The 287469-nt window shown below is 39.7% G+C and overlaps 2 protein-coding genes and 1 pseudogene across 4 annotated transcripts; 1 reads left to right on the forward strand and 2 right to left on the reverse strand.

The window, feature by feature from the left end:
* Positions 1–11289: 11289 nt before the first annotated feature.
* Positions 11290–150948, reverse strand: WWP1 (WW domain containing E3 ubiquitin protein ligase 1). 3 transcript variants are annotated; one of them, XM_062188296.1, is made up of 25 exons: positions 150787–150948; positions 119540–119634; positions 115200–115290; positions 105974–106112; positions 100629–100753; positions 76512–76649; positions 76356–76419; positions 73318–73502; positions 63299–63629; positions 58250–58345; positions 54219–54393; positions 49595–49649; positions 49425–49509; positions 48704–48832; positions 44979–45054; positions 44805–44876; positions 39249–39337; positions 34599–34758; positions 31609–31742; positions 31365–31505; positions 25307–25427; positions 22453–22557; positions 18638–18734; positions 18135–18207; positions 11290–12863 (listed from the first exon to the last, which is right to left on the reverse strand). In XM_062188296.1, exons 3-25 carry the CDS (start codon positions 115267–115269, stop codon positions 12764–12766), a joined length of 2760 nt encoding a protein of 919 aa, XP_062044280.1. In that variant the 5' UTR covers positions 115270–115290; positions 119540–119634; positions 150787–150948; the 3' UTR covers positions 11290–12763. The 3 variants fall into 3 exon arrangements, with proteins under 3 accessions (XP_062044280.1, XP_062044279.1, XP_062044281.1); XM_062188295.1 differs by having other exon boundaries at positions 76356–76422; positions 150787–150947; XM_062188297.1 differs by lacking the exon at positions 11290–12863 and adding an exon at positions 16441–17628 and having other exon boundaries at positions 76356–76422.
* LOC133758349 (p53 and DNA damage-regulated protein 1-like) lies at positions 43903–44319 on the reverse strand (annotated as a pseudogene).
* A 76332-nt stretch (positions 150949–227280) lies between the features above and the next one.
* SLC7A13 (solute carrier family 7 member 13) lies at positions 227281–244181 on the forward strand. The gene is made up of 4 exons (XM_062189515.1): positions 227281–227965; positions 234844–234975; positions 239482–239843; positions 243863–244181. The coding sequence occupies exons 1-4, from the start codon at positions 227281–227283 to the stop codon at positions 244133–244135; spliced, it is 1452 nt and encodes a 483-aa protein (XP_062045499.1). The 3' UTR covers positions 244136–244181.
* Positions 244182–287469: the final 43288 nt, after the last annotated feature.

Consider the following 287469-nt stretch of genomic DNA (forward strand, 5'->3'; position numbering starts at 1 on the left):
TTGTGGTTGTATATTTCTTCTTTGTTTGATAATTGTTTTCAACTCAGAGATGTTCTTTTTGGTGTCCTTCCCTAATTGTCGGCAGCCATTTTACAGCTTTAAATTTGTTCAATTTCTACTTTGTTTTTTTTTTTTTTATATCTATAATTATTTAATAGTAGGATATTATAATAAAGAATTTTACTTTTTTCCCTCATTTTCAGTTTTCTCTTTAGAGTGTTTTCTAGAAATAGACTTTTTGTGCATGTTAACAGCAATACAAGGAAGAAGCGAGGGGTATGTGTTGGATCAAGAATAACTTATTCTGAGTAGCTTTTGTGAATTGAAGTAGTTTTCATCAAAAAAGCACCTTTTTTGAAGAGGAGGATCTATTTTCTGATAACTTACGAAACTTTTTAGAAGTTTTACTTTGAAATAATTATGGATACACATGCAAAAAGTAGTGCAGATTTCATGTACTTCTGCTTACTCCAGTCATACTTGTGTATTCCAGTTTTATCATAGCTAGACTTTTTTGTAACTGGCATCATAATCAGTGTACAGACCTGTTCCATCATCCTAAAGATCCCCAGTGCTAGCCCTTTATAATCACACCCACAAACTCCCCACCCCATCGTCCCTAACTCTAGAAACCACTATACTGTTCTAATTTTGATATTTTATGAGTGTTATACAAACTGAATCATATAATATATGACCTTTTGAGATTCTCATTTTTCATTCTGTATGATTCCCCTTGAAATACAAATAAATTCTAACAGTAGTTATTGCTAACTGACTAGTATTTTATTTTATGGATATACCAGTTTATTAAATCACCCTTGAAGGGATTTTAGGTGTTTTCCAATTTTTAGTCATTAAAAATAAAGCTGCTATAAAATTCCTTATTTAAAAAAGCTTTGAGTATGTAATACTTGTACTTTTTATGGAGTATAATACAATGTTTCTACGCATACACATAGCATAAACTGATCAAATCTGGAAACTACCCTTTCAGTTTCCTTATTTCTGTGTTTGTAGCTTACTTTTTTTTTTTTTTTCTTTTCCTCCTGGTTTGTGTTAAAGCAGACCAGAGGATGCAAGTCAAGGGAGTGCCCGTTTCCCATCTCTAATCTTCAGTGGCCTGAACTACAAGTCTATAGTCACAGGCATGTTCTGTAGTAGTTTTTCTAAGGTTTTTCTACTTACTGTATACTTCGCTGATGGCGAAGTGAATCTAGCTATGAGGTTATTATTTGAGTTCTTATTTTGGCTATGCTATTGCAGAAAAATGTTAGCCATCTCTTTTATAAGGTCTAAAGATTAAATTGTGCATCCTACAGATTCCTTCATAATAGAATTAGTTTCCTACCTTGAAGAGAATAGAGAAATGAAAGAACAAGTTGGGCTTAGAATAGAGAAATGAGGGAGCAAGTCCTAGATCGCTTGCTGACAATAGCAATATCACATGAATACTTAGCAAACTGTTTCAACCATTAGATAACAACTTAAGAAAACATCCTCCCCCTTCCCGCTCCCTTTCCCCTTCCATTCATGTAAAGATTCATTTTCAATTCTCTTTGTATACAGAAGATCAGTTTAGTATATATTAGGTAAAGATTTCAACATTTTGCCCATATAGCAACACAAAGTGAAAAAACTACCATTGGATTACTAATTATAGCATTAAATAGCAATGTACAGCACATTAAAGACAGAGATCCTACATAATTTTTTTTTCAAATTAATTAATTTTCTATGCCATTTCCATTTTAACACCAGGCTGTTTTTTTTTTTCATTTCCAATTCTCTTTATATACAGAAGATCAATTCAGTATATAATTAGTAAAGACCTCATCAGTTTGTGCCCACACAGAAACGCAAAGTATAAAAATACTGTTTCAGTACTAGTTATAGCATCACTTCGCTTTAGACGACACATTAGGGACAGATCCCACATGGGGTGTAAGTACACAGTGACTCCTCAGAAACCTGAACATAACCCTACCATACAACCCAGCCATTCCACTCCTTGGAATTTACCCAAAGGAAATTAATTTGGCAAATAAAAAAGCCATCTGCACATTAATGTTTATTGCAGCTCAATTCACAACAGCTAAGACCTGGAACCAACCCAAATGCCCATCAACAGTAGACTGGATAAAGAAATTATGGGACATGTACTCCATAGAATACTATACAGCAGTAAGAAACAACGAAACCCAGTCATTTGCAACAAGATGGAGCAATCTGGAAAACATCATGCTGAGTGAATTAAGCCAGTCCCAAAGAGAAAAATATCATTTGTTTTCCCTGATCGGTGACAACTGAGCGCCAAAGGGGAAACCTGTTGAAGTGAAATGGACACTATAAGCAACAATGAACTGATCAGCTCCTGTCCTGACTTTAGATGTACAATGTAATATTTTATCCTTTTTAGTATTTGTTGTTGTTGTTGTTGTTCTAGTACTATTGGTTGAACTCAGTAATTAACACACAATTATTCTTAGGTGTTTAAATTTTAACTGAAAAGTGATCCCTGTTAAATCTAAGAGTGGAAAAAGAGAGGGAGGAGACGAACAATTTGGAACATGCTCAATCGGACTGGCCGCAAATGGTGGAGTTAGAAATGTGCCAGGGGATTCCAACACAATCCCATCAAGATGGCATGAACCAATGCCATCGCACTAGTCCAAGTGATCAATTTCAGCTCACAATTGATAGTTCTGATAGGTCTAAGAGTCAAAGAGATCACACAAACAAGACAAGTATCTGCTAATACTAACTGATAGAATCAAAAAGGGAGAGAAAGATCCAACATGGGAAGTGGGATACACAGCAGACTCATAGGATGGCAGATGTCCTAAACAACACTCTGGCCTCAGAATCAGCCCTCAAGGCATTCAGATCTGGCTAAAGAGCCCATGAGAGTATAGCAGGCATGGAAAGCCAAGATATCATGGAAAAAAAAAAAAGACCTAAATGAATGATCTCTGTGAGTGAGATCCCAGTGGAAAGAACGGGGCCATCAAAGAAGGAGGTACCCTTCTCCGAAGGGAGGAGAGAACTTCCACTTTGACTATGACCCTATCGGAATAAGACCAAAGTCAGCGAACTCTAAAGGCTTCCATAGCCCTGGCAACTCATGACTAGAGCCTAGGGAGATTACTGACGCCATGAACAGGAGTGTCAAATTGTTAAATCAGCAACAGGAGTCACTATGTAGCTTACTTATTATTATTTCCTCTCTCCCAGTTCTTTATAGACTATAATAATTATTGTGGATGGTAGTCACTCCAGTCTATTGTGTGACACTAGCACTTTTTTAGTTTTTATTTTTCCTACCTGTTATTCAGCTTCCTTCTATTTCTGCTTTCTCCACTCTTGCCAATCATTAGTAATCACTATTCTGACTTTAGATTGACTTTTTAACTTCCACTATGGAAGACGACATGCAGTTATTTGTCTGTGTCTGGCTTATTTCACTTAACATAATGATCTTTGGTTCCATCCTTTGCTGCACTTACTGGATTTCCTTTTTTAATGGGTGGATAATATCCCATTGTAGAGATTTGCCACATTTTATCAGTTCATCTACTGATGGATAACTAGTTTGACTTCCTACTTTGGCTATTGCAAATAGTTCTGCAATTAACATGACAGTGCAGGTAACTCCTTCATATAATGGTTTCATTTCCTTTGGCTGTTTACCCAGAAGTGGCATACCAGGATCATATGGCAGATCTCATTTTAGTTTTTTGAGGAACCTCCATACTATTCTCCATAGTGGGAGATACCAGTTTTTTTGTTTTGTTTTTTAAGATTTATTTTATTTATTTCAAGGCAGATTTACAGAGAGGGAGAGGCAGAGAGAAAGAGAGATCTTCCACCAGCTGGTTTACTCCCTACATGGCCTTAATGTCTGGGGCTATGCCAGGCCGAAGCCATTAGCCAGGAGCTTCTTCCAGGGACCCCTACCACTTGGGTTATCTTCCTCTGCTCTCCCAGGCACATTAGCAGGGAGCTGAATCAGAAGTAGAGTAGATAGGACTTGAAACAGTGCCCATAAGGATGTCAGCATTGCAGGTGGTGGCTTAAGCCACTATACCACAATGCCAGGCCCCATGGGATAAACTATTTGAATCTCTTACATATAGAAACTCAGTTTTTGCCACACTAGATACTTACTGAAAAGACTGTTCTTTCTCCATGATATATTTTTGGCACCTTTATCAAAGATGTTGTCTTTAGATGTGTTGATTAATTTTTGGGGTGGCTATTCTGTTTCACTGGTATATGTGTGTTTTCATGCCATTACCATGTTGTTTTGATTATGACAGCTCTGTAATCCGTCTTGAAACCTGATATTGTGATGCTTCCACCTTATTATTTTTTTTTTTTTGACAGGCAGAGTTAGATAGTGAGAGAGAGAGAGAGGGAGAGAAAGGTCTTCCTTCTGTTGGTTCACCCCCCAAATGGCTGCTACGGCTGGTGCACTGCGCCGATCTGAAGTGAGGAGCCAGGTGCTTCCTCCTGGTCTCCCATGCGGGTGCAGGGCCCAAGGACTTGGGCCATCCTCCACTGCCTTCCCAGGCCACAGCAGAGAGCTGGAATGGAAGAGGAGCAGCTGGGACAGAATCTGGCACCCCAACCAGGACTAGAACCTGGGGTGCCGGCACTGCAAGCGGAGGATTAGCCAAGTGAGCCGCGGCACCGGCCCACCTTATTCTTTTTTGTTGAAGATTGTCATAGCTATTTGGAGTCTTCTGTGCTCCCATATGAATTTCAGGGTTGTTTTTTGTTTTTTGTTTTTTTGGTAGTTGTATGAGAAGCATCATTGGTATTTTGATGGTGATTCCATTGAATCTGTAAATCACTTTGGATAGTATGGGCATTTTAATATTAATTCAGTTTGTGAACATAGGCGGTCTTCCCATTTTGTATGCCTTAATTTCTTTCACTAGTGTTTTTTTTTAAAGATTTATTTATTTATTTGAAAGAGTTACACAGAAAACGAGAGGCAGAGGCAGAGAGAGGTCTTCTATCTGTTGGTTCACTCCCCAATTGGCTGTAACCGCTGGAGTTGTGCGGATCCAACGCCAGGAGCCAGGAGCCAGGAGCTTCCTCCGGGTCTCCCATGCGGGTGCAGGGGCCCAAGGACTTGGGCCATCTTCTACTGCTTTCACAGGCCATAGCAGAGAGCTGGATCAGAAGTGGAGCAGCTGGGTCTCAAACTGGCACCCATATGGTGTTTTATAATTTTTATTTTATGGATGAAATTTTCATCTTAGGTTAAATTTATGCCAAAGTATTTTTTCATAGCTATTATTGTGAGTGGAACTGCTCTATAATTGTTTTTCTCAGTGAGTTCATTATTGGTGTATACAAATGCTACTGATTTTTTAGTGTTGATTTCATACCCTACAACTTAATTTATCAGTTCCAACAGGTGTTTTTTTTTTTGTTTTTTGTTTTTTTTTGGTGGATTTTAGGTTTTAAGATTCTGACCATTTTTGGTGGAGTCTTTTTTTTTTATTTTTTATTTTTTTATTTTTTTGACAGGCAGAGTGGACAGTGAGAGATAGAGACAGAGAGAAAGGTCTTCCTTTTGCCGTTGGTTCACCCTCCAATGGCCGCTGCGGTTGGTGCGCTGCGGCCGGCGCACCGCGCAGATCCGATGGCAGGAGCCAGGTGCTTCTCCTGGTCTCCCATGGGGTGCAGAGCCCAAGCACTTGGGCCATCCTCCACTGCACTCCCTGGCCACAGCAGAGAGCTGGCCTGGAAGAGGGGCAACCGGGACAGAATCCAGTGCCCCGACCGGGACTACAACCCAGTGTGCCGGCGCCGCAAGGCAGAGGATTAGCCTAGTGAGCCGCGGTGCCGGCCTGGTGGAGTCTTTAATGCAGCATATTTACTCTTAATGCTGCATTCAGTGCTAACAAGTTTTCAATGTATTTTCTAGATCACAGATAAACGGAAACATCTTTTTAAAAACCAGGGAACTAGGTTGTTAGCATATGTTGAGTTATATTTTGGCCTACTATGTGGTCTATCCTTGAGAATGTTCAGTGTGAGGATGAAAAGAATGTGTACTCTGCAGCTATTAGATGGAATGTCCTGTAAATGTCTTGTAGGTCTATTTGGTTATGCTGTAGTTTAACTTTGATGTTTCTTTGTTGATTTGGGGTGAGGGGTGTTCTGGCTAAATTGTCTATTAATGAGCACGGGGTATTGAAGTCCTCAAATATTATTGTATTAGAGCTTATAATTTCCCTTAGGATCTAATGTTTCAGTAAATTGATTGCTCCGGCAGTAGCTGCATATGTTTGCAGTCATCTTCTTGATCATTATATAGTGATGAAGTCTCTTTTTACATTTTTAAAAATTTTATAGTTTTGGGAACCTGTTGATTTCCATTTGCATGGAATACCTTTTTTTTTTTTTTTCATTATTATTTCCTTATTTTTACTTGAAAGCCAGAATCAGAGAGAGGGAGGGAGGGAAGGAGGGAAAGTCAGAGAGATCTTCCATCTGCTGGTTAACTCCCCAGATGGTAGCAACGGCCAGGGCTGGGTCAGGCCAAAGCCAGGGGCCAGGAGCCTCTTCTGGGTCTCCCACATAGGTACAGGGGCCCAAGGATTTGGACCATCTTCCACTAATTTCCCAGGTCCATAAGCAAGAAGCTAGATTGGAAGTGGAGCAGCTGTGTCTTGAACCAGTGCCAGTATGGCTTGCCGGCATCACAGGCAGCAGCTTCACCCACTACGCCACAAGGCTGGCCCCAAATACCTTTTTCCATCCTTTCCATTTTTAGTCTGTCTTTACTGGTGAAGTTAGTTTCTTGTAGGCAATGTATCATTGGATGTTGTTTTGTTAATCCATTCACCCAGTCTCTATCTTTTAATTAGGGAGTCCATTTACATTATTATTAAGTAATGACTTTGTTGATAGATTTTTGAAAATTTATTTTGAATACCCTTTGTCTAGTATGCTTTACACTTTGACATGTTTTCATAATGGTAGTTATCTTTGTTTCTGTATGAAACATCTTTTGTAAGACTGGTCTAGTGGTGGTGAATGTTTTTACTTGTCTTGGAAAGTCATTATTTTCGTTTAATTTATGAAAGACAGCTTCACTAAGTATTCCTTAAAAATTTTGAAAGGCAGAGCAATAGAGTGAGCAGGCTCTTCCATCTGATGGTTTGCTCTCCAAAGGAACAGCTGGAGCCAGTTCAGTCCTGAAGTCAAGAGTCAGGAACCAGGAACTCGAAGGTCTCCCACCAGGGTGGCAGGGATGCAGCACTTGAGCCATCACCTGCTCCCTCCCCAGATGTGTATCAGGGAGCTGGCTTGGCAGCAGACACAGGACTCAGTTCCAGCCACTGTTTCACAACACCTGCACTTCGGTATTCTTGATTGGCAGATATTTTTATTTCATAACTTGGAATATAACATTCCATTCCCTCCTGATCTGTAAAGTTTCCAATGATAAATGTTAATCTACTTGGGATTCCCTTAAAAGTGCTATAAGGGCTTTCCTCTTGAAAATTTTAGTGTTTTGGTTATATTTTTGAGAGCTTGATTATAATTTGTAACAGTGACATTGTTTTGTGGTCATGTCTGAGATCCTAGACGCCTCTTGTATTTGTTCCTATCTTTCTCCATGTTAGGGAACATGGAGAAAGATATTTATTTCAATGAATAGGTTTTCTGTGCCTTTAGTCTTATCTCCTTCCTGAATTTCCATTATACAAATATTAATTCACTTAATGGTGTTTCAAAGATCATAGAGGCTGACTTCATTCTTTTTCATTATTATTTTTAATCTTATTGGGGTATTTCACAAGACCTGTCTTCAAATTCACATTACTCTTTCTTCTGCTTACACAGTCTGCTGCTGAGGCATTCAACTGTATTTTTTAGTTGACTTTTGCAGTTTTTCATTTCTAACATTTGGTTATTTTTCAAGATATTCATCTCTTTGCTGTATTTCTTGGATCATGAATCAGCTCTTCTTATCTCTTGAAAAGTGGGCTTTTTCCCGAAGTTGTTTTTAGGTGTCAGTTTTGTAGGCTATTTTGGTTTTAGTTCTAATTGGATGCTGAATTATCATCTTCCACTGTAATCAATGGCAGCAGCACCAGCAAGGGAGGCTCCTTCAGTCCCATACAGCTCCTGCTGACAGTGGTCAGGGTCACGGAGTGCCTGACCCGAGTCTGGGAAGGGTAGGCTTGTGCTGCTGTCCATACTCTGTAGCTGGGGTAGGATTGGGGAGGGAACCACAATGAGACCAGGCCTAAGTCTGAGGGGAAGGAGGGTGGTGGTGGGATGGACAAAGGCACCCACCTGCCCCACATCTAATGTCTTGAGATCAGAAGCTGCCCTGCTGACTGGAATGACTTCTCCTGGATAGCTTGGGCCAGGGTGAGGGAAGGGCAGGGGCAGGGTTCACTGTTGCTGCTAGGTCTACTTGGGTTTATGACACTGTAGTCTTTTCTTCTTTTTTTTTAAGTGTGCTAGAATGTCTGTGGAGCCCTGGGATTGGTATAACCAGGAACTCTGACCTGTAGGGCAGCATGTTCCAGACACAACTCCTTCCTTGGGATGGCATCTGCAACCTGTGACCTGAGGGTCGGAGGCCAGGATTGGGGGAAAACAGCAAAACTGGCATGCCTATTCCATGTAGTTCCCCTTGTGACCCTGTTTCAATTGTGGTTCCTTCCTGCAGGTAAGATTGCTGAGGTCATGTCCCTGAAGATGGGGCTACTGGAGCTCCCTTATTTTATTACTCCCCCACCCCATGGAGAGGTGATCCTAGTTGCTCACAAGGACATCCCAGACAGATCTATGTCTTACAGGGTTCCTATGTCTACCCTCAGGCACTCACCTTGAAAGGCAGTTTCCTTATTGTTTTGGTTCTTCTATCAGCATAAACTCTCTCTCTCTATGGGATAAATGCATAAGGGTGTGATGGCTGGCTCCTATATAGAGCTTTTACCTTGTTTTCTGTTTACTCCATAAGAGATAGCTTTCTTCTCCAGGATGTGGTGCCTTCCCAAGATGCTGATGCTCTACACTAAATCCCTTCTAATTTTAACTTCCCAGGAGCCTGAATCACCAGGTGTTGCATTCTTGCATTTCCCTCCCTGGAATGTCAGACCCACTACTTCCAAGACTGAACCCTAGGGCCCCTTTACATGCTCCTTCTACAGTCTCCACCCCACTCTGTTCTTGTGTGCATTCCAGAGCGGACTCTGCTGGTTTGAGATAATTATTTCCCTGCATGCATGTTTTTAGAATGTGTAGTATTAAGGCTTCAAAACATATTGCAGGCAGAAGCTCTGGGTAAATATACCTCCTTATGGCGGTCTCCTTCCTTCTGAAGATATGAGAAGAAACTTGAATTTTCAAAGTGGCCATGATCCTGTAAGAACTTGGAAGCTTTGACAGTTTTCTCAATTGAGGTTCCCCGCCCCCCGCCCCCCCCCCCCCGCCCCCCGTTGTTGCTTTAAAGCTGTATTTATTTGAAAGGCAGACCAAAAAGAGAGAGGGAGAGAGACCTTCCATCTGCTTGTTCACTCCTCAAATGACCAGAGCAGCCAGGTCTGGGCCAGGCTGAGGCCAGGAACCAAGAACTTCCTCCTGGTCTCCCACATGGGTGGCAGGGGCCCAAGCACCTCAGCCAGCTTCAGGAAGCTGCAACAGAAATGGAGTGTGATCTAGCATTCTGATGTGAGATGCCAGCATGGCAAGTGGCAGCTTAGCCAGCTGCACCATAATGCTAGCCCCCGGAGTTTTTAAGTCATGCACTGTGGATTAGCTATGGAAGTCATAAAAATGAGTTCTCTTAGACTCACGTTCCTCACTTTTCAGTCATCAAGACACCACTCCCATGGAGTTGTGAGGGTTAAAATAATTTATGTAAAATGTTTATTACCATGGATATCAGTAAATACTTAAAAATCCTACTGCCATCTGAGTGTGTTCTCCTTGGCTGAGATTGGAAAGAAACCCATAGTTCACCACAAGCTCAGCTTTTAAGTTCAACATATTAAGACAGGAATGTTTGTGTATTTCTATAGAGATTTCTGTTTTACTTCTGCAGTATTTACCAGATCTTAGGGTGAACCAAACATTCAGACTCAGCTAGCTTACAATGGGCTCCATGTGCAGTACTTAGAAGGCTGTTGGACAGGAACGACAGCTGGACAGCATGGCAAGGTCAGGTTTCCTTTCAGAACATGACCTTAACAGCAGCAGTGTCCATAGTGGAACATCTACACAGCTCTGCAAGTACTGTCATCTCCCCAGGCGATAGCTCAGGGTCTTCATAAGGGGCATGCAGTTACAAGATTTTACACTCAAGAAAGCTCAAAGTTAGGGCTTCTTATTCATGTTTCTGAGTTTTCCTAGTATAGATAAAACTTACCAGTAGGGGCCACATTTAACAGAAGTTTCTGCAATGTAGTTAACACTCATACCATCCAAGTTAGGAAGAGCTAGCTGGTTAACTGAAGTTAACAATAAATGACTTTGCTAACCTTTTCACTTTCGGCTGTGTAAGAAATAGAAGAAATAACTGTGGTGGCATCTTTCCTGGTAGACAGTTGATTTGCCTCATGAAGTTGTGTTAAGCCTGTGTGCTAGCCATCCCTGGGCTTGGTGGGGCGTGTCAATGACCTGAGTTTAGCAATGTGAACCTGTTTCTGAGCCTCCCTCTCACCTCCTGTTTCCTTGTAACTGTGTGGGGCACAGTAAGCATTGCATTTCTTGATTTCTCAGTGGTTCTTTCAGGACAGAACAGGGATGGGAAGAGATGAGAAAAGGTGAGATGTGGGCCACATTTCTTCATTTTTTTCTACTGCAGAACAGACAAATCAAGCCAGCTCTGCATGTACCTCTGGATGTCTATCAATGACTGTGAAAGCTCTCCTGACTTCTTTTAACTAGTCTTCCCAGAAAGCTGGTTTGGTCTCCCTGTAAGTTCGTGGTACAAGGTAGTTTCTTACTTGAAATGTTGAGGGGGGGGGCGTATTTACCCAGAAAACCACATAAATCTGCTAAGTGATACTCTGGTATACCTCCAACTGAGTGATACTCGGAAACTTCTGTCACAGTAAATACTATACAGCGCTACTGCCATCTGTGTGTCTAATATCTAACTTTTATGGTGCAATTTAAGCACTCCTTTTGAAGATTAATCACTTTCTTTCTATTGTGTAACCTGTCATATACATTAGAATTCTTTTTAAAAATTCTGTAAGACTTGAAAATAACCAGAATGTCTGCAATTAGGATTTGGGAAAGGAATCTATTCAATCAAGTGGATCACTGACTTTATTTTACCTTTACTGTGAATTTTGAATAAAATGCAGAACACAATCTAAATTATTATGTAGAAAAATAAAATTTTTGGAAAGCAAAAACTGTACGGAAGTTAACTGTATACTAGTATTTTCTGTATGCACTTAGCAGTGAATTATTTACAGGTAACACATTCCTAAGTCAGTTCAATGGTTATAAAAAAAAGTTTAAGAAGTTTACAGTGCATATTGAAAGCATGATACAAATGGAAATTGAAATTTTTGTATTAATTAAGAAGTCCAGTTTGCTAAAAGTAGCATTAATATCATTCACATCAGATTTTGTTATACATCTTTGTAGTTCAGCAAATGCCCTTACAATGAAAAACAAGTGTTATTTACTTAGAACAAAAATAATTGTAAAAGGGGGGGAAGAGGACCCAGAAGGTTTTTAATATGCTTATTTAATTCAGATACATAGAATTTTCATGAATTTGAAAGGAATGAAGATATTCAAACAGTAATAGAAAATCCTTAGTCTTCTATTTGTGTTTCAAATGCTTGTGTAACTTTTCAATTCATCTGCTTTTATAAAACTGGAATTTTGAACACAAAAGTGGCAAAGTTCACATTACCTTTTATATGTTCCTATGTATCAAACTGCATCAATTTATTGTGAATAAAATTTGAAGAATGTCACAGATTTAAAAAAAAAAAGTACAGAAGTGCCTGATTTTTTAATACCTAATATCCCAAAGTAACATGTAAACAAACCTCTAGTCTGCTGAATGAATTTTTACCAATCTCTATAATAAACTAAGTGGTATTGGATCTAATATAACTTTCATGTAAGTATGGTTTCCGTTCATACTTTCACTGTATTACTAATGTAGCAAAGAGGGAAAATTTTTCAACTATTCTATTTATTTAAAACAAATTGACAGGTTTAAGCACCTGTCTTCAGAAAAGCCAGCAGCATTTTTAAATATACTCAAAGTAAGATTTGGCTTAAGCCCTTAATACCTTCCTGAACAGCCATGCAGCTAAATGCCCTCAGGAGTTGTTACATGAAGAACATGGAGCAGTTTGCACTTTTTCCCCTGGATAATAAAGGTAAAGCAAATCCAGATCTTTGTGAAGAACAGCTGTGATGTTTAATACACTTGGAGCTCTATAAAACTAGAGCCACTATCATATATGCTTAATAAAGATATATACTTCTTATTTTTTAATAAAGTCTCTTGCTTGCTTCAAAATTTAAGGGTGATCTTTTTCCTGGTCAGTCATTTCAAGGGAACAATAAATAAAGTAGAAAAAGATGAATGGTTTTGCATATTTCTGTGGAAGAACGGAAAACATTTATAGTTTTGAGAGGTTCAGAAAACTCCTGTACAGAATGAACAGCTTATATATACTATCTGTGCAATTTTCTTGGTTGGGGTATTTAAATGCAAGAGCTCCTCCAAAACAAGAAGCCACATTCATTCTTGTCCAAATCCCTCTGTCTCTTCTATTGCAAAAAGGAGTTTTTCCTTTAGTTGTTCATAACTCTTATATGGTGGCAGATCCAAGCGATTAAAACTGAACAAAAACAAAAACAAAATCAGATGTTTTCAATAAAATAAGCTATGAAAAGATTTCTATTACAGTATTTTAAGCACATTATTACTATATATTAACATTTCCAAATTTCTTAGAGTAAGCTATTTAAGACCTATACATAAATAATATTTTAACATTTCCCATAGAAAATGAATTACAAATAGTAACTGAAGCACCAAAGAATTTTTAAAATCATTTTTCTATAGTATTCCTGACTGTCACATATATCACGTGCTCCCTACTCACTTCTCTTGGGTTAAGAGTACATTTCTTTCATTCACTCATTCATTCATCAGTTCATTATTTACTGAGAATCTTTTACATGCTGTATACTGTGCCAGGAGCTGATGAGATGGGGATGAAAAACTCAAAGCCTTGTCCTCGTGGACCTCAGGTTCTGGGGTGGAGACAGTCAGTGAACAAATACATACTTTTCTATGTCTCTTCAAGTAATCTCCTCACCATATGTATAACATCTAAAATGACACCTTTTCAGTATTGTCAGACTTCTGCGACTAACTAATGAAAAATATAATATTGAAAATGCTTAAAATCATAATGTATTGTTTTCAATTTACAAAGTCAGAGTAACATTTAATTTCCTAAGATACAATACTGGTCAGCAGTATGATTCAATGTCTGGTGTTTTGGTTCCCTCTCTTTGTGACTAGTGAAACAGCGTCTCAGTAACTTGCTCGTGTGGAGCTTTTCTTCTAGGATTATCCAGGTGACCTCCTACCACTCTGCTGCTCATCTGCCCTTGCCCCGGCTCATGTAGGAGTCAAGAAAGATGAAAATTAAAGGCTTTTTGAAACAAGGCAGCCAGTTAAAACAGTGCTGCTCTCAGAACATAAATACTCTGTATCTTAAAAACGGTAAAGATATTATTGCCCTCCCCTTTATTTATTTATTTTTATTTTTTTGACAGGCAGAGTGGATAGTGAGAGAGAGAGACAGAAAGGTCTTCCTTTTCCGTTGGTTCATCCCCCAATGGCTGCTGCGGCGGGCGCACCGCACTGATCCGAAGCCAGGAGCCAGGTGCTTCTCCTGGTCTCCCATGTGGGTGCAGGGCCCAAGCACTTGGGCCATCCCCCACTGCACTCCCGGGCCATAGCAGAGGGCTGGACAGGAAGAGGAGCAACCGGGACTAGAACCCGGTGTGCCGGCGCCGCTAGGCAGAGGATTAGCCTATTGAGCCGCGGTGCCGGCCCCTCCGGCCCCTCCCCTTTATTTTAAACTGTGCTTCACTGTAGACACAATCTTAAGTCCAGATAATAGTAATTTTCTGTTCTTTTACATCTTTTATATATAACCTATGCTAAATTGTTATCTTTCTACCAGTTTTTTCCTGGCTTTTCCCTCCTGATCATTTCTGTTGCCAACACATCCTTGTATCTACATTACTAGATTCTTTTTTTCCCATGTTATTTTTTCTTGACAACCACCCTAGTCTTGTATCACTGCAGGGATGCTCTGCTAAAAAGACATACTAACTTTATGCCACTCTTCAGTGACGGTTGCTGCTCTGAACTGCTGTGGATGGTGCGTGCCTGACATGAGGGAAGGAAGTCTATGCTCCTCAGTACAGCCTCGGCCTCCATCAACTTATTTAATGCTCTTTAAATACAACACATCCTCTTTTTCTATGGCAGTGCTCTTTATGGTGCTATGCTCCAGAATACCCTTTTCTGCCCAAGTCTTATTCATCAGAATCAGTACAAATGCTCCAATTTCCTCCAAGAAATTCTCTTTGAGTATCTTACATAGACTTAGAAATTCACTTGTCCCCAAGCTATTTTATTTACACTTTAACATACAGTGCAATCTATTCTTTATTATGACAGGCTAGTTTCTCCTGTTAGATTCTCAAATTCTGAGGGCAGAGTTCTTGCTCTACTCTTATACCTTTGTTCTGCTTTAAATATAGTAGATATTTACTTAGTGTTGAGCTGAATAACAATAGAAAGAGGATTACCTGAAAACATCCAAAACAGGCCTCTGTTTTAAGACATTAGCCATTATATTTTTGCACTGTTTTAAAAGGATAGGGATATGCTAAAATTCATTAATATTTTATTGCATACTATATAAATATGAAAATACCATTTTAAGTTTTAGTTCTAACAGTAAGTCTGATGTGTGTGTAACATACATAAAACCAAATTTGTTATTTCTGTTTTCTTCCCAAAGCTCATCCTAATACTGCCCTGCATTTCCCCTGGTCTGAATTCCCAGTCTCCATTCTCCATCTCAGATCTTTCTAATCCATTCTTCTCAAATTCTGTTTCACGATTTTACAGACTCCTATAGTGTTAACAACTGTTTCTCTCTTGACATATCTGAAATCTAATCATCTTAAGATGCACTATTTTCCCTGCAGCCAATCAATAACACTTTCCTTCTCTGAAATGCAGGCAATCCACTGAGCCCACCTTAGGGTACCTTTTGGGCTTCAATTAGTGGCAACACTGGCACCTGGCTCAGTCCTCCTCTCCCTCCTCATGGCATCACATCCCTTGCCCTGCAAACCGTTAGTGCTTTCCTACTGTACTTCAGTTACTCACCTCAGGATGGTGCCTTGCCTTCAGCAGTAAAATCAATTTCTAACTTAAAACTTCTGTTCTCTGACCACCTGTCATTCCACCTTAGATAATACCAACCTGTTAACCCATTATTGTTTCATTGCCCTGTCCTGCCTTCTCTTTATCCATACATCATCATTGTAGTTACTTTAGAAATCATGATACATCATTATAATCAATACCTCGCAAATACTTTTGAATCCTACATCTCTCCCCATTTTAAAATAAGTCAAAAATAAAGTGCTAAATGTATCCATCTTCTGTTTTCTTGGTCCTCGCACCTTAATAGCTGAAAATTAGTGTATGATGGGAGCGTGGAGGAAGCAGGTGGGTGGAAATCCTGTAGTCAGGCTGACTGTTGTCATTAAATGAACTACCAAATCCAAATGAGCAATCCAATACTGCCCAGCATTCTTAGCCATGTTTCTCTAACACCTGCCTATTTTCTGCCAGCTTTTCCAATGTGTTCTCCTCAAAAGGTTTTTCTAGTCAGTGACCTCACCTTATATGAAGGTAATTCCAAAAGTTCAAGGAAAAATGGAATTCAAAGACAAGTTTATTTTGGTAAAAAAAATTCTGAAATCCACGTATCTTCCAAGAACTTTCTGAAGATCCTGCTATGAATGGAATTAAAACTTGTTTCTACATCATGATAAACCTATCTTTTAATTCCACTTTCTGTCCTTATGTGGTGAAGTACCCTCATACTTCAACAGAAACCAACAGCTGATACTTTTCCCCCCTTTATAAAATCTAAAATTTACTTTAACTCTTTCTTTTGCCTCCACAAACTGTCTGCTGCTTTTATTCAGGCCAAAAGCTCTCCAATTCTTTTGGTCACAGGACCACTCTTTACTCTTAATACTGAGAACCTTAAAGAGATTTTGTTTAGTGAATTATATCTATCAACATTTTACCATAGTAGAATGTAAAATGATTTTTTAAATATTTATTTTAAAATAACTGTAAATTATATTAAAAGAAAATGACTACAAAATAGTGTAACCAATGAGCTTATTTTATAGTTTAACAGGCCTTTTTGTATTTGGATTCCAAAACATACTTGTATTTATTAATCTGTCTGCACCATATTGTTTTGGACTAAGTTTATGAAACTCTGGCCCCACACAGATAAGTAGTTAGAAAACTATAGTCATCATTTCAGATGACTGTGGGTATTCTTCTTTGATACAGTACTAAATTTGACAAGGTTATGCACAAGGAGGGGTCTGAAGTCTTATCAAAGAACATTTTGCACTTCATTATAAAATCTATTGGTCTCTCTTGCACTCTCAATGAGCTTTTTGTCCTTGTGTGATTTTGTAATACCATGCATTTATTGGTCAGTTGAAAATACTGTTTCAACAAGGTAAAAAAGCTTTTCTAAATGTTGGTATTTTAAGTAGACAACAAGGGGAGAAACTATATTTATTTGCAACACTACTACCACTAATCTTATTTTGTTAAAGTCTTAGGAAACTGTCAAATCTATGGTGGTATATACAAATTTTCCAAAATTCTAATTTTTGCTTGAAAACTCAATTGCAGCCAACAAATGTCTGTTATTTCTCAGAGTCTGCTCAAGTCATTTGTCAGTTACTCTGTCAAATAAAAAAAAAAATGTTCCTTAAAGTGCTTCGTTCAGACTAACACAGAATGTTAGAAAAACAAATACGCAAGCACTGAGATTTAATAAAGCTAAAGAACCATGGTGAATGCATGTGGCCTTTTTTGCGTTGTTATTGTTCTTTAAATCTATCAAGGGTGTGGTGTTGAAGAATATGAGAACAGAGTCATGAGCTTAGTGCCATTGCCTTGGTTTGTGCTAAGACATGGCAAGCAACTTTGCAATATAAATACAATTGTCAAAACAATAAAAAAAGATAAATAATGGCTTAGAATGAAAATTCTTTTGACCTCTGGAAAGAACCATGTATGTCTAAGCTATCATCTTTCCACTGGTTACCATAATTATTTTGCATCTAATCCTCCTGCATTCATCCTTGCATCCAATTCCTTCTCCACACTGTTACCAGAATGTTTTTTTCCTTAGGTTTCATTACTCCTTAAAGTCTTCTAAATATTCTTCGAGTGAAACCCCAAATTCTTTTTCATCTCCTTTGATTCACCAAGTTCCAGTCAAATCAGTGGTCATTCATTTCCTTGAAAAACAATTTCTTACTTCATGATCTTTGCTTTACTGCAACATTTCTATTCAAAGAGTGCTTTTACCCCTCTTTCTTCCCACAGCATGCTATTTATCAAACTTAGCTACTGTCCATTCCAGGGAATCTCCACCACCTAATCTAAAGTCCATTCTTGTCAGCTGTTCTCTGTTAGAGCTGTCTACTTATTTCCACAGTATTTGTTTACCCGTTTCTCATGTGTAGCCCTTCAGGAAGTATAAAGTTCACAGAATGAAGAGGGCACTTCAATTTTACTTTACACCTAATGGGTACTCTATTTGTTCAGCCAATGGATACATTTCTCAACTCTTTATCTTCACTGATAAGAACGCTCCTAAAGTGTTTAGAGAATGCTGCATTAGTCTGCTTTTAAAATACAGATTCTAAGCAGTGATTCGGCAGTCCTACTGGAATGTAGATATGTATTCTAGAAAACAAGATATTCTGGCTTTGACCTTCCTATTTAGGATTATTAAACTTACCATGTATGGCTTCTTGGTAACCAGGTGTCTTTGCCCACTTTTTCAATACAAAACTTTTGAGGCCCATTACTTCCTAAACCAGAAAACAAGACAAAATTTATCTGATGCTTTGGACTTCTTGGTTTTGACAACTAGTTAAATAACAGAGTATGTCACATAATCATGAATGATACAGAATCAACGAAAAAATTCTGAATATAAGTTATGTCTGCCTATAAAGGCTCATTAGTGCAGACACCCAGCAGTAACAGTTATTTGAGTGGAAAAATAACTTTCCACAGATTCCTGCTCCCTTCACAATTAACTCTAAGAAGGAAAGCAATGGTTTTCTAGGCTTTATGAGACAACTTTCATTTTTGGCTTACAAATGCCTTTGACATTAACCATTCATTTTTGCATTCCGGTAGATCTATACAGAGCATAGAATAATAATCCTTATGTTCCAGTCTATTGTATCTCTAAAGGCCAATACTGTCATTACATGCAGTGAAACTGGCATTTACCCATAAGCTCAGCAAATCCTCCCAGAGGTAGACGGCAGGTTCCAGTGACAAACTGCAATAGTCGCATTCTTACTTCATTGTCTGTCTCTTTGACAAACTGTGTAACAAAATCAAATGTACTTTAATATAAAATAAGTGCTAACTTATCCTCAATAATGAAACTAGTAGGCACTTGAAAAAAATCATGTTTAACACTGACATTGGTTCAAAAGGTACGTGATAAAAAGTGATTGTAACATTTCTCATGTATTAAGGCTAGGCACTTTGATAAATCCACTATGAATCTTAACTTCAGTTAATCCTCACAGTAGCACTATAGGTTGGCCAGTATTACATTCTTACAGGGAGGAAATAAACAAGAGGCTTAAGGTATCACTTGACTAAGGTCATACCACTAAAAGTGCGAAGAGGACGGGTAAGTTGTTGGCTTGTAATATAGCAGCTATACTGTGAGGGCTCCTGCCAAGCACTGTGCCATGTGTTTTTATGTATTTCATTCCCACAAAAATTATTTGAGATAGGTATTATTATCACAGCCACACCGCACATACAAGAAAATAGAGACCTAGATGGGTTAAATAATTTGTCCTTCTTAAGAACTAACATCTGGACTTGAGCCTGGTTGAGTTCTAAACCATTGTATTTTTCTGAGTCAGCTACCCCTCTCCCTTCTAAGCTACAGAAAACAAATGAACACCTTCCTATTGGCACTCAGAATAATCTGTGGTAATTTCTCCCACTGAACACTTTTCCCAGTGCTTTGAGTTCTTCCTGACAGGTACCAAAAAAACAAACAAACAAACAAAAAACAAATTATACATCCCTTGAAATTGTCTAGTTCATGGAATAGTACTTTTTAAAAAAATTTTATTTATTTGAAAGGTAGAGTTACAACCAGTGAGACAGAGAGAAAGAGACCAAGGTCTTCCTTCTGTTGGTTCATTGCCCAAATTGCTGCAATGGCCAGAGCTACACTAATGCGAAGCCAGGAACCAGGTGTTTCTTCCTGGTCTCCCACGTGGGTGCAGGAGCACAAGGACTTGGGCCATCTTCTACTGCTTTCCCAGGCCATAGCAGAGAGCTGGATCAGCAATGGAGCAGCCAGGAGTAGAACCAGTGCCCATGTGGGATTCTGGTGCTGCAGGCAGAGGATTAATCTACTGCATCATGGTGCTGGCCCCATGAGTAGTACTTTTTTTTTTGGACAGGCAGAGTTAGACAATGAGAGAGAGAGACAGAGAGAAAGGTCTCTTTTTCCGTTGGTTCACCCTCCAATGGCCACTGCGGCCGGCGCATCGTGCTGATCCGAAGCCAGGAGCCAGGTGCTTTTCCTGGTCTCCCATGCGGGTGCAGGGCCCAAGGACCTGGGCCATCCTCCACTGCCTTCCCAGGCCACAGCAGAGAGCTGGATTGGAAGAGGAGCAACCGGGACAGAATCCGGTGCCCCAACCAGGTCTAGACCCGGGGTGCCGGCGCCGCAGGCGGAGGATTAGCCTAGTGAGTCGTAGCGCTGGCCAAGTAGTACTTTTTAAAGCAGAACAGAAATGGGTAATGTGGTAAAATACAGATTTGATTGGTTTGAGTGTAAAAGAAACTAAGGTACTTAGGGAACAGTTTGAAAACAGAGGTATCATTAACATAGGGGATAATCTTTAAGTTTAAGACAAAGAAATGTGCTAATAGTGACCAAAAACGTTTCACATTAGAACAGTAATCGGGTACATATTTCATCAGACAGGAAACAGAGTTTATTACCAGTTCTTGTATAAACATCATTTTCCTTAAATCCAATTTAGAAAATACAGATATCATGTTTATATAACCCTAAGCTTAAGCTCCCTCGCTACACAGATAGAAATGTCCAAATGAGAATAAAAAGTGTAACAAAGCTAGTAAAGAGCCTAAGAAGACTGCAGACACCTATATACACAGTGTGTAATGCAATTCAGGTATTTTAGGTCTGCAGATAGATTTATTCCTTTCATTTTAATTTATTTATGATAAGTAGTAACATAGAATTCAAAAGGACTAGGGGCTGGCACTGTGGTGCAGCGGGTTGAAGCCCCGGCCTAAGGTGCCTGTATCCCATATGGGTGCCAGTTCTAGTCCTGGCTGCTCCACTTCCAATCCAGCTCTCTGCTATGGCCTGGGAAGGCAGTGGAGGATGGCCCAAGTCTTTGGGCCCCTGTGCCCACATGGGAGACCTGGAGGAAGCTCCTGGCTCCCAACTTTGGATTGGCTCTGCTCCAGCCGTTGCAGCCATTTGGGGAGTGAACCAGTGGATGGAAGACTTCTCTCTCCGTCTCTCTCTCTCTAACTCTGTCTCAAATAAATAAAAATAAATCTTTAAAAAAAAAGACTAAAAGACTAGAGTATGAAAAGCAGTTTTTCCCACCTTGGCCTCTAAGTGCTCACCTGCCTTCTAGAACCACTGCTACTTTTTTCCTGCCTTTTCAGAAATAGCCAGTTCATATAATAGCATACAGTTTTACTATACAGAATGAAAATTTCTGTTTAACCAAAGAACAGCATATTATACACATTAGTTAGTGCCTTCCATTTTCTCCTTAATACTGTATTAAAACATATTCTCCAATGTTTTTAATTTGTATTCTAAAAAAGAATGATTAATATAAAGTATAGAAGTATAAAATGGATAAATGATAGTTTATTTACTCAGTCCTCTCCTAATGAACATTCAGGTTGTTTCAAATCTCTGTTAGTACACCGATAACACTGCTTTAAATACTTTGGTATGTGCCATCTGTACATGTTATTGTGTATTTTAAGCTAAACCTCTAGAAGTGGCTACACTAATGGAAAATGTTAAGCAATAAATTCATGACATTGTCCTTATGAAAGATAGAACTTCTGGAAAATCTGTACCAGTATAAAATCCCGGGTCACTGTTTATCTGTAAATGAAACAGTTACACAGAGGTGAACCAAAAGTTCAGGCATTAAGTTGATCAAGTGAGTCTTAATTATCAGAATACATATGTGAAGGACATCCTCGAACTACAGATTTTAAATTCTCAAACATACAAAACAAGCAAAAAGTTGATTAAAATAAGGAAATAAGTATCCTTGGACATTATCCTCTAGATTTTATAATTCTCTAGCATCTTATCTTAAAAAGAATCAAAGTTTCTGCACTAACTTTCTCATTAAAAACGCATGTCCTCGGGGCCAGTGCTGTGGCGCAGTAGGTTAATCCTCCACCTGCGGCGCCGGCATCCCATATGGACGTCAGTTCTAGTCCTGGCTGCTCCTCTTCCAATCCAGCTCTCTACTATGGCATGGGAAGGTGGTAGAGGATGGCCCAGGTGCTTAAGCCCCTGCACCTGCACAGGAGACCAGGAAGAAGCACTGGCTCCTGGCTTCGGATCGGCACAGCTCTGGCCGTTGCGGCCATTTGGGGAGTGAACCAACGGAAGGAAGACCTTTCTTTCTGTCTCTCCCTCTCGCTGTCTTTACCTCTCAAATAAATAAATAAAATCTTAAAAAGCATGTCCTCACTTACTTCTAAGATTAAATGGAATTTATAGAATGCTTCTGATACCTTTAGAAAATAATGCTATACCTACAACTATTACCATGAAATCATTCTTAAATAAGATTGTTATTCATTTCTTTATTCATAAAAACAATGAAATATACTTTTAACAAGTACTCACACTATTCACTTTAGATTTAGAATTGGAAGGCTAAAAATCACGTCCAAAAGCAGTCTCAACTAAAAAAGATATTTTTAAACCATTTTATTAGAAATTATTTTCTTTGTATACTTTCTTCCAAGAAGATAAAAGCAAATACCTGCCAAAACCAAATGATTTGCTTGCTGTTTCTTGTATAATGTCGATAAACCGTATTTCTCTGCCAGTCTGCCAAGTCAACCTCCTGCATGCCACACAACATAACCTAGGAAATGAGAAGGTATTGGGATACAATAAAGACTTAGTGAAGAGAACAATTAGATAACTGAAATTTTCTGAAGCACAGTGTGCAAAACTGTGTGCATGGGGAATAATCACAGTAAGCAATTCTAACAATTAGTGACAATTTAGCATAAAGGATTCTTTGGTACTTTATGCACGTTCACTGAACTCAAACTGAAAGCATTTGGAGTATTCATCAGTAGAAACATTACCACTTGTGGTAATGTAATCTCTGTGTGTGTATGTGTATAATAGATATATAAACAAATACATATATATACATACACACATATATACATAATCCCCTTACTTGTATACATAAATTTATTAGTTTCAAAGATCAATTTCTACTTTTTAAAAATCTTACACTGGGTCCAATGCTGTGGCACAGTAGGTTAATCCTCCACCTGCAGCGCTGACATCCCATATGGACAATGGTTCTAGTCCTGACTGTCCTCTTATGATCCGGCTCTCTGCTGTGGCCTGGGAAGGCAGCAGAACATGGCCCCCAGCGCTTGGACCCCTATATCCATGTGGGAGAACTAGAAGAAGCTCCTGGCTCTGGATCGGTGCAGCTCTAGCCGTTGCGGCCATTTGGGGAGCATACTGGCAGATGGAGCACCTTTCTCTCTGTCCCTCTCACTGTAACTCTACCTCTCAAATAATAATAAAAAAAAATCTATACCATCTTACTTAGGGATCAAAAATATCCTAACCTCTTATAACTGATTTATTATTAAAAGATTATTCACAGATGAAATTTTCAAATAACCTCTACTTGTTACAAATGGGATAAAAATTATTTCAGGCATAATAATCTAAAATCTTACCTCAATCTTTTCATAAATCAACCCTGAGTTATAATTTGCACACAATAAAATGCATAAGTTTATAAAGCCAAATGAGTTACAACAGATGTATATACTTTGTATAACCAACATCACAATCAAGTCAGAGCATATTTTATTATTTCCCTTTTCTACAGTCAACACCATCATCTCATCTCTGCTTTAGGTGATAAATGATTTCACCAGAAATTACACTTGCCTTTTTGAGAATCCATGTCATATATATATACACATACTCTTCTGCTTTTTTGTCTTCTGCTCAGCACAATGTTTTTGACATTCATCCATGTTATTGTGGGTACGAGTATTTCATTCTTTTGTATTGGTAAGTAGTATTTCATGATATGAGTATATCACATATACCACAACTGGTTTGCCCATTCACTTGTTTATGGACATGTAAGTCATATCCACCTTTTTGGCTTTGATGAGTTGAGTTGTGAACTTTTATGCACAAGTTTTTATGTGGATATATAATTCATGTCATTTGGGTAAATAGACAATAGTGGAACTGCTAAACCATAAGACAGACGTACATTCAACATTTTAAGAAACTACCAACAGCATCCCAAAGTGGTATTTCACTTAATTTTAATTTGCACTTCCCATGCGTTAACTTACCTTCTAGGTATCTTCTTTTGTGAAGTGGGTCTTTGTGTACTTAAAATTTTTTTGAGTTATGAGTTTCTAAAGTGGATGTCAGACCATTATCTTAATAGTTTCTCCCAGTATGTAAGTCATCCTTTTCATTTACTTAATGCTTTCATTTTAACAGCTCAAGTTTTTAGTTTTGATGAAGTTCAATTTACCCATATTTTTTGTTATTGGCTTTTGGTGTTCTAAGGAATATTTGCCTACATCAAGATCTTTTCTTGAACTTTCACATTTACATTTATGACTCTCTTTAAAATATTTGGGGGTACTGACAGGGATTTTGTTGAATCTCTAGGTCAGCAGGGAGAAAATGACATCTAAAACATAAGGTAGTATATCTTTGTTTTTGGTTTAGTAGTCTTGTTAGTTAAATTTTAATGCTCCAGAAAATGAAACTTTAAAATTTCAAAATCCAAGTGTCTGTCACTGATGCACAGAAATAAAACCGATTTTTTATTATTAAATTGTATCCATAGCCTTGTTAAATTCACCATTATTTCTAGAGGGCCCAAGAAGGCTACAGTGTTAAAATATTAACACAGCTATTTTAGTATATACATAAAGTCCCAATACAATTAAGACTACTAAGAACTCATGACTTAGAAATCTGATCTTTTGGGGTAGATGTTTGACTTAGCCATTAAAATGCCAGTTAAGGGGGCCTGGGTCCCATTTCAGAGAGCCTAGGTTCAGTAATTAGGTCTGGCTGCTGATTCCAGCTTTCTGCTCATGCAGAATCTGCAGGCAGCAGCGATGGAGCAACTGACTGGGTTCCTACCACCTTCCACCTGTGTAGGAGACCTGGATTGATGTCTGGATCCTGGCTATGTTCCCTTCCCCACCCGCTGGACAGGGGGCCACTGCAGGCACTTGGGGAATAAATCAGTGGATGCTCTCTTTAAAAAAATACTTTTAAAAAAATCTGATCTTCACAGCAATTCACCACCAAATTGGGTTTTCAGAAAGTTCTAGTAATTATTATTAATAATGTTTCAATCACTCTTTATGATCCCTAACAACTGGCATTAATGATTCTACATTTTTATCATCATCATGGTTCAGAGAATGTCATCAAGATTCACCTAATGTTAGTATTAATACCATCTAAACATTCCGACAAATGAAAGGATCCAAGGTTGTCTGTACTACATGATTTAAAAATGAGTGGAACTATTCTATAAAACCACAAAACAGCACATACACTCCACCCTTAACATTCCCTACACTAACCTCCAATTCTTTTTCATCAAAGTACTGTAGCCACTGAAGGGGAACAACTTCATTAAAACCATCAAGGAAGGCTTTGGTCTGTTCTTGTACTCCTCGAGAAAATCGCCATTCTGTCATTAAACTGAAAATAAATATATTTTAAAAGCAGGTCATTTGTATTTGACGTAAAAGACTTAAAAAAAACCATAATTTTTTAAAGCTCCTTCTCTTTCTAAATATACCACATACATATACACATAATACAAACATACAGAAGTATGTCTATATATATGTAGTACAGTATGCACAGAAATAACTTTAGAGTTAGCACATGATTCTCCATGAGACTACAGTTCTAACACACCAGTAGCAATTAAAAGGGATTTTTTTAAAAAGTAAGTTCTTATCAGTAAGCTAGACAAATTCTAGTACTAATTATTTCCTATTGAGACAAGCAATTCCAAATACAGTGTTTTGACACAGGAAGGCAAGGGCATTTAATAGCTCTCCTTCCACAAAGCTTTTGCCAAAGAAGATTTGAGGACTCCAATTCAAAGCCCTGCCCGCCAGAGAAGCAAAGGACTGTCCCAATAGCATGCAAGGGCAATCTGTCTACAGGCCACATGCTTGTTCAGTGTGTGGTTTAAGCAGGCGAAAGCTGGAGAATAGGCTCTTTACATGCTGGTTTATTGGAGAACATGAAGACTGCCTAACCAGAAGAGAAGAAATGAATATGGAAATGAAACATTCTGAGGAGATGTAAAGCAGTTGTGCGGTAGGGAAGTACTCATGATAAGAAATCAGAAAATCATCGCTTCTCGGCCTTTTGGCTAAGATCAAGTATAGAAATAAGAAAATCAGAGACACAAAATTTGTCCAAGAATCTTCTAAAAGGAGATGGGTCTGGAGAAGGCCCATTGGAGTAACAGTATATATTGCTTGAGGAGGAGAAACCAATGATTCTAGTGGTGAAAAGAAAGCAAATTTATCCATGCTTCTCCCATTTGTAAGTCCTTTTTGTGTCTAGAGGAAGTTGATCTTATGCTATTCTGAGGCAAATCTTCCATGCTTGCTGCCTTCAAAACTTCCCATCATCGATCACTAACCATTTCTGCCCCATAACTTCAACTCTACCATCCTACTCTTCTCCCCGTTTGCCCACAGAGCAGTTCAGAGTGCTTTCATCTAAAACCCTTCCTTCAACCAGAATAACTCTTATACTACTCTCTTGGTTCTCTTACTACCACAAGTACCACCTCCAGTTTCTCACCTCCTATTCCTCCAAATTTTAAACCATGGCAGTTTGGTTTCAATATGTCCTCTAAGAATAAAAAATTTTCTTTACAAGTGTCACCCAGGAATTCCCAATTACAAAATCCAGCACCCTCTTCTTACGTTCACGCCACATGAACGTCCTGTTACACTAGACATATGCATTCCCAGCTCTCATGCAGTTGCTTTCAGGTCTGGTAAAGCCACTGTTCCTGATTTGGCTTTGGTGGCTCCTGGTCCCCTTCACTAATTTCACTATTCCAAATATGTTGGTGCTACTTGTGTGTCTGTCTTCTTTGCTCTTCTAGCTATTAGCTCTCTAAAGATAGAAACTACCAAAGTTTCAACTATCACAGAAAAGCCAGCAAGTTTTAAACTCCCAAATCCTACTTCCCTCCTTAAATAAGATGTCTATAGGACATCACTCCTTGGATATCCTGCTACAAAATCCAACTGGCAGGCCAGCACCACGGCTCAATAGGCTAATCCTCCGCCTGTGGCGCCAGCACCCCGGGTTCTAGTCCCAGTCGGGGCGCCGGATTCTATCCCAGTTGCTCCTCTTCCAGTCCAGCTCTCTGCTGTGGCCCGGGAAGGCAGTGGAGGATGGCCCAAGTGCTTGGGCCCTGCACCCGCGTGGGAGACCAGGAGAAGCACCTGGCTCCTGGCTTTGGATCAACGTGGTGCGCCGGCCCCAACAGCCATTGGGGGGTGAACCAACGGAAAAGGAAGACCTTTCTCTCTTTCTCTCTCACTGTCCACTCTGCCTGTCAAAAAACAACAACAACAACAAACAAACAAAAAAATCCAACTGGCAACCAATCCCCCAGTATATTCAATCAAGCAGTCATTGAATCTGAACCATCCTATTCTTGTAACATTCTTAAAAATTCATTCCCTCATTTTTGTATCTACTGCATCTGCCCCATTACAGGTCTATAGTACCTTACTACCAGAGTACTGATTAACTAGTCTTCTAGTCTCAAATCACTTCCTTTCCCAGCTGTCACTCCCAATTCATCCTCCACACTTATGCCAGAGTTGTTTTTTTTTAAAATATGGGATGCCAGTGCCACAAGTGGCAGTTTAACCCACTATGTCACACACTGGCCCCTACACTTTTTTTAAAAAATATTTATTTATTTGTTTGTTTGAAAGGCGGAGTTACAGAGGGAGAGGGAGAGGGGAGGGGGGGAGACAAAGAGGAAGGGAGGAGGAGAGGGGAAGGGAGGAGGAGAGGGCTGGGGGGGGGGGGGAGAAAGAGAGAGAGTCTCTCATCCAGTGGTTCACTTCCCAAATGGCTGCAATGACCAGAGCTGGGTTGATGTGAAGCCAGGAGCTTCTTCTAGGTCTCCCACACGGATACAGGGGCCCAGGACTTGGGCCATCTTCTACTACTCTACTACTTTCCCAGGCTATAGCAGAGAGCTGGACTGGAAGTGGAGCAGCCAGGAATCGAACCAGCACTCACATGGGATGCCAACACTACAGGCAACAGCTTTACCTGCTGTGCCACAGCACCGGCCCCACCACAGTTATCTTTCTAAGAACATACCTGATCATCCCATATTTGTTTGTGTAATGTAGGAGAAAAAGCCCTGGTTTCTCAGAGGCCCATATCTCCTATCAGAGTGCCTGGTTTTGAGTCCTGGCTCAGCTTCCAATTCCAGCTTCCCTAAAGAGGCAGCAGTTGTTGAATCAGTAATTGGGTCCCTGCCACCATGAGTGGAGGCATTTGGGGAGTAAATTAATGGATGAAAGATGTCTCTTTCTGCCTTTCAAATAAACAAAAACTTCAAAAAGAAATATGATATCCTTAAATTACGTAAAATGTGACTACCATTCTAAACTCCTATTTGGTCACTATTTCTACCATCTTATACCACTCCTAGATTAGTGTAGTTGTAAATCCCCAGGATAAACTAATCCCTTTAATACATCGATATCTCTGCTTTTGCTAGTTCTCCTTTCCAAAAAGCCATTTCTCTATCAGGCAAGCTCTCATGCATCTTTTAAGATCTAATTTACACACAGCATCCTAAGGAGAATCCTCCTGGCTCTTCCAGACAGAATCAAATGCTCATTTTCCACTTTAGATTCCAGAAAACTTCACAAATATTTATCAAGTATCTCAACTAAAACGTATTATCACAACATTTTCAAGAGTTAAGATTAAAAAACAAGAAAAGTTTATTACTCTTTTATACTGAAACTAAATCCTACAAAAATTGTATTCAGGATTAGATAACAACTCTTACATAGTAGATACTATACAGATAAGATTTCTAAAAATAGTAATAATCTCAACACAGTAAAAAGCTCAAAGTAGCAAAGAAAATTTAAAGCTTAAATGACATTTTACTTAAATTGCTTTTGGTTTTTAGAAACAGATAACATTTTTGAATTGCTTCAGTAGTGCTATTTAATTATTACTGCTGGACTTTGTAGGAGGTTTAAGTGTATCAAACATAAAAAGTCTACCTGAATGATCCCAAGCAGCAGAAATGGCTAGTATAGTATGGCTATACCATAATTTTTTAGCTGTTAGAAAAAAGCTTAGATTTATCACCTTTGACCTGAATGATGCAGATAGCAAAGTACAGAATAATGTGTAAGGTGTATGTGTGTGTATAGATATATTTGGTGTGTATGTATATATGTTTGTATATTGAATAATGTGTAAGGTGTATGGATATGTCTGTGTATTGATACACACACATTTTGCAACAAATATAAAAAATAAAAAACCCTGAAAGAGACAAAGATGACAGCTAGAATCCAAGTGTAAAGTAGAGCGAAAATGGTAGTATGAATAATAGAAATAGATTAAGCGGAAGCAACAAGTAGAAAAAAATGAGAAATTTGGACAAATTAAATTTAAGTATATGAATCCTTTAGAAGTTTGGGAGTTGGTAAACATACAGTGCATAGGCACAATCTGACCCACCATCTTTTTTGTGCACTGGAAGGGGGCTGTGAATAGTTTTTACACTTTGCACTTTGGAAAAGTGCTTGAACTATATTAAAAACAATATTGCATGACATGAACACTTTTGGAAATCATTTTCAGTACTCATAAGTAGCATTACTGGAACATAATCAAACTTATCTGTTCACATGTTGTTTATGACTGCTTGTGGACTACACCAGCAGAGCTGAGTGATGTAGTAAAACTGTATGTGGCCCACAACCTTAAATATTTGTTGTCTAGTTTTTTCCTAATAAAGTTTGGATTTACCTGGATGAAAAGTGAAAATTATTTCTAAAGTTCAGATATTCCTTTAACAGAAAATATAAGTGATGGTGGCAAAACATTTAGAAAATCAGGGTAAACAAAACAACCTTGGAAAAACACCCATATTTAAGAAATGAAAATTTAGAGAACCACATTAAGAGAACGTGAAGAAAATCAGTATTATACATGACCATGAGATTCAAGAAAATCAAAGAGTTTCAAACCAGGTTGTGGTGAACCACATTAAAAGCCTAAGTTTAAAAAGGGAAAGAGACATGGACTAGAAATAAGAAAAAGAAATGAGAGTCAAAGCTGGGATCCAGACTGGTGTTGCTGCTGCCTAACAGAGCCTTTGTCCTTTCATTTAAAAATGAAAGACTGCAATCTCACTCCTGGGAATTTACCCTAGGGAGATGAAATCAGAATATAAATGAGTGATCTGTACCCCCATGTTTTTAAAGCTGAATTCAGGCCAGCGCTGTGGCTTAACAGGCTAATCCTCCGCCTTGAGGCGCCGGCACACCGGGTTCTAGTCCTGGTTGGGGCGCCGGATTCTATCCCGGTTGCCCCTCTTCCAGGCCAGCTCTCTGCTATGGCCCGGAGACCAGGAGAAGCACCTGGCTCCTGGCTTCGGATCAGTGAGATGCGCCGGCCGCAGCGGCCATTGGAGGGTGAACCAACAGCAAAAAGGAAGACCTTTCTCTCTGTCTCTCTCTCTCACTGTCCACTCTGCCTGTCAAAAAAAAAAAAGCTGAATTCACAATAACTAAGATATGGAATCAACCCAGATGCCCATCAACTGATGACTGAATAAAGAAATTATGGGGTGTGTGTGTATACAATGGAATACTACTCAGCCATAAAAAAGAATGAAATTCTGTCATTTGCAACAAAATGGATGCAACTGGAAACCACTATACTTAGTGAAATAAGCCGGTCCCCAAATAGACAGATACTGTATGTCTTCCCTTATCTGTGGTAACTAATAGAGTACCAAAAATTTAATGTATAGGAGTGAAATTGACCTTTTGAGATTCAATGATTGTTTAACAGCCCTTATCTCTGCTGTTGAATAACAGTGTCTTTTTCTTACTATTTGTTGAACTCTTCACTTAGTGTAGGGTTAATCTTAGGAGCATAAAGTAAACTGAAAGTAGATCATTGTAAAAATTATGAGAGGGAATAAGAGAGGAAGGAGGAAGAAGGGTAGGAGCATGGGTGGGAGGGAGGGTCAGGTAGGAAGTATCCCTGTGTTCCTGAATCTGTATATATAAAATTTACCTTAAATTAAAAAAAAAAAAAATGAAAAGTTACACAGATTATACAAAGCTATGTACACTAGCAGTTTCTTAAGACTTCTGATCTGGGGAAGGCAGAATGCTTACAGCAAGTGGCAATGGAAAAGTGAAAGTCATCGTGCTTGTATATTCTTTTATTTGAAGAACACTGGTATTGTTTTGATGAACTGACACAAGAAATGAGAAAAGGATAAAGTTAAGGAGACAGATACAGGATTTAGTTCTACAGTATTCTGTAAATTCTAGAATTTAACCTTAATAAGGTATATCACCTTACCCAATATATTCGTCTTTGTTCTCCTCAGTCACAAGTATATTGGAACCTCCCAATTTCAGGTCATGTGAAGTAACTTTTCCCAAAATTTCCATGTCAACACAAAAGTACATTTCTAAGCCACATTCTTCAATATTGTTGTCTCTGGGTAAAATAAATATATATATACATACATATATATACTGATTAACAAAATATATAAATGGGTTTCAGAAAAATACCTTATTGAAAAAATAAATCTTCAAACCTTATCCAGATAAGGGAGTTATAAAATTCAGTGTCAATAGATTCCAAATCCTTAATAGTAAGTTTTTTACTTAACATACGCTTGTAGAATGGTAAAGAAAAACCAGTATCAATAAATTTTCCATGAAATAATGCCTGCCAAGAAAACAAAATATTTAAAATTTATAAAATAATAATTACTCATTTAAACCACAATAACAACAGAATTATTGAGGCTTTACAGACCAAACAGAACACATATATGAATGGCATCAACCACAAAAACTTAAACTTGTAAAATGCTGAGTATGAAAAACAAATTATAGAGTTAAAAATCTATTTCTTGGAGATCACAGAGCTATGTAATATATACTAACGAAAAGTATAAATAGGATAACAAAGGACTTTTATTACCAATCCTCTGACTCTCTCCAGGGTTTAATGTATAACAAAATCGGATACCAAAATGAAGAAGGGCTCTGTGCACCCCAATCCTTTCTTTTTTACTGTGACAGCTGCCTATGAGGTCTGCAGTACTAATACCATTGTGCCTTCCCCCCATTTACAACATCCTACACAGGTTGCCCCAGACTCCCAGCAATTTCTGACCCCACATGGATCTATTAAAAAAGATCCAATATAACTTATTACCTTATTGGTGTCTCTCTAGTCTGCTCATTAAGTTTTTGGTCAAATTGGATTCCACCATCAATCATTAAAGTTACTCCCTTGTATAAAGGTACTTCAAAAAATTCATGGAAAATGCATATTATGAGAAATCTATGTACTGACATCAATTTTTTTTCTTTGCACCAAAAGAAACTTACTTTTAGTCCCATTTTCCTACAAACTTCCTAAAGTACCCTTGTTTACCTTCAAATCCCACTTCACCATTATATTTTCAGCTTAATCAATGCCTAAACCCAGGCCGCAGAACATGCTAGAAATGCATATGCCAAGCTAACCGGTTCAGGACATCAAGTGGAAGCTTAGTGCTGCCTGGTAATATTTCCCCACTGAATTCACCCTCCTGCTTTCCCAGACAACTACTTCATCCCCACTCCTTTTTTCTCAAATACCTCCTGTTCCTCATTACATACATGGCGCTGATAATCTCTCACTGAAAATAATCTTTCACTGAAAATAGAAGCAACCAGAAGAAAACTTTTGGATGTTGCACTGTGCACAATTGTAGCATCTGAATCCATACACTCTTTTTACGGATAAGCTTTCCATTACTTTTATGGACACTAAATAAACCTTCCTCTCCTTCCTACCCAAGGTCATTGCTCCCATATTCCTTAAATTATTGACCTCATCAATTCTCTATCCTTTATTTGATCATCACTATTAGCAATACAAATATTTTATTCTCCCATTCTTGACTCTATCCATTTGTAGTACCTGCCCAATTCTCTATGATCCTTTACAGCAGCCTTCAATAAAAAATGTTTTCATATTTACTGTTTCCACTTCTTCTATTCTCTACTGACTTCACTTCACACCAACTGTTCCTTTCTGCCATCCAACAATATCTCACCTTGCCAAATCAAATGGTCAATTCCAAGGCCTCATCTTGCTCATCCTATAAGTAACATATGATAGAGTTAAACATGTCTTCCTTCCTTAAACACACCTCCTTTCACTTTTGTCTTCTGGGCACCACTCTTATTTGATCTCTTATCTCTTTTGCTTGTTCCTTCTCTGACTTAAACTTCTCTGTCCATGCTTATTCCCAATCACAGTCTTTTAATATTCTCTGTATGTCAAGAACTCCTAAATGCCTCTCTCTAATCTAGATATCATGGCCAGATTTACATATCCAACTGCCTATTCTACATGTTGACCTGAATGTCTATAAGCCAAATCCAGATTCCTGATTTTCCCTATCCCCAAAATTTGTTCTTGCTGCATCCCAGCCCATATTAGGAAACAGCAATTGAAATAAGATGTAAAATTCAAACAGATCATTAAATTTGGTACCATATTTGACTCTCTCTCACATCTTTCTTCTAATCTGTAAGAAAACCCTATTAGTACTAACTTCAGAATATACACAGAAACCAAACTGCTTCTCCCTTTCTTCACTGCCATACCACCTGAATTGTTGTGAGTGGTCTTCCTGCTTGTAATTTTCTTTGCTTTGCCCCAATTCCAGATTCTCTTCTACACAGCAGCAATGCAGTTTTTAAATAATTTAAGTCAGATCATGCCACTCATTCCCCTCTCAAAACCCTTATGTAAAGGTCTTGCATAGAATCTCAGTCTCATCTCACTCACACCCCCAGCTCCAGCCATAAAACTCTCTTTGTCACTGAAGATGCACTTTCATTCAATCCCTCCCCTGCTTAATGTTTCTGTCCACATGTTGTCCATCAGAGAAGCCTCCTCTAACATCACCATATAAAAGAGCAACACTGCCTTCTCTCAGCAAATCTGTCATTAATCTGTCATTATTATTTGTCTCTCTTTAATAGAATTTAGATCCCTGAGTGCAGGAACAGTGTCTTTTTTTTTGTTTTTTTTTCCTCCAATCCTCAGTGCCTAGAACAGTGCTTGGCATTATAGCAGGTGCTCAATTAATATCTGCTGAATGAATTAACAGATAATAAAGTATAAATAAATAAATATAAACACTTCTCAAAGGACAATAGTTCCACAAGGGCTTCTGCAAAGATCTGAAAACTCCAAAAACATCAATCCAGTGCAGTTACAAGAAAACTCACACTTTCCTGTCACAGAAAAAATAGTCACATTATAATTAGGCTTCAGTTTATAAAATGAATGGACTTTTAAAGATCAAGTGGCTATATAAATAATCCTTGTAGTCATAATCTTGATTTCATATAGGAAGTATGAAAAATTTACTATATTTTGATGCTGTCTTTCAAGGCAAACATCCTTGGTAACAAAATTTGTGAATATAAAAAAATAATGCTTATTTTTCTAAGTCTTTCTAGAATGCTTTTGACATAAGCACAGTTTAAATAAAACCAAAAGTCAAGAACTCACCATTGCAATAAAGCGACCAATGAAACAGAAGTATGAAAGATGATCTGGATTAATGGTTGATGCTGGATTTATCTGCAGACAATAGTTGTTCTTGCCCGCATATTCAAATAAGCAATACATTGGGTTCAAAACTTCATGGGAAAGCAAGAAAAACCACTCTCTATAAGAAAATAATATTATGTTTTAGCATTCATATATACATGAATTTAAAAACACACATGTATTTATATATTGTTTCTCTGCTTTTAACCCTTAACAATTCCACTGTCCAATTCTTCAGCCCTCCAGTCAAGTTTTCCTCTTCTATGACCTAGCTCTACATTCAAAATTACCTGCTAGTACCTAAATTGTCAAACCATAAATTCAGTGTTCCTCCCATACAACTTGTGCTTATTTCTATACCATGTCTTGTTTTGATATCATGTCCTCAACTTCAATTCAACCAACACAGATCTCACTTTTTCTCAGTCTAGCTTAAATCCAACTTCAGCATTTTTTGGAAGTAATTTTCAGTGCCTTATCTGTAGTAGCCACTGAATACTTCATGGTATCAACCTCACAATATTGTTCCTTCTTATGAATAGGACTGCCGCACCCAGTAGATTCTAAGCTTCTCAAAGACAAATGCCACATCTTGGAGACAATGTTGTGGCACAATGGGTTAAGCTCCCGCCTGTTTGAGACCCCGCTGCTCCACTTCTAGTCCAGCTCTCTGATAATGCTGCTGGGAAAGCAGAAGATGGCCCAAGTAACTTGGGTCTACGCTATCCATGTGGGAGAGGGATGGAAGTTCCAGGCTCCTGGATTTGGCCTGGCCCAGCTGGGGACATTGTGGCCACTGGGGGAGTGAAATCAGCTATGAAAGAGCTCTGTGTCCCTCTCTCTCTTTGTGACTTGGCCTTTCAAAAAAAAAAAAAAAAAAAGTAAATCTTTTAAAAAGCCAAATATTTATGTACTTTTTGCATCCTTAACTCTTGTAAGTATTTTAGGACATGTACATAATGGGTTTTAAATATATTAGCTGACTGGGGCCAGTGCATGGCGTAGGTTAATCCTCTGCCGGCAGTGCCGGCATCCCATATGGGTGCCGGTTCTAGTCCCAGCTGCTCCTCTTCCAGTCCAGCTCTCTGCTGTGGCCTGGGAAAGCAGTAGAAGATGGCCCATGTGCTTGGGCCTCTGCACCCGTATGGGAGACCAGGAAGAAGCACCTGGCTCCTGGCTTCAGATCGGCACAGCTCCGGCCGTTGCAACCATTTGGGGAGTAAACCAACAGAAGGAAGACCTTTCTCTCTGTCTCTCTCTCTCACTGTCTGTAACTCTACCTCTCAAATAAATAAATAAAATCTTTAAAAAAATATTAGCTGATGATACAGAGATACAATGTACTGCTGCTATGCAAGTTTTAAGTTTATTGTCAATGTATTACATGGGAACTAAAACTAAAAAGGTAAAATCTTAAAATGTGATCAGCAATTTATTTTACAATTTAACTTTTTACCATCTATTTTGCCTCATTTAAAAAGGTTCTGTATGGCCGGCGCTGCGGCTCACTAGGCTAATCCTCCGCCTTGCGGCACCGGCACACCGGGTTCTAGTCCTGGTCGGGGCACCGGATTCTGTCCTGGTTGCCCCTCTTCCAGGCCAGCTCTCTGCTGTGGCCAGGGAGTGCAGTGGAGGATGGCCCAAGTGCTTGGGCCCTGCACCCCATGGGAGACCAGGAGAAGCACCTGGCTCCTGCCTTCGGATTAGTGCGGTGCACCGGCCGCAGCGCGCTGGCCGCGGCGGCCATTGGAGGGTGAACCAACGGCAAAGGAAGACTTTTCTCTCTCTCTCTCTCTCTCTCTCTCCCTCACTGTCCACTCTGCCTGTCAAAAAAAAAAAAAAAAAAAAGGTTCTGTAAGTGAAATCTAACTAAAGATTAATAATTTATATTACAAAATAAATTCAATTTGCAAAGGCTGTTTTTAACAACAATTTTTTCTAAAGCAGAGTTCCAAACTCTAATGCTTATGTTAACGAGTGAGTATAAGGGAATTCTTTCTCTCTTCTCTAGATGGGGTTTAAGTTCTCTGCTTAGCCATAATCCCCTCTTGCTCATTATAACCTTGCCAAACTGTCTCCAAAGAGGAAGAATTTCTAGGCATTATCAAAGTCTGTAGATGACTGAGCAGTGGTAGGCACTGTAGTGAAATCAAATGCTTGCTTCCCTAAAGAGGAAACAGCTATTAATTCAGCCAATTGATGCCAAGTGAGAAGATAGGAATGTAGGTCTGATGTTTTTAAAGAAAAGCCAGAAATCTTAATTCTTTAGCATAGTCTAGTGGTTTTTTAATGTTACCAAGTAATTTAAAATTTTTAAAATAATAATGGATCTGCCCTGGGAACCTGTTTACAATTACTTTGCTAGCACTTTAAAACACAATCCCTGAAACTGCCTTAGGGTAGAGAAGGGAGTCCCTAATCAACAAAGAAATGCTAAACACAAATTCATAAAACTCAATCCAGTCCTAATATTGTAGTTTAACTAATGACTTCCCTGTATGATGAGGATGAAATAAGACTTAACCCCAGGGAAGAGGACTGAGCAGATCTAGTGAGAATATGTTTAGTCATACACACACAAACAAGGAATAAAATCTCCAGTTGCTTCAGATTATTAGCAAATAGCAGTCTGGAGAAAAATCAGTCCCATTCCAAAGAAGAATGGCAATAATGTGGCACTAAACTTTACCTTTGTAAAGCAGAAAAGAAGAAAAAATTCCTAACAAGAATTAACTTTCAATATAGCCTTCTCTATACTCGCAGATAAACTAGAGAGACACAAGAGGTTGAAAAAACCAGGAGGCAACAGATGAGCTAGCAGAGCCTAGAGAAGAAAATGAAGAAAACAGTAAAACTACTAATGAAGAAAATCACATTAGAAGCGGCAAAATGTAGGGCAGTACTACAACAGTGACATAAGGATAGGCTGGAGAAAAATAGAACAAAATGAAAAAGCACAAAGATAATAATGATCAGAGAAAAGATGACAAACAGGTAAGACTGACAAACGAGATTCCACATACCCATGATTGATGTTCCTGAAGAAAAATGGAACAATTGGAATAGAAAAAATATTCAAAGATATAATAGAAGAAAACTTCCCTGAAATTAAGGAAGATCTTAATATGTTCCTAAAAAAAGATATAAAACAATCAACAATGAAATCAATGAACTTCAAGGAAAAGGATTGTGTGGGCACCCATTGGAAAAAAAAGTTTCCTACAAGGGGGTCCTCATACTTCAGAGTACTAACATTCAGTGCTAGAAAACAGTGAAGCAATATCTACAGATTATTCGAAAAACAGCTGTTGTACAAGAAATGTATATCTACTGAAGCTGTTGTTTATATACAAAAGCAACAGAAAACATTCTGAAACATGCAAAGACTATATCACACCTGTGAAGTCTTGAATAAACCACTTGATCATGAATCTAGTCCATCACCACATGAATTAGATAAAGAATTTAGGAATAAAAGAGTTATCATAGGAGAAACTGGCTATATGCATTAAAAACACAAAAAATAAAACTAGACTCAAACAACTGAGGTAAAGGTTCAGAAAGGAATGAGAATATTGTAAAGTCAGACACTGTCACATTTCCTTATTTCTAAGCTGTACCTTTATTTTCAATGTCTAAAAACATTTCTGAAATTGAGATAAACTCACAAAAGATGTAATCCATTTATTGTGTTAACTGATGTTTCTTTTCTGAAAAAGCATAATGATGTTCTGTATGAGGAAATATATTAATATAAATAAAACTCTGGCAGTATCACACATATTATCATATATCTACTTCCTTCAGTTGTGCTTGGTCCTGCATCTCTATTTGCCAGTTGTATTAAAACTGTGATTCTCTAACTCTGTACCTATACCTGTGAAATACGAGTTCACAAAGACAGTTGTTTCTATGAAAAGTGATTTCAATTCTTTGGAAAGATTTAATAAAAAGTGTTCTGCTAAAAAAATAAACTATTGCCAAGTAAAGCATGGGTGGGGGTTGGGAGGTGGTAATGAAAGTTAAAAGGATTCTCCATTCATATTGCTTCACAAATCTCTACTTATATTAACAGTATATTTAATGAATCTGGAACACCTCATTCTCAAGAGAAAGAGATTGAATTAAAAATACAGACATAAAACTAACATAGAATGTTAAAATAGCAAAAAATAAGAAATAACCTTATGCATGCTGATCCATTAATTAAGACATCTCCACGTATGAGTTACTGCGCAGGCATTTTAGAAAAAGAGAATATTAGCTCTTTTTATATACTAATACAGAAAGCTGTCCATGGCATTTAAAGTAATAAAATCAAGTCCTTTATTTTGTACATCTTATAGGTCTGTTAACATAATAGCAAATATGTATTGTATTACTTATATGTACAAAATTATATAAGCAGAGAAAATGTATAGATGGCTAACCAAGATAAATAATAACTATGTCTAGAGTTGTACAAATATTTTGATGTTTGTTTTTCTAAAAGTAGCTCTGAACTATTATTGAACATGCATAGTCTATTCACTACGTTTTAAAAAATATATTCATTGTATAAAATGTGATAAATTTATTTCAAAGTATTCATGTGTTTTTTTATTTTACCTTGCTAGGCCACCATAATCAAGTCCTTCTTCTCCTCTAAATATTACATATAATCGCCTCCTCAAGTCATAGGGTTTTAATGCCATAATCTAATTAAAAACAAAAACACAAATATTCAAACACTTATAACAGCGCAAGTTTCTCCCCAAACAGCTCAATTTATATTTAATCTGTATTTTCAAAATTATGTACTTCCTTATGCAATAATACTTTAACTAAAAAAATCAAGTGGTTTGTTCCACAAACTAGATAATTACCCATCACTCTTGGGAATTTTTTCTAACTCACTTTCATTTACTTTTTCCCCTCTTTAATATTCAATGGTGCTTCTGTTTTGAGATAGTGGCAAGAGAAGAACTTGATACAGAGGTCTTTAGGACTAGAAATAGTTTATTCTTGTCCACTCCCAACTAACTTTTAGCAGGTGACTTAATAATTTTTTCTCACAACACTTGGAGGCATAAGTTTTTCTGCATTCTGCTTATACCACACACTTCATATCTTATTAAGAAAGGAACTTAGCTACAATTAATCCTAGGATGATAAAAAACAATACCTATACTAATTTTCGCACTTCTTAAATTAAGGTTACTAGTAAGTAGACTTTACTTTTAGATAAAAACAAAATACTTTCACCACACATATGTCAGAACCACAGTCCAAACTGGCAAGTCTGGGTCAGGGCAGCTCATCTGCAGTCCACTGGAAGTTGGGCTTAGTCTAACATCAAATAGACCATGATTTCAAGCAGTAAAAAGCAAATGATGTGTACCATGAATTTTTATGTACACTTCCTAAATTCAACTCAACAGTCTAGAACAAGTTGATCAATTTGTACTTACTTATTTTCCTAAGAATTTAATTAATTCAAAGCAAAAAAAAAAAAAAAAACCCTTGATAATAGCTACATAAACGATCTTGCTCAAAGTCTACCAGATAGTAAAACTAAAGTAGGTTTTTAAAGCCTCTCAGACTTCTCAGCATTAGTCCTTCCTGACCTGAACAAAGTACAAATAAGTCTGTGTGTACCTGAATACACAGAGAACTTTGTTTCATCATTGTAGTATTTAGAGAGGGTGGGGAATGAGAAGCCTCATATGAAAAATCCACTTCATCAAAAAAAAAAAAGGACAGAATTCTGACTTTTTTATCTTTAAATATTCTGCAGATGATTTGGGAAAGGTAAACAAAATATACTCATTTATCAATGTGCAACCCACTATTCTAAGTACTAGACAAAATCATATGGCAAACAAAATATTCTGTTTTCAGGGAGCTTACATTGTAGTCAGGGAGACAAAGAAAATACCGTGTGTCAGGTGATAGTAAGTGGTATGAAAAATGATAAAATGCCATGATGTGATCAGGAGGGAGGTAAGCAACGATTAACATTTTTTAAAAAATTTATTTATTTGAAAGAATTACAGAGAGAGGGAGAGACAGAGACAGAGGACTTCCATCTACTGGTTCACTCTCCAAATGGCCCCAACAGCCAGGGCTGTGCCAGGCCAAAGCCAGGAGCTTCATCCAGGTCTGCCATGTGGGTGACAGAGGCCTGAATACTTGGGGCATCTTCCACTGCTTTTCCCAGACCATCAATAGGGAGATGGATCAGAAGTGGAGCAGCTGCGACTCGAACCAATGCCCTTTGGGATGCTGGTGTCACAGGCTGCAGCATTACTTGCCACTCCACAATGCCAGTACTGAACCATCTTAAATAGCATGCTCAGACAGGGTTCTTTCTGAGATTATGACATTTAAACAGACACTTGACGAGACTAAATGATTAATTATTGAAATACTAAAATTTTTTCCAGATTCCTCCATTTTGTTGACTGGATTTCATTTTTTTTTTAACTGCTGTATAGTATTCTATAGAGTACATATACCAAACTTTTTTTATTCAGTCTTCTGTTCATGGGCATTTAGGTTGATTCAATGTCTTAGCTATTGTGAATTGAGCTGCAACAAACACTGAGGTGCAGACAGCTCTTTTATTTGCCAATTTAATTTCCTTTGGGTAAATTCCAAGGAGTGGGGTGGCTGGGTTGTATGGCAGGGTTATATTCAGGTTTCTGAGGAATCTCCAGACTGACTTCCATAGTGGCTTAATCAGTTTGCATCCCACCAACAGTGTCCCTTTTTCCCCACATCCTCCCTAGCATCTGTTGTTGGTAGATTTCTGTATGTGAGCCATTCTCACCAGGGTGCGGTGAAACCTCATTGTGGTTTTGATTTGCATTTCCCTGATGGCTAGTGATCTTGAACATTTTTTCATGTGTCTGTTGGCCATTTGGATTTCCTCTTTGGAAAAATGTCTATTAAGGTCCTTGGCCCATCTCTTAAGTGGGTTGTTTGTTTTGATGTTGTGAAGTTTCTTGATCTCTTTGTAGATTCTGGTTATTAATCCTTTATTGGTTGCATAGTTTGCAAATATTTTTTCCCATTTTGTTGGTTACCTCTTCTCTTTCCTGACCGTTTCTTTTGCAGTACAGAAACTTCTCAATTTGATGTTTTCCCAGTTGTTAATTTTGGCTTTGACTGCCTGTGCCTCCGGGGTCATTTGCAAAAAAATGGAGGAATCTGGAAAACATCATGCTGAGTGAATTAAGCCAGTCCCAAAGGGACAAATATCATATGTTCTCCCTGATCTGTGGCAACTAACTGAGCACCAAAAAGGAAACCTGTTGAAGTGAAATGGACACCATGAGAAACAGTGACTTGATCAGCCCTTGTCCTGACTGTTGAGGAACAACTTACTGCTTTATTCCTTTTAGTATTTTTTGTTCTACTTAATACCATTGGATGAACTTTTTAATTAACACACAATTATTCTTAGGTGTTTAAATTTAACTGAAAAGTGATCCCTGTTAAATATAGGAGTGGGAATAAGATAGGGAGGAGATGTACAGTTCGGCACATGCTCAATCGGACTTACCCCTAATGGTAGAGTTAGAAACGTGCCAGGGGATTCCAATTCAATCCCAACAAGGTGGCATGTACCAATGCCATCTCACTGTTCCAAGTGATAAGTTTCAGTTCATCATTGATCATAACAGGTCTAAGAGTCAAAGGGATCACATAAACAAGACTAGTGTCTGCTAATACTAACTGATAGAATAAAAAAGGAGAGAACGATCCAACATGGGAAGCAAGATACACAGCAGGCTCATAGAATGGCAGATGCCCTAAACAGCACTCTGGCCTCAGAATCAGCCCTTAAGGCATTCAGATCAGCCCAGAACAGTATTTCAGGCATGGAAAGCCAAGACACTCTGGCAAAAAAACAAAAACAAAAAGAAAAAAAGACCTAAAGGAAAAATCTCTGTGAGAGAGCTCCCAGCGGAAAGAATGGGCCATCAAAGAAGGAGGTACCTTTCTCTGAAGGGAGGAGAGAACTTCCACTCTGACTATGGCCTTGTCTAAATAAGATCAGAGTTGGTGAACTCAAGAGGTTCCATAGCCTTGGCAGCTCATGACAAGAGCCTCAGGTGATTACTGATGTCATAAATAAGAGTGTCAATTGTTAAATCAACAACAACAGTCACTGTGCACTTACTCCCCATGTAGGATCTCTGTCCTTAATGTGCTGTACTATGTGAATTAACGGCATAACCAGTACTCAAACAGTACTTTATCTTTTTGTTTCTGTGTGGGTGCAAACTGTTGAAATCTTTACTTAGTACATACTAAGTTGACCTTCTGTACATAAAGATAATTGAAAATGAATCTTGATGTGAATAAGATGGGAGAGGGACTGGGAGATGGGATGGTTGCAGGTGGGAGGGAGGTTATGGGGGAAAAAGCTGCTATAATCCAAAAGTTTTTCTTTGGAAATTTATATTTATTAAATAAAAGTTAAAAAAAAAAGAAATACTAAAATGAAATACAGTAATTCCCTATTTATTATTTCACCACCATTAATTGAGCCCCCTATGAACAGAGGACAGTTTGCCCACTAACAGCCGAGACCACTGAAGGCAGCCAGGATTCTAGGTGTTTTTTGGGTAGAGGCACCCTTCACATGCAGCATGTTAGGGGGCAGCAGCCTCATTCATCCTGGGCAGTACTCTGCAAGCCCTGCTGACTCAACTGCTGCCTCAGGGACTTGATAAGCAGCACCTGTGCCCCAGAGCCCGCAGGAAAAAAGGGCCCAACTGGAAGCAGCAGGGGAAACTTGTGTGTATGCCCCAGAGATGGCTGCGGCGACCCACCAAGCACCGAGTCAGTCCTTCATTCAGAAGTCAGCTGCCAACCTCTGCTTTATTCCAGTTCCACTACAGATGCTACATGGAGTATGTCTCTTCCCTAAGAGGAAAGCTGAAAAAAGCTCCAGCTCTGCCCTTCTCCTTCCTGCCTGGGGCCCATGTGAACAGCAGCGTGTTGTTGGGAAATAACTGTTGCAGTCATTCTCACCTCAAGACACACACTGGTAGCCACCAGGGCCTGTCAACAGGTCTTGTGTCCACCAAGTCATGATGGTCAGGACCAGCAGACATAGACGGACTAAGGACCCCTCCTGCCATGACCAAGCAGCAAGCAGCCCAGCACTACAAAGCATTCATACGGAGCCGTGGTGAAGCTTCCTGATGCCTGCTGCCTCCACAGCACAGCTGTCCTTGCAGCTTTCAAGGTTACACAGTCCTGGCTCCTCCATAACTTCCAGGGATGCTAGTCTTAGATCCCCCGTTGTGGTACCTGAGTCTCATTCTTTCAAGGTGACCTGAAGAGCTTTAAGCGCATCCTGGTTGAGAGAGTTTAGGTTAAAACTCTTCAATTCCAGTTTGCTTTGGGCCTCCAACTTTCAGTTGTTTCCGGACTTTGTCTATGATGTCTAAGATGATCCAGATCTTTTGGTCTGAGGGTGCAGCATCTTGATAAACATACTGCCGAAGCAAGCCTGACATCTTCAGAGAGGCTGAGATCCTCCTGAAGGGCCCTCAGGCACTTCAATTCTAATTCCTTTGGTGTCCAAGTCCACAACCTGCCTCTTGCCCGCCAGCACCGCCTCCTCAAGCTTCTCCACCTCCACCAGAAAGCACAGCACTCACTCCGCCTCAGAGGATAGCATGGCACCCAGCAGCTGCGGCCGCACCACCAACACCACCCCAGTACCTTCCAATTTAATTTGCCAGCATTATCAAAAATGTTTTTGTTTGTGGTAATAAGCTCTTAGCCAAGTAAATAAGTGTCAAAATGAATCCACTTGTTCTAAAAGCTGTTTAAGCTTTTTTAGGAAGTATACATCTGATTCCAGGGCAGAATGATTCTCAGCCTCAGAACCTTTACCTGTGGAATGTACAGAATGATAAGATACAAAGGGAGGTTGTAAGGAATGAAATGATAACTTTAAGATGCCAGTGCCAAGAAAATGGCAATCACTCAACACACAAGGAGGTTTGTTATAGCCATTATTAAAATGTCCACTAGGTAATGGAAGCCATTACTAAAGCCATATTCCAGAAGGCTTAAAATCACTGAAACCTTTGGCTCCCTTCAGATATATAGAATAAAGGAGAAAACCGTACTGTTTCAGTCTGATGAATTCTTCCTTACCTGTTGGAAGGAATCTTCAAATAATGTCTGCCGGGACACATTGATCTTTACGTGACTGGGTAGTGCATTAGACTAAAAACAAAAATAGTATCATAATATAAGCTACAGTATATGTACTATGTGAAGATAAAACTAAGTGATTATGAACATAAGATTTATTTACCACTGTAGTACCTGGCACAAATAACGGAAGTGAGCAAGTTTCCACCTAAAGCTGCGTTCGTAAGCAATCTGTGGACCACCTTTAGTTCTAAAGAAAAACAAAAAGAAAACTATGTATTACTTCAAAATAAAACTGAATATTTAACATTCAGGAAAAAATCACAGTGTAGCACAGCCCAACAAATAACTCTGGGAAAGTTTTATATTTGCAGAGAAAAGCTGAGGTAGATTTAGTGAGCGACAGAGGCTTGAGCAATAAAGGCAATTTTAGCAACAGGACACAGATAGCAGGGGGATTACATGTTAAGAAGTCAGTTCAGTGAAATATTAATGTCTACAAGACTCCTTCAAAGAAAGCCTTTGATAATCCTTAAATCTAAGGAAGACAGAGACTCTGGGACGAACACATAGGAAGGAAATTCTACCTCACCTTAAGCCTAACCTGAAACCAATGTATATACTGCTGGAGATAACAGGCGAAGCAAAATCTAATTCCTCAGAATAACAAGTGACATCCAGGCCTCATGGCCCAGCAATCACAAGAGAAGAATCAGAGAGGGTGGCATCCAGGAATGTTAGGTTTACAATATGGTTTGAGTCACAGAGGGCCTGGGTCCCTCACTTATTGAGTGAAGGTCTAACAGACAAACACAAGGAACTTTCATAATCTTAGGGAATGTTTTGGAATGGATGGAAAGTATCCTCTGGTGATATAAGGTTCATGAATATTTGAATTCATTTATACAAATACTTACTAAATGCATAGCATGTACTGGCTTTCTTCTAGAACAAAGATGAGGAACCTTTTTTCTGCCAAGGGCTATTTGTAACATCATTTGTGGGCCATACAAAATTATAAATTTAAAAAGCAGCCTTCCATAGATTTATTGAATTTCAAGGCCTGACTGTGGTTGCCTTGGCAGGGCCATGGCAGTGATCTTGTAGGCCTTAGACTGCCTGTGGGAAGGACACTCCCAACCTGTTCTAGACACAGCATTTAATAAAATATATTAAAATATCCATTTTCATGGAATTTAGATAGTAGTGAAGAAGACAAACAAGAAATATAAGTGAATTATATATGCAATGTTAGAATAGGGATAAATATCTTACATCCTTGCCCCTAAAACAAACAAAATGGCACTGGTAAAAAGAACAAAGGATAAGGAGTGGTATCGGGAGAATTCTGTAATTCTGAAAACGATGAATAGAGTAGGGTTCAGAGACAAAGTGACATTTGAACAAACTTATGAGGATATAGCATAACTCATGTAAATATTTGGCAGAAGAACATACCAAGCAGAGTGAATAAGATCCAGGGGAGAAGGTATTCATGGTACAACCAGGTGGCCAGCATACCTACTGCAGAGTGACGGAGGACACGCGCAAAGAAAGATGAAGAGATAATAGGAGTCAGATCCCATGAGGCCTTGTAGGCCACTGTAAAAAGAGTGCTTTTTACTTAGAAGAAAACCTATTAAAGACTTACATGCAAATTATTTTTATTTAGATTTTTTAAAGATCATAACATTATATGAGATGTGGGCAGAACACTAAGAAACAGGACTCTGATCCCACACTGATACTCAGAAAGCAACAGTAGGTTGGACCAAAGTGGTGGTATTGTAGGTACTTAGATGTAGCTTCACTCTGAATATGTTCTCTGGTTGGGGTAATGAGAATTCTTGATGGATCATGTGTGTGTGTATAGTGAGAGAAGGGGTCGAGGACAATTCCAAGACTTTTGGCCCAAGTACATGGAAAAGTAGAGTTACAATGAATGAGCTGAGGAATTTCACAAGCAGCACAGACTTTAAGAGTGCTATCAGCAAAGAGTTACAAGTAGTAATGTCTTATAAGCAGCTGACTATAGGAAGCAAAATTTTAAGGGAGAAGTGTGAGTCACATATATTTGTAAGTCATTAGCAAGAAGATCCTTTTGAAAACGTGATACTGAATAGGAGTCAGCAGGAAAATGTGTGCAGTTAAAAGAAAACTGAGGATGAAGTTCTTCAGTGTTAGAGGCTGAGTAGAAAGGGAAGAAAGGAAGTCTCATTTTTATTTATTTATTTATTTATTTATTTATTTTGACAGGCAGAGTGGACAGTAGAGGGAGACAGAGAGAAAGGTCTTCCTTTTTGCCGTTGGTTCACCCTCCAATGGCCGCCGCGGTAGGCGCGCTGCGGCCGGTGCACCGCGCTGTTCCGATGCAGGAGCCAGGTGCTTATCCTGGTCTCCCATGGGGTGCAGGGCCCAAGAACTTGGGCCATCCTCCACTGCACTCCCTGGTCACAGCAGAGAGCTGGCCTGGAAGAGGGGCAACGGGACAGGATCAGTGCCCCGACCGGGACTAGAACCCGGTGTGCCGGTGCCGCAAGGCGGAGGATTAGCCTGTTAAGCCACTGCGCCGGCCAGGAAGTCTCATTAAGAGAAAGAAAGCAGGGAGACCAGAAGAAGCACCTGGCTCCTGGCTTCGGATCAGCGCAATGCACCAGCCGCAGCGGCCATTGGAGGGTGAACCAACGGCAAAAAAGAAGACCTTTCTCTCTATCTCTCTCTCTCTCTCTCTCACTATCCACTCTGCCTGTCCAAAAAAAAAAAAAAGAGAGAGAGAGAGAGAGAAAGAAAGCAGACCAGAAAGGCTGAGGGAAATAAGTCTGTGGACCCCTGTACTGTCTGTATGTATTATGTCAAATACCTTTGAGAAGTCAAATGAGACAAGCTAACCTCTCGATTAACAATGTGGAGGTCATGGGTGCCCTTATCAAGTTTGGTGTCAGAGGAACTTCCTTGGAGTCATTTAAAGACAGAAATTAGAAACAAATACAGCAACAACTCAGTTCTAAGTAGTTTTCCTTTAAAGAGCAGCAATAAGAACAAACTCATCAAATGGATGAAAAAGGGTAACAGTTGTGGTATTTTTAGCTTTCTGTTTCTTAAATCTAGGAAAAAATAACAGTTGACAAGAATAATTTAGTAGAGAAGGAAAAACTGATGATGTAAGTTAAATAACTGCTAGAGCAATTAAGTGTCGGAATGGGGTGGGAGGCAGAAATGACGAGCCAACAGAGGGACTGGGCTTTGCCAGGAAAAATGACATTTCATCTCTAGGAACCGGAGGGAGGACAGATACTCGTAGGTAGGTAGATACTGCGAATTTCCAAAAGACCTTTCATGATTGCTATTTTCTAAGGGATGCAAAGACATCACACCTGAGAGCAGGGATGAAGGGGAGATCTGTCAACAGCTTAACTAAGGTATCCTTATCTAGGAACCTTAGTTTCATGGTATGTCTCATTCCCGATACCGCAGTATGATGTGGCAGCTAAAAGTACAGACTCTGGTGACACATTACCTTTATCTGAAATCAGCTCCATTACTTTCTTTATGACCTTCCTGTACTCCCTACACCACTGCTGCCTCACTTGGTAAAGGGAAAAATAGAGGCATCTACCTTACGAGGCTGCTGCAAGATAAAACAGGCTAATACATATAAAGTGCTTGGAACAATCCTTGCCAAGTAGAAATCACTAAATAAATATTTGCTATTAAGAAATTATATGCCACAAATCCATTTATGAATGAGACAGAGCAAAGAAAGGTATATTAGGGTATTACTTGTGCAGCTTACTAGAACCAGAAAGTTAGATTTATTGATAAATTTCAGGCTAAATTAGAAATGAATCCTCTAGTCCACACGGAGTAGCATTTAGGAAAAATTTCAGGTTTCTACTTACACAGATGACTTCCCATTGCGAGGATCTTTGAAAGTTGTTGTTCTTGTGTTATGATCAACAAAGTACCTAACACCTTCCCGAGTATACCTAATTTCCCAGCCTTCAGGCAAGGGTTCTTCATTCTGTAAGCTAAAAGCAAAGTTGTAATCACAAGGTGAGCATTATCTACGTACTAAAATCATCTGACTCAAGGTTTATGGACTCTATCCAGAGATAAAACTTCAAAAAGGTCAGGGAAAGTAGAATTAAAAGATGTTTATTTTAGGGGTCAGTGCTATGGCACAGCAGGTAAAGCCGCTGTCTGCAGAGGTGCATCCCATGTGGATGCCGGTTCGAGACCCAACTGCTCCACTTCCAATCCAGCTCTCTGTTATAGACTGAGAAAGCAGCAGAAAATGGCCCAAGTGCTTGGGCCCCTGTACCCATGTGGAAAAAGCTCCTGGCTCCTGGCTTTAGATTGGGCCACCTCTGGCCATTGCAGATGTTTAGGGAATGAACCTGTAGATGGAAGACCCCTGTTTCTCTCTCTGCTTCTGCCTCAGTCTTTCTGTAACTGTGCCTTTCAAATAAGTAAATAAATCTCTAAAAAAGATGTTTATTTTAGTACAAAAACATTTCAAAAATCTATATTCTTGCTTAATATGCATTTTCCATGAATTTCTTTGAAGGCTTCTTGTCGCAAGTTGACTCAAACAATGCTATAAATATAGTATATACATACCCTTGAGTTCTTGGATCTTCCCATTGGGTTGTTTTTGTGTTATGGTTCACGAAGTAAACCCTGTCTGTTGAATCCACTCTTTTTTCTAAAAAATAAAGTGAGCATACCATTTAATAACTCTTTCATACATATATCTTACATATATTTTTACCAACAACATACTGGCTTACCCCAGCCTGGTGGCAAAGGTCCATATGGGTCATTTTCTGCAGTTAACATTGAAGCCTGATCGGAGAAGGAAGGGGGGGACGACAAAACAATATTTTCATATAAAAGTAGAAATAAACTAAGTGTTAGGATAACACTTTATAATTCTTAAAAATATAGCAAGACTGGGAAATAGTAACTTCAAGACAAAAAGTTCTAAAAATATCATAAGGTAAGGTAAGTCAATCACTTGATAACATTATTAAAAAGATTAATAAGAATGTGTATATATATATATATATAGATTTTTTTTAAGGTTTATTTATTTATTTGAAAGAATTACAGAGAGGCAGAGACAGAGAGAGTTTTTCCATCTTCTGGTTCACTCCCCAAATGGCTGCAATGGCCTGAGCTGAGGTGATCTAAAGCCAGTAGCCAGGAGCTTCCTCCAGGTCTCCCATGTGGGTGCAGGGGCCCAAGGACTTGGGCCATCTTCCACCGCTTTTCCAGGCTATATCAGAGAGCTGGATCGGAAGAGGAGCAGCCAGGGCTTGAACCAGTGCCCAAATGGGATGCTGGCACTGTAGGCGGAGACTATACCTGCTATGCCACAGCGTCGGCCCCTAATAATATCTTGACAGTAACATTTTTATCTCCTAGTCCTTCCATAGTGATCTATAGTGGTGAGATGAGATGGACAAAAAGCATTTTGAAAATTTGTTTTTTTTTAATTATTTTTAAATGAGGCAGTATTATTTAAGGCTAGAGCAACTATCATGATACTATTTACTTTTAGTAAAACCAGTATCAAACTCTAGTTATCATCTTTATACACATAAATTTTATTTTAATTAGTATCTTTGAGTATTCATACATATGTAAACACATTTTTGTGTATGCTTAAATATTTTATTACAACCCAGAAATATATTCTAAGGAACTAGTACTCCAGCATAGCAGATAAAGCTGCCACCTCTGATGCTAGCATCCCATTCGGGTACCAGTTCAAATCCCAGCTGCTCCACTTCCAATCCAGGTTCCTACTAATGCACCTGGGAAAGTAGCAAAAGATGCCTGAAGTGCTTGGGCTCCTGACATCCATGGGTGAGACCTGGACAAACCTCCTGGTTCCTGGTTTCGGTCTGGCCCAGTTCTGGCTGTTGTGGTCATTTGGGGAGTGAACCAACAGATGGAAGATCTTGCTCTTTCCCTCTAACTCTGCCTTGCAAATAATCTTTTTAAATATATTCTGAGGAAAAAATAAATTCTATCATAAATTCTAAAAGAACAAATGTAAAATTACCTGAAAAATAGCTCCTTATGCACCTTCTGAATATATTACAATCTTGTCACAGATACTAACTGTCCTTAATATTCATTTCTCAATCCTTCTTTATTGATGACTGAAGTACTGTTCTGTTTGAGATAGCAATGTCCATAAAGAATATTCTATCCCCTGTTTCCTTTGCAGGTGAGTTGGTAGAGTAACCAGTTCTGGCCAATGAGGCGTAGGCTTAACAGCATAGTTACAGCAAGGGCATGCCAGGTGAAAAAGACAACTAGAACAAATTCATCTCCCCTTTCAATTTCTTCTTGCCTAGACTGTGCAAGTGAGGTCCAGAGAGCAGCAGCTCCACATTGTCAAAGTAACAAGCACAAAGCAGGATAAAGATGGAGAAGCAAAATGGCAGAAAAAATTTGTGTGCTTGGTGGTGCTACTGAGCCAATGTGGTGTTCATTCTAGACTCCTATCCCAAACTTAAGAGGCACAGAGATAACTAAACCTCTGTTAAAGTAGATGCTGTTTACTTGCAGGAGAACACACTTCTGAAATACCTAGTATCTAGTTCTGACTTATTTTCTCAGTGTATTCATGTGAACAGCTAAGTCCCTTACAGAAACAAACCCACACAGCACCGAATTTCTTGTTTACTATATATGCATTGAGCATTCCTAATCTGAAAACTCGTAATTGGAAATGCTCCAAACTCTGGACCTTTTTTGTGAAGAGATCCATACTACTTTATTTCCAACTTCATTCAGAAATAGAGAAAGCACTAACATGTATAGTTCTGTGCTTTACACTGACTCTAGTCCGCGCAGGCAGGGGGGAGGAGACAGAGAGTCAGGATAGCAGTTCGGAGTTCCTTCTATCCATCGAGAAATGTGAAACCCCAAGCATGATATAGGACCAATCCTAGCGCCCTACAGAGAATGAATCCCAGTCCCTCTTAACCTAAAATTCTCCTATTCAATGGAGAAGAAACACTTAAGATTCTTGAAAACGTGTCCAGGAACATGATACAAGCACACGCACCAGACAGCTAGATGAACGTGGAAAGGTGGGGTCTGCCACCCTCTTTTGTCAGGAACAATGGGGTACAATTTAGCCACCTCCCCTTTCACACCCTCCTCTTCCTCTTAAATATCACTGTTTATAGTAATAATCTGTTTTTTTCCAGAGACGTGCACAGTGCCCAAGCCCAACATCAGACATAAGGTTAAGGTGTCTGGAGCTGGAAACCATGCCGACTGAATATGCATTGGTAAAACAACCAGAAGTTGGCCACAGGGACTGTAATCTCTTGGCAACTACTTCCATAACAATAAAAAAAAATCCACATTTTGGAGAATTTCAGGTTTCAGATTTGGAAGGCTCAATGTGTAAAGCCTATGTAAATATTCTGAAATCTGAACTGCTCCTCGTTCCAAAAAGCTTTAGATATGGGCTGCTCAGTCTGCAGTGCCAGACTATAGAACTTTACCACAGATTTCTATATAAGCCACTAAAAAACCAGCAACTGATGACAGCAGGAGATGGAAACCAGCTTGTCCCACTCCCTCACTGTTGGCTACAGATAACCAGGAGAGTATGCTAATCTATAAATGAGAACTCACCATTTAATCTCTGAAAGAAACAAAGTTGAAAGAGCCAGCCTGGGGTAGGTGTAAAGTTAAATTTTCTTTCTGTGTCTTTTTCCTATTTCCTTGATTGAATCTGGCAGGCTCTACATTTTGAATTTCTTCAAAGTTGCCTCAAAATGTTATCTAGTAAAACTGATTCGATTTGTGAGCTGGAGACCATGCCCTCCACCACACCCACCATGTGACCTCATGCCCCTACCTGATCCCACCTGTATGCCCACCTGCCAATCAGACTTCGTAACCACTCCCTTTTGGAAGTGGATAAAAGGCCTGGGCTCTTCCCTTGTTGTTCCGGAGGGTGCACGGCCTTCTGGGCTGCCCACTCTGACTTTCTGCTTGCATGCTTGCTCTACTGTTGGCACCCAGCCTGCTTTCTGCTTGATAGGAACCCAGCTTACCTTCTAGAGCTCTCCTTCTCCTCTAAATAAAGCCCTCACTTCCCTGCACATTTCTCTCATTCAATAAAATCCTTAAAAGCTTTAAAAAATGCTATCTAGAATTGCCCAGAATTTGAAATTTACCTTTTCTACATCTTTTGATCAAGCGATTTATCAGAGGTATTGTTTCTTCCACTCCTCTTATGGATGTTTGCTTATGGCAATAAATAAATCACCAACTGGTCAAATTTCTAGACAGCAGGTTTTTTGGTAGACCTGTTTTTCAGACTCGAGGGTGGGAATCAGAATAGCTAGAATATTGTAAGGCTGGCTCTAAGTAAAATCATGAGGGAATTGGTTTAATTGAAAGTAAAACTTTTATATTTAAAGGTAGAAGGTTGGGAATTGGTAAGATATTATTTAATCAAGAAATCACATATACAGAATTACCTCTTTAATAAGGATATAAAACTGAATATATAGTTAGGCAAATAAATTAGAATAATTTTAAAAATTAGAAGGCTTATTATGTTAAAATAGTAATTATTTATTAAAGATTAAATACATTGTGAGGCTACCGTTGTGGAATAAAAAAGCCATGGCCTTTAGTGCTGGAATCCCATATGGGTAACGGTTCAACTCTCAGCTGCTCTACTTCCAATCCAGCTCCCTGCTAATGAGCCTGGGAAGGCAGCAGAAAATGGCCCAAGTGCTTGGGCCCCTTCTACCCAAGAGGAAGACCCAGATGGAGTTCTTGGCTCCTGACTTCAGCCTGGATCAGCCCTGACTGTTGCAGCCATTTGGGGAGTGAACCAGAGGAGATGGAAGATCTTTCTCTCTGCCTCTGCCTCTCCCTCTCTGCCTTTCAAATAAATAAATCTTTCAAAAAGAGTTTAATATGTTGTAATACAATTCATAATCTTTTTTTAAAAAAAGATTTATTTATTCGAGAGGCAGAGTTACACAGAAAGGGAGAGACAGAGAGAAAGATCTTCCATCTCCAATGGTTCACTCCCCAAATGGCCACAATGGCTGGAACTGGGCCTGTTTAAAGCCAGAAGCCAGGAGCCAGGAGCTTCTTCCAGGTCTCCCACGTGGGTGCAGGGGTCCAAGCACTTGGGCCATCTTCTACTGTTTTCCAGGCCATAAGTAGAGAGCCTGAATGGAGGAGAAGCAGCTGGGGCATGAACCAAATCCATAAAGAATGGCAGTGCCACAAGCAAGGCTTAGCCTACTATATCACAACACTGGCCCCCAAAATCTTCTCTGAAAAAATCACCAAAGTAGAAAAGGGCAAAAGGCTGAGAGAAAAAGCTATATCAGCATTTCATAATTTGTTAATTACCGAATAGAGGTATCGTTGGTTGAACTGTTGCATAGCTCCCTGCAATTGGTTCCGCTGAGATTGCCACTGTTCAAAATTCCGCACAGACTCCATGGTAGGCCGCTGCCATGTTGTTGTTCTGGTGTTATGATCCACATAATAAACTCTTCCACGGTCATCAACTCTTCTTTCCCAACTACAATAAACAAAATTAAAAAATAACAAAGCTAAAATAATCTCTCAATATAAAAAAATGAAAAGTAGTTATTACTTCATAGAATTTAAAAATCAAGTTCAAGGCACAAAAACCTTTTTTAAAAATTTTAACGTTTTATTTAATACAATGTGGCCAAAATATTATTTCAAAATGCAATCAATATAATAATTAAGATATTTTAAAATTTTCCTTTCTATAGTCTTTGCTATCTGGTATATTTTTAATTTGCTTGCAACATATTTTGGCATGTTTGACATTGTAGTTTTAGGATTTTGTGTAATATAAATTCTAAATATAATTTAACCTTATAGAAAATAAATAAATATCATTATTACTAAGTTTAACACATCCATAAAATGGGCTATTGTTTGGTACATTTAAAATAGTCAATAAAGGATTTGTTATACTAAAGAAAATACTAATGATGCAGTATAATAAGGTCAGACCTGGAAAATATAATTTTGTGGAAATTTTTTTTTTTATTTTATTTAAGTTATCCAAGCTTCATGTATTTCATATATACAGATTTAGGAACACAGTGATACTTTTCTCCCCTCATTTTCCCTCCTATCCATGCACCAACCCTTCTTCCTCCTCTCTCTCATATTCTCACTTTAATTTTTAGAAGGATCTATTTTCAGTTTACTTAATGACCATATAGTTAACTCACACTAAGTAAAAGAGTTCAACAACTAGAATGAAGAAAAAACCTTAAAAGAACGCAAAAATTTTTATTCTTTAGAAAAATACATGAAACTATGACCTAATATTTCAACTAAATTATCTTCCCATTTTATCACTAACATAATTTCTAAAGATGGTTTTATAAAAGAGGCCATTGAGGCAACACTTCAGTATCAATCCAAATACTTTTTCCCACATTGTTTCTTTTATAAATATCCAATTTATTGAGAATGTTTACCATATACCAAGCAATCTGCCCTATGGACACTGCTCACATTCAGGATATTTACTGAACACTTTGTTTTTAATCGATTTTTACCTCTTCTTCCCATTGTTAAACTGCTGCCAATTCTTGAAGTGAAGATAGAATTATGTTATTCTGCCAATCACAGCTGTTTGGCTTGGCATAGAAATAAACTCCTCCACCTGCCTCATCTTTGAGATCTTTCAAAGGCCCCATAGGGAGCCAAATTAACTACCTGCTGATTCCAAGGGTATTATATATTTCATTCTGTCGTGCTTTTAATAGTCTTCCAGCATAGCGTGATCTTCCCTATTCCCTACCAACTAGAATTCTACTCATCTTCCAAGGTTCAGTTCTTCAACTTCTTCCACACATCTAGGATCTTTTAAACCAATTTTTGTCATAAATCATTTACCAACTATATCAGAATCCTTTCAGCAACCAATTCTAATTTTTTCTATACACTTATTACTAAAAATACAATAGGATCAAACAATTTATATGTATGGATCTGCTTAGTGATGTAAACTAGTTTTTTTTTTTTTTTTGAGAGGCAGAGTTAGACAGTGAAAGAGAGAGAGAAAGACAGAGAGAAAAGTCTTCCTTTCCATTGGTTCACCCCCCAAGATGGCCGCTATGGCTGGCATGTTGCGCCAATCCAAAGCCAGGAGCCAGGTGCTTCCTCCTGGTCTCCCATGTGGGTGCAGGGCCCAAGCACTTGGGCCATCCTCCAGTGCTTTCCTGGGCCACAGCAGAGAGCTGGACTGGAAGAGGAGCAACAGGAACAGAATCTGGCACCCCAACCGGGACTAGAACCTGGGGTACTGGCACCACGGGCGGAGGATTAGCCAAGTGAGCTGCGGCGCCGGCCTAAACTAGGTTATTTCTTAAAATCTAATGACATAAGAGATACTAGAGTGGTTCAAACTAATGATCTACAGAGATGGCTACATGTAAACCTGTATAACATTATACCTAATATTATAGAGAATTTTTAATTACTAAAAATATTTGTATTACTTACTAAATAAAGTTTAGCTATTAGGCTTTTAGGGTCATTCACAAACTTATTTTCCTTTACCTTTGTATTCTTTTGTAACTCTTTATACATGTTACACTGATATCTAGTTGATTTACACTATTTTCTTTCCTCCAAAACAGTGTCTGGACCCAAATATGTCCTTTATTATCTCTGACACTCAGATCTGCCCTTCTAGATTCAATGTAAGCACACTCACTAACATATAACACAAAGTCCAGAAAACTCAAAGCTGGTAGTATGTTATTTTTGTCAGAATAAAGTACCCAGGCCTCATCATGGGAACACATGGACCTGACATTTCAATACAACAAGCCATAAAGTTCACTTTAACTATCACAGGATCACCATGTGATAAATCATTAACTCATTTTTTCATAATTAAAAATATATTTATATTTGCATAACACAAGGACACTATAGAAAAGCTCAAAAGATCAATGAAAATTTTGGAAAACATACTTGCATAACATGTTACAAACAGCTAATCTATATGTAAAGTTTCTTAAAATGTCCAACAGAAAAATGAACAACAGTCATGAGTCAAAGGAAAGCAGACAGCTTTTAAATATAGACAAATAACCTCACTGATGATAAGAAAATGCAAGTTTTTAAGTGTTACTTATTTGTTTATTTTAAAGGCATAATGACCAAGAGACAGAGATAATTCCATCTGCTGGTTCACTCCCCAAATTGCCACAACAGATGTGGCCACTCCAGAACTACATCCAGGTTTCCCAAGTGGGTAGGAAGGACCCAAGTACTTGGGTCATTATCCATTTTCCCAGGTGCATTACCAGGGAGCTTGAGGCAAAGTGGACCAAGCTGAGACTCAAACTAGCCCTCTAATACAGGATGCCAGTATCACAAGCAGCAACCTAATCTGCTGCTAATACCAGCCCCAGGGAGAAAAAAAACAAAAAACAGATTTAATATGATAGTATGAAACTATTTCTGAACCTTTCAAATAAATTTAAAAACTTTAAAACTAGCAAAAATCCAAACTATGATAATACTCTTTGTCAATACTAAGAGTAAATAGGCACCCTTATACATTGTAAATGGGAGTAAAAAAAAGTGGCAGAAAAATCTGACAATAACCAAAATGTTTTATAGATATACAAGGATACTTCAAAAATGACATAGAAAAATGGAATTATTTTATCTGATGCAAAAAATTTTGAAATTAATGCTAGTTTTAAACTTCCATATATTAGACAAAATAGGGAACATTTGTTCTTTTGGGTCTGGCTTAATTCATTTACTTCAGTGATCTTCAGTTCCATCTACTTTGTTGCAAATGTCAGGATTCCATTCTTTTTACTGCTAAGTAATATTCCATTGTCTAATATATAAAGACATTTTCTTTACTCTTTCATCCACTGATATATAACTAGGTTGACTCTGTATCTCAGCTATTGTGAATAATGCTGCAATAAACCTGGAAGTACAAGTATCCCTCTTAATGTGCTAATTTCATTTCATTTCAAACACACACAGAAGTGGGAGTGCTAGACCACATGGTAGATACGTTTTTAGCTTTTTGATGAATTTCCATAGTGTTCTCTATAATGGCTATATTAATTTGCATTCCCATCAACAGTATATAATGACTCCCTTTTCTCTATATTTCACCAGTATTTGTAATCTTTTGTCTTTTTGATAAGTCATTTTAATGGGCATAAGGTGATAACTCATTTATTTAGTGCCATAACAGAGGGCTGATTTCATTGAAACTGTTGTCCAAAAATTAGCCAGAGTTTAATTTTATTGTTAGAGGCTATCATGTTCTTTATGCTATATTAAATAAATTTAAAAAAAAACATATGTATGATGAAATACACTGAAAATACATAAAGATACATTACCCTGGAGGTAATGGTTGTGGTCTCTCCCACGTGGTAGTTCGAGTGTTATGATCCACATAATAGGTTCTACCATGAGGATCTTTCCTCTGTTCCCACCTTTAATAAAAATACAAAACAAAAGATAAAAGTTTGGACAATACAAAGAAATCCCTTTTAATCAGGACAATTACAGATAAGCTTTACTTTAAAAGGCCATGAATATAAATTATAAAGATATTTGTTTTCTCAATTTTAAGTGCTTTTTAGTCACTTACGTGTGCCTTTTAAATTACAGTACTAAAAACTCAAATAGTAATTGTAGTTACCAGAGAAAGAACAGAATAATAATATCTAAAAGTCTGAAAAGTTACTAATTTGCAGAATTACAGAATAATAGCAGAAATTTAATCAAGAATAGAGAAATCTTCAGTCTAAACCAAGTCCAAGGCACAAAATGTCAATCAAGAACATCCATTTCGCCTATGATCTAGGAGGTTTAAGGAAGTATGTGGCCATGCTGCTCAGTGAAAATTCTTTCATCTATGTGAATAAATGCCTTTTTAGAGTGTAAGTATCTCCCTCCCTTGGATTTTGTAGGCTTCTCAATTCACATTCATGATTTTCTTTTCCTTCCTCGATAGGGGTGATTAAAAAAGGTTTGTGTAAAAATGGAATTAAAAGGCAAGTTTATTTTAGTGCAAAAATTTTTTTTGAAATTCAAGCAGTTTTTTCATAATACATATTTTCCATGAACTTTCTGAAGATGTTTTACATTTTGAAGATTCTCAATCTATGATTTTCCCTACTTTCATTTTCTCATCTGTGATCCCATTTTTCTTTCTTTACAGTCTTGCCTTAACATGGGACATAAGAACAATTTAAAAAATTAAGACCTGGCATTTCTCGGTTTACTACTCTTTTTAATTTTAAAGTAAGGCAAACAAAATATTTCTCTTTCTCTAAAACACAAGAACCCAACTAAATTTGTGATGAGAGATCTTAAGTTATTAAATCATTTTCCTCAAATTATTTTCACCAACAGTTACCATACTACGATGTACTAGGTTATATATACACAGAAATGGCATGCACACACATGTGCACACATAAACACACACACAAACTTAGTAATTTAGTAAGCTGTATCTGACGAATCTAAGTCACAAATTGCTTACAAGTAGTAGCCATGAACAATAAAGAGCCCCAAGTTTACAATTGACTCAGGATCACAACAATTATTAACCTTATCTATTAGAAAACACTGTGCTATAAAATTCGATAATGGAACATTCATGCTATTCTATATTAAAAAATGTAGATAATCCTTATAAAGCATGATAGTAAAATATTAATGTAGATTGTCCTTAAAAAGATTTCATTAAAAATAACCTGAGAGTTCAGATTTACTTCATTTGTATACAAAGTTCATAAAAAAGCAAGATTTCAATATGGAAATTCACTTTTTTGTTTTTCTAAAGATTTATTTACTTGAAAGTCACAGTTACAGAGAGGCAGAGAAAGAGAAAGAAGGAGTGAGAGAGAGAGAGAAAGACGTTTTTTATCTGCTGGTTCACTCCCCAAATGGCTGCAACGGCCACAGCTGGGCCGATCTGAAACCAGGAGCCAGGAGCTTATTCTGGGTCTCTCACACAGATGCAGGGGCCCAAAGACTTGTGCCATCTTTTACTGCTTTCCCAAGCCATAGCAGAGAGCTGGATCAGAAGTGGAGCAGCTGGGACTCGAACTGGCACCCATATGGGATGCCGGCACTGCAGGAACATGGCTTTACCTGCTACGCCACAGTGCTAGCCCCTGGAAATTCACTTTAAAGGCATTTCAAGAACACCTACAACACATATTAATGAGCTATTTATCTGTACGAAAGCTTAAATACCAAAAATAAATGAACACCTAAAAACTCAATTACATGTCATGAATCTACTAGTAATATTACTTTGTCATTTTTTAGTATTACTTCCTATAATCACTCCTACCATACAACCAATGTTCTGGTTTCCAACTTTTCTTCACAAATGCTCTTTATTATTTTTAATTTAACCTCAGTTTTTTATAAAAATTATAAATACTTTCACATAGTTAATACCTTCATAGTTATATATAGTCTAAACTTTTAGTCTATGAGGCTCTAAAAAAAACAATAGCACCTACTATCTCTTTCACTGTACCTTCCTAAAGGCAACTGTTTCGACTGTTTACTCAAATTATTTAGTATTTACCTCTTTTTTCTTTTTTTTGGACAGGCAGAGTGGACAGTGAGAGAGAGAGACAGAGAGAAAGGTCTTCCTTTTCCATTGGTTCACCCTCCAATGGCCGCTGCAGCTGGCGCACCGCGCCGATCCAAAGCCAGGAGCCAGGTGCTTCTCTTGGTCTCCCATGGGGTGCAGGGCCCAAGCACTTGGGCCATCCTCCACTGCACTCCTGGGCCACAGCAGAGAGCTGAACTGGAAGAGGAGCAACTGGGACAGAATCCAGCACCCTGACCGGGACTAGAACCCGGTATGCCGGCGCCGCAGGTGGAGGATTAGCCTATTGAGCCGTGGCGCCGGCCTACCTCTTTTTTCTTATTAACATGATTATTTAATTTCAAATATGTTGCACTGACTTCTCACTATGAAAGATGGAGCTGCAAGTCTTGTTCCTGCACGTTTACATACTCTAATAAAACACCCTCATTCCAGGTGTTCCAAATATACACATGTTGTATCTTTCCTTATAGTTGTTGCTGTCTCTGTATAAACCTTCCTGACAATTGAGTCATGGGACATGACTTCTAAAAAAAAAAAAAAAATTAAAAACCCTGAGCTAGAGCAATTGTGTCTCTCACTCCTCTGGTTATTTTTTTTACATATTTGTCATTAACTTAACCAGAAATATTTTTCCATCATAAATATCCTTTTGAAATGCTCAAGCTCTTCAGGACATCCATCCGACTACACCTGTCTTCTGATTATCATCCAGTCTAGACTGAGTGTGAAGCCTGCTGCCTACCAATGTCTGGGACTTGCCTTTCCCATCATGCTCAAATTCCTTTCTTGCCTCTCCTAGCAATCATGTGTGTTCTTGATCCCACATCTTCCATTTGACTGTCTATTTCTGAAGTAACAGGAATCCCTTCCTAAGAAAGATGACATGGTATGTGAATTTTTGGAAATCCAGGATGTGTGAAAATGTATTCTATGCACACATTCAACAGCATGGCTAGATAAACTTTAGGCTGGATACATTTTCCCTCAGCACTGAAGGCACTAGCCCGCTGTATTCTAGTTTCTAGTGTTGATTCTGACAAGTCTGATGCCAGTCTGATTAGAGTGAAGCCTACTTTCTTTTTTCTTTTAGTCTCTAGAATTTTAAAGACTTTTTCTTCAGCCACAATGTACTAATATTTTCAAAATAAATTTTCTTAAAAATAAGTCTATTTTCACTTACTACCTAGAATTTTGGTGAGCCTTTCAATAAAATTCCTTGTTTGTGAACAATTTTTTGCCATTTTTTAAAAAGATTTCTTTTTATTTTATCTCTTTCTGGAACTTTTCCTATTTTAAAAAAGATTTTATTTATTTGAACAGTAGAGTTACAGAGAAAGAAGCACAAAAAGAGATAGAAAAATTGATAGACAGATGTGAGAGAGAGAGAGAGAGAGAGAGAGAATCTTCATCCACTTGTTCACTCCTCAAATGGCTGCAACGGCCAGGGTTGGGCCAGGCTGAAGTCAGAAGCCAGGAGCCAGGAACTTTTTCCAGGTCCCCCACATGGATGGCAAGGGGTCCAAACACTTCAGTCATCCTCTATTCGTTTTTCCAGGTGCACTACCATGGAGCTGCCCTCAGAAGTGGAGCACCCAGGACATGAACCAGTGCCTACATGGGATGCCAGAGTCATAGGCAGCAACTTTATCCACTATACCACAACGCTAACCCCTAGAAATTTTCTTATTAAATGTTCAGAACTGGTCTCTCAGCTTTTCACATCACTTCTACTTTATAGTTTTATCATTTTGCTCTACTTTCTAGAAAATTCTTTGCTTCTTCCAGCCAAGTTTTCTACTGTATTAAATTTCAAAAGATTTTCCAGTTCTTTTAGCATTCCTTTTTTATAGCACTTGATTCCAGCTGTTGGGGTCATCTGGGGAGTGAACCAGTGGATGGAAGACCTCTCTCTCTCTGCCTTTCCTTCCCTCTCTGTGTAACTCTTTCAAATTAAAAAAAAAAAAAAACTTTAAAAAATCAATTTTTTAAAAGATTTATTTATTTGAAAGAGTTACACATGCACACACACACACACACACAGAGAGAGAGAGAGAGAGAGAGAGAGAGATATCTTCCATCTGCTGGTTCACTCCCCAGATGGCCTCAATGGCTGGAACTGTGCCAATCCGAAGCCAGGAGCCAGGAGCTTCCTCTGGGTCTCCCATGCGAGAACAGGGGCCCAAGGACTTGGGTCATCCTCCACTGCTTTCCCAGGACTTAGCAGAGAGCTGGATTGGAAGTGGAGCAGCCAGGACTCGAACCTGTGCCCATATGGGATGTTGGCACTGCAGGCTTTACCCGCTATGCCACAGCACCGGCCCCATGAACAGTCTTTAAGATTACTAGACAGCAAAGAAAAATTAAGTTTGTTAATAGACCTAGTCGGCAGGGATATGTGACTTTCTCAAGGATTCAGTACTATAATACTGAGAAAGATGACAGCTACTTATTTTCAAGTGTGAGGTCTGGAGAGTAGACCATAAAGGAAGCTAGAAAATTGACATTATTATATGAGATGTCACGCTCACCCTTACCAAAGCAAACCTAAAATCAAACTGATAGAATCTTGCAAATCAAAATCAGGTTTTTTTCCCCTTCATACTAGTCACAGTTCAACTAGATGAGCAACAATCCATAGTTTCAAAAAGTATGTGCCTTATAGCTAATAAACTAATACTGCGAATCAAATTAAAAGCCAGACTTCAACAATGGCAACATTTTACACACATATTTAATAGTTATATATTGTCAAAAAGTTGCTACCTAAAGGCAAGTCAAACAACCAAAAACATCCTTAACATACCCTGATGGCAAAGTTTCTGTGTTGGCATTTCCAGACTGTTGCCGTACAGATTCCGCACACCCCTCTGGCTGCCTTAATTTGTCAAAAGCAGAACTACTTGCAGAATTAGAATGATCAGCATCTAGTATGCTTCTAGCTTCAGATCCCAACTGTGCACTGGTAGAAGGTATACATTCATTGTTTTCGGAGGAAGTGGGTATCTCCTGAACGGGAGGATCTTCAACAGTAGTGCTAGTGCAGTCTGAAGACAAGCTGGTTTCTTCAGGAACTACTGCAGTGCCAATGGCAGAGGCCTGGCCAGTGGGCGCAGATGAGCATGATTCTCCATTAACTGAGAAGGCAAAGTTAAGATAATCTGTCAAATAATGGCAAGGCAACCAATTTCCTAATCAATCAATTACATTTATTCTGAGTCTAATCCAAACCAAACAAGGTACGTACCAGGTACTGAAAACGTAAGATCAAGGTTATATTTTCACTGTTCACATGTAATACATAAATGATAAAATTTTATGTTTGCATACTAATACCTTAAGGAAAGAGAAACCACCATTACAATAACAAGTGCTTTCCCTCCAAATGATCAGTTCTGAGAGAAAGCCTGCATGCACTATATAAAAACTGTAAAATGATCCCTTACAATCTCCTGTCTCATATGCAAGTGGTAGGCTAGTACCAACACTTTTGCCAATAATGAGAAATATATGATGGCTTTAATTATGACAGTACTGTAGGGAACCATAAAAAGATTCAGGAATCCATTCTATACTTTTATTTTATTTTATTTTTGACAGGCAGAGTGGACAGTGAGAGAGAGAGACAGAGAGAAAGGTCTTCCTTTGCCGTTGGTTCACCCTCCAATGGCCACCGCGGTCGGCACGCTGCTGCCGGCGCACCACGCTGATCCGAAGCCAGGAGCCAAGTGCTTCTCCTGGTCTCCCATGGGGTGCAGGGCCCAAGCATTTGGGCCATCCTCCACTGCACTCCCGGGCCACAACAGAGAGCTGGACTGGAAGAGGGGCAACGAGACAGAATCCGGCGCCCCGACCAGGACTAGAACCTGGTGTGCCGGCGCCGCAAGGCGGAGGATTAGCCTGTTGAGCCACAGTGCCAGCCCATTCTTTTTTTCTTTTTTTTCTTTTTTCTTTTTTTTTTTTTTAATTTTTTGATAGGCAGAGTGGACAGTGAGAGAGAGAGAGACAGAGAGAAAGGTCTTCCTTTGCCGTTGGTTCACCCTCTAATGGCTGCCGCGGTAGCGCGCTGCGGCCGGCGCACCGCGCTGTTCCGATGGCAGGAGCCAGGTGCTTCTCCTGGTCTCCCATGGGGTGCAGGGCCCAAGCACTTGGGCCATCCTCCACTGCACTCCCTGGCCACAGCAGAGAGCTGGCCTGGAAGAGGGGCAACCGGGACAGGATCGGTGCCCCGACCGGGACTAGAACCCGGTGTGCCGGCGCCGCAAGGCGGAGGATTAGCCTGTTGAGCCGCGGCGCCGGCCCCATTCTATACTTTCTAAAGAAATAATTTAGCACTAAGACCTAGTGATATAGTTTTCTTACTTCATATTTCAATGTGATTAATTGACTTCAACTATGTGTCACTATGAAAGTGAGTAAAAATAAAATTGCAGGAAGAGATTATTGAACAAAACCTATTAGAAAAGTACCATCAAGGGGAAACAGCTGTGGGGTACTGAGTAAAGCAGCGGCATGCAGTGCTGGCATCCCTTATGGGTTCCAGCTTGAGTCCTGGCTGCTCTACTTCTGATTCAGCTCTCTGCTATGGCCTGGGAAAGCAGTAGAAGATGGCCCAAGTCTTTTGTCTCCTGCTTCTTCCAGGGAGACCTGGAAGAAGCTCCTGGTTCCTGGCTTCAGATCGGCACAGCTCTGGCCATTGCAGCCATCTGCGGAGTGAACCAGCAGATGAAAGACCTACCTCTCTCTCTCTCTGCCTCTGCCTGGCTCTAACTCTGCCTTTCAAATAAATAAATAAATCTTTAAAAAAAAAAAAAAAGGAAATACCATCAAAGTTCCAATGAAAATAGCAGAGGAAGACATAGACTAATGAAATCTCCAGGTAAATTTTCAAAGAAATAAAAATACTTAAACTGTAGCAAGACTACTGTACTATTCAAGAAAGTAAATGGTATGTGCCAAAGAACAGAATAAATCAAGTTCTACATCAAGCATAGAAGAGAATGGCTTTGGGAAAAAAAAAACTATCAACATTGAAATCCAAGAAATAAAATCCAGAGCTATCCCCTACCCAATATTTAGACATCATAGAGACACATAAAGAGTGTGTGTAGAGAGAGAGACTGAATTTTTATGTATCCTACATAATGTTTACTTACAATCTTTATCTTAATGTTTACTCTTTCATGGTATGGAAATTAAAGTCCCATCAAAAAAAAAAAAAAAAAAAGGATTAGCAGTTTTCCAAATGATTTAAATGGAAAAAGAGTATCATTTGAGGGAAGATATAAACCAGCCCAACAAGAAACAAATACCTTTGTGAACACTGAAACTTAGCACATGAAACACAAACCATTAGAAACAGAAGAAAATAAATGTGAGATTGTACCAGTTAGTCAAGGCAAACATTTTGTCCCCATACATATTTCAACAGCAAGCTATCTCAGCAGTTCTCTCCATCTTTACTGCTACATTCTAGTCTACCACTTTCTGTTTACACAACTGCAAAACCTCTGAATTGGTCTGACCCATTCTCCAGGGTTGGCGTTGTGGCATAGCAGGTTGGGTCACTGCCTGTGAGGCCAGCATCGCATATGGATGCTGGTTCAAATTCCCACTGCTTCACTCTGATCTAGCTCCCTGCTAATGTGCCTGGGAAAGCGGTGGAGGATGGTCCAAGGGCTTGGGCTCCTGCACCCACATAGGAGATCCGGATAAAGCTCTTGCCTCCAGATTTCAGTCTGGCCCAATCCCAGCCATTGTAGCCATTTGGGGAGTGAACCAGCAGATGGAAGATTTCTCTTTCCCTCTTTCTCTCTCTCTGTAACTCTGCCTTTCAAATAAATAAACCTTTAAAAAAAAAAATCCATTCTCCAAACAACATCCAAAGTGACCTTTTAAAAACACATAATAGATAGATCTCAAAATTCCCCTGAGCAAACATACCAATGGATTCCTAATTCAAGCAGAAAAACAAGTTGATCCACAGCCATCACTAACTTCTCACAATGATTGCTGTTCCGTTCCTTAAGTAGAATGAACTCCTTCCCACTTCAGGGAAGTGCACTTATTGTTCCTATCATTTCTGAATATTTGATACTGGCTTTTCTCATCAGATGGAGTCCATACTGAATCATTCTGTCAGAAAGGCAGTCCTTGAACACCTTATTTAATGTTATACATGCCCTGCCCTCACTCTAGTTTGATATTACACCACATTTTCTTTCTCTAAATCATTTATTTGTTTATATCATTTTTCATTAAGTTTAGAGTGCAAAAGCTTTGTTAGATTCATTCAGTTTTATATTTCTAAAAGCTAACAAGTGCCTGACATGTAAAAAAATAAATATTTGTTGAATGAATAAACTAAAGAAAAATCATGAAGAAAACTGAACACACCTGCCTCAAAACTATGCAGATGGGGCCGGAGTTGTGGCATATCAAGTTAAGCCACCTGCAATGCCCGCATGTCGTATAGGAAGCTGTTCGAGTCCACTTCTGGTCCAGCTTCCTGAAAATGCAGCAGAAGATGATCCAAGTACTTAGGCCCCTGCTACCTATTTGGGGTATTCAGATGGAGTTCCAGGCTCGTGGCTTTGGCCTGGCCTAACCCTGGCCATTGTAGCCATTTGGGGAGTGAACCAGTGGAAGGAAAAATATCTCTTTCTCTCACTCTCTCCTTCTCTCTCAGTAACTCTGCCTCTCAAATAAATCAATCTTTAAAAGGAAAAAAACTGTGCAGATAACAGTGCATTATGGAAACTTTATTAATGATATGAGATAATAATATAGCCAGTATACCTGATGTAAATCTCTAAGCTAAAGAGGTAGTTCTGAGTTTCAACTCTATGTATATTATAGCTAAACACACTAAATTTGTACAGAAATTGGCATACGTAAAAAAACAAAAAAGGGGGGCTGGCACTGTGGCATGGTGGGTTAAGCTGCCATTTGTGACACTGGCATCCCACATAGGAGTATTGGTTCAAGTTCCAGCTTCTCACTTCATATCCAGTTTCCTGTTAATGTGCCTAGGAAAGCAGCAGATCATGACCCAAGTACCGGGGCCCCAGTCACCCACATGTGAGACCTGGATAGAATTCTGGGCTATTGGGTCAGCATGGCCCAGATCTGGACTGCAGCCATCTGTGGAGTGAACTAACAAACAGAATGTGTGTGTGTGTGTGTGTGTGGCCAAACTAAGCCACAGGCCTTTACCGGATGCCAAACTAATAAAGCCTCCGAATCTCGGACTTCAGCCTCCAAACCTGTGAGCTAAATAAACTTCTTTTCTTTCTAAGTTACCCAGATATGGTGTTTTGTAACAAGAAGAGAAAAAGTACTAAAAGCACCATTTTTACTGCCTTTGAAAACTGTAACATGAATAATATCTTCTTGTATATAGCTCTAAGTTTCTTTGAGTCAATTCATATTTGAGAGTGGATGTGGCAATAAAGAAGATAAAGCACAAGAGAGCCTTATGATAACAATGCAGTCCTACAATTTTAGTGGAAGTTACAGGAAGATACACACATGATAAAACTACACAAAAATAAGCACATACGTATGAAAATTTGTGCACAAACACACATAGTAGAGATAGAAATGGTGAAATGGGAACAAGCTCTATGTATCATATCAATGGTAATTTCCCAATTTTGGCACTGTACTAGATTATACATATAATTGTGGGGGGTGCTCCTGAGGAGTGCATGGGATCTACCTGTATATTTCTTTGCAAATCTGTATATTTATAATTATTTCAAATTAAAAAGCTAAGAGGAGGCGCCAGTGTTGTGGCTAGTGGGTAAAGCAGCCTCCTGAGACGCCAGCATCCCATATGATGCCAGTTCAAGTCCTGTCTGCTCTACTTCCAATTCAGCTCTCTGCTATGGCCTGGGAGAGCAGTGGAGGATGACCCAAGTGCTTGGCCCCCTGTACCCACATGGGAGACCTGGAAGAAGCTCCTGGCTTCTGGCTTCAGACTGGCCCAGTTCCAGTTGTTGCATCCATTTGGGAAGTGAACCAGCAGATGGAAGATAGCTCTATCTCTCCTCTCTCAGTAACTCTGCTTTTCAAATAAATAAAATAAAATCTTAAACAAATTGCTACCTCATTAAAAAGAAAAAAAGAAAAAGAAAGCTAAGAGGAGGAGCAGGCATTGAGGCCCAGTGGGTTAAGTCATGACTTGGGATACCCACATCCCACGCTGAGTGCTTTATGAGTCCCAGACACTCGACTTCCCATCCAGCTTCCAGCTAACATATCCCAGGAGGCAGCAGATGGTAGCCAAGTGCTTGGGTCCCTTCCACCCTCCTGGGGGACCTGGATGGAGCTGCTAATTCCTGATTTTGGCTTGGCCCGGACCTGGGTGTTGTGAACATTTGGAACCAGTGAACCAGTGGATAGAAGATTGCCCTCTCTCTTTTTTTCAGCCTCCCTCTCATTGTGCCTTTCAAGTAGATGAAAATAAAAAAAATAAATAAATAAATAAAAACAAGAAAAAGCTAACAAGAGACAATATCTAAAAAACTTGTAAAACTGGTTAGTTCTGCCTACATTAACTTACTATAGCAAGCGCTACTCTATTTGATTAATCAAACAATTATATATTAGAAAAAGTAATTTCACACTAGAAGTTAGGACAACAAAGCAGAGTATAGTATTTTTCTTAAATATCTACTACTGGATCCAAGATGGTGTAACAGCAACAGGGCGGTCTGCTCTAGATGAAAATAGTAAAAAAATAAAAATAAAAAAGTGGAGAAAGCACATTCTCAGGGGAGGGTTGGAGAGGAAACTGCAGTGGAGATTCTGCAGAAGGAGGAGAGATGCCAAGAATCGGGGCAGAAGGTGAAAATTCACAGCTACGAGCATAGACACAACCACTCTAGCAGCCCTGAGTCAGAGAAAGTGGCAGCTTTCGAGAGCAAAGTGAGATCTGACTACAGCAGCCCATGCCACTGGTGAGATAGCCGAGGGACAGCTTGGCAAACTATACTATCCTTTAATCTGGCCCAGAGCCCTGAGGGGAACAGGGTACCCACTAGCCCAGAGAAAAAGAAAAGACTCTCCCTCCCCATCCCCACAACGGTGCCTGGCGACTAGCTGAGAGGGCAGATGCCATTTTGGTTATAAGTAGGTAGCAGCTGCTGCAGTCTTGTGCGTGGACCCAGTAATTGGCAGGGACAGTCACCACCTTCTCAGCAGAAGCAACCGCAGCAGCTCAGGCACAACTGATGAGAACAGTGGTGATCTACAGAACTTTTCATCCTGCAGTGGCAGAACACACATTCTTCTCATCCCCGTGATGAGAATTACATAACATTAATATATAAATAGAAGAAGACACAAAAAATGGATGTTCATAGTTGGAAGAATCAATATCATCAAAATGTCCATACTACTAAAACCAATTTACAGATTCAATGCAATACCAATCAAACAAAATACTAATATTCTTCTCACATATAGAAACAACAATGCTGAAATTCATATGGAAACACAGGAGACCTCAAATAGCTAAAGCAATCTTATACAACAAAAACAAAGCTGGAAGTATCACAATACCAGATTTCAAGACATACTACAAGGCAGATATCATCAAAACAGCTTGGTACTGGTACAAAAATAGATGGATAGACCAACGGGACAGAACAGAAATGCCAGAAATCAACCCATGCATCTACAACCAACTTCTATTTGACCAAGGACCTAAAATCAATCCCTGGAGCAAGGACAGTCTCTTCAACAAATGGTGCTGGGAAAACTGGATTTCCACATGCAGAAGTATGAAGCAATATGCCTTACACATTACACAAAAAATTCACTCAAAATGGATTAAAGACCTAAATCCATGACCTGATACTATCACATTATTAGAAAACACTGGGGAAACTGGCAAGACATTGGCATAGGTTGAGTTCTTAGGAAAGACTCCAGAGGCACAGGCAACCAAAGCCAAAACTGACAAACCGGATTACATCAAAATGAGAAGCTTCTGTACTACAAAAGAAGCATTCACCAAAGTGAAGAGGCAACCAACAGAATGGGAGAAATCATTTGCAAACTGTGCAGCTGATGAAGAATTAATAACCAGGATACAGAGATCAAGAAACTCAACAATAACAAAACAAACAACCAAGTTAAGAAATGAGCAAAGGACTTAAATTTGCATTTTTCAAAAGAAGAAATCCAAATGGCCAACAGAAACATGAAAAAATGCTCAGGATCACTAGCCATCAGGGAAATGAAGGGTTGGAGTGGGGACAGGAGAAGTGCCACTATGTTCATAAATCTGTATGTATGAAATATATGAAACTTGTATAACTGAAGTAAAATTAAGAAAATAATTATAATGAGGTTTCACCTCACCCCTGTTAGAATGACTTTCATACAGAAATCAACAAACAACAAATGCAAGTCAGGATGTGGGGAAAAAAGTAACCTAATCCACTCTTCGTGGGAATGTAAACTGGTACAGTCACTGTGGAAGACAGTATGGAGATACCTCAGAAATCTGAATATAAACCTACCATATGACCTAGCCATCCCACTCCTGGGAATTTACCCAAGGGAAATACAATCAGCATGAAAGAGTTATCTGTACTCCTTTGTTTATTACAGCTCAATTCATAACAGCTAAGATATGGAATCAACCCAAATGTCTGTCAACTGGAGACTAGATAAAGAAATTATGGGATATGTACACCATGGAATACTACACAGTGGTTAAAAAAAATCCTGTCGTTTTCAGCAAAATGGATGTAACTGGAAAACATTATAATTAGTGAAATAAGCCAGTCCCCAAAGGACAAATACAACATGTTCTCCCTGATCTGTAATAACTAATAGAGCACTTAAAAGGTAGCCTATAGAAGCAAAATTGACACTTCAAGATGCAATGACTTAATAGCCCTTGTCTCAACTGTTGAGGAACAGTTTCTTTTTTTTCCCCCCACTACTTGTTGAACTCTTTACTTAGTATAGGGTTAATCTTATATGTATGAAGTTAATTGAAAATAGATATCAGTAAAAATAAGAATGGGAATGGGAGAGGAAGGAGGAAGAAGTGTGGGAATGTGGGTGGGAGGGTGGCAAGAATCATTAGGTTACTGCAGTTGTATTTATGAAACGCATGAAGTTTGTATACTTTAAATAAGTTTCTGGGGGAAAAAAGGAAAAAAAAAGTTGGTCCTTTTTTTTTTTTTTCTTAAAAAAAAAAAAGTGGGGGGGGGGCAGCTTTGGGGCAGTACTATGGTACACTGGATTAAAAGCCCCAGCCTGCAGCACCAGCATCACATATGGGCTCCAGTTTGAGCCCAGCTGTTCCACATCCAACTCAGCTCCCAGCTAATGCACCTAGGAAAGCAGCAGCATATAGCTCAAGTGCTTGGGCCCCTGCATCCACATGGGAAACCTGATGGAAGCTCCTGGCTCCTGGCTTCAGCCTGGCCCAGCCCTAGTACGTGGTGCAGCCATTTGGGGAGTAAACCAGTGGATGGAAGACCCATCTCTCTCTCTCTTTCTCTGTAACTCTGCCTTTCAAATAAATAAAATAAATCTTAGGGGAAAAAATGGGGGGTAGTTTTGCTAAATACATTTTAAAAAGTACCATTCATATGTCAGTTCTCATGTTTATAAAGCCTCTCAGGATAACTCTTGGCAAATATCCCCCTTCCCCCAACCTTAGATGTAAATATTAAATTCAGTCTTCTTATAAATCCATCTATTTCTGGTAATTACTAACTACTCTTTTACATATTCCTAATTTTGAATACTTCCCCATAAATAGACAAACATATGAAAGAACAGTCTCCAGAGTCGAAAGACCAGAATTACACCTTGATTGCCAGCACAAAAGCAAGTAAGTCCCAAGTTTCAGGAGGTTCATCTTGAAGGAGCTAATCTAGAAAGACCAAACAAAAAATAATTTATGAATCCTACAGGTGAGTCCACTGAAAAACAGGATTAAGGAAGAAACCTTCTGTAGACATTTCTTTTTTAAGAGTATGCTGACTCTTAAAAACACAAAATTTTTTGAGAACTGTATCAGCTCACACATCTTTTTACCAAATTAGATGCTAAGTAAAAAAACAAAAAAAAGAAAGAAAATTTGTATACTAAAAGACATGTTGGGGCTGGCCCTGTGGTGCAGTAGGTTAATCCTCCACCTGCAGCACTGGCATCCCAAATGGACGCCAGTTCTAGTCCCAGCTGCCCCTCTTCCAGTCCAGCTCTCTGCTGTGGCCTGGGAAAGCAGCAGAAGATGGCCCAAGTCCTTGGGCCCCTGCACCCACATGGGAGACCCAGAAGAAGCACCTGGCTCCTGGCTTTGGATTGGTGCATCTTTGGCCATTGCAGCCATTTGGGGAGTAAACCAGCAGATGGAAGACCTCTGTCTCTCCCTCTCACTTTCTGTAACTCTAACTCTCAAATAAAATAAATAAAATCTTAAAAAAAAAGACACATTAAAGGAACCACCAATTACTTTTCCCAACACATGAATTCAGCATAATTCTTTCAGAAATAAATGTTACTATATCATTAAGTAAACAATATTTTGTGCCATAAAGCCAAGAATTTAACTAGTATACAATAGCACTTGGTTAGTAAATCTGTTATGACCTCTAAACTAACATATTTTTGAAATATCTCCTTAAATTATCTAGAAATTTTCAAATTCAGAAAAAATTCCAAACACTATAATTTTAAAATTTCTATCACAGGAGATTAAGAAAGACTGTACAATATAGGAAACACAGGCATAAATACATACACTTGACTTAGTTTTTACTTGAACAATGTGTCATTCCCAGCCATGCTTACCAGTGTCATTGGCAGGCTCAGATGTGAGTGGTTTTGGAGCTGGTATATTTTTGGGTCTGACAGGAACCTGAGATGGAGATGAAGGTGTGTTGTCTCCATTAACTACATGCGAACAGCAAGAGTCTTGGACTACAGCATTTGTAGATACATTATCATCTATTCCATTAGTACCTTCAACAGCCAACCTGTAAAATGATAAAAACAAAAAACCTTACTTCAATGAGTTAAGTACAATTAAACAACTTTTCATCAAAATTTTTTAAGAAGTATTTGCAACTTTAATACTCGAGTAAAGCAACAGGTATAAAGAGTAATGAACACAGGGGCTGGTGCTGTGGCGCAGTGGGTAAAGCCACCACCTGCAGTGCTGGCATCCCATAGGGGTGCCGATTTGAGTCCTGGCCGCTCCATTTCCGATCTAGCTCTCTGCTATGGCCTGGGAAAGCAGTAGAAGATGGCCCAAGTCCTTGGGCCCCTGCACCCATGAGAGAGACCTGGAAGAAGCTACTGGTTCCTGACTTTGGATCAGCTCAGCTCTGGCCATTGCGGCTGATTGGGAGTGAACCAACAGATGGAAAACCTCTCTTTCTCTCTGCCTCTCCTCTCTCTGTGTAATTCTTTTAAATAACAAATATATAAATCTTAAAAAAAGAGTAATGATCACAAACGCAACATACTTCCATTATTCTAACTGTACCCAAACTGATGAAAAAGTACTGGAATATATAAATATACTTTCAGACAAATGAATCTGTATGTTTTAAATATTTAAATGTAGAAATATTAAATTATTTTAATGCCCCAAAGTAGTTACAAAAAGCTCATGAAATTATATGAAACGTGCAAAAATCTATTCTAAACTTTTAATTTTATTGAACACAGAAAAAGTCAATATTAATTGCAAATGATATATTAGGCACTATAAGTTAAGAGTATATAATGATCATAAAAAGCTAACTATTAATAAGAATTTATAGTACATGGGCAGGCATTTGGCCTGGTAGTTGAGATGTCTGCATCCTATATTGAAATGCCTGGTTTCAAGTCCTGAGCTCCATTTCTGACTCTAGCTTCCTGCCAAGGTAAAACCTGAAAAGCACCTGATGATGTTTCAAGTAGCTGGGTTCCTGCCACCCACTTAGGACAACTAGACTGAGTTCCTATCTCCCAGTTTTGGCCTGGTCCAGCTCAGGCTATTAAAGGCATTTGAGGATCAAATTAGCAAATGGGAATTTTGTGTTTGTCTCTCTCTCAAACACATACATACATACATACACACATACACACACAACAATTTTAAGAATTTATAGTATATATAAGTTAACTGCAAATAAAGAAATAAATAATACAACTACACAAGTAAACATCTTAAGTCTTGTTGAATGATCAGAAGAGCTTTTCCATGTAGAGCGGCTACCCTATATATGTTCTCCACAGTAACCTGAGTGTTGTTTTAAATATATAAATCAGATCAAGTCCTTCCTCTGCTTAAAATCCACTATGCTTGGGAAAAAAATTTAGATTTCTTATAACAGTCAACAAAACTTTTGAAAATCTGTAATAACATGAAAAATATGATGAAAAGCCTTTAAATATTTATTACCAACTAATATATACTAGGCAATAAAATTACAATGAACTCAAGATTATCAGAGAAGATTGAGTATTATACTCTAGAATCAGAAGAATTTGTAGAACACAAATTAACTGTAACTGAGCTCAAGGTCTTTGAACCTGCTATTTTCTAGGCCTACAGCACTTTCCATGAGAGTTCTCTGCAGAGTCCTGAGAAACAAATGATTCAAGAACCTGGTCCTCCTTCTGCCACCTATGTATTTGGAATGAGACTTGTGTAGGAAGTCTGGGCAAGTCAAGTCTGAAAAGGCTCCCAAAGGATTCTGATTTGTGTACCCCTCCCCAACAAATCAGAGATACAGGAGTCTATGCTAAAGAACCTGTATGAAGGGTAGTACTATAGAATTCATCTTTGATTCAAAATGTGTTTATTGTGTAATAAATAATACTAGGTTTTAAGTTAGTTGTCATTCGAGCTCCTTTATCCATCTAAAACTGTATTTAAAAAATTAGAAAAACATGTATACTTGTTTGTATCAAAGCAAAACATAGTACCCCTTAAATGTGTACAATGCTTATGTACAAATTTAAAAAATAATTTAAATGAGAAAAAAATTACAAAAACATATGTATAGACCCCAATACATTTTAATTAATCTGTTGCACCCTTTCAGTCCTTAACTTTTTCAATGGAAAATATAATACGGACATTCAATAAATTTATTTAAGCTTCCTTTAAGGTTAAAAGAGCCTATCACAGTGATCATGAAACATGAATACCAGAGAGCTTTTCAAAGGACAGGGTGATTTTTGAGAGAAGACCACGACGTAAGGAACATCTATCTTGAGATTTACAGCATAAAGCTAATTCAGGCAGCAATAAAATTTTTCCATAATATCTGTCTTTTTATCCATAAAATTCACCCAAATATAGATTTTTTAAAGCTACTTTTAAGTTTTATAAAATGAAGCCCTAATACATGCTACAACATGAATGAACCTTAAGGAAAGAACTGTTAAGTAAAAGAAGCCAGTCACAAAAGTTTACATTTGGTATGCCACTGTTTACACGAAATGGCCAAACAGGCAAATAAATCCATGGAGACAGAAAGTAGATCACAGGGGCTCAGAGCTGGGAGGAAGCAGGATCTGGAAGTGACTACTCATAGATAGTTGTGGGGTGATGAGCATGTTCTGTAATTAGACAGTGGTGATGGTTACACACTTCTGAGTATACTAAAAACCATAGAAATGTAAACTTCAAAGAATGAATCTTAGAGTATATGAATTATGTCTAAGTAAAACTCTTTTTTAAAAAAAGATTTCACAAGAATTCAAATGACATATTTAGATATAAGCTTTTAAGTTTTGTGGCAAATTCTAACCTTAGGTTAAAACTTACAACTTTATATGTGGAAAATGTTGCATCATCTGGCCACAAATACTAAAATAAAATATTCTACCTGGTAGTTGTCCTTGCTGAAGGCTCTCCATTTTCATGTAAGGCATCACCATTTTGTCGTATTTCTACTAAACAACGAGAAAAAAATAAACTAGGTTTTTATATGCTTCTTGCTTATTTTTTTTTAAAGTTTTAAAAAAATATAAACTTAGCTTACTGGTTGGAGATGAGCTGTAGTTTGTTAGATTTTCTTGCTCAATCACCAATCCATCAAGCACAACAGCCAATTCACCAGTTTGCACTATGCCATTCTTGTTTTCCAAGGAAAGTTTTAATTGTTCTTTCACTCTTTCCACTAAAAAAAAAGAATATTCTAATTATTCTAATTTAAAAGCTTTTGCCAAATGCAAAAATATCAACTACATTTGAAAGGAATTCTGTGCACTTTTATCTGTAGACCCTTCTCTACTACACCAGAATTAATCCTTTGCATACCTAATTTAGTAATCTCTTCCCCAATTCCAGGCTTTCATTATCATCTTTAATTGTATCTGGGTATTTTATAAACTTCAGGTAACATATAAATATATCAAATAAGCATAGTAACTGCCTAAACTTTAATCTTCTGCCCAAGGTACCACAGAAGACTCTTGTGATTGAGGCAAAATTTCTACAATAGAGTCAGGTAGTCCAGCTACAAATTCCAGTTCTGCTACTTACTGGCTGTACTTTCAGTAAGTTATTCAAAACTTCTTAAGCTTCAATTTTCTCATTACAAAACAGAGACTTAAGTCATATGGACTTAACGCAAAATCAGACAAAGTTCTAGTATCATCACATCTGACCACAATAAACACTCAATAAATACTAAGTGATAATAGTCATTTTTAAATATAAGGCCAAATACTTGCCATTATTAGGACATCTAGTTCTTATTAAACTCAAGGTCACTGTGCTTCAATTGTATCACACACAATAAAGATTATTAGTTGTGGTGGGAAGAATGGAGATATGATAATGAAAGGGTACAAAGCACCAATGAGAGAGTAGGAATTGAAGTTTTTTTCTGTGTATTCATAAATCATAACATCATTTTGTACCCAGTAAGTATATAATTATAATTTGTCAATGTATATTTTAAATTTAAAATTTAAACTTCAAAAAAATTTTAGAAAATTTAAAAAGTTATTAATGATACTTTATCATCTAAACTGAGGCTGATTACTCCAATTTGACCTTCAGTGGCTTTTGGCAGCTTTTGAAGTCATGGTACATTTCATGTCTTAAATGAATTTTAACAGATTTACAAAATGTCCAACATAAACCCATTAAATATTTATCCAAATGCAGAAAAAAACAAGACAAAATCTATAACTATTAATTACTGGACTGGGACCATAAAAACAGACCTTACAGAACATCTGCTCCTAACATCTGTAGCACCACAAACTTCAATTTCACCCCATATCAAAAAATAAATAATAATAACAAATAGAGAAAAGTATGAAAACTATATTGACCAATATTCTCTTTCATATTTGTCATCTCCCTCCAACTAAAGCATCTGGAGTTTAGAGATTTAACTTTTTCCTAAAATATTCATCTATTGAGTAGATTCCTGCAGAACAGACTTTCAAAATCCCTTTGGTAAACTCACTTATGAATCTTTAAATGTTTGTTTTCTTGTCTTCAAAAGATAAATGTGTTGGACATGAATTTTACTTTGCTAATGATCTTCACTCAACTCTCTGAAGGTATTTTACCATTATTTTATTATTGTTAATTCTACAATCCTTTATAAATCCACATAAATGACTTTTTTCTATTTGGCTGCTTTTAAAATCTATTTATCTTTGTTCTTGCCAAGTCCCCGTACATATAAGTACAATTTTCTCTCTGCTGTCCTACTTGGGACAGTATGCAACTGTGGATTTATGTTTTTCATTAGTGCTCAAAAACAGCAGCCATTTCCTCTTCTTAAAAGATTATTCATTCATTCGAAAGGCAAAATGAGAGAGACCAAGAGAGAGAGATGAGAGACAGAAAGAGAGAGATTTATCTTCCATCTACTGGTTCACTCCCCAGACAGCCACAAAATTGAAGCAAGGTCCCAAAAACTCCAACTGGGCCTCGCATGTGGATGGTAGGAACTCAAGCACTTATACCATCATTTATTACTTCCCAAGCATATTAGCCTGGAGATGGATTGAAAGCACAGTAGCAAAAACTCCAGCCATTATCTCTTAAAATATGTCCTTAACTCTACCCTCTTCCAGGGGTCAGCAAATTATTTTATCTAAGTTAAACCTGGCCCATTACTCATTTTTATAGGTAAAGTTTCACTTAAACACATTCAAACTCATTCATTCCTATTCTTCTTGGCTGCTTTTCTGTTAAAATAGCAAAGGTGAATAGGTATAACACAGACTATATGGCCTGCAGAGCATAAATGTTTACAATCTGGTTCTTTATAGAAAACATTTGCTAATTTCTTCTTATGGAGTCTTGTTTGTGTAGGTTATTGTAATATGTGATCTTTTTTTTTTTTTTTGACAGGCAGAGTGGACAGTGAGAGACAGAGACAGAGAGAAAGGTCTTCCTTTTTGCCGTTGGTTCACCCTCCAATGGCCGCCGCGGTAGCGCGCTGCGGCCGGCGCACCGCGCTGATCCGATGGCAGGAGCCAGGTGTTTATCCTGGTCTCCCATGGGGTGCAGGGCCCAAGGGCTTGGGCCATCCTCCACTGCACTCCCTGGCGATCTTTGATGATGGGTTCATTATCCAACAGCAGATTAAGGATAATCTCTGGGCATTCTTTCAGTCAGGTTTGGTTTCTAATTCTGACAGTGGCTTCGAGGTCCCCCAAGAGTCTAGAATCAAGGAATCTAAGCTCAGAGCCTGCATCTGACTGGTGGCCAAAAGGCTCAGTATGATGAAAGTGGCTATCAGCATGGGCCACTATTTTAAATCTAGTTCATGAAGCTCTATTTGCCTCTTCTCTTTTTCTGAAGAAAGGGCCTCTGCTTTTTGCAAAATCATCAATGCCACAAACATGTGCTGTTCCGCAGTGGAAGGTTGAGGTTGTTTAAGGCATATAGTCTTTAATAATTATGAAGATGGAAGACTGAGGTGTAACCTTTTGAATCATAAAACTGGGTGAACTATCACATAAATAATTCTCATAATCTACATGTGTATGTAGGAGAGATAGCATAATGTTCTATCATAATATAAACAAACCAACTCAGACATATTTATCGAACATTCGAGTGCCTAGAGAGGCAGGATAGACCCTGACAGCCCCAACACAGACATCCCTACCTATGCTCTGCTTATTTTCTTAGTGGACTTACCACTTATCACCACCAGAATTTTTCTGTTTTGCTTTGTCCAACTAATTCAGTGATATGCTTACTAAACATTTAAAATAAGTGATTGGGGCCGGCGCTCTGGGATAGCAGGTAAAGCTGCCGCCCGCAGTGCCAGCATCCCATATGGGCACCGGTTCGTGTCCCAGCCGCTCCACTTTCAATCCAGCTCTCTGCTATGGCCTGAGAAAGCAGTAGAGGATGGTCCAAATCCTTGGGCCCCTGCACCCAAAAGTGGGAGAGCCAGAAGAAGCACCTTGCTCCTGGCTTTGGATCGGCCCAGCTCCAGCCGTTGCGGCCAACTGGGAAGTGAACCAGCGGGTGGAAGACCTCTCTCTCTGCCTCACCTTCTCAATGTAACTTTGATTTTCAAGTAAATAAATAAATCTTTAAAAAAAATGATTAAGACACTAGTCCTGTCCTTAAGAAATTTATTCTTATAAGGCAGAAGCTGACTTTTTGGACATCTTTTACATTTTTCCTCATCTTTAAGAGGGCAACAGAACAGAGTCCTTGAGGAGCCACGTATATAACTAGGTAATTTATCTTGTAATCACAAATTTGCTAAAGATACGCACCCTTTATGTCTCCACAGAAAATAAATGATCTTTAAAAATCTTCATCTTTAGGTTATACAAATTTATTTTTATTTCAGAGACACATTCTGGAGTGCTTTTTAAAAACTGTTTAAACAATGTATTAATTATTACTAAATAACAAGTATAAAATTTAGTGGTTTAAATAACAATAGCCACTATGGTTAGTAATTTCTGTGGACTAGGACCAGGAGAGGCCCAACATGTCTGACAAATGGGTGCCTCTATACAAGGCCTCGAGAGTCCTCACAGTGGCCGCTTGTCAACTCAGATGAGTAACCCCGGACACCAAGGCAAGAAAGGAGAAGCCTCTTATGGCTGAGTCATGGAAGTGGTTTACCATCACTTCTGCCATGTCCTATTTGTCACCCAGACCATCTCTGATTCAATGGGGAAATGTGTGAAACAAAAGGTAAGAATGCCTAGGGGCCATTTTGTAGGCCAGCCAACATATACATAAATATGACAAAAATTGAATTTTTAGAAGCAAAATGAAAGTACTAGGTTATACAACCTCATTAAAAACCAGGCCTTCCCACTCTTAAGTCTTTCCATATATCATGCTTTAAATCAATGTTCATTAATACACAAAGGTAAGCTCCAACATCCTACCACATAAAATAAACTTTAGAATTTATAAGACATCAAATTAAAAATAAAATATTAACAATAACTATCAACTCTATGGATTAGGAAGGGTTTTCTGTGCATAAAAATAATAAAAGATCAATAAAACTTAATGACTGAAAAAATAATAAACTTCTATCTAAACCAAAATTCAGAATTGGGGCCAGCACGATAGCACAGTAGATTAATCCTCTGCCTGTGGAGCCAGCATCCCATATGGGCGCCGGTTCTAGTACCGGCTGCTCCTCTTCCAATCCAGCTCTCTGCTATGGCCTGGGAAAGCAGTAGAAGAGGGCCCAGGTGCTTGGGCCCCTGCACCCATATGGGAGACCAGGAAGAAGGTCCTGGCTCCCGCCTTCGAATTGGCACAGCTCCAGCTGTTGCAGCTATCTGGGGAGTGAACCAACGGAAGGAAGACCTCTCTCTCTGTCTCTGCCTCTCACTATCTGTAACTCTACCTCTCAAATAAATAAAATCTTTAAAAAATTTTTCAGAATAAATAAAGAGGCAAATGATTACCTGGGAGATAAAAGTAAGAGCTCTTATAAATTAGTGAGAGAAAATAAACCAGTTAGGGAAATGTACAAAGAATATGAGATAATATCAAATGAAGTATGAATGGCTTGGTAAGGAAAATCTTCATCTGTTTATGTATTAAAGTGGCAACATTTACCAAATGGATACTCAAATGTTTCAATGTACAGAAACTGGTATAACCATTAAGAAGGCCACTGGATAGCTGTTTAGCTAACGGCTTAAAACATTTCATTACCGCTAACTATACTACTTCTCAAATTATTCAAAAAAAATTGAAAGGGAGACAATCTTTCTGAATTCTCTCTATAAAGCCAGTATCACCTTAATTCCTAAACCTGAAAAAGATACAACAGAGAAAGAACTACAGACCAATTTCTCTGATGAACATAGACACAAAAATCCACAACAAAATTATGGCCAATAAAATCCAATAACACATCAGAAAGATCATTCTCCTGGACCAAGTGGGATTTATTCCTGATATGTAAGGATGGTTTAACATTCACAAAACAACAATGTGATATACCACATTAAGAAACTGAAGAACAAAAACCATTATGATTCTCTCAGTAGATGCAGAGAGAGCATCTGATAAAATACAACACCCTTTCATGATGAAAACTGTAAGCACCTAGGGTATAGAAGGAATATTCCAACACAATCAAGGCAATTTATGACAAACCCATGGCCAGCATCCTATTGAATGGGAAAAAGCTGCAAGCATTCCCATTGAGATCTAGAACCAGAACAAGGATGTCCACTCTCACCACTGCTATTCAGTATAGTCCTGGAAATTTTAGCCTGAGTCATAAGACAAGAAAAAGGAAGCCAAGGGATTCAAATTAGGAATGCAGAAGTAAAAATATTCCTATTTGCAGATGGCATGATTCTATATATAGGGGATCCAAAAGACTCCACCAAGAGAATATTGGAACTCAGAAAAATTTGGTAAAATAACAAGACATAAAATCAATACAAAAAGATCAAAAGCCTTTGTATGCACAGACAATGCCATAGCTGAAAAAGAACTTCTAAGATCGATACCATTCACAGTAGCTACAAAAAAATCAAATGCCTTAGAATAAATTTAACCAAGAAATCAAAGATCTCTACAATGAGAATTAGAAAACATTAAAGAAAGAAATAGAAGAAGATACAAAAAAAACAGAAAAATCTTCCATGTTCACGGATTTTGGAAAAATCAACATCATCAAAATGTTCACTCTTCCAAAAGCAATCTACAGATTCTATGCAATACCAATCAAAATACCAAAGACATTCTTCTCAGATCTAGAAAAAAAAAAATGATGCTGAAATTCATATGGAAAAACAGGAGACCTCAAATAGCTAAAGCAATCTTATACAACAAAAACAAAGCTGGAGGTACCACAATACCAGATTTCAAGACATATCACAAGGCACTTGTAATCAAAACAGCCCGATACTGGTACAAAAATAGATGGATATAACATATGAAACAGAACAAAAATGCCAGAAATCAATTCAAGCATCTACAACCCATTTATATTTGACCAAGAAGCTTAAACTAAACCCTAGAGCAAGGAAAGTCTATTCAACAAATGATGCTGGGAAAACTGGATTTCCACATGCAAAAGTATGAAGTATGACCCCTATCTTATACCTTACACAAAAATCCATTCAAAAACATATTAAACACCTAAATCTACAACCTGATACCATCAAATTATTAGAGAACATTGGTGAAACCCTTCAAGATATTGGTACTTGGAAAAGAGTTCTTGGAAAAGACCCCAGATACAGGCAATCAAAGCCAAAATCAACAGATGGGATTACATCAAATTGAGAAGTTTCTGTACTGCAAAAGAAACACTCAGGAACATGAAGAGGCAACGGACAGAATGGGAGAAATTATTTGCAAACAAGGGAACTGATATAAAGAGATCAAGAAAATCCACGACAAAACAAACAACCCAGTTAAGAAATGGGCAAGGACTTAAACAGACATTTTTCAAAGAGGAAATCCAAATGGCCAACAGACACATGAAAAAATGCCCAGGATCATTAGTCATCAGGGAAATGCAAATCAAAACCACAATGAGGTTTCCCCACAACCCTTTAAGAATGGCTTTTAGATGGCGGAATAGGCAGGGAGCACACTATTAGTCCGGGGGGAGAGAAAGTTTAATATAAGTGGAGATACTGCAGGATCAAGGAAGAGTAGGGGATGAAATAGCAGAGGAAACTCTTCCGGAACTAGTGATTCACAGTGGACCTGCGTGGAGAGCGTGGGAGCCCAAGTTCGGGACACCAGCAGCAGACTCAACACACCAGCGCTGGAACGCGAGGTGAGCTGAACCTCAATAGCCCGAGATACCAGCGGGCAAGCGGAAAGAGCAGGCTAAGGGAACGAGGCTTGAAACTCCGTGGGGAAAAGTTCACCAGGCTAACTAGAAGAGAGATAGGAAAAAAATAAAAAAAGTGACCGATACAGACACAAGTTTCTCTCTCTGTGCTCACCTCTCAAAGGTGAGCAAGACAGAGCAGGCGCCATTTTGGACATACGTCATAAGCAGGGCGACCTCAGGTCTGCACCAGCCCTGAGCCTAGCAGAAAAACCTGACTCTGGGGGGAGGGGTGAAATAACAGGAGATTAGCATCTAACTTGGCAACCCAGTGGGAGATTGCAGGAGAATTGGAACCCACACTGAGGGCAGCAGAGATTCCCTGTGTGGTCCTTGGGAAAGAGCTTCTGATCTCTGGCTCCTGTGGGTATATCATTTGCCTGCTAACTACCTCCAATTACATTCAGCTGTGCAGAATTACTTCCCTTTTGAATCAAAAAAAGAAAGAGACATTTAGCACACCTAACCTGGGAGTGTCATCTTTGACACACCCTCAACCCTGAGGAACCAAACACAGCTCTCAGTCCACACTCATCTCAAGCCTCTAAGGCTCCACCGAAAGCAGACAGTCCACTTAATATAGAGCCATAGTGTAACAAGAAAAAACACCACAGTGAAGAAACCAAATATCTCCAACATGCCAAACAACAAACGCAAAAACCAAGCTAACAAGAACAAGGAAGACACTATGACGCCCCCAAATGAAAAAGACACCCCAATTCAAGATTATGAAGACGATGAGATCGAAGCAATGCAAGAAGCGGATCTCAAAAAATTGATAAGAACATTAAAAAGTTCTCAAAAACAAATTCTTAAACTACAGAAATCCTTCATGGACAAGATAGAAAATCTCTCTTGCGAAAGTGAAATATTAAGGAGGAATCAAAATGAAATGAAACAACTAGTGGAACAAGAAACTGTGATAGTGACGAGAAATCATAATGAAATGAAGAATTCAATAGATCAAATGACAAACACATTAGAGAGCCTTAAAAACAGAATGGGCGAAGCAGAAGAGAGAATATCAGACTTAGAAGACAGAGAATAGGAAAGGAAACAGGCAAACCAAAGAAAAGAAGAAGAAATTAGAAATCTAAAAAATATTGTCGGGAATCTACAGGATACTATTAAAAAACCCAACATTCGGGTTCTAGGAGTTCCTGAAGGCATGGAGAGGGAGAAAGGATTAGAAGGCATTTTCAGTGAGATACTAGCAGAAAATTTCCCAGGTTTGGAGAAGGACAGAGGCATCTTAGTACAGGAAGCTTATAGAACCCCTAATAAACATGACCAAAAGAGATCCTCACCACGACATGTTGTAATCAAACTCACCACAGTGAAACATAAAGAAAAGATCCTAAAAGGTGCAAGAGAGAAACGTCAGCTTACTCTTAGAGGATCTCCAATTAGACTCACAGCAGACTTCTCATCAGAAACCCTACAAGCTAGAAGGGAATGGCGAGACATAGCCCAGGTACTAAGAGAGAAAAACTGCCAGCCCAGAATACTATATCCTGCAAAGCTCTCATTTGTGAATGAAGGTGAAATTAAGACTTTTCATAGCAAACAGAAACTGAAAGAATTTGTCGCCACTCATCCTGCCCTGCTTAAAGATGTGTTACACACAGAAACACAGAAACATGGTCACCAATATGAAAGAAGGTAAAGGAAGGAAACCTCACAGCAAAAGATCACAGGAAGCTCAATTTCTCTTTGACATAGAATTAAACTCTGATGCTCTGTTAAAGCAATGTGTTAAAGTAATCTATTATGTTCTCTTGATGTCTGTTAAATTCTAATTGTTCAAAAACAGCTGAATTTTTATTAAGAGCTATGGGTTATTTAAATATGTGCTTTTTTCAAAAATTTGAATAATCACCTTGTAACAATGATCAAATTTGGTCTATGTTATGTCATGATTTTAAGAAATCTTATTTCAACCAGCTGCAATAGCATAGCCAAAATAAGAACTTAAATAATAATCTCATAGCTAGATTCACTTCGCCATCAGCGAAGTATACAGTAAGTAGAAAAAACCTCCCTTTCAGACCAAAGGGAAAGAAAGTTTTTAAGTGACAATATAATTTTCCTCATGGGCATTGTCTACCTTAGAAAAACTATTACAGAACATGCCTGTGACTATAGACTTGTAGTTCAGGCCACCGAAGATTAGAGATGGGACACGGGCACTCCCTTGACTTGCATCCTCTGGTCTGCTTTAACACAAACCAGGAGGAAAAGAAAGCTAGGCATCAGAAGCAATGGGTGGCAGGCCTATTAATGGCTGATCTGTACAGTGATCTGCCCTCAAGGAGACCCAACAGGCCAGTCCACTGCAGTGGCTTTCAATGTGGTAAGCCTGGGCTTCAGCAGAAGTCAGCTTGTGAAGAGCCCTGGCAGCTCTGCCAAGAGTTGGATCACTGGAAATGGACCTGCCCTGGAGTCGAAGGATGCCCAGGTCAGAGCCACAGATCTTATTGGCTCTAAGCTGAAAAGCCCTTCACTCAGCCCAACTTCCAAAGTGACCACTGCAGCTGAGGGGATGGTCAAGTAGGGTCAGCAACATTGCAGGCAGAACTGTAAATTTCTTGTTAGAGATGCCCCCTGCCTTTACCTGGCCAGCTCTCCTCCCAGGCCAGCCAAGTAATGAAAGTCAACAGAGTGCCTTCCCCTAGGAGGTTCACACCTCCCTTAGGATATACCCCATGTGAAGAGATAGATAGGTCTGGGCCTCTGAATTTACAAGGCCTAAAGCCCACCAGATTATTATCAAGCCCCTTCTATCAGGTTCTATTTGCCTCTCAATCAGAAAAATTACTTGTAGCTTAGACAGCACCTTTCTTAGCTCCTCTAATAATGACTCTGTCCTTTGTTCTAGGCCCTGTCTAGTGCACTTGGGCCTCATTCCTTTGTAAGCATAACCTCTACTCTACCACCAATGGCTCTACTCCCAACCTGTGTGTACTGATGGTCCTCTTCCCCACTTAATGCTGTATAATTGTTCAAACCTGGTTAATGCCACTCTTAGGATCATTGGTTACTATCCTCACTCTGTCTTTTATGACCTTGTCTAAATATGATCAGAGTCGGTAAACTTGGAAGGCTTCCATAGCCTTGGCAACTCATGACGACAGCCTAGGATGGTTCCTGGCGCCATAAACTAGAGTGTCAATTTGTTGGGTCAACAACAGGAGCCACTGTGCACTTGCTCCTCATGTGGGATCTCTGTCCTTAATGTGCTGTACATTGTGATTTAATGCTATAACTAGTACTCAAACAGAATGTTTCACTTTGTGTTTCTATGTGGGTGCAAACTGTTGAAATCTTTATACTAAATTGATCTTCTGTATATAAAGAGAATTGAAAATGAATCTTGATGCAAATGGAAGGGGAGAGGGAGCGGGAGAGGGGAGGGTTGCGGGTGGGAGGGAAGTTATGGGAGGGGGAAGCTGTACACTGGAAATTTATATTCATTAAATAAAAGTTAAAAAAAAAAAAAAGAATGGCTTTTATATAGAAACCAACAAACAACAAATGCTGATGAGAATGCGGGAAAAAAGGTACCCTAATCCATCATTGGTGGGCATGTAAACTGGTAAAACCACTATGGCAGACAGTTTGGAGATATCTCAGAAATCTGAATATAGACCTACCATATGACCCAAATATCTCACTCCTGGGAATTTACCCAAGGGAAATGAAATCAGCAAATAAAAGAGTTATCTGCACCCCTGTGTTTACTACAGCTCAATTTACAACAGCTAAGACATGGAATCAGCCTAAATGCCCATCAATGGAAGACTGGATAAAGAAATTATGGGATATGTAGTCTATGGAATACTACACAGTGTTAAAAAAGGATGAAATCTATTCATTTGCAACAAAATGGATGAATCTGGAGAACATTATACTTAGTGAAATAAGCCAGTCCCAAAGGGATTCAAATATCATATGTTCTCCCTGATTTGTGATAACTAATGGAGCACCTAAAATAAAATCTGTAAAGTGAAACTGACACTTCGAGAAGCAATGACTTCAACAGACCCTTTGTCTTGACTGTGGAGGAAGTCTCCCTCCCCCCCTTTTTTTCTGAATGGAGAATGGGACTGGGAATGTGAGAGGGAGGAGGTAGTGGGGTGGGAGTGAGGGTGGAAGTGCAGGTAAGATGAGAAGAATCACTATATTCCTAAAGTTGTACAGCTAGACTAGCAAATTAGATAAGCAAATCAGCCAAAAAAAAGTTTTTAACTGGAACTGATTTTGACTATGCTCTGTCCTCTATCGTAAGTGACACATTTCTGTGCTGCATTTTCCTATCACTCAGTTAGACAGAGAAGTTCTTACAGTACAATATTTTGGATATAACTAAATTTGAAATGAATTTAATGGATTTCAAAATGCTTCTTTAACAAAAGCTACATTTTTGGTTCTAATAAATCCATAAAAAAAAGCTCAAGTATCATTCCCAATGCCTCTTGTTTTAAAGTGGCTCTATCAGTCTCAAAATTGAAGCAAAAAGTACTGTTTACACTCCAATCCATATATTAACTACACTACTCTTATACATGTACCTCCAACCCTTGAAATTATCTCCTTGACCAACCCTAAGTCAGGTTCCTCTGAACCTTTTTTGTAATTAAGTATCATCCTTGGCCTAAATCAACTGCAAATTCTCAGCACAAATGCCATGATACACACACACAGACTTGAGAAGCACTATCACAGTTTCTAACAGCTCAAAGTTGTACTTCTAGATTCCTTTAAGGTATCTCTTCCTGAGAACACTTAAAGCTGCCAGAATTTATTTTCTTCTAGTCAACACCTCATAATAGACACCAAACCAACACTGTCCTAGAACATTTATAAAAAAGGGCTTACAATGGTGAATCCTTCCTAGCTCTCCCACAACTTGGGAGTATCTTTCTCAAGGACCTGAAAACAAGTCATTCCTGTAAAATGTAATGATCAGCAAGGGAAAGGGGCCCTGTCTGCTAGTCATTGTGGGAGACAGAATCCCAACTTTGATAATGGCCAGCCAGCACACACATCTGGCCTTATCAATTTATACAAACCAACCTTTTGTATTAGGACTCCACTGAATCTCTGCTTGCCCTTTTCCTAATCCCTTCTTGCCCTTTAAAAGGTTCAGTCTCCTCTGTAGAAATTAAATTCAGTTCACGATGGACCCTCTGTCCTACTGTACAAGGACAATACTAGTTAAAATCTATCCTTACACTTTTAGAGTCCAACTCCTTTTATGTTTGACAACAGAGGAATTTGTTCTATATAACTTCAGAAACAGTAAGACTGGGAAGGTGAAATCTCTCATATCAGTATCTAATGTGGTTGAGACAAAGAAAGAATGCCAAAATTACTAGACACCTCCGCAGGGCCAACTATAAAATTCCCAACTTTGAATGAGATTTGAATATATAACTGAAGCTTAACTGAGGTACAAATGGGCAATGAAATCCACAGAAGTTCTGAGACGATATTAGAGGTATATATCAGAAAAATCTTTGGACACCAACCAACTAGGTCATTACATAGAAACAAGGGTTAAGGGGAGTGGGGGCAAAAGCTCATGAGGACTTACATGGGAAAAAAGAATTTCCCTAGCAAGCTACAGTTGGAATTCTGGGGGTGAGGGTGGAGGAAGGGTAATCAGATGATTTATGTTGGGTCAGTTACGGGTTTTACTTAAAATTATGAATAGCTTTAACAACTTATATTACACTATCGAGGATGATGAAACCTAAAAACGTCAAAAACAAAATATCTAGTCAAATAAATTACACTCTCATCCTCATCTCAAATACTCATATGATCAGAAGGGATAGATAACAAACCATGAATTTATGACAAGAAAATATCAGGGCCTTGAGCAAAGGAAGAAAGTAATCTCAGAAATCTGAAGTAGAACAACTGAACTTAACAACTGTAAAATCTATTTTAATGTGGGAGACTTTTGTTCTTACTACAGTGGAAGTGAGGGAGTGGTCGAAACCGTCTATTCTTTATGTGTTTTGTTTGTTTCTTCCTTAAGCTCAACACATGTTTATTAAAAGAAGAGCCCCAGTTCTAGGAATGTAAAAAATACAATAAATTTTAAGGACTTCTATAGCATGGGCGTTTGGCAAAGCAGTTTAAGACATCACAGGGAATGCCTGCATCCCATGTTGGAGTTCTTGGGTTCAAATCCCCAGCACGCTTTGGATTCCACCTTCCTGCTAATGTTGGGTCCTTGCCATCCACATGGGAGACCCAGATTCAGTTCCCAGCTACTAGATTTGCCCAGGACAAACAATGACTGTTGAAGACTTTGGAGGAATGAACTAGTGGATAGGAGATCTCTGTCTCTCTCTGCCTTTCAAATAGATAAAAGGTCAAGAAATAAAAACTAAGAATTTAAGAATTCTATTTAAAAATTTCAAGGACTTTTAACTTCACAGAAGTTACCAAAGCACACAGAAAGTAAAACATGTAACTCCTTGGAAGACAAGAAGCTCTGAACAAAAATCCATATTTATTATTTTTTAAATGTTAAAGAAGAGAAAGAGGCTAACCGTACAGGAAAAAAAAAATTGAAAACAAACTCGGGGGTAGTATAAAGCCTTGCAGTTAAGACACCACAGTTAAGAGGTTAACATCCCATTTCAAGAGTGCCTGAGGGGCAGGGGCAGGCGCTGTGACACATCAGGTAAAACTGCCGCCTGCAGTGCTGGCATTCCACATGGGCACTGGTTCAAGTCCCGGCTGCTCCACTTCCAATCCAGCTTTCTGCTCTGGCCTGGGAAAGGAGAAGATGCCCCAAGTCTTTGGGCTCCTGCACCCACAAACCCACATGGGAGACGCAGAAGAAGCTCCTGGCTCCTGGCTTTGGATCAGCAAAGCTCCAGCCATTGCAACCATCTGGGAAGTGAACCAGAGGATGGAAGACCTCTCTCTCTCTCTCTCTCTGTAACTCTGCCTTTCAAATAAATAAATAAACAAACATTTTTTTTTTTTAAAGAGTGTTTGAGTTTAATACCAGGTCCTAGTTACTGACTCTAGCTTCCTAGTCCCGGTTGGGGTGCCGGATTCTGTTCCGGTTGCCCCTCTTCCAGTCCAGCTTTCTGCTATGGCCCAGGAGTGCAGTGGAGGATGATCCAGGTCCTTGGGCCCTGCACTCCCATGGGAGACCAGGAGGAAGCACCTGGCTCCTGGCTTTGGATCGGCGCAACGTGCTGGCCGCAACACGTCAGCCATAGCGGCCACTTAGGGGGTGAACCAATGGAAAAAGGAAGACCTTTCTTTCTGTCTCTCTCTCTCTCTCTCTCTCACAGTCTAACTCTGCCTGTCAAATAAATAAATAAATAGATAAATAAATAATGAAGATCCTTGGAAGGAACAGTGATAGCTCAAGTAATTAGGTTCCTGCCACCCATGTTGGAGACATGGAATGAGTTCCCAACTCCTATCTATAGTCCATCTCAGTTCCGGCCATTGTGGAGCATTTGGAGAGCAAACAGAGAGCACCTTTCTCTTTTTTTCTCTCTCCCCCCAAAGAAATGCATAATTAAAAAAAAATAAATAAAAAGGCAACTCAGGCCTAATTTACAAGACTGCAGAGGTCGAAAGAATAAAAATCATTGAGTGATACGGCAAAACTTTTAAAATCTTAGGTAAATTAAATAAGATTTATTGGTAACAACACAATCAGAATTTTTTAAAAAATCATACATAAGAACCATTATAAAAGATGATTTTGTGAAAATTGAGATTTAAAGGTAACAAAAACTTCAAAACAGCAATGGAGGCAATGAAGGAGTTACAGTATCAATCAAAATCCCTCAGATCAACTGATAACACAGGTGCTGTCTCAAGACAAATGTTATCAGTATAATCAAACCTTAATAGAACCAAATAAAATACAAGAGAAATGACAGAGAATCACCCTGGGGGAGAAACGTTTCTAAAATAAAATACAGATTCCAGAATAATAACTGAGAAAATACATAAGGAACTTTCAATTCTTATAAGAAACATAACCTGAAACCTAATGATAAAAAAGTTAAAACTTTAGGTAAGAAAAAAATTAACAGGAAGAAAAGGAAAGGTATAAACAAATAAAATTAAAAACAGAAAAATACATAAGAGGAGGCTGATACTGGAACAGTGGTTAAGACGCTGCTTCGGACACCAACATCCATTTCAGGGTGCCCGAGTTTGAGTCATGATTCCAGTTTCCTGCTAACTCATACCCTGAGAAGCAGCAGACAACAGCTCAAGTAGATCCTGGCTCCTAGCTTTGTGCAAGCCCCAACTGTTGTGGGTATCTGAGGAGTAAACCAGAGGATGGAAGATCTTTCTGTCTCTATCTCTATCTCTTTACTTTACTGTACAATATGTTAGCCACTAGTTACATGAGCCTACTTGAACTTGAGCTTAAAACCAAGCTCTTTAGTTGCTCTAGCCAAATTTCAAAAATTCAATTGTCATATGTGTTTAGTGGCTGCCATACTGGATAGCACAGTTGCAGAACATATAATTCACAGCAGAAAATTCTACAGAAGAGCAACATGTAGAGAACTGTGCTAACAAGGCTCACATTTCACTAAGAAGAAAATTATATAAAACACCAAAAGAATGTGTCAATAAATTTTGAAAATAGTGGGATTACATAAGAATACATTTTGAAAGATTAAAAATCAGGGTAGGCATTGTGGCACAGTGGGTTAAACCACTGCTTGAGACAACTGCATCCCATATCAAAGTGCTGGTTTGAATCCTGGGTACTTCACTTCTGATGTAGCTTCCTGATAATGTGCCTGGGTAGGCAGCAGATGATAGCCCACCTGGGCTCTGGCTTTAGCCAGGTTCAGCCCCAGCTGTCATGGGCATTTGGGAGTGAACCAACATATGGGAGATATTTCTATCTTCTACCCTTCCCTCTTCTCCTTTCCTTTCCTTTCTCCCTGTTACTCTACCTTTCAAATACATAAATAAATCTATTAAAAAAGATTAGAAATCAAAATTATGATTAGGACAAGTAGCAATGTGAAGGACAAGGGGTCTTCAAAAAGAAACAGAAAATGTACATTATCTTTTAACTGTGTTATTCCACAAACTTTTCAAAATACCTTCATATAATTTGTGTTATTACTCTTTTTGATACTCCCTTCTGCCTTGTTCAAAGATCTTGATATTTTATTCTTATTTACATGGTACTAAAATAAATACTTTTTTGATAAAACAAATATCTAACATATAGCACCACTACTAATGAAAGAATGAGAAAAGGAAGAGACATTTAAGGTGTATACAGCAACCATTAAAATGTACAGGATAAGAGAAAGTTGTACCCTATCTGCTGTGGTCTGAACACTTCTTCCCACCCCAAATTCAAGTTAAAACTCAGTGATTAATCTGAGAGTATTAAGATGTGAGGCCTTGAACGAGTTCATGTCATGAGGACGGAGCCCTTATGGATGGTATCAGGTCCCTGGTGAAAAAGTTTGAGCACTTTTCACCCACTTGAGGGCATAGCATTTGTCCTCTTGGAATGCAGCTAAGAAGCACCATCTTCAAAGCAGAGAACTGGCCTTTATTACATAAAGAACCCACAGGTGTCTTGATTTTGAAATTCCAGATCCTCAAACTGCAGAAATTATATTTCTGTTTTTATCAATACTAAGTCTCAGATATATTGTTATAGCAGCAAACAGACCAATACAATTACCTATAAGAAAAATTTCATTCCTACATTAGAATGATATTCCAAGTTTCTTCAGTTATAGTTGTTACATATTGTTTATGTGTTTATTTACAGAATCATTTATTATACCTTCATCTCATTACTTTTTTTTTAAGATTTTATTTATTTGAGGTAAAGTTACAGACAGCGAGAGAGAGGCAGAAAGGTCCTCCCTCCATTGGTTCACTCCCCAAATGGCCACAACGGCCAGAGCTGCGTTAATCCAAAGCCAGGAGCCAGGTACTTCTTCCTGGTCTCCCACACAGATGCAGGGGCCCAAGCACCTGGGCCATCTTCTACTGCTTCCCCAGGCCACAGCATCAAGCAGGATTGGAAGAGGAGCAGCTGGGAATAGAACCGGCACCTATATGGGATACTGGCGTTGCAGGGGGAGGATTAACCTACTGCACTATGGTGCCGGCCCCTCCTACATCTCATTTCAAAAAGAATTTAGGTTTAACTAAGTTTACATAGAAAGACAAGGGTAGTTAAGAAAAAGTTACAGTCCAACAGAACTCAAACAAAAATTGTAAGTGCACCACAGAGCCATATCACTGTTGAGACAAAAAGGAGGAGCAAGGGGAAGGGCCTGCTAGAGAAATAGAACACGAAATTCTAATTGGCATTTTGTTCATGTGATAAAATGAACACTATTTAAAAAACCATGTAGCAATCAAAGGAAATAAACTCAGATGTACTTCTTACATTACTCTCAACAATTCCATGTAAGCTTAGAAAATAAATACAAAAACACACTCAACAAATGTATAATTATTAGAAGTACTCAAGAAGTGATTAGTGAAAAAGAGACTGCTTTGAATAAAAGAAAACTAGCAAAGCCTATTCATAAGAGAATGAGAAGACTACATGGACAGTAGTCAGGGAACTAAGGTGTGGGTAAAAACTGGACAAACTGATCAAGACTAACAGGTGTTAAAACCAGGAGTTGGACGGTGTCACGGCTCAATAGGCTAATCCTCTGCCTGCAGCGCCCGCACCTCGGGTTCTAGTCCCGGTTGGGGCGCCGGATTCTGTCCCGGTTGCTCCTCTTCCAGTCCAGCTCTCTGCTGTGGCCCGAGAAGGCAGTGGGGGATGGCCCAAGTGCTTGGGCTCTGCACCCGCATGGGAGACCAGGAGGAAGCACCTGGCTCCTGGCTTCGGGGACTTGATCTTTGGCCATGCAATCTTCAAACTAGTTTGAGCATCAGGGCTCCACCAAAGTCAAACCGTTCAGGTTAACAATAGTAAAATCTTGTAGGTTCTGGAGTCAGCACTGTGGCATAGTAACCCACCTGTATGTACCTGCTTCACTTCCCATCCAGTTCCCTGCTGATGGGAAGAAGATGGCCCAAGTGTTTGGGCCCCTGAAGTGGGAGACCAGTAAGAAGCTTCTTGCTCCTAGCTTCAGATCACCCCAGCTCTGGCCCTTGTGGCCATTTGGGAGTGAACCAGTGGATGGAAAACCTCTCTCTGTCTCTCCTCCTCTCTAACTCTGCCTTTCAAATAAATAAAAAAATAAATCTTTGCCGGCGCTGCAGATCACTTGGCTAATCCTCCGCCTGTGGCACAGGCCAACACCTAAAAACTCAAAATGTGACTGTATCTGGGAACAGGATCTTAAAAGAGGTAATTAAGTTATAGTCATTAAATGACTCCTAATCTCAAAACTGGTGTCTCACTAACTGAGCAACTAAAAGGAAACCTGTTGAAGTGAAATGGACACTATGAGAAACAATGACCTGAGCAGCCCTTGTCCTGACTGTCGAGGAACAACTTACTGTTTTATTCCTTTTAGTATTTTTTGTTCTACTTAATACCATTGGTTGAACTCTTTAATTAACACACAATTATTCTTAGGTGTTTAAATTTAACTGAAAAGTGATCCCTGTTAAATATAAGAGTGGGAATAAGAGAGGGAGCAGATGTACAGTTCGGCACATGCTCAATCGGACTTACCCCTAATGGTAGTTAGAAACGTGCCAGGGGATTCCAATTCAATCCCAACAAGGTGGCATGCACCAATGCCATCTCACTAGTCAAAGTGATAAGTTTCATAATTGACTATAATGATAGGATTAAGTGTCAAAGGGATCACATAAACAAGACTAGTGTTTGCTAATACTAACTGATGGAATTAAAAAGGAGAGAACAACCCAACACGGGAAGCAGGATACACAGCAGCCTCATAGAATGGCAGATGCCCTAAACAGCACTCTGGCCTCAGAATCAGCCCTTAAGGCATTCGGATCAGACTAAAAAGCCCATGAGAGTATTTCTGGCATGGAAAGCCAAGACACTCTGGAAAAAAAAAAAAAAAAAAAAAAAGAGAGGGAGGCCCTAAATGAAAGATCTCTGTGAGTGAGATCCCAGTAGAATGGGCCATCAGAGAAGGAGGTACCTTTCTCTGAAGGGAGGAGAGAACTTCCACTTTGACTATGGCCTTGTCTAAGTAAGATCAGAGTTGGTGAACTCAAGAGGCTTCCATAGCTTTGGCAGCTCATGACAAGAGCCTCAGGTGATTACTGACGTCATAAACAAGAGTGTCAATTGTTAAATCAACAATGGGAGTGACTGTGCACTTACTCCCCATGTAGGATCTCTGTCCTTAATGTGTTGTACTATGTGAATTAATGGCATAACTAGTACCCAAACTGTACTTTATACTTTGTGTTTCTGTGTGGGTGCAAACTGTTGAAATCTTTATTTAGTATATACTAAATTGATCTTCTGTATATAAACATAATTGAAAATGAATCTTGATGTGAATGGGATGGGAAAGGGAATGGGGGATGGGATGGTTGCAAGTGGGAGGGAGGTTATGGGGGGAAAAAGCTGCTATAATCCAAAAGTGGATGGTACTATTACAGTTACTATCTATTCACTGTAACTACATTTATTAAAATTTTATTTTTTTACTGAGCATATTCTGCTCAATTAAATCCTAAGAGACAATGTTAAATTTATAGTTTACGAACAAATTTCAAAGTGTACTGGCATTACAATATATTTTTTATGTTGAAGGTAATTATACTCTTTATGTCACAGGTAATTGTAATTTTTATATACAGGTTCAATACAATCTATTATAACTGGAAACAATCTAAATGTCCAACAACAAGGCATGATTAAATAATAATAACCTAAACTAGGTACTGAATATTTACAACACCTATTACTTAATTCTGTACCAAGATGAATTACATGATACTCCCCATCCCCAGAAGCTATGATACAGCAGGGAATCAAACTTATAATGCTTCAATAGAATGTATGTTTTAAAATCAGAATACATAAAAATTAGCATGGTTTATACTAACTAGCATAAACTATAATAATTAACATCTTGGTTTTTTGACTAACAGTTCTTGATGTCCAAAAATACATCAAAAACTGACTTTTGGCCAGCGCAGCGGCTCACTAGGCTAATCCTCGGAGCACCTGTGGCACCAGCACCCCAGGTTCTAGTCCCGGTTGGGGTGCTGGATTCTGTCTCAGTTGCTCCTCTTCCAGTCCAGCTCTCTGCTGTGGCCAGGGAGTGCAGTGGAGGATGGCCCAGGTCCCTGGGCCCTGCACCCGCATGAGAGACAGGAGGAAGCTCCTGGCTTCGGATCAGCGCAGCGCACCAGCTGTAGCGGCCATTTGGGGGATGAACCAAAGAAAGGAAGACCTTTCTCTCTGTCTCTCTCTCTATCTCTCACTGTCCAACTCTGCTTGTCAAAAAAAAAAAAGAAAAAGAAAAAAAGAAAAAAAAAACCCTGATTTTTAAACTAGATGTGTATTTTCAGAAAGAACATTTTTAATAAATCAACTTACTATTTTAAGTATTAGCATTTTAACCCTTAACTGATCAAACATACTTTTAAAAATGAATGAGAAAATCTCTGAGAGAAGACTTACAGATTTTAACAAAGGCTTCAGTTTGAGTAAACTATTGGAAACTGCCCAAATGTCAGGATAGGAATAGGAGAAAATATTTGCAAACTGTTCTTTTGATAATTAATATCTAGAATATAAGGAACTAAAAAAAATACTTCAACAACAATGACAAAAATAGATCAAGTTTTTAAATGAGCAAAGGCTAAAGTGGTTGGATCCCTTAGTCAATGTGGGAGACCTAGATTGGATTCCTTTTGGCCTGACCCAACTGTGGTCAGCATGGGCATTTGGTGATGGGATGTGAAATCTCTCTGTGCATGTGTATATATGTCTGCCTGTCTGTCTGTCTTTCACACCATCTCTCTGCTTCTCAAATTAAAAAAAAAGAAAGAAAGAAAAAACAAAAAACTGAGCAGGGGCCAGCATTGTGGCATAGTAGCTTAGGCTGTCTAGCCTGTGATGCCAGCATCCCATATGAGTGCCAGTTTGAGTCCTGGCTACTCTATTTCCAATATAGCTAATATGCCTGGGAAATAATCAAAGATGGCTCAAGGGCTTGGGCCTCTGCCACTCATGTGGGAGACGTAGATGGAGTTCCAGGCTCCAGGTTTCAGCATGGCCCAGCCCTAACTATCATAGCCATTTGCAGAGTAAACCAGCAGATGGAAGAGCTCTCTCTCTCTTACTTTCTGCAACTCTGCCTTTCAAATGAATAAATAAATCTTTAAAAATTTGCTTTCTTTCTCTTAATGAGACTTCATGGCCGGCGCCGTGGCTTAACAGGCTAATCCTCCGCCTTGCGGCACCGGCACACCGGGTTCTAGTCCCAGTCGGGGCACTGATCCTGTCCCGTTGCCCCTCTTCCAGGCCAGCTCTCTGCTGTGGCCAGGGAGTGCAGTGGAGGATGGCCCAAGTGCTTGGGCCCTGCACCCCATGGGAGACCAGGAGAAGCACCTGGCTCCTGCCATCGGATCAGCGTGGTGCGCCGGCCGCAGTGTGCTACCACGGCGGCCATTGGAGGGTGAACCAACGGCAAAAGGAAGACCTTTCTCTCTGTCTCTCTCACTGTCCACTCTGCCTGTCAAAAATAAAAAAATAAATAAATAATCCGGCACCCCAACCGGGACTAGAACCCGGTGTGCCGGTGCCGCAAGGCGGAGGATTAGCCTGTTGAGCCACGGCACCGGCCCTGCAATCCCAAATGTTATTTTTGGCTTTGACTGCCTGTGCTTCTAGGGTATTTTCCAAGAAGTCTTTGCCAGTACCTATATCTTGCAGGGTTTCTCCAATGCTCTCTAATAATTTGATGGTGTCGGGTCGTCGATTTAAGTCTTTAATCCATGTTGAGTGAATTTTTGTGTAAGGTGAAAGGAAGGGGTCTTGCTTCATGCTTTTGCACGTGGAAATCCAATTTTCCCAGCACCATTTATTGAATAGACTGTCCTTACTCCAGGGATTGGTTTTGGATCCTTGATCAAATATAAGTTGGCTGTAGATGTTTGGATTGATTTCTGGTGTTTCTATTCTGTTCCATTGGTCTATCCATCTGTTTCTGTACCAGTACCATGCTGTTTTGATAACAACTGCCCTGTAGTATGTCCTGAAATCTGGTATTGTGATGCCTCCTTTGTATACACAGGAAATGCCACGACTGAGGAAGAACTTCTAAGATCAATCCCATTCACAACAGCTACAAAAACAATCAAATACCTTGGAATAAACTTAACCAAGGACGTTAAAGATCTCTACGATGAAAATTACAAAACCTTAAAGAAAGAAATAGAAGAGGATACCAAAAAATGGAAAAATCTTCTATGCTCATGGATTGGAAGAATCAATATCATCAAAATGTCCATTCTCCCAAAAGCAATTTATACATTCAATGTAATACCAATCAAGATACCGAAGACATTCTTCTCAGATCTTGAAAAAATGATGCTAAAATTCATATGCAGACACAGGAGACCTTGAATAGGTAAAGCAATCTTGTACAACAAAAAAAGTCAGAGGCATCACAATACCAGATTTCAGGACATACTACAGGGCAGTTGTTATCAAAACAGCATGGTACTTGTACAGAAACAGACGGATAGACCAATGTGTGGATCCTAAAACCCTAAACTAGAACTCCGGTTTTTAATCTTCAATAGATGACTCAATTTGAGAATATATAAATGCTATAAATTCTGCCCCCCCCCCCGAATTACAAATATATGTAAGTATCAGCCCTCAATTTTTACAAACAATGATAGGAGATTTAAAAATCATTGAAATCTCAACTACCTTTAAAAGTCCAGGCTAGAAAATTTTAATATCATGAATGTATGATTTATTATAGTACATTACTAAATTTTAAAAAGCAGAGTACAGGCCTGCACTGTGGCCCAGCAGGTTAAGCAGCTAACTATGACACACCCATCCCATATTGGAGCACCAGTTAAAGTCCCAGCTGCTCCACTTCCAATGAAGCTCCCTGCTAATGTGCCTGGGAAAGCAGAAGACGATGAGCCTCTTCCATCCATGTGGAGGACCCAGATGGATTTCCAGGCTCCAGGCTCCAGGCTTCAGCCTGGCCCAACCCAGCCAATGCAGTCATTTGGAGAGTAAATCAGGGGATGAATGATCTCTTTCTCTTTCTCACCCTCTCTCTGTGTCGTTCTGCTTTTGAAATAAATTTTTAAAAGGGGGGGAGGGGAATAAACTAGTAGAATAAAGAAAACCAAAAATATGACTGTGTCTATGAACAAGAAAAAAGATTATGAGGAGTGGTTACTCTTGCATAGAATTACCTGTAGTTTTCTATATTTTCCATATGTAGTTATATAATGAAAAAACAAAAAGAGTTACAATTTGCTTTATCCAATTCAAATTGTTATTACTTAAGTAGCAAAGTAGAATATGCTCAGATAATGACCATTTTTAAGTTTTAAAGTATATAAGTAAATAATAAATGACTGATGAGCCCTAATAACAAGGTACTTGTGAATGAGACTATTTTTTAACTCTGCAAAAGGAAGACAGTCCAAGGTAAATACTATCTATTTAATAAAATACACAAACTTAAATGCAATCAAAAGTAATAACTGAGGTTCTCCTTCATGAACACAGAACGATTTTATTTATTTATTTACTTATTGCTCTTGGCCTTTAATATATGGTCAAATAGTTTAAAATAACTTGCATGGAAATGAAGGTCAGAAGAAAAAACTTACGTTTTCTATTGTGTGCTAACAGAGCCTGTTTCAAATCTATGGTTGCTCTTCCCAATAAAGCATCTGCTTTTAAAGTGTGATGACTCCAAACCCGAAATTCCAATGTAGTCTGTGGGGTCACATTGCTATAAAAGCAAAATTGCAACAAAAATACAGTAAGACACAGAAGTACTCTAAGTGATAATTCATATTAAACCATTTATTTCAATTATGTTCTTAAAACCATGAATTCAGTTTAGGAACTACTATATGAGATAGTGAACTACCTGAAATATAAATAAAAATATTTACTTTCAAATATAACTTAACTATAACTAGTTAAAAATTTTTATACTAGCAGACCAAAATACTAGCATTACAATTTCTTACGGAGAATTAACAATAACACTATTTATATTTCAACAAATTTCTAAAGATTTAAGAAAACTGAGGGCATCTATTACATTTTCATTGTATACATTTATCCCAGTCTATTTTTTATTCCCAAAGAAACCTTTTTTATTCAATGAGCACAAATTTCATAAGTACAACTTTAGGAACAGAGTGATTCTTCCCACCATAACTGCCTTCCCACTTCCACTCCGACCCCACTTCCTCCTCCCTCTCCCATTCCAGGTCCCATTCTCCATTAAGGTTCATTTTCAATTGACTTTATACACAGAAGACCAACTCTAAACTAAGTAAAGATTTCAACAATTTACACACACACACATACATACACACAAACTGGAAACAAATTTTATAGTTAATCTTCACAATACACTCATTGAGGACAGAGGTTCTGCATGGAAAGTAAGTGCACAGTGACTCCTGTTGTTAATTTAATGATTAACATTCTTATGTATGATGTCAATGATCACCCGAGATTCTTACATTAGCTGCCAAGGCTATGGAAGCCTTTTGAAACCATAATCTCCATTAGTATTTGGACAAGGCCATAAGCAATGTGGAAGTTCTCTCCTCGCTTCAGAAAAAAGTACATCCTTCTTTGATGGCCACTTCTTTCCACTGGGGTCTCACTCAAAGAGATCCTTCATGTAGGACATTTTTTTTGCCAGTGTCTTGGCTTTCCATACCTGAAATGCTCTCATGGGCTTTTCAGTTAGAACATACAGCTCTTTGTAGTAATCTCATGATTCTTTTTATTTCTTTGGTGTCTGTTGTTACATTTCTTTTTTCATCTACAATTTTATTGATTTGGGTCTCCCCCCCGCCTTTTTTTTGGTTACTTAGGACAATGGTGTGTCAATTTTGTTTATTTTTTCAAAAATACAGCTTTTTTGTTTCGCTGATCCTTTGTATTTTTTTTTTTGTTTCAATTTTGCTTATTTTGTCTCTAATTTTAATTATTTCTTTTCTCCTATTAGTTCTTGGTTTGGTTTGCTATTGAATTTCTAGATCCTTGAAATGCACTGATAGCTCATTTATTTGGTACCTTCCCGATTTCTTGATGTAGGCACCAACTGCTTATAAACTTTCTTCTGCTTTCACTGTATCCCATACGTTTTGATATGTTGTACTGTCAGTCTTCTTTTGTTTCCAGAATTTTTTTTTATTTCTCTTTTGATATCTTCCATGATCCATAGTTCATTCAGGAGCATGTTGTTAACCTTCATGTGTTTGCATATATTCTAAGGTTTCCTGAGTTACTGATTTCCAGTTTCATTCCACTGTGGTCTTCGAAGATGCAGGGCATGATTTTTTTTTTTTAATTTGCTGAGACTTGCTTTATGGCAAGAGCTTTCCTAGAGAAATCTCCCTGCACTGCAGAGAAGAATGTGTATTCTGCAACTGTAGGGTGAAAAGTTGTGTAGATATCAGTTAAGTCCATTTGGTTTATAGTGTTGATTAGCTCTGCTGTTTCCTTCCTGATTTTCTGTCTGGTTGATCTGCCCATTGCTGAAAGTGGAGTATTGAAATTCCCCATTACTATTGTATTCGGGTCTATGTCTCACTTTAGATGCCTCAACATTTCTTTTAAATAGCCAGGTGCTCTGTAATTAGGTACAAATAGTTATATCTTCCTGCTGAATTGATCCCTTAATCATTACACAGTGCCCTTCTTTGTCTCTTAGCAGTTTTTGTGTCAAAGTCTGTTTTATATGATATTAGGATGGCTACACCAGCTGTTTTTGTCTTCTGCTGGCATGGAATATCTTTTTCCAACCTTTCACTTTCAGTATGCATGCATCTTTATTGGTGAGACGTGTTTCTTGTAGGCAGCAAATAGATGAGTGTTGTTTTATAATCCATTCAGCCAATCTGAGACTTTTAACTGGAGAGTTGAGGCCATTTACATTCAAGGTGACTACAGATAAGTAACGACTTTGCCCTGCCATTTTTCCATAAATATTCCTATCGGTTTACTTTCTATTTCCTTTGTACTTTTACTGGGAGATTTCCTTCCTTTACCTTCTTCTGTATTGATAAACATGTTTCGTATTTCTGTGTATAGCACATACTTAAGCATCTTCTGTGGAGCTGGACGTGTGGTGACAAATTCTTTTAGTTTCTGTTTGTCATGAAAGGTCTTTATTTCACTTTTGTTCATAAATGAGAGCTTTGCAAGGTATAGTATTCTGGGTTGACAGTTTTTTTGTCTCCTAAGACTTGGAAAATATCTCTGTCTCCTAGCCTTTAGGGTTTCTGATGAGAAGTTCACTGTGAATCTAATTGGAGATCCTCTGAAAGTAATCTGGTGTTTCTCTCCTGCACATTTTAGAATCTTTTCTTTATGTTTTAACTATGGAGAGTTTGCTTACAATGTATCGTGGTGAAGATATCTTCTTATCATGTCTATTAGGAGTTCGATGTCCCTTTCTTTCTTTAAATTGGGGAAGTTTTCTGTTATTATTTCACTAAAAAGGCCTTCTGTTCTTTTCTCTCTTTCCATGCCTTCAGGAACTCCTAGGACCCGTATGTTGGGTCGTTTGATAGATTCCTGTAGATTACAAACAGTGCTTTTTAGTTTTCTAATTTCATCTTCTTGTGTTTGGTCTGACTCTGTAATTTCCTGTGCTTTGTCTTTCTTCTGCTTTACTGATTGTGTTGTTAAGGCTCTCCACTGTATTTTTTATTTGTTCTACTGAATTCGTCATTTCCAAGATTTCATTTTGATTTCTCTTTAAGATCTCAATTTCTTTTTTTAAAATTTTTTTTTTCATGTATGTTTTAAGGAATATAAATTTCCTAATAACAACCTGAGGAATATAGTTATTCTCCCCACCATATCAGCCCTCCCACCCACACTTCTATAACTCCTCCTCCTCCCTCTCCCCTTACCAGTCCTATTCTCCATTAAGATTCATTTTCAATTAACTTTGTACACATTCAACAAATGTGTTGAACATTCAACACAATTTGTACATATTCAACAATTTGTACACAATTTATACACATTCAATAATTCAATTTGTGCACACACACACACACACAAAAGAACTGCTTGAGAACTGGTTTTACAGTTAACTCTCAGTACAACTCATTGAGGACAGAGGTCTGGCACAGGGAGTTAGTGCACAGTGACTCTTGTTATTAACTTAACAATTAACACTTTTATGTATGATGTCAGTGAACACAGAGGCTCTAATGAGCTGCCTAGGCTGTGGAAGCCTTTTGAGTCCACAATCTCTGGCAGTATTTGGACAAGGCCATAAGCAAAGTGGAAGTTCTCTCCTCCCTTTTGAGAAAAGTACATCTTCCTTTGATGGCCACTTCTTTCCACTGGTGTCTCACAGAGATCTTTCATATAGAACATTTTTTGCCACAGTGTAAGATGTCAATTTCATGGGAGAAATTCTCTTTTATGTCATGTATGGATTTCATTAGTTCATGCATTTACTTCTGATTGCTTCTAAGCAATCCTATGATCATTTTTTAAATTCAATTTCTGGCATTTCTTCAATCTCATCATCTTCACAAGCTAGTATTGAAGTGTTGTGTTCTTTTGGGGTGTCATGTTGTCTTCCTTATTTTTGTTTCTTGAATTGGTGCAAATTTGTTATTTGGCATTGTAGAGATAGTTGTTGGTTTCTTGTTTTTTCGCTGTGGTGGCTTTTATCTTTGGACTATGCTTTCAGGAATACCTAGAGGCATGTGGTGGGTATGGCCAGGGAGCTCTGTTTAGTGCTCTAGGATGGAGGTTGTGTCTGACGTGACAACTCCAAGTTTCACATGGTAGATATCTCTCTTTCTCTCTCTTTTTATTAGAGGGGAGGTTTATTCTTGTCTGTTGGCTTAGATTCAGTTGAGCTCCTCTCCTCAAAGGAGACCAGTGCCTGGGTGTTAGCCCCAGTGAGTATCTGTCTGCTCTGCCAAAAGGACCACACAAAGGATCTGTGCAGTCCTCAGTGTAAGCTCAGATTCCTCAGCAATGTACCATATCAGGTAACCAGGAGCCCCGATCATGTGGAGCCTTCCACAGTGACTGCCCAATGTCCCAGCTACACCCTGAGTCTCCCACGTAGCCTCAGTGTTTTCACAGTCCTGGCACACAAGCCTCCCACAGTCAATGAGCACCCAGCCCTGTCTGTTCTCCCTACCAGATCCAGGAGTCTCCACTTGGCTGGTTTCTGGGCATGGATATGAGCAGGCACAGCTGTTATATATGCCCAAAATGGCCCCTGCTCTCAGCTTGTTTCAGTACATCGTTGCAAGGTGATCAGGGAGAGAGAAGACGTGCTCCCTTTGTTTTTTCTCCTCTAGTTTGGTGGGTACTATATCCCCCATGGGGCTCCAAGTCAGATTCCCTCTAGGCTCTTCTTACAGCTTTTTCGTCAGTGGCTTGGGCTGCTGCAGTCTGGTCTCACTTCACTCTCCAATGCTGGTGTAGAGGCTCTTGGCTGCTGGAGTCCTGAGTTGTTCGCTTCCATGCCCTCCACGTAGGTTCACTGTGTCCCTTTAATTTGCACAGAGTTTCCTCTGCTGTTTTCTCCCTAATTCTTCCCTGAGACTACACTCATTCCACTTTTTAAAAAATATCTTTTCCTAGACTAGACTAAAGCAGCAAGCTCCCTCCCTACTTCATCATGTTAATCCAATCTCTATCCCATTATATTTTAGAAATCCCCAAATTAAGGATAACTGCTTTCTTCGACCCTATTTATTTCTATACAAAGATATTCAGAGAAAATAATGGTTACATAGATTTAGTTTATCAAAGAAAAATAAGAATTACTATTCTACCTCTTTTACAGAATGAAAATTAACCAAAAATCTCTTCATGCCTTAAATAGCCAGAGGTGAAGGGGACTCATTACTTTGAAGACATCCTACAAAACAGAAAACATATTCCAAGAAGCACTTTCCCTTTTCAAGAGATTGCAGTCTTTACGTAAGATACTTACACAGTTAGCTGTTCATCCCATTTAGGATTGGAAGAACTACTGGATTTTGCTGTTTTCTTACTTTCTCCATCTACAACTAGTTCTGTATATATTGCTGTTCCAAACCAGTTCTTTTTTCTTTTTAGTTTGGCACTAGAAACTAAGAGAAAAATTATAATCATCATATAGTCTAACGGATATTCATAGATAAAAGTACTAACAAATCAGTCAAAGACCATATTTCTTGCTTGTGCAAGTAGAACACTTCTCATTGACAGAATGAAGATGGAATAAAAAGGAGGTGGGGGGTACTGTTGAAAATGCCTGAAAGCCATGTGAGTTTTTCTGCAATAGGTTTATTGAGATATAATTCACAAACCCTAAAACTCACCAACTTAACTGTACAAGCCAAAGGTTTTAATATATTCAGAGTTGTACAGCCAAAACCACAATCCCATTTTAAAACATTTTCATTAACCGAAAAAGAAACCTCATACTATTAAGCAGTCACCTTTCTGTTTACTCAAACACACTTTCTTCACCTTCAGCCCTAGGCAACAACTAATCTAATCTTTGTATCTACAGATTTACCTATTCTGGATATTTCATATATGGAACCATACAATACATTGTTCTTTTGTATGATGGCCTTCTTTCTCTTAGCATAATGCTTTCTAGGTTCATCCATGTTGTGGTATGCCTTAGCACTTCACTGCATTAACATTCCTGCTAGATAGTATTCATAATTTACCTTTCTGAAATTATATAACTATATCACTTTTAAAAAAATGCTTTAATGTTTTACATAGAAAGTTGTTTTCTTCCTCTCCAAGAAAGTAGTATTTGCTTTTTCAAATAAAAACTTTTAAAAAATCAAAATGTCATTAGATAAGTTAATCCTAATCATTTAGAGAAAGTGAATTTTAATTCTCATTTACAGAACATTTAAAGAAACTAATTTAGGCTAAACATTTGATTTTAAATAATATTTAGAACTACTAATCCAAACAGGAACTATGGGGGTTACATATTTAAAGGACAGAAGACTGACTACCAAGCAGCACCAACCACTTATCAAGATCTTCTCTGTAATCAGTTACCCTTAAACAGTCAAGTCTGAAGGGGACAGCCTCCCCCACTGTCATACACATGGGATTCTTAAGAAATGATAAAAAAACAAGCTATGTAAGAGAACAGCAGTAATTCAAATTGTCACACAAACATTTGAAATGCAATGTGATAAATGCTTCAGAAGCACAGTGTTTGTCTTCAATACCTGAGGACTAACCAGAGAGGTTCAAAGCAAATACTATGGGTTAAGAATTAGCAAAATAGGGCAATCAAAGGGTGTTCTCTGTTAGACTGAAGTGTTACTATCAGGGTCTTTGTAAAACTCAAAGCATTACAAAAAGTTACCCAATCAAATTCTTCTATCTGGATAAAACTGCTGTTTCCCTCAGTATATGTGGGTCTTATTCATATTCAAGAAGGAAACAGCACAGGGATGGACATTCCTAGAGTTTTCTCATTGATGAATCAGGAGTATGAACAATATTACGGGGTTTAATATGCATTTTAATTTTAAAAAATTAGCCCTACAAAAATGAAAGAAAGGCAAGCAGAAAAGAATAGAAAAGCAAGATACTAAAATGTGGTGCCATTTAGCACAGATCCAAGTCCAATGTCTCCCAAAAGCATCACTGTATCTCAAAGAAGAGCAGTAACTGATGTATAAAATGAGAAACATTGTAGTGGGATTACTTGACTACTTAGAACCTCTTAGTCCACAACCATTTTCCAACTGTTTCCCTAGACTTCAGTAAGTTCCTTTCCAGTTTAAATTAGCCGTATCAGATTGTCGTTTCTGCCACTAAAAACTTTTATTTTTTTAAAAAAAGTTTTATTTATTTACTTGAAGGGCAGAGTTAGAGAGAGGGAAAGAGATCTTCCATCTATTGGTTCACTCCCCAAATGGTCCCAATGGCTGGGAATGGGCCAGGCCGAAGCCAGAATTTCTGTCAGGTCTCCCACGTGGGTGCATAGGTCCAAGTACTTGGGCCATCTTCTGCTGCTTTTCCCAGGCCATTAGCAGGAAGCTGGACAGGAAGTGAAGCAGACAGGACTCCAACTGTTACCTATATGAGATGTCGGCCATGCAGGCTGCAATTTTACCTGCTATGCCATCACGCTGGCCTCAACTAAGAACTCTTATACATGAGTCAACATGATAAGGAAAAGTACACCTCAAGTACATTGGCCAGAGATCCTTTACAAAAATCTGAAATCTATACATAGTTCTTCTTGAATATATATTTCCCATGAGCTTTTTGAAGTCTCCCCCAGCATATACATGGATTTCAAAGTTTTTTAGACCAAAACAAACTTACTTTTTTTTAATACCATTTCCCATAAGCTTTTTAAAGTACCCTCATATTTTCAAAAAGAAGAGAAAGATAAACCAAAACTAAGAACAAAGGCAAGAAGTGGAAAGGAGGAAACTGAGTAGGCAGACCTTTCTAAATGTGCTTGATCTTCACTCTGAAACTACATAAATGTTTTACATGGTAATAAAACAAAATTAAGCAAATAAATAAATAACTGAAAACAATGAACCTGTCTATCAAGTTGGTAGCATAATCAAATGGAGAATTGGCTAATTTTAAAATACTTTGAAACATGTATTCTGACTATATTCTAAGGGCAGGAAACTCACAAAGAAATTTTAAACTGCAAGAAAGGGGACCTGCTATTTTGAGTAATATAAATGTTACTTAGAAATTGTTCTGAATATATCAGAAAAAAAAGATAAAATTACGTCAGTGTCATTTAGAATCAAGATTTTAAGGTTAAGAAAGATACAAATGCAAAACTGAATCAAGTTAAAGTTTCTTTGTTTTTCCTTTTAATGGAAAAACGTATTTAGAGCCTACAGTTATAATTCTGAATTGGAAGTTTAAGCGTGAACTCAAGACTTTTACTTTTTTCTTTTTTTTCTGGCTTTCAGGATAATAAACATTTCCCAACTATGTTCACAGAAAATTCCTAGAAAAAACAATCTCACAGTAATGAGAACCACAGAAACTATATCGGTTTCCTTCTATTTCTAATGTTCTAACCACACAGCTGCATCTAATCCTTTCTTTTTTTTAAAACATATCTTGGTTTTTTGACTTAACAGCAGTTCTTGAAGCCTGGCTAATTCATTCCATTTCATTGTCCATAATTCCACTGCCAGTCTGTTGTCTTTTTAAATGATTAAATACCTTCAACATAAATTCCTAGAAGTAGATAAAATTGCTGGCCTAAGAACCGTTCTTCTCTCAATCATGTATTTCAACCAGTAAGAATAAATTATCTAAAACCTCCTGACCAAGTTCTTCCTTGCTTTTGCAGATGCTGTTTCCTTTCCCTCAAATGCTCTTTGCTGCCAATCCATACTGCCACTGGAACCTAGTTAGAGATTACTTTGCTTGGTAACTGCCCCCCCCCCCCCCCACAATCTCCTTTACCCACTATACAGTGAATTTTTAGAGAACCAGAGTCTTGTGTTTTCATACATGGACTCCCTCTTAACAAAATAATTGCTAAATGATTACACAAATGGCTAAATGAATGAAAAAAGGTGGCCTTCAGGATCCTATCCTATCCTATTAATCATTTTCAACCAACTAGATACCATTATTCAAAAACCCAAATTCTCCCACCACAAAGGAGATATAAATCTTTTAAGAGGTTCAATAAACATTGACTGAATGAACAAAATAATTTTAGAGGACATCTACCTTGAGGTCGGCTACAACAAATGCACACAATAGTATATGAGACCTAAAGAGTACATAACTTCAAAAGAAATGATACTTATGGAAGATGTCTGCTGAACCAGGCATTCAAAAGGAAGATTTACCAGGGACTCGCCATATTAAATAAAATTATAATGAAAATAACTTACCAAGAGGCGGCAAGATGGCGGAATAGGCAGGGAGCACGCTTAGTCCGGGGGGAGAGAAAGTTTAATATAAGTGGAGATACTGCAGGGTCAAGGAAGAGTAGGGGAAGAAACAGCAGCGGAAACTCTTCCGGAACTAGTGATTCACAGTGGACCTGCGTGGAGAGCGTGGGAGCCCAAGTTCGGGACACCAGCGGCAGACTCAACGCACCAGCGCTGGAACGCGAGGTGAGCCGAACCTCCATAGCCCGAGATAACAGCAGGCAAGCGGAAAGAGGAGGCTAGAGGGAACGAGGCTTGAAACTCTGTGGGGAAAAGTTCACCAGGCTAACTAGAAGAGAGAGAAAAAAAAATTTAAAAAGTGACTGATATGGACACAAGTTTCTCTCTCTCCGCTCACCTCTCAAAGGCGAGCAAGACAGAGCAGGCGCCATTTTGGACATACGTCATAAGCAGGGCGACCTCAGGTCTGCACCGGCCCTGAGCCTAGCAGAAAAACCTGACTCTGTGGGGAGGGGTGAAATAACAGGAGATTAGGATCTAACTTGGCAACCCAGTGGGAGACTGCAGGAGAATTGGAGCCCACACTGAGGGCAGCAGAGATTCCCTGTGTGGTCCTTGGGAAAGAGCTTCCGATCTCTGGCTCCTGTGGGTATATCATTTGCCTGCTAACTACCTCCAATTACGTTCAGCTGTGCGGAATTACTTCCCTTTTAAATCAAAAAAAGAAAGAGATTTACCACACCTAACCTGGGAGTGTCATCTTTGACACACCCTCAACCCTGAGGAACCAAACACAGCTCTCAGTCCACACTCATCTCAAGCCTCTAAGGCTCCACCGAAAGCAGACAGTCCACTTAATATAGAGCCATAGTGTAACAAGAAAAAACACCACAGTGAAGAAACCAAATATCTCCAACATGCCAAACAACAAACGCAAAAACCAAGCTAACAAGAACAAGGAAGAAACTATGACGCCCCCAAATGAAAAAGACACCCCAATTCAAGATTATGAAGATGATGAGATCGAAGCAATGCAAGAAGCGGATCTCAAAAAATTGATAAGAACATTAAGAAGTTCTCAAAAACAAATTCTTGAACTACAGAAATCCTTCATGGACAAGATAGAAAATCTCTCTCGTGAAAGTGAAATATTAAGGAGGAATCAAAATGAAATGAAACAACTAGTGGAACAAGAAACTCTGATAGTGACTAGAAATCATAATGAAATGAAGAGTTCAATAGATCAAATGACAAACACATTAGAGAGCCTTAAAAACAGAATGGGCGAAGCAGAAGAGAGAATATCAGACTTAGAAGACAGAGAACAGGAAAGGAAACAGGCAAACCAAAGAAAAGAAGAAGAAATTAGAAATCTAAAAAATATTGTCGGGAATCTACAGGATACTATTAAAAAACCCAACATTCGGGTTCTAGGAGTTCCTGAAGGCATGGAGAGGGAGAAAGGATTAGAAGGCATTTTCAGTGAGATACTAGCAGAAAATTTCCCAGGTTTGGAGAAGGACAGAGGCATCTTAGTACAGGAAGCTTATAGAACCCCTAATAAACATGACCAAAAGAGATCCTCACCACGACATGTTGTAATCAAACTCACCACAGTGAAACATAAAGAAAAGATCCTAAAAGGTGCAAGAGAGAAACGTCAGATCACTCTTAGAGGATCTCCAATTAGACTCACAGCAGACTTCTCATCAGAAACCCTACAAGCTAGAAGGGAATGGCGAGACATAGCCCAGGTACTAAGAGAGAAAAACTGCCAGCCCAGAATACTATATCCTGCAAAGCTCTCATTTGTGAATGAAGGTGAAATTAAGACTTTTCATAGCAAACAGAAACTGAAAGAATTTGTTGCCACTCATCCTGCCCTGCAAAAGATGCTTAAAGATGTGTTACACACAGAAACACAGAAACATGGTCACCAATATGAAAGAAGGTAAAGGAAGGAAACCTCACAGCAAAAGATCACAGGAAGCTCAATTTCTCTTTGACAGAATTAAACTCTGATGCTCTGTTAAAGCAATGTGTTAAAGTAATCTATTATGTTCTCTTGATGTCTGTTAAATTCTAATTGTTCAAAAACAGCTGAATTTTTATTAAGAGCTATGGGTTATTTAAATATGTGCTTTTTTCAAAAATTTGAATAATCACCTTGTAACAATGATCAAATTTGGTCTATGTTATGTCATGATTTTAAGAAATCTTATTTCAACCAGATATTTTGGATTTTGAGCCTTCTTGGCATTCTCGACAGGCATTCAAAAAATCAAAGTTTCAAACAATCTGGTCTCTAAAATTTCCAGTAAATCCTGGACTTTGGTTTTTCCAGTTTGGGCCCAACTGAAAAAATCGAAGGACCTATGTCTCTCATCTTATAGAGACACCAACTAATCAGTCTATTTGGAGTATATTAGAAGGACTGTCAAGATGTGATGTGGTACCAGACTTTAAGTTTCTATAATGGAAAATGCTATTAATACAAATGTTTGAGAATTAAAAAGTCTAATGATCTTGTGTTACTAGACATGATAGTTATCTTAATGAGAAAGCCCCAGAGGCTTAAAGGGTTAAATACTTGTAAAATCCTACAGGTGCTTTCAAAAATACTGTGAAGTAAGCAAGTGCCTCTTGTTGGTTGATGAGTTTATAATTTTAAACATGGCGACTTAAAGTCTTTTGTCATCCACAGTTATATATGATCTGCTGCTCATAAAACTAAAGCGTTGTTGGTTCTGTGTTTAGCTGTCCTCCTATAGGTTCCTATGGACTTTTTCCAGCTACTTTTATTGTATTCAGTACTTTGGGATGGCTCTGTAAACAGATGAAGCCAATAATGTATTAACAGTACCAACTGAGAGAAAGTATGGTTAATTGAGGTTACTAAAAAGAAAAAGCAATTCAAATCAATTGGCAATCTACAAAAAGAGTTAAAGATTTTAAAAGCTATTATTAAAATTGCTATATTGGTCTATTATGCTATATTATATGTGTGTACATATTGTATGTCCACATGGGGAAATTTTATTAAGAGTTTTATTTTAAATGGCTTATAGATAAGATTGTCCATAAATTTAAGCTGCTAAAATCAATCAAAGATACATTTTAATTTGTGGGACCTGAATCTGTGTATCATATGTTTTAGACTTGTTGGTAGAAAGAAACTAAAAACATTTTAGATGGTTGTGCTTAAGTTTACTGGCTAAACAAACTACACCATGTTAGATATTTAAGAGGTGTTTTCAAATACATGATTCTTAAAATTTATAGAAGGCATTGGACCTTCTGGTAAATGTTTTCTTAAGTTGTTATCTAATGGTTGAAACGGTTTGCTAAGTATTCATGTGATATTGCTATTGTCAGCAAGCGATCTAGGACTTGCTCCCTCATTTCTCTATTCTAAGCCCAACTTGTTCTTTCATTTCTCTATTCTCTTCAAGGTAGGAAACTAATTCTATTATGAAGGAATCTGTAGGATGCACAATTTAATCTTTAGACCTTATAAAAGAGATGGCTAACATTTTTCTGCAATAGCATAGCCAAAATAAGAACTCAAATAATAATCCCGTAGATTTACTTCGCCATCAGCGAAGTATACAGTAAGTAGAAAAAACCTCCCTTTCAGACCAAAGGGAAAGAAAGTTTTAAAGTGAGAATATAATTTTCCTCATGGGCATTGTCTACCTTAGAAAAACTACTACAGAACATGCCTGTGACTATAGACTTGTAGTTCAGGCCACCGAAGATTAGAGATGGGAAACGGGCACTCCCTTGCACCCTCTGGTCTGCTTTAACACAAACCAGGAGGAAAAGAAAGCTCGGCATCAGAAGCAATGGGTGGCAGGCCTATTAATGGCTGATCTGTACAGTGATCTGCCCTCAAGGAGACCCAACATGCCAGTCCACTGCAGTGGCTTTCAATGTGGTAAGCCTGGGCTTCAGCAGAAGTCAGCTTGTGAAGAGCCCTGGCAGCTCTGCCAAGAGTTGGATCACTGGAAATGGACCTGCCCTGGAGTCGAAGGATGCCCAGGTCAGAGCCACAGATCTTATTGGCTCTAAGCTGAAAAGCCCTTCACTCAGCCCAACTTCCAAAGTGACCACTGCAGCTGAGGGGATGGTCAAGTAGGGTCAGCAACATTGCAGGCAGAACTGTAAATTTCTTGTTAGAGATGCCCCCTGCCTTTACCTGGCCAGCTCTCCTCCCAGGCCAGCCAAGTGATGAAAGTCAACAGAGTGCCTTCCCCTAGGAGGTTCACACCTCCCTTAGGATATACCCCATGTGAAGAGATAGATAGGTCTGGGCCTCTGAATTTACAAGGCCTAAAGCCCACCAGATTATTATCAAGCCCCTTCTATCAGGTTCTATTTGCCTCTCAATCAGAAAACTTAATTGTAGCTTAGACAGCACCTTTCTTAGCCCCTCTAATAATGACTCTGTCCTTTGTTCTAGGCCCTGTCTAGTGCACTTGGGCCTCATTCCTTTGTAATCATAACCTCTACTCTACCACCAATGGCTCTACTCCCAACCTCTGTGTACTGATGGTCCTCCTCCCCACTTAATGCTGTATAATTGTTCAGACCTGGTAAATGCCACTCTTAGGATCATTGGTTACTATCCTCACTCTGTCTTTCATGACCTTGTCTAAATATGATCAGAGTCGGCAAACTTGGAAGGCTTCCATAGCCTTGGCAACTCATGACGACAGCCTAGGATGGTTCCTGGCGCCATAAACTAGAGTGTCAATTTGTTGGGTCAACAACAGGAGCCACTGTGCACTTGCTCCTCATGTGGGATCTCTGTCCTTAATGTGCTGTACATTGTGATTTAATGCTATAACTAGTACTCAAACAGTACGTTTCACTTTGTGTTTCTATGTGGGTGCAAACTGTTGAAATCTTTATACTAAATTGATCTCCTGTATATAAAGAGAATTGAAAATGAATCTTGATGTGAATGGAATGGGAGAGGGAGCGGGAGAGGGGAGGGTTGCGGGTGGGAGGGAAGTTATAAGCTGTACACTGGAAATTTATATTCATTAAATAAAAGTTAAAAAAAAAAAAGTCACTAAATCATTAAAACTATAGAGGCATATAATTCCTATCATTTGTTTGACATATATTTAAACAAAGTTTGATAAAAATTGCATTTGCAGTAATACTGATACACTCAGGCATTTTTCTCTATGAACTGTACACTTTAAATGGGTGTGTGATATTGAATTATATCTCAATAAAAATTATTTTAAAAAGTAAAAAAAAAAAAAAAAAAAAAAGAAAATAACTTACCAGTTACCTGTAACTGCAACCTTCCACTGTGGTTATTACTAGTATCAGACCTTGGTGAAGCAGTGGCCATGTCCCAAAATTCAGCATAAACCTATAAAAGGGATAATTTATTCATCAGTCAGGCAAGAGAATATAATTTTCAAGATGAATATAACTGTTGGGACAGTTGTCCTACTTTTAAAATTAAGACAGGATTATAAATATTACAGAATACAGGCAACAGTATCTGAGTCCACCTAGGCAATAAACAATAACACTAAGAATTCAGTCACATGCTGACATGAATAAATTTCTAAATGAATAAATTATATATATTTATTATGTTTATAATCTGAACAACCTGAGGATACTGTCCGTTTATACTTAAAAAGTTATGTGCGTATTTCCTAATAAGAAAAATATTCTTAATCAAAGTACAATGATCAATTTGGGAATTTAGTACCTAACTATTATCCAATCTATATTCTAGTTCATATTCTAGTTTCATCAACTGTCTCAACAATGTCCTTTATTAAAAATTTTAAATTTAATATCTAGCCTTGGTTTATAAATGGAATTAGTTGTTCTGCTCCTAGTAATCTTACAGGTTTCTTTTTCTAATTTTTTTAAGTTCTGCTCCATAGACTTCCACCCCAGTTCTTACTTTTTAAATAAAATACAAAGCACAGCTACTTCAGCTTTCTTCTGCATGAAGAATAGCTCAAAGATGAACTTCTAGGGACTGGCGTTGTGGTGTAGCAGCTTAATTTACCTCTTGCAACACCAGCATCCTTATCAGACTACTGGTTAAAAGTCCCAGATGCTCCACTTCCAAGCCAGCCTCCTGCTAATGTGCCTGAAAAGGCAGTGGATCATGGCCCAAGTACTTGGGTTTCTGCCTCCTGTGTAGGAGACTTGGATGGAGTTCCTAGATCCTGGCCCAGCCCTGGCTTTTGTGGCTACTTGGGGAGTGAACCAGTGAATGAAAGCTTGCTATCCCTCTCTCTCTCTCTTTCTCCCTTCTTCTCTGTGTATAGGTGACTCCCTCTCTGCCTTTCAAATAAGAAACTCGGTAAATATGTAAATAAATAATAAATCTATCTTAAGGCTGAACTTCTATACACTTTAACCTGCTAAAAATAAAGCGGGATATTTTGGGAAACACTGAGAAATATGAATGAATATTAATGTTTACCTTGGTTTTCCCTCATTTTTCATCTTTCCGATGCTCCATTAAGAGCCTTTAACCAAATTCAGAGATCTAATACTCTAACATCATTATATTCCCTTCACTTACTTATAATTGCATGTATTATATGTTTGAAGGTAACTGCTGGGGGCAGCACTGTGACATAGTAGGATAGGCCTCTGCTAGCATCCCATATGGGCACCAGTTCATATCCCGGCTGTTCCTCTTCTGATCTAGCTCTCTGCTGTGGCCTGGGAAAGCAGTAGGAGACTGTCCATGTAGTTGGGTCCCGGCACCCACGTGGGGGCACATGCAACCATTAGACCTGGAAGGAGCTCCTGGCTTCGGGCTTCAGATTGACTCAGCTCTGGCCATTGTGGCCATTTGGGGAGTGACCAGCAGATAGAAAACCTTTCTCTGTCTCTTCCTCTGTCTGTGACAGTGCTTATCAAATAAATAAATAAATCTTAAAAAAAATTGAAAGATAAACAGCTGTTTACTATACAGTTAACTGATTTTAAGTAACATATATTCACGGGTTCCTTTTCTTTTCAAATTTATTTCTAGGGGCCAGCACTGTGGTACAGTGGATTAAGCCATCACATGCAGCAACGGCATCCCATATGGGCACCGGTTCAATTCCTGGCTGCCCCACTTCCAATCCAGCAACCTGCCTGGGAAAGCAGCAGAAGATGGCCCAAGTATTTGGGCCCTGTACCCATGTGGGAGACCGGGAATAAGCTCCTGGCTCCTGGCTTCAGCCTGGCCTAGTCCCGGCCATAATAGCCTTTTGGGGAATGAAACAGTGGGTGGAGGATCTCTCTCTCTGCCTCTGCCTCTCTCTCTCTGTAACTCTGCCTTTCAAATTAATTAATTAACTAACTAATTAATTTCTTTAAAAAGTTATGTCTATTTAATTGAAAGGTAGAGATAGAGAGACAGGGAAGACAGAGATCTCCCCTTCAGGTGGTTCATTCCTTGAATGCCCACAACAGCTCACAACAGCTGGGTTCTGGTCAGGACAAAGCTTGGATCAATCTGGGTTTCCCATGTGGGCAGCACAAACCCCACTTCTTGAGCCATCATCTGCTGTTTCCCAGGGTGTGTAAGCATCCTAAGTGGCATTTTAACCACTGTACTAAATGCCTACCGCATTCACATGTTCTAAGATTATTCAAGCCAATGCTCTGATTCTACAGATGAGAAAACAGGCTCAAGGATTATATCTGAGAGTAATCCACTATTATCACTATCATATTCATTTTAAAAAACAAATGAAAACAAAACTCTTAAATAATCAATTAACAACAAGTCACTGAAAATTGAAGGCTTCAATTTCTAGCAGACTAGATATTTTGGGCTGTTTTTAATAAAGATACCATTTGTTTCATGTTTTTATTTCAAAGACAGAAAAGAGACAGAGAGATCATCCATCTGCTGGTTCACTACCCAAATGCCTGCAGTACCTGGGACCAGGCCAGGTGAAGGCCAGGAACCTAGAACTCAATCCAGGTCTTCGCTGAGAGAGGCAAGGACTCAACACTTTAACTTTCACTTGCTGCCTTCCATGTTGTGCATTAGCAGGAAGTTGGAATCAAAAACACAGAATCAGGACTCAAACCCAGACACTCTGATAACAATGTTTCAATGCTTGTCCAACTGCCTGCTCCTACTAGACATTCTGAATGGCCTTCCTGCTTTAACATAAACAGGTCCTGGATAAATGAAAACAAATGGACTACTTTTCAGGCAATATTACATTCTTAATAAGTATAGGAAATTATTAAGCCTGATAATACCCCATGTAGTAGCCAAAAAACTAATAACTGAGTTGTAATAACAGAAAAGGATGGTGGGTAGAAAGTAAAAAAATAGAAAATAAAAATTACACTCTTCCCTGGATATGGACACTGATAGGAGTATTGGGATCAGGAGACAAGGCCTTGGGCCTGCTACAAGGTGAGGGAGCTCAGATCCCCACTCTAAACTAGGGCTCAAGTTAGCAGGATCCCCCAACATTCAATAGGTGCCATGCACACACACACATCTGTGTCTATGTATGTGTGTGTGTATACAGGGAGACAGAGAGAGAAACAGAGACACAGAGACAGAAGATGACTGAGAATGAATATATGTTCTCAGGAAGATAGCACAATTTAAGTCACTGAGATCACCCAAAATGAAAAGCAACTAAATCTAAACCTTTTATTTAAAACGCATATTTCTTAGAAAACAAACCATCTTGAGTGAGTCAGAAGCAAAAAACAATAGTCTGACCTCTCCAGGACTTTAAATATTATCATTATCAAATAAAAACTTTTATAATAATAACTTTTTAATAATATTAAAAACTTTCAATTTTCACAATAAAAAATAAAATATGACCAAGCGAGAAAAGTCTATAAAAATTAGACTGTACATTTGAAAAATAATCAGATAAAATTTGTTTAAATAAATTTTTTATCTGTTTCAGATTTGGAAAAGCTGCATAGGTAATACAGAGTTCTCATAGATCCATACCCAGTTTCTCCAAGTATCTTACATTAGTATGCTACAATTGTCATAATAAGTGAACCAAATTCAATGTAAGTTCATAGTTTATTCAAGTTTCCTTAATTGTTACCTAATATTCTTTTTCTATTCCAGGACCCCATCCAGAATATCACTTAACTTAGTTGCCATGTTTCGTTTGGGTTCTCTGGACAGTGAGTTTCTCAAGAATTTCCTCATTTTTAATGGCCTTGAAAATTTTGAAGACTAGTATTTGCATACTTTGTAAAATGCCTCTCTACTGGGATTTATCTGGTGCTGTTCTCAATATTAAACTGGAGCTACTGGTTTTGCAGATAAGGAAGACAAATATCAAGTGCATTTTCATTATATCAAGGGTCTATGCTGCTATCAATATGGTTTTTTAATCTTCACTCATACATTTATTTATTTGAAAGGCAGGGAGAAAAAAAGAGACAGACAGAAACCACCCATTCATTAGTTCACTCCCAAAATGCCTGCAAAAGCTAGAGTGGGTCAGGCTGAAGCTGGAAGCTTAGAACTCAAACCTGGTCTCCTACATGGGAGGCAGGGTCTCAAATACTTGGTTTATCACTTGCTGCTTTCCAGGGTGAGTCTGACCGTTAAGTATAGTTTTTAAAAAAATGTGTTAATCACTTACTACGTATCAGGAACTGTGGTAGACTCTGGGGATACAAAGATGAGTAAGACACGATTCCTTCTTTCAAGGAGCTCATAGTCTGATGAGGAGATAACCTGTAAACAAATACATTTCAATGTGACAGTTAGCAAAATAGAAGCAAAATGTAAATTGGTATAGCTGGGGCACAGGAGACAACAAAGTAGACACCCCAACCCACAGGGATAAGGAAGGATTCACCAAGATAACCTTTGAGTGAACTGTAACAGAGACAGTATGTAGCATCCAGAGAACTACTGGGATGCCTGGACAATAGAAACACAGGGACAATATAAGGTGGTAAGGCTAACAGGCAAACAGCGAAGGCTTCTATGGAATAGTTTATATTCTAAATATAGTATATATTTAGAGAATGAGCATAGCATTTTGGAAAAAATAACCGACACATGTTTACTCAGATTTAAGACAGTGGGCATTGGTCAAGAGAAGGAAGAAACTTAGGATATGTACAAGGTCTTTGATCAGATGACTATGTCATGGTTGAGCATTACAAAGAACAAGAAACCTGAAAAATCGCAACTGGATTCCTGCCACTTTTATGGGAGAACCTGGACTGAGATTTCGGCTCACAGCTTTGGCCTGGTACAGTCCCTGCCATTGCAGGCATTTGGGGGGTAAACTAATGGAGAGGTACACACACATGCATGCATGCTCTCTCTCTAACACATACACAATTTCCTATTTAAAAATCTAGGTGGATACAGGTGCTATGACAAGGAAAGGCAGAAGAGAAATGTGGGGAAACTATATGGCAGTCTTTGAGACCCAATTCTGAATTAAGACTATTTGGATTTCATTTCTGTACTTAAGAACTGTGTGATCAGGTTAACTTTTTCATGGCTCATTGGCTTTATCAGAATAGGAAAAACAAAATCATTCACATCATGTTATACTGAGGATTAAATAAGACAATAAATGTAAAATGCTTAGCGTTCTGAGTATATGGCATGGTGTAGTCATTCAATAAAGACTAATTAGTGCTGTGAGAGGAGGTTAGAAGCAAAATTTCAGACATGCTGGTTCAAAGGAAATTGTAAACATCCAGGTACAACAGCAGGTAGGCTAAGGAAGCAGGTCTATAACATTTTGGCATCAGAGTGTGTTTAGATGCTATTAAACACATGAAAGACAATGGGCTTGTTCATTGAGGAGATACTGTGGATAAACACTGACAGGAATTTTAGAAGGTGCTGATCAACTTCTGCTGACCAGTACTAACACTGTGCTTAGCACAAACCCACAAAGACAACAACCTGCATGATGGTATGCTTTCCAGTTGTCCCTGCTCTTCAAAATATAAGAGAAAGGACCTGCAAGTTCAATTCAGCTTCAGAAATGTAGAAAGTGAGTGTGGACAAAGAAATAAAAGCAAAGTCTGAATTTCAACAAACTTCAAAGCAAATTCATTACTCAGCCAAATAAACTGAAGTCATACCTTCCGCTCAGAAGATATGGTAAGTTTTATCTAAGTTCATATGTACAGTTCAACACTTTAAAAATGTCACAGGGTTGTATAATGGATCATTATCATTCAACTGTAATCAACAGAAGAGGGTCCTGAATGCATATAGTAAACTGCATTTCTAGTGGTCTGAAGTTATCTATCAAAACCTCATTTAGATCTGTCTTAATTGCATACTTACTTCAAGATGTCATTCTTAAGTCAGAAGCAATTTTTAAAAAATGAATACTCTGATTCATTCTGCATATTACAGATAGTATTAACACTTTGAAAAGCCAGATAAATACTGTCACATATCTATAAGGCTAGATCAATTAGGAGCCATTTTATTGAGTGCCTAGCCTGTAAAGCAGACATGGCAAAATTACAATATGATAGAAGAGAAAGTCATAGTTTTAATAGAGTCCAGTTTTAAAGACTATATACAAGAAACCACTCAGTAACAGAATACAATGGTATATAGCAGGTGCTAAAGAAGTTTAGAACAATAAATGTAGGCTTTTCAACTATTTGAAAAGCCTGCATCTAGGAAAACTACCATATCAATACAACAAAATTTAAAATTCAATGAATGTGACAAAGATAAATATTGATGAACCAAGAAGCCTCTCTCTTCCTCATATATCTAAGAGTCAAAAGTATAGCAAAAAAGTTAAATATTATATAAAAATGTAAACTATAAAATTGGGATATAATTTTAAGCAGTATGGGAATATTATGTCTATATAGAGATAACTTATGCAATATGTTATTGTTCATTGCAATGAACGTGTAAAATGGGACAGTACCCTTAGGAAGGTGACCAACTCGCTCATTTGCCCAGAACATCCAAGTTTTAGCCTTGCCTATTGAGTAACATCTCAGGTCTGGGGAAACTGGGATATCTGATAACCTCTATAAACAATATAATGGTTCTCATGCCTAGATAGTTTTTTTGAAGAATCTCAAAAAAATTATGCTAGTGGAATTCTGTCATAACAAAGCACAATTCTGTTACATTTTTCATTTCAGCATGACCTACAAATTCAAAGAGGAGAAAAATCAATTTGAGAGAAAACACTCGTCATTTAGGGCTCTAGATCATAACACTGAGACTACATACTGGGACAAAGGAAGAGGGAGAAGTAAGAGAGTTCTCAGTGCCCACTCTTTTAACCCCCAGAATCATTAGCAAACTCTCCAAGTCATCCCCTCCACTGACTCGTACAAATGGAAGACATTTCCATCTTCCTACACAAGCTTCCTAACAATCCTACTGTTTTTCCCTACTTGACTTCATAGCCTCAGCATCTATGCCAACAGCTCACCAGCCTTGTATCCTATTGATCTCCATTCTGCTCACTAGCACAAATGATACCATCCCAGACTTGATGGGCATGGTGCACTCTACTCTTGGAGTATTTGTCCCCTTAACTCAGGGACTCCAGCCCCTCAGCTCTTCTTCCTACTAGCACCAACTGGCATTACCATTACTACTTTACATTTCAACTCATATTTTCACATAAAGTACAGCAGAGAAATGGGATTAAATACAACTCTTGCCAATTTTACCATTATTAGCATTATTTTTCATTTGTATTAGCATTATTGTTTATTATTAGCAGTATTTATTATTTATTAGCATTATTTTTTAATATTGACATTATTTACTATTAGCATTAGCATTCATGTAATATTAGCATTATTTTTCATTTGCATTCCACATCCCATAAGGATACTCTTTCTAGGATCTGTTTCTAAGCACTGTGCCTTTGCTCTGTATCTTCAAATAAAGTTTGTATTAAGTTCTCAATGTATCCTTTCAACTGCTTGGGATAGAAGCTAGCTGACTTCTCATAAAGCTCTATTGTTCACACTGATCTTTATAAATATCACTAGTAATCAACTTAAACCCCAAACACTGGAATATCACCCTCCCAATAATTTTCAAGTATGCCACCGAGTAAAAAAGAACATCTGTACACTCTACCATTCCAGCGACCTGCAATATCTGCCAAAGGGCAAATAGAGTTTTCTTGTCACTAAATAATCTGCTTAACCCCAATACACAGAAATGTCACTGTCTAATAATTTACAAGCGTTCCACTAGGTGAAAAAGTGTACCACTTCCAAGCTGCACCATTCCAGTGATTTGAAAAGTACTTACACAAACTACCTTAAAATGAGTAAAAATGAAGATTTATGGGTACCTTTTTTTTTTTCCTAGATCATGAGAGAAAAAGAGAAAGGCAGCAGAGGCAGAGACAGAAGAGATATACAGAGAGCTCCCATTCCCTGAATCACTCCTTAAATGTCCATATTGGTCAGGGCCAGCAGCCAAGAACTCAATTCAGATCTCATCCAAGGGTCTGCATTGGCAGAAAATATGGTAATTGGGAGCCAAAGCCTGAAGTCAAATCTATGAGACATGAGCATCTTACCACTGGGCCAAACACCTATCCCTATGGTACATTTTAACCTGTCTACAGGTTGAGTGTTAATTATTTTTTAAAAGGTTTATTTATTTTTTTGAAAGGCAGAGTTAGAGAGAGAGAGAGAAAAAAAAAAAAAAAAAGAAACAGAGTCAGATTTCCACCCACTAGTTCACTCCCCAAGTGGCCACAACAGCCAGGGCTGGGCCCAGCAAAAGCCAGCAGCTTTTTTCAACTCTCCCATGTGAGTGCAGGGGCCCAGGTGCTTGGGTCATACTCCTCTGCTTTCCTAGGCATATTAGCAGGGAGCTGGATCATAATTGGAGCAGCCAGAACACAAACTCGCACCCATATGGGATGCTGCCAGTGCAGCAGTGGCTTAACTCGCTACAATACAATGCTGGCCCTGGGTGTTTATTTCAACCTTATCACAGAATGCCTACCTTATCACAGAATCTAATAACCTCATCTTCCTCTTATCTACTTTTCTGTATTTTTCAGTCAATTTCAAAGTTCTTTTTAGTGTACAATATAAGAGTATGGCTCTGTCAGGGAGAATCACGAAAATTATTTTTTATGAGAAAAATGTATTTATCTTCAAAAATGCCAAATTTTAAGTCAGTATTAATATTCAATTTTTTAACTGACACATAGTAATTGTACATATTGATGGGTACAGTATGACATTTCAACACATGAATACAACATATAATGGGTAATTGGCATATCTAATACCAAAGACACTTATCATTTCTTTGTGTTGGTAACATTCAAAATCCTCTTCATAAACTATCTTGAAATATTCTATTAACTTGTCAACCACAGTTGCCCGATAGAACACTGTTAAGTTATTCTTCGTATACTACCACATCCCTGTATTAACCATACTCCCTCCTTTCTTTCCTCCCTTACACCTTTCCCAGGCTTTGGTAACCATAAGCGGTTCTCTACTTCTATGAAATCAACTGTTCACATCCTCATATGCGAAGTCTTCAAAAAGTCTGTTAAAATGTATATTATAAAGAAAATAGGTATGGATTTCAATTAATTTTTTTGCACCAAAACTCATCTCTTCAACTTTTTAAAAAAGATTTATTTATTGATTTGAAAGGCAGAGTCACACAGAGAGAGGGAGACAGAGAGAAAGATCCATCCACCGGTTTACTTCTCAAACACCCACAATAGCCAGGGCTTGGCCAGGCCCAAGCCAGGAGCCTGAAGCTTCCTCCAGGTCTCCTGCATGGGTGTAGGGGACCAAGCACTTGGGCCATCCTTTGCTGCTTTCACTGCCCATTAGCTGGGAGCTGGGCTTGAAGTAGCCAGGACTAGTATCAACATCCATATGGGATGCCAATACTACAGGTGGTGGCTTAACCCACTATGCTACAATATCGGCCCCCAAACTCACCTCTTAATACCATTTTCCACAACTTATTTAACTAGTCTTGTATATATGAGAATAAGGATTTGTCTGAGGCTGATTTATTTCACTTAGCATAATGTCCTCTACTCCTATCCATGTTGTTGCAAATGACAGAATTTCAATCCTTTCTATGGCTGAATAATATTCCATTGTTTATTTTCAGTATCCATTCCTCTATCAATGGGTACTTAATTCATTCCATATGTTGGCTATTGTGAATAAAGCTATAATAAATATAAGTGAAGATGTCTGTTCAACATACTGATTTTAATTCCTTTGAATATAGATTCAAATACCCAGTAGAGGAATGAGTTGTAGTTTTCTGAGAAATACCATACTATTTCCATTACATTCCCATCAACAGTGTATAGGGGTTTCCCTTTCTCCACATCCTTGCCAGCATGTGTTATTTTTTCTCTTTTGAAAAAATGTATTTGAGAGGCAGAGACAGACAGACAGGCAGAAAACACAGGCTCCCATCTGCTTGTTCATCCTCCAAGTGTCCACAATGGTAAGGACTAGGGACTGGGCAACAGCCAGGAACTCAATCCAAGACTCCCAAACGGGTGGCAAGAACCCAACTTCTCACGTCATCACCTGCTGCCTCCCAGCATCTGCATTGCCAAGAATCTGCAACATGAGCCAGAGCTGAGAATCAAACTCAGACACTCTCATAGAAGATGTAGATGTCTTAACCAGCATCTTAACAAGCTGATGTTCACCCCAGTTTTTCTTTTTTCATAAAAGTCAGTCTGAGGTAAGATATCTTATTGTTGTTCTGATTTACATTTCCTTAATTCTTAGTTATGCTGACCAATGTTTTCATAAACATCTTGGCCATTTGTAAATCATCTTTAGAGAAATTCTATTCAGGTCATTTTTCTACTTTTAAATCAGCTAATTTTTTTCTGTTGAGTTCCTTTTAAGTTCAGGAAATTAATCTTTTGTCAAACGAATACTTCACAAATGTTTTCTCCCACTCTGTAGGTTGTCTCCTTACTGTTCATTGTTTCCTTTGCTTTTTCATTTGATTTACGCCAACTGACCAATCTTTACATTTGTTTCCTGTGGTTTTGAGACCTGGTCCAAAAAAAAAAAAAAAAAAAAAAAAATCTTTGCCCACAACAATGTTCTGTTTCTCCCTATCTTTTCTTCTTCCTGTTTCATATCTTGGGTCCTACATTTAATTCTCTGATTCCTTTTGAGTTAATTTTGTGTAAGGTCAAAGAGAGAGAGAGAGAGAGATCTAGTTTCATGATTTTGCATTTGGATGTCCAAGTTTCCCAGTACCACTGATTGAAGAGAATAGAATCTCTGTTCTCCAACATATGATCTTGCGGTATCTGTCAAAAATCAAGTTGGTTGTAAATAAACACTTACTTCTGGATTCTCTATTCCGTCCCATCTGTCTACATGTCTGTGTTTATGCCAGTTCCATGCTACTTTGGGTACCATTACTTTGCAGTAAGTTTGAAGTCAGGTACTGACTCCAGCTTTGTTCCTTTCACTCTGGATTGCTTTGACTTATCAGGCTTTTATGGCACCACACAAATTTTAGTGTTTTTTTTTTTTCTATTTCTGTGAAAAATGTTATCAGTATTTTGATGGGAATTACATTGATCTGTAAATCATTTTGGATAGAATGGACATTTTAACTATATTAATTCTCCCAATCCATAAACATATATTGCTTTCCATTTTTGTGTGCATTCTCTTCAATTGGTTACATCAGTGTTTAGTAATTTTCTTTAATTTTTTTCTCCCCAAAGAAACTTTTTATAAATGAGTACAAATTTCCTAAGTACAACTTTAGGAATATAGTGATTCTTCCCACCATACCCACCCTTCCTCCCTAACTCCACCCCACCTCCTCTCTCTTCCACTCCCTATCCCATTCTCCCTTAAGATTATCAATAATCTTTAAACACAAACACCAACTCTATACTAAGTAAAGATTTCAACAATTTGCACAGGTGCACACACACACAAACTAGGAACAAGTTTTACAGTTAATTCTCCTAACTCATAGAGGACAGAGGTCCTTCATGGGAAGTAAGTGCACAGTGACTATTGTTGTTAATTTAACAATTAACACTCTTATGTATGACGTCAATGATCACCTAAGTCTTAGATGAGCTGACAAGGCTATGGAAGCCTGGGTTGAGTTTTTTTCTCTTAGGACTTGGAATATATCTTATCATTCTCTCCTTACCTGTAGAGTTTCTGATGAGAAGTCTGCAGTGAGTCTAATTAGGTTTCCTCTGAATATGATTTGGCATTTCTCTCATGCACATTTTAGGATCTTTATGCTTTACTGTCAGGAGTTTTACTATAATGTATCATGGTGAAGATCTTTTCTGGTTGTGTCTACTGGGAGTTCTGTGCACTTCCTGTACTTGGATGTCTCTTTCTTTCTCCAGATTGGGGAAGTGTTCTGTTATTACTTCATTAAGAAGTCCTTCTAATCTCTCTTTCCACGCTTTCTGAAACTCCTAGGATCCATATGTTGGGTCATTTGACAGTATCTTGTGGATTTCCAACCATGTTTTTTTAGTTTTCTAATTTCTTTTTATTTTTTTTGGTCTAATTGTAATATTTACAGAAGTCTTTTAGCCCTGATATTCTTTCTTCTGTCTCACCTATTCTGTTGTTTAGGCTTTCCACTGCATTATTTATTTGAACTATGAATTCTTCATTTCTGGTATTTCATTCTGCCTTCTGTTTAATATCTCAATTTATTGGGAGAGCTTTTCATTTAGATGGTGCATTTGCTTCACAATGTTTCCAAGATGTATGTTCTGGATGTGGCCTGAGTTCTCTCTTCAGTATTCCAGGGTGGAGGAAGTATTCTATATAAGGCCCCCATGGGGTGTTTGTAGCTTTTCTCTCATTTTTTGGTTGGAGGGTGTTCACTTCTGTTAGTGTGACCTGCCCTTTTCTTCACAGTTTTGGGATGCCCTATTGTTAGACTCTGGTGTGTTCAGGGTTATATCACCCTGCTTAACAAACTGCACCTCTAATCTGTAGAGAATTTTTCACGGTGAGGTTTCCCTCTGTTATGAGCTGCTATTTGTCTGTGTGTTGCAAGCGGAAGCATGGAGCCCTGCCTACTGGAGCCTGGCTCATTTTCCTATGGTGGATGGAGCAGGTTTGAGCTTTCAATATTCATGACTTCTCCTTGTTGCACAGCTTGCGTGGTGGGAAAGAAATTCTTCTGAAATGTTGTGGTCCTCGTTCCTGGGTAGGGATGTGTGGTGAGGTGGCCCCTGCAATTGATGGGCCTGTGGGTGAGAGGCAAAGGTGGCAGTCCCCTGCTTAGATTAAAAAAATGTAAACAACCAAGATGGCTTCTCCCATCCAGCTGCAGGTCCAGGATTGGGGGAAAGGGAAGTGGGGGGTAGTGCGAGACCTCTTTTCCTCTATATCTTCTTTTTTCCCGTGTGGAACGTCAAAAGCAGTTCGCCAATTTCTCCCTCTCTGTGCTATTTGCAGTTCCATAGACCCGCGATGTCTCCTCTCACCTGGTCTGCTCAGGGCTGACGCCAACCTCTCTGGTCCAAGCCTCTCCCTTCCCTTATTTGCTCTTTCAGAGTGGACCTGCCCAGTCTCTGTTGCTCTCCTGGCTTCCTGTCAAGGATTTCCCCCAGCTCTATCTCCAGTATATATCTTCTCCCTTTTTTAACTATCTATTTTGTCCTGCATGACTCAGATCATCCTGTTGCTATAAATATCTTGGGGCCTAACGGTAATTTTCACAGTAGAGATCATTCACTTCCTTAAATTTCTATCTAGGCATTTTATTTATTTTTATAATTATTATGAATGAAATTACTTTCTTTCTCAGCAATTTCATTATTTGTATATTAAAAAAAACTATTGACTTTTGGTGATTTGGTATCTTGCAACTAAAATGAATTCATTTGTCAGTTCTAGCCATTTTTTGGTGGAGTCTTTAGGTTTTCCTTATTAGAAAATCATGTCGTCTGCAAAAAGAGGAAAGTTTGACTTTCAGCTTTTGTATCTGGATGTTGTTTATTTCTTTCTCTTGCCTAACTGCTCTAAGATTTCCAATACATATTGAATAACAGTGGTGAAAGTGGAAATCCTTGTCTTGGTCCTGATGCTTTCAACTTTTCCTAGTTAGTATGATCTAAGCTGTGGGTATTATGTTGAAGTACATTTTTTCTGTATCTAATTTTTATCAAAAGGATTTTTATCAAGAATGCATGTTGAATTTTACTGAATGTTTTTCCTGTGCCTATTGAGGTGGTCACTTAGTTTTTATATTTCATTCTGTTTTTATGACAAATTGTATTTACCTACTTGTGTATGCTAAACCATTCTTACATTCTAGGATAAATCCCACTTTATCATGTTGTATCTTCATATGGATGTGCAGTTACATTCAACTTGCTAGTATTTGGTAGAGAACTTCTGCACTTAAGTTCATCAAGGATACTGGTCCGTAACTATTTGTTGTGTCCTTGTCTAGTTTTTACTTTCAGGGTAATGCTGGCCTTGTAAAATGAGTTTAGAAGGATTCTTTTCCTATCAATATTGTAACAATATGAAAATTAGTGCTAGTTTTTCTTTAAAAGTTTGGTAAAATTCAGCAGTGAAGTTATCCAGTCCTACACTTTTGTTGGGAGATTTTAAAAAAGGTGGGTGGTGGGGGGAGAGTGATAGGATCGGGGTTGGCGCTGTGGCGTAGCAGGTAAAGCTGCCGCCTGCAGTGCTGGCATCCCAAATGAGCACCAGTTCATGTCCCGGCTGCTCCACTTCTGATCCAACTCTCTGCTATGGCCTGGGAATGCAGTAAAAAATGGCCCAAGTCCTTGGGCCCCTGCACCTGCGTAAGAGACCCAGAAGAAGCTCCTGGCTTCGGATTGGCGCAGCTCCGGCTGCTGCGACCATCTGGGGAATAAACCAGCAGATGGAAGACCTCCCTCTCTCTCTCTCTCTGCCTCTCCTCTCTCTCTATGTAACTCTGACTTTCTTTAAAAAAAAAAAAAAGAGTGATAGAGTCAGAGTGGAGAAAGGTATCTTCATATCTTTCATCCAGTGGTTAACTTCTCAAATGCCCACAACAGCCAGGCTGGGTCAGGCTAAAGCCAGGAGTGTAGGACACCATCCAGGTCTCTCATGTGGGCAGCAGAGACCCAAGTACTCGAGCCATCATCTGCTGCTTCCCAGAGTAGACACTTGCAGGAAGTGGGAGTAGACAAAGGATAGCCAGAATTCAAACCAGGCATTCCTCCATGGGATGAGAGTAACCCAAATGGAACTTACCCTCTGTACCACATACCTGCCCCCACTGCTGGCTTTCGTTTTTTCATTTTGATGGCATATCTCCTCCATTCTTTGGTTTTTGGTTTGTCATTACTATTGAAGTAAGTTTCTTGTAGGCAGCATTATCATTAGGCCCTCTTTATCCATTCTGCCAGCCTATATCTTTTAACTGGGGAATTCAATCCATTTACGTTCAAGATTAACAATAAGTAGACAAGCTTCTGTCATTCTATTAAATTTTCCAATTATTCTATATGGCCTTTGTTCCTTTTCTCTTGCTTATCTTTGCCATTTGGCAGATTTCTACATTGGAAGGGTATTATTTTTTATACAGCTCTATTTGTTCACCTCTACACAATTTCATTAATTTTCCCTCAGAACTTTTGTCCTGTTCTCACTTATCCTCTAACATTTACTTCTTTTCCAGCAACATAAGTTTGGGCCTTTCTGTTTTTTTCCATATATACCTCACATCCCCCTTTTCATAAATTTGTTCTTACTCTATTTTTCACTCCCCTGCCTTTCTTGCGTACAATGAGTTTATATTAAACTGTATCTTTAGAATTTTATTCCTCTCAAACAACTTCAAACATTCCTCTGCCTTACAATGAGCTATCTCAAAATATGTCAACAATAACAACAAAAACAAAATCCTTATGCTAAAATGCACCAAAAGAAAAAAAACTCACGATTTTAATTTCCTAAGAACCAGGCATCTACCTCTGCATTTCCTTTATTGTCAAATCTAACCATTTCCAAACTCTTTGAATGCCTTGCTCTCAAAATAACTCCACAACCAATCACTTACATATACATTTTCTTTTTCTTCTTCAAAGCAACAAACATTTGTATTGTTACAACGTGTCCCTAAATCTGTAACCAAAGCCCCACTGAATTTAACCTTATGCTTTCCCAAAGGATTATAACTTAACATTTGCAACTGCCGCCTGTTAATTTCTTTTTTAATTAATTTATTTATTTGAAAGAGTTACACAGAGAAAAGAGGAGAGGCAGAGAGAGAGAGGTCTTCCATCCGTTGGTTCACTCCTCCAGATGGTCACAACGGCCGGAACTGCACCAATCCAAAGCCAGGAGCTTCTTCCGCGTCTCCCACGTGGGTGCAGCGGCCCAAGGACTTGGGCCATCTACAACTGCTTTCCCAGGCCATAATGGAGAGCTGGAATAGTAAGTGGAGCAGCCAAGACTCAAACGAGTGCCCATATGGATGCTGGCACTGCAGGCGGTGGCTTTACTCACTACGCCACAGCGCTGGCCCTTCATTAATTTCCTACAATTTACTACTTCATGGTTCTCCATACTCAATTTACTTTCTTCACAGAAATTCAAGACAAATAATTAGTCAAAGTATTTAACTTAATTTTCTTCTCATTCTAATTCTATTCAATTTTTGACTCGAGTACTTAAAATTCCTTCTACTTCCTTGCCTTCTATTTAGCTCTGCATCTCAGCAATGCTCCAGTCACAGGAAAAAACATGATCAGAGCCAATTTAACATCTATTTTAAAGAAATTTATTTAGGGGCAGTGCTGTGGGACGGTGGGTTAAGCTGCTGTCTACAAAGTCAGCATCCCATACAGGTGCCGGTTTGAGTTTTGTCCATTCTACTCTTGATCCAGCTCTCAGTTAACACACCTGGGAAAGCAGAGGAAGAGGGCCCAAGTCCTTGGGCCCCTGCATCCACATGGGAGACCCAAATTAAGCTTCTGGCTCCTGGCTTTGGCTGGCTTGACCCATTTGAACATTTGGGGAGTGAATCAGGAATTGAGAGTCAGTCTCTTTCAGTCAGTCTGTATGTCTATCTCTCCCCCGTTCTCTGTAATTCTGACTTTCAAATAAATAAATACATCTTTTTAAAAAATGTTTATTTGAAAGGCAGACAGAGCTAGATCTCCTATCTGGGCACTCTCTAAATGCCCAGGGCAACAAAAGATGGTCGAAGCCACAGCCAAGAGACAGGGATTTAATCCAGGCCTCTCACTTGGATAGCAAAAACCTAAGTGCTTGGGCCATCATCTGCTGCCTCACAGGGTGCACAGTAGCAGAAAACCAGGATGAAGAGCACAGCTGGGACTCAAACCCAGGCATTCCAAAATGCATACCAAGTGGTGGCCTAACTACTATGCCAAATGCCCATCCCCAATTTACTTTTCTTACTAAAGTGCTTGCACCAGTTAAATGAAAAGTAGTTACAATTACATACTCAATATAAAACCAAACATCCATCCTTTCAAACAAAATGTTTTATATAAACTTTGAGCCAGCAAAATTTACAGCCTTCTTGTCTATACACATTGAACATCCATTCCCAAGAAAGTAATGAATTAATAAACTTTGCACAGAAGACTAGACATTGGAATAGCAGTAACCATGACATACCAAAAGTACAGACAAGTCCATAAGACCAAATATCAGGATATTTCTATTCTGTGCTGACAAGAGTACTAGTTTTGCTCTTTTCCAAGTCAGAGGTTAGCAATTAAAAGAAAATCATATTCATTACAAACTTAAACATCTGGTAATGTCAGAAGTTAAAAGAAATACAAGAAATTTAGAATGTAAAACTCTTCAACAACATTTAGTAACGTTAGAATTTATAAGAAATTTGAGTTGAGTTCTGTCAACAACTAAACTTTCACTGATAAACAGACTTCCAAAGTCCAATTGATGGCTCAATTATTTCCAATACGGTAAATAAAAGGGAACTAACAAATAATTGAAATTAGGAAACTGCCATTTGCCACGGTCTGACTTGAATTTGGTTTTCAACTTGTTTCCACAATTAACTTAAGAAGCAGCCTAACAGTAGTTAAGAACAAATTCTGCAGCCAGGCTGCTTGGGTTCAAAATCCTGCTCCACTTGACTACATCGGACTTCTGGTAAGCTTCTTTACAGCATAGACCTCAGTTTTTACATCCATGGAAATGATAATAAAGAATGAGCTCCAAAATTTGGAACTGAGCATTGACTTGATGACACAAGTAGAAAGTACCACACCTGACCTCATATGACAGGCCAAAGTGAAAATGCAGGCACAGGGACAGGTGTTGTGTGCACCATTTAGGCCAGCACTTGGGACACCCCCATCCTGTATTGGAGTGTCTGGGTTTGAGTCCTGCTTCCACTCTCTTTCCGTTTTATAGACTGTACCATTCGACACTTGTGAATATGAGACAACTAGATCTATAACTAAGTTCATTGTAATTGCCTCTCTTAACACCTTCCAAGTGAGATTAATATTACGTATAAGCACTTCATTAACTATAAAATGCTACATAAATACTAAATTATTAAGAATATGAAGAATATGAGAAAATACTATTATTGAATAATATTAAATATAAGGGACAACAATTTTCAAAAATGAAAATTAAGTATTTATAGAAAGAATAGCCCTGCTGTATTTATGTGATTTTATTAATTCTTCTGAACACTTAGGTTACCCTTTTTTTTTTTAAACTTTTTTACTTTTTAACTTTTTAAACTTCTTTGCTTTCTAGGACGCTCATCCTATCTATCACATATCATATGTAATGACAATGTTTATAAAAACCCACTACATACAACCCTGCATAGTATTAAGTCTTTGAAAATGAAATATTTATTTCCCAAGCTATGTACCTAGAATACTCTGCCCCCCTCACCTATGCCCTCTTCTCTGGTCACCTAACAAATTTGGAGCTGACATTTTATAAAACACAAGCAGGGTGGGGAATGTGGGGGTGGGAAATCATTTGACAAACAGACTTCTTAAAAGAACAGCCAAACTTCTCACCTCTTACCCACCCTCTACCCTTGGGATTTGGTTGCTACCCTGACCACTTAACTGAAGTACCTCGGGTCTTCTTCCATAGACAACAGACCCATTAATGGCTTAAAATTATTTCATTGAAAATACTGCATATTTCATAAAAACATAAATAGTAGCAAACCATCCATAACTGTACCTGCCTGTTTCATTTTTATACATTATTTTCCTCAAATATATGTTTTTTACAAAGGTGCAATCTTAGTATCATTTTATCTTCTACCACCCACTCCCATTACAGTATAAACTACCAATTACAAACCTGATGAACCTGCTGGCTAACATCAGAGCATAACATCATCATGCTCAAAGACGTGAAAAACCTAAGTTTGGCAATATTCTAAAAGGCCACAAGATGGTGATGTTGCTCTATAAAAAGAATTATTTTCATACATGAAAATACTGTATACCAACTACCTAAAAATCAAATAGCTGAACTCCACTGCTAGAAAGGAAATTTTAAAAATCCTGTATTTTGTTTAATAGAAAAAAAATCACTGAGGAAATAAAATATTCATCAAATTTAGCAGCAACTATTCCAATTTTTAATCTAAACAGCAATGCTTCTTAAAAACAAAACAAAAACATAAGACTTCAGCAGCATTACTATGTGTTAGCACATTGTTCTTTCCTTCTCCGCCTGCTCCACAGTCCTCACATATCATAGTAAAAGCCTGAAATTATTTATCTTGCATTGGCAAACATATTTTTCCCTCTTCTTGGTTGTTTTTATGTTTGGTTAGTTGGCTTTGTTTTTTTGGAGAGGCAGAGAGAGATTCATGGATAGAAGGAACTCCCATCCCTTAGTTCACTTCTTAAATGTCTGCAACAGGCAGGGTCCCAAGCGAAAAACTCAACGCAGGTTTCCCATGGGTGGCTGAAACCCAATCACTTGAACCATGACTACTGCCCCCAGCAGGAAGCTGGAGTCTGGCACTCGGCGCTTCAAAATGGGACACAGACCTCTTATCCAGTGTCTTAACCTATAGGCCAAATGCCCACCCCTATTTTGTATCATAACTGCTCAGTCAAAATCCACCCCTATTTATCTTAGTTTTAAGATGAATCGGGGAGGGGGAGTGACATTGTGGCATAGAGAGCAAAGCCTCCACCTGCAGCACTGTCATCCCATATGGGTGCTGGTTCATGTCCCAGATGCTCCACCTCTGACCCAGCTCTCTGCTATGGCCTAGGAAAGCAGTGGAAGATGGCCCAAGTTCTTGGAACCCTGCACCTGCATGGGAGACCCGAAGAAGCTCCTGGCTCCTCGCTTCGGATCAGCTCAGGTCCAGCAGTTGCAGCCATATGGAAAGTAAACAGAGGATGCAAGAACTCACTCTCTCTCCCCCTGCCTCTGCCTCTCTGTAACTCTGCCTTTCAAATAAAATGAATAAATATTTTAAAAGAATTCTGCTTAAAGAAAAAGAAGGTGATTCCTAAGGGGCCAGCACTGTGGCATTGATGGTAAGTTAAGCCTCCACCTATGGTGCCTACAATCCCCTATGGGCACTGGTTCATGTTCCAGTTCCTCCTCTTTTGATCCAGCTCCCTGCTAGTGACCTGAGAAACAGAAGATGGCCCAAGTGCTTGGAGACCCAGAAGAAGCTCCTGGCTCCTAGCTTCGGATCAGCTAAGCTCCAGGCATAGAGGCCATTTGGGGAATGAACCAGTGGAGGGAAAACCTTTCTGTCTTCCCCTCTCTGTAACTCTATCTTTCAAATAAATAAATAAAATCATAAAATTTTTAAAGAGAAAAAAAGATCACTTCTATTTTTCTGTCTTAAAAGAACTGATAATAAAATCTAGTCACATCAACAAAGGATAATCATACCTAAATGATATCAATATTGAGGATGAGGAGGCTTCTTTTCTAACTTGCTATAATTACTCAATTTTTTTTTATAGTAGGCTCTGTTGTGTTTACAATGAGAAAATAACAAAACTTTTAAAGCAAAATATTCATGATTTTGGAAATTTTTCCCTAGTGAACATCTGCAAAAATTAGTTTCACACAGCTGTGCTACCCAATGCCCCTTATAAAAATATAATTCAGGGGGGGCCAGTGCTATGGCACAGTGGGTTAACGCCCTAACCTGAAGAGCTGGCATCCCATATGGGCGCTAGTTCGGGTCCCGACTGCTCTACTTCTGAACCAGCTCTCTGCTATGGCCTGGGAAAGCAGTACAAGATGGCCCAAATCCTTGGGCCCCTGTACCCATGTAGGAGACCCAGAGGAAGCTCCTGGTTCCTAGCTTCAGATTGGCGCAGCTCCGGCCGTTACGGCCAACTGGGGAGTTGTACCATTGGATAGAAGACTTCTCTCTCTCTCTCTCTCTCTAGCTCTGACTTCCAAATAAATAAATAAGTCTATAAAATAAAATAAAATTAAAAAATATAAATCAGGGGCCAACGCTGTAGCGCAGTAGGTTAAGGCCCTGTCCTGCAGCACCAGCATCCCATATGGCTACCAGTTCGAGTTCCGGCTGCTCCACTTCCAATCCAGCTTCCTGCTCATGTACCTGGGGATGCAGTGGAAGATGGCCCAAGTCCTTGGGCTCCTGCACCCACTGTGGGAAACCTGGAAGAAGCTCCTGGCTCCAGGCTTTGGACCAGCTCAGCTCCAGTCATTTGGGGAATGAACAAGTAGATGGAAGATCTCTCTCTGTCTCTACTTCTCCCCGTAACTCTGTCTTTGAAATAAATAACTCTTTAAATACTAAACATATTAAAAATTAGGTTCCAAACTCACAGAGTGAACTTAAAGCAGCATATACAAAGAGAGAGCTATGTAAATACAGTAGCCTCTCTGTATTCTTGAGGGATATCCAAATCCATGGTGCTCAAGTCTTTATATAAAATGATATAGTATATCCACATAACCTATACACACCTTCCCATATGAGTCATACATTATAATGGATAAGTTATAATACTTAAAATAATGTAAATGCTATGTAAATAGCTGTTATACTCCTTTGTTCAGGGAATACTAATAACAAAGATCCATGCTTGTTCAGTAGAGATGCAATTGTTTTTTAGTATTTTTAATCTGAGGTTGGTTGAATCTAGAGATTTGTAACTCTTGTTTACAAAGAGCCAACTGAATCTGCTACATCTTATCAAGCCCCAAGAAACAGAGTCAGGAACCTTTGAAGCTGAAGCTAAGAGGCGATTATGAGGCTCAGGAACACAAAACTTCTTACTGTCAGGACAAAGCCAGGCCTGCTGACAAGCCCAGTACTCTTCTACACTGCACGAATCAACAAGATAGCACAACCCAAAGTGACGTTCACCCTCAAACATTTCCTAACAGTTTCTAAATACCAGGATTTAAAGAGCCATGGAGATTTCCTGAATCTTCAATTTCAAAGTGACAATTTCTAGTTTAAGAAAAGCATATGAAGGTAATGGAATATAAAAACTGTTTTGAGGGGCTGGCACTGTGGCATATGGGCACCAGTTCATGTCCCGGCTGCTTCTCTTCTGATTCGGCTCTCTGCTATGGCCTGGGAAAGCTGCAGAAGATGGCTCAAGTGCTTGGGCCCCCTGCATCCACATGGGAGACTCTCCCTATCGCTGTAACTCTACCTCTCAAATAAATAAATCTTTTGTTAAAAAAAAAAAAAGAGAGAGAGAGCATGAGAAGACAGAGAATACTGATCTTCCATCCTGAACAGTCAGGGCTGAGCCAGGCAAACCAAGGAGCCTGGAACCCCATCCAGGTCTCCCATTTGTGTGGCAGTGGCCCAAGCATTTGAGCCATCATCTGCTGCCTCCCAAGAGGCAGTAGCAGGAAGCTGGATCAGAAGTGGAACAGCCAGGACTCAATCTGGCAATGAGATATGGGTGTGGGTATCTCAAGCAGCGGCTTCACCTGCTTTAACACAAGGCCCACCCCTGGGTCTCAGTACTATTTTCTGTAAAATGAAAACACCAATCCTAAACTAATGTAGTTTGTGTATATAGGGTGGTATTAACACAAGAAAACGGAAATTCTTTTTTAGATTTATGAATACAGAAGGTGCCCATTAAGTGTCAGCTCCCTAAATCCTGGCCTCACTCACAACCACCATTCATACCACACTATATTACTCTGAGGCACACAGACTCCAATCATTTTCTCCCATGCTTCCACAACAATACAGGGGACAGCAGGTTAGGAAAGGCACAGTCACTCTGCACAATGACATACAGAAAACCCTCCATACCTACTGTAAGGAGACAAGCATTACACTTAAGCATTCCTTAAGAGGAAGACAGGAATGCCACATTTTTTGTTACACAGACACAATTTCAAGATATTTTAAAGACAGTCAAGAAACAGATACACAATTTTGATTTGCTACCTACAGACACTCTTCCTAAGAATGTTAAAGTATACTGTAAAGTATAAACTTTCATCAAATCTTCCTCATTCTCAAAGGAAAATAATAGAATCCAAAAAACATGGAAACTCGCTAAAATGAGATAACCAATTAAACAGCTAGAACTCAACTCCTGGAATAATACAATCCTTCTCAAATTGAAAATACAGTACAAATACAAGGATCCTTAACCCACAAATCCAAAACACAAAAACAATGTAAAAACTGAAAAATCTTTTCTAATTCATTTGGTAGCAGAAACTGAATTGACCTGACTCATTTAGCAGCAAAATCTGACATGTCATATGGCTATTTATGTTCTTTTTGATCCACATTTACAAACATTTGAACAAAGTACAGGTACTGCTACAGACTTCATGGGGTTTTATGTTACACAGAATACTCTGGAATGTATTATCTTTTAAAATTATAGAACATTCTGAGACAATCTAACATCAATGCATGATAAGGCATTAAAACCATCCTTAGGACACATATTTGGCCTATCCGTTAAGATGCTGGTTAGGATGCCATTGTCCCATATAGGAAATGTCTGCATTTAATTCTCAATTTTGAGTCTCAATTCCAGCTTCCTTTTATGCCCACCCCAGGAAGCAGCAGGTGATGAGTCAGATGGATGGGTCTCCACCACCCACTTGGGAGAGCAGGAGTTTCCAGCTCCTGGCTTCAGTCCAGCTCAGTCCTGGCCATTGCCAGAATTTTTAGAATGAAATAGCAGATAAGAGTGTTTTTTCTCTCTCTCTCATTCTGTCTCTCCACCTCCCAAATAAAAAAATGAAAAATAAGTAAAAACTTGTCCTAGTGAACACTTACTGACTATCAAGAACCAGTTTTAAATCGCACGCAATTAGGTAGTATCAGCTTACTGTACATATTAATTTCCAGTTTACATATAAAACTAGGGCTTAAACTCAGGTTCACTTCACCACCATCACTCAGTCAATAACCGAGTTCCAGATCGTAAATCTAAATCTGTTGTACTTTATTTAAGGCTTAACCTCTTAAGACAATACAAGATAAAGCTTAAATTAAAAAGAAAGTTTTAAAGCAAGCCATAATCACAAAAACGTTTAACCTAGAAAGACGAAATTCTCAAATACAATGTACACTTTGCATTCTGAACATTTACATCTAAACATCAACATCACACATAGTTTCACAAGTCACAGAACAAAGAGATGGTCTATTGTTTTTATCAGAAAAGAATGGGCTCATAAAGACACAAAACAAACACAAAAATAGGCTCCTCAAACAGAAATGTCGACTAATCCTTTCCACTCAGAATCATAGGTTCAGCATCTTTTTACCACAAAATGTACTAACATGGTAACCAATATTTATATCAACTATATCAACCATAATTTTACTTTTTCGCTTGTTTTTTTAGTAATGGCCCACAATTTAAAGATCTGCTCTTCTTATGACAGCTTTAATCAGATTCTAGGTTCCTATTGGTAAGAGGCTGAGAAGGGTTCAACACAGGCTATCATCACACCACCCTAAGCAAATTAGAGATTAGTCTGAAGCTTTTTTTTCATTCATTTAAAGTTTAAACCTTTTCTCATGACTTTTTTCCCAAGTCAATGCCCTTATGCTAAGCAGTGGCTTTCCCAAAAGGAAGCCAAATTACTTTCTACCCTAAAGACCAAATTTCAAATCTGAAACACTTTAGTCAAAATCTGTAATTGAGCAGCTTCTCTTGGCTAAATGAAAAGCAATAAAACTATCTGCTATCTAATAACTCTTTTTCTCTAAAGTTTTATTTATTTGAAAGGTCGAGTTATAGAGAGAGATTGACCTTCCCTCCATTGGTTCACTTCCCAAACGGCCACAACAGCCGGGCTGGCCCAAGCTGAAGCCAGGACCAGGAGCTTCTTCTGAGACTCCCACATGGACTCAGGGCTATCTACAGCTGCTTTCCCAGCTGCATTATCAGAGAGCTTGCTCAGAAGTGGGACAGCCAGGACTCAAACCGGTGCCCATATGGGATCCTGGTACTGCAAGTGGTGGCTTAACTCACTACGCCAAAGCACTGGCCTCTCTAACAACTCTTTCAGTAGGCATTTTTCAAAAACAAAACTCTTCATTTAAAGAATTTTTTTCTGAGAATGGAGGAAGCTTTTGAACCAGGAAGCCTGACAGAAGCCTGTGCAGGTCCATTTCTCCTGCCTGCTCCCTGCTGTAACTACTCTGTTACCAGTTTGTCTTTTTTTTTGACAGGCAGAGTGGACAGAGAGAGAGAGAGACAGACAGAGAGAAAGGTCTTCCTTTTTGCCGTTGGTTCACCCTCCAATGGCCGCTGTGGCTGGCGCACCGCACTGATCCGAAGCCAGGAGCCAGGTGCTTCTCCTGGTCTCCCATGCGGGTGCAGGGCCCAAGTACTTGGGCCATCCTCCACTGTACTCCCGGGCCATAGCAGAGAGCTGGCCTGGAAGAGGGGCAACCAGGACAGAATCCGGTGCCCCGACTGGGACTAGAACCCGGTGTGCCGGCACCACAAGGCGGAGGATTAGCCTGTTGAGCCACGGCGCCGGCCAAGTTTATCTTTTCTGTTTTTTCTTAAGGGATGGTATTCTTTGTTATTTGTTTTTATATTTGAAAAGCAGAGAGAAACAGAGAAAGCAAGACAGTGATCTTCCATCTTCCATCTGCTGGTTCACTCCCTAAATGGCTGCAAAGGCCAGGGCTGGGCAGGCCAAAACTAAGAGCCAGGAACTCTATCCAGGTCACCCACATGGGTGACAGGAATGCAACTACTTCGGCCATGATCTGCCGCCTGCCAGGGTGTGCAATAGCAAGAAGTTGCATGGGAAGTGGAGATGGGACTGGATCTCAGGCACTCTGATATGGGATGTGGGTACCCTAAGTGGCAGCTGTTACAAACCACTTCACCACAACTTCTGCCCCTATATCAGGTTTCTATGGTTTGTTTGGACCAAGTCTTTGGCAATTATTTTAAGCCTTTTTAAAACATCTGGCAGACTCAGATGTTAAGATTTCTTTGTATATATGTTATACATGTGTGCTTAAGGAATACCAGAGATGGAAAACTGGTCTCTGATGGGGCACACTAAGACCCCAAATTACAGATTCTAATAGCAGTTATTAATTTGTAAAAAATCATCTGAGATATATGTTAAAAATGAGGATTCCTGAGTTCCACCCTCAGGGACCAAACCACAGGATATCCAAATATATATGTATGTAACAACTAGTCTTGTTGGCTATGATGTAGGGACTGCACTTTGACAAACACTAGTCTATACCACACTTTATCTAGTGAAAGTTTTAACAATTTCTTCTTCCCAGGTAACACAGCCAAACCATCACCAGCTGATATAATGAGTCACTTCTCTCCTTTCCAGGTCCATCATTAACTATTCAGCATCTTATCTGGTTAATGTTTGTTTGTTTATTTTCATCTAGTTGAAAGGCAGAATAAAAAGAAAGGAAGAAACAGAGAAAAGAGATCTTCCATCTACTGGTTTGCTACCTGAATGCCTACAAAAGCCAGCGCTGGGCCAGGCTTAAAAGAGAAGCCTGGAATTCCATCCAGGTTTCTTATATTGATGGCAAGGGTCCAAGCATTTGACCCATGACCTGCTGCCTTCCAGGATGCATTAGCAGGAAGCTGTACCAGAAACAGAGTAGCCAAACTTGAACCAGTCCTCTGAGATAGGATATGGGAATCCCAAGTGGCAGCTTAACCCACAGTGCCACAACACCCTTCCCAGAAACTTATTTGACTACTTATTTTAATTTCAACTTAGTAACAATGAATTAAGAGCAATGGAAGTGATTTAAGGGTTTATTTTGTTGCAGCCACAATGCTTTCTGTTTTATAAACAGTATTTAAATTAATCCTTACAAAAATCCAGTAAGGCAGACAGTATTTACATTTCACAAAAGAAAAAAACTGAGGCACACCAGTATTAAAGGGCGCTGATACAAGTCAGATCTGCTAAACTTTACTACGGCTCTGAGCCCATATGCCAAGGGTGCTCCATTAAAAACCTTAAGAGGAGAACTGAGCTAGTTTGTCTACTCCTAAGGTAAAGAATACCCTAATTTATAATGACCACATTCATTTAACTAATTCTCCTTCACATCTTAACTCAACATATACAAGGAATAGCATATCCTGGCAAGCTGAGGATAATATATGGCCACAGTATCTTATGCCAAGTAGGACTCAACACTCGGCTTCCATTTAATCATACTTATGGGTATACTGAATAATTATCAAAAGAATTTGTTTCCCTTAAATAAAAAGCCATCGTACCCACATTTCTATTACTACAGAGATATATATTAACTGCTCAAGTCATACAGGGCAAGGAAAAGAGCCACCAAGAAACAATACAATTCTATCTATGCCTTCTTTGCACACTAGCCACTTCTATTTCCATAAATCTTATTTCCCAGTACATCCAATCACCAAATTCCTCTTCACATCAGCCAAAGTACTTTTTGAGAAATCTGCACAAAGATGCAGGGGCCTATTTTTAAGTGTGAGCTACACATTAATAACATGAATTCTTTTTGTGAAATGTATTAAATCACTACTCAGAAGACATAATGTAATAAAAACTAAACATTCATTTTCTTCATTCCACAGTTAGCCATGACATTACTTAGTAGCTAAGTATCATTTTAATTAGGCTGTTTTTTTTTTTTTTTTTTTTTTGACAGGCAGAGTTAGACAGCGAGAGAGAAAGGTCTTCCTTTCCGTTGGTTCACCCCCAAAATGGCCACTACGGCCGGCGCACTGTGCTGATCGGAAGCCAGGTAGGATATGTAACTAAGGGGGGGGCGGGGGGAGATGTCACTAAGACTAAAATAAAGTGATAGATAAAAATCAGTGAGAAAAACTCAGCAAGCAACCAATGAAACTACCAGTTCTAGGAAAGAAAAAGTATGTTACTACATATTTCTGCAAGCCAGGGCTTCCACTCCAGACTCTAGAAGGGGACAGCATTCACTCCACTTTAATGAAGCCTCCCACGAGCCGCCTGTCACAGTTTTTTTCAAGACTGCCAACAGAACATCTGTGAGGCATCAGCTACTCAAGGCTGATCAAGGCCAGACTGACTGGCCAAGAAAATCTGCTCCCCTAGGTCTCACAGCTAACCATAAGGGCTAAAGAGATGGACCTCCACCCACCTGTGGCTCATTCTCTGCCCCAAATGCTCTTTGAAACAATTCATGAGATTGGGCCACACTGGTTCCAAGCAGCCTAGGTTCCCGAGTTCTGCACTTTTACAACCCACTGCCCTCAAGTAGAACAAGTCACTCCTGCCACATTATGGTAGCATACAAGGTCAACTCACAGAGGTTCAGAATTTCTCTTCAATTCTAACCAAAGACAGCACAGACTATTTTCACCTGTGCAGTAAGCCAAATGTACCATCTTCTGCACCTCAGACTCAACTTTCCCTCTGGCAAGCCCAGACTTAATGTCTAGATTCACGGACAGCAGGATGGAGCCTAAGCCTCATCCTCCAAAACAGGCCTCTCTAGAAGCCCTGCCATGTGTAATACAACTGGTACCACACTTAAAATAAAATTGGTGGTACCCTGTTACAATGATGGCGCAAGCACTTAGTCCCTTCCCCTTGTATCTTGGCTAGATCTGCGATTTGCTTTAAACAACAGGAAACAGAACTGATGCTGCACTGGTTCCAAGTCTGCCTTAAGTGGTTTGCATGCTTCTGGTTTAGGTCCCAGGTAAGGCTGGAAACCTTACTGCAAAGGCCTCCAAGACCACATGAAGGGCTAAAGGGGGTGGGGGAGAAAGAGAGGTGGTATGTCCAGCGGCACTACCAGCTGAACGCAGCCATTAGAGAGATCACCAGCAAAACTAGCAGAACCACCCAACTGAGGCCAACCCTGGAAAGCAAAACTGTGAACAAATAAAATACTTCAAGTGAGTTAGTTTTAAGGATGCTTGAACTAGCAATAGGTAACTGAAAAAATGTTCACCTGGTTTCTTGTGTTTTTGCACATTTTGTTCAAACCCCAAAGAAGGGATATGTTTATTCTCCCCCAAATTCATACAACCTCAGAAGATAAAAGTCTGTGTTCTTCTTGATACTGGGGGCTCTACTAAACCCCATATTCCAAAGAAGACAGCCTTTATTTTTGTCATCTCAAAATTGTACCTCCAGCACCTAGTACAATATCTGGCATGTAGGAGGCACACCAGTATGTATCATGAATGAATATTAAGCTTAAGAAACATCAAAACTAAATCCACAAATGCTAGTCTTACAACTTAGAAGAAACTGACATAAAACAATATTGACAGTAAACTGACATAAAATATATAATAGGTATTATTATGTTATCCATATTATATATATTTAATAAAAATATAATACATCCCCTCAAAAGCTTGTTTAAACACATGAATTTGAAGTGTACATCAAGAAGAGGGTTTTTAATGGTATATCTTTTTCTTTTAAATGCCAAAGCTTCTTATATAATGGTAAAAATCATGAAATATCATGATATATACCTTGGAAATCATAGTTTGATTTATATGCCCCAAACACACTAACTTTCAAGGATGAGGGAATTATAAAAGGGGAATAAAATTCATCTGTAAAAACAGCATAACTGGCCAGTACCACGGCTCACTTGGCTAATCCTCCACCTGCAGTGCCAACACCCCGGGTTCTAGTCCCGGCTGCTCCTCTTCCAGTCCAGCTCTCTGCTGTGGCCCGGGAGTGTAGTGGAGGATGGCCCAAGTGCTTGGGTCCTGCACCCGCATGGGAGACCAGGAGGAAGCACCTGGCACCTGGCTTCGGATCAGCACAGTGCACCAGCCGTAGCGGCCATTTTGGGGGGTGAACCAACGGAAAGAAGACTTTTCTCTCTCTCTCATTGTCTAACTCTGCCTGTCAAAAAAAAAAAAAAAAAAAAAAAACCAGCATAATTAAAATCAACACATTGGGGCCAGCTCTGTGGCATAATGAACCTCTAGGTTCATGTCCCAGCTGCTCTACTTCCGATCCAGCTCTCTGCTATGGCCTGGGAAAGCAGTGGAAGATGGCCCAAGTCCTTGGGCCCCTGCACCCGCGTAGGAGACCTGGAAGAAGCTTCTAACTCTTGGCTTCAGATCAGCGCAGCTCTGGCCATTGTGGCCATCTGAAGAGTGAACCAGCAGATGGAAGACCTCTCTCTCTCTCTCTCTGTCTCTCCTCTCTCTGTGTAACTCTTTTTTTATTTTTATTTATTTATTTATTTATTTTGACAGGCAGAGTGGATAGTGAGAGAGAGAGACAGAGAGAAAGGTCTTCCTTTTTGCCGTTGGTTCACCCTCCAATGGCCGCTGCGGCCAGCGCATCGTGCTGATCCGAAGCCAGGAGCCAGGTGCTTCTCCTGGTCTCCCATGCGGGTGCAGGGCCCAAGCACTTGGGCCATCCTCCACTGCCTTCCCGGGCCATAGCAGAGAGCTGGCCTGGAAGAGGGGCAACCGGGATGGAATCCGGCGCCCCAACCGGGACTAGAACCTGGTGTGCCGGCGCCGCAAGGCGGAGGATTAGCCTGTTAAGCCACGGCGCTGGCAGACTCTTTCTTTGTTTGAGAGTTAGACAGTGAGAGAGAGAGAGAGAGAGAGAGAGAGAGAGAAAGAAAGGTCTTCCTTCCATTGGTTCATCCCCCCAAATGGCTGCTACGGCCGCAACTAAGCCAATCCAAAGCCAGGAGACAGGTGCTTCCTCCTGGTCTCCCACTCGGGTGCAGGCGCCCAAGCACTTGTGCCATCCTCCACTACACTCCCGGGCCACAGCAGAGAGCTGGACTGGAAGAGTAGCATCTGGGACTAGAACCCGATGCCCACATGGGATGCCGGCACCTCAGGCAGAGGATTAGGCATGTGAGCCATGGTGCTAGCCTCTCTGACTTTCAAATAAATAAATCTTTAAAAATAAAGCACATCTTCAAAACAAAATTAATACTTATATTGTACCCCTATACTTTTTAGACCAAAAAAAAAAAAAATCAACTTTTACTTTATCTTTGGAAGGAGGCTAACTGTTTTGTGAGGTAATTCTTATACATTTCAAAATCAACAGCAACTCTATTCAGGTTTTCATTGAAACACAAATGGAGTTTGAAATAAAGCAGTTCAAAAGTTTAACACATTTCAAAGAAGTAAATCCAAAATTTTCACATATAGCCTTCAACTAACATTCCATCACAAATGAAGAGTCAGAAACTTAGTGGGAAAAGAATATTGACCTAGGAACAAAAACATACATTTTAGTTCTAGTTCTAATTTTTGCCTCAAACTAGTCATATTCCCTGGAAATTTAACTTCTTTTTAACTTACTTTGAGCCTCAGTGTATTCATCTAAAAAACAATGATTATCTCCAGACATACCTAATTCTCAATTGCCATGAGAATCAAATGATAGAGTATATGAAGCCATTAGAAAATATATACAGCCATTATGAAAATACATAAAATGCTATACTAATGAAGGAAATCCTCTCTTAATGCCAGCAAGGAGTGAAATTCATCTGTGGATGTGTTCCTGTCTGACAAGTTTTTCTTCATTAAACATTAGTAACTAGTTCTTTGGACACTAGTACAAGGTTAGTTTATCAGGTTTTCCACTGCTAATTATCACATCATATTTTTCTGCAGCGTTAAATAGACCAGTCTTCCCAATAACTAGGGAATCAAAGTTTCCAGAACTATAACACCAAACAATAACATGCTGTGGTTTCCTACCAGAGAGACAAAACAGTTACAAAAATCCAACTGTTCACTTATCAAAATGTGCTTTAACCATAAGAGACAGCTACTTAATCCTTTTTTAAATTTTACTGAACAGGAATTCTCATTTCATTTGTTCTGTAAAGTTTCCATTTTTAATTGATTCAGGCTTCCTGAACGATGGAAAGGATATTCATAAGTAAGGCACATAGGAATAGAAAGATTAGGAAGTTCTTAAAGTTTATTTCATTTATATCACCTCCCTCTCCCTTCCCAAACTGAGAGATATCAGGACAATAATTACCAAAATGACAGAGTGCTAATGCTATCTGCTCTCTTTCCACCAACTCATTCCTCAGACCTACCAGCTCTCAGGCGAACAGAAAACAAGAAGGGTACAGATATTACAATGAAAATCTAAGACTAAAGAATCAAAAAATGTTCAGAGCTGGAAGGATCATTTCCTGGGATCAACTAGTCCTTATTGATGAGGTCACTTAAAGCAGTAACTATTTCCAAGTAATGGTAAATTTGCTGTACTATCTGAATACAAGAAAGAAAACCATCTTTATCACCCAACTCCAGATTCCACTTCACCCACCTGCAACTCTAAGGCAAATCATTTATACTCTTGGCTACTTTGTTCTATAAAATAACAAGAGACAGAATAAAATCTCTGCAAACTGTCAACCACAACACAAGCATAACACTATGTCTCTAGGTTTATACACAGTTTATCTCTACAGTAGGTCTTCTTTTCTGTGAATGGAAGAATTTGAAGCTTCTGCTATTTTAAAAAGCTCCCAGTAGTCCCCAGCCCAACTGACTGGCCAAGGGGGTTTCATGAATGAGCTTCAGGTGGTCCATGGACTCACCTAAAATTATATCCATAAAGCATACAAAAGTATTTCAAAAATAAAATTAAAAATAATGTGAAGTCGATGCTTGGCCTACTGCTTAAGCCATTGGTTAGGACACCCACATCCCATATCACAGTGCCTGGGTTCAAGTGCCAGCTCCACTCTGATTTCAGTTCTGTTAATGCCTCTGGGAGGCAGCAGGTGATGGCTAAAGTGGCTGGGTCCCTACCACTCCCATAGGGAACCTGGATTAAGTTCCTGACTCCCAGTTTCCACCTGGCCCAGCCTGCAGCTGCAAACATTGGGGAAATGAACCAGCAACTGGGAGCACTGTATCTCAAAAGAAATTAAAAAGATATGCACATTTTCCAAACTCTTTGAAGAGTCCTCACTGTGCCTCTGGAAGTCTTCCAGGCTAGCAGCTTTCTTTAGTTAGGATTAATAAACAGCAAAAGGTTATAAAGTAACTCACAAACACTGAGGGTCAAGTCTACAAGGATCTTGCTCAAAATGGTCCTACTATTCCTCCAACCTACCTGGATCCCTCTCAAATTCTGGCTACTCTATTTCCTTTTTCCTTTCCAATCCTATTACCAAAACAGCTTAGAGCCTCCCCACCTACAATTAAGACAATCAGGAAGTGTTCCTACTTCCAGGCTCTCTAGTCCTCCACTCATACAAGCTGCTACCAGATTAAGCCTCTTAAAACAATATTCTAAAATTGTTTCACTCCCAACTTAAAAATTATCTGCGGAGCCCTCAATGCTTAGGAAATTCAAGGTCATTAGCATGGCATTAAAAACAATCCACAAACTAGTCCCAAGCCTTTACCAAAGCTTTATCACCCTTTATCCTAGTACAAAAACTCTGTGTTCCACTTAACCATAATTACCTGCCTCTCCCCAGATTTATGAACTTGGTGCCCTCTCAGATTCTTCTCTTTGCTTGGATTATTTTTCCCTGTCTATCCAATGTCAGTCATTCTCAAAACCAAGATTTAGAAAGCCAGAAGTTCTCCCAACTAACTGTACGTTACCAAAGGATCGCAGCTCTACCACTTCTGAATTTAAATTCTGGTTGTATTTTTGTATCATTATGGAACTTAACTATGTATTAAAAAACAAACCGGGCATTTATGTGTATTATTTGCAGGACTGAGGACAGAAACTGTTAATTATTCTTTGTATTCCCCAAAATACCTCCCATGCAGTAGATGCTAAATAACTGCAAGGATGGAAAAGAAATGTCACCGTCCTGGGGTAAACAGCAAAGATTACAATCTCTTTGAAGGCAGAGTCCTTATCTATGACATCCTCTATCATGTTAGTCTTCCAAAAAACATGCATTGCAAAGACTGCTTCAAAACGATGGTGTTGTGGATCTTACAAGCAGTTCTGCATTTTATGGGAAAAACACTTTGAAATGTTTGTAAGCTATGTTCCAAAGAACTATTCCAACATTTCACACTTTTCAGTTCAAGTAGCTCCCAACTCTTGGCCACTAACATCTTCAACTTAAAAAATATTAACTATATATGAAAAATAATAATTTCCAGTAACATAATATACTGCTTTATGGCTAAAAGTAAGTCACATAAATAAGAGAATGCCTTTATTTTTTAAAACTTGATTTTTTGCTTGCATAATACACAGACTTGATGAGACAGGTAAAAATGGATTTAAACGTAAGCATGAACTCTTGTAGAAACCTGCAGCCAGCTACAAACCAGGTGTTTCAGGTAAAAATATTAAAGAGGAGAGGGGGAAGAAAGATAACTTCGGACATTAGCTTTTGCTACTATTACCATTAGCATCTTAAAGCAAAAACTCCAATCTTTATGCATATGAGCCTACACACACAAAAAAGATTAAAATCTTACCAAATAAAAAAAGGAAAACTAAATCAAGCCCTTACAAAATATTCTGTCTTTGAGGAGTAAAAACGTCAAGATTATACATAGATAACTGCTGGGGTTTTTTTGTGTTTTTTGTTTTTGCTTTTTGGTAACGAAGCTCTCACGTAATTACCGAAGCAAAAGAAAGTCAACTCCAAACCCATGGAGCAAAGAAAAGGACTGCACAGTCCTTGTGCATGCGAGGCTGACGATTTAAATGTTGTAAAAGCAATGGACAAATTATTAATTTAAATTTACCACCACCACTACCACCCCTAAAAAAAAAAAAAAAAAAGATTAAAGAAGGGGATTGAAGTCACACGAGAGGCTGGGACTGGTAAAATCTGCAAGGTCACTGAGATCTACCAGGTCACAAAAGGTAGAGGTAGGGGTTGTGTGTGGGGGGGGGGGGGGTGCTGCGGAATCAGTGGAAAAGCCAGATTTAAAAAAAAAAAAAAAAGAAAGAAAAGCATGTCAGAAAAAGACGTTCTGAGGCTGGAGTCCTTGGCCTGGGACGGCGGAATGGGGGTGAAAGTCAGGGCACGGGCCGGGGCCGGGGGTCCGCGCTTTGAGGGAGGTGTGAGGAAGAAAGGTAGAAGCAGCAGAGGCGAAGGCGAAGGCGAAGGGAGCTGGGGAACTGCGGCTGCAGAGTCACGGAAACACTTCGCCCCGCTCCAGGATCATCGCCCAGGCCTGTGCCAGGGCCAACTCCGGGCAAGACCCGTGACCCAAGCCCAGACAACTCCAGGCCCCCAGGGCTGGAGAAGGCAGGCACGGCGGCACGAACTGTCCCCCGACGGCCCCGAGAGAGCGAGAGAGAGAGCGAGAGAGAGAGAGAGGAGTCCCGCCTGGGGGCGGTCGGCGCCGGACTCCCCGCACCGCGGCCGAGGCCCCGGGCCCGCGCCCCGCGCCCCCCGCCCCGGCGTCCTTACCCTGCGCGAAGCTGCCGGCGCCCGGCAGCGGACGGCCACAGCGGCGGCGGCGCCTCCTCCCGCGGCGGGCGCCCTCAACCTTCCGCGCCTAAGATCGCCATCTCGCAGCAGGCGCGGCGGCGGCGGCGGCGGCAGCCACCCAGGCGTCGGCCCCGGCAGCCCAGGCCGCCTGCAGCCACTCGAAACCCGCACGCCGCGTTTGCCGACACCCGACCCTCCCCCCACCCCCACCCCGGCCACGCGCCACCCCCGAGTCGACCCCACACCTCCCTTCCTCGGGAGCACGCCGCGTGCCCGCGTCGCCGGCGCCGCGCCCCGAGCGCGCGCCTCTCCACCCGCCCGGGCACCGCGCTACGCAGCGGCCACCTAAAGACTCCAACTCCGGAGCCGGAATCCGGCGGACTTGCGAGCATGCGCAGCAAGGGCACCCCAGCCGCCTGTGGAAGGGCCACTCCTCCGGGTCTTCTGAGCGATCGACTCGTCGGGGGCGGGGGGAGCGGGCCAGCCAATAGGGGGAGGGGGCGTGGCTTGGACCTGTGCAAGGGGTGGAGCTTCCGCGGAGGTTTGGGAAGAGGCTTTAAGCCAGTGCTAGGTACTGCTGACTTGACTTTCCGGTACTCGGCCCAACCTGCGCGTGACCTCAGGCAGGCTCCTTAGGGCACTGGCGTCCTTTTTTACGAACGCCTTACAGCGAAAGCAGGCTGTTAATAAAGTCTGCTTGACCTAGCTGAGTGCTTGACTTAGATCTAGCCCGTTGCTCTAAGTACATGCATTTAGAAGATGGTCATGCCAGAAGACTTGCAATTCCTGTATATTAGTAATCAAAACGTTCACAACCCACCCCTGCCCACGTCAGCCCAGTGATAAAGCTAATACATGTTGAACAAGAATATGTGTCAGCGCAATTAGTCTCCATAACAGTCTCATCAGGTAGCGTCTATTATTTCCATCATTCAGCTGGTTTAGGGAAGTGCCCATGCTTCTGTGTGTTGCTTTTAGAAGGCCGCTGTGCAAATACAAGTGAGTGGGGGACCACATTACTGATGCATGAATTTCTCAGTGTTTGCCCAAACACCTCACCTACCCCAACAAATTACCTACGTCCATGCTCTTGGTGTCCCTGCTACTCTCCCAAGCGAACCTGCGCTCTGCTCCCTCTCTGGACCCTTCCTGGCACTTCTCTAACCTCACCTGTTAGCATAACCATGTTTTAAGACTTTTCTGACCTAAACTTCCCATTGACTTTAAAACTCCCTTCCTACTCTCTCTATTCTTTTGCCACAACAGAGCTTTTCAAAAGACTTGTGCATCAACAATGGCACTGCCACTCCACGAATATTTGTGGGAGCCAATAAATACCTCCTGGTGGGACACAGGCACATTTCCTTCCACTCCGGGGCAGGAGTGCCTGACCTCTGCCTTCACACCTGAATTTGGTCCCCACTGAGTCCCCAAAGATCATTCTGAATGCCGGTCTGAGCTCCTCGCTCACCCCGCTGCTTCATTCTTCGGCTCCTCCTAGCTTTCGTGAGGAAGGTTACCGCGGTGGTCAAGCCCCCTTTCGTGCTCATACGCTCTGTTCCTCGTGTTAGGAAAAACTCTTCCACTTCCCTGAATGCACTCACTCATCTCTGTGCTTTAACCACGATGTCCTCCGGTTTGCCCTCTTCGTTTTGCATAACAGTCCCTTTAAATAGAGGTCACCAGGAGTTTGCAACTCACCCCCCACCCGCCAACCCACCCCGCAATTCCCTAAGAATTCCCAGCAAGATCTGCCCTCCTTCAGAGTGCATGCAGGCCTCCTTCTGCTTCCTGCTCTGCTCTGCCTCGCGCTCAGCTCCCCCAGTTGCTCAGTTTCCCACTCAGCTTGTTTCTGTACAGAAGCGCCTAGAGTTCACCTAGCCCCCTAAATTGATACCCAGTAGTGAACCATTTTTCTTTCATTATGGAATGTTCCTTTGGTTTCCAATGTACACTGTTATATATATGTTTCCCCAAGTCATTATCTATGTCCTTATTTGTTGTCATTGGTTACTTCTTACAAAGTGATTGAAAATATCAACAAGTTTAGTCCTTTTGTAACTAATTGGCAAGTTGACTTCCAGGAAGAGCATATGTCCAAATGTCACATTACCTGTGATCAAAACAGCTCTGCCAACCTGACTCTCAGGACCCGGGGCACTTTTACCTTTGTGGGCCTCTTCCTCCGTAAAATAATATTGAAATTATATTAATATTACAAGTTGTGCTTTCGCACTGCATTGGTATAAAGACAATTATATTGCTATTACACATCAACATATTTTCTTTGAACTAAACGTTTATTTTTTTATCTCCTAGTTTTAATAAAAATTAGAATTTTTTATGGGCGGTGCAAGTATTGTGAGCCTGTGGCACTGTGCCTGCTAGGCTTAATGCATAAGCCACCCCTGTTGTCACCTACAAACTATGACATTAGCCCAAGTTACTTAATCTGATTACACCTCAGCTAGAAAATTGATATCATACTGCCATATGATATTGTAAAAAAAAAAAGAGGCTTGCTATAAGTAAAATACTTGAGCTATATAACATATACTGAAGATACATTAATCAATAAATTACTACTGTTATAATTGTTAATATCAGTTTTCCCACAGAACTATATATGTGCTTCCTCATTGTGCCCAAGTCATTATGGTATATTTTCAAATGTGTAAACAGTATTGGTCAGTTAACTGCCCATTTTCTTATCAGAGGATTCACAAAATGGCACATTATAAAAATGTAGACGTTGACCATAGGTGAAACTGTAGGTCTTCTCTGCTTTTGTTTTCTGTTTTATTTCACATATCTTTTTCTATCCTGAGATCACATAATTTATCTGCCTTTACTTTTGCCCTACTTGTTTGACAATTCCCTTTTTTCAATAAATAGCTTAATTCTTTAGGATTTATTTTGGACTGTTGTTCTAACTTTTCTTTTCTCTACATAGCTCATGGTATTGTATTTCCCAGCCTATTTGTTAGAGAATCTTTCTGTATCTGTAGTGGCTATAAAATATGTCCATAAATGTGTTGCTCTTCTCCCCCTCACAAAGTGAACCTAATTCTCTTCCTAGAGGGTGTGGGCTATAGTTAGAGATTTGCCTCTAACGGACAGAATGTGGCAGAAGTGTCAGTATGTCACTTCCAAGACTAGCTGGAAATAAGTCTTGTGGATCCTCTCGATTCTCAGATCATTAGCAGCTGAGATGTGGCAAAGACACGTCAAGCAGCCCTGTGCAGAGGCCCACACAGCACAGAGCTGAGACATCCTGCCAACAACCAGCAGGATTTGAGGCCTCCTGCCAATCACCATACGATTGACACATCTAACAAACAGATCCTTCAGTCCAGGCCAACCCTTCAGATAATTGCATCTGACTGCAACCTCATCAGATACCTTGAACCAGAACCACTCAGCTAAATCACTCACACTCCTGACTCGCGGTGACTATGAGATAATAAATCTTTTTTAAGTCACTACATTTTGGAGATTATTTTTTTTAAGATTTATTTATTTATTTAAAAGGCAGAGTTACACAGAGAGAGGAGAGGCAGAGAGAGAGAAGGAGAGAGAGTTCTTCCATTCGATGATTCACTCCCCAATTGGCCACAACTAGAAGCTTCTTCTGGGTCTCCCACGCAGGTGCAGGGGCCCAAGGACTTGGGCCATCTTCTACTGCTTTCCCAGGCCACAGCAGAGAGCTGGATAGGAAGTGGAGCAGCCGGGTCTCGAACCAGCGCCCATATGGGATGCCAGCGCTTCAGACCAGGGCGTTAACCCACTGCGTCACAGCAATGGCCCCGGAGATTATTTTTCAACAATGTGGCAGTAGATTACAAATATACTAATCCAGTGGTTCTTACTGGGGCAATTTTGCATCCCAGGGGAATTTGTCAATGTTTTGAGACATTTTTTATTGGGGGCAGAGGGATGGCACATCCACTTGCATCTAGTGAGTAGAGACCAAGGATGGTGCCAAGCATCCTGTAATGTGCTGACAATCCCTCTCAAGCAACAAAGAACTATCAGAGCCAAATGGCATTAGTGCTAGAGAAGCACTGCACCCACTTGTCAATGTTCTTCTGCTCCTTAAACGTTTCCTCTTTCACATGCACTGAAGAGGTGGAGTTGGGTTTGCTTCCTATCCATTATTAATTTGGTTGTTGCTTCACCTGTTTCTTAACCCATAATAGTATTCTTTTGCTACTCCCTGGTTGGTCAAAGCTTGAAACTCGTTGACAGCAGTGCCTGTCCTGACAACTGCTGCTTCCCTAGGGACCCCTGTGAAGCCAACGAAAACAACATGAGATAGGCCTGTCCTCCCTTGATGGTCTTCTCCTACTTACCTTCCTAAAAGTACCAGACACAGTTATCAAGTATGTTAGACTTAGGATTTAGGAGTAACTTAAAGCAATTATATCTTAGGAAGGGTATGTATGGATTTCAAAATTTTCTTGCACGAAAGTAAATTTATCTTTTAATTTCACTTTTTCATGAACTTTTAAAAGTACTTTCATATGAAGATAATTTCTCAATAAAACCATTTCTTCCCCAAAGGAAACTTTGATATCAAATGTTAAAATTTTTTTCTTCCACTAAATAAGTATTTATGTGTAGGCCATTTATTCAGTTCCTTTCATATGTCTTTTTTGTTTTTTTCATCCATTTATATCACATTCTAAGTTACATATCTATAGTATATATTGAATACCTGTAAGTGAGATTGACCTACCAAATGTTTAACACCTGGTAAAGTACAAGCATGAACCAATCAGAACAAATGGGCTGCCAATAAAAGCAGACCTCAGGATACATAATGTTCTGAGTATAGACTCTTGTATAACTATTCCTTTTCAAAATATTCTTGACTATTCTCACATCATCATCATTATTATTATTATCACTTATATGAGGCATTTGAAAAATTATTTGTTAATTTGTTTGAGATATAGAGACAAACAGACATAAAGAAAGAAAAGCAGTGAGCTCCCATCCACTTGGTTCACTTCCCAAATATCCCCAGTAATTGGGACTGGGCCAGACCAAAGTCAGGAGTCAGGAACTCAACCTGGGTCTCCCATGTGGGTGTCAGGAACCTAATAACTTGGCCATTGCCTGCTGCCTCCGAGGGTATACATAAGGAGGAATCTAGAATCAAGAGCCAAAAGTAGAACCCAGATGCTTCAATAGGGAATGTAGGCATCCTAACCCACACTTTATACACTTCACAAAATCCATGCCCTGATATTTTTGACTAATTTTTAAAGAACTCATTAGGACTGTGGTTGGAATTGCACTAAACCTATAGATTCATTTGGGTAAAATGATATTTTACAGCGTTTGGCTCTTTCCACTCTGTCACTTTCCCTCTTTTCTTCATTCTCCTGATTCCTAAAAAAGGCAAATAACATATAAACAGTGACAGGATGTTCAAAGATTATTGTACAAGTATGTTTCCTTTGCGTAGGTCTAGATACAATTACTGCACTAGTCTCAGCTTTTTCCATTCCTCTTTCCTCTTTTTTCCTTCAACACAACATCCTTGGGTTCTGGGTGGCAGGAAAAACATCATGGCTGGGAACTGTTGTCAAGACAGAGGCCCCAAATAATAAAGTGTGACTTTGCTCTTCTTTGTCATCATTTCCTCTGTGTATGCTCCTCAGGGAAGCTGCAGGAAGGGGAGGGGCCTGGAGCACAGCTGGATTCAGGTGCTTTTAGGTCCTGTTATGTCACTTTAATTTCATTATCATTTCTAAGAGTTTCTTCACTAAAAATCAGAATATTAGAATGACATCTAGTCATATTTCTTCAACACCATGTTATAATTTCTTGTAACGTGGCAAAAAAACTACATCATATAATATCAAATCCATACTGGTACAACATTTGATTTTTTTTCAACATATCTTTCAAAATGATTTGTAATTTCCTCCTTCTGATCCATTGGCAACTTTCTGCATAGTGATTTGTCTTGCATTCCTGGATTAGTCTTTTCTTGTTTATGGTGGTTTCTATATTAAACACACTATGGAAAGCACTTGACAATTAGGAATTCTCTTTTTAGAGACCTCAGAGTACTTGTAATGATTACAAAACTTGTGTGAGATTAATTTTTGACCAATAATACCAACACTTGACAACAGCGGAGCAGAGTGGCGATGAGTTCTCTACCTAAGAATGTTTGTTTAACGATGATCTGGAAGAGGACGTGCCTTCACTCGTGTGGAGGGTAATGGTCTGGCAGTATCAGACAACATGAGGTACAGATAAAGAATGGTACAAAAACAGATTTGACAGAAGCAAGCAGTAATCAAAAACCATAAACTAGTTGAAGGCACTGTGGTGTGGAGCGTTCAGTTGCTATTGGGATGACAGCACTCCATACCAGAGTGTCCAGCTACCAGACTTCCAATCCAGCTTCCTGCTAATGCATCTGGAAAGGTAGTGGATGATGGCCCAAGCCTTGAGTTCCTGGCACCCATATGGGAGACCCGGCTGGAATTCCTGGCTCCTGGCTGCTGGCTTTGGCCTAGCCCAACCACTGACTATTATGGACATTTAGGGAGTAAGTCAACAGATGGAAGATTCCTCCACATCCCCTTGATGTTCTGCCCTTCAAATAAAGAGATGGAAGTTAGATGGAAGTAGCAGAAATGCAATCACTATACAAGCAGAGCTAAGTTTAGCTACAAATAGGGAAGGGTAAAGTGGGGGCAACAGATACTTGCTAGTGAGAGATCATAGGAAGAATGAGACTCCCAGGTGGGTTACTGTAGTTGTGGAGCCACAGAGTATCTATCCATCCTCAATGGCATTCAAGTTTCCCTGGATACCTGGCCAGATGACTATTAAGAGAATGTTTTTTCATATGTCCCCTTATCAACTGAAGTTAGCTTTTATGCTGCTTGAAAGAAACACAGCCAGTGTAATTATTCTCTTAAAATACTGCTGGATTCAACTTCCCAGCATTTCTTTTCTTTCTTAGTATTAATTTGGAGAATTGGAATGCAGTTTTCTTGTATGTGAATACATTGCATGTGTGTTATACATAAACATTGCTTCTGAAGAAAACTGTCAACTTCCAAAAAAACTCAAAACTTTCAAACACTGTGGTACATTTCTTGGAGAACTCTACTTGATGATCCAGAATTATTTGTTATATGGGAATATTATGGTATTTCTCTTAAATATGTTCTTTAAAATTATTTATTTTCATTTTTTTTAAAGGCACACACACACACATTTTCCATCTACTCCTTTGTTCTCCAAATGCTTAGAACAATCAGGGCTGGACCAGAATGAAGCCAAGAGCCCAGAACTCAACTCAGGTCTCCCAGTTATATGACTGGGACACAAGTACCTGAGCCATCATCTGGGGCCTCCCAGGGTGCACATTAGTAGGAAGCCGGATAGGAAATGGAACCAGAACTTGAACCCAGGTACTCCAATATGGAATGTAGGAGTCCCAAGTGTTATAACTGCTGCATCAAACAGCTGCCTCTGAATATGGTTTTAAAGTTTAGTATCAGGGCCAGTGCTGTGGCGCAGTAGGCTAATCCTCCACCTGTGCACAGGCATCCCATATGGATGCCAGTTCTAGTCCCAGCTGCTCCTCTTCTGAAGCAGCTCTTTGCTATGGCCAGTGGAAGATGGCCCAAGTGCTTGGGCTCCTGCACCCATGTGGGACCGGGAAGACGCTCCGGGCTCCTGGCTTTGGATGGGCCCAGCTCCAGCCATTGTGGCCATTTGGGGAGTGATCCAGCAGATGGAAAACCTTTCTCTCTCTCTCTCTCTCTCTCTCTCTCTCTCTCACTGTCTGTAACTCTACCTTTCAAATAATGATAATAATAGAAAAGTTCAGTGTCACTGAAGGTTCAAGAAATCAAGTATCTCACAGATTCCTTGAATTAATGACCCTACTTAAAGGCCTCCATGGATTCACAATGTTTGTCTATAACTTTAAAGTCCCTTCCCACTCTGACTCTGGGTTTAGGCATGGGATTTATTTGTTTACCAGGATTTTGATGGTTCACACAGAAGCTTGAAAAGTTCACCTACTTTTTTGCTTCCCTGTATCATGAATGGTCCTGTTCACTCTTTTCTGCCATGCTGTGAGACATGCTTGGACTAGCCTATGGGAAAGATGAGAGAGACATATGGAAAAGGGCAAAACTGTCCCAGACATTACAGCTTGAGCCATTCTAGATCTGCCAACTGGCAGCCAGCCTCTAAATAAGTGAGGAAATCCAGTGAGATTAGAAGAACCTCCTAGCTAAGCACATTTGAAATCTTCAGCCTGTTGTGAACTAAATAAATCCTTATTGTTTTAAAGCACTGAGTTTGGGACAATTTGGTATGAAGCATTATTGTAGCAATCAACAGCAAAGATGCTAAACAAAGATTGACCAGTGAGGGGAATTCATTGTGTATTTAATGTGCCAAGTTGGAGATGACATTTGTATATGACAGTCTCATATTTATATCTCCTTTTGTTTTCTTCTCTCACTGAAAAACTCATTTTCCTATCCCAGGAGCAGTCATTGTTTCAAAAACTGTTCTCCTCTAAGTCTTGCATGATAGGGTCTAAATGCCAAAAAAAGAAGTCTGACTTTGTGTATTATTCAATCCTTAGGTGTTTGAAGTGTTAAGAAAAACATGAGTTTTATGTGATAATAATGGTAAAGATAAGGTTCTCTGCCTCTAATTTTCAAGTAGATTTGAACCATGGAAGAAAATAAAACAATGTGCATGGTTTCTCTCATGATCTTTCCTTATGACTCAGATTGTAGAAAGCCTGTTAAAGAAAATTTGGAAATAAAGAGTTATGAAGTGGAAGCCCTTGATCCTATATTAGGCAGATCCACTTTTCTACATAGGAAAAATTGAAGTTTCAGGTACTTAAACATTTATTGATCACTTGTTATGGTATTATAAATACAACGTCAGGAACATTATCTTCTGCCATAAGGGAGCTTGAGTTCAGAAAAGAGACGAACAAATCATGATTTCAATATTGTATGGTAGACACAATGGTAGGGAATGCGCACAAGGGCTTCTGATGAAACGTGTGGTGCTGAGTAGGAAACTATGTGTGTCTCAGAAACTTGGAGGATAAAGAGATGTAGACAAGTAAAAGAAGGATGTGGGTGGGAAAGGATTCCAGCAAACAAAACTATCATGACTAGTGACCCGGAATGTGGAACAGTACAGATTATTTGGAACAGAGCATAATATGAACTGGACTGGGAGTTATGCTTGTCCACATATAATCAAAGATCTGTTAGGCATTTGCTCAATGTTAAATATGGAATTATTTTTGTAACAGAAGTTTTATTTTGTTTTATTTGTTAGGAAAAATCATCTTTGGATCCTCTAATGCCTCTGGATTTCTATAAATTCCAAGTGAGCATACACTAAGCTTATCATATTCTCATCTGTATCTCAATATCCAATATTATGCCTGGCACTTTGTATGCATTCAAAATGTATCTGTTAAACAAATTACTGGGTTCTCGAGTTTGCCAACCCTTGTCAAAATCTAATGTAAATTTCTCTCTTCAATTATTATTTTAATTTACTTACACAGATTCATTTTCTTGAGTAGCTTGTCTTTCTCAAATTGTCTTCAAAAAAGGATTGCTTAATCTTCTGTCTAATGATTCTATTTTTGGATTTTAAAAATATGCAACTCTTGATGTTGTTTTTCTCCTCCAACTATTTAGGATTCAACTATTAGGATTGTTTGGGAGCTGGTATTGTACTGCACACCAGGGTACAATAGTAACAAATCAGACCTGGATTTTGTAGTCCAATAAGGAAAACAGACAAGTCTTGAAGAAATAATGTATAGGCACACTGGTATTACAAAAGAGAAAAGTGAAGAGTTTGTATTAGGTTCCTTTAACCTCTCTTCAATAAGATTATAATATGAAGATTACATATTTATCACATTTTTATTTTGTTCTCTGCTTTCTGCATTATTATTATATCACAGTTATAGTTGATGTGTGGCACATGGTAAATTCACTATAAATAGTACTTGATTGAAAAAATAAAGGAATGAATTTGTATTTCCTCAAAGAATTAACCTTTTATTATTTGTTCTTTTTATACCATTGCATAAAAGCAAGTAAATTTTTCGAAGTAAGATAGAAATAAGGATTCTTCTCTTAACAACGGATCTGTTTCATTTTCTTAGTGAAATAAGCCAGACTCAGAAAGAAAAATATCACGTTTTCTCTTATTTGTGAAAGTTAATATAGAGTATAAAAATTGTGCATATATCATGTCATTGATATATAAATATTGTTTCATTGAATACTATGTAAACAGCACTATGCCCTTCTTTCCCCATGTTATTATCATCCTCATGAATCCCTCAATTTGTGGTATTAATAGCTCTGTTTTCAAGAAGAAAATAGTACACAATGTTTACATTTGAGGTAAATGTGGAAAAATGTTTAAAAAACATTGTTAAATTTTAAAACTAAAAAAATAAACTTATACATACTTAAAAATGGATCTATTAATTTGATAAAATTATCATGAATATAGTGTATGTGGTTTATGATGTCTAAAATTAACTAATTCCGTTACAGTCCTGATCTGTAGCCTACAGGCTTAGTTTCTGTGTAAAGTGAGATTAACTAACTCTATTTGGCTATTTAATTTTAATCAATATATATTTATTACAAATCCATGTAAGTTTTGTGACAGATAGTGTGTAGAGTTCCAAGCAGTTCAATACAGAAATTGAAACATCTGTGACAAAAGAAGACAATGATCATCTTTGCCTAATACAGTTGAAAGTAGGCCCTCTAGCCGGCGCCGTGGCTCAACAGGCTAATCCTCCGCCTTGCGGCGCCGGCACACCGGGTTCTAGTCCCGGTCGGGGCACCGATCCTGTCCCGGTTGCCCCTCTTCCAGGCCAGCTCTCTGCTGTGGCCAGGGAGTGCAGTGGAGGATGGCCCAAGTCCTTGGGCCCTGCACCCCATGGGAGACCAGGAGAAGCACCTGGCTCCTGCCATCGGAACAGCGCGGTGCGCCGGCCGCAGCGCGCTACCGCGGCGGCCATTAGAGGGTGAACCAACGGCAAAGGAAGACCTTTCTCTCTGTCTCTCTCTCTCTCACTGTCCACTCTGCCTGTCAAAAAAAAAAAAAAAAAAAAAAGTAGGCCCTCTAAGAAAAGGCTTTCTAAAAGCATTGGTTAATTAGGTTTTGAAGAATGAATAAGACTTTGCCAAGGAGATGGTGAAGGGAAAGGCATTCTAAGGCAGAAAGAACAGAATATATAAGTGCAAGGAATGCTACCACCATCTCTTTTTTTTTTTTTTAAGATGTATTTTATTTATTTGAATGGCAGAGTTACAGAGACAGGTAGAGACAGAGAGAGAGGTCTTCCATCTGCTAGTTCACTCCCCAACTGGCCGCAATGGTGCCGATCTGAAGCCAGGAGCCAGGAGCCAGGAGTTTCTTCCAGGTCTCCCACGTGGGCACAGGGGCCCAAGGACTTGGGCCATCTTCTACTGCTTTCCCAGGCCACAGCAGAGAGCTGGATAGGAAGAGGAGCAGCCAGGACTAGAGCCGGGGCCCATATGGGATGCCAGCACTTCAGGCCACGGCTTTAACCTGCTGCGCCACAGCGCCAGCCCCAGCTACCACCATCTTTTGGCCCCTTACAGACTATTATTTTGTTCACATTCTTATTTCCTACTGCCTCACCAGTTCTTACTTTACTTAAACATTCATACAAGCTGGAAGTGCAAGAATCTTTATGGCAATCAACCATCAAGCTGTGACCATGAGACAATGGCCTCCATGGTAGCTGCGGGTGGTAGTTAGCTTTTAGGTTTCTCTGGAATTGTATGCTAATCACTGCCTCCTTTCTCACCCTGCCCAGCATCTAAGCAATTTCTCTGCTGGCCGCACCTAAGGCTACCATGTTTGTTGGTACAGGATCATAGAATCTCCACCCCTAGGGGATGGTGCTGTGGCATAGCGAGTCAAAGTGCCTCCTGTGACATCAGAATCTCATATGGGCACCAGCTCAAGTCCCGTTTGCTTCACTTGCAATTCAGCTCCCTGCAAATGTGCTGAGGGAAAGAAGCAGAGGATGGGCCGGGTTATTTGGCCTTTGCACCCACGTGGGAGATCCAGATGAAACTCCTGGCTCCTGGCTTCAGCCTGTCCCAGCCCTGGGCATTGTAGGCATTTGGGGAGTGTCTCTCTCTATATATAACTTTCAAATAAATAAATCTTAAAAAAAATAAACAAAAATCTCCACCCCTCCCCCTGGGTCATGCTATAGCTGAGTAGACACATAAGCCAGGGAAAAGCAACTCAATACCTACTTGGGGCAATCAGATCCTCTTTTGCAAGAATTTGAACTAAGAGACAGAGTTTGACTTAGTTTGACTAATCAGTGGCAAGCCCTGGAGCTGTAACGTCTGAACTGTGTGAACCGAAGCTGGTTCCACAACAAGGGAAAGGCTCAGGTTCAGCTGAAGTCATCCAGGAACAGAAACCAAGAGTCTGGGGAAAGAAGCCGAGTTACATAAAAGAGGGTGAAACTGAGTTCTAAAGAAAGGTGTGGAGCAGGAAACTGGTGCTGCTTGAAAGAAAGGAAGAGAGAGGCCAGCCTTGTGGCGAAGCGGGTTAAGCCACTGCTTGCATCTCACATAAGCACCACTTTGTATCCTGGCTGCTCCACTTCCAAACCAGCTCCCTGCTAGTGGCCTGGGGAAGCAGTGGATGATGGCCCAAGCGCTTGGGCCCCTGCACAAATGTGGGAGATCCAGATGGAGTTCCAACTGTTGTCTTCACCCTGGACCAGCCCTAGCTGTTGCAGCCATTTGGGGAGTGAACCAGTGGACAGAAAATTTCTCTCTTCTCTTTGCAACTCTGCCTTTCAGATGAATAAATAAATTTTTTAAAAGTTAAAAAAGATGAAAGAAAAAAAAGGAGAGAAAGTAGCTTGTCCAAAGATTTTTTTCAGCATTTTTGAGATCTAGCAGTACTATTTACAGTTGGATTATGTGACAATCCATGTACACTTCAAATAAATTCCCTTTTCACCTGGTCTATTGGAATGCTTATCTGAGCTACTCAAGAAAGTGATTTGGGAGCAAGAAGCTGCATAGCTACTTAAGGGACCTTAAACTCTAAGCTATAGTGACCACATCCTGGCCTGAGGTCTTCATAGCTGTTTATGATTTCTCACAGTACCTATCTGTATCTCTGAGAGCTGAAATTTTAGATGCTAACGGTTATGATTTTTCTCTGTCAACTAGTAGCCCTACAGTTTGGAGATCTTACCTTTTAACATCAGGGATTCAAAGCTACAGTCTTAACTTCAGTTGGTAAAATATTCTAGATATTGTATATTCAGAAGGTATTGCTGGAGTATTTGTAAGACTAGTCATGTTGGCAAAAATCCTGGTGCTGACATAGGGAAAGCAAAAACCAGATTCTGCCGTGATGTCATCATTGTGGTACATATCAGCAGCATGTTCTATCCAAGTCACAACTAGATAGAGATAGGCCCTGTATGGGATTAAGCAAGCCTGACTCATTGCAGAAAGCAAACAGGACAGTCTAGGTATGGCAGTAGAGAAAGAAGGTGAGGTTCAAGGTTAAATGGAATCTGATATCAAGAACATTAAGGCAGTCAAGGAGAATAAACAAGCAGGCTATAAATCAGGGCATTCTTGGAGCAGCTATTTCAGTCAGAGAGCATCTGCTGAAAGAGGCCTATAATTTCAGTGCTGCTCAGAGCTACTGGACGACATTCCTGCTTCTGGATAATAAAGAGCCTCTCGCAGCCACGGGAGTTCTGGGACAAATTAGGATACTCCGCAGCTATTGTCCAAAGGGATGAGTGCACTGTCTTCCTCACAGACGTGGGCTGTGACTGGCCTGTGATCCTCCTAAGTGCACTCTTGCATCAGACCTCAGGAGGCTCAGTCTGGCACCTTACGGGGGATTTTGTTTTATTGAATGTCAAGGTTAATCCCCGTTACATCACCCTGGTTTAACTACTGCATGATAGTTATGTTCATTTGCAAATCTTATTTATTTGCTTGTTGTCTATCTTCCACCAGAAAAATGCAAATTCCTTTAGAACACAGACTTTAGTCTGCCCCCCTCTTCTCCCCACCATGGCTGTGTTCTTAGTACCTTGAACAATGTCTGGCTCTTGGTATGTTCTCAGTAAATACTTATTGAATAAATAAACACAAGTCCATGAACTCAGTAACAAAGTCATGGGCCAAGGGACTGGACAATAGTCCAAGTCCTGGTGATCCTTGATTAGAATTTAAACATATTTGGAAAACAACTGGCACTGACCTCCCACCCCGAACTCATTTGAATTTTGTCTTCAATTCTAACACTGTAAATTTTCTAAGATGAGAAAGGATTTATGCAACTATCCTTCTGGTAGAAGAAACTTTTACTTGCTTGCTGTTGTTGAACAAGTGCTCAGCCACAAATGCTTCCTCTTCGGCCTGCTTCTAAGATGGTTCTCCAGCTCCCCCTCACCTCTGCTGCCCCCATTTTGTTTCTTTTATATCAATAAACAAACTTCTCAGTTCTCACAGATATTAAAACATGCCTTTATCAGGGAAGTGTAAGTGAACTTGTTTGCAGGAAGCAGCTGCAATTTCTCATGTACTTTGCTTTTTTGAAAAGCAGCCACATGGCTCAATATGTATACAGCACTTGTTTACTAATTAACAAACAGTCTCCTACTGAGTCAGTTTCCCTTCCTCTCCCAATTTCCTTTTCCATTCTTAGAAAATTGTATCAATGAGTGCAAACTTGGCCCAGCAATTCTCAAATGTATTGTGAACATATTTAATAGCATGGAGACTGTTATCCTGAAATACATATTTCTTTAGGCAGCCTAATCAAAGTGAAAATAGCATTCTATGAACAAAAGTAAATTTTGAAGACAATAAGAGAATATATTCTTTATATGATGACTATATACATACTATCTTCCATTGAAAGTAAGAAGTTAGAGTGCATTTTCTTGTCATGCAGAACAAAATAATCGACTTTAAAATTCAGTAATAATATTTGCAGTAATGATTGGGTTAATCAGCAGATATTATTGAACGCCTACTATAAATAATGCTCAGGTATCGATAATTAATATGAAGGCATTTCAAAAAGTTCTCAGAAGATAGAATTCAGAGACAAATTTTTCTGGAGCCAAAAAAATCTTTGAATTTCATGCATGCAGGGTCTTAAAAAGTTCTTGGAAATGACATATTCTGAAAAAAGCTATGCAATGAATTAAATAATTTTTGCATCAAATAAACTTTGATTCTACTTTCCCATGAACTTTTTGAAGTATTCTGTCATACAAAGAAATGTTTGACCAAGACTTCTTACAGTTAAGATAGTCTCTATATTCATTTTTAAAAGGCCTGTTAAAAGGGTCTATAGGAATAACATATGACTTTTATCTAAAGTTGGCCGGTGCCGTGGCTCAATAGGCTAATCCTCTGCCTTGCAGCGCCGGCACACCGGGTTCTAGTCCCGGTTGGGGCGCCGGATTCTATCCCGGTTGCCCCTCTTCCAGGCCAGCTCTCTGCTATGGCCCGGGAAGGCAGTGGAGGATGGCCCAAGTGCTTGGGCCCTGCACCCGCATGGGAGACCAGGAGAAGCACCTGGCTCCTGGCTTCGGATCAGCGCGATGCACCGGCCACAGCGGCCATTGGAGGGTGAACCAACGGCAAAAAGGAAGACCTTTCTCTCTCTTTCTCTCTCTCTCTCTCTCTCACTATCCACTCTGCCTGTCAAAACAAAAACAAACAAACATAAAAAAACATAAGATTTTTATCTAAAGTTATTGCTTAAGATTTCAGAGAGAAGATAGCATTTAGAGTAGGCTTTGGAAATCAGATAACAGGAAATTATAATAGGAGTTTCTTGTTGTATGGGGGGGGTCCATAAAAAGTTTGTGGTAAATATATATTATGTAAACACTATGCATGCAATAAAAACATTTTTGACCCCCAAATAAACTTACCCTTTAATTCCATTTCCAGGAACATTTTGAAGTACCCTAATAAGTCCTGGAAAACATTCATGGAACGATACAGCTAATTTAAATGTTTTCCATGTTTAAAACTAGGAAATACTTGAGTTTGAATTGGGAAGGATATTTTGCAATTTAAGATCCTTTAAAAATTATCATATTAAAAACCATATCTTTTCTTTCTGGAGATGTGGCTTCTTTCTATGAGGTTTCAATTGCTATTGCTGTGTAACAAATTGTACTGCTATTCATGTATTATGGTCATGGATCTTGTGGGTCAGAAGTAGGAATAAGGCTCAGGGGAAAGGCTTGTTTCTGCTTCACAATGTTCAGAAAAGCTAAGTGTGATCTCATAATCGGAGGCTGAAATCACCTGGAGAAAATTCACTTAAGTGTCTGGCAGTTGTTGCTGGCTTTGGACTAAGATGTGACTGTAACTGCTGACCAGATCTCCCCATGTGGACTGGGCCTCCCAGCACATCAGTCTCAGGTATTTAGACTTCTTACATGACAGCTTATGGCTCCAAAGATGCGGGTCCCCACAAGTAATACAGAAGCTATCTTGTCTTTGCTTACTTAGCCTTAAATGTTAAGCAGTACCACTACTGATTTTCCTTTGGTTATAAGAGAGTTAGAAACCCCACAGCAGGTCCCTGCTCTTACCACTACTGTATCCACTTTAATTTAGACGAACTTTGACCTTCATAGTGATGGAATAAATCTTAGGCCTTTGGGGTTTTAATGAGCTGTATTTTACATCATTGCAAGATCTCTTGGCATCTTACGTTTTCCTTGGTTTCTGTGATGTCATTTGATTTTATTTTCTTCAGGTCACTGTTGTCTTCTTGAAAGCCTTCTTTATGATTATATTCCCCTTTTTTTTTTCAGACCAACCCTTCAACATTGATGTCTTCAGGATGCCATTTTTAACTCTCTTCCTACATGCTTTCAAACTTTAATTCTTTCCTTCCTATAGCCCTTTTCCTAGCAAATTGGTTCCTTATATGTTAATTTTCATTATCACTTTTATTACAGATAGTGTTAACTGACAGGCTATACAGATCATATATTGAACATTTTTTAAAGGTTTATTTATTTATTTGAAGGGCAGAGTTACAGAGAGGCAGAGGCAGAGAGAAAGAGAGAGAGAGAGAGAACAAGAGGTCTTCCATCTGCTGGTTCACTCTCCAAATGGCTGCAATGGCTGGAGGTGGGCAGATCTGAAGCCAGGAGCCAGGAGCTTCTTCTGAGTCTCCCATGCGGGTGCAGCAGCCCAAGGACTTGGGTCATCTTTCACTGCTTTCCCAGGCCACAGCAGAGAGCTAGATCGGAAGTGGAGCAACTGGGATACGAACTGGTGCCCATATGGGATGTTGGCACTGCAGGAGGCAGCTTTACCAACTACACCACAGTGCAAGCCCTTTATATATTGAACTTTGAGTTCCTGAGTTCCACATTTATATTTCCAATAATTGGTTTTATATCTGCTTAAGTCTACCAGGAACCTCTCATTCCACATAAACTTGAACTAATTAGACTACACTTATGTCTCAAATCTTCAGGTTGTCTTTAATTTCCTGTCTAAAGGATATATCCACATGCCCCAGTAAGAAACCTAGAATTCAATATGGAGTCTTTTCTTTCCTTGTCTTTGTATACCAACAGGTCAAGAAATCCTGTTTTTTGGGCTGTTCTCCTAAATCTTTCTGGAATATGTCATTTTCTTATTATGCCTAATGCCTAAATTTAGGTTGTTATTAGTTATCCACATATTTACTCAACAAGTTTTTAACTGTCTCCTACTTTATTTACATTCTCCAAGTATTCTACTCCTAAATTCCAGGGCAAACTTACTATATGCAAATCTGAAATGTTTCTTCCATAGTATAAAACCCTGAAATGCCCCTCCTTTAATTTTTTTTTTTTTTGTCAGATAGAGTTAGACAGTGAGGGAGAGAGACAAAGGTCTTCCTTCTGTTGGTTCACCCCCCAAATGGCCGCTACTTCTGGAGCTGTACCAATCGGAAACCAGGAGCCAGGTGCTTCTTCCTGGTCTCCCACGCTGGTGCAGGCGTCCAAGCACTTGGGCCATCCTCCACTGCCTTACCTGGCCACAGCAGAGAGCTGGACTGGAAGAGGAGCAATTGGGACTAGAACCCGGTGCCCATATGGGATGCCAGTGCCACAGGCGGAGGATTAGGCTAGTGAGCCACTGCGCCGGCCCCTAAATGCCCCTCCTTTATTAAAGGGAGTTTAGTGCTTGTTGTAGTGAACGTCAATCAAATGGTTAAGGGTTTTCAAACTCCAAAGAGCTATTCAAATGTGCCATGGCTCACTAGACTAATCCTTCGCCTGTGGCGCTGGCACCCTGGGTTCTAGTCCCGGTTGGGGCGCCGGATTCTGTCCCAGTCGCTCCTCTTCCAGGCCAGCTCTCTGCTATGGCCCGGGAGTGCAGTGGAGGATGGCCCAAGTCCTCGGGCTCTGTGCCCGCATGGGAGACCAGGAGAGACACCTGGCTCCTGGCTTCGGATCAGCGCGGTGTGTCAGCTGCAGTGGCCATTGGGAGGTGAACCAACGGAGAAGGAAGACCTTTCTCTCTCTCTCTCTCTCTCACTGTCCACTCTGCCTGTCAAACAAAACAAAACAAAAAGAAATGTAATCTGTTTATGCATATGTTCACAATGGTGGTAACATGATAAGAGCAAGGCTATATCATAACTTCATTACATTCTAGATCCTATTACTGGAGATTGACTACAAAATGGCCTTAGTTTTCCCATACTTTCCTGTATCCACAGCCTTTACGATATGAGTCAAGAGAGTTATTTCCCCATTTCTTCAGTTTGTGCTGGCTCATGTTTTGCTTTGGCAAATAGAATGTTATAAAAAGGACACGATGTAAATGCTGAATCTGGGTCGCAAGAGGACTTCCAAGTATCCTATGCTCCACCCCTCCAACCACACCTCATCCCTCCTCCCCACAACCTCTCTCTTGGACCTCTGCCTTCACTGAAGAACATGCATGGGCTAGCCTACGAGGCACAGAAAACTCTATGAGCAGAGCCTAGTCTTCCTAGATGAGGCCATCTTGAGCAAATCAGCCCTAAGCAGAACTAGAAGCTGACTACAGATATCATGAGTGAGCCCAGTCCTGATTAACCAAGCCCTTCCAGGTCAACAGAACTATCAAGCTTACCTAGAGAAGTAAGAAATAAAAAAAAATATTGTTGTTTTAAGCCATCTAGTTTTGAGGGTGATTTTCTATACACCATTATATGGTAATAAACAACTTTCTATTCCTGTAATACTTGATGACACCACAGTGTCATCATTTCCAAAGTCTTGATTTTAAACATCTTTAGCCATCACCTCCCATTCTTCCAGTTTACTGTCTTAGTAATTTTGAGGCCTCCAAATCATAGATTCCATCACATTATTACTATCCATTTGTAAACCCTACTATATTCACTAAGAAACATGCGTAGACTCACATCTATTATTAAAGTCTCTCCTTACAAAAACTTCTTCACCTCTTTGATTATTTTAATTGTCTGGCAAAACCCCAGCCCCAGCTGAACTCATCTACTTGGTTTCTTTGCTTATAGATGAACAGCAGGATGTTGCCAAAGAACATCACAAAACTGCACTAACTTCACCGCAATTCCTGACTGCACATGTTAAGGGAGCCCTCAGCACAAGAAACCCTACTGCATTTCTCTAGTGACATTACTTCCTTCTTCCTATGGGTGACGATGTCATACCTCATCTGCCGATCACTTTGTCCTCAGCTAGTGACCTTTCTCCCACTTCAGTAAGAAAACAAAAGTTAGTGATTTGAAGTGTCCTCCTTTTGCCCTAAGAGTTCTACAATTCCTCTTGCATTTTCTTCCCAGTGCCACAATGGACAAAGAACTTTCTCCTACTGAAGGCCACAGTCTCCATCTGTGAATAAAATCTTATATGTTCTCATCTACTGAAGGATTTGGCTCCTCTGACTATGACTGCTTTTTCATGCTTTATCAATTACTCTTTGTCTACTATATAATGTCTATTAGGATGATTTCTACTAATATAGTCTCTCTCTCTCTCTCTCTCTCTCTCACACACACACACACAAACACACACATACACACAGACTGAGCTCTTGTGCTTTCCTCCAACTTTCAATGTATCAATTTCCTTCACAACAAAGTTTTTGTAAAGAGTTATCTATAAATTCTGCTTCCTTTTTTTTTTTTTTTTTTGGACAGGCAAAGTGGACAGTGAGAGAGAGAGACAGAGAGAAAAGTCTTCCTTTTCTGTTGGTTCACCCTCCAATGGCTGCTGCAGCTGGCGCGCTGCGGCCGGTGCACCGCACTGATCCAAAGGCAGGAGCCAGGTGCTTCTCCTGGTCTCCCACGCCGGTGCAGGCGCCCAAGCACTTGGGCCATCCTCCACTGCCTTCCCAGGCCACAGCAGAGAGCTGGACTGGAAGAGGAGCAACCGGGACAGAATCTGGCGCCCAGACCAGGACTAGAACCTGGTGTGCCGGTGCCACAGGCGGAGGATTAGCCTATTGAGCCACGGAAATTTTCTCTCCTGAAATTGCTCTAGTCAAAGTCATCAACAGGGGGGTATTTTCTTTTCTTTTCTTTTGCTTATTATTAGTAGTATAAGGAGAACATGTTTCATGTATTTCTTTTTTTATTTTTAAAGATTTTCATTTATGTATTTGAGAGGTAGAGTTACAGACAGTGAGAGGCAGAGACAGAGAGAAGGGTCTTCCTTCCGTTGGTTCACTCCCCAAATGGCCACAATGACCGGAGCTGCGCCTATCCAAAGCCAGGAGCCAGGAGCTTCTTTCTGGTCACCCATGTGGGTGCAGGTGCCCAAGCACTTGGTCCATCTTCCACTGTTTTCCCAGCCCACAGCAGAAAGCTGGATTGGAAAAGGAGCAGCAGGGACTAGAACCAGTGCCCATATGGGATGCTGGTGCCGCAGGAGGAGGATTAACCTACTGCGTCACAGCGCTGGCCCCTCATGTATGTCATAGATACAATTTAAAGAACATAATAATATTTCCTTCCCTCCCTTGGTGGGTATTTTCTTGGATTCAGTGGATATTTTTTTGTTTTAGTCTTACTTGAACTCTCTCCTGTTCTCTCTGTTTTGAAATATTTTTTCTCTTATTATTAACACTGACCATACCTTCTGTTCTTTGTCAACTCTTTCTTCTCCATATTACCTTTAAATGCTAAAATCTTCTAGAACCCTATCCAAAGCTGCAAGCTCTTAGCCATCTCCACTCTCTAGGCAGTTGCAACTACTTCCACTTGCTGTGATTAATTTCTTCATCCAATATTTCTCCTCTAATATCTGGACTCATGTATCTAAATTCCCTTTTAGCGTTTCTCCCTGGAGGCTCAGGACATGTTAAGAACTGGATTGCTCACATCTCCATGAGGTCCTCTCTTACAGCTTATTTCAATAACTGGTAGCTTGGTGGAAGAAATAAATAAAAATCAACATTGATGAAATAGTGAGGTGCTTTATTAGAGTTAGACAGAAGATATTACATATAGCTAAAGAAGGAAAGTTTAATGCAGCTAAATGCAATGGGGCATAGATTTCAACATTATTCTTTATCACGGAACATTCTGCCATCACTTAAAATTGAAGTGATTTAATTTAAAATTAAATCATACATCACTAGTGATTCTATTCAAAAGTATCTTTTTAAAAAGACATTTTTAAGAGAAATTGTAGGTTCACAGCAAAATTGAGAGGAAGAGGCAAAAATCTCCCATATACTTTCTGCCTTCCACATACATAACCTCCTACATTAACAATATACCCCACCAGAGTGGTACTCTTGTTACAAATGATGACACTGACATCATTATCACCCAAAGTCCATAGCTTACATTGGGTTCATTCTTAATGTTCTATATTCTAAGGATTTGGACAAATGTATAATGACGTATATCCACCATTATGTATCAGAGTATTTTCAATGCCCTAAAAATTCTCTGTTTTGCACCTTTTCACTCTCTCAATCCCATTTATCCCCCGATGTTTTTACTTTTTCATAGTTACTCAGCTTCCAGTCATGTAGTTGGAATCAGAGAGTATTGTAGCCTTTTCTGATGGCATCTTTCACTAAATAATATGTGTTTTATTGTCCTCCATGTCTTCTCATGGCTTGATAGTTCATTTGTTTTTAGCACTGAATAATGCTACATTCTCTGTATGTATCACAGTTTATTCATTCCCCTAGTGAGGATTTTGTGGTTGTTTCCAAGTTTTAGCTGTTAATGACAAAGTTGCTCTAAATACTTTTGCGCAGATTTTCAATACCTTTGAGTTGAAGTAATGTGATTACTGGATCATAGTAAGGCTACATTTAGTTTTGTAAGGAAACACTACCCCAAAGTTACTATACTATTTTCTCTCTCCCTTCCTTCCTTCCTTCCTTCCTTCCTTCCTTCCTTCCTTCCTTCCTTCCTTCCTTCTCTCCCTCCCTCCCTCCCTCCCTCCTTCCTTCATTTCTCTCTTTTTTTTTCTTCTCCTTTCTCTCTTTCTTTCTCCCTTTTGCTTTATTTATTTGAAAGGCAGAGTTACAGAGAGGCAGAGGCAAAGAGAGAGATAGATCTTTTATCCAGTAGTTCACTACCTAAATGGCCACAACAGCTGGAGCTGGGCCAATCCAAAGGCAGGAGCCAGGAGTTTTTTCTGGGTCTCCACATGCAAGCATGGGCCCAAGGACTTGGACCATCTTCTGCTGCTTTCCCAGGTGCATTAGCAGAGAGCTGGATGGGAAGTGGAGTAGCTAGGACTCGAACTGGTGCCCATATGGGATGCCAGCACTGCATTACCTGGTACATCACAGCACCAGCCTCTGTATTATTTTTTAAATGTATCTTTTCCCTCTCTGCAGATGCAAGGCTTGTTTCATGGGATCAAAGAGTTTTCTTCTTATTAGTGGAGATTCTTTTTGGTGTTTCTGCCTGAGAATGTAGGTTTTTTTTTTTTTTTTTTTTTTTTTTTTGACTAATGCATTTTCCTTACAAGACTGAGTTGAACTGCTAGCCAAATGTTTTGGCTACACTTGTGATTCTCAGAGTTTAAAGCTTCCTCTTCTCCAGCTAGCACTGTATAATTAATGATTTTTGAGGCAACCATTTTGATAATCATGTTCGTTTAATTGCTTTGATAAAATATCTTCACTTTGTAAATCTCTTTTGGACTACATAATTAATGATAGAACTACTAAAACTTAGAAACCATTTTTAGAGGTTAGTGGGCTTTAAAATTTTTCCTCTATTCAAAAATACAAGTTCAGGTGCCGGTGCTATGGCACGGTGGGTGAGGCCATATGGGTGCTGGTTCGAGTCCCGGCCTGCTCCATTTCCGATCCAGCTCTGTGCTGTGGCCTGGGAAAGCAGTGGAGGATGGCCCAAGTCCTTGGGCCCCTGTGCCCTGAGGAGGCTCCTGGCTCCTGCCTTCAGGTCAGTTCAGCTCTGACCAATGTGGCCAATTGGGGAGTGAACCAGTGGATGGACGATCTCTCTCTCTCTCCCTCCCTCCCTCCCTCCCTCCCTCCCTCCCTCCCTCCCTCCCTCCCTCCACCTCTCTGTGGATCTGCCTTTCAAATAAGTAAGTAAATCTTAAAATATATATATATATATATATATATATATATATATGTTCATGGGCGAGCGTTGTGGTGCAGCAGGTTAAAGCTCCGGCTTACAGCACCAGCATCCCATATGGGTGCTAGTTCGAGTCCCAGTTGCTCCACTCCTGATCTGTCTCCCTGCTAATGTACCTGGGAAAGCAGTGGAGAATGGTCAAGTGTTTAGTCACCTGCACCCATGTGGGAGACCCAGAAGAAGCTCCCGGCTCCTGGCTTCAGATTGGCTCAGCTCCAGCCATTGTGGCTATTTGGGGAGTGAACCAGTGGATGGAAGACCTCTCTCTGTCTCTACCTCTCTTTGTAACTCTGCCTTTCAAATAAATAAAATAAAGCTGTCTTCTTAAAAAAAATACAAGTTCAACTCTCTTGTAAGAACATAATCATAACTTCAATTTGGAGAATTAATTATAATCTAATTGTGAGACATATAATAATAATGTGACCTAGATCTAATTTTCCAGTATATTAGAGTGTAGTATATATAAATCCTATTAAGTATGAGGTCTTTTCAGTTCATTTCAAAATATTTTCTCATTAGTGATTAGAAACAGTTAGACAAAGATCATTTATGGTCTCTTAGCAAGGCAATCTATCTTATTTTTATGCAATTTTCCTGTGTACAGGTGAGACTTTTTTTAAAAATGAATTCCTAATTAAATAAGATTCTGTAGTACTCAATAGTTTCGGATTTGGCAAATTAGATTTTTTTTCATTTTATATGAGAGAGAGAGAGAGGAAGGGGGAGAGAGATATGTACAGACAGACATAGAATGAGATCCCCCTTGCAGCTACATTTCCCAAAGGCCCACAACAGCCCGGGTGGGCCAAGCTAAAGCCAGCAGCCAGGAACTCATTCTGGGTCTCCAAAGAAAGTGGCAAGGAGCCAACTACTTGAACTATCATTATTCTAATCCTAGGTGCACAGTAGGAGGAATCAGGAATTGGGGGTAGAGCCAGGACTCAAACCTGGGCATCAGAAAGTAGTATCTTAACCATTAGGCCAAATTCCCACGTTGCAAATTAGATTTAATAAGTAGAACAGAGAACTGCTTGTGAAAATAACTGAAGTTCCCCAGACATTAACCCATCCCCTATCATTTTCTTTCTTTCTTTTTTTTCCCAAGATTTATTTTTATTTATTTGAAAAACAGAGTTACACAGAGAGGTAGATACACACACACAGAGAGAGGCCTTCCATCCTCTGGTTCACTCCCCAAATGGCCACAACGGCCAGAGCTGAGCCGATCTGAAGTCAGGAGCCAAGAGCTTCTGCCAGTCTCTCACGCAGGTGCAGGGGCCAAAGGAATTGGGCCATCATCCACTGCTTTTCCAGGTGCATTAGCAGAGAGCTGGATGGGAAGAGGAGTAGCCAGGACATGAACTGGCACCCACATGGGATGCTGGCACTGCAGGCCAGGGCTTTAACCTGCTACGCCATAGTTGCAGCCCCCCCCACCATCATTTTCAATATTTGATCTTCATTCTTTGGAGACGGGAAAGTTATTTCCTCTTCAAAGCCTTGCTAGATAGAGAAGATTTTTGACAGAAAAAGAAGAGAATTAATGGGTTTCCTTTTTTTTTTTTTTTTTTTGAGGGGTTACATTTTATTGCAAACAGAACATAATGTCTTCTATCAAGGCTCAGGCTCTTGTATGGCCTACACAGAAAACTGAAAAGTTTTGGAGAGGTAAGGAGAGGGACAGTATGGGGTGAGTGCTTGCAGTTTGCCAAAAAGACCCCTCACGAATGCTCTTTGGCCAGCTTCTCAGCTTTTGCCACAGCTTCTTCAATGGGTCCCTACTTACAGAAATACAAATATGCAAAAATAGAGAGGGACGAAATAGTGTATTTGGGAAAAGTGGCTTTTTACCAAGTGGTGCCCCCAAAGCAGTATAATGGCTAATATTTACTACATGATTATTACATGCCAGGTATCATGAGGATAACTCAACATAGATTATTTTATTTAATCTTGAAATTCCAATTTTAAGAATATCCCACTTGAAAGTGAAAAAATCTAGGAAAGGTGGAGGTGAGTGTCAAAACTTGAGACCTCCATTAACTTAATCTCTGTTTTGTACACCCCACATCCAGTTTTATAAATCCTTTGGGTCTTAGGAGAATTTGAGTAGTGAAAGCACTTAAGGAGAAGACAACTAATTAAGGCTTGAAATCCTCCTTCTCACCATGAGTTTCTTCCAGGTCTTTCATGTGGATGGCAGGAGGCCAAGAACTTGGACCATCTTCCATTGCTTTCCCAAGCACATTAGCAGGGAGCTGGATTAGAAGTGGAGCAGCAAGGGTGAAAACCAGCACCTATATGGGATGCTGGCATCACAGACAGCAGCTTAACCTGCTACACCAAAACACCAGGCCCATATTCTTTTTTTAAAGCTGAGTAATATCCTGTGTGTGTGTGTGTTAAGTAAATAGTCAAATAAATAAATAAATAAAATATTATTTCTCAGTAATGCTCTGTGTGTATTTTCTTGCTTTTTACCTATCCTAGTTCATGGTTCTGGAGGTACACAAAAATTAGCTAAACTCACAGTGGTTGCACATAGGGTTTGAGGAACATATTGCAATGCTAAACAACTTATACTTATCCTTAAATTTGAGCATAAGTAAATCTAAATAGAATGTATAAAGCACAATATCAGTTTTTTACATGGGTGATTTGGCATAGTGCATAAAATTGCTAATAGTTTTCTTTAACAAAGATGTTAATAATATTTAAAATTTTAAAAATTAAATTTAAAATGTTAGCTTCATTTAAACAATATTAATTAAAGCTTTCCTGTGTATTAATCATGATCAGAGTTTTGTTATTTTGTTTTTAATATATTATTCTACATATTTTAGAATAGAACATTTTAGAAAATATGAATAAAACATTTAAAATTTTTGTGTTTATTATGTTTTTGATATAATACATATTCAATCATGAACATATTAAATACAGTAATATAAGTGTATAAGGATACTTCAAAAAATTCATGGAAAGCAGGGTTAAAATATTTGAAATCAATCCATATAAAAGGTCTTCAAAAGGTTTTTGGAAAATGCATGCTATGAAAAAGCTATGTAAGAATTTCAAAGTTTTTTTGTACCAAATTTAATATATATCTTAATTCAGTTTTTCCACAAACTTAAACAAAATTTATTAACTTATTTGAGAAGCAGAGAGATTGAGTTCCCATTCCTGGTTTCTCTACAACTGTCTGCAACAGCTGGGGCTGTGCTAAGCCAAAGCTGGGAGCTAGGAACTCAATCTAGGTCTCCTATGTGGATGGCAGGGACCCAGACACTTGTGCCACTACCTGCTGCCTGCCATGGAATGCAGTAGCAGGAAACTGGAATGGGGAGTGCAGCTGGGTCTGGAACCCAGGCACCTTTTCTTCTTTTCTGTTGCTTCCAACCTCTCACTTCCTGATTTAGGAGCTTATTTTCTACAAAGTGTTAATTGATAGATTTATTTTTCCAGGAGTATCTTCCAGTTGCAGAAAACAACTGAACACAAAAGCCCTTCGAGAGGAAGAAGGAACGCACATCTAATTATGGGGTGCAAAATCTGAGACGAGCTGTGGAGATATTTTGGTGTGGAGGAGAGGAGTTCTCTCAAATTATACATCAAAAGTGTCTGCCTGGTTTATTTTTTCCTAAGCTGAACAGTTTATTGCAAAATCTTCAAAGTGCTAAATCAAAGGGGAAAGCGGTAGTGGAGATTTATGTGTCTCCTGGCAGATTTTAAGGAGAATTATTTTGGCCAAGTTTCCAAGTTTTGCCTGCCCTGCCCAGCCCTCCACAGGCCTAAAATTACACTGTTCAGTGTAGATCTTCTCCGATTGTGAGTAACAATAGATTTGAATTTACTTTTACTTTTTTTTTTCTATCACTGGTGTCTACTGCCTTGAGATTTGTTAAATGAGACATTGGTGCTTATGTTCGTGCTATGGAAATCCTCATGAAGAATTCATTTTGCTTTGGCCCACAGAAACCTTAACCTCTCCAGCATGGCTCCAAAAACGGGACACTGCTTAAATAAACAATCTGATTCTTAAAGGTTAATATTCATCAGAAAATAACCTATAATGTCTTTCTGAAAATTGTTCTTAACTAACAAGTTAGTATTAGCTCTTTCCCCAATCCCCCATTTTACTCACCTGCTGTTTCCTATATCTTCAAAGGAAAATACTTAAACATTTACTTGGGTTTTTATAGGTGGAACTTTCAAAAATGTTTTTATGCTACTAAACAGTTAGCCTTAATTTCTGCTTGAGTTTGCTCCTAATAATCAAGTCTTCATAGATATATTTTACTCCATGTTTTGCTTCTTTTGCTACAGGAGAATTTTTATGATAGTTAACTTGAATGTGCTTTTAATTTTATTCCATTTAGTTTGAAAACAAATCCTCTAATATTTAAATTGCAATTGAATACTTCCTGGCCTGAGGCATCTAGATTGGATTCTCCAAATTCTACACAAAGATAAATCCTTGGTAAAATCATCAGTGTGAAATTGCTATATATATATACATATATATATATATATTTTTTTTTTTTTTGACAGGCAGAGTTAGTGAGAGAGAGAGAGAGACAGAGAGAAAGGTCTTCCTTTTTTTGCGTTGGTTCATTCCCCAAATGGCCGCTACGGCCGGCGCATTGCGTGGATCCGAAGCCAGGAGCCAGGTGCTTCCTCCTGGTCTCCCGTGGGGTGCAGGGCCCAAGCACTTGGGCCATCCTCCACTGCACTCCCGGGCCACAGCAGAGAGCTGTACTGGAAGAGGAGCAACTGGGACAGAATCCGGCGCCCCGACCGGGACTAGAACCCAGGGTGCTGGCACCGTAGGCAGAGGATTAGCCTAGTGAGCCGTGATGCTGGCCTATATATTTCATATTTTTTTAAAAAGAGCAATCATATAATCTACATATGTTTAGATATATAGCATCCAGCATATGGTAACAAGCATATTTTTAAAAACTGCACAGAATTTATTTTTAAGAGTATTTTCTTTTGTTAAAAAAAATCAAGTGCTGTTATTCACAGGGCTGCTTCTTAAAGAAGTGAAGGTTGGTAGAGGTTGCAATCTAGATGGGTGCAGCTAATTTTACAATGGCAAAGACCCTCCATTCTCCTTTCCTGCTCATCCATTCTTTCTGTTCTCTTTCCTTTCTCTATTAAATGTAGAATGCACTGTTAATAAAAGTTAATGAACATAAAATCTTTTTCTATTTCCTAAAACCTATTTTGGGTTCTGATCGCAAATTAAGAGACAAACTCTATTTGCTTCATTAATCCACTTTAAACTTATTTCTTTTCTTTTCTTTTCTTTCTTTTTTTTTTTTTTTTTGGTTCACCCCGCAATGGCCGCTATGGTTGGTGCGCTGCGCCGATCTGAAGCCAGGAGCCAGATGTTTCCTCCTGATCTCCCACACAGGTGCAGAGCCTAAACACTTGGGCCATCCTCCACTGCACTCCCGGGCCACAGCAGAGAGCTGGCCTGGAAGAGGGGCAACCGGGACAGAATCTGGCGCCCCAACCAGGACTAGAACCCGGGGTGGCGGTGCTGCAGGCAGAGGATTAGCCTAGTGAGCCGCAGCGCTGGCCTAGCTTAAACTTATTTCATTCTGTATTTATTTCCTGATATTCTGTTTTAGTCTATTTTTATTTATTGGAGAAGCAGACGAATGGAGAGGGAGACAGAGAGAAAAAGATAAAGAGATAGAAAAAGTTCTGCTGGTTCACTCCCCAAATGCCTGTAACAGCAGGGTTGGGCCAGGCCAAAGCCAGGAGCCAGGAACTCAATCGGGGGCTTTCATGGGTGTCAGGCACTCAAATACTTGAGTCATGAGCTGAATCCCAGGGCATGCATTGCCAGAAACGCTAGATGGGACTCCCACCCAGCCAGTCCAACATAGGCTGCAGACGTCCCATGCCGTGGCTTAACCTGCTGCACTACAGTGTCCTCCCTATTTTCTGGTATTCCTAGATGCCTGGGGAAAGCATTGCAATGCATGTATACAATTACAAGCAAGATACATACTTAGAGCTGTTTATCCTTTATAGATCATTTTTAAGTTCGAAATTAGCTTGTATTATAAAGGTTCCATACTCTCATTAACTCAAAATTTGATTTTCACATTCAGATTTGGTAGCTATCTAAATACTATATGGCAAGAGTAGCAGAATGAAAGCATCTGAGCATTAGAAGAATGCCTGCACGATTACAGCACACCAAGTTCACATCGGCCCAGTTCTGGGGAATTACCTACCTTCAGGACACCAGACTATGCTTATACCTTTCACACACTGGTGATAAATCGATGCAGCCTAATATCTCTTTCAATTAAATAAGTGCACATATCTATCATCATGCCTATCCCACATGGCTCTCTACTAACTATTCCACATTTCTCTGCAAAATATCTGGCTTTGATCTGATTTATCAACCTGGCCAGTATTTTCTATTTCACATACTTTTTTTTAAATAAGATTTATTTATTTGAAAGGCAGAGTTACAGAGAGGCAGAGAGAGAAAGAGAGAGAGAGAGAGAAAGAAAGAGAGAGGTCTTTCAACCATTGATTCACTCCCCAAATGGCTGCAATGACAGGAGTTGTGCTGATCCAAAGCCAGGAACCAGGAGCTTCTTCTGGTCTCCCACGGGGGAGAAGGGGCCCAAAGACTTGGGCCATCTCCTACTGCTTTCCCAGACCATAGCAGAGAGCTGGATTGAAGTGGAGCTGCTGGGACTTGAACCAGCATTCATATGGGATGCCAGCATGGCAGGAGGCAGCTTTACCAGCTATGCCACGGTGCTGGTCCCTACTTTATATACTTTTTAAATAGCTCATGTCCAAGAATGCATACAATCCCTTCAGATATAGTCTGACAAAGGCAGTGTAAGGCAGGGTAGTCTCTTTACTAATTCTAGATATTAAGTGTTTTGACTCTCAGATTTCATAAATCATTTACCAAGCCTAGAGCAAGAAAATTATATTCACCCAAGATAATAAATAAGGCTTGCCAGGCAGAAATTCTTCTAGAAAAAGATAAAAGAAGTTAAATAACAGTGTCAGAAAGGATAAATGCAAAATTTGGATGGAAGTAAAATACATTTGCACCACAAATTAACTGTTGTATATTTTTAAAAAAGTCCATATAAAAATTGTCCAGTAAAATTTTCTGCTTTTAAATTTTTTTTATACTGACACTAAGCATTCATGTTTACTCTGAGAGCCAAGATTCTATTTAGAAGTATGAGATTTTTAATTCCCTGGAGCTCCTACGGGAAGAGACCTAATTGTAGTACTTTCTAAAATGGCCTAAATGAGTCCCAGCAATAGCCATATTTGTATATATTATTCCACTGTTGGATGCACCACACTTTGAAGATAAAATACAGAAGATACCCTGACTCTGGGTGGAGGACTAAACAGATGTTTTTAAAAAATATTTGCTTTTTTTTTTTTAAGATTTGTTTATTTATTTGAAAGGCAGAGTTACAGGAGGTAGAGGTAGAGAGAGAGAGGTCTTCATCTGCTGGTTCATTCCCCAGATGACCACAATGACCGGAGCTGTGCCAATCCGAAGCCAGGAGCCAAGAGCTTTCTCCAGGTCTCCCACGTGGGTGCAGGGTCCCAGGGACTTGAGCCATCTTCCACTGCTTTCCTAGGCCATAGCAGAGAGCTGGATCAGAAGTGGAGCAGCCGGGACTGGAACCGGCACCCATATGGGATGCAAGCATTGCAGGAGGCAGCTTTACCCACTAAGCCACAGCGCCGGCCTTGCTAGTTTTTTTTTTTTTTTTTTTAAGATTTATTTTATTTATTTGAAAAGCAGAGTTAAAGAGAGGCAGAGGCAGGAGCAGAGAAATAGAGAGAGAGGTCTTCTATCTGCTGGTTCATTCCCCAAATGGCCGCAATGACTGGAGCAGGGCCAATCCAAAGTCAGGAGTTTGGAGGTTCTCTTTGGGTCTCCCATGTGGGTTCTGGGGATCAAGGACTTGGGCCATCTTCCTCTGCTTTCCCAGGCATGTTAGCAGGGAGCTGGATCAGAAATGGAGCAGTGTGGTCTCAAACTGGCGTCCATCTGGAGTGCCTATAGGTGGCAGCTTTACCTGCTGTGCCACAGCACCGACCTCCTACATAGATCTTTAATGACTGGTTTGTCAACGTGTAATCATCAATGGATGTAATGTCTTATGAGCTTTCAGTGTGCTACCGATTTAAAGTAGACCAGGAAAAACAGAACTTTGTTTTCTGATTAAATTCCCCATTTGTTTTTGTGGAACCCCTTGAGATCAGTGATGCTGTCTTCATTGGCTGGAATACATAGTGGGGTTTGAACTATAAGTGAAATTTTCCAGGCAAACAGTAAAAAAAAAAAAAAAAGCATTATTCAACGTTGTATCTGTTTGTATGATTTTATTATAGCTGACAGAAATCAAGCAAAGTGAATTTATTGTAAAGATGAAATCCATTGTGGAGTGTTAGAGGCCACAGTACAATGGGTTCGTGGCAGGAACTATCTTATCAGGATGGTAATCACCCAAGGGATGCAGTTCTACTCATTTTTGATCTATGTTTCTCTACTGAAGATGCTGTTTCTTCTCAAATGATTATGGAATGGAAAGGACCTTTGTAAATATCCTCTAGATAAGCGATTATCAAGCTTTTTGGCCTCAGGTATTCGTTACACTCTTAAAGATTCCTGAGGACCCCAAACAGTGTTTGATAAAGTGGTTTATATCTACCTATGGTTGCAGTAGTTTAAACCAAACATGAGATAGATAGACAGATGAAATCTTCCATCTGCTAGTTCACTCACCAAATACCTTCACACCTGGGGCGGGTCAGGCCAAAGCCGGGAACCAGGAACTCAGTCTAGGTCTCCCACATAAATGGCAGGGACGTAAGTACTTAAGTCATCACCTGCTGCCTTCCAGGGTTCACGTTAGAAGAAAGCTGGAAACAGATGTGGAGCCAGGACATTAACCTAGGCATTCTGGTATGGAATGTGGGTGTCCCAAGTGGTCTTTTTTTTTTTTTTTTTTTTTGACAGGCAGAGTTAGACAGTGAGAGAGAGAGAGAGAGAAACAGAGAGAATGATCTTCCTTCCGTTGGTTCACCCCTCAAATGGCCGCTACGGCCTGCGCACTGTGCCGATCCGAAGCCAGGAGCCAGGTGCTTCCTCCCGGTCTCCCATGCAGGTGCAGGGCCCAAGCACTTGAGCTATCCTCCACTGCTTTCCTGGGCCACAGCAGAGAGCTGGACTGGAAGAGGAGCAACTGGGACAGAATCTGGAACCCCGACCAGGACTAGAACCCAGTGTGCCAGCGCTGCAGGTGGAGGATTAGCCAAGTGAGCCGCAGCGCTGGCCCACGTGGTCTTTTAATCACTGTGTCAAATGCCTGCTGCAATGAGATATTTGTAAAGTATTAAGGGTAAGCATTTGCTGCAGCAGTTAAGAAATCACTTGAGATGCCTTCACCCCATATCAGAGTGATTGAGTTCCACTCCCAATTCCAGCTTCCAACTAGCATGCACCCTGAAAGGCAGCAGGTAATGGCTCAAGGACTTGAGTCACTGCCACTCACATAAAAGAACAAGACTGATTTCCCAGATCGCAGCTTCAGCTTTGCCCAGCCCCAGCAGTTGCAGAAATCTGAGGAATTATCTAGCGTATGGAAGATTTCTCTCTGTCTCTGTCTTTTTCCTTCTCACTGCCTTTTCAAGAAATATTCGCTTCAATTTATTAATTTAAAATATTAGTAATAAACTCATTAGTAATAAACTAGGACTAGGAACCTATCTTTGTTACCCCATCACTATCTTCATCTCATATCTCTCCTATGGATAAGGTAATATCAGTCTTGTTCTGACTGAGAATAAATTCCCAATTTACCTCCTTCAAGATTGGAAGTATTTGGAGTTAAACATATCACCTGGAGAGTTTCCCGGTCTTATATGGTAAACCTATCCTAGCATGTCCACTTCTCTCAGTCTTTTTTTCTTAAAATTTTAGTGTATTATCTATTTGAGAGGCACAGAGACAGATAGATAAATGGAGCTCTGTTTCACTGGATCACTTTCCAAATACTGACAAAGGCTGGAGCTGGACCAGGCCATAGCTGGGAACTGGGAACTCAATTTAGGTTTCCCACATGGGTGGTAGGACCCAACTTGAGGCATCATTGCTCCTCCCAAGGTGCACAATAACAAGAAGCTGGATTCAGGAATGGAGCCATACTTGAGCCTGGGAACTCTGATAGGGGTTGCAGGCATTCCAACCTGCATCTTAGCTCCTCATCCAGACACTTGCCATCCCTCCTCCCCCAACCAAGTCATTTGATCTCTTCCTCCATTAATTTGGTATGACAGATCTGCTATATATGCTTTTGGTAATTTGGGACATCACTTTTCCAAAGCTTCCAAGAGCTATCCTAGTAGTGTATTAGGACACCCATCTAAAGCTTTGACCAAGATATTAAATTCTGTGCTGTGGGAAAATTGTCCCTATATGAGCAGACATCCATATACAGTTTTATATTCAATCTCTCTTGGCCCAGCTCTCTCTAGGTGTGCTCATAGTCTCAGTTCCTGCTGAGTAGATGCACCTGAGAAGCTTAAATCCCCAGAGAACGTCCCCCTTTGACTGAGGCAATTTGCTGGAAAAAGAGATAGGCATGAGTTAGCAATCAGTTATAAGAATTAAACACTTGTTACTGCAATATGTACAAATACTTGAAAGGCTCACCACTGCTGAAACCAAATATTGGGAGGAAAAGCCTCTGTCTGGTGTTCTATGCATTGCAAACTTTTGAAAGGTCATCATACTTGAAAGCTCCATTTACTGTATTTTTCTACTATTCATTGCTGTTTTGAATGCCTCAACAAACTGAGCAAACCAAAGTGTGATTTTATAAAAATATATAGCAGTATTCTTTTGCACATTGACTATTTGTATAAAACCTTAGCAACCCATACAAACACTTCCATGACCTTTTATTAGTAATATTTAATAAAAAGAAAAATATTTTAAATAATTTTAAATAATTTTTAATAAAATATATTGAATAATTTTTCTCTCTCACTCTTCCCAAATTGTGTATCTTCTCTTTTTTCCCTCTCTCTTCCCTTTTGCCCTTTTCCTCATGTATTTCTTTCTCCTCTGTCATTCCTTTATTGGTTCTTTAGTCATTAGCTCTAACTTGTACTCTTTCCTTTGTTCATAGGATGGTACAATGTAGCTATTTCCATGTAACTTTCCCAGATGGTTTTCTGGAACTATCTGTTTTTGCATGAGACTGGTATTTCTCTCATGAATTTAAGAGTTCAAGTCAGCATGCTATGGAAAAAATTCAATAGCAGAAGATTCTCCACTTTTAAATGCTTTCTCAGTTTATTTTTCCTGGAAAAGAAGTGGTTCTTTTTTGGATCATATGCTGGCTGTAACAGTTATGAACTTTTAGTCTAAGTCAAAAGGAAAGGATAAGAAAAAATAAGATAACTAACTTTTACAACATAGAAATTTCCCCCCAAAATGAAATTTAAAACCAGTACCTTATGTATTTTTTAAAAATTTATTTATTTGAAAAGCAGAGAGAAAAAGATATATATTTCCCAATCTTCCATCTGCTTGCTCACTTCCTAAATGGTTGTAACAGCAGGTTTGGGCTATGCTAAAGCCAGGAGTCAAGAACCCTATCTGAGTCTCCTACATGGATGGCAGGAAAGAACATATTTTGGAGTTAAAATATGTAGGATTCCATTTTGATCTGGGGAAGTTAGTCTTTTGTTCTAGTCAGGCCTATTGGATGAGGCTTACCCACATTAGGGAGGGGAATATGCTTTACTTAAAGTCTACTTATATTGATATAAATCTCATCCCCAAACACGTTTACAGAAATATGCAAGTTCTTCTATATTCTTGCTGATTTTTTGGTGCAGTTGTTCTATCAATTGTTGAGAAAAGATTGTTGATGTATCAAAGCATAATTTTGAATTTTTCCATTTCTTTCAATTTTATCAATATTTGCTTCTCAGACTTTGCAGCTCTGTTGCTTCATGTGAAGACATTTGGGGCTGCTATATCTTCTAAATTGATCTGTTTTTATTATGTAATGTATTTTCTTGTTCTAGATAATTGTCTTTGCTCTGAAGTTTACTTTATCTGATATTAACATAATCACTACTGCCTTTTGAAATTAATGCTTTTGTGGTAAATATTTTTCCATATTTTTTCTTCCAACCTACTGATATAATTATATTTGAAGTCAATTTCTTATACACAATATATTATTGATGCATGTTTTCAAGCCACTCTTCCAATGCATTTCTTTTAATTTGAATATTTAGACCATTTACATTTAATGTATCACTAAAACATTAACACGTAAATCAGCCATTTTATTTTGATTTTTCTGTTTGTGCTATTTTTTATTCCTTGGTGTTCTTTTTCTGCTTTCCTACTAGTTGCTTGCACACCCTTTTTAGAATTCAATTTTGATTTATCTGTGGTATTTTTGAGCTTGATTTTATATGTATATGCAGAGATTTTTAAGTAATTGCTTGTGATGGTTTGCATAAGTTTGGCTGGGCCACAGTGCTGTGATAACCTGATTATCATTAAATGAATTAAAATTACATTTAAAATCCTCCCAAAAAAGGAATTTCCATACCCAGCTGGTTTCACTGGAGAATTCTATCAAATGTTTAGAGAGGGATTAGCACCTTACTATTTTAGATAATTTCTTCTAAGAAGAAGAGGATGGACTATTTCTAACTCGTTCTGTGAAGCTATTACTGTTAGCCTGATTTCAAAACTCAGCAAAGACAGTACACAGAGTACTATAGACTAATATCCCACATGAATATAGATGCAAAAATTCTTAACAAATGCATTATAAATACAATTTAGCAGAATATAAAAATAATTATATGCTATAACGAAATGAAACTTTTCTGGGGATATATAACTGGCTCAGTATTTGAAAATCAATCAGTGTTTTCCATTATATATACAGGTTAAAGAAATCACATTGGGCCAGTGTTGTGGCTTAACAGGTTGAGGTGCCACCTGTGATACTGTGAGTCCTGGCTGCTCCACTTCTCATCCAATTCCCTGCTAATGTGACAGGGAAAGCAGCAGAAGTCCTTGGAACCCTTCAGCTGCTAGAGAGACTTTGATGAAGCTCCTGGCTCCTGGCTTTGTCCTGGCCTGGCCCTGGCTGTTGTGGCCATTTGGAGAGTGGATGGAAGATCTTGGTCTCCGTCTCTCCCTCTCTGTTTGTAATTCTACCTTTCAAAGAGATAGATAGGTCTGGACCTCTTAACTTACAAGGCCTAAAGCCCACCAGATTATAATCAATCCCCTTCTGTCAGGTTCTATTTGCCTCTCAATCAGAAAACTTAATTGTAGCTTAGACAGCACCTTTCTTAGCTCCTCTAATAATGACTCTGTCCTTTGTTCTAGACCCTGTCTAGTGCACTTGGGCCTCATTCCTTTGTAATCATAACCTCTACTCTACCACCAATGGCTCTACTCCCAACCTGTGTGTACTGATGGTCCTCTTCCCCACTTAATGCTGTATAATTGTTCAAACCTGGTAAATGCCACTCTTAGGATCATTGGTTACTATCCTCACTCTGTCTTTTATGACCTTGTCTAAATATGATCAGAGTCGACGAACTTGGAAGGCTTCCATAGCCTTGGCAACTCATGACGAGAGCCTAGGGTGGTTACTGGCGCCATAAACTAGAGTGTCAATTTGTTGGGTCAACAACAGGAGCCACTGTGCACTTGCTCCTCATGTGGGATCTCTGTCCTTAATGTGCTGTACATTGTGATTTAATGCTATAACTAGTACTCAAACAGTATGTTTCACTTTGTGTTTCTATGTGGGTGCAAACTGTTGAAATCTTTATACTAAATTGATCTTCTGTATATAAAGAGAATTGAAAATGAATCTTGATGTGAATGGAAGGGGAGAGGGAGCGGGAGAGGGGAGGGTTGCGGGTGGGAGGGAAGTTATGGGAGGGGGAAGCCATTGTAATCCATAAGCTGTACTTTGGAAATTTATATTCATTAAATAAAAGTTAAAAAAAAAAAGAAAAAGAAAAAAACCTCTCAGCAAACCAGGAATAGAGAATTTCCTTAACTCAATTTGACAGAGAGGACCTACAGCTAACATTAGACTTAATTGTGAAAGACTGAATGGTTTTTCTTTGAGACTGGGAATAAGGCAGGAATATCCACTCACACCATAGTTATTAACCTAGTACTGGATATTGTAGTCAAGGTATCAAGGCAAAATTACGAAATAAAATGTATAATAGTTAGACAGAAGGAATAGCTCCCATTGAATCTACTTTACATTAAAAAAAAAAGTAAAACAACTTTTAGAACTGATAGAGGTCATGGAAGCATTTGGCCTAGTGTTTAAGATGCTTGAATACTATATTGGACTGTCTGGTTGAAGTTCTGGGTGGTCTCCCAATTCCAGCTTCCTGTTAATGCTCTTTATGGGAGGCAGAAAATAATGGTACAAGTGTTTGGGTCCCTAACCCACACTAGAATCCTGTACTGGATTCCTAGTTCTTGATTTCAGCCTTGCCTAGATCCAGCTGCCACAAGCATTTGAGGAATGAACCAGGAGACAGAAGATCTGCCTCTCAAATAAATAAATAGTGAAGAGAAGCAGTAGTAAATTCACTCAGGTTGCAGAATACAAGAGGGGCAAACCAAAATTAGTTGTATTCCTATGTATCAATAGCAACATGTGATACCATTTGTAAGTACTCAAAAATGTCTCTGTATAAATTTAACAAAGGATATACAGACTGGAACCAAAAAGCAATGATGAAATTAATCATAGATGATCTAATAAATGGAAGGACATACTGTATTCACAGATTGGAAGACTCAAGATAATAAAGATGCTTATTTCCCCATACTGATACACAGAATTAGTTCACTTGCTATCACAATACCACAAGATCTTCCTCAGATATAGACACAAGGTAATATTCTAAAATTTATATCGATAGAGGACTGAAAAGAGCTAAAACAATTTTGGAAGAAGAATAAATTAGGAGGAATCAATCTACCCAATTTTGAGACTTATTGCATAAAGATAGTAAACAAGACTGTGTGGGGGAGGTAGATACATAGGTCAGTGAAACAAAACAGAACACAGAAGTAAGAATTGGGTTCACACATGAACAACCAACTGATTTTTGACACAAGTGCAAAAGCAATTCAGTAGAAGAAGGTATAGCTTTTTCAGCCCATAGTTTGAAATCAATCAGTGGGGGGGGGGGGGAGGCTTCAATGTAAACCTCAGACCTTAAATAAAAGCACACTCAAAATACACATAGTGGATTTCAATGTAAAAGGTAAGAGTTCTAGAATATAACCTAGGTAAAAATTCCTTGACCAAGAGTTTGACAAAGATTTTTTAGACATGATATTGAAAGCATTATTCATAAAATTGAAAAATTAAAAATTTTGCCCTGTGAAAGACACAAGGAGGATGAAAACAAAGCTATACATTGGAGGAAATTGTTTCCAAACTACATATTCCACAAAGGACTCATACTTAGAACTCTCAAAGATCAACATCAAAGAAACTGACAATACAATTTGAAAATGAATAAAATCCATGAAGACTTTTCATCAGAGGATATATGAATAGCAAATACATTCGGATCTGGCTAAAAGGTCCATGAGAGTCTCACAGGCATGGAAAGCCATGACACGGTGGCAAAAAACAATCTAAATGAAAGACCCTGGTGAACAAGATCCCAGCAGAAGGAACAGGCCATCAAGGAGAGAGGCGCCTTTCTCTGAAGGGAGGAAGGAACCTCCACTGTGATACGGCCTTGACTAAACAAGTTCAGAGTTGGTGAACTCAAGGGGCTTCCATAGCCTAGACAGCTCATAGCAAGAGTCTCGGGTGATTGCTGACATCATAAATAAGAGTGCCAATTGTTAAATCAACAACGGGAGTCACTGGGTACATGCTCCCCACGTAGGATCTCTGTCCTTAATGTGTTTTACTATGAAACTTAAAAACACTACTAGTCGAACAATACCCTATACCTTGTGCGGTTGTGTGAGTGCAGCCTGTTGAAATCCTTGCTTAGTATATACTAAGTTGACCTTTAGTATATGAAGGTAATTGAAAATGAAACTCGATGAAGGACGGGAAGGGAGAGGGAGTGGGAGAGGGGAGGGCCACGGGAGGGAGGGAGGTTGGGGGGGGGAAGCCACAACAATACAAAAGTTGCACTTTGTAAATTCACATTTATTAAATAAAAAAATAATAACTATATAACAAACAAAAAAAGAAAAAATTCATATATAATAGTTATAAAATATAACAAAATCAATCAAATCTCCATTGGGAAAAAAATAGCAAATAATGTTAACTGCATCATTATTCATCATTAGGTAGATGCCAGTTAACACCATGACATATTAGTTAGTATAGACTATTTTTAAATAATAATATTAAGTGCTGATAAGGGTTCAGTGAAACTGGATTTCTCATATATTGCTGTAGGTTAAATGATAAAGCTGCTCTGAAAAGTAATTTTGTAGTTTGCTGAAAACTTAAACATATACTTACCTTTTGTGGCAGCAGATCACACTCCTGGGCATTTATTTGAGGAATGAGAGCTTTTATATCTAGATAAGAATCTGTATACAATTCTCAGAGCAGCTTTATCTGTACTAGTGAAAACCTGGAAATAACCTAAATTCTCTCATTATGTTAATGCATAAACAAACCATTTCTAAGGGATCACTACCAATACCGTGGAACACTACTCAGCAAAAAAAAGAACTATTGATACAAGCAAAACACGAATAGATTTTAAGATTGTTAAATGGAAAAATAACACAATCTCAAGAAATTGCATTGTACATGAGTCATTAAATGTTTATATAACATTCTCTAAATGACCACATTATAAGGATGGAAGGCTGATTAATGGTTGCCAGGGGATAAGGATGGTGAGGGGGTATGACAGTGGGTGTGACTATAAAGTGGCAGCATGAGGGAAGAGCTTTTCAGTAATGGACAGTTCTGTATCTTGGTTGAGATGATGGTTCCACAAATCAACTTTATTATAAAGTGATACAGAACCATCCACACACACTTTAGAAATGTCAAACTTCTCTTACACTACAATTATATAAGATGCAACTGTTGGAAGAAAGTGGCTGAAAAGTGCACAGGATCTCTGTACTATCTTTCAATGCTTGACAATCCATAATTACTTCACAGCAAAATGTTTAAAAACATGGCTAAACCCAATAGAGCAAATATATCAATGATAAAATGGAATTCATTTATTTGTTGATCTCATTGCCTTTACTGCTTCATTTCTCATGCAATAATTAGTTGAGAATGTGGACAGTCAGGGAGAAGTAGAGATAGATCCCTCTTCAGCTGGTCAGAAAATCTGAATTCAGAGGTTATCCCAGATCCAGATATTCACAGAAAATATCATTGAAAAATTTCCTTTAAATCATCTGTAGAAGCAAATTTTTATCTCTAAGCTTTTACATTAATAATAATAATTTAGGGGCGAGCATTTGGCACAGCTGTTAAGATGCCACTTAGGATGATACTCACATCCCCTATCAAGTACTGGCTCTGCTTCTGATTCTACCTTAATGCTGATGGGTACTCTGGGAGGCAGCAGATGGTGGTTCAAATAGTTGGCTCTCTGCCACCATGTGGGAGACCTGGAATGAGTTCTGAGCTTCTGGCTTTGGCCTGGCCTAGCCACAGCTGTTGTGGCATTGGGGGAGTGAACCAGCATAGATCTCCCCATCACTCTCTCACTTTCTCTCTAAATATCTCTGTTTCTCTCTCTCTATTCCTCCCCATCACTGACCTTCAAAAAAAAAAAAAAGAGAGAGAGAGAGAAGAAAGAATAACTATTTATTTATTTATTTATTTATTTTTTGACAGGCAGAGTGGACAGTGAGAGAGAGAGACAGAGAGAAAGGTCTTCCTTTTGCCGTTGGTTCACCCTCCAATGGCCGCCGCGGTTGGTGCGCTGTGGCTGGCGCACCGCGCCGATCCGATGGCAGGAGCCAGGTGCTTCTCCTGGTCTCCCATGGGGTGCAGGACCCAAGCACTTGGGCCATCCTCCACTGCACTCCCTGGCCACAGCAGAGAGCTGGCCTGGAAGAGGGGCAACCGGGACAGAATCCGGTGCCCTGACCGGGACTAGAACCCAGTGTGCCGGCGCCGCAACGCGGAGGATTAGCCTAGTGAGCCGCGGTGCCGGCTAGAATAACAATTTTTTAACTAGTCCTCTGCCTCCTCATTTATCCCCATTTATTCCCAATGGTTTGTTGACAAATTTGTATCACTAAGTATAAGCTGGTAGACTATTTTAATATTTGCAAAAGTTATGGAGAGATTAAATATTTACCTGACATTCAACATTTTTTTCTGATTCCTATATTTTAAAGTTAATGCTTCATTCAGTTTTCATTCTTAGTTCAATTTTCCTAGTAACTATGGCAGTTAATACCTTTGCCTGGGTGTTCAAGAAGAGCACTACCATTGGGAATAGACATGAGTACCCTGCCTTTGCTGCTTACTCATTGAACAAGTATTGAGCCAATTAATTTATTTAATTTCAATTTCTCTAGCTACCAAATGGGTTTAATGATATTGGCCTCATAGAGCTATACTTCAGGCAGTCCTCAAGCACCATTACTAACCACCTAGACAAGTGCTTGGCTTTCGATATGGGTTAGTCACACTTCCCCCATCCATGCCTTTGCTTCATAAGACTTTTTTCTTTTTTTAATAGAAAGCTTTTATTTAAGAAATACAAATTTCATAAGTACAACTTTTCGATTATAGAGGTTCTTCCCCCCATACCCGCCCTCCCACCCCCAAACCATCCCACTTCCTACTCCCTCTCCCATTCCATTCTTCATTAAGATTCATTTTTAATTATCTTGATATACAGAGATTAACTTAGTATATACTAAGTAGAGATTTCAACAGTTTGTACCCACACAGACACACAAAGTGTAAAGTACTATTTGAATACTAGTTTTACTGTTAATTCTCATAGTACAACACATTAAGGACAGAGATCCTACATGGGGAGCAAGTGCACAGTGACTCCTGCTGTGGATTTAACAATTGACACACTTATTTATGACTTCAATGATCACCGATGCTCTTGTCATGAGCTGCCAAGGCCATGGAAGCCTTTTGAGTCAAAAAACTCTGAGCTTACTTAGACAAGGCTATAAGCAAAGTGGAAGTTTTCTTCTCCCTTCAAAGAAAGGTACCTCCTCCTTTGATGGCCCCTTCTCTGCACTGGATCTCACTCACAGAGATCTTTCATGTAGGTCATTTTTTGCCACAGTGTCTTGCCTTTCCATGCCTGAAATACTCTCATGGGCTTTTTAGCCAAATCTGAATGCCCTAAGAGCTGATTCTGAGGCCAGAGCGCTGTTTAGGGCATCTGCCATTCTATGAGTCTGCTTGTGTCATAAGACTTTTTTCAAAAGGAGTCAGAACTCACAACTACCTGTGCTGAGCTGTCCTTTGACAATGGTTTGGTCAGTTTTGTACCATGAGTACCACTACTGCTGTCCTTATTCTTTTCATTCCTGGTGCTTTAAAATTTCTTCCTATGTCAGAAAACAGATGAAGCATGGAAGTTACTTTGATGGGCCATACACTTCACCTACTATTTCATTCATTTCCCCTTGGCATTGTACAATGGATCTGAAACCAGTATACCTCTCATGGTGCACTAGCTACTTGACAAAATTTTTCTACTCAAGTTGGGAGTGCAAGCCCGCTCAAGTGTGCCTAAAAACACGTACCATCCTTGTGAAGATGCACATGGAGACACAGAGGAACCATAAACTTCTAGGAACCTGCCCATGCTGCCTGTTCTACACAACAGCTTCGTTTTACTGTGTTGTTAAATTCCTCGTCCTCTAATATATGAATTTTATGCTTCCTCAGAATTGTGGTTTCTTTCGATATGAGCTCAGGCTCCAGAATACAAGAACAACAAGGCAATATCTAAGTGTCATCAGGGACATATAACTAAGTTATCAAGGATAACCATAGAAAGGAAAGCTCAATTCTGTTAAGAGAAGGCTTCATGGAAAAGGTGGCATTAGGTCTGGGTCCTGATAAATGGCCTTGAAGAGAATATTTCCTGCAGACTAAATAATAGAAATAAGGCTAAGTAAGGAGACAGCAAAGAACAGAATGTTTTCTGAACATTTCTGGCAATAATACACCAGTAGATCCTGGTGATGTCATGCAAATAGGTAAGGTCACCAAAGGGTCTGTGATAAGCAGGAAACAAGAAGGAAGTTGGCATAGGTTAAAGAATGCCTACTCTTAAAGGGCAGATGAGAGAAAAGGATCTAGTCGTGAAGCTGGAAAATTAGGGTCAGGGAGAATTAGAAAAGAAGGGCTGGGCAAATGGATCACCTGCCACAGAATAGTTGAAGGGGATGAAGTGGGAAGATGGTATTCTGGGTTCTGCTGAAGTTACTAGCAATTCCTGAGAAGGAAGCCACATTGCATGTAGTAAGAGGGAGCTAATACTGTGACATTAGTAATGAAAGAAAGGCATGATAGGATGGCAATTTGAGGGGAGAGCTTTCATAATAACAGTAAATCTTTCTGACTGCAATCAGGGCCAATTTCCTCTAGTTTCCATGCGAAACTAGGGTAGAATAGAAGTCAGCATCATTCCTCCTAAAGACAGTTTTAGAAAAGTTAACAGGCGAATTTTCCTTTAGTCCTTTCCACCTTACTAGTGCAGGAATGAATTGGACAGAGACCCGCAGTCAAGAAAATGTCAGTGTTTGCTGTGAGCCTGGGTGATACTTTTTACTTTGAAATAAAATATTTCTTGTGTAAGGACAATTTAAAGACACTAATTTAAACAACTGAGATAGATTTAAAAATATATGCTATTGTCCTTTAGGGTCAAGCTCCCAGGATAAATGATAATGGAATTTGATTACCTTTCACTAATATACTTTTTAAAAATTTTCATTTTAATTGAAAGGCAGAGACCATGAAACAAAGAGGCAGAGGCAAAGATACAGTGAGATCTCCCATCTGCTGGTTCACTGCCCAACTGCCTATAACAGTCAGGGCTGGGCCAGCCTGAAGCTAGGAGCCCAGAACTGAATCTAGGTTTCCCTCATGGGTGGCAGAGACCAGAATACTTGAGCCGTCATCTGCACATTGTGTACATTAAAAGGGAGCTGGATCAGAAGCAGAGTAGGCAGGACTTGAACCCGGTACACAGACAGAGGATGTAGGCATTCAAACAAAAACTTAACCTCTGTGCCAAATGCTTGCCCTTTTACATAACTTCTTTTCTTATTTTTTATTTTTATTTTTTAAAGATGTATTTATTTATTTGAAAGTCAGAGTTACCCAGAGAGGAGAGGCAGAGAGAGAGAGAGAGAGAGAGAGAGAGAGGTCTTCCATCCTCTGGTTAACTCCCCAATTGGTCGCAATGGCCAGAACTGCGCCGATCCGAAGCCAGGAGCTTCCTTCAGGACTCCCACGTGGGTGCAAGGACCCAAGAACTTGGGCCATCTTCTACTGCTTTCCCAGGCCATAGCAGAGAGCTGGATCAGAAGAGGAGCAGCCGGGACTAGAACCAGTGCCCATATGGGATGCCAGTGCTTCAGGCCAGGGCATTAACCCACTGCACCACAGTGCCGGCCCCATTTACATAACTTCTAAGACTTTTTTCTTCTTAATGCCTATTAGTAAATAGTTAAGTTATTTTTTATTATTTAAGTTATTATTTTTATTGACCATATTTCAAAACCAGAAATTGGGACTCTGCATGAAAACAGCAAATAATGTTTTAGATTGCTTTCCAGTTTCATGAAAGTTTGAATATCATGAGAAATGTGTGCTATGCATATTGAACATTGCTTTTCCTTTCCACTGTAAATCATAACCTTTTCTAGAAATCATAACTAATGAGAAATAATTATTTTGTTCATAATGTTTTTATTTAGTTATTTGGGGAGACAGAATAATCCCAGATAATTCCAAACTACAGAATTAATGACAGGACTCTAGAGACAGAATTCTTTTCTGTTTTTTTTTTTTTTTTGAAAGCTTTTATTTAAGAAATACAAATTTCATAGGTACAGCTTTAGGAATATAGTGGTTCTTCCCCCCCATACCTGCCCTCCCACCCCCAAACCATCCCACTTCCTACTCCCTCTCACATTGCATTCTTCATTAAGATTAATTTTAAATGCTTTGATATATAGAAGACCAACTCTATACTAAGTAAAGATTTCAACAGCTTACACCCACACAGACACACAACGTATAAAGTACTGTTTGAAGACTAGTTTTACTGTTAATTCTCATAGTACAACACATTAAGGACAGAGATCCTACATAGGGAGCAAGTGCACAGGGACTCCTGTTGTTGATTTAACAATTGACACTCTTATTTATGATGTCAGTGATTACCTGAGGCTCTTGTCATGAGCTGCCAAGGCTATGGAAGCCTTTTGAGTTTGCAAACTCAATCAGTATTTAGACAGGGCCATAAGTAACGGAGAAATTGATGGAACAAGGACATAAGCTTCAGCGACTCTTGCTCCTTGCCCAAAAGATAGATAAACATTGGAATTGATTCCTTGCTCTTGAATCTCAGTTGGCTCTCACACCCTATTGCTTTCATACCCCACCCTGCATTCTTTTCCAGGTTCTCAAGCCCCTGTCCAGTTCCAGGAATTCTCCTCTGCCTGCTGTCCCCTACCCCAACCACCATTCCTAGCCCTCCTTAAAAAGGCCCTGCCCCTGGGGGTCATGGCCTTCTGCCATGTGTTCCATCAATGTGCACATGGGAAGTTGGTCATCCACCTCTAAGAATTTATTTTCTCTGAATAAATTCAGTCTAGCTGTAAATTCGTACACTGCCTCCTCTCTATTCTGTGCCTCTTTTCCTAACCTTTGGTGCCCCACGTGAGCAGGCAGTAATCTGCAGCTCTTTTCCTAACAGAAGCTCTCTCCTCCCTCAGGGAAAGGTACCTCCTTCTTTGAGGGCCCTTTCTTTCCACTGGGATCTCACTCACAGAGATCCTTCATATAGGTCATTTTTTTTCACAGTGTCCTTAAGGGCTGATTCTGAAGCCAGAGTGCTATTTAGGGCATTTGTCATTCTATGATTCTGCTGTGTGACCTGCTTCCAATGTTGGATCATTCTCTCCTTTTTAATTCTATCTACTGTTATTAGGAGACACTTGGTCTTATTTATGTGATCTCTTTGAAAATGACTCCTATTTTTGTGATCAGTTATGCACTTAAAATGATCACTTTAACTAGTAAGATGGCATTAGTACCACCCATCTTAATGGGATTTGGAGTCCCATGGAAAGTTTTTAGCCTCACCCTTAGGGGTAAATCTGAGGGAATGTGTGCTGAACTCTACATCTCCTCTCTCTCTTATTCCCACTCTTATTTTTTACAGTGATCAATTTTCAATTGGATTTAAACACCTATGAATAATTCTGTGTTAAGTAAAGAGTTCAACCAATGGTATTAAGTAGAAAAAGAAAATAGTGAAAAGAATAAGATAATAAGCTGTTCCTCGAAGTCAGGACAGGATAAGTTATTGCAAGAATATGCAGAAACTAGAGCCCTTATCTATTGCTGATGAAAATGTAAAATGATGTACCTGCTAAAATAGTATGGTGAATAGTACTTAAATCATCAACAATTTTAACATAGAATTAACATATGATCTAGCAATTAAATTTCCGGATGTATACAACAAAGAAGAGAAAGCAAGGATATTTGAATGCCCATATCCATAACAGTATTATTCACGAGACCCAAAATGTGGAGGTAATTGAAGTGTCTATTGACAGATGAACAGATAACTAAAATGTAGTATATACATACATATACATGTTGGAATATCACTCAGCCTTTAAAAAGGAAAGAACTTCAGACTTGTTACTTCATGGATGTATCTCAACGACATTTTGTGAAGTACAACAAACCAACCGCAAAAGAGTAATATTCCAACATGTATATGTATGTATATACAACATTTTAGTTATCTGTTTCTGCATATCCTTGCAATAACTTATTATTTTCAGTATTTCTTAATAGTAAGCATCATCCTAATGGCTGTGAAGTGGCATCAGCTCTTAAAAGAGTAGAAACTATCCTTAATGTGTTGTCTAATGTGAAGTGATGCTATAACTAGTACTGAAACAGTATTTTTACACTTTGTGTTTCTGTGTGGGTGCAAACTGATGAAATCTTTACTAAGTATATATAGAATCTATCTTCTGTATATAAAGATAATTGGAAATGAAAAAAAAAACCCTGGTGTTAAATTGGAAATGGCATAGAAAATTAATTAATTTTTAAAAAATATCATGTAGGATCTCTGTCTTTAATGTGCTGTACACTGTTATTTAATGCAATAACTAGTACTCCAACAGTATTTTTTCACTTTGTGTTGCTATATGGGGACAAACTGTTGAAATCTTTACTTAATATATACTAAACTGATCTTCTGTATATAAAGAGAATTGAAAATGAATCTTGATGTGAATGGAAGGGGAGAGGGAGTGGGAAATGGGAGGGTTGCGGGTGGGAGGGAAGTTATGGGAGGGGGGAAGCCATTGTAATCCATAAGCTGTACTTTGGAAATTTATATTCATTAAATGAAAGTTTAATAAAAAAAAGAGTAGAAACTAAAGATTTATTTTTGTATGTGTATGTGTTTCACAAAACCATTAATTCATAATATTCTTCTGAGTTTTTATTGTAAAATCAGTTTGACAATGATTCTTGAAAATAATTAATGTTTGATACAGCAATATTTTAAAGTTCCTGTTGAAGCTAAAAATATGTGAAGAATAAGAATAGGGGTGACCTTACAGTTACAATACCTGCATCCCACACTGGAGTGCTTCAGTTCAATGCCAAGCTCCATCTGTTGACTCCAACTTTCTGCTAATGAAGACCCTGGCTGGCAGCAGTGCTGGCTCAAGTGATTGGGTCCCTGTCATTCATATAGGAGACATGTATTGAGATCCCAGCTCCTGTCTTTGGTTTGGTCCAGTCCTGGCATTGTGGATGTTTGGAGAATGAAGCTACAGATAAGATCTCTGTCTATCTGCCTCTCTATTTCTCTATCTCTTGACCTCTTGAAAAACTTTTAAAAATATAAATTAAAAATCTTTTTAGAATGGGCCATCAAAGAAGGAGGCACCTTTCTCTGAAGAGAAGAAGGAACCTCCACTGTGATACAGCCTTGACTAAACAAGTTCAGAGTTGGTGAACTCAAGGGGCTTCCATAGCCTAGACAGCTCATAGCAAGAGTCTCGGGTGATTGCTGACGTCATAAATAAGAGTGCCAATTGTTAAATCAACAACGGGAGTCACTGTGCACATGCTCCCCACATAGGATCTCTGTCCTTAATGTGTTTTACTATAAGAGTTAACGATAACACTACTAGTCAAACAGTACTCAATATCTTGTGAGGCTGTGTGGGTGCAATCTATTGAAATCCTTGCTTAGTATATACTAAGTTGATCTTCTGTACATTAAGTTAATTGAAAATGAAACTTGATGAAAAGTGGGATGGGAGAGGGAGTGGGAGATGGGATGGCTGCGGGAGGGAGGGAGGTTGGGGGGTGGAAAGCCACAACAATGCAAAAGTTGCTCTTTGTAAATTCACATTTATTAAATAAAAAAATAAAAATCTTTTAAAATTCTTTGCTAGAAAAATAATGTAAAATCAGAAAAGCTCAAGGTAAAATATCAAGAGAACATTAATTTCTCTCACTGACAATCCCTCTGTCCTATTTCCATTCCAGCAACTTTGCTGTATCACATCAGGAGTTTCCTAGGCATTTGCAAGTATGTACTTTTGTGTGTAGAGACATAATCTGTCCTGATATCTTTCGTTTTCAATCTTCTGTTTATTTATTATAGCATTGGATAATTTTTTCAGTGTTATGCAAGAAAACATACTGTCCATGTATTAGTGGTTGCTGCAATAATGCTGCATAACAAACCATACCAAATCCAATGGTTTATAGAAACAAACATTGATTGTCACGCTCAAGGATCTGCAAGTCAACTGCAGGCTCCCACCCCTAAAAAGACTTTGAAAATGCAAAAATGAATTTGACAAGAATGCTCCTTCAGGTTATACTAAAGTAGACAGTTGTATCAAAAGAAATCAACTAGTTTTGACACAGATATAGTGTTCAATTGTACAAAATCCCTGAATATCTGAACAGTAAACACATCCTAAAGATAAACAGTCTAAGTAGTGCAAGAAACAAGTTTTCTTGTTCCCAAATAATATTATTTTGATCTAATGCAACAGGATCAGCATAAAGAAGGACTAAAAAATTTTTAAAAATACAAGTTTAAAAATTATTGCCAATCCCACTATATAGAAACAACTTTATAAATCTTTCTGTATATAAATACAGATGAAAGCATAGATTTGTAAATTGATGTAAACAACTTTTCAATGAAAATATATTATATATAAAGGATATTAAATTTATATGTATTGGTTTTATGATAAATACAATGCAGAGAGACTATGTTCCAAAAGATTTCCTTAACCTTAAGAAAAGTGATATCAAAAAGCATTAAGAAATTAGAGTATTCCTTAAAATAAATTTCTTTCTATTTTAAACAGTATTGATTGAAGTCCTGCTCTGGGAAATGAGAACATTGCTTGCAACAGCTAACACAACTGATAACCATGTGCCAAGCACTATTTGAAATGCCTTGAGTGTATCGCATCCTGTATTCCTTAAAACAACCCATGAGGTAGAAGTATCCTTCCCCTGTTTTAAGTGAAGAAACTGCAGTATAGAAAGGTTATATATTACTCAAGGCCATATCACTAGGGACACAGCAAAATAAGAAGTCAAATCGGGGTCCAAAGCCCTTGGACTACTGACCTCACCCTGGTGCTTCCTTTCACTTTGCTTAGTTGAACTTTTTTTGTATGTCAAATTATGTATTACCTATATTGATTTCCATGTCATTGCCTTTCAACCACACTAGTTCAATATTTATTCTATATTTTGGTGGATTTCATTCCTATCCCTCATTGTCTTATTTGGATTTTCCATTTCTAAGTTCCGAAATTTGTTTTCATCTTTCTACTTTTTTTCCACTTCTCACTGAGAGCCAGAACCCTACATTCCTGGAGTTGTCTCAGGTTTGAGAAGGTTTATTGCTGTTCTGACATCTTCATTGAATGCAATCTTCTTGGGCCATATGCATTTTTTCCTTTAGAAATTTTCGTCATAAATTTCTCCCCTGTGTTTTGGGTTGGATCATGCTGTGAGAGCAAAGATGGTCTGATTGCCTGAAGGATGCCTTCTGCTTCCTTCCCATCTCCCTTCCACCTCACTCACTCAGGTCTTCTGTTTGTTTTCTTTATTTCAAAAATATTATTACTTTACTAAGGTATGATTTAATTAATGTTGATTATCTTGTATGAAATTTATTTCAACTTTGTAGGAATACTCAGACTTCTGGGATCAGTCTTTGAGGGGCTTTTTTATGTTCAATTCTTTGGAATGTTTTATTGTTGCGTGAGTTCATTTTACCCTATGTGCTCCATATCTATTTGCTTATTTTTGATTATTTCAATACTGTCTTCCTTTCCTGTGTTTCAATCTGGTGAATGATTTTACTAGTGATTGTATCAAATCTTTCCTCTACCCCAGTAATTCAATTTTCATCTCTGGCCATTATGTTTCTAATAACATAACATTATTTGCTATATTTGTAATGGTGTTCTTTAGAGAGCCAATTGAATTCTTATGATCTCCCATTTATTTTACTTCTTTTTTCCTTATCATCTTATTTTTAGCTCTTTATTTATTGATGTAATAAATGGTCTTCCCACTCCTTTTCACCTTATTCTTGCTTGGGTAATGTTGTCCAGAGCTTATCTTTGCTCTAATACTTTTACTTATTGAGTCTTTTCTCCATTGCAGCCAGTAGGAGTTGATTTTCTCTTCTGCAACAAAAGTTAAAGATGTTTTCTTTTTTATTTATTTTGTTTTTGTTTATTGGAATGCATTTCATAAATACAACTAGGAATATTGTAATTCTTCCTACTGTACCTACCCTCCCACCCACACTCCTGCCCCTGTTCCTCTTCCTCTCCCATTCCCAGTCTTGTTTTATACTAAGATCTATTTTCATTTAACTTTATACACAGAAGATTAACTCTATTCTAAATAAAGAGTTCAGTACTTTGTATGAGGAAGAAAAAGAAAAAGAAAGAAAAAAAGAAACAAAAAACAAAAACAAAAACTATTCCTCAACAGTTCCAACAGTTCAGACAAGGGCTGTTCAAAGTCATTGCATCTCAAAGATAATTTTGCTTTTTTTTTTTTTTAGAAACTTAATTATCTTTAAAGAAGAACTCAAGAATGATACATCTTTTGCTAGCACTTAGACATAACAATAACTTATGAGATATAAGAATATCCTCCACTTAATACACTAAAATGAAGTAATTATTTGAGAACAGGTTTTACTATTAACTCTCATAATACAACTTTTTGAGGACAGAGGTCCTGCATGGGAAGTTAGTGCACAGTGACTCCTGTTGTTTAACAATTACACTCTTATGTATGATGTCAATGACCACCTGAGGCTCTTGACATGAGCTGCCTAGGGTATGGAAGCCTTTTGGATCCACAAACTCCTTCAGTATTTCGACAAGGCCATAGGCGAAGTGGAAGCTCTCTCCTTTCAGAAGAAAGTACATCTTTCTTTGCTTCTTTCCACTGGGGTCTCATCCACAGAGGTCCTTCATGTGTAACACGTTTTGTTACATTGTAAAGATGTTATCAGTAGCTTATAAGTATGAGAGGAGGAAGGGGTTGCTCAGAAGAAATGGTGTTAAGTATTTGTAGCAATTTCCAGACTGCTATCATATCTAAAGTTTTCTTAATTGAGGTTAAAATTTTCTGTGTTGGGATTATCAATGAGGGTGAGCTATATGCTTTAACGTACATCAGTTTCATTATAGTCCAATAGGGTCTTGTAAGGGAGGAGGGTCATAATCATTAAGGGGCTAAATGCCTTCTGTCTTGTGAGGTCAGAATCTTCAACATGTGGCTTTCATCATCAATATGTAGGGAGAACAAAAAACCAGGGACCTCATATGAATCTGGAAATGACATTTGCAACTTCTACTCACATTACATTGGCTGAAACTCAGTTTCACGGCCCCAGTATGGTTGCAAAGTACCCTGGGATGTGGAGAAGATGTGTTCTCAGGGGGAAAATTAAATGGGTTTGTTAGGCACACAACACTGTTTCTGCCCCAGTTTCATTCCTTGCTTCGGTACTGATTGTAAAGAGGGAACATTGCCTGGCTTCAGATCAGTTCTCCTATTCAATGTGACTCATGAACAATGAGTCAGTGTTAGTTTCCTCTATTGAACCAGTTTCTCCCATCACTCATTTTTTATGACAAAATAAGATGACTCATTTAGCTGTATTCCAAAAACCTGAGTATTAGAGAGAATTTTGAGGAATTTGCTTCACTCAATAGTATAGAGGAGTAAGTCTTAATATTTCTAGTGCCATCTTGACATTTTTGAGCCTCACAGAATCATACAGTTCTGACCGAAAGTTCCCCTGCTCTTGCCAGATATGCCTTCCACCCACTGGAAAAGTTCCGCACCTGGCTAGTACCCTTCTCAGTTGGACCATCTGCAGTCCACCCACTTTCAACCTATTAGATTTCACTTCTATGTCAACCCACAACATTGTTCAAACCAGTCGATAACATCATGTGGTGGGATCCAGAAGGCACCCCATCTGCTTGTTACTACAAAAATCAATTTAAACACTTCTTCCTGATTCTCTCTGCTCCTGAGTGCAACCCCTGTTTGGCCTTGCATGATGTGTGGTGTCTTTTCCCATTGGGATGTGAGTACGTGTGACTTATAAGCTTCTGTCACTATTATCTGTCCAGTTTTGGGTATTACTAATTTGTCTATTTTGTACTATTTAGGGTAAGGGATCTCTCATTCACCAAGATGAATAGGAGATGCTCCCAATAGAAGGGCCAGGATGTCTAGCACATTGCATTGTCCAATACTGCTGCATAATTTGTGGTTTGTTTCTTCTCACCACTTTTGTTAAAACTATGATATTAGGTGGCACCTATTTCATTATTTGGCAGTTTTGTTGTTGTTGTGCTGTTACTTAAATGTCTTAGAGATACTGCTTTAGACTAACTGTGTTTCAAAATTCTTAGTAGACAATGACCTTGTAGAAAAATAGGACAGTGAGTAAGGGTGAGCAGGAACAGCCACCATCAATGCCATTATTGGACATGAATAAGACAGGGAACTTTAAACAAGAATGAGAGTATTTGTACAGGGGCATTGGCAAGAGAACAAAAATAAATCCTAGACATTGTAAAGATGATCTTGGTAAAGCTATTAAAATCCTTAAACCACATGATGTCATTTTAATTTCATCATGCTGGAAATCGTTATGATTTTATGAGAGGGCAAAATGTTGATGCCATCAAAGACAAACCGGAGTTACTGAATTCCAGAGCAAATGAATCCTCAAGGACACTTTGCATTTTAGGACCTATTACTTCAAAAATTGGAAGAAATGCTTTACATGTATTTTCCATTGCCAGAATATTCTTTGCAAGAATATTCATATGCATCTATGTCATTTATGATGACTTTCTTTATTGATGTGTTTGATTTCTACAAGCCTTCCTAGAGCTGGTGATTATAAGCACTGCTGTCTTTTCCCTTGTAAGTAATATATATGTTTATATAATATATATATTAGTCCAATTGTTTTCTCTTTAGTTTGACAAATTGAACAATGCCTTACACACCTGTGCTGCCTGAACCAGCTGCCTTTGTCTGTATGCCCTGCTATTCATGGTTAGAAGAATACACTGATATAGTTCTTTGCCCTTTCTTTCCTCTCTTATTCTGTTCTCCTTTCTCTTCTCCCTTCTATTCTCTGCATCTTCAATTTCAGCACTTTGTCTCATGCATTTACCCAAAGCATGTAACTACATCTCAGGGTCACTAAACCTTGGGAAATGTTCATGCATTCATCCATTCAGTGAATGCTTTTTGATTAGCCACTATGTCAAAAATTAAAGCAGGAACTAAGTTTATGGAGATGAAAATAATACAACAAATCTTTAAATGTTCAATGTGTATTAGGGAAAACAAAAGACTATCAAAAGTATACTAAGTGCAGTAGTCAATATATTCAGGGATTTGTGAGATACAGAAGAGGGGAATCCATTACATTAAAAATTCAGAAAAAGGTGGAATACAATGTCTTTAGTTATTCATAGCAGAGCTATATCAATTTTGAATCAGTAAAATGATTCCTTCTCAAGAGAATCCAAATGTGTCATCTACATTATATGATTCCTGTGACAAAGCCAGATATGGATGTCTCTTGCACCATGCAACTTTACTAAATTGGTTTATCAGTTATAATAGTTTATTGGTATTGTGTTTAGGTTCTTCTATATATAGAGTCATATCATTTGCAAAGTGAGAATAGTTATCTCCTAAGTAACATTTTTTAAAAGTACCATTTTGGTGTAACTGAAAAGGATTGCAAGAAAAGACAGCAGATGTCTTTGTTATTCTCAATCCATGATGTCCTCATTTCTCCTGTCATGGATGTAATGATAATGTTCATTGTCTATTCATTTTGATCATTGAATTAAGCAATTATTTTAGTAAACAAAATCTTTTTTTTTTGCAGAGTGGGACTTTCTTATTATTGCAAAGGAAACTGAAATGTAAATACATGCAACCTAGATCTTATAAAAAAAGAATGTCTTTATGTAAATATTCTTTTCCTTAAAAAAGATATTATCATCATGTTCTGACAGATACACAGAACATATGTGTATAGAATTCTTTGACTATTCAGTCAACTGTGAACTCATAATGTTGTAATTTGTCTAATGTAATGTTGTCTAAACTTGAGTATTTCAGTTTATTGCTTTGCGTCTTACCTGTAGCCCCTACTCAGCTAGAACTCTTAAGTTTGATATGCCAAAATAATTCCTCATTACAGAGATAGCAGATAGCTCTTTCTGTGGATGGACAAAGACCCTTACTGGTCTCTAGAAAAGATGGTTTGTTTGAGTAATTATGTAGCTAGTTGAGTATTTAGGTTTGAAAAACATTAATGAATGATTCACAAACTAGCATTCTGAATTCCAACATTTAAGAAGAAATTCTAGCATTTCTTCTAAACCAGATGACAAGTGGAGTAGGCAATTTCTTAAGTAGAGCTTTGAGAACTCCCACACAAAAATGTCAATCCATCACCTACAAGTTTCATTTCAACTTTTTAAACTTTATTCCTTTGGTTTAGGAAAACTGATCTTCCATACCTCAAAGGATAAGGAGGATTTTGACAGAAAAAAAAATAGTGGGATACAATATTCCTATTATATAATTGTTGATCCAAATCTTGACTTAAGGAAACTATTTAGGAAAAGATATTATAAGTTTGTGTCAAGTACCCAAGACGATGCTGATAATGAGGAGGAGGATGCCAATGATGATAATGGCAACTAAGATATCCAAAGCAATTACAGCATATTAGGCACATTACACAAATGTTATGTCCATTACTACATCTAATCCTTATGTCAGCTTAAAAAAGTAGATATTTTCATTGTCTGTGTTTTGTAGATAAAGCAACTGAGGCTTTCAGAAGTTGAATAAAAAGCCAAGAGCGTATGAGCAGCACATTTACAGGCTGAGGGTCTACCTTGGATTTCCAGCTCTGCTGTCAAAGCTGTAAGCTAATGCTGTAGGAAAGGACACCTGGAACAAAGACTACCTGAACTGTCTTATAACTCTCTCCTCTTTTCAGCTTTCTTCAAAATAGCGTCTGTCAAATTCAACTTTACTTGGTAATTCATCATCCAGCAGCCATTTATTTGCCACCAACCATGGTCTTAGGACTGTGCTTGATCCTGCAAATACAATTATTGTAGGGGCTGGAGTTGTGGGTAAAAACGCCATCTGCAGTGCCAGCATATGGGTGCTGGTTCGAGACCTGCTGCTCCACTTCTGATCCAGCTCTCTGCTATGGCCTGGGAAAACAATAGAAGATGGCCCAAGTCCTTGGGCCCCTGCACCCACATGGGAGACCCGGAAGAAGCTTCTGGCTCCTGGCTTTGGATAGGCATAGCTCTGGCGATTGTAACCATCTGAGGAGTGAACCAATGGATGGAAGACCTCTCTTTCTCTTTTTCTCTGGCTCTGCCTCTCTGTAATTCTGCCTTGCAAATAAATGAATCTTTAAAAAATAAAAATAAAATTGATTGTAAGGTAGTCATTTCCCTCGAGCAGCTCACAGACCCTTGGTGCAGTTAGAAAACAGACAAGGGGTTACAACTATAGCATGGTGAGGATCACATAAGGGAGAGGAATACTGCATGCTTGGCACTGGGGAGGCTTTTCTAACTGGGCAAGTGTAACTATGGCTTCTTTAGAAGTTCCGAGAAGTGCAGTCTTTTCCCTCCTTCTATTCTCTGCTATTCTTTGTTCTATTCTGTCATCAAATTGTAAACATAATTAGATAAAAATAACGCTGAGACCTACACAATGGTTAAGAGTTCAAGCTCTGGGATCAGGCACATGTTTTCTGCTCATTAGCTGTGTGATCTTAGCTGTGTGGCTAGTCACATAACCCCTCAGAGTCTCATGCTTCCTCATTTGTGCTTCTGTTTTCTATACATATTGAATAAGATAATTTCATCCATGCACTAACCATCTTGCCTCACTTGGGTTTTTGTTTTTGTTTTTGTTTTTTTTAGCATAGCTTTTAACAACTATTGATATAATGTTGATCCGTTTGGCTTCCCCCTCTGGGATGTATACTCCATGAAATTAGGGAGTATATCATTTCCTTATTGCAATAGCCCATGTAACAAGAAGAGTGTCTAGCACTTTGTAGTTGAAAAAATAAGTGGATGAATGTCAATGCAGAACTGCATAATGTTTGGTTTATACTAAACACACAATGAAGACCGGCTTTATGTTTATGATTATTACCTGATGTAGACTTGTATCTTATTTTGTTTATCTATTTATCTTATTTTCCAGCAAAAGACAGTCAGACAGAGTTCCCATCTGCTGCTTCACTCCCTAAATGCCCACAGTGGCTGGGGCAGAGCCAGGCTGAATCTGCGAGCTGAGACCTCAATCTAGTTCTCCCACAGCAGTGACAGGGACCCAACTGCTTGAGCCATTCTCTGATGTCTCTCAGGGTGCTCAGTAACAGGAAGCTGGAATTCAAACCAGAGTTGGTACTTGAACGAAGGCACTCCAATATAGGAGAAAGGCATCCCAACCTGTGACTTAACCATTAGGCCAAATGTCCACCCTACATGAACATTTTAAAAGTCACAAGGCAGGCTTTAATTACAAGGCAGAATTGGCTAACATTCATCTTCTACCCATTCTTTTTCTCCATTATTCGTAGTTATTTGACTAACTGATATTCTAAAGGGTGTTAAGTGATAGGTTTACCCCTAACTCTGGTGTTCAATAATTAAGAGAAAATGTGTAAACACAGAATGAATCAAGAACAGAAGGATGGATCCTTAATTATACTGTTTGGAATTAGTGATTGTAATACTGGCATAATACTGGAGATATTGCCGGCGCCGCGGCTCACTAGGCTAATCCTCTGCCTTGCGGTGCCGGCACACCGGGTTCTAGTCCCGGTCGAAGCACCGATCCTGTCCCGGTTGCCCCTCTTCCAGGCCAGCTCTCTGCTGTGGCCAGGGAGTGCAGTGGAGGATGGCCCAAGTGCTTGGGCCCTGCCCCCCATGGGAGACCAGGAGAAGCACCTGGCTCCTGCCATCGGATCAGCGCGGTGCGCCGGCCGCAGCACGCCTACCGTGGCGGCCGTTGGAGGGTGAACCAACGGCAAAAAGGAAGACCTTTCTCTCTGTCTCTCTCTCACTGTCCACTCTGCCTGTCAAAAAAATTAAAAAATAATAATAATACTGGAGATATTTGGGAGGCAGACAAATAACAAAATTAATAAATGGCTGAGGGAGCTATTTCTCAATGATTTTTATTCTTCCCCCACCCCACAATGTTCTTAAATCATGCCATTAACCTGCTGCATTCTGACTGTATCACAGCTCATGATTTAAAAAAAAAAAGATTTATTTATTTATCTGAAAGGCAGAGTTACAGAGAGGCAGAGGCAAAGAGGGAGAGAGAGAGAGGGAGAGAAAGAGAGATCTTCCATCCACTGGTTCACTTCCTAAATAGCCACAACAGACAGAGCTACACTGATCGGAAGCCAGGAGCTTCTTCCAGGTCTCCCACATAGGTGCAGGGGCCCAAGCACCTGGACCATCTTCTACTGCTTTGCCAGGCCATAGCAGAGCGCTGGATCAGAAATGGAACAGCTGAGATGTGAACCAGTGCCCATATAGGATGCTGGCATGCAGGCGGTGGCTTTACCAGCTACGCCACAGCACCAGCCGCAGCTCATGATGTTTTGTGCATTTATTACATGAACTTTTTCTAGTCTAAGATTTGATTACTTTTGTCCCAACAAAAATTTTCTTAACTACCTTCTGCTGCATAGCTTAGCAAGTTGTCATAATCCTGACACACACATGATGCATGCTTTGAAATAGTTTGGGTGTCACCAAAAGCCCATGTGTTGGAAGCTTGATCCCTAGGATGGTAACATTGGAAGGTGGAGGAATCTTTAAGAAATGGTGCATGGTTGAGGTTCTTAGGTCATTGGGAGTATTAGGTAGCTCTTTTAGAACTCTATTGGTAGCTCTTTTTAAAAATTATTTGTTTGAAAAGCAGAGTTACAGAGAGAGAGGGACAGAGAGCAAGAACGTTTCCTTCCATTGAGTCACTCCCCAAATGCCTGTAACAGTTAGGTCTGGGCCAGGATAAAGTCAGGAGCCTGGACTTCCATCCAGGTCTCCCACATGGGTGGCAGGGGCCAAAGTACTTGAGCCATCTTCTGCTGTTCCCAGATACATTAGCAGAGAGCTGGATAGATAGTGGAGCAGCTGGGACTCCAACCAGTGCACATATGGAATGCCACTGTAGCATGGGGTAACTTAATCCACAGCATTGCCCCTCTTTAAGTAGTGCTTGTGAAAAGGTTATTGTAAGAGGAGCAAGCCTGGTTCCTCCTCCTCTGCTTCCCAGTTCACCAATGAATCTGCAAAGCTGTGAGCTAAATAAACCTTGTTTCTTCATAAGTAGGCTGTGTCAGGTGTTTCGTTATAGAGATGGAAAAGCTGCCTGGTACCTTTAGAGTTGGGCAGGAGTGTGTTTTCCATTTAACTAAAATCTTGAAAAAAGATGTCTTCTGAAATCATTACCTTTTATACAGTTTGATTTTATAGCTTCATAGGCAGCTTAGTTGTTTTGGATCAACCTCTTGTTTAAGGCTTTTATAGAAATTCCACAATGTAGGTGCAATTGACCAAATCATTGACTATTGGTGATTGGCTCAATTTCTAGTCTGTTTCCTTTTCCTGAAGGTCAAGAGACAGAGCTGCAATTTCTAACCCTTTAATTACTTGGTTGATTCCTCTGGCAACTAACTTCCACCCTTCCAGAATCATCTCCATTGCTTACACTCAGGTATGGTTGAAAGAGGCTTCTTATGAATTATGAAAGATGCTCCTCTCACCCCATCACTCAGGAAATTCCAAGCTCCTGTGTAAGAAACAGGCATTAAGGCTAAATATTATAACAAACGATGCTCCTATTACCCCCACCGCTCTGGAAATCATGAATTTTAGGAGCTTTTTGCCGGGAACCAGGGGCAAAGGCCAAATGTATATTTCTTATTACGTCACTCTGTGTCATGCAGTTGTTATGATGATTGAACTAATTAATATTATAAAGCACTTGATTTAATGCCTGACCCTTAGAGAACATCAGCCATTACTGCAGTCATTGGCTTTAAATGCCAAAATAGGATATGGAAGTTTCCAGGAGCCAGGTGCTTCAGAAAAAAAGTTGTTCTCTGAATGTCAAAATTTTAGCTGTAAACACCAAGAACCAAAGCTGGTGAGCTTAGGGCAGAGAGTATGCTATAGCCATTATGAAGTATGAAGTTGTGATAATGATAAGAGTAGTTTTAAAACATCACCCAAGGAAATTAATAAACAAAGTCCCATGCAGAAATTCAACAGCCATAAGCCATAATCGCTTCTCATTGGGTTGAAGAAGATAATTGTGGAGGAAACAGAAACATTAAATAAATTGCTCAAGGTCACATAGTTAGTAAGTGGTGAAGCAGAATGAAAACCCAGACAGTAAACTCCAGAGCCATCTCTGAAGGGTTTTAACGTCAGAAGAAAGAACGACTGCTCTGCAACCCATGGGGGTATTTTGGGAGAAGAGAAACCTAACTGAACTAATATGAATGTTGGCATCCAAGATGCTTTCCCGTGAGTTCCACCTCCTGGTATTGACATTCTCATGTATTCCCCTTCCATGCTGAATCGGTGTAACCAATAGATATGGCAGAAGTCATAATAGATGACAGTGGAGACTAGGTCATAAAAAACAATGTGGTTTTGTCTCTGTTCTCTCTCAGATTGCTTGCTCTGGAAGAAGCTAGCTGCTATACACACACACACACACACACGACCTGGGGAAACTTTCAGAAGTTCTACAGAGCGGCCTACATGGAAAGGAAGAGACTTTTGGCCAATAGTCAGCAAGAACTGAGTGTGTTTGGAAGTGGATCCTCCAGCCTCAGCCAAACTTTCAGATAACTATAACCCTGTTGGGCACCTTGATTGCAGCCTGTTGAGAAACCTGAGTTGGAACCACTTAGGTAAGTTGCTCCTAAATTCCTGAGCAACAGAAGCTGAGATAATACATATTTGTTGTTTTAAAACATTAAGTGTTGGGGAATATGTTATACAGCCATAGATGAGTAACATAGTCTCATGCCAACAAAAGAGCTTCAATGGAAGTCATAGTGCAGCATGTTTGGGCAAAAGAACATGAGCTGGTTCTTCTCCCTCTCCCCCAGACACTTTTGGCTATGAATTGAGATCTTCCATGTGAGAACAGGGCCAGGAATGGAACACTGTAGCAGGATTTTCAGGGTGGACTACCCATGCTGGACAACAGACTATATTATGCCAAACGAGAACATTCAAGTATATGAGAGGTACTGGAGACAGGTCTGCCCAGGGTCATGTGGCCTGAGCTCCATTCTAGTTGCAATCAAATCTGGAAAGATCAGCACTAACATACACACACACACACACACACTTTCTCTCTCACAAGCACAATACAAATCTGTCAAGAATTTACAAAATCTCAGAAACTTTACTCCAGGAAGAAGAGACAAAGAAGAAGAGAGAGGAGTGATAGTCACCAGAGTTTTCTTTACCTTTTTAAATTTTTTTTTAAGTTTATTTGCATTTACTTGAAAGGCTGAGGGGCCAGGTTGGGGGGAGGAGGAAGAGAAGGAGAGGAAGGAGGAAGAGAGAGAGAGAGAGAGAGAGAGAGAGAGAAATCTTCCATTTGCTGGTTCACTCTCCAAATACCTGCAAAAGCTAGGGCTGGGCCAGGCTTAAAGCGGAGCCAATAGCTCAATCTAGGTCACCCATGTGGGTGGTGGAAGCCCAACACTTGAGTCATCATCTAAGAATTACCAGGATGCATTAACATTAAGCTGGTTAGAAAGCAGAGTAGCCAGAACTCTAACTAGCATTCTGATGTGGGATAAAGGCATTGCAAACAGAAGCTTAACTCACTGCCTCACTACACCTGCTGTCTTTAAAAAACGATGTATTTAATAGGGGAAGGAGAGAGAGAGAGAGAGAGAGAGAGAGAATCTTCCATCTGCTGTTTTATTCCCCAAATGCCCACAAGAGCCAGGGCTGGGCCAGGCCAAGAACAGGAGCCCAGAACTCCATCTGGATATCCCACATGGGTGTCAGGGACATAAGTTCTTGAGCCATCATCTTCTGATTCCCAGAATGTGCATCATCAGGCAACTGGATTGGAAGAAGAGTATCTGGGACTCAAACCAGGCCCTCTGACATGTTTCAGACATCTTAAGCGGCAATTCAAACCATTGCATCAAAGACCTGCCCCCAGATACTGAGTTTTAAGTTGCAAGTCACCAAGATACTTTGAATTGATAAGAATGAATTTTCTACTACAGATAAAAATTGGGATTTGAGACTAAAATTAATTTCAGTTATAGAGAAATAAATGTTACTTACCAACTTTTTCACACCTAATATTTGTGGTTGTAAGTCTTCTCATCTATTATTTCACAGCTGATAGGGACCTTTTTATTTTGAAGAGAAAGGAAATAGGCCAAAAATTAATATCAATTTTTTTAAAGATTTATTTGAAAGGCAGAGTTACGGAGAGAAAGGAAAAGAGGGAGGGAGAGATCTTGCATCCACTGATTCACTCCCCAAATGGTTGCAATGGCCAGGACTGGGACAGGCTGAAGCCAGGAGCCGGGAACCAGGAGCTTCATCTTGGTCTCTCACATGGGTGCAGGGGTCCAAGCACTTGGGTCATCTTCTGCTGCTTTCCCAGGCACATTAGCAGGGAGCTGGATTGCAAGTGGAGCAGCTGGAAGATGAACTGGTGCCCATATGGGATGCCAGTGTCACAGATGGAGTTTTAGCACACTGTGCCACAAATGCCAACCTCAATTTTTGTTTTTATAGAAGTTGTAAGTTTGAATTGTTTTTGGTATTTGAACATAAATCTTTACGGAGCACAGGATCACTTGCTTGCCCCAATGATGGCTAATCCTCTAACTGCACTCACAATGTTCCAGTGAATGGTTCTCACTGTTTATAAATACCAAACTCTTTCCATTTTCAGAATAAATCTGAGGGTTGCTTATTATCATCAGTCCCATTTTTAAAAAGCGAAACTGAGAGACAGGTTAAGCAGTGTGCCAAATGTTGTAGCAGTCTGGCTCTGTAGTCAATGAATTTGCACACTATAATCTCACACTCCTAGGATGTATCTTATATTTCTTCCAATTATTTCTAGTGCATCACATTCATCCTGAGAGCTATGAATACACTGGAAAAATATAAGATTAAGAGATAGCTTTGGCCGGTGCCATGGCTTAACAGGCTAATCCTCCACCTTGCGGCGCCGGCACACCGGGTTCTAGTCCCGGTTGGGGTGCCGGATTCTATCCCGGTTGCCCCTCTTCCAGGCCAGCTCTCTGCTGTGGCCAGGGAGTGCAGTGGAGGATGGCCCAAGTGCTTGGGCCCTGCACCCGCATGGGAGACCAGGAGAAGCACCTGGCTCCTGCCTTCGGAACAGCGCGAAGCGCCAGCCGCAGTGCGCCGGCTGCAGCGGCCATTGGAGGGTGAACCAACGGCAAAAAGGAAGACCTTTCTCTCTGTCTCTCTCACTATCCACTTTGCCTGTTAAAAAAAAAAAAAGAGAGAGAGAGAGAGAGAGACAGCTTTAAAGTGAATTTTCCTGATGACAGTGGCTAGAGAACTTGCTAGCTGATCTCTAAAACGGGGTGAATTGCACTTGCCTCCACGCACACATATTGATGGAGATTATTCTGTTATATCAAGGCTTCCCTTGAAAGGTGAACAGCACTGGGTGCCCTGGCTGGCAGGGGAAGACCACACAGATCTTTAAGGGCTGGCTTGTAAACATGTAATTGGAAGAGCGGGTGCTGCCTGAGAATCCAGAACAGGTTTTAAATAGCTCACAGACAGCTAAGCTGGTCCTCCCAAGGCCAAGTTATCAAAAATAGTTCCTTGATTTGTGTGTATGACCTTTTCTGGCTATAGGTGCTGAGCCATGCAGGCCACTCTGCCTTTGCCTATCAATGGATGCAAGAACAAAGTCATGCCTTTCTAAAATATGAACTGTAATTTAAAAATCTAAATAATCTCAAACATAGTGCCTACAGAGTCCTGTGAGACCCATAAGTTTCCCTGAATGTGATGAAATCACTCTTTATGTAAAACTCCTCTAAGGTACAGAGCAGGACCCCAATGGCTAGTTCCTGCCTTCACCAGCCATAAGTAGACAGAGACCTGGGGATTCTTCTATGGACAATTTGAGGATCTTTGATGTTACATAACTTCTTTTTACCTGGTGTGGCTAACAGCTTGCTGAAAGAAACATTAACATGGCTGCTCACTTTCTTTCATTACACCTGGAAGATGGATTCCAACATTTCTAAATTTATTTTATGCTTGGACTTTCCCCTGAGAACAGTTCTGATCAATACCTACTATGTGAAGTTTGTGGGAACAAGAGAAATGGTGTCCATACTGAGATATTTTCTTGAATTTTTATCATGTGGAATTATTATGAAATAGGAAAACTAAGATCGGTTATGTTCATTAGAGAATAAAAACTCAAAGTGTTTAGGGAGGTGCTGAAGTTGTGGCTTAGTGGGTTAAGCCACCGCCTGCAACACCAGTATTCTATAAGGGCACCGTGGGTTCTGGTTTGAGTCTTGACTGCTCCACTTCTGAACCAGCTCCCTGCTGATGGCGGGGGTAAGCAGCGGGCAATGGCCCAAGTATTTGGGTCCCTGCACCCACATAGGAGGCCTAGAAGAAGCTCCTGGCTCCTGGCTGTGGCTTTGTCCAGCCCTGGCTGTTGCAGCCATCTGGAGAGTGAACCAGCAGATGGAAGATCTCTGTCTTCCTGCACTCGTTCGCTTCCTCTCTCTCTGTCTCTCTCTCTGTAACTTTGACTTTCTAAATAAATAAGTCTTAAAAAAAAAAAAAAAAAAAAGAGGAAGGCCAGCGCCTCAGCTCAATAGGCTAATCCTCAGCCTGCAGCGCCGGCACACTGGGTTCTTGTCCCAGTTGGGGCGCCGGATTCTGTCCTGGTCGCTCCTCTTCCAGTCCAGCTCTCTGCTGTGGCCCGGGAAGGCAGTGGAGGATGGCCCAAGTCCTTGGGCCCTGCACCCACATGGGAGACCAGGAGAAGCACCTGGCTCCTGATTTCAGATCAGCGCAGTGCGCCGGCCACAGCAGCCATTGGAGGGTGAACCAATGGTAAAGGAAGACCTTTCTCTCCGTCTCTCTCACTGTCCACTCTGCCTGTCCAAAAAAAAAAAAAAAAAAAAAAAAAAAAAAAAAAAAAAAAGGAAAAGTGTTTAGGGAGTCAAATTTTGTCAATATTCTCCACATAAAAAGACACATTTCAGCTTTCTTGGCTATAAAGCGATTTCTCCTAGCGGAACTTGTTACATTAGATGAAATCCTAGGTCATCATCTTCTAACACCACTGTTAATCAACTAGGCATTTGATTTAATTTTCTAGGTGGAGTGGGCTGAAATCTAACACTGCTTGTTTCACAGGTTCATAATTTTAAATCAACATTTATTCAAAAATTAATAAATAGTATTTTACTTTCTGTCATTATAAAATACATAGGTATTTCTGAAAGTCAGTGCTGTTTTTTTTCCACTACTGCAATGTGGGCAACTTGCTAGGCCTTTTGTTTTCCAAATCTGGTAGGAAAAAAGTTTGAATGATGCATTATAAATGTTCATAATTTACTTGATAAATTCCTGCTCCATCATAGCTTTTTTCACACATGAATATTGCTTATCCTAAATCCACTTCACTTTGTGGAGGCTTTCGCATTCACAACTACGACAATTTTTTCCTTTGTTATTAAATTTTAATTTATCTAGAAAGGCACCTCAATTCAGGTTTTTGATTGGGTTCCAAAGAGCATCCATAAGTCATTGAAGCTGTGTATGCCCTGGAGCCAAGTGCTTACTCTGATAGACACAATGGTAAGGGAATTTTCATAGAAAGAGGTGTGTATCATGATTTATATGGTTTGTCCCCAAATTTCATGTGCAGGAAGCTTATTTCTCAGTGTGCTATAGTTGAGGAGGTAGAAGTTTTTAAGAGATGGAGCTTGGGGCCAGTGTTGTGGCCCAGAGGTGTTGAGCTGCTACGTGTAACACTGGTATCCATATTCAAGTCCTGGCTGCTCCCCTTCTAATCAAGTCCTGGCTGCTCCTTGCTAATGTGTCTGGGAAAGCAACAGAAGATGGCCCAAGTACTTGGGCCCCTGCACCCACCTGGGAGATCTGGATGGGGTTCTAGGCTCCTGGATTTTGCTTGGCCCAGCCCTGGCTGGGGAGTGAACACATCTGGGGAGTGAACCAACAGATGGAAGATCTCTCTCTCTCTTTGTCTCTCTGTATCTTTTTCTCCCTCGCTCTCCTCTCCCTGTAATATCGTTTTTCAAATAAATAAATGAATCTTAAAAATTAAAACAGACAGAGATGGGGCCCAGTGTGAAGTAACTAGGTCATGAGGACTCCACCCTCATGAGTGAGGGGTTGGGTCTTGCAGGACTGAATTAGTTCTCACAAGAATGACAAGAACACACCTGGCCCCTTCCCTTCTCTTGCGTCTTTTCTCACACACAAGACAATTATGCTTGTGTCTATTTCTCTTTGGGCTCCTCTTGCCCATCATGCTGTTTGGCCCTTCCAGAAGCTGAGTTCTTTATAAGGTATCCAATGTTAGGTATTTTTGCTATTCCCACACAAAGCAGACTAAGATGGTGTGCAATGCCAGCCACGATCAGCATAAAACTATTGATTGTAATGCAAACTAAGAATGTAAAATTCACCTTAGTTCCTAGAATTTGTAATTCTTTAAAGCTTTTTTCAATTTATTGATTTTCACTTTATTTGAAAGGCTGATACATACTCAGAGAGAGAGGAGAGGAGACAGGAATGAGAGAATGAGACAGATAGTGAGGTATCTCTCATCTGTGGGTTCACTCCCCTAAATGCCTACAACAGCAGGGTCTGGGCCAGGCCAAAGCCAGGTGCCCAGAACTCAACCCAGATCTCTCAAATGGGTGTCAGGAGGCAAATACTTGAGCCATTGCCTGAAGCCTGCCAGGGCGCACATCAGCAGGAAGCTGCTTTGGAAGCAGAGGAGATGGAACTTGAATTAAGCACTCTGAAATGGAATGTGAATGTCCCAAGCACATCAGAACAGCTGTGCCAAACACTCACTCCTATATTTTTTTTTTAAATAAATTCCTTACAATTCATTATGGAGTTCTTAGACTTGATTTATTTTCTAAGAAGGATCTTAGGGTCAAGAATCAAAAATAGCTCTTGAAAACGATTGCTGACACTATTCATTGGCTGATTCAAGAGTTAGTCCCATCCCTCTAGCTGGTGAAATCCCATGAATTTTCATGATATTTTGGTGAAATAAACATGTGAGGCAGCAATACTTCTTTCCCCTTGCTCTTATTCTGATTGTTTGTGCTGTGCCTAAAGCTCTAGCATCCATCTTGTGATCATGTCACAAGATAAATCATCTAGCTAATAGGTATAACATTGAAATATGTTTTTATACATGTAAGTAGAAAAACATTGGTAAATAATCAAATGTCAAACTATCATTTGTGATCCATGTTTTGACTTGGATTAAAAATTCACAAGTGTGACATAAGGTTATAGACTTCATCTAAGGGTTGTATTTTCTTAGACCAAAATTGGGAGGGATTATTTGAAACTGAAAATTCAGAAAAATTTTCCATTGCTAGTTCTATTGCATAACGTCCTCAGAACACCTTGGTGTTGCTGAGTCACTGAACTGCTGTCTATATATTTCCTCTTATGTGAGAAAATAGGAGGGCTATTTTTAAAAATATTTATTTATTTATTTGAAAGTCAGAGTTACAGATAGAGAAGGTGATACACACACAGACACACACACACACACATGGGGGAGGGGAGGCTCCAGAGATAGAGAGAGAGAGAGAGCTCGTCTATCCACAGGTTTACTCCCCAGACGGCCACAATGTCCAGAGCTGGCCAAGGTGAAGTTAGGATCAAGGAGCTTCATCCAGATCTCCCAGGTTGATGGCAGGGTCCCAAATTCTTGAGCCATCTTCCACTGCTTTTCCCAGGCCATTAGTGTAGAGATGGATCAGAAGTGCAGCCGCCAGGACACAAACTGGTGTCCATGTGGGATGCTGGCATTGCAGATGGCAACTTTACCCACTCTGCCACAATGCCAGCCCCAAGAGGGCTATCTTTTTTTAATCAGGTTTCCTATAACTTGACTTGCATGTAGTCTTAACCGATACAATGGATTATATTTATACCAGAGTATAGTTATACCAAATTCTTAGAGGGCTGATAATATTGGAGCCAAACTGAGCATTGCCCCATTTTTTCAATATAATGAAAAATTTCAAGACCAATTTCAGAATTGAAAAGTGCACTTACTTGTGGCTATTTCCTCTTTCCATTTACCATTTTTCTATCTAAGTCTAATTATGACTCTCACCTCAAATGAACTGGGAAAACTGGAGAGTTTTAGAAGAAGAGGTACTGATAGGTTGGTCATCTCCCTCAAAACATTAGTATATGTCAATTCCAAAACTTCCACTTTGGAAGATCTACTAAGATTTGGGGAGTAGAACTTAGTTAATAGCAAAAGGATAAATAAGATTTTGTTTCTTCCTTTCTTCTTTATCTATCTCTCCAACTCTATTTCTTTCATCAATGGTTTTTTTGAGTTTTCCTACTCATTGTTTTTTTATCTTTCTCATGTTTAGTCCAATGCACATTATCAGTGCAATGTGATAGATTTCCATTAAGAATCCAGAGGTCTTTTCAGGCTTTTATGTACCTGTGTGACAATTTTTTATTATGAATTTTGTGATGTTTTTGTTTTGCTGACATGTTATACAACATGTTAGGTAACAGCATCAGTAAAGGAAAATATTTCTAAATTTTCAGTTTTAAATAATTTCCTCCCATATTCCCCACAGAAATAAAATCCTTATTTAAAAGCCAGTGTCACATTGTGAATTGTTTATTTAAGTCAAAATATGTATCATAAATGATAGTTAAAAATTGATTATTTAGCAATATTTTTATTCATGTCCATAATTATACATATTATATCAATATTATACGTATTAGTGAAATGGCACAACTCCATTAACGTCTGACAAATAAGGCAAAACAATAATATAAGATGGTATGTTTTAAGCTGACAGGATCAGAAAAAAAATGCTTAATGTTGAGTAAAATATATTGAAAGCAAGCTTATGTAATTTTTATAAGAAGGGCTGCCTAGCTAGTAACTAAGAGAAACAAGCAGAACATTCTTTGTTGTTTTTATTAAATTCAGATAGTTTAAAGGAATATATTGAAACAATGTTTCTCTGTCTTAGCCTGAAACTTTAAACAGACATTTAACCAGATTCCAAAGTTCAGAATCAGGATAGTTGAAAGATCTCTAATTTTAAAACCACTATTTGTGAAAATAAACCTTTGTCCTCAATCTGTAAATTATTAAAATAAGTAAATAAACACTCAGGTTTCTTCATTAGGTTTTCCACATGCAATAATTAGTTTCCTCACATATGCAGGAGTGAAAAAATGTTTGCCCTCTCCATTTGAAGGTTCAGGTCTTTAAGTCTGCTGAAGTAAACTGTCATTAAATAGATTAACAGAAGAAAAACCCTCCAAATCTACAAGTTAACATGCACAAGTGCACTGGAGTCATACAATATGTGAAATTCAAAGAAGGGCCATATGGTTGAAGCTTGAATACCATTTTTATAGCGGGAGAGAAGTGAAAAGACTAGCAAATGATTTTTAGGGGGAAAGAATAGGCCTGAAAAATTGACAACGGCCTGGAACATTGTTTCTTTCCTTTGGCATAAGTTTAATCTTCCTTTGTTATTAAAATTTCACTATAGATGTAAGACAATTGTGTTCCGCTTTGATGAATCCAGTCATTAGTGACTTAGTCTGTTTTCCATTATGATAACAAAACACCTGAGCCTGGGCAATTTATAAAGAACAGGTGTTTATTTGGGTCACAGTAGTAGAAGCTGGGATGTCCAAAAATGTGGTGCTAACATCTATCTGCTCAGCATCTAGTGAAGGCGTTGTTGCTGTGTAACAACAGGGTGAAAGGCGACACGTGATGAGACAGAGCTAATGTGCCAGCTTGCTGGCTCTTCTTAGAAAGCCACTAATGCCATCACAGGTGTTCCACCTGCAGGACTTTGTCTAACCCTAATTATCTGTCCCAAAGGCCTCTACTTCAAATACCATTAACATACTAATTTAAAGGTTAAGCTTCCAACACATGAACTTTTGGTAGACAGATTCAAAACACACCATTCTGCCTCTGGACTTTCTTGAATTCCAGTAGACCCAGTTTCTTAACTCAAAAGTCTAAAGGTAGAACTTCATCTGAATCAAATGTGGGTGAAACTTAAGGCACAATTCCTCCTGGAGCAAATTTAGTCCACCTAAGAGCCTGTGGAATCAAAATAAGTTATGTACTTCAAAAACATGGTGGTGGGACAGGCATAGGACAGAAGTTCCCATTCCAAAAGGGGTAAATAGGCAAAAAAAAAAAAAAAGGGGTCAGTGGCCCCAAATAAACCTAAAACCCCACGGAGAAAACAACATTCATTAAGTCTTAAAGCTGGAGAATAATCTTTCATTCCATGTCCCACGTCCTGTGCACATTGGTGCAAGCGTTGGGTCACTTAGGTCCTTGGGCTGCTCAAGCTTCCATGACTTTGCTGGTCTCAGCTCATGCTTCAGCTGTCTCAGGCTGGAGTCTCATGTCTGCAGGTGTCCGGGGCAGGCACTGCATGCCAGCAGCTCCACAGTTCTGGGTTCTCAGCGGCAGTCCTATCCCCATGGCACCACTTGGCAAGACTCTAGCTGGGACCCTCCATGGTGGTTCTGGCACTGCAACAAGTCTCTGCCTGGGCACCAAGGGAATCTACAGCATCCTTTGAAAACTAGATGGAGGAAACCATGCCTCCCAGCTCTTTGCTCTATGTGCCTACAGGTTTCAAGCCACATGGATGCCGACAAGGCTTACTGTTTGCATCGTGTAGAGCAACTGATCAAGCAGCCCCTGAATCGGCCTGAACCAGGGCTAGGGTGGCTCAGGAGCACTGCCCTGAAATGCAGAGAACAGTGTCCTCATGAAAAAAGTCAGTTAAAGCAGGATTGGTCAAAAGGTATAGAGAACAAACGGGTCCCTCCTGTATTGTGGAACGTTTTCTTAGCCTAGCTGGGAAACTGGCCTGAGCTAGAATGCAAGTGTGATAATAAAGGAGATAGAATTTCATTGGTCACTTGAGAGAAAAGCAGTCTGTGATATCAATGCCATGCAGAAGGCCAGGTGGCTGGAGTCATCTATAACCAGTCTTGGGGGTGTGGTGAAGACAGACCACTCCCCCACCAGGCCCCAAGATAGAACTTTTTATCTGTCCTGTAGAAAGTCACAAGCAAATGGGAGATACGAGCTCACCATACAAGGAATGCTTTTCTTAAAGGACCTGCACAAACTTTCCAATGAGTGTAAAACCCCTAATCACTTCCCTTCAATGGCTTTTTCCTTCTGAAGAAGTCCCTCCTGGCTGCTCTCCCTGGAGCTTCCCTTGTGCCCTTTCAATCTCTCTCTGCTTTTTTCAATAACATCTTTTGGGAAAAATTGTCTTCTTGGGTTGTTCATCTGCTTCATACTTTGTCACACCTAGACCAAGTTCCTGGGGTTCAAATCAGCTGAAGCATTGAGACAACCCTGGGCAGTGAGCCCATGGAGGGGGCCTTGGTTGCAACTCCCAGACCATACTGCCCCAGAAGCTCTGGGTCTGTCCTGGGAAGGGCAGCTTTACACATCCTTGAAATGCTTTCAGAGTTTTTCTCCATTGGCTTGATGATTTCTTCTCTCCACACTAACCGCTTAGCAAACCATTGATTGGCAACATCCTCATCTCAAAATGGGTTTTCATTCTTGGCCACAAAGCTGGACTGAGAATGTTCCAAATCTTTACACTGTTTCCCTGTTAACTATAATGCTGAGCCTATGTCTTTGTTCTCTCATTTCGTTGTAAGCAGTTACAAGCAGCCACACAGAAGACTGAATGCTTTGCTGTTTAGAAGTTTCTTCTGCCAGGTATCCTGGTTCATCACTCTTACATTCTGCCTTCTATAAAATCTTTGAGTATGGCCACAGAGAAGTCAAGTTCTTTGCAACAATAAAGCAAAGATGATCTTGACTCCAGTTTCTAATACTAATTCTTTGGTTTCATTTGAGACTTTATCAGAATGGCCTTTCATGTCTTTGTTTCTATTAACATTCTGGTCGTGACCACTTTGATAACGTCTGAGAAGTTCAGGATTTTTCCTTGTCCTCACCAGAATCACCTGTAATGATTTATCTCTGTTCTTTTGTCCAAAACCAATTGACTGCATCTGTCGACCCATTTCTAGGCTCCACATTATGTTGCTTTGACCTAATTGTCCAATGTTTCTTTTGCTAAGATTACACCAATTTGATTCCTATAGTTTCTTTCTACTTTTTAAAGTTTTATTATGTATTTTATTTATTTAAAAGCAAGCATTTGAGAGAAAGAGAGAGAGATAGGCAGACAGAGGTAGGGATAGAAAAAGAGGGTGATCCTCCATCCACTTGCTCAAGCCCCACATGACTTCAGGCATTTGAATTGTTTCTACTTTTTAGCTATAATAAATATAGCTCATATTAACACAAAAAGTGTGAGAAAAAAAGATGTACCCTGTGTAATAGAACATAAGAAGCGAAGATGGGGCTGGCGCCGTGGCTGACTTGGTTAATCTTCCGCCTGCAGCGCTGGCATCCCATATGGGTGCCGGGTTCTAGTCCCGGTTGCTCCTCTTCCAGTCCAGCTCTCTGCTGTGGCCCAGGAAGGCAGTGGAGGATGGCCCAAGTGCTTGGGCCCCTGCACCCGCATGGGAAACCAGGAAGAAGCACCTGGCTCCTGGCTTTAGATCGGCGCAGTGCCAACTGTGGCGGCCATCTGGGGAGTGAACCAATGGAAGGAAGACCTTTCTGTCTCTCTCTATATCTGTCTATATCTCTACCTGTCAAATAAATGATTGATAAATAAATAAATACATAAATAAATAAATAAAACCATTTGACATTGAAAAAATAAGACAAAGATGTATTTAATACAACTAGGCTAATGACCATTGTAGTTTAGTAATACAATACAATGTGGAGTACTTGTTGTTTAACGTGGTGATCACATTGCTGGCCCCCCCTCCATCATGAAAGTATTGTACCACATATTACTATCCCAGGAAAAGATCAAAATTCAAAATTTGAAGTACAGTTTCCATGGAGTGTGCATCACTTTTGCATCATTTTAAAGTTAACCAATCATAATTCATATCATCATAAGGGATTGTCTATATTTGAAGATAAGGTCTTTACAGACGTGAATGAGCTCAAATGAATACATTAATGTGGGCTCCAATTTAATAAGACTGATAATGTGCTGTACACTGTTATTTAATGCTATAACTAGTACCCCAACAGTATTTTTTTTCACTTTGTGTTGCTATATGGGGGCAAACTGTTGAAATCTTTACTTAATATATACTAAACTGATCTTCTGTATATAAAGAGAATTGAAAATGAATCTTGATGTGAATGGAAGGGGAGAGGGAGCGGGAAAGGGGAGGGTTGCGGGTGGGAGGGAAGTTATGGGGGGGAAGCCATTGTACTCCATAAGCTGTACTTTGGAAATTTATATTCATTAAATAAAAGTTAAAAATAAATAAATAAAAAGTAAAAAGGGAAATTTGGACACAAAGATAACAGGTACAGAGAGAAGATGATATGAGGACCCACAAGAGCATGCATCTGTAAACCAAGGAATTCCATGGATTGCTGGAAGCTTCCAGAAGCTAGAAGTCAAGAAGGATTCTCATCTACAGAGTTTTCAGAGAGAACACATCCTTGCCAACATCTTGATTTTTTTGACTTCTGGTCTCCAGAACAATGAGATCATAAATGTCATTTGTTTTAAGCCATCCAGTTTTTGGCACTTTTTAGTGGTAATCCTGATAAACTAACTCTGTCTATTTTCCCTCTAAGATTCCTTTTCCCCTCTCAGAAAAAGAATCTACTAAGAGGCTTAGTAGACAGCTATTGACTTAATAGAGATTTCCTTAAATACTTTGAGTCAATAAACCTTCCATTGTTTGCCAAGGGGCTCTGTCCTTATGTGTTTAGGCACTCCTTCGATGCTAAGGCAATTTCCCAGTATATTTTAGGCGTTGCTTCCTGTTTGCACATAGCCTAAAGGTCAGCCAAAGGTGACAGATTGGGGCTCTTTCAGGTATTTCCTGGGCACTTGCACAGCCTTCAGCATGCAGATAATCTTCTACATCCTTATGAAAATGCCAGAGATTTTCTTTTTTTTTTTTAATTTTTATTTGTTTATTTATTTAGACAGGCAGAGTGGATAGTGAGAGAGAGAGAAACAGAGAGAAAGGTCTTCCTTTTTGCCGTTGGTTCACCCTCCAATGGCCGCTGCGGACAGCGCATCACGCTGATCCAAAGCCAGGAGCCAGGTGCTTCTCCTGGTCTCCCATGCGGGTGCAGGACCCAAGCACTTGGGCCATCCTCCACTGCCTTCCCGGGCCATAGCAGAGAGCTGGCCTGGAAGAGGGGCAACCGGGATAGAATCCGGCGCCCCAACCGGGACTAGAACCCGGTGTGCCAGCGCCGCAAGGCGGAGGATTAGCCTGTTAAGCCATGGCGCCGGCCAAAAATGCCAGAGATTTTCAAATGCCCCAATGACATTTCTTTTTGCAAACATGCCAGGCTGAGATTTTGTTCTTTTAAACTTGTGCTACCTAAGAGGGTTGCTGTGTTAAATAATTGAAGTTGATTGTAACATTTAAGCAAATATCCTACCGATAGGGGTTTTCCCACAGAGCAGTCATTAACCTCTATGCCCTGCAAATGGGACTTGATCGAGTGTCTAAGAGATGACTTACAACATATGAGGGACATTCAGAAAGTTTGTGGAAAAATGGAATTGAAAGATAATGTGGGAAGCAGGCATTTGGCACAATGGTTAAGACTGCTTGGGATGCCTGCATCCTATATTGGAATGTGGGTGTGAGTCATGGCTCCACTTCCAATTCCAGATTCCTGGCAATGTGCATCCTGGGAGGCAGCAGGTGATAACTCAAGTGCTTGGGCTCCTGACACCCATGCTGGAGACTTGGATTGCTTCCTATCTCCCAGCTTCACCTGGCCCAGCCCTGGCTATCGCAAGCATCTGGGGAGTAAAATAAAGGATGGAAGAGATCTCTGTCTCACAGCCTTTCTAATAAAATGAGAGTAAATAAACTTTTCAAATAATGTACATTTTCCACAAACCTTTTGAAGACTCCCTATAGGTCAGAGCTCCGAACAATTCTCTGGAGATGTTTTTGCTGTTTTTTTTTTTTTTTTTCCTTTTGGATACACTTTGCTCTGTAATCCTTGTCTTCTTTGTGGCGCCTTTTTCTATCTGAATGTATTACTTTGATAATAATTAAAAGACAAGTCAAACTAAACCCTCCCAAGTAATCTTTTTCAATTTTATTTTTACTTGGATGAGTCCCATATGTTTAGTTACTTATTGAAAACAGGCTATATTAAGTGAAAGTGGAACTGTTTTATTTCAGAGAATCCTCAAAGATCTTTCCAGCAACATAGGCAGAAAAATTCAGAAATTTTAATTTATATAGAATTTTAATATACCTCAATTTTAATGGATCAAGGGGAGAAAATACAGCTCAAGAGAGTATTTGGCTATTACTGGGGCACAAATTTTTTAATAATTAATATAATTGGTGCAGGAATTTTTGTGGCCCCCAAAGCGGTGCTGGAGTACTCGCGCATGAATGTGGGGTTCTCCTTGTGTATTTGGGGTGTCTGTGCCGTACTGACCATGATGAACAGTCTCTGCTTTGCAGAGATAGGCGTAACCTTCCCATGCAGTGGCGCTCACTACTATTTTCTCAAGAGATGCTTTGGTTCCTTGATCGCTTTCCTGAGACTCTGGACAGCACTGTTTGTGGGGTCAGGCGTAGTTGCTAGCCAAGCCCTGCTCCTTGCTGAGTACAGCATCCAGCCTTTTTATCCCAGCTGCTCTGCCCCCAAACTACCAAAGAAATGTCTGGCACTGGCCATGTTGTGGATTGCGGGAATTCTGAACTGCCGTGGTGTGACAGAGGTGTCTTGGTTGCAGACAGTTAGCACAGTGCTGAAAATGGCCATACTTGGCCTCATTTCCCTAAGTGGAGTGGTGCTGCTGATGAGAGGGAGAAGGGAGAACACAGAACCGCTGCAGAACGCTTTCGATGCTGAGTTTCCTGATGCCTCCCAGATGATAGAAGCTGTCTTCCAAGGATATTTTGCGTATTCAGGAGGGGAGTGCTTGACATATGTAGCAGGTAATTAGCACTCTATTAAGACAAAGCAAACTCAACTCATGATTTATTGCATGCAATATAAAGTGCACATCTTTTTATAGTATTTTGAGATTTAACTTAAATACACAATGATTTTTCTTCTTTGTGGCTTTTAAAATTAGATCATACCACTCTTGCTTTTGTTATCTACTCTTAATTCTTTTAATTACTCTGAATTCTTTCTCTTTTATTCTAACGCACTTATTTTATTGAAAACTTGTCTTTTTCAGCTTTCTTGGCTATGACCACAAATCTGGGGCCTCTGCATTCATCTAGTTACCTTTCTGTTAACGCACAAGTGGTAGAGTTGTGGACATACTCCCTCCCATGAAACTGTGAATTCTGCAATGGTCTAATGCCTTAGGTTTGTTTGGCGAGTAGGTGTGACACATTTACACTCTTATTTTTATTTGTATGCATTTATTTTTCTAGTTTCATTGTATATTTTATCATAACTTCTTTTTCTTTCACTTATGAATGTAAAGTTGCATGTAATGATAACAAAAATTAATTTTGGATTCAAATGACATTTGTAAATTCTAATTAAGTCTTTAATTAGTACCTTATAAAAGCAATCATCCTCCAGCAATTTTGGATGCATTTAAATGGTAAATTAGTCAAAATGCAAAGTCACATATTTGAGCTGAGATCTGTAATCCTGATTACATGAGCTCCAAAGAGGCTGCCTTCTTCCCCCGCTTTCTTGAGCACCTGAAACAAGCTCTCCAGCAGCCGTAGGACTCTTCCTCAGTGGCAGCCCTGCGAAGCTGGCTGTCAACTGCGTGCCCAGAAGGAGCAGCACCTCCTGACTTGCTCAGAACTTCGGAGCTGAACTCTGCCTTGTACTTCTACTGAGGTTTTAAGTATTTTTAATAAGATAATCATAAATATTCTCTGGATTTAATATCCTTCCCTTCAATGCCAAGATACAACCCCCCCCTTTTTTTAAAAGTTATTTATTTATTTGAAAATCAGTTACACACACACAGAGAGAGAGAGAGAGAGAGAGAGAAAGAGAGAGAGAGAGAGAGAGAGAGAGAGAGAGAGAGGTCTTTTATCTGTTGGTTGACTACCCAGATGGCCACAATGGGTATCCGAAGCCAGAAGCCAGGAGCTTCTTCTGGGTCTCCCACGTGGGTGCAGGGGCTCAAGGACTTGGGCCATCTTCTACTGCTTTCTCAGGCCACAGCAGAGAGCTGGATAGGAAGTGAAGCAGTCGGTTCTCAAACTGGCACCCATATGTGATGCAGGCACTGGAGGTGGCGGCTTTATGAGCTATGCCATAGTGCCAGCCCCTCCCCTTCTTTTCTAAGTCAATATCTTCCCTTAAGTTCTACATCTTTTCTCTTCCATCTCTTCAGGACTTTCCACATTCACATTCTTTATGCCCTTTTTTTCCTCTCAACTTTAACGTTTTTACTAGTTTTTTTTTTTTCCCTTGACATTTACATATGAAGCAGACTCTTTAAAAATTTTTTATTTAATCTTGGGAATTCAACCCCTCCTCCTACTCTGAAACCCTCCTGGCCCTGCCAACTTACATGTCTGTCATTCATTAAGTCATTCAACCAGCAACTATCTTTTTAAACATTGACTGTGTTTAAAAATGTACTAGTGCCTCAAGATGAGTAAGACACCATTTTTACCTTAAAAAGGCTTGAAGTTTAGAAGAGGCAGTATTTCTGTAGGAGCTCGATCACCTACTGTGGCAAATAGCTTCTCTCTGGTCTGCTTTTTTTCTTTTCAAAATGGAAATCATGGCTCAAAAATCACTAACATTCTGTGTCTTAAAAACAAATAATGGCATATAGTATTTAAAGATAAGCCATAAGAAGGAAATATAATTACCATGAAAATTCAATAGAAGGAAATGTCACTTTTTACTGTCATTTATTGGAAAAAGTGGCAGTTTAATCGACTCTAACAAATTGAAGCAATTAAAAAGTGTAAGAGAAGCTGTGGAGACCAGGAGTATGCAGGGTGCCTATGATGTGGGACATGCAATCTTGGGTAACTGCAAAATGGTTTCCATCTGATGGTCTTGATAACAGAAATGATTGCTGAGGCAAGCACATAGATGAAGAACAAAATAGCACAGAGATAGCAATATACAATTGGGCAGTGCAATGCCAACATCTGGGAAGTGGGTAGAGAGAGAAGATTCAGTGAGAAGCCAGAGCAGGCTTAAAGAATTACAAAGGAAAATCCCCAAATGTTCCAAAAAGAGCGGTTATCAAAATGGCTAAATGCTTCCCAAGTTGAGGTGTGTGAGGACTGATTAAAAGACATTTCCTTTTTAAGTAAGGAGTAAGGGGTAATTGGTGGGCTTGAGCATGAGAGGAAAGTAGGTTTGCACTGTTAAAAACAGAGGTCTTGACCAAAGACTGTGAAATCTCTCTTTCATGCAGTTTGTGATTAAATGGGTCAATGCAATTTCAGGACCTAACACAACGCTCAAAATTCATTTTCTCTCTCTTTCTTAAAGACAGAAGCGAAGAAATATATCTGGCTTCTATTTTAGTCAATTGCATCTTATTTCATTGCTGAAGATATTTCATTGTAAGATAATTATTCTCTACTGAAAATAGATTTATAAATTTACTAACATATAAACTGATACAGAATTCTTCACAAGCAGCTGACGGTAAACAGAAACCAGAGGAATTTCAGTGTGTGCTTGGGTTGTTAATATACTAAATAAATTTCAAGTAATGTTAAGTTCTAAATAACACTTTTACCTATAAAATAATGATTTGTAAACAGATGACAAAGTATGGTTTGAAAACACCTATTTTTTAAGTTCAAGACCCAGGGATATTCACTACCTGTCTGGTAATTATAGTCTTTTATTGTAAGCTAATTCTAATCTCTACCTTCTTTCTATAAATCAAATACATAATAAAAATGAGTAAAAACCTAGAGGAAAGTATAGTTAACTTAAAAAAGTTACCCTTTTACTTGTTCTAAAAACTTTAATAACCATAAATCATTAGCAACAACCATTTCTAGGCATTTATTAAGTGTTACGTGCTGGGACTGGAATTTTATTTTCTCTGTAATTTCCATTTCTGCCAATATACAGGATAGAAAGTAGAAACCTGGGCAACCAATACCATGTCCATAGCCCACAACTAGGGAGTGGTGGGGGCAGGGTTAAAATTAGGCTCTCTGATGTTTTACTCTCCAAGTGCTTAATCAGTCCCTATTAGAGGACTCCATGGGCATCACATTCGGTCCCTGGGCAGATGGAAGAAATTTGATATATGTCAAAGGATAGATATTTATTAGTCAGAGGGATTTGATTTTAAGCAACAGAACTGATAGACATTAGTTTAAAGGAAACAAAAAGGGCATGTACTGGAATCTTACTTCTTCAACAGCAAGAAGAAACACGGAAATTTTAGAACTTAAAAAACAAGATTTTTCTTTCTCCTGTTTTTTATTTTTTTAACTACAAACACATTGTTTTTCTTTTGATTTTCTTAGTCTCATTGACCTTTGGTTCAAATTCTTGAGAGACATTATCTTGGATATCAGCGAGATTGGTTTCCAGGGGTCAGATGTGTGTACTTGGTCATGATACACATATAGACATTGAGTGCTAAGGATACTGACTTCTGTGTGTCAGGGTAATTCTTAGAGAATGACAAGATTAGAGAAATGGTCAGACAAATGCGACAATATTTGAAAAGGTGGTTCTAGGAAACCCATTATATATAATGCTAAATTACTACCTTTTTATTTTTCATATTTAATACTGGCATAAGGAAGCAGTGACAACAGAGAGGGGGACTTTATGGCTGATTGTTTAATTATTTTCAATATCTGTCATGGGAATGTATAATAGGGACAATTTCTCTAGTCTGAGAGAGAGTTCTGTTTTCGCAGAAATAATGATTTGGCTGAGATCTGAAGAAACAGTAGGTGCTAACAAGACATCCAGGAAAGGAGCCACCAGACACAGAGCAAGATGGGCTCTATGGCAAGAAGGAGCAAGGCATTTTTGAGAAAGTGACAAAAAGCCAGTCTGCCTATGTGTAACAGACACAGCAGATGAGGTCATCAGATTGCCCTATCCTATATCCCCACAGCCTTTCTTTGTCTTTCTTTCTCCCTTTCTTTCTTTCTTTCTTTCTTTCTTTCTTTCTTTCTTTCTTTCTTTCTTTCTTTCTTTCTTTCTCTCTTTCTCTCTCTCTCTCTCTCTCTCTTTCTTTCTTTCTTTCTTTCTTTCTTTCTTTCTTTCTTTCTCAAAGATTTGATTTATTTATTCGAGAGGTAGAGTTACAGCTAGTGAGAGGGAGAGGCAAAGAGAGGTCTTTCAACCACTGGTTCACTCCCCAGTTGTCTGCAATGACTGGAGCTGCGCCAATCCAAAGCCAGGAGACAGGAGCTTCAACTCCGGGTCTCCCATAAGGGTACAGGGGCCCAAGCATCTAGACCACCTTAAACTGATTTCCCAGGCCAAACCAGAGAGCTGGATTGGAAGAGGACCATCTGCAACTCAAACTGGCGCCCATACGGGATGCCGACACCGCAGGCAGAGGATTAACGTACTGAGCCACCTTTCTTTCTTCCTTCCTTCCTTCCTTCCTTCCTTCCTTCCTTCCTTCCTTCCTTCCTTCCTTCCTTCCATATTTATTTATTTATTTATTTATTGACAGGCAGAGTTAGACAGTGAGAGAGAGAGAGAGAGAAAAACATTGAGAAAGGTCTTCCTTTTTCCGTTGGTTCACTCCCCAAGTGGCCGCTACAGCTGGCGCTCTGTGCCTGTCTGAAGCCAGGAGTCAGGTGCTTCCTCCTGGTCTTCCATGCAGGTGCAGGGCCCATGGACCTGGGCCATCCTCCATTGCACTCCCGGGCCACAGCAGAGAGCTGGACAGGAAGAGGGGCAACCGGGACAGAATCCGGCGCCCCAACCGGGACTAGAACCCGGTGTGCCGGTGCCGCAGGTGGAGGATTAGCCTAGTGAGCCGTGGCGCTGGCCCACCTTTCTTTCTTTTTAATATGGATTCTATCAGAGTCATGATTTTAACCTTTATGTGATGGTTTAATGTTTTGCTTTTCCTTTAAAAAAAGAAAAGATTATTAGGCCAGGCATTGTGGCATATCAGGTAAAGGGCTAGGCATTGTAGCAGAGAGGGTAAAGCCACTGCCTGTACAGCCAGCATCACACATGGGTGCCTGGCTGCTCCACTTCAGATCCAGCTTTCTGCTAATAGCCTGGGAAAAGCAGTGGAGGATGACCCAAGTGTTTGAGTCCCTGCCACCCACATAGGAAACCCCTATGTAGCTACTGGCTCCTGACTTCAGCCTGACCTGGCCCTGGCTATTATATCCATCTGCGAAGTGAACCAGTGGATGGAAGATCTCTCTCTCTCCTTGTCTCTCCTTTGTCCTCCGTAACTCCGTCTTTTAAATAAATAAATAAATAAATAAATAAATATTATTTTAAGATTTATTTGTTCATTTGGAAAGTCAGAGTTACAAAGAGAGATGGAGAGACTGAGAGACAGATCTTCCATTCACTGGTTCATTCCCCAGGTTGCTGCAATGGCCAGAGCTGAGCCAGGTGGAAGCTAGGAGCCAGGAACTTCTTCCAGGTCTCTTACATGGGTGGCAGGGGCTCCTATCTTTTATTGGCTTTCCTAGGCCATTAGCAGGGAGCTGGATTAGAAGTAGAGTAGATAGGATATGAACTGGCATTCACATGGGATGCCGGCCTTGCAAATGGCGGTTTTACCCACTAGGCCATAATGCTGGCCTCAATAAACAAATATTTTAAAAAAGATTATCGATTTATTTGAAAGGCAGAGTGATAGGGTGAGGTGGGGGTGTGGGGAGAGAGAGACAGAGAGAGAGAGATCTTCCATCCACTAGTTCACTCCCCGAATGCCTGCAACAGTTGGGACTGGGCCAGACTGAAGCCAGGAGCCAGGAACTCCAACCAATCTCCCACACGTAAGGCAGGGACCCCAGTATTGGCCCGTCTTCTGCTGTGAAGTGCATTAGCAGAAAGCAAATTGGAAGTAGAGCAACGAGGACTCAAAACAATACTCTGATACAGGATGCTGGCATCACAAGAGGTGGCTTAATCGGCTGTGCCACAAAGCCCTCCCTACTTTTCTGTTCCGGAGGTTAAACTTCATGTCATTGTTGCTCACTACCACATTCCCACAGCAGATTTTGTCCCTGTCTCCTACTAGAGGAGGCTCAGGTTGGCTAGACTCCAAAGGGTGAAGTCCTTGTGGGCTCAGATGTCATTTTTCATTATTGTGTCTTTCTTATTTTTTTTTTTTAAGATTTATTTATTTATTTGAAAGTCAGAGTTACACAGAGAGAGGAGAGGCAGAGAGAGAGAGAAGTCTTCCATCTGCTGGTTCACTCCCCAATTTGCTGTAACAGCTGGAGCTGAGCTGATACGAAGCCAGGAGCCAGGCGCTTCTTTCGGGCCTTCCACATGGGTGCAGGAGCCCAAGGACTTGGGCCATCTTCTACTGCCTTCCCAGGCCACAGCAGAGAGCTAAATTGGAAGCGGAGCATATCCCATGGCTACGAACCGGCGCCCACATGGGATGCTGGCACTGCAGGCGACGCCTATACTCACTACGCCACAGCACCAGCCCCTCTTGCATCTTTCTTAAGAAATTTGCTACCCATGGGAAAAATGAAGAAATTTTCCCTTTTTCTTTTCCTCTTTTAGAACCAAACTCAGAGAGGTATGTAGCAGTTCACCAGTGTGTGTGTCGGGCAGAGAGTAGCTAGGAAGGACCTAGCCCAACACATGATGCATGAAAACAATCTTACAAATAAATTTAAGTAAAGTTTTACTACTCATGATTTTGCTCTTTTATGTGTTACAGGGGAGCTGAAGAAACCCAGAAAGACAATTCCCAAATGTGTGTTTACGGCGATCCCTCTGGTGACGGTGGTTTATTTGCTGGCTAACATTTCCTACCTGGCTGTTCTGACACCAAGGGAAATTCTCTCTTCAGGTTTGTACACAAATGGCTAAGGCAATAAATAAAGTGCTGGTCCTGCTAAGTATCACTTGACTGGCCAGCACTGCTGTTTGTAGTTCATTACTCTATATATAGAGTCAACATGTGATTTGCTAAATCACAGAGTACCAGAGAGGATGATTTGGCTTAGAAAGGAGATTTCAGATTTAAGTATGACTATGCATTTTCTGGTATTATAGAAGGGTGTGGGGAGTGCTGATGTATTCAAAATATTTGTATTCCTTCATAATCTCTTCTCATCAGAGTGACACTTTGCAATCAGAGTTTATACCTTTTAAAATTTTCAAAACACTTGATTCTCAAAATGCTTCCAGGTGATGCAAAGACTAAATTTATAATGTAGGATATTAGCAGTTAATAGAGTAAATGCTAGTGGTTAGTTGAAGTAAACAACTAATATTAATATATAAAATAATTTAGGATTTTTCCATAAATAAACCTAACATTTATGGTAGCAAATATAATATATTAAAAATATAAAAAACTTTTATCCCAGAATCTAAATTGCAGGACAAAACATTTAACAACTGGGGCAGCTGTTGGACACAGGGGGTTAAGCTGCCACTTGGGATGCTGCATCTCAAATCAAAGCACCTGTGATGGAGTGCAACTTCTGTTTTCTATTCCAGCTTCCTGCTAACGTGCCTGGGACGCAGAAAATGACCCAATTACCTAGGTCCTTGCCATCCATGTAGGGGACCTGCATTGAGTTCTGGGCTTCTGATTTTGACCTGACCCAGACCTGACTGTTGCAGGCATTTGGGAAGTGAACCAGCTCATGGAAGACTTCTCTCTGTCTCTCTGCCCTTATAATAAATAAAATTAATGAAATTAAATTTTTAAACAAATGGAAAGAAAGTAGGAATTTTAGAAGCATTTATTGATAAATTGATACAATCATTTTTGGGGGTAATTTTGCCCTTAGTTAAAAATGTAAGTACCTGGGAATGGCATTGTGGCATAGCAGGTAAAGCCACCACCTGTGATATTGGCATCCCGTATGAGCACTGGTTTGAGAGCTGACTACACTTCCAATCCAGCTCCCTGTTAATGGGCCTGGGAAAGCAGTGGAAGATGGCCCAAGTACTTGGGCCTTTGTGATCATGTGGGAGACCTGGAAGAAGCTCCTGGCTCCTGTCTTCTTCGAGGCCCAGCCTAATTGTGGTAGCCATTTGGGGAGTGAATTAGCAGATAGAAGATCTCTCTCTCTCTCTTTCTCTGTCTCTTCCTCTCTCTGTGTAACTCTTACTCAAATAAATAAATAAATCCTTTTAAAAAATTTTAAAAATATATGTACCTTTGGACTCAAAAGTCCCACTCAAAAAATTTACTCTGAGGAGAACTGTACAACCATAAATATTTGAAGGCATAAGTGTTTTCATTAAAATACACTTTATATTTTGCTAATATAAAAAATTAGTAAAAAAACTGATAATGGGAACTGCTGCTTAGCTTAGTAGTTAAAACGCCCACTTCTTACATCAGAGTGCCTAAGTCCAATTCCTGGCTCTTGCTCCTGCCTGCAGCTTCCTGCTAATGCGGACCCTGGGAGGCAACTGTGATGACTGAAGTGATTGGGTGCCTGCTACCTGAGTGGGAGAGCTAGGCTGGGCTCCTGGCTCTTGCCTCTGGCCTGGCCCAGCCCCGCTTTTATAGGCATTTGGGTTGTGAAACAAAGGTTGGGAGTGTTCTCCCTCTGCAGTTGAAATAAACATCAATGAAATAGTAATTAAAAAAAAAAAAAAACCCTGAAAACAATCTGCTACTCTATCAAGATAGAATGGGTAAAGTCACAAGTGTGTAATGGAATACTGAGAACTCACTTAAGCAAATAGAAAGATGAATATGTACTAACATGATCAAGATATTCTGGAAAGTGAAAAAAGCAAACTCAAGTGCATGTGTATACACAGACACATACATGCACATACTTGTAACCCTCACAGATAATCATGGAAAATTTCTGGAAGAGGATCCATCAGATGTTAACAGTAGCTGCCTTTGGATTACAGGAAGGAGGAATTGGTGATGGGGGCATTTACTGTTTATGTACTTCAGCATTATTTATTTTACTTTCCAACCAAAGCATATATAAGGAGTCTTCAAAAAGTTTGTGGAAAGTGTACATTATGAAAAAAATATGGGTGGATTTTAACCTTTTTAATACCAAAATAAACTTACATTTTAGTTCTATTTTCCACAAACTTTTTGAAGCTCCTTTGTATGTCACAATTAAAAAAAAAGAAAAGAAAAGAAAACAAAGGAAGAAATGATGTATGCAAAGGAGCCAAAAGAGAAAACATCATTTTGTGGGCTAGAAATAAAGATCAGGTGGAAAGATGTGAGCTTTTGTCAGCCATCAGTCACAGAGCTGTATTATCAGATGCCCCTCTAGTTACATCCAATCATCTTTGCAGAATGCACACTGGGAAACTGAAGGAGAATTTACTTTGCATTTCTGGAAAAAAATTCTTAAATATGTTTAAAGTGGGAAAAGCATAGGGGTATGGGTATCCAGGAGAAGCAAACAAACTACCTCATTTTAAATTAACAGTAAGCAAGACAAAAAGTAGTTTTAAATAAGACCCAATGTTGTAGAAGAGCACTAAACAAAAGTGCAATGACTTTTGAGGGTAATTTAAGTAGATTAGAAAATACAGATCTTGGGATCAGCGCTGTGGTGTAATGGGCTAAGCCTCTGCCCGGCAACCCACATGGACACCAGTTTGAGTCCTGGCTGTTCCTCTTCTTCTTTTATTTTATTATTTTTTTTGACAGGCAGAGTGGACAGTGAGAGAGAGAGACAGAGAGAAAGATCTTCCTTTACCGTTGGTTCACCCTCCAATGGCCTCTGCGGACGGCGCACTGCACTGATCCGAAGCCAGGAGCCAGGTGCTTCCTCCTGGTCTCCCATGCAGGTGCAGAGCCCAAGCACTTGGGCCATCCTCCACTGCCCTCCTGGGCCACAGCAGAGAGCTGGCCTGGAAGAGGGGCAACAGGGACAGAATCCGGCACCCCGACTGGGACTAGAACCCGGTGTGCCGGCACCGCGGCTCAATAGGCTAATCCTCCGCCTGCGGCGCTGGCCTGGCTGTTCCTCTTCTGATCCAGCTCTATGCTATGGCCTGGGAAGGCAGTAGAAAATGGCCCAAGAGATTAGGCCCCTGCACCCACATGGGAGACCCTGAAGAAGCTCCTGGTTCCTGGCTTCGGATTGGCCCAGCTCCAGCAGTTGTGGTCATCTGGGGAGTGAACCAGCGGATGGAAGACCTCTCTCTCTGTCTCTCCCTCTATCTGTAATTCTGCCTCTCAACTAAATAAATATTAAAAAAAAATTCTTTAAGAGTAAGAATCCTTGATGGCACTTTAATTTTGTTACATCTGAACATCTTACTCTTTGTTTTAACCCGGTTCACTTATGGGCTTGAAACTCCCCTGGAAACTAAACTTGGCACAAAAGTCCCAGGGAGCCTAATCCCTGCTGTCTGATTCTGTTGAAAAACTGAGAATTTGTTTCTCTCTGATGAAGGATTAAGGTGTCCTGGCATACATCTACATAATATGAATTGAACTCAAGTGGATTCTCATGAACAATGGATGCTTTTCTTTCATAGTGTCTACTTACATATTGGATTAGTGTTCATGAGGTCTCTTCATTTTTACATTAAAAAATCAGAATATTCTCTGAAGATTGGTCTACAACAGGTTTTCTCAGTCTCGGTGCTATTGACATGTACCATGCAACTCTTCGTTGTAGAGTGCGGACCTGTGTATTATAGTGCAGTTAGCAGCATCCTTGGTCTCTACCCACTAGATACCAGTTGCACATCTCTCCCTCTTCGGTTATGATAGTTGAAGTAAGCATCTGGACATTGCCACAGGACCCTAAGGAGCAAAATCACCTGCAGTTGAGAACCACAATCTAGAGTTCAGACAAATCCCAACTATCATCAATAGTTTTGTTTGCATGTAATGTATTTTCTCTTTCTAGGTAGTTGATTAGTGTTTCCAATGGCACCCCGACAAAGGAAGGTCTCATTCCTGTGACAGCAGTGGTGTGCTGTCCTTCATGACTCAGGGCAGCCGTCAGTACCCTGCAAACTAGAGTTAGAAAATAAGCATGCCTTCAATCATCCATCCAACAAAATCAATTCATTTAAGTATTTACTGAAAACTCACTTTATGCCTGTCACTGAATGAAGTGCTAGTTTTATGGAAAAGAAAAGAATGATCCTCGCTCTCAAAAAATTCCTACATGCTTTTGGGAAAAGACATGTAAGATGATAACCATTTATGACGCAGTGTGATAGGGGCTAAAATGGACACGTGCATAAGATTTTATGTAAGTGTGATGTGAGGAAATTATAAAATTAAAACCGAATGTTCTTAATGACTTTAAATATTTTGTATTTTCACTTTGAAATAATATCAAAATGTTTCTCTTTCTGAACACATCTCCGTGTTTTTGTTTTTCTGCAGATGCTGTGGCTATCACATGGACTGATAAAGTTTTCCCCTCACTAACATGGGTTGTTCCTTTTGCTATTTCTGCCTCATTGTTTAGCAATCTTATGATTAATGTACTTGAATCATCCAGGGAGATATATATTGCGAGTGAAGAGGGCCAGCTTCCTTTATTATTTTATATGCTTAATATTCACTCCTCTCCACTTATGTCTGTGCTTCTAATTGTCATTATGGCATCCGTTGTGATCGTCTTAACAAGCCTCATTGATTTGATAAACTATCTTTATTTTGTGATTTCTTTTTGGTCTTTATTAACAATGATAGGCATGCTGAAACTCAGATATCAGGAGCCCAATCTACCTAGACCTTATAAGGTAAGAGTGAATTTCTCTCTCTCTCTCTCTCTTTTTTTTTTTTTTTTAGTGCGAAATAAAGATATTGGGCATAGCAGTGTTTGAAGACTGTATTTGAAGCATCTATGAGTAAATCTTTTTACTACTCCACAAATTGTGAACCACATGGGGTAATTTTTAATTTTTATTGGGTGGGTTTTACTGAGTACAAAACTAATGGCTGTGCATTTGATTACTAGTTATATATTTTAAACTTCTTACTAGGGAATGAAAAGGAATAAGATTGGACTCTGCCTTTAGGCAAGCTATAATCTCTCAGTCAGGTGAATCAAAACTCATAATATGCTATGTAATGTTTATTAGAGAGGGAAAGACAGCTTTCTGATCAGTCTCTGACCACATATTGCTTTGTTTACTTGTGGAGCCACTTATGTACATCAGTGTCTTCCATAGTCAGGGTCAGATTCGGCAAACAAGGACTAGAACAGGCAAGATGAGGTCATATGTAGTAACAGCTACTGTCCTGAAACATCAACGTACTTTGATCATCAGTAAGTTCCTTCTTTTCATTTCTACTACTTTTAAATTTTCAGTCTAGATGAGGAAAAATTTCACAGGAGAGGAGTTGGCCCTTTAAGCATTAAAGGAAGTAAATGACAATTTTGCAGCGTAAGGATAATATTGGGGGGAAGGCAGCACTGATGCTCAGATGATCAGAATAGAATAGTCTTGGTTGGCAGCTAGCATGTTCAGAGCTTTGCTTTTGTGGTCACCTTTAATCCTTCCAAAAGGTGGAGGCTACTGTGGTCTTTATTTTGTAGATGAGGAAACAAGTTTAGAAAAGTGAAGTCACTTGCTCATGGTCATAGAGCATGGAGTGGAGCCCAGATTCAAATCTAGGGGTTCTCTTTGGAGTGTTTGAAACTCACAAGTACAGAATCTAAGGAACAATGCTGGGAGAAGAAAACAATATTCTGATGACCAACTTTGGTTGGCTTAACAACCACGTCTCCTTTTTAGTCCTCCCTTCTAGGTCTTCCACGCAGTCACTCCTTCACTGTCGTGCATTTGAGTACTAGTTACTGAGAAGCACTATATTTTAGAGCACCTTGCTAGGTGCTCTGGGTACCCAAACTAATAAGTCTTGTTTTCCTTTAAGCAAGTTATAATGTATGTGAACAGTCAGGTGACACAAAACTCATAGTATACTAATTGTTGTTGAGAAGCATCCAGAGGACATTCAGAGAACACTGTGGGGAGGAGGGATCGAATCCAGTGGAAGGTTGATGCCCCTGGTTCACCTTGGAGCTGCCTCCCCAAGATCTGATTTCCTCATGGTTTCACAGGCTGCAATTTTTAAAAATTTATTTTATTTATTTAAAAGAATACAGAGAGAGATAGAGACAGAGAGAGAGACAGACAGAAAGAGAGAGAGAGAAAGTGTTTTCCATCTGCTGGTTCACTCTCCAAATGGCTGCAATGGCTGGAGCTGAGCTGATCTGAAACCAGGAGCCAGGATCCAGGAGCTTCTTCTGGGTCTCCCACATGGGTGCAGAGTCCTCAGGATTTGGGCCACCTTCCACTGCTTTCTCAGGTACATTAGTGGGAAGCTAGGTCAGAAATGGAGCAGCCAGGACTTGAACCTGCACCCATATGGGATGCCGGTCATGCAGGCCAGGGCTTTAACCTGCTGTGCCACAACCCCAACCCCAGGCTGCATTTTTTCATGTCTCTTATTTGCTATTTTCTGACTGTACTTTTGTTAGATCCCTAACTCCAATTAGATAAAATTAAAAAGAAGTTATGACTTGTGGTGGATTTCTTGGATACGCCAAGAAATAGTATAAGATCATTATTAAGAACTAGGATTCAAGGCCGGCGCCACGACTCACTAGGCTAATCCTCCACCTGTGGTGCTTGTACTCCGGGTTCTAGTCCCGGTTGGGGTGCGGCTTCTGTCCTGGTTGCTCCTCTTCCAGTCCAGCTCTCTGCTGTGGCCAGGGGAAAGCAGTGGAGGATGGCACAGGTGTTTGGGCCCTGTACCCTCATGGGAGACCAGGAGGAAGCACCTGTATCCTGGCTTCGGATTGGCGCAGCGTGCTGGCCATGGCGGCCATTTAGGGGGTGAACCAACTGAAGAAAGATCTTTCCCTCTGTCTCTCTCTATCTAACTCTGCCTGTCCAAAAAAAAAAAAAAAAAAAAAAAAAGAACTAGGACTCAAGTCCAATTCCTCAGCTTATTAGGTAATCTCTTTTTGTTATTTAACCTTGGAAAAAAAAATAAAAATGAGAATGAATAAAACTTTCTAACAATATTGGATGTATTAAATAAGCTAAGGCATCCAGAGTCTGACATTGATGATGACAATGATGATTTATATTATTAATTGGCAAAAATTTCCATAAAAAATTAAGGCAAGGACAACTTTAAGTACAAGGGGTTGAAATTTGTCTTGCACAGTTATGTGAGTGCTCTTTTTCTCCCCTCTCAATTATTTCATAACTGATACAAAGTGAGGTGGCAGATTATTTTTCTCAGCAATATTTCATAATTAAAGAGGGAACTGTTAATGGCTTCAGCCCCAAATGAATGACCCTCTCACTAAAGGATTTCATAAAGTATGACTAGTTTTCTTTGGGGTAAAAATTCATATCTGGGGCCAGCATTTGGCTCTGTGGTTAAGATGCTGCTGGGGATATTTGCATCCCCCATCAGAAGTGCCTGGTTTGAATCTTGGCTCCTCTGCTTCCCATCCAACTTTCTGTTAGTGCACATTCTAGAAGGCAGCAGGTGGTAGCTGATGTACTTGGGTCCCTACCACCCACATGAGAGATCTGAATGGGTTTTCTGGCTACAGGCTTTGATCTGGCCCAGTACAGACTATTATGGGCATTTGGGAGTGAACGAATGCATGGGAAATTTCTGTGTCTGTCTCTGCTTTTCAGCTAATATGAAAATAAATAAACATTTTTATTTTTAAGGTTTATTTATTTATTAATTCATTTGAAAGGCAGAGTTACAAAGATGCAGAGGCAGAGAGAGCAGTACTCCATCCGCTGGTTCACTCCCCATATGGCTGCCATGGCCGGAGCTATGACAGTCCAAAGCCAGGAGCCAGGAGCTATTTGTGGGTCTCCCACATGGGTGCAGGGGCCCAAGCACCCAGGCCATCTTCTATTGCTTTCCCAGGCCATAGCAGAAAGCTGGATTGGAAATGGGGCAGCTGGGACATAAACTGGTGCCCATATAGGATGCCGGCGCCGCAGGTGGAGGCTTAGCCCACTACTCTACAGTGCCAGTCCCAATAAATAAATATTTTGAACAAAATTCCCATTAAAATTGCAAGACATGACTATGGTTATTTATTTTAAAAAATCTGCCTCTTCTCAAAAATATCTACCAACTAAATTTTCTTACCAGGTTGGGGAAGTTTATACACAAAGTCCTTGCAATCCTAACCCAGAGGAGATACTGAAGATGGGCCTTTAAGGTTGTTAGCAAAGCAAAAACAAAACAAAACAATGAAAACAAGAATTGTTCTGGCCAGTTTTTGTCTTGGTTTGTTTTCTTTCTCCATGTACTGAGTCATAATATTTACTTGTCAATATTTACCCGAGTAGCAAAGGATCTAAGGATTGCCTTGCGTTTTTGTCACGAATGTCATATTGTCTTGAAATATTTTCTAAGAAAGATTGTTGAGACCTTCACTGGGTCTTTGAAATTCCTTCTTAACAAATTCATGCCCCTAGGTAAGCAGATGGCTACTTTACTAGCAAATAGTTGCAATTCATTCCATTCATGGACAGCTAAGTGCTGCATGATCATTTTCTCTGCTCAGTATCTGACAATGAGCATCTTCAACATTTCTCCTGTTACTTACAATTTATCTAGTTGTATGCCAAGTTTATCTAACTTCATAGCTAATTTAGTCTTTTTCCTAAAATTAGCTTATATCTTAATTTTTGTTTACATAAGTACATAGGTGTTATGTGGTATGGATTTTTATATCTAATTTTTAAAAAATTTTTGCTCTTTTCAGGTATTTTCACCATTTATATTGATAACGATGGCCATCAGCCTGTGCTTGGTTGTTATACCATTGGTAAAGTCTCCAAATATGCATTATATCTATGTGCTCCTCTTTGTTCTCAGTGGACTTCTGTTCTACATACCTTTAATACATTTTAAATTGAGGATGGTTTGGTTTGAGAAGATGACTTGTTATTTGCAATTACTATTTAATATTTGCTTCCCTGATGCATCTGATGAACAGATGTCAGAAATAGAAATTGTTAAAAAAGTAGCTTTATAAAAACCACCAAATTCCAAATAAAGATTAAGCACATGATGAAATATTAATGATAAAATTCCTTTGCAAACATGTTTTCCCTATTGAAATAACATACACCAAAGTGCTCAGGATACAGCCTGATTTTAAAATCCCAAAGAAATGGCTATCCATCACTGAAGCTCTGTGTTGTGTGGCAAAAGCATTGTCTTTGCATAGCTTCATATATCGATGGTATCTCACTCAGTCTTCCATTTTCTCCCATCTATCCTCTTTTCTACTGATTCTGCGGTGATCGTGTAATAAAAATTAATGATTAAAAATAAAAAGCATTCTCTTCATTTTTTCTGAGTCCTTTTTTGGGTGTTGATTTGAAGATAAAAAAAAAATTCAATTTTTCCTGTTAGTTTTTCTCCTCTAAGTAGTAGTATTTTTAACCTAATACCCATTTTGGAAGCATGAGTTTGTAGGTTATACTCCCTTGAGTGCCTTTCTTTCAATGCTGAGGTGTCTTAGAAGGAACAATCTTTATTTGATTAAAATGTGACCTGATTATACCTCTGTGCATAAAATGTGTGTCATAGGTGGCTGAATGGATAGTGTCTCAGCTGTTATACTCATTTAACATTGTTCAATTAAAAACTTTGTCTACTTAACTCAGAGTTTTAAAGGATCTGGAGAAAGCAGAGAAGTAATGTGGGAATACGGTCAGTGACCTTTATTTGCCAGCTCTGGTCTCCCTCTCTCTTCGCCCTATGGGGGTGGCATCTACAGATGTTTCCTGATTCGCTGAGTATGAAAAGTCATCCCTTGGTGTGACGGTTAACTTTGTGCATCAACTTGGCTAGGTCACAGTGCCCACATTTGATCAAACATTATTCTAGATGTTTCTACAGTGCAGGAAATAGTGCATACTGCTTTTTTTTTTTTTTTTTTTTTTTGGTGAGGGGAGAGATTAACATTTAAATAGGTGGTAGGTGGACATTGAGTAAACCAGATAGCCCTCATTGATGGTAGGCCTCATCTGATCATTGAAGGCCTAAATAGAACAAAGATTGACTCCCCCTGAATTCTGTTAGCAAATTGGCTTCAGATTTGGACTGTAACACTGGATCTTCACTGGGTTTCCAGCCCCAGCTCACACTGTAGAGTCTAGACTCAAATAATTATGTGAACCAATTCCTTAAAATAAATTCTCTCCTCCTCCTCCCTGTATGAGTCTATTGATTTTGCTTCTCTGGATTTCCCTGACTAATTCACTTGGCTTTCTGAGCCAACTTATATACCCTCTTCTTGCTTAACAAAAGCCAATCTTTCCCAATTATAAATGTCTTGTCTACTTTAGTCACATGAGAAACATCGTTCAAATTTAAACAATTGCATGTTCAAATTAGTAGGATAGACACATCTATTTATATCATGGTTTTAATTTCATATGACAGTTGCTCACATGGACTATATGGTTTAACATTCCTGTCACATGAATTTCCACTACATTTTTTATACAACTGCCTAACTTTCCTTTTCCTATGAGTTTCAACCTGATATATAGAAAAAATAATTCCTATGCCTAGTTCCATAGAAGTTGTTCACAGCTAATGGATTCAGAATAAGGTCTTCAGACTCTGAAAGTTATTTAAACTGCAAGGTGAGAATAATCAAAGATTTGATTGACACCAGAATTAAAAGGAGGCTTAAAAGTATATAGCATCTCCACAAAATAACATAACTTACCCACTGATACACTCCCCAGGGTAGGGGAGTCACTACTTGCTAAGGACATTGGTCTTATTTGCAAAGCATTTCCCAATATAAGCTTTCAAGATAACTTTTGCCTAGTGGAAATCTAACACTCTTTCATGTGGCATCCTTTCAGACACTTGGTAATAGTTATCTCTTGGCTCTGAGTCTTTGCTTCTCCAGATTACACCCCCTACCCCACCCTCCAGTATTTAGAGTTGCTGCTTTTGAAAACCTTGAACTCTAATTTTTTTTTTTTGACAGGTAGAGTGGACAGTGAGAGAGAGAGAGACAGAGAGAAAGGTCTTCCTTTTGCCGTTGGTTCACCCTCCAATGGCCGCCGCGGTAGCGTGCTGCGGCCGGCGCACCGCGCTGTTCCGATGGCAGGAGCCAGGTGCTTCTCCTGGTCTCCCATGGGGTGCAGGGCACTCCCTGGCCACAGCAGAGAGCTGGCCTGGAAGAGGGGCAACCGGGACAGGATCAGTGCCCCGACCGGGACTAGAACCCGGTGTGCCGGCGCCGCAAGGCGGAGGATTAGCCTGTTGAGCCACGGCGCCGGCCGAACTCTTATTTTTTTATTCTGTCAACAACGCAGTCTTTCTAAGCATGGTGTGACTATGGCAGGGTGGAGCAGAGGCATCATTTCCCTTCCCTTAAATGTGATGCTTTTGTTCACTGTTTGGTCACCATTGTACATTAAAGCCTCCTACGTCTTTCCTATAAATCATGACTGAGACATGTCTAAGACTGGGTGGATGTCAACCTGCACAAATGTGATAGATCAATGAAATTTTTAGGGAAACTTTTGTTCCACAACAAAATAAATAGATTGGCTCCTGGTTTCAGCCTGACTGCACCTTGGCCATTGTGGTCACCTGGGGGTTGGACCAGCAGATGGAAGATTGCTCTCTCTCTCCATCTCTCCCTCTCCCTTGGCAACTCTGACTTTCAATTAAATAAATAAATCTTTAAAAAAAAATACCCCCTGAAAAGCTGATACCGCCTCTCTCTTCAGAGCACATTTAAATAGCTCTGTGAGGGTATAGTTTCCTAGAACTGCTATGATAACTTAGTGCAGATTTGGTTACAGAAATAATTTTTACAGAAGGCCAGAAGTCCAAAACCAAAGTGTGGCAGAGTGGATTCCTAATGGAAACACTGAGGGAAAGCCTGTTGTGTGCCTCCTAGTGACTGGAAATCCTTGGTGCGGCTTGCAGCAGCCTCACTCCAAACTCTGTTCTTGTTTGTGCATGACTTGCTGTGTCTCTGTATCATAAAGCTCCCTCTCACCTGCAGATCCTTAACCTAATCATACCTGCAAAGATCCTTATTCTAAACAAGGTTGCATTCTGATGTTCCAGGTGGCAATGTCTTTAAGAGGGCTAAATGTTCAACCTACTGAGCTAGGCTTTCATAGTTATCGAGTGCAATTCCTCTTCCAGCCACAGAGGCTGATTTATGAAGGCCAGTCTGTTTCTGCTTCTCTCTGCAGGCAGAAACTCTTTTGCATGCTGGAATTGGAACTAAAATTATGATGGACCTCTAAGTCCATCCCAAGATGCTGTACTGTGCACCGCACTATTGGCAATAAGAAAGGATGGGATCAGGTTTTAAAAGAACCCAAGCCAGACTTGAGAAATTTGGTCTGGTAATCTCCAGAGCTGGGTTATTCTGAACCTAATGCCAGGGCATCCCAGCAGACAGAAGGAGCCTGGGAATTTTTGACAAGCAAGAGTTTTGATATGCTATTGACACCAAATTTTGTTATCTTGACTGATGATGTGTCTGTGAAAGAAATCATTGTTTCAGTGTCTCCGCTCATAGGCCTACAAGATAGACTGGGCATCTCTGAGACAACTTCGCTCCAAGCGGCTGCAGACTACAGCTTTGTTCAGTACCTTATGTTTAATGCCAGTAGGAAGGAAAGAAAAGTCATTTTGCTTAAGTGTCAGCTCTGTGCCAGAGAGTTAGGAATGCTGGGATACTTCCCAGAATACAGCATCTTTGTTCATTTTGAAGCATGGGAAACAAACTACCTGAATATAGAGAAGTCACCCAGCAATTGTGTAGGGAACTCACTTCTCAGGTTTACACTTGCATTTCTAGGTAAGGGAGTTCTGTTGCTGTAAGATAGGAGAAGAGTTAAGCTTCCCCTTTTCAGCTATAAAATGAAGGTGAGTAATTTCTCAGGTCTCTCCCAGATGTGAAAAATGACAAGCTCATGTGTTCTTGAAGCCATATTGCTAAGTTCTGTAAAATTAAAAGGGATGTTTTGAATCTCCCATTTATTTCCAGTTTTGCTGACATAGCATTGCTTGGACAGCCATCATTTCTCATCAGTATTGCTGAGACGACTCTAGGAGCTGACCTAGCTTTAGAATCATGGAAGAAGATGCGGAGGAACATGATCTAATAGCCCTGGAAATTTGAATTGAGTAGGTCTGAGGTGAACTCCCAACTATTTTTATCTTTTCTTAAAATAAAACTTTATTGGAAAAGTCATATGTTTTATTGTAAATGATCCAAACTATACAAAAATGTCGATAGCAAAATGAGTAAGGACTTTTTTCTATCCAGAGGTAAAGTTTATGCACAAGCTTATAGTTCTATTTCTATACAATCTGGCAATATATACACTTTAATCCATACATTCTGTTTTTCAAACAAATAGGATCATATTTGCAATACTTTGAAACTCTTGTAATCTAAATGTAAGTCTGAAAGTTATTTAATAACTTGCTGTTTTTTCTCTACTTCTGTATTCTCAGGTCTTTCCATGTCCCCATATATTTCTATGTTTTCGAATTTTAATGGCTTCTTAGTATTCTCTAACATAGTTATGTTTTTAATTTTTTTCTTGTGAAAAGTAGTACCAAATCAACAGCATTGAACACTTAACCCTGTAAACACGTATTAGTGATTGTTTGAGGGACAGATTTTTAAGTGTATTTACTTTAAGCTACTGTGATGTCAAGTCACCTCCAACTAAGACTTTATCGCACAGTGAGCTCTCATTACTAATGTGCCAGTGTCATTTTCTATAACTTTAGCTACATTGAAAATAATTTTGTCAAACTAATAGCATATACACACACAACACACACACACACACCACATACATACACACGAGAGGACTTCAAAAAGTTTGAGGAAAATGGGATTAATAGATGTCTTATTTTGGAGCAAAAATATTTGCAATCCTTGCATAGTTTCTTTTTATAATATGCATTTCCATGAACTTTTTGATGACAACATGTTTATGTGTGTGTGTGGCATTTCTTTGTTTACTAGTAAGAATGGCTATTTCCAAGATGATATAGATATCCTGCAAATATTTGCTGCAAGTCTGTGACTTTTTGTTTAATTTTATTTGGCTTCACTTCATTACTTGAGAAGTTTGTCATTTCTATGAATTATTTACAATCGTGTTAACTTACTATTTTTTTTAGAATCTCAGTCCCTTATGTGATATTTTATTTTTGCACATGTTTGAAAGAGGCTCTTTAAATTTATTTACTTTTTTTCTGAAATGCATAGCCAAATACCAATATGATTTGTCTTATAGTCTTTAAATCTAAAATAACATATATGGATCTGCTTTTGAATTATGTGCTCTATCCTATTGAACTATCGTGTTTTGCCATAGTATATAGTTTCTCAAACTAACAATGTTTAACTTGCTCCCTTGTGTTGAATAACATCCCCATCAAAATTTCCCAGAACCTCAGAATGTGAATTTGTTTGAAAATAAAATCTTCACAGATGCTGTTTGGATCAGATCATACTGGAGTACAGTGGGCCTTTGATCAATATGGCTGGTGTCCCTATAAGAGAGAAAGAAAAGACAGAAATAGACACACACAGAGGGGGCGCTCTGTGAGGAGCCACAGGAAGAGCGCTGTGTGATTATAGAGGGAGATATAAAGTGACCCATCTTTAAGCGGAGGAATGCCCAGGATTGCCAGAAGTTAGAAAGAGGCAAGAGAGAATTCTTGCCTAGCATCTACAGAGAGAGCAAAGCCCTTCCCACACTCAGACTTTAGATTGCTATGTTTCGAGAACTGTGAAAGAATAAATTTCTATTAAGCCATTTAGCTTGTGGTACTTTCTTATAACAGCTGTAGGAAACTTACATCTAAACAATATCTTTATAAGAGATTTATTAATTTATTTGAAAGTCAGAATTACAGAGAGAGAGAGACAGAGAGACAGATTCCATTCACCGGTTTACTCCCCGGATGGCCATGGCAGTCAGGGCTGGGCCAAGTTGAAGCCAGGAGCCAGGAGCTTCATCCAAGTCTCCCATGTGGGTGCAAGGAGCCCAAGCCCTTAGACCATCTTCTGCTGTTTTTCCCAGGCCATTAGCAGGGGAGGTCGACCTGAGGTGGAGCAGCTAGGACTCAAGCTGATACCCACATGGGATGCCTGCATCACAGGCACCGTCTTTACCTGCTATGCCACAACACCCTCTCTAAACAGTGTTTTGCTATCAGGTAGGGCATGTCAATTTTTGCTGTCTTTTAAAAAATGTGTCTTAGCTATGAGTGTTTTTCAAATGCCATAGTAAATTCTATTGAAATTTTGATTTTTATGACTTGATTGTATTGATCCATTCAGAAATAACTCTCATCTTGTCAATATTGCCTCTTTCTCTTCAATAATATTATATTGCCAATTATTAAGGCATTTTCATGTCTTCAATGAGTCTTACAATTTTCTTTATAAAGAAAATTACTTAGTTTTTATTAACTCATATTTTTGTTTTTCTTTCTTGACAGCAATTATGAATGGGATCTTTCAGTCCTCCATAATTTCTTCTGATTCTTGTTGGCATTTGGAAAAGCCATTTTTATTCTATGTTGATTGTGTATTTGTCTTATGTAATTGGATTCTTTTATTATTTTATTAACTTTTACAATACATTATACATATGTATCTATTTATTTTATTGCTCTGGGGAGAGAGAGAGAGCAAGAGAGAGAGAGAGACATTGATCTCATCCTCTTGCAATCTCCCCAAATATCCACAATAGTCTGATCCCAGCATTTCTACTCCCGAGTTACACTGATATTGATCACAAGGATCTTGCCGAGTTGTTGGTGAGAAGGGAGACCTGAGGCTTCAACGTCACCAGTAGTGTTGGGAACATGAATGCTCTGTCTGCCCATCCTGGGTCAGGCATCTTCCGTTATCACTGTGTGTCTCTTCACTTCAGAGGGTTAGATGGCTACAGATATGGGGCACTGCACTTGTAGAGAAATTTTCTAACATGATCCGGCCTGGACAGATTATTATCTATGCCTTATGCATAACAATAAACCTGGGAATCTCTGCTTTCTTTTTCTTTTATTTAAGATTTTTTTTTACAAATAATGCCAGTCAAGAAATTGGAATTGACAACACTAACCACTCTGAATAAAGCTTAAAAGGTGTTGAAAGAAATTTCTCACAAATCTTCATCTCAATAATATGAATTGTTTTAAAACAAAAATGTAATGATTACCTTATATATCCTTGTTGCGTTTCCTGGTGCTGTACAATATTTTTTTCCTTTTCAATGGATGGTTCCATTCACAGGCTATGTTTGGTGTCAGCAAATTTACATATGCAAATAGTACACAAGCCACTAACTCTACCAAGATATCTTATTGTTTTATCAGTCCCACATTTTTAGATGAATGGCATATTCAGAATTTCTATCTGGATTAAAATCTTATGGAAGATGATGTGTCTTTGTAAGGTAGAAAAGTATTCATTGAGCTTATGAACATTTCAGTATATAAAGGAGATCTTATTTTTCCTCTTCTCCCTTGCTAAGAGAACACTGATTTTACTCAAGTAAAAGACAAAAGAATTCTCAGTTTTAGATGATTGATCAATAGTGATCTTATCTGATGACTGTAACCCCATGCTCCTTGCCTGTAATTGGTTTTGGCTTAGTCATGTGACCCAATTTTTGCCAAAGAAATGTAAAGGGAGGGCCTGATATATAGTTTATAAGATTTTTTTGGGGCTGGAGCCCTGGCGCAGTATGTTAATCCTCCATTTGCGGCACTGGCATCTAGGTTCTAGTCCTGGCTGCTCCATCCAGCTCTTTGCTGTGGCCTGGGAAAGCAGTAGAAGATGGCCCAAGTTGTAGGGCTACTGCACCCATGTGGGAGACCTGGAGGAAGCTCCTGGCTCCTGGCTTCTGATTGGAGCAGCTTCGGCCATTATGGCCATTTGGGGAGTGAACCAACGGACAGAAGACCTTTCTCTGTCTCTCCCTCTCACTGTCTGTAATTCTACCTCTCAAATAAATAAATAAAATATTCTTTTTGTCTTATGTGGATAAAAGACAGCCACCAGAGCAAAGGTCTCTCTCCCTTGCTTTCTTGAACTTTGTCATGTAAAGATGTGATGTTCAAGGATGTGCTGGCTATCTGGTGACACTGTGACAGAAGTCAGCACAGTCACAGTGAAACAAGCAGAGCCTCCTTAAGATTAAGATACAAACTGAAACAACTTTGGGGTTGCCTTCCACCAGACTTTTCTTTCTTTTTTTTTAAGATTTATTTTGTTGGCCGGCGCCGTGGCTCAACAGGCTAATCCTCCGCCTTGCGGCGCCGGCACACCGGGTTCTAGTCCCGGTCGGGGCACCGATCCTGTCCCGGTTGCCCCTCTTCCAGGCCAGCTCTCTGCTGTGGCCAGGGAGTGCAGTGGAGGATGGCCCAAGTGCTTGGGTCCTGCACCCCATGGGAGACCAGGATAAGCACCTGGCTCCTGCCATCGGAACAGCGCGGTGCGCCGGCCGCAGCGCGCTACCGCGGCAGCCATTAGAGGGTGAACCAACGGCAAAGGAAGACCTTTCTCTCTGTCTCTCTCTCTCTCTCTCACTGTCCACTCTGCCTGTCAAAAAAAAAAAAAAAAAAAAGATTTATTTTGTTTATTCGAAAGACAGTTACTGAGAGAAGTAGAGATAGAACGGTCTTCCACCTGCTGGTTCACTCCCCAGATGGCTGCAACAGCTGGAGCTGCGCCAATCCAAAGCCAGGATCCAGGAGCTTCCTTCGGGTCTCCCAAGTGGGTGCAGGGGCCCAAGGACTTGGGCCATCTTCTACTGCTTTCCCAGGCCATAGTAGAGAGCTGGATTGGAAGAGGAGCAGCCGGGACTCGAACTGGCACCCATATGGGATACCGATGCTTCAGGCCAGGGTTTTAACCCACTGTGCCACAGCGCCAGCCCCAGACTTTTCTTATATGACTTACTAAATATGCTTATGGTTTAAGACATATTTACCCAGTTTTTCTGATCCAAGTCAAAAATATTTTAACTGTAAATTGTATGGTGCTTAACGGCCACTTAGTAATGAGAGATGTAATTCATCTCTTTAAATTGGTTTTATCATCTACAAATTAGAGTTAATACCTACTAATTAGGCTTTGCATGATGATAACTAAGTAAGATTTATCTATTAAAAATGAGAAAAAGTGGGTAGGCAGTTGGCTTAGTCATAAAGTGCCTCTTGGGCTGCTGGAATCCCATATAAGAGTCCTGGCTCCACTCCTGATTCTGACTTCCTGATAATACACATGGGAAACAAGAGGATATGCCTCAAGTACTGCCACCCATGTGGGAGACCTAGATTGAGTCCTGTGCAATATTTTTCTTAGTGCCTTATTATATGGGAAGTTGTAAATAAATGCTAGTTAACATTGTTTTAAATTAATGATGACTTCTATTTTCTTTCAGTTTGATTACTGTCTAAATAAGACCTATGATTTGGCAAGTTGAGACTATGCATTCTGGAGGTATGCACAGTTTTTTTTTTTTTATGTCCAATATCTAGCACATGGCAAATGCTTTACAAAATATAAAAAGTCACATAGCAGGTTTGTAAATATATTGTATTAAATGAATAAATAAAAGAATAAATGGTGAGTCAGTGAACTACTAAGTGTCAACAATTTCTAGTAACTATTGGCTATTCTAAATTTCTAGAAGAAACAGTAGCATGATATCCAAATAAATTCTGTGGAAAGTTCAATAGATGTAATTCTCCTGAGGAACTATATCTATTAGGGTATTAAGATGTCATGATAAGTGTCAAAATATGGACCTTTCATAGAACATTGTGATGCACCACTTAGAGCTAATAAAAGTAGTCCATTGCATCATGAGAAATTATCCTGGATACCATCATGGAAAATCTCTTTGAATAGTAACAAACTTCGTCTATCAACCTATGTGGGATTTTTTTCTGAGAATCTAGTAGGCTTATTGGCATCAAATTTCAATTTATGTCCCACACATTTAGCATTTTCCCATAAACAGAACTCATTAAAACACATGGAATACACCAGAGAGATTTCTGCAGAACAAGGTGTTCTTTACTAAAGCCTGTGACCTCTGTAATTCTCTTCCCTGTCTGAACTAACGGGCTCATTTTAGGCACCAAGCAGAATTGCATCATCTCTTGGTACCAATCTTATCACAACAGTTTGTATTTTTTTAAAAAAATACATAACATTGAAAGATAGTATTATTTTATTTTGCTCACAGGAAACACACATTGTGTTTTTCACTGAGAAATTGGCTCACATACCCATTGACGTCACATCTGAATTCAAAATCCATTCTTGTTTTGGAATTTTTCAAAAGCCTAATGGCAAGTTCTGCAGAAATCATAATTTAAAAAGCAAGAGCTCAAAACTTCTTGGATGCTGATTCAACAAAATCCAAGTTACTTCAGGTCAATGTAAAGGAAATGACTTAAACCAATTATTAAATTTGTGTAAAGCCCTCTGGAAAGAAGTAAATGATTTATGCGTAAATATTTTATGAACCCAACGGCTGACTCTTAGAGATACAATTTTGAAAAGCCAGAGCCATCGAAGAATTAATGGTGTAGTTTCTTTGGTGGCTCTTCTAGAAAGCTATTGAAAGATTATGGGCACACATCAGTGGCTGGTTGAGGGAGAAAAGCCACTAATGGGACAATGCCATCTGTTTCCTTCACCCTGCAGATGAGCTGAGGAATGGTTTCTGTTGAGTCCCAAGGGATTATAGGCATCAAATGCCAGCCAGTGGAAGACTCAGCCTGTGGTCTGATGAGGACAAATATTCATTCACAAACTCATTTAATCAATAATGACAGATGGGACAGTGGGGCTGATTTAGGTAGAATTTAACCGCATTGAAGAAATTTAATTTTCAGCTGTAGTAAAACTACTAAAATGAGGGCTCAAACTCCTGTTTGAGAGAATATCCAACCAAATAGTTTCTCAACTAGGGTATTCAAAAGGTTTTAGAAGGACCATTATCACTCTGTGTATCAGAGTATTATTATCTGAGAATTATTGTGAGGCTTAAATGAAATTATGCATTTGAATTGCTTACTCTATCATAAGGGCTCAGTAAATATTTGTGTGCATCATTGTTATGGGACAATGCCATCTGTTTCCTTCACCCTGCAGATGAGCTGAGGAATGGTTTCTGTTGAGTCCCAAGGGATTATAGGCATCAAATGCCAGCCAGTGGAAGACTCAGCCTGTGGTCTGATGAGGACAAATATTCATTCACAAACTCATTTAATCAATAATGACAGATGGGACAGTGGGGCTGATTTAGGTAGAATTTAACCGCATTGAAGAAATTTAATTTTCAGCTGTAGTAAAACTACTAAAATGAGGGCTCAAACTCCTGTTTGAGAGAATATCCAACCAAATAGTTTCTCAACTAGGGTATTCAAAAGGTTTTAGAAGGACCATTATCACTCTGTGTATCAGAGTATTATTATCTGAGAATTATTGTGAGGCTTAAATGAAATTATGCATTTGAATTGCTTACTCTATCATAAGGGCTCAGTAAATATTTGTGTGCATCATTGTTATGTGTGCTGTTCAAAATAGCTATTTCCCACAGGCAAGTATTTCAATTGTTTCTAGATGCTACTCTCAACCAGGCAACTATGAAATGATCATGTCTGTCATTCAATCCCGACATCTATGCTTCATCCAACTTTCATAACAAGATAGAACGGATGCAAAAATTGCTGGCATTCTGAGACAGAATTACCTTTCCCTCCACAAGTATCAAGCTTCCTTAGGAAGCACTAGGAAATGTTCAGCAAAGTTGAAAATGATAATACCCATTGTTAGAGCTCATTTTCAAATAGTGTGTCTGAGACTGTGCAGAGGGAGCCCAGCTGCCTTGTCTGCCTCACAACCTCTTCTCCATCCCCTTTTGCCCCTACTCCCTCTTGTCAATTTTCTATCCCATCATTTCAATACTTCAAATAAGGATTAGATATGGTTGTCTACTTGGGAAAAACTGGCATATGTTAAAGGAAATTACTAAGCTTTGTATTAACTTGCATATTTTGAAAGGGTGCATTTCAGAATATAGAAACACAGAAAGAAAAGAACTACATGGAGGAGCAAAGGAACCAGGAACCAGTCTTCAGGAACAGGACATATTAGTATACATCAAAGAAAAAGGTATCACCTGGTCTGTAGGTCAGTGAGAGCACATTTTCTGCAAGTGTGTAAAGGTGGTACTTTCAGGGATTTATTTATATTTGTCAAAGGGACGAATATAATAATATATAATATAATTATATTATCATTTATTATTATAATTAATTATATTTAATTATGATATTATAATAAGTAATACCATAATTGAACAATTCTTTCAATATTTTATATTTAATATAAAACTATTACCTAATTCTACCCCAGTATCTACCCTAGTATCTCCATCTACCTACTTGAACTTGTTCCCTTGGACTGTTTCATTTGTATTTCAAGCTCAGCATGTATAACATTGAATGTTTTCCTGACTATATCTACCCATTTCAACCCTCAGCGGTGGTACATGCTCTTAGGTAGATTCACGCTGAAGGGTCATTTCTGAGCTCTCCTTCCTTAACCCACCATATTCAGGTGGCTATCTAAATTCTGTTAGCTCCACCTTGCACATATTATTTGAATTGTTTCTCTCATTTCTTGACAAATCTTTCTAGTTGCTAGAAATGATACAGTAAAAAACACATCTAACTTTATCTTATCCAAGGCTTCCCAAAAATATTTTTAAAAATTTATTTATTTTTGAGGCTGGTGCTGTGGTATAGCCAGTGAAGCTGCTGCCTCCAGTGCCAGCATCCAATATGGGTGCCAATTTGAGTCCTGGCTTCTCCACTTCTGATTCAGCTCTCTGCTACGGCCTGGGATAGCAGTAGAAGATGGCCCAAGTGCTTGGGCCCCTGCACCTGCATAGGAGACCTGGAAGAAGCTACTGGCTCTTGGCTTCGGATTGGCACAGCTCCAGCTGTTGCAGCCAACTGGGGAGTGAACCAACAGATGGAAGACCTCTCTCTCTCTCTCTCTCTCTGCCTCTCTTTTTCTCTCTTTGCCTCTCCTTCTCTCTCTGTGTAACTCTAATTTTCAAATAAATAAATAAATCTTTTTTTAAAAATTCTTTATTTTATAGAACTGGTGTTGTGGTTTAGCAGGTTAAGCCAACACCTGCAATGCTGGCATCCCATATGGGTGCAGGTTTGAGTCTCAGCTGCTCCACTTCTGATCCAACTCCCTGCTAATAAACCTGGAGAATCAGTGAAAGATAGCCCAAGTACTTGGGCCACTGCACCGACATGGGGGACCCAGCTGAAGCTCTTGGCTTTGGCTTGGCCTGACCCTGGCCATTGCAGCCATTTGGGAAGTGAACCAGGGAATGGAAGATCTCTTTCTTTTTTTCACTCTCTCCTCTCCCTGTAACTCTTCCCTTCTCTCTCTCTTTGTAACTCTGCCTTTCAAATAGATAAAATAAATCTTTTTTAAAAGTTTATTTATTTTATTTATGTGAGGAGAGAGAGAGAGAGAGAGAGAGAGAGAGAGAGAGAGAGAGAAAGACAAGACTGTAGTTCACAGTTGCTGTAACCCAAATGCCTGCAGCCACCAAGGCTGAAACTGGGAGCTGGGAACACAACACAGATCTCCCACATGAGTGGCAGAAACCAAGCACTTGAGCCATCATTACCGCCTTCCAATGTGGCAAGAAGCTAGGGGTCAGGAGCCAGAGGCAAGAACCTAAGTCAGGTATTCTGATAGAGTGTGTGGTGTCTTAATTGCTAGGTTAAATAACTGCTCCCTCAGGGCCGGCGCTGTGGTGCAGCGGGTTAAAGCCCTGGCCTGAAGCACCGGCATCCCATATGGGCACCGGTTTGAGTCCCAGCTGCTCCTCTTCCCATCCAGCTCTCTGCTGTGGCTTGGGATAGGAGTAGAAGATGGCCCAAGTCCTTGGGCTCCTGCACCCACATGGGAGGCCTGGAAGAAGCTCCTGGCTCCTGGCTTCGGATCAGCACAGCTCCGGATGTTGTGGCCATCTGGGGAGTGAACCAGCGGATGGAAGACCTTTGTCTCTACCTCTCTCTGTAACTCTTTCAAATAAATAAAATAAATCTTTTAAAAAAATAACTGCTCCCTCAAAAATTCCTCCCAATAAAAATTCCTGTAATAGTACTACCTATCAAAACAAATGACATACAATTTGTAAATCCTACATATAAAATAATAAGTGAGAACTTTATTAGAAATTTTTATTTTAGGCCGGTGCCACAGCTCACTTGGCTAATCCTCTGCCTGCAGCACCGGCACCCCGGGTTCTAGACCCAGTTGAGGTGGCGGATTCTGTCCTGGTTGCTCCTCTTCCAGTCCAGCTCTCTTCTGTGGCCTGGGAAGGCAGTGGAGGATGGCCCAAGTGCTTGGGCCCTGCATCCGCATGGGAGACCAGGAGGAAGCACCTGGCTTCTGGCTTCGGATTGGTGCAGCGCCAGCCGTAGCAGCCATTTGGGCGGAGAACCAATGGAAAAGGAAGACCTTTCTCTCTGTCTCTCTCTTTCTCACTGTCTAACTCTGCTTGTCAAAAAAAAAAATTTTTTTTTTTTTATTTTATAGAAAAGAAAGAAAATAACGTGATCCATTCAAGAAGTTTACCAGGCAAACATTTTCAGGGTTCAGATCTGTCCTGAGGGTGCAAATGAAAAATAATTTTTTTACAGGCATAGTTAGACAGTGAGAGAGAGACAGAAAGAAAGGTCTTCCTTTTTCTGTTGGTTCACCCCCCAAGTGGCTGCTATGGCTGGTGAGTTGCGTCCGGCGTGGTGCGCTGATCTGAAGCCAGGAGTAAGGTGCTTCCTCCTGGTCTCCCATGTGGGTGCAGGGCCCAAGCACTTGGGCCATCCTCCACTGCCTTCCCAGACCACAGCAGAGAGCTGGACTGGAAGAGGAGCAATGGGGACAGAATCCGGCACCCTGACTGGGATTAGAACCTGGGCTGCCAGCGCCACAGGTGGAAGATTAGCCTAGTGAGCCACGGCACCAACCGAAAAATAATTTGATAAATAGAAAAGTGCAGCACCATGGTCCTTTTAACATGACAAATCCCCTACATAATAATGCTTTCCTGGAACAGTATTGTGCCTGAAGTCAGAACAAATTTATTTCTATAATTGGTCCAGCTAAAATTAATTACTGAAAACATTTTTATTCGTAAGAGAAGACTCCAAGTTTACTGGTTTCAGACTTTCAGATTAACTAGTTTCAAGTTCAAGAAACTTCTCACAACTGACTTCCAAATGGTTGATGGCTATGTAGGTAGGTCAGGTATGGCTATGTAAGTCATGTAGGAAGAGAGCAATTTGGATTATTGTACCCTATTGTGATCTATGATGACTCTGCACTAACTTACCTACTCAAACATTTTGGGAGCCAGGGAACTTTCCAAGAAGCTGGGCCATGTGACACCTTCACACAAAGAGTCTTGAAAGCTGAGGCTGATGCTGTGGCATAGCAGATAAAGCCACTACCTGTGGCACCGGCATTCCACATGGCACTGGTTTGAGTTTGGCTGCTCCACTTCCTATCCAGTTCCCTGCTAATGTGCCTGAGAAAGCAGCAGAAGATGGCCCAAGCATTTGTGACCCTGCACCCACATGGAAGACCCAGAAGAAGCTTCTGGCTCCTGGCTTCAGATCAGATCAGCTCTGGCCATTGTAGCCATTTGGGGAGTGAATCAGCAGATGGAAAATCTCAATCTCTCTCTCTCTCTCTCTCTCTCTTTCTCTCTTTCAACTAAATAAATATTTTAAAAACAGAGACTCTTGAAAGCTGCTGTTGTTAATTGATATTGACAGTAGGGGTTGGTTAGGTGCTCTAGAGCAGGGCCTGATGGGAGGTCTGGAGCACTGCTCGAAATCTACTTACAAACAGCAACTCAGGGGTGGCAGGTAGAGTCCTACACATAGACCTTAATGCTTAGAGGACCTGGAGCAAAAGTAAGGAGGATGCATATAGAATGAGGGGTAAATTCTACTGGAATCCTGTCATGGAAAAAATTCCATGCCTTCTAGATCTGAAAAAAATATTAAACTTAACTTATTTTACCATCAGCATCACTGTTAACATGGCCACCATTAATGTGTAGCTTCTGAGTGCTGCTAGGTATATGCCCTTTAACTAGAGAAAACGGAGCTCTAATAATCAAGGAGAAATGGTGGATATTTAACAGACAAATGAGTAGTTGCATATACACATAAAAATTGCAAATAATTGCATATGCATGTGAAATGAGTGCATATTGGGAACCTAATGGCTCTTTTGGCTTTGAGCTAGTGTCCAGATTGGAGATTATACAATCAAACTGAGAACAGGTGAAAATTTGTTCTTAGTAAAAGCAGTACCATTTTTGGATCAAAGACCTAAATCTACAACCTGATACCATCAAATTATTAGAAAACATTGGGGAAACCCTGAAAGACATTGGCATAGGCAAAGAGTTCTTGGAAAAGACCACAGAGGCACAGGCAATCAAAGCCAAAATTGGCAAATGGGATTATATCAAATTGAGAAGCTTCTGTACTACAAAAGAAACACTCAGTGAAGTGAAGAGACAACTGACTGAATGGGAGAAATTACTTGTAAACTAGACAACTGATAAAGGATTTGAATCCAGAATCTATAAAGAGCTCAAGAAACTCAACAAAAGCAAAACAAATGACCCAGTTAAGAAACGGCCAAAGATCTTAAACAGTCATTTTTCAAAAGCAGGAATTCAAATGGCCAACAGACAAATGAGAAAATGCTTGGGATCACTAGCCATCGGGGAAATGAATGGGGGGTGGGGGAAGTGCCAGTATATTCCTAAATTTGTATATATGAAATGTATGAAACTTGTATAACAAATAAAATTTTAAAAAAATCACAGTGAGGTTTCACCTCACTCTTATTAGAATGGCTTTCATATAGAAATCAACAAACAACAAATGCTGGTCAGGATGTGGGGAAAAAAGTAACCTAATCCACTTTTGTCAGGAATGTAAGCTGGTAAATCCACTGTGGAAGACTACGGAGATACCTCAGAAATCTGAAAATAGACCTACCATATAACCGAGCCCTCTCACTCCTGGGAATTTACCCAAAGGAAATGAAATCAGTATTTTTAAGTTATCTGTGCCCCCATGTTTATTGCATCTCAATTCACAATAGCTAAAATATGGAATCTACCCAAATGTCCATCAACTGAAGCCTGGATAAAGAAATTATGGGATATGTACACCATGGAATACTATGCAGCAGTAAAAAATTAAATCCTGTCATTTGCAACAAAATAGATGTAACTGCAAAACATTATACTTAGTGAAATAAGCCAGTACCAAAAGGAAAAATGCCATATGTTTTCCCTGAAGTGTGGTAACTAATAAAGCACCTAAAAGCAATCAATCTATAGAAATGAAATTTATGCTCTGAGATGCAATGACTTTGAAAAGCCTTTGTCTCAGCCAGCGCTGCGGCTCACTTGGCTAATCCTCTGCCTGCGGCGCCGGCACCCTGAGTTCTAGTCCTGGTTGGGGTGCTGGATTCTGTTCCGGTTGCTCCTCTTCCAGTCCAACTCTCTGCTGTGGCCTGGGAAGGCAGTGGAGGATGGCCCAAGTGCTTGGGCCCTGCACCCACATGGGAGACCAGGAGGAAGCACCTGGCTCCTGGCTTCGGATTGGCACAGTGCATTGGTCGTGGCAGCCATTTGGGGAGTGAACCACTGGAAAAGGCAGACCTTTCTCTCTGTCTCTGTCTATCTAACTCTGCCTGTCAAAAGATAAAAAAAAAAAAAATTAAAAAAAAGAAAAGCCTTTGTCTCAACTGTTGAGGAACATTTTTTTTCATACTATTTGTTGAACCCTTTACATAGTATAGAGTTAATTTTATCTGCGTAAAGTTAATTGAAAATAGATTGTAGTAAAAAATAAGAATGGGGATAGGAGGGGGAGGAGGAAGAAAGATGGGAGTGTAGGAGCGAGGGCAGGTAGGGTGGGAAGATTCACTTTGTTCCTGACGTTGTATTTATGAAATGCATGAAATTTGTATGCCTTAAATAAAAAGATTCTGAGAAAAAAGTATCATTTTTCAAAAACATCTTTTCCAATAGTTATTGAACAAATTGCTATGAGATAAGCTTATGAAATAAATGCTATTTCATGATGAAGCTATTGTAGGTTTTTAGAACACCAGGTTCTTTCATTTTAGAACATGACCGTGACATCTTGCTTCCCACCAATGACCCCCATGAATCACTGGCTAACACTGGCAGACACAAATTGCTTAATATCTGGAGACCTCTGACCTTTTACTTATAGGCAAACTCTTTGGAAATGGAAATATTAAGGACAAGCTGAATGACAGCTAAGGTCCTTTACAGAGTTCTGGAATCTCTTAACTCTAGCAAGTTAACCCAAATAAAATGCAAATAAGAGCCAGTCAAACAAAAAGTATCTGCCTTTTGGAGAAGGGGACTTACATTTTTTTTAAAGATTTATTTATTTTATTTGCAAGTCAGAGTTACACAGAGAGAGGAGAGGCAGAGAGAGAGAGAGACACGTCTTCCATCCTGTGGTTCACGCCCCAATTGGCTGCAGCAGATGGAGCTGCGTCAATCCGAAGCCAAGAGCCACAAGCCTCCTCCGGGTCTCCCACGTGGATTCAGGGGCCCAAGGACTTGGGTCATCCTGTACTGCTTTCCCAGGCCATAGCAGAGAGCCGGATCGGAAGTGGAGCTGGAGGGTCTTGAACTGGCGCACACATGGGATGCCGACACTTCAGGCCAGGGCATTAACCCACTGCGCCACAGCACTGGCCCCGGAACTTACATCGTTAATTTGAAATCTTGCTTTCTCTCTTTGAGAGAATGGTCCCTGACCAGCACCCCTGCCCTCCCCTGGCTCTTTCCCAGGCCTGGTAAAAGGCTATAGGCCCCTGTCCATGGACAAAAAGGTGAGCAATGTCCCAGGCCAACTCTTTCTTACTGTCACCACCACTGCAAAACACAGAACACTCTTTTCAAACTTTGTTACACAAGTCAGTGTAATTTGAGGATGTTATCAAAAATCCCTCAACTAGAACATTTCTAAGAGTCCAGAGACATAGCATACAAAAGATAAACATTCCTAATCATGCTCCTGCCACCGCAAGCTTCATTTTTCTGAGTTCTGCTTGCAAATGTTTACTGAGAAGATGGTCCTCAATGAGGAAGCAGCCCATCACCATACCCTGACTCTGTGCTTTGATCTTGAACTTCCCCCTTGCTGGAGCTGGAAGAAATGTATATGTGTTGTTTATAAGCCATTCAGACAGTGGTATTTTGTTACAGCAGGCCCAACAGACTAACACAGAAACCATGCGTCTTAACCACAGGGACCAATCTCCTCCCACAACCCATTCTTTTCCAGAGGCGTATACTTTCCTAACCCTGAGTCATGTATTTTGAAGTACAAGGGGGTGATTTCAACAGGACATTCCGTGATACGCTGACACTCCCTAAGTGGTTTGACAACATCCAGGATGGGCGTAAGTCACCCAGCAAGGGTCGACCTCTGAGAGAACTGTGAACTGGAAGTGCGGCAGTCTCTCCTCCCAAGCCTGTGGTGAGGAACGTTCAAAACACTCAGACACATACTTCACCATCCAGAGCTACCTATTAGTTCTGAGACATAGTGAACTCTAGCTCTATAATAATATAGCGAGCTATTTTCTCATCCAAAACTGAATTATCATTTCAGATTTTTAGGCTAAGGACAAAAGAGTTGTTTTCCTTTTTCTCTTGTTTTTACACATTCCTTATAATGACCAACCTCCCTTCTTCATAAAAGCCCTGCTGAGGCACTGAAGGTGCTTCAGCTTCTCTCTAGAAGAGAGGAGCAGGTTTTATTCTTCTAGTCAACTCTTTTTCTTGCAGTAATATTTTTTGCTTGCTAACTCAAGAGACTTGTTCATTCACTAACTACTTTCTTAGCCATTTATTGACTTATGCAACAAGCCTTCACTGAGGACTACTATGTGCTACTTGGTGCTTGGGGTAAATACAAACAATCCACAAATATCAGCCCACAAATATCTCACAATACAATGATCTGTCATATCGTGTGAAAAGTACGGTAGAAAGTGCTGTGTGAGTGATGTGGGATGAGTGCACCCCCAAGGGCTCCTGTGATGGCTTGTCCCCAGGTGCTGGCACCCACTACACCATAACATCCACCTCTCTCCTAATATGTAATGTCCACTTATTCCCTACAGTTGGTGGTTGCCAGATATAGACTACATTTCCTGGATTATTTTGCAATTAGTGTCAGTCACATGACTATGTTGTGGCTAACACAGTCTCAGAAGTAGTATTGGCTACTGCAGGCAGCTCTCCTTTTAAAGCATTGATCTTGTGCTCCTCTGGTCTTTTCCCTCTTCTTATTGACAGGGAGATAGTAAGAACTTGGAAGCGTTCTTGATTCTGAGAACAATGTGTTGAGGAGAACACAGGCATCTTATCCACTTCAGATTGCCATGCTCTGGAATGGTATAGAACAGAAATAGACTTGCAGCATGTGTAAGTTGCATCATACGGGATTCTCTTTGTTGAAGTATTTTAGCCTATGTCTTAAATTCACTCAATCTCTGCCTTCATGGAAATTATAGTGTTCTGGGAAACTTAAGACATTACTTATATAATCTGAATCAGAACTACAAACTGAACTATGAGTAAAAGTTATACAAGAAAAGAACATGGTATCATAAGGCTGTTTTTTTTTTTTTTAATTTATTTGACAGGTAGAGTTATAGACAGTGAGAGAGAGAGACAGAGAGAAAGGTCTTCCTTCCACTGGTTCACCCCCAAATGGCTGCTACAGCTTGTGCTTGGCCAATCCAAAGCCAGGAGCCAGGTACTTCTTCCTGGTCTCCCATGCGGGTGCAGGGGCCCAAGCACTTGGGTCATCCTCCACTGCCCTCAGCAGAGCTGGACTGGAAGAAGAGCAACCAGGACTAGAATCCGGCGCCCAGATGGGATGCTGGCACCGCAGGCGGAGGATTAACCAAGTGAGCCGCGGCGCCGGCCCCCTCTTTAAGGCTGTTTAATGAGGGGACCTGATCTAGTCCAAAGGGATCAGGAAGGACTTGAAAATCAGAGATAATGGAGTAAGAAGCAGAGATGTGTTGGACATAATAGTATATAATTTGAAAAAATAGCATTTCTACACAAAGCCAGGTTTTTAGGCCATAACTACTTTTCTGCATGAACTTTTTCACCTGATGTGTGCATGGGCTTGATGGAGCAAAATTATAAGTGTCTTGTGACAGAATGGTCAGGTAAAGTAATATCATAAAATGAAAACTATTTAGTCTTTACAAAATATTAAATTAGGATAAATTATTAAGCAACAGTGTCTAGTAAGATGTGTAAATTTTAGGTTTTATGAAAAGAGAACAATTGCAACTTGGACAGAACATTAGTGTTTAAATGATAATACTTGGCTGAAAAATAAAAGGCAGAAAAAATGTTCAATAAAGTAAATACACATAGAAAATACAAAGACAGCAGAAGAACATAGAGAACCCAAGCAAAACCATAGAGCATTTCTCTCATTAGGGAAAATAATGAGTTTACTTTTGTTCTAAGTAGTTAGTTTGTTGTCTACATGGATTAGATGCAACTGATGGTTCAATTGTCTGTTCACTTTGTGTGGACTTGGAGCCAGAGAATAATTACAACTAATAATGTGTACTGACAGGGAAAGACATTATAAAACCAAAACAATGCTTCATTGAAGAACATGAAACACTCTCAGAATGATTGAAGCACAAGCAAATTTAATAAGGTGATGCATAAATGTGCAACTTTACAAACGAGGGGCATTGCATCACTGGGTGACATTCAAATCTGGAATAGGAAAAGCAGAAGGGGAGAGGCTTGATCTGATTATTCCATATTGAATCTTTGCTCCTGTTGGGTCAAACATGGACATTATTTGAACCTGGAGTCATAGAGGATTGACTAGATACCCGATATTAATCTAAAAATATCTACCCAATTGTATGTAGTATCAACTTAAAAACAAAGTCAGTGATTATGGTAGCAACTGGTACCCCACATTATCACAAGCTGGAGTGTCTTTATCTCCCCAAATTAAGATATGATAATGTGGAAGAAATAGATAAAACAAGAAAAAATACATTTGCCAAAAGCATTGCCTAACCTAACTGGTTCACATGCTAAATTAAGTATGATTTGCATTTGCTGCCATAAGAGCAAAAGAAAATATTCATTGGGAGGAAGAGAGCCATATAAAAAAATGAATGAATCCTTACAAGTAGTTATAGGAAAATCAGTATGAACATACTTCTTTTCCACATAAATGGAAAATCCTGCCATAGCTATAACTTTAATAATTTTGATGATGATGCAATTTTCACTTCATCATAAGCCACTGAAAGTGTTTTCCAAGAGAGATCTGAAAGGGTTGGTGTAGTGACACAGGATGTTAAGCCATGGCCTGTGATGCCAGCATTCCATACAAGCCCCTGCTACACTTCCGATCCAACTCTCTGCTAATGACCTGGGAAAGCAGTGGAGGATGACCCACATTCTTGGGCCCCTGCCACCTAAGTGGGAGACCTGGGTGGAGTTCCAGGCTCCTGGCTTTGGCCTGGCCAGCCTGGTCATTATAGCCATTTGGGGAGTAAATCAGAGAATGGGAGGCCTCTCTCTCTGTGTATACACACACACACACACACACATCTCCTTCCAAAAAAATAAAATAAATCTGTTATTAAAAAAGAAAGATCTGATAATTTAAGTAAAGCTCTTCTGTAAGGAAATAGTTTGATACTATATTTTAACTATGAGAGTGTATAAAGAAGAAGAGTGTGTGTTTAAGAAAGCTTTTTTTTTAAAAAAATTATTTACTTGGAAGACAGAGTGACAGAGAAAGAGAGGGAGGGAGAGACAGAAAGATAAATCTTGCAGTTATTGATTCACTTCCTGAATGCCTGCAGGGGACAAGCCTGGGGCAGGCTGAAGCCAGGAGCCAAGAGCTCCACTTTGGCCCTCCACATGGGTGGCAGGAACCCAACTACTTGTGCCATCATCCACTGCCTCCAAGGCACATTAGCAGGAAGCTGAATCAGGAATGGAACAGCCAGGATTCAATCCCAGTGACTCCAATATGGGATGCGGGTGTCCCAGGTGGCAGCTTAACCAACTGCACCATAATGTCTGCTCCTTAAAAAATATTTTGACAACAACATTAAGAAATCTTTCTGTTAGACTAACGCATGAGGGAGATTGTGTCCAGTATATATCATGGGTATCTGACTTGAAACCTGGAAGAGTGTAGGGCAGTGGTATCAAGAAAGAAACCCCTTGGGGTGGGTTGCAACAGATTTTGGGAGGAAAGGTCCTGAGATCTGTTTTGCACCTACAGATTTTTGATGATGGGCAGTGAGATATGCATATTTGGAAGTGAGTTGAGGTTTGGGTTACAGATAATATTTAATTAGATGATCATTGTATTATTGCCTTGTCTAAGAAGAAAATATCAGGTGAGAAAAATGAGGACATTTAAGAACACATCTTGAAAAGTTGCAGCATTTAGAACTTACAGAATTTAAAGGCCAGTCAGAAAAAGCTGGATTAAGGAAAGAGGGATGCCCAAAAGGCAGGAGGAAAGCCAGATGAGAGGATTGTCACGGAAGCCCAGGAAAGAGAACACTTCCGATGGATGGCGGAGGCAATATTGCCGAATGCTGATTCAGGCAGGAACTTGTCCAAGAACTCCCTAGTGCTAGCAAAGAGCAAAACCTCAGTCAAAGCTGATCAAATAGAATGGTTATTTAAAGGCTATCTAGATTATATTGAGAAGTAAAGACAGGTTCTGGGGTTGATGGGGATTGAAACTGGGAAGAGCTTCACTTTTTTTTTCATTATTCATTTTCATTTTAATTAATTTTTAACAGATTCAATATGATTTCTAGATATATGTCTAAGAACATATGATATTCCCCTTTTGCCTCCCATCCTCTTTCCTTCTACCCTTCTTTCTTTTTTGTTTTGTTTTACATTTACATTCCAGTAAAAAGGCTTAATATTTCACCAAATAAGAGGTTTAACAAGTAAAAAGCAAAAAGGCCCTAGTTTAGTGGAAACATAGACAATGGCTATAAACAATAATTGAATCTATAAATGACCATTTCACCCCTATACTATTTATTTTGGTCATTTAGTCATTCATAATTTCTTCAAATGAAGTAGAATCAGTGACAATGTAACATCTAGATATTTCCTGTGTGGTTGTAAGATAATAATTAAGTTCATTTAGATTTTAAGCCATTTCCTCTCAACAGTTTATGCACAGGAATAATCTTAGGCAGACAGCAATGCAAATAATTATACATTACATTTTTATACTCTATTAGTTACCACAGGTCAGGGAGAACATACGGTATTTGTCTTTTTGGGACTGGCTTATTTCATTAAGTATAATGGTTTCCAGTTGCATCCATTTTTGTGCAAAAGACAGGATTTCATTCTATTTCATGACTTAGTAATATTCCATAATGTCTATGTACCATTGGAGTTGATTCCATATCTTAGCTATTGTGAACTGAGCTGCAATAAACATGGGGGCACAGATAGCTCTTTTATATGCTGATTTTTATTAATTGCTGTCACTATGTTAGAGATAATATATGTAATTATTAGCATCAATTAAAAGTTGACTTAGTCAGACACTGCTCTGCACTTCACATGTCTTCCTTTTGATTCTAACAACAACCCAATAGAAGGATATTGTTAGCTCCATTTTACAAATGAGAAACATGAACTTCAAAGAGGTTAAATAAATTATGTGCAAACTCACAGTAGTTGTCAGGGGAGCCAAGGTACTAACTTAGGTTTCACTGATTCTTAAGCTCAGATTCTTGAACAATATTCAGGTTGGCTTGATTCTAAGCAACCACTCTCTCCATCATTGCTTTTTCTGGAGGCCTGCAGCCCCTATAGAAGTGCCCTGCTCTCTTTTTTCTCATGGCCGACTTGTTCCGCTTCAACATGCACAAGGCCGATCAGAGTCTGAGATCTCTTCATGAACTCAGCCTCCACACTTGTCAATTCTGTCTCACAGAGAAATCTGAAAAGATTGGTTCACAGTAGGAAATTAGGTGCACTCTCATGATCCAAATAGCAGTGTCAAGAGGTCACTGTAGGGGGCCGGCACTGTGGCATAGTGAGTAAAGCAGCCGCCTGCAGTGCTGGCATCCCATTTAGGTGCCAATTCAAGTCCCAGCTGCTCCTCTTCCAATCCAGTTCTCTGCTGTGGCCTGGGAAAGCAGTAGAAGATGGCCCAAGTCCTTGGGCCCCTGCACCCACCCGCGTGAGAAGAAGCTCCTGGCTTCAGATCGGTGTGGCTCAGGCCCTTGTGAACCAGCGGATGGAAGACCTCTCTCTCTCTCTCTCTCTCTCTCTCTGCCTCTCCTTCTCTCTCTGTGTAACTCTGATTTTCAAATAAATAAAATGAATCCTAAAAAAAAAGAGGTCACTGGGGTTACAAGAACAGTAATTTTGGGTCAAGGACTATTACCTCAAAAGGAAGCTGAGGTAGGATTTCAAGCTTGTATGCATTCTCAAATTCATCTTTTCGTATCTTTCTTCCACATCTTTTTTTCTAAATATATAAGCACGTTTCTCTCAGTATTACTTGGGCACTTTTGAAGATAAATGACAGAAACAGCCACAATTTACTTAAGCACAAAGAGGAATTTTATTATAAGGATCCTGTAAGAGAAAGGGTATTTCTGAATCTCAGAAACAAGCAGAAGCAAGGATCTGAATGCTGCCAGAGTGCTTATCTTTTTCTCGTTCTGTTAGTATTTATCATCACATTCCCTTAAATGTTCATTTCTCTTTCTCATTGCAGGTTGCTTTTCAAAACATCATGAAAAGCATGGTGACACCAATTTTACTGATCATAGTTTCAATCACTGAAGCGAAATTGACCCAATATTTCCTTAGTAAAAAAATCTAAAAATCCCCAAACTAATTTACTCATTTGAGTAAATTAGTCACATCTCATTCATTCAAGTGGTTCATCGGGTTGGGTTCTTTGGATCAACTTGAATTATATTTACCCTCTACAGATTAACCCTGACTTGGGAAAGGGTCAGATAAGAAATACAACATTGTTCTTCATCCCATCCCACGTAGATGGTGCTACTTTGAATGGAACAGCAAGAGAGGAAGAAGAAGAGTCCAGGATAAGCAAATTGCTGCATACCTCCATACCCACCTCTCTGATGATTGACTCCTGCTTTAGTTTGCACATAGGCCACCAAATTGTTAGCTGGGCTCCGTTGTCATGAAGGTGCTGAGTTAACTATGATTTTACTTCTCACCTTTCCTTTTCATGGCCCAACTTGCTAAAAGTGGGAGCTATACCCATCTTCCTTTTTCCTTATCTTAAAGTCAGTTCAGCATCAGCTGTAGTTTGAGTTATAGTCTCACCACTCCAAGAAGCTATTTTTGTCAAGATTGGCGCTGATTAATTCAATGAACGGCATTTAGTCTTTGTCTTATAAGAACTCCACAGCTAGTCTACATGAGAAAGAATGATAACCTGGGGCCAGCATTTTGGTGCAGTGAATCACTGGTTCGATTCCCTGCTGCTCTATTTAGTTTTGTGTTAATGCTCCTGGGAAGGAGGAGAAAGATGGCCCAAGTACTGGGTGTCAGCCACCAGTGCAAAGACCTGGATGGAGATCCTGGCTTCTGGTTTTAGTCTGGCCCAGCCTCAGTTGTAGATGCCATTTGGGGAATAAACCAACAGATGGAAGATCTCTCTGCCTCTCCTTCTCTCTCTGTCACTCTGCCTTTCCAATCTGTCTCTCTGAGACTTTGCCTTTCAAATAAATACATCTTTAAAAAAATGAATTATGACCTGCAGTCAAGTCGAATCCTGATACATACTTGTTCTTGTAACTCCCTTCCTTTTGCTCTTTCTTTCACTGTAGTCACATTTTTACTGGGTCTTCTGCCCGTTATTCTAGGTTTTCTAACTCAGTCTTCTTTTCTTGATCCATCCCTGTCAGGGTTCCCTTTGGTTGTTCCATTCTATATATTCTCTATGTGAAACCTCATCAATAACCATAACTTTAAAACATTTTTTTTTTAATTTTTTATTTATTCATTTATTTGACAGGCAGAGTGGATAGTGAGAGAGAGAGAGACAGAGAGAAAGGTCTTCCTTTTTGTCGTTGGTTCACCCTCCAATGGCCGCTGTGGCCGGCGCATCTCGCTGATCCGAAGCCAGGAGCCAGGTGCTTCTCCTGGTCTCCCAGGGGGTGCAGGGCCCAAGCACTTGGGCCATCCTCCACTGCACTCCCGGGCTACAGCAGAGAGCTGGACTGGAAGAGGGGCAACCAGGACAGAATTCGGCGCCCCAACCGGGACTAGAACCCGGTGTGCCGGCGCCGCAAGGCGGAGGATTAGCCTGTTAAGCCACGGCGCCGGCCTTAAAACATTTTTTGATGGTGTTGACTCAGAAGTACCAGTCTCTAGACTCTCCCTCTTCTTCTGACTGCAGACCTATGCAGGCACTAGGTCTCTAATTGGTTTTAGCATTGTCTTTGTAAGTTCCTTATCTCAGATAGTGATCATACTATGCACTCTGCTGCCTGAAGACTGAATTTCCTGGATACCCTTTTTCTGTTCCATTGTAGCTAACTTAAGAGCTGGATTCCCTCTCTCTCTCTCTCTCTCTCTCTCTCTCTCACACATTCTTCTCTCTCTCTCTCTCAGATTTCTTTTTTATTTATTTGAAAGGCAGAGGAGGAGAGACAGAGAGATAAAGATCTTCCATCTGCTGGTTCACTCCCCAAATGGTCACAATGGCCAGGGCTGAGCCAGCCTAAAGCCAGCAGCATGGAGGTTCTTCCTGGTCTCTCACATGGGTATAGGGGCCCAAGTGCTAGGACCATCTTTCATTGTTTTGCAGCACATTAGCAGGGAGCTAGTTAGGAAGTAGAGCAACTGGTTCTCAAACCGGTGCCCGTATGGGATGCTGGTGTCATAGGCGGAGGCTTAACCTGCTAAGCCACAATGCCGACCCCAGGTCTTCTCTTATTTGAACCTTTTTCTCCATGTTACTGAAGTGGTCTTTCTGAAAAACTAACCTTGGTCATGTCACCTACCCAACATAAAACCTGTAATGACTCTCTAAGTCTTAATGTCTAAGCACCAAGTTCACTTACCCTGATGTTGTATAACAGAAATTTCAAGGACCTGCTTCTCTCTTCAGACTCATATTCTTTTCTTTTTTAAGGTTTTTATTTATTTATTTGAGAGGCAGAGTTAGACAGTGAGACGGAGAGACAGAGAGAAAGGTCTTCAGTCTGTTGGTTCAGTCCCCAAATGGCTGCAACGGTCTGAGCTGCGCTGATCCAAAGCCAGAAGCCAGGAGCCTCCTCTGGGTCTCCCATGTGGGTGCAGGGGCCCAAGACTTTGGGCCATCTTCCACTGCTTTCCCAGGCCACAGCAGAGAGCTCTCCAGAATCATTTTCAACATTTTCTCTTTCAAATTCCAAAACTCTGACAATACTGAGCAAATAATAGGACTCCCAAATAAAGCCTGTTCTCTCTGTGTATGTACTACATGCTTTGACATACACATTTTCATACAGGGTATGCATTTCTTCTCCTTTCATAACAAATTCCCATTTTTTTTTTTAATTTTTTTTGACAGGCAGAATGGACAGTGAGAGAGAGAGAGACAGAGAGAAAGGTCTTCCTTTACCATTGGATCACCCTCCAATGGCTGCCACGGCCAGTGCGCTGTGGCTGCCTCACCATGCTGATCAGAAGCCGGGAGCCAGGTGCCTCTCCTGGTCTCCCACGTGGGTGCAGGGCCCAAACACTTGGGTCATTCTCCACTGCACTCCCAGGCCACAGCAGAGAGCTGGACTGGAAGAGGGGCAACCTGGACAGAATCCGGAGCCCCGACCGGGACTAGAACCTGGGGTGCTGGCGCCACAAGGTGGAGGATTAGCCTATTGAGCCGTGGCACCGACCCCCATTTTCTTTCTTCTTTTCTTTTAAACCAAGGTTAAAACTTGCTGTTCTTTTTTTTTTTTTTAAGAAGATTTTATTTATTTATTTGAGAGTTAGAGTTACAGAGAGAGGGAGAGACAGAGAGAAAAGTCTTTCATCTGCTGGTTCATTCCATAAATGGCTGCAAAGGCCAGAGCTGGGTCAGACCAAAGCCAGAAGCCAGGAGCTTCTTCTGGGTCTCCCACATGAGTGCAGGGGCTCAAGCACTTAGACCATCCTCTACTGCTTTCCCAGGCCATAGTAGAGATCTGGATCAGAAGAGCAGCCGGGACATGAACCAGCACCCATATGGGATGCTGGCTCTGCAGCTGGAGGCTTAGTCTACTATGCCACAGTACTGCCCCCACCACTTATCTTCCAAAACTCAACCCAAATATTCTGCAAAAGTTTCCCTAGCACCTTCAGTGTGTGTAGATTGATAGTATGCTTCAAAACTTTTAACTCCCTAAATATGGGTGAACCTGAATTACCTAAGGATCTGTCATAATGCTAATCACTTTACTTACACGTGTACATCTCCTATTTGAATGGTAGCTTATCTTTTTATACCTGGAGTGTTGTCCTCCTCCTGGCACACACTTGCTGGTACTCAATAAAGTACTGAATTATTCATTTTAAAAGATAAAGGAGGGGCCAGCATTGTGGTGCTGTGGGTTAAGCTGCCACTTGTGACACTGGCACCTGGAGTATCAGTTTGAGTCCTAGCTGCTCTGCTTCTGATTCAACTCCTTGTTAATGTGCCTGAGAAGGCAGCGGGTGACGGTCCAAGTGTGAGGGCCCCTACACCCATGTAGAAGAATAGGATGAAGTTCCTGGCTCCTGGCTTCGGCTTGGCCTAGCCCTAGTTCTTGAGGATATTTGGAGAGTGAATGAGGAGTTGAAACATCTCTCTCCCACCCCCCACTCTCTCTCTTGCTCTCTCTGGCTCTGGCTCCCTGATGCTCTGCCTTTCAAATAAGAAAATAATTCTTTAAAAGAAAAGCACAAGTTAAAGGGGAGAGCACTGGCCTAGCAGTTAAGATGCTGATTCAGATACCCACATTGCGTATCAGAGTGCCTGAATTCAAGTCCTAGCTCTGCTCCTGATTCCAGCTTCCTGCTTATGTACATCCTGGGAGGCGCAGGTGATGGCCTAAGTAATTAGGTCCTTGCCATGCACATGGAGATCTGGATTGAGTTCCTGGCTTCTGGTTTCAGTTTGGCCCAGCCTGGGCTATTGTGAGTAAATCAGCAGATGCAAGGTCTTTCTCCGTTTTTCTGTTTATATTTCTCTCTTTTTGCCTCTCAAATAAATAAATACATAAATAAAATTTTTAAAAAAGAAAAAGATGAGAATGCAGGATAATGCAAGTTTTGTTTATGGCTGCATGGATCCAGAGCCTCATTATGAACTCACCAATAACATGAATCCAAAAGGAGGTTGCTGCTCAATAGGCATTGATTTCCTGAGTGGTACTGCCTTTCCTTTTAGGTTCTACCCCGTATCCTTGACGCTGGTATTAATCCAAGGGGAGAGATGCTAAGTCTGGCTGGGCCAATAGGGTACTTCCTCTCCAAGCATTTGAAAATTAATTGATATATGAAAAACTGAAGGCTCTCAGAGCTGAGTGATTCTCCTGCAGAGATGTTCATGAGCAGCCAGCCTCGATTATTTCCCCGGATCTGTTTCTTTTCATATCCTCTCCAAGGACTATAGATCCTGTTCTTTGGATTTTTTTGAGCAATTTGTTCAACACATCTCCCTAGTTCACTGGCATGAATTAGAGTCGGTTTCTTTCCTTGCAAATAAAAGAATCTTAACCAAAGCCCAAATCATTAAATCACAAAAGGACTGCAAATTTAGCTGATTCTGTTCTTTGGGTTAATAGATCCTTATACACCATTGGTGACGCTCTTGAAGCATAAAGATAATGCAGCCTCTAAGAGATTAGATTTAGCAAAAACAGAGGCAGATATATTTACAATCTGCTTTTCCAAAAACCACAGGATCTCAATTTAAATAGTTTTTTCTTTTCAGGTGTCATTTTTCCTTGTTTTCCATAGAAGAATGCATTTTCACCTTCAATAAACAGATTCTTCACTTCAAGTATAAAATGTCCTATTAACTTAGTAAAGGGTCCTGTCTTAAATTGTTCCTAGATACTCAGTCCACTTGCCCTCAGTGCCCAGTAACATGACACAGTTGACGCAGTATCTGTTGCTTTTCCATAGCAGCTTGCTCTGAGCAGCTTTCCTCTCTAATTAGCCTAACCCTCATCCTGTAAAATTCCCTCTACCCAAAAATGAGAGGTTATAAGATACAGCCTTTTGGAAAACATAATCTTAAATGACAAAAACTAAAGAATGCAAAATTTATCCACTGGAAACAGAAAGGGGAAATGTGCTCAGCCAAAGTGTTAAATTCAAGCAGAGATTTGGCAGAACATTGGGGAAAAAATGTCCTCTACTATTTTGCTATCTCACACACATTCAGTGGAATACTTAATAATCAGAAGGAATTAAAGGCTTGGTTTTATAATGCAATTTGGCAACTGGCATCTCCAGTATCGTCACAAGACATTATTTAATACTGATTGAGACGACATATCCGTCTGCTGATTCAGCTCCACTGCTTCCTGTCAACAACAATGATAATATTATAAAAACTCTGCACGTACCCAGTGGTTATTCAACAAAGTAATCTCAGCTCTCAGGAAATAGAAACTAATCCATCAAACAAAAAAGCTTACTGAGAATTCAAAACAGCATCACAAGGTCCAGGTGCTAAGGCTTACTGGAACTGCATTTACTCTTATTTTAGACTAATTCAAGCCAATGTAAAAGTTTAGTTTTATAGCTCCCAGTAAACAAGCAGCAAATCAGATGCCACTGAAGAAAGCTGGAGAAAAGTAATTAAAAGGAACTTCTATTAATGGAGAGTGAGAGAAGGACCAAGAAAATTACACCAAAAAGTCCTTACAAGACTACAAAACATGTACTTGTCTGGAGTCATTCATTTCCAAGACAGACAAGTAGCTGTATTCAGCTTAGTAGCCCCAGAGGCAACTCTGATTTTGCAAAGGGTTTTGAAAAGACATGCTGAGCTTATGAGAAGGGTTTGCAAGTTGTTGGAGCCTCCGTTTAAGAGACAACATTTTTATTTAAGTTTCTGTAGATTTTATTATGAGACTGTGTTGAGTCATGGGGAGGTCGTGAGGATTGAAAGAAGAGGAGCAGTGGCTGGCGCCGTGGCTCACTAGGCTAATCCTCCACCTTGCGGCGCCAGCACCCCAGGGTTCTAGTTCTGGTTGGGGCGCCGGATTCTGTCCCGGTTGCTCCTCTTCTAGTCCAGCTCTCTGCTGTGGCCCAGGAGGGCAGTGAGGATGGCCGAGGTCCTTGGGCCCTGCACCCACATGGGAGACCAGGAGGAAGCACCTGGCTCCTGGCTTTGGATCAGTGCAGCGCTGGCTGTAGCTGCCATTTGGGGGGTGAACCAATGGAAGGAAGACCTCTCTGTCTCTCTCTCTCTCACTGTCTAACTCTGCCTGTCAAAAAAAGAAAGAAAGAAGAGGAGCAGTGAGTCTCAGGAAACAAAGTGCAAATGCCTAAGGACGTAGTCAGTTGCCACAGACAGGACCATGAAGGACATGGGAGAGATTCGAGGAGAAACTGGAGCTGAAAACAAGCACAGGACCTGCTCTAAAGGATTGGGGGAGGAAGGCCTCAGGTGACAACTGAAAAAATCACTGTGCACAAGAGGCCACACAGTGTAATGCTGGTTGATACAGAGGGTGAGGGTCCTCAATTAGAAATTAAAATATGTAAAATTAAATTAAAGTATTTGGGGCATAAGTCCACATTTGATTTTATTTGTGCATGCATGAAGTGTTTTGAGCAGTTTTTTGTGGGAACTAATGAAGATACAGTCAATAAGACATGCTGTTCCCTTTCCAAGTGAGTTCCATCTCGTCACTGGGATAGTTCCACATGCAAGTCATTCTAAAGCAAGTGAGTCCAAAAGGGGTATGAATAGAACATTTATGAAACATCTACTTTGTGTCAGGCTGGACTAAGCCTTTATACATATTATTTCATTAAACTCTATGGAAATCTCAAGAAGTACATGTAGTTATCTCATTTTCACAGACGGGGAAACTGAATTTTCAAAATTCAATAACTTGAGGAAGACATTTGGTGAAGCGTTTAAGACACCACTTGAGATGCCCGTGTTCCATATCAGAGTTCCTAGGTTCAAGTCCTGGCTCTGCTCCCAACTCCAGCTTCCTGTTGGTGTGCATGATGGGAGGCAGCAGGTGATTGCTTAGGTAAGTGTATCCCTGCCACCCATGTCGGAGACCTGGATTGAGTTTCCAGCTTCTGGCTTTGGCCTGGTCCAGCCTTGACTGTTGTGGGCATTTGAGGAGGGAACTAGTGGATGGAAGATCGATCTTTCTGTCTGCCTGTCTGTCTCTCTCTCCCTCTCTGACTCCCTCTCTCTCTTTTAAAATAAGCAACCATCAATAAATTTACATGAAAACTAGTAACTTGACTAAGGCCACAAGTTACAGCAATAAGAAGACAGATTCAAATTTCTCAGACTCTCAGACTCATTTCCTTTTCTACTTTAGCAAGTTAATTTCTTTGAGTCTGACTTTGTTTCATGTCCAACAAGAGTCAAGGCATTTATTTATTTATTTATTTATTTTTCAACTATTATTTAATAAATGTAAATTTCCAAGGTACAATTTTTGGATTATAGTGGCTTTTCCCCCCATAACCTCCCTCCCACCCACTCCCACTCCCATCCCATTCTTCATCACGATTCATTTTCAATTATCTTTATATACAAAAGATCAACTTAGTATATACTAAGAAAAGATTTCAACAGACTATACCCACACAGACACACAAATTATAGAATACTGTGAGTAGTAGTTTTACTGTTAATTTGCATAGTACATCACATTAAGGACAGAGATCCTACATGGAGAGTAAGTGCACAATGACTCCTGTTGTTGATTTAACAATTGACACTCTTGTTTATGGCGTCAGTGATCACCCGAGGCTCTTGTCATGAGCTGCCAAGGCTATGGAAACCTCTTGACTTCGCCAGCTCTGATCTTATTTAGACAAGGTCATAATCAAAATGGAAGTTCTCTCCTCCCTTCTGAGAAAGGTACCTCCTTCTTTGATGGCCCGTTCTTTCCACTGGGATCTCACGCACAGAGATCTTTCATTTAGGTCATTTTTTTTTTTTTTTTTTGCCACAGTGTCTTGGCTTTCCCTGCCTGTGAAACTCTCATGGACTTTTTAGCAGTATCTGAATGCCTTGAGGGCTGATTCTGAGGTCAAGGCATTTATTTATAAAGCCCTCATCAGCTGGACTCTGTCTAGCAAAGAAAAAGGAGGATGAGGCAATCACAGTTTGAGAGGGGAGCCCCTCCATGGAGATTGGACACTTTTCACTGTCCCAAAGTGTGAAAATGGTAAGCAGAGATCATCTCTGAAATCATTTAGCACATTGATCTTTTAGGGCTCTATTCCTAGGTTACTGAAGCAAATAATACTTTTTGAGGGAGCCCTATTTTAGAATGTTTTCACCTTTACTGTGATTTGAGTTCCAGTGAAATGACCTAAGCACAGGTAGTCAAAGCAGTAACAGGTAATAACCAAGAAGTCCCAAATATCTTCATCTTTCATGCCCTTTAAGGATTCTTAACTGAGGCTTGTATTTTATAGATCTTTCTAGATTTACATGTATTATAGTATTAAGACAACAGAACTGATCTATTTGGGAGGTGCATTCTTGAAGCTGTTTTATTTTTGGGGTGTTGCATTTCACGAGCTCAGATTCATTGCGTAAGTGCCTAGTAGAAGCAGGTGTGACTGAGGAAACACAGGGCTAGCCCACAGTGAGTGCATTTTCAGCATTCTTCACCTTGAAAGAGAACTATATAACTACAGAGGTTTTGCAGTGGTGACTTCATGTGGTTTTTGATCTGTGTTTGGGCATGGCAGAAGCAGAGAAAGAGAGAGAGAGATAGGTCTTCCATCCAGCAGTTTACTCTCCAGATGCCACAATGGCCAGAGCCATGCTGATCTGAAGCCAGAGGAGCCAGGAGTTTCCTCCAGGTCTTCCACATGGTTGCAGAGGCCCAAGGACTTGGGCCATTCTTCACTGCCTTCCCAGGCCATAGCAGAGAGCTCAATGGGAAGTAGAGAAGCCAGGACTTGAACCAGCACCCCTATGGGATGCTGGCACTGCAGGAGGCAGCATTACCCGCTACGCCATAGCGCCAGCCCCATGGGCATAGTTTACTTCTTAATCTTAAGCTGTGCCTGAAGGAATCTATTATAGAGCACCCTTTCCTCCTTCCCTCTTCAATGGGTCCACTTTAAAAAGAAAATTGTTTATTTTGAACAGATGCTTAAATGCTACTTAATGATCAGGAGAGCATACTGAGTGAAATGTGAAATTTCCCAAACAATTATTTCAGAGAATCTTAAATATTCCTGTAGCTTAATTGTAGCCTATCTGGGTGCCTTTCTGTTCTTGATGGGATGAATGGTTTGTGGCTTTGTGCCTGGTGTATAGACACTGAGTCCAATAATGGAATTAATTGAAATAATTTATATACTTTCACTTTTTCTTATATATCTCCCCTCAAATTATTCATTAATTATCATCACTAAAATGGAATAGTCTGTGCTTCTGCCTTGATCTGCATGTCTTGAACACTTGTAGGACAGTTAACTAAATTAGGTGAATAAACAAACACTACATGGTAGAATAAATCTCATTTCCTCTGATAATTGTCTGATTTTTTTCTCTTCCAATATAATCCATAAATGAGGGAATTAACCAGTTCTTTACAACAAATATCACACATTTTTGGGAGTTGTTAAATTTTATTTATTTACTTATTAGCGAGTACATGCCCCCGTTTGCTGATTCACTTCTGAAAAGCCCATAACAGCTGGGGCTGTACTATGTCCAAAGCTAGGAAGTGGGAATCTGACTCACGTCTCCTACATGGATGGTGTAGGAGACCTACAATCACTCAAGCCATCATCATTGTCTTCCAGTGCCTGCATTGTCAGGAACTTGGAGTCAGAGACTGGAGCAAAAAATAGAACCCAGGTACTCCAATGTGAGACATGGGTATCCTAGCTGCCAGATGAAATACTAGGTTCCTTAAACATATTTTTAACTTCATTTTTCCATGAACTTTTTGAAGTAGCTTCATGTGTATTGAAGAATCAGGACAATTTACATCTGTGTTGGACTCTTCGCTCTTAGCTTCCTCAACTTTACTTTCTTCGTTTGGAAAACTTGTGTCCATTCTAGTTCAATTTCTATAATATATGCTACTCAATTTACAATGGGATTATGTTCAGATAAACCCACCATGAATTGATAATACCATGTCAAAAATGCGTTTCACATACCTAACCTAGGGAACACCATAGCTTAGCAACACAGTGCACTGTAGAGTATCAATTGTTCATCCTCATGGTTGTATGGCTGTATTGGAAAATGTGGTCCGCTGTCCAACATGAAAAAGTGTCATATTGCCTATCACTAGCCTGGGAAAAGAGCAAAATTCAAAAGTCCATGTATTGTTACAACTACTATGGCTTTTACACTATTGTGAAGTCAAAAATTGTAAGTTGAGGCATTGTAAATTGTAGACTCTGTTTCTCTAAGAATTCATTTTATACCTATATTTCAGTATCCTGCTTGAATCATACATCTCAGCTCTGGGTCTCTTTAGGAAAAATGTTCATATAGCAGTGAGGAAACTAAGATACATTTCCGAGAAGGCTAAAATGAATGAGGAGACAGAAGGAATATTCAATATCATGTACTAAGGCTGTTAGGTCAAGATATGACTATGAAAATAGAAAGAGTTACTATAGACAAATTAATGGATCATACATGAATATCAACTTATTTATGGAGATGTCATGTTGATAATAAGTTTAAATTTTTGCTCTAAGACAAGTAAGTCCTAGCTACAGTGAATGTAGATAATGCTAATCTCTAAGGAAGAGAAAAGCTAAATTGTGTTGAACAGGTGTTTTGAGACCCATACAGGGTATCATAAAGATATAAAAATAAGTTCTGCTCTCTTGCTTGGTTAAAACTGCTTCCCTTATTTTCCACATCACTGTGTACACATAAAATGATCACATCTGTATGGCACCTGGGAACAGACAGACAAGGCTGATGAGGGCAGAGGAAACTGGAGGCCAGGGCATCCAGGCACCGTGAGAATCAACATCTCCACCCCACTGCTGCACAGTTGTGTACACAGGCCAAGAAACTCTGATTTGAAAAAACAAATGCAGGGTGAGTGTTTAACAATAGCTATGACCCCTACATCTCATGGGTGTTGTGTTTAGGTTCTGGCTTTGCTCTGGATTCCAGTTTCCTGCTAATGCATACCCTGGGAGGGAGCAGGGAGTGGCTTAAGGAGTTGGGTCCCTGCCACTCAAGTGGGAGACCTGGACTGAGTTCCCAGCTCCTGGGCATTTGGGAAGTGAACCAACAAATAAAAATAAATACAAAAGAAATGTAACATACATGTCCCAAAGCATTTCCAATGAATGCTCAAACGCCCCTTTTCTTAAATCGTGGCTTTTGGTAGTATCATCTGGTTCCTAAAATTTCATTCAGCAGAGGTGTTAGCACTTTTGCAAGATGACCCTCCACTGGCATCAGCTTTAAACAATAAGCAGGCCCTTGTTTATAATTTCTATTTAACAAAAAGGAAGCTTCCCCCTTGCGCTGCAAGCACGCTCACAAGATGCCAGAGATGGAGGAACACTCTCTGTTAGCCATTTGCTGAGTCATGAGTTTTTGTAGATGGACCGGAGAGCCCTTCACTGACTATTAAGGTGGATCCTTTGGATGTTCAGCAAAGCTACCGCCACTGCTTTCCCTTGGCCCATAAGGGATTCTACTCTGTTGCCTCCTTAGTGCCTGTGAGTTAGATTTAAAGTCTGAATTTATTTTCTTGTTCTGAGTCTATTCTTTCCTAATGAAATTCAGGGTTTACTCAGTAATAGTTAAATCCTACTGAGAAAATACAGAAAGCCTAAGAGAACTTAGGGGGAAAAAAATTACATGTTAGCTTGACTTAGAAGGAGTATGCTTCTTATTCAACATTCGCAAGATGTGCTTTAACTTATCTATACCCTGTTGCAGTTGCCTCTGACCTGATGGCTGATTTCTGCTTTGTTTTGCTGCCACCTTTCCCTATTTTCAAATTACTTGCGTCCTAAGTCAATTTATGCTTTCCAGGTGGCTTAGGAAGGGGTTAGCAGTGTGTCCAGCTGGTTTTTATTTGCATGCAATCACTCATTCCATAGTCTTTCCTGAAAACGTTCTTGTCAGTGCAAGCTAGCTTAGGCTTCTCCCTGGACATAAAGATCTATGTTTCCTTCTGGGAAAGGCAGTCACTTACATGCCCACCTGCTCTTCCTGGATTTACAGTATTTACTGAGGAGATTGTGCATCTGTCCTGCTTACTCTTTACTCTTCCACCTGACTTATTTTTATTTGGCCTTACGCAATAAAAGATGACCAAAAAGGTAGAAATGATTTATTTCTAGGTGCCACAAGGGAATGTGAGAGCACAATTTTCTCCCCACTTCACTGAAGATGAAGCCTTAAAAGTAATTTCCCATCTGATCAGTCAGTCCTAGAAATATGCTTCAGGAAAGATCAGCTGGTCAGAATTTAATTTTTGATCAATTCCTAAAGTTTGCACTTCTTGCAAAACACCAACAATAAACAGCAGCATTGGGCAATGCATTTGGTGGATAAGAACATCAATAGTTGTAAGAAACAGTATGGGTGCTCCGAATTATAATCTCAATTTAGTACAAGAGCGTGCTGGTTGTAACCTTCGTACTTGCTCCCTCTCCCTGATTGACATGACTGATTTTTTTGGCCAGGTGGGAAGCCCTTCTCCACTTACTCAGGTGCTCCCATCCTGAGGCTGGTTGCTCAGCCCAATAGGATCCCTTTCTAAGAGACAGGAAAGCCATGAATACCTATATTCTGTTTTTAAAATTAAAATCCTTTCCCTTTCAATACTCTCTGACTTGTAATTTTCTTCCTCATCTACACAAAGGAGTTTATAACTTGTTGTCTACAGGTTGCTCATGAGTGGACTTTGGAGAACCTCTGGTCCATTGTTCTGAGGCAAGATGTCCATAGTGCTCATAGATTCCTTTTTTTGTTTGTTTGTTTAAGGTTTATTTATTTGAAAGGAAGAGTCACATAGAGAAAGGAAGTGACAGAAAGAGAAAGAGATCTTCCATCTGCTGGTTCACTCCACAAAGAACCACAATGGCCAGGGCTGGACCAGGCCAAAGCCAGGAGCCAGAAACTCCATCCAGGTTTCCCACATGGGTGGCAGAGGCCCAAGTACTTGGGCCAGTTTCCATGGCTTCCCACACAATAGTAGAGAGCTGGAGCAGAACTGGAAGAGCTGAGGCTCATCTGGGATGATAACACTGCAGGCAAAAGCTTAAGCTGTTGCACCACAATGATGGCCCCAGCGGATTCTTTTTTTTTTTTTTTCCTTCTTTTAAGATTTATTTATTTATTTGAAAGTCAGAGTTACACAGAGAAGAGACACAGAGAGATATCTTGCAATCACTGGTTGATTCTCCAAATGGCCGCAAAGACTGGGGCTGGGCAGGCCAAAGCCTGGAGCCAGGAGCTTCTTCTGGGTCTCCCACATGGGTGCAGGGATCTAAGCGGTTGGGCCATCCTCTGCTGCTTTCCCAGGTACATTAGCAGGGAGCTGGATTAGAAGTAGAACAGCCAGGACTCAAACTGGAGCCCATATGAGATGTTTGTGCTGCAGGCTGTGGTTTAATCCTCTGTGCCACAGTGTGCCTCCCCGACAAGTGGATTCTTAAAGAATATCTGAACCTGAATGATTAAAGTCAATGTTAAAGACTGATGTTAAATTTTATAAATAAGGGGCCGGCATTGTGGTACAGTGGGTTAACGCCCTGGCCTGAAGCGCCGGCATCCCAAATGGGCACCAGTTCAAGACCTGGCTGCTCCACTTCCAATCCAGCTCTATGCTGTGGCCTGGGAAAGCAGTAGAAGATGGCCCAAGTCCTTGGACCCCTGCACCCATGTGGGAGACCTGGAAGAAGCTCCTGGCTCTGGCTTCGGATCGGCGCAACTCTGGCCGTTGCAGCAAACTGGGGAGTGAACCATCGGATGGAAGACCTCTCTCTATCTCTCTGCCTCTCCTTTCTCTGTGTAACTCTGACTTTCAAATAAATAAATAAATCTCAAAAAAAATTATAACTAAAATAATCCTGATATTTCACGGAGTTACACCTAGTGTTCGTCACAGATAAACTAAGAAATGTTTATTTCCTATAACATCATTGATTCATTTGAATGCATGAATCTTGCAGAACTTTCCTATGATGCTTCCACTCACAAACCCTTTTAGGCTCTGAAGGATTTATTCTGTATACATTACTGTTATCATACCACCAGTGTGAATCCTTGAGTACAACCACATACTCTGGACACTAGGAACTAGATTTATGATTGTGCCCATGCAACTCTAAAAAAAAAAATAGAATATTGGTATTTTTAAAAATACCAAATCATGCTGATTATTGAAATCTTAGCTCTATGTTTTGTTGTTGTTGTTGTTGTTTTCAAAATAATCTTTAGGGCCAGCATTGTGGCGATGTGCGCCAGTTGGTGTCCCAGCTGCTCCACTTTCCAACGAACTCCCTGCTAATGGCCTGGGAAAGCAGCAGGAGATGACCCAAGTCATCTGCCACCCACACATATTACTTGGGATGCCCCATACCCTAGAGAGGTGCTTGGATTCAAGTCCTGGCTCCACTTCTGATTCTAGCTTCTTATTAATATGGACCCTGGGAGACAGCAAGTGATGGCTCAAGTTGTTTGGTCTCCGGGCTCCTGGCATAGGCCTGGCTCAACTCCAACTATTTTTTTATTTTTATTTTTTTGACAGGCGGAGTTATACAGTGAGAGAGAGAAAGGTCTTGCCTCCGTTGGTTCACCCCTCCAAATGGCCGCTATGGCCAGCACACTGCACTGATCCGAAGCCAGGAGCCAGGTGCTTCCTCCTGGTCTCCCATGCAGGTGCAGGGCCCAAGCACTTGGGCCATCCTCCACTGCCTTCCTAGGCCACAGCAGAGAGCTGGACTGGAAGAGGAGCAACAGGGACAGAATCCGGCGCCCCAATCGGGACTAGAACCCCGGGGGTACTGGTGCCACAGGCGGAGGATTAGTCTAGTGAGTTGCGGTGCCGGCCTCAACTCCAACTATTGTGGACATTTGGGAAGTAAACCAGTGGATGGGAAATCTCTCTCTCTCTCTTTACCTGTGTGTCTTTCTGCCTTTCAAATGAAGAAAAGGAAAGAAAGAGAAAGCAAGCAAGCATACAAATGTAGGCAGGAAATGTGTAAGTTATTTAAAATATATAATTGCTGTTGGTATAAAAGATAACAAAGGTAATAATCACTTTCCCCACTGAGGAGCTAGATTTAATATCTGTGACTCTGGTGCTGCCATCTTATTGTCACTGAGAAATCCACTCCGGCTAGCAAGTACACCAGTGTCAGGGACTCAAGGAAACTAGTTTCCATAGAGCTACTGATGTGCTTTTATGTTTTGCCATGATCCTAACTTTTAAATGGCACTTGTGGATCTGAAGATCCCCTGCAGACAATTCCACTCTAATATGTTGGTATTCCCATGATCTCTACGTGCATATTCATTTCTTGTTCTCTTTTATGCAGAGAAAATGCCGAGTTGCCTTCCCTTACTGAAATAGGCAGACATGTCCATGATGAGCAGAGCTCTGGCATGCCCGACTACAGTGATGCCGCTGAGAACGACAACCCAGGGTGGCAAGATTGAAGCTCAGGTGGCAGAGTGGCTGGTAGGAGGTGGGAGAGAGGAGAAGTTACTTAGTGAAAGTGGTTTAAGCCTTGTGACAGTTTCTACATTTTACTTTTTGTGCATGTATAATGCACATTTTACGACTGCTGTCACCCAAAGTGACATGGACACTCCTGGGGGCAGTTACTGTAAGACAGGAGAGATAAAATCATTAAGGATGGTGCAATCTGATGTTACATATATTTCCAGTAATTCTTATTCAATATATATATAGATACTAATGCTCCCATCTGCTGAAGAGAAAATGACTCAATTGAATAAAATGCATCATTTGATAGGAAGAATTTTGTTTGTTCTTGAAAGTAATTAAGAAAAAAAAAAAACAGAGAAAACCATCATATCCTCCCCATGTCTTACCTGTGAGATGTCATTAACAACTTTTTATGTGGTCCCTTTATGAGTTACTGTTAATGAAGTCCTTCCGATCTGACCAGCATCAACTCTTTCTTCAGTCTACAAATATTTCTTTTACATGTCGTGTTACATTGCTGCTGTACTGGGCACAGGGAGAGGTAACACTTCGGACTTTGTCCAGCAACACTAAACCCTGGGCCAATCTGAAGCATATTCAGAAGGGCCATCTCCTTGACAGTCCATTTCTCAATCTAGAGCATCAAATGAAATGTCTGTATTATCTCTTCTTGGATGTTCCCCCACCTGTCCTGAGAATTGCACAGGCTGTATTTGGATCCTGTAGAGCACCACTGTCCTCTTGACTGAAAACCGCCTTGGCATTTTGTTAGAGCCCAGAGTTACTGTTCTCAAACAAGGTGATGGAGGAGGGCAGGGATGGAGAGGGATGGGAGTGGCTGCTGGACTGTTGCTGTATGTGCAAGACTGGCTGAAGATGCACGGAATTCTGGGTATAGGATTCATCGGAGTGTAATGTTCTGAGGCCAAATGAAGCAGATGATAGAGAAGGAAATTTGAGGGACTGCTGAAATGGTGAGAGAAGTGTGGGGTAGTGACAGACCCCAGCTTTAATCCCTTAAACAAGAAATAAACATCGGCCTCAATAATCTCTACACCCTATATATAGTACTTGATTTTTTTTTTTTTTTTTGACAGGCAGAGTGGACAGTGAGAGAGAGAGAGAGAGACAGAGAGAAAGGTCCTCCTTTTCTGTTGGTTCACTCCCCAAATGGCCACTGTGGCCAGTGCGCTCCGGCTGGCGCACCACGCTGATCCGAAGCCAGG

Source organism: Lepus europaeus, chromosome 4 (assembly GCF_033115175.1).
Source record: "Lepus europaeus isolate LE1 chromosome 4, mLepTim1.pri, whole genome shotgun sequence".
Classification (NCBI taxonomy): domain Eukaryota; kingdom Metazoa; phylum Chordata; class Mammalia; order Lagomorpha; family Leporidae; genus Lepus; species Lepus europaeus.

Coding starts and splice junctions, on each gene's coding strand:
- WWP1 (XM_062188295.1), bottom strand. CDS start 115,269: ATGGCCACTGCTTCACCAAGGTCTGATACTAGTAATAACCACAGTGGA. Junction 48,833..49,424: donor GAAGATCCAAGAACTCAAGG/GTATGTATATAC, acceptor CTTTGCTTTTAG/CTTACAGAATGAAGAACCCT. Junction 44,877..44,978: donor ACTTCCGTTATTTGTGCCAG/GTACTACAGTGG, acceptor TTTTGTTTTTAG/TCTAATGCACTACCCAGTCA.
- SLC7A13 (XM_062189515.1), top strand. CDS start 227,281: ATGGATCAAGGGGAGAAAATACAGCTCAAGAGAGTATTTGGCTATTAC. Junction 234,976..239,481: donor AAGGGAAATTCTCTCTTCAG/GTTTGTACACAA, acceptor GTTTTTCTGCAG/ATGCTGTGGCTATCACATGG. Junction 239,844..243,862: donor ATCTACCTAGACCTTATAAG/GTAAGAGTGAAT, acceptor TGCTCTTTTCAG/GTATTTTCACCATTTATATT.